Raw genomic sequence first — 276,413 nt, 5'->3', positions numbered from 1 at the left:
TGTTGGATTTTCATTTGTTTTGCAAGTATATAGCAGCTCATTTAGTTACGGGAGGGATGGAGGGCATGTAAAGTCCCATCCCGAAAGTCAGGGCCTGTACATAGTGCGGTTGTTTCCTTTTTGCTGCTGGATTTGATAGAGTTGAGGCTTGTGTCAACAGCAGCTGTATTTGTGACCTGCAGCAAATGGGAATAAACGTGAGGTTCTTTCACAGGTAAGGATTTTTGGCAAATAAGTATTACAGAGTAATCTACATTTTTCTGGTTAAATTGTCATAGTGCAGTCAAATGCAAGCTCTGAGGACTGTGAAAAACAGTTATGCTTAGAGTGGAAGATGCTGTCCTGAACAGCTGATCTGGCTGGTTCCTGAGCAACGCTAGAAGACTGTATCAACATAATATCTACATGACATGATTTAAAAAAAAAAAACTAGTAAAATTACAGTATGTTTAAAAAATTCAATAGTAATTTGAAGACAGCAGGTGGTAAAATTAATACTAGCACACAGAGTTTAGTTCTAGCGTTTGTGTTCCTCAGAAAACATGGAAATATTAGAATTTGAAAGGCAATCGCAAAACTGATCCACAGACTGGAAGGTGTGATGCTTACAAACATGACTGAAATGTCGCTGGATTTTTATGTGTGCACAACAAAGAAAGCAGGGTGGGAGGAGGGAAAGAGACTTTCTATGAGGATGTATCAAGACCTACTGACTGGAAGTTGAAGTTAAGTGTACTCAGACTTCAAAATTAAGCCACTTCCTTCTTGTGAGAAGTTATTAATTAGAACAGTTTACAAGGGAGCCAGGAGACTGCAGATCACTTAGGGCAGGTACCTTCTGAAAGCTGGGTTTTCATGCAGCTGTGAGAGTGGTGATGGGAGTGCATAGTCAGTGTTGCAGGCTCTTCCTCAGCCTTCCTGCTGTTTGGGGGCAGAAAGGACTGGCTGCTCTCTGAGCTAACTTGCAAAGCAGCCTCTGCACAAGAGGGGTAGATGTAGTCGTCAAAGCATCAAGTCCTTCCACCAGTGACACAGCTCATCCACATGTAGCAGCCCACTTAGCACCCTCCCTCCACAGCTGGCTTGGCCAGGAAATCCCAATCTTTCCCAGTTTTATAGCTGGAGCAGCCAACAGAAGCATTTGCTCCTTCTTTAGACCAACTTTTATTTACAGATGCAGAAGCAGATGTCCCAGTACCTTCTGTCTCTTCTCGCAGATGGCATCTCCAGCCCTCTCATCAGTCTCATTTTGTGTGGCATGCAGTGAGTCAGACCAGCATGGTCTGTGGTCTGGGCATGGCTACAGTGATCAGTAACACATCGTCCCACAAACAGCCTACAGATAATGAGTCCGTGGGTCACATCTTACCCACGCTGGCAATATTTCAGGCATTGCCTGAGCTCCTGCTAGTGCCAGCGTATCGAGCAGAACAAGTATTTGTCCTACGAGGTGTTGAGCCTTCCTTTCCTTAGCATAGTGGCTAAGGAAACACGAGCGGCACTCATGTTGGGCTTATCTGTGTTTTTTTACTGGCCAAGCGAGCACCCGGCATCTTTCCTATGCTATTAAAATCAGTTAAACCAAAACAGAAAGCAATGGAAAATTAATTCCACATGCCTCTCAACTGGTGGGTTTTAATCTGTGGATGATTCAGTAAGGGATCCAAAACTTAAAGGAAAACAAGTCTTTTCTGAGTAGGCTTAAATTAACTGTACCAATCCTTAGCAGTGGAAAAAATCATATAGATTTGCAAACGAAAACAGACCAACAATTTTAAAGAAACTCATCATTTAAATAAAATGCTTTGAACAATTTTTGTATTTGGTCTTACCTACAGTTCCTAATGAACACCAGTGTCAGTTACTAGTGTCTCAGGGCAATTCAGTGTTTCACACTTGGTTAAACTATTGTATATGAAAATAATTACTTGCTACCCAGTAAATCTTCAGCAACACTTCATCTTTAGTTACATTCAGGCTTCTCACTATCAAGGTGCAGTTATGGCATTTGGAATTTCTAATGATAATTCGTAAAATGTTGATCCGAGCCTTTTAACACTGAGCTGTTCACACCTGTGGGCAGAAAGTAGTGAATGCCAACACTGTACAGTGAAAGTCAGTCTCGCTTCCTTAGCAACCTCTCTGTAATAACTCTTGTGGTGCAATGTCTCTTCACAGAATGGCAAAAAAAACCAACAGTCCCCGTTGCTTGAATTTTTTTTTTTTTTTTAGGTAGTGATTCATTGTCATAGTCACCACTAAAATCATAAAGGGCTGGCGCACATGCTGTACTGGAAGAAGCCAGGAGGCTGAATTTGTTCAGCCAGGAGAGGAGGTGGGGGGGGGGGGGGGACAGGGGAGGGGAATCTAACTGGAGTTGTCAACTACGTAAGAGGGGTGGGGGGAGGGAGTAGAGAAAAACCAGAGACAGACTTTTCTCAGAGGCACACAATCAAAAGACAAAAAGCAACAGTCGAGTTGCAGCAGGGGAATCCCTATCAGAGGTAAGTGAAAAAAAATGCATCTTTGCAATAAAAGCAGTTAAGAGTGGGATAATACTGCAGTTAGCCCTGCTTTGAGCATTAGGTTGGACTAGGTGCCCTCCAGAGCCCTCATCCAATGCAGGTTTTTATGGCTCTGTGCTGGTTGCTTAGAAAAGTAAAAGACTGAAAACTGCTGCTACAACTGGGAATATTCTTTGGGGCCAGAATAACCTGAACTGCTGATTTTTTCTTGTCCTTTCATCCCAGTGTGAAACACCAAACATGGGAACGATTTGTCTGGCCTCTGCCAGTTACTAGAAGTAGGCTCAGTGAAGCACATTTCTGGAGTTTCCTCCCTTCCCTCGTCTTCCCGCACCCACATCCAGGCACACAAGTGAAACCTGCTCACACGCCTACATCAAATATCAGAGAACTACATCCTGGAAAGCCAAAGGTGGTGCTGTTGTAGCAGTTCTGGGGTTAACTTTGGTCCTCATAGGGATGGGAAACAATTTGCTCCAGGAAAAAAAATAGATGGTGCTATCAAATTGAATGAGTCAGGCAGCTTCCAACACAAATGTACTTGACTTTCACCTCTGTGTAGCAACACTCAAACCTCAACAGAATGACCTCTGTTTACTCAGCATTTAGATAGGTTTTTATTCCAGGAAAGGAAAAAATTCTCATGTCCACAGTTCTGCGTGTGTTACTGCAGGACGTGAGAGGGGACTGCTCTTTTTGTTGGACCTGCAGAATCAGCTGTACTACTGTTTCAGTTATTATTTCACAAAGATTTGGACCTTTTTTTAAATTGTTTTTGTCATTTAAATAATTTGCCATTTATTTAAAAAAAATAAATTTAAATAGTCATTTATTTAAAATACACAGTATTTCAGTACATACTAGCCTATACATTAGGCTCATCCTCAATTTTTTATAAAATTTGCCACATATATAGTTTACTAAATTCAAGACGTGTCTGTATGTTCATGTGTACATATATTTGTGCATGTGTGCATACAGCTGGTACTTGTTTGAACATAGCTATTTTTATCACACCAAGTATAACGTGCTCAAGAAACATGACTAAGAAAATGTTAAAGATAATATTGGATTAGCAGGTATTTCAATAATTTCAAAGTTATGCAAAGAGTTACAAACTACTCTAGACTGCCATGCCATTTTACAAATAAAGCACCATCAGAGTGCAGTGCACAGGAAACCCAGACTTTTCAAAGGGGATAGGCATTTCTTTCCCCATTGCACCATACAGCACAGCACTCTCTTTAGATTCAGAAAGAAATGCTGCTGAAGGCTACAAGCAGTCTGACCTTCAGCTCTGTGGTCCTCCTCGCCCCTAAGTTCGACTTTCAGATCATTTTGTGGTGATGGCAGGAACTGCCATCAGGAGCAATTCTTGCAAAGCTTCACAGTTCAGAGCCCAGCAAATCACTGGCACACAGTATGCAGCGAGGTGTGTGGCTACAATTTCAGTAAGTAAATACTCAGCCTATGGCAAGCATGACTAAACTTTGATATTTCAGTCTGGTGACTGGTTTATAAAAGTTCCTTATTCCTGCATTTGAGCTCATATAACATGATGAAATACTAATTACATTTGGTGTGAGGAACTGCTTAAAGGTCATCGGGTTTTGAAAAATGTTTGGGAAATGGATAGAAAAAAATTTCCAGACACTAATGGCAGAGATGTCTTTCTACCTTCTACCTTGATTTATGTTTTTCTTCTTTTGTGTGTTTCTTCTCAGTTCTATAATCCCCTATACTAGGCTAACTAGCTAATTTTCAAAGTTAGACGTCTACAGTTTTAACATGTCTATTGCAAATTCAGTCCTTGAATAATGTAGTATGCTAGATCAGCTGAACTGAAAGCCTGTGCCCAAAAAAATCTGACTGAGGCATTTATAAGCTGAGCTCTGTGATTAGATTTTGTCCCATTTGCCTAGTATAGCTGGGTGATTTTAATTAAAAAATACATTAATTTCAACTGGAACTTCCACTTTTTTTGCACTGACAGGTGTTTTGCTTCCACCTTTGCCCAAGGCAAAGATGATTGTTGGGCAAATCCCTGTTTCTGTGGGCAGAACTATCCATTCCTACAAACAGGTTGTTTTTCACATTGGCTGGCATCATTAAATAGCACCATGCTGTATCACACAAAATTTGGGTTGTTTGTGGAGATGAGCTTTCGAAAGGACAGTGTGTCCTGAATTTTGATCACATATAGAGTGATACGTGAGTGCATACAGGTGCTCATGGCAAGGGATGGGAGTCAGGAAAGCACAGGAGGGAAGGCGGCTCCTAGCCGTGGCTGGCCATGAAGTGCTCACCACCACCAACAGGCTTGGCTGAGTTTTTTATATAGCAGAGGAGCAAGAGTGGCACCTGCCTACCTCCAGGCAGGCGTCCACATGCAAGCGCTGCATTTGCAGCCACAGCCCGACTCTTGCCTGGCAGAGATGGCTTTCGTTGTTGAGCCTGGGCGCATGCTAACCTGGGGGTCCCGTGCACGCAGGCGCACGGATCAGCCACACCGCCCCACGCCAAGGACAGTAAGAGCAGATTCCCAGGTTTGTTTTTATAGCTTTGCAGCACACGCCCAGTGGCCAGAGCATATGACTGCCAGCAGTCCAAAAGTCCGACACGGAGCAGCACTTCAGCTCCGCAGGCTGGGCTTGCCTCCCTGGGTCAGGGTGCCACTGCAGCCCCTGGCATCACGGCTCCCACAGCTCTTGGGGTGCGAGGGTGGATGCACTCCTTAATCATGCCCGGGAATCTCACCTCCATTCCCTGTCCCAGGCGACATCCTGCCATGAACACCCCTAAAAACACCACTCTCTGAGCTGTGCCCAAAGATGGGCCTCCAAAGCAGATGGCATCCCATAGGTAGGTGTTTTACATTATTACAGCAAGCTTCTTTATATTCTTCAGCTCTGAGTAACTAGCAAGCTAAAAGAAAAAAGAAAAAAGCACTCAGCATAGCAAGCAAACCCCAGAGGAGATAGACTTGACAAATTTATGGGGCAAAGCTATATTGCGAGGCACAGATCCTTTGGGAATTAGTGCCTAGAAAAGGATCTTTTTCATGTTGGTTTGCTTCATAATTAATTCCAAACCTGCAAGTGACCACAGCTGCCAAGTACAAACAATCGCTTATGCTTAGTTTAGAGCAACTCAAATGTTTTTTTGGCTAAATTAAAATAAACTAAAGCCAAACCGGGGATTTTGGAAATCTCTAAAAAGAAGGGGAACTCTGGCATGTTTAAATAATTACTTCCTCATAAGACATGCCCAAGAGGAAGAGAGATGCTCTTCAGTCATGGAGCTGCTTTCCTAACATGAGGGGGATCACGCTCTCCTCCCTCTGCTTATTGATGCACCTGCTTCAAGAGGAGTCAACTAGTAAGTAAAGGCTTTTAATTTTTTTCCAATGTGGGGAAGGGAGTGCTTGGTCTGTTAATGAATCTGGACAAGTGAGTCAAGAAATCTCGGGATATTTTGGTGGGTTTCAAAAGCCCTGTCCTTTCCAAGTTAGTCTGTTCTGTTGTCTTTCAAGTTTCTGAACAGATGTTAAAACAATCGTTGCCCATTAAATTTATTCGTAGCTGTATTACCAGTCTTAGCTCAACTAGCACAAGTCTTACCCGGTTCTGTGATACTGCTGGGGATAAAGCTGCAGTAATATAGAGTCATCTGGGTCACTAAATCCTGATCCTTTCAGGACCTGGGTATTTCAGAGAGGTTGTTAACTGATTCTCTCCTCTGTAACCACCTCAGTTTGAAAACAGATTAGCTTGAAAACTGTCCGGCAGCTTTTTCAAGGAGTATAGACGGGAAAAGCAGTGAACCTCAGGTTATTTTGTATTAGGCAAGCGCCAATAAACGCAACTATGGTAACTGTCCTCATGACAAGGAGCTTAGAGGCATGAGAACTCTCCCATGAAAAACAGCTATAATCCCTGCAGGTTAAAGCTGAGATGTGTGGAGCAAAAAGCACTTAAGTTAAACTTCTGATGTAGCTGCTTCCTGCAGGCTCTGTGAATTGTTCCAAAGTGTTTGTTTCCGGAGACATCCATAAGCCATCTTTCACAGCAATAAATTCACTGACAAAGAATAATTAAAAAAAACATAAAAATGTCCTTTTCATAATATTCGATGTGTTCCGTAACTGCCAGCTCTTGTCACTACAACTTAGAAAGTGTCAAACAAGAGACCCAGAAGATCTAATTGCCCTGCAGTCTGTTAGTCTGAAACCAAATGAGCTGTAGCAAAACCCAGCTATCTGAATGTGGAAGAACGTGTCTGTGACAAACACACTGCACTCTTATTCCTTATTGTTTGCAGCGATTTTAGTTTTGGAACGTCAAGACCTGCAAGAGTTGATTAAACCACAGAAGGTCAAGTTTCATTCGTTAAACTTCAACAACACTTTGAGCTGGCTGCCTGGGAGAGCCAGCGAGGCACAAGACACTGTCTACTTTGTGCAGTATAAAGTGTAAGTACCCAGGGGAACTCCAGCCTCCTGTGTAGCCTTGGTCTGCCCCTGCTTAGTAAGTCAAAGGGATTTCTCAGGTGACAAAGGCACCTCCCTGGGTCTCCTTACCCAGGGAGTACCTTTGTTTTGCTCTGCTCACAGCGCTCAGTTGTTTACTTATTAGTAGCCATAAAATGCAGCCTAACAGCCCAAGGAAGGCTGATAACAAGCATCTCTAGCAATGTGCTGCACACCCTCATGGCACAGTAGAATTACAGGAAAATTTACATTGGAGGGACCTCCAGAGGTCAGCTGGACCAAAGCCCTGCTTGAAGCAGGGCTAACTCAACCAGCTGCTGCCACCACAGGAGATTTAAAACATCTCAGTAAGCCTCATTCCCTACAGCACCAAGTGACTCAGGGGACCCTAATGACAAACCCAAGACCCTACTAGGGACCAACCCTCAGAGTTCAATAAAAACGTTCAAAACTCCTGTCTTTGCACACCTGAGTCAGTTCCTCTGACTACAAACACCTGAAACCACTTTTTGCCTTGGAGGAATTAGCTGGCTGAAACAGCCACTCTGTCTGGCATTGAATATGTCTGGTAAGCCAAAGTTCATCCACCTCTCCTGAGTGGCAAATGTGACTCCCAAAGAGCCCTGAAATCATTCTTCCCTATCAACAAATGGAAGGAAAGTTGTTTTCCACGGCAGAACTGTGGCTGCTACAGCTGAGTTAAAATCAACTGTTAAAAATCTGTACAGAATCAGTTGGAGGTGGCTAACACTTACACCTTTCCTCTTCTTTCTCCACAGGTATGGGGAGAGCACGTGGCAGAACAAGGGAGACTGCTGGGGGATTCAAAACCATTTTTGTGACCTAACGAATGAGACTTCAAATGTTCAAGAGCCTTATTATGGCAGGGTAAAAGCTGCTTCAGCTGGAGTCTATTCTGACTGGACTCTCAGCTGCAGATTCACTCCATGGCGAGAAAGTAAGTACAAACATATGGGGCTGTTTGAGGAAGCAATTAGGTTTTCTGTGGCATGGAGTATATCATTTTTGCTCATGATTTGCAATCACAAATAACCTTTTTTCATCAATAAAACTTTATGCAAAGAAGTAATGAATCAATAGTTTTCAGGTGAAGTGTTATGATAAAAAAATAATTTTCCCCATATTAAATACCAACCAATTATAGATAAGTAGTTACTTATCTGTAATTAGGAGATCAGAAATGCCTGATGCCCTTAACTTGGTCTCCTCCTCACAGCATGGAACTACACAGGGTATTTTCAGCAGTTTTCAGAGCTGCTGGAAGGATTGGACACAAGGTGGAAAAAGAAGGAAACATCCTCTTCTTGGATGGAAAAAGGGAAAAGAAAGCTGAGAGCTGCGTAACCAACAATCTTGTAATGTTTATATATTTTTCAGACCTCAGTATAATAGAACAGCCATGTGCAAAGCTTTAGCAAGTACAGTCATTATAATCTCTTAATATGGGATAAATTGGAGGACTATCAAAATACTCAATAGTACAGGTGTGCCTACCACTAAGTTGCCTGTGTATTAACTAGTTCTCCCTCACTAGCCAACGTATAATAAGTATTGTGTGAGTCAGCGCAGCTCACTTCAAAGCCCTGAACTGCAAACAAACTTGAGTACTCTGTACAGACAAAACCATAAGCTTTGACAAAAAGAGGTATCTTGCGATAGCAGCAGACTGTCTTGCCCTGTGCTGCATCCTCCTCCTGGAGAGCTGCGAGGGGCATGAGCTATCTCCCTGCGTCTTTGGGGGCTGCACGCACAGCTATGCAGGCACTGGCTTCCACCCTCAGCTATTCTTAACCAAGCAGATTGCAAAACCCTTGAAAGTAATGGTTGAGGCTGTTGCCCTTCACATAACCAAAATAGTTCAAGTATCTGTTTTATACAGTCCAAGCACACATGTAAACATGAAAAAAATAGGGCAAAGAATACAAAGTATTCTACTTGAGTAACCTGCAGTCTACACCACAGAGCTCTGACGGAGTTCAGAAAGGTTGGTTCGAAGTTAAAAATGCAAACACAGGAAACGTCAGCCCCAAAATGTCCCCAAGCAATAACTGCTGCGAGGTAAGAACTTACAAAGTGGCACTTCAACCTTAAATACAGCATCAGGCCCAGCTGGTAATACCAACATTAAACAGCTAAATGGATTTAAATTGTGGTCTGTGAAATGTTATTCAACAATTATAATCATGTTCATAACTTTGCTTATTTCTTTAGCTATGATTGGACCTCCATCGGTAACTGTGGTTCACAGGAACAAGTCCATAATACTAAAGCTCCAGGCTCCACATTCTCCTTATAAAAGGAAGAGAGGCAGCAACATACCAATGACAAATTATTATGATCTGCTATATCAAGTCTTCATAATTAACAATTTGCTAGATGAGGTAAGTGAACATCCAAATACAAACCTTTCACCCTTGCAAAACTGCAATCGGGACTGTGTGAGCATACAATGCATCCTCCAGGATCGTGAGGGCATCAACGAATGTGCAAATATTTGAAAACAACTCAGCTTATTTTTCGGGAATTGAATTTCAATGAATGGAGTTGTAATTCCTCCTTTCCTTATTCTTTCCCAACGACACAGTATTTTATCCTCTCAGGCCTAATTAAACCAGATGGCACAGGAGGGGGATTGTTTGGGGCACCTTTTACAAAAAAAAAAAACACAAAAAAAAACAAAAAAACCCCACTATTAATGTTGACTTCATGCAACTTCATGAGCTGCTCTGCAGCCTAAGGCCTCACCAAACTGCAGTCATGGATGCGCTTGCTAGGGCGATGTTCTTGACTGGCTGTTTTTCTTCCATCCTGCTTGAAGAAACACAGCACCCTGGTGTACGAAGGAGCAAACAAGGTTATTACAATAGAAGATCTGCGGCCTGGCGTCAGCTACTGCATCATGGCGAAAACTTACGTGCCGATGCTGGACCGCGGCAGCGCATACAGCAGCCGGCAGTGCACAGTGCTGCTGTGACAGAGAGGCACTGCCGCGGCAGGTGAGTCACCCACTGAGGCTCTGGGGGATGCTGGAAGTCAAGAGCCATCCCCTCAGCAAAGGGAGATATTGTCCAATGGGAAGAAAAAAAAGCGTCACATAGAAACTGCTGTTCTCTGAGAGATATGGACAGTATTAGCCAGTTTTTACATCCGCTCAGCTAGTTTCACATCAGATAAGGAAGATATGGCAAAGAAAATAAGAAGGTTGGTGTGGCTAATTATTTGCATGCCGGCAAGGTGCTTAGACAGTTACAATAAATGCTTTAGAAAATCCCCTGTATAAATTGATCAGAAATGCCTCCCTTTTCCCTTTCTTCAAACAGTTATACATAATATTGCTTTCATCAGCTTTTACTGCTGTCAAGTAATAATTAACTAAGAAAATGAGTGAACTCCAACTTTATTAACATGTAATTCTGCTGCAAGCTCTGTATTTTTGTTCAGGGATTTATCCAGTGGATTTATTCCAAAAGCAGTTAATGTGCCCATCTTCCCTTCATGGCCATTCTTCAGGTGTAACGTGTTTAAAATATAAATCAGTTATCAAGTTTCATGAGCTGAAAGGCAAGAATTAGCTCAATTAGCTAATCTGAAAAGACCATTTACCTGCCTCAATCACCATACTATCTTGATACACCATACACCTAAGTGAGAGAGATCTGTTATTAATCCTGCCTTGCAGTTGCCAAGGCACAGAGCATATAAAGACCTAAGACAAAGTTGACTTCAATGCTGTTAGCCTCAGAAAGCTTTGATTTGGGTACTTTTTAGGGGTAATTGGGATAAACTGGAAAAGCATCAAAGTTTGAACCTGTGCTTCTGTTTTCAGCTCAGTGCCCTAACTATAAAACTTTTTTTTTCTTCATAATGTGACACACAGTGTTGGTCCCCTTTGAGAGTCAGTCAGTGGGTTCAGGCTAAGGAGGCAGCTGGCTTCAAGGTAATTCCCTTGCACTGCTGAAGAGCTACCCAGCACTGCAAAACTTTGCAAGCTCAGATTAGAGCTGGACTGCTGAACAATCAGTAGGAGTATAGAAGGGATACAGGAGGATGGCATGCATTGCATTTGCAGTTGAATTTAGTACCATGCAGCTTAAATGTGCGCTCCAGTGGCAATTCTCTTTCTCTTCCCACAGAGATAACAGTGGAAGATGCTTCCCATCATGGACCCAGATGTAAGTGGACATCTGTGGTTTAGGAAGTGACTGGATACGTATTTCGATGGTTTTTAAATTGATCTTTGCTGCACTAAATGATCTGATTCATCACAATCATTTTAGGCTACACAAAGCACAAGTGTTATTTGCATTTTCTATATTACAATTTAAGATGGTATGCATTTGCAAGTACAAAGGAAATAGCCTTGTATTGTAATTACAATTACAAAACAGCAAAAAACACTTGTGAAAATATATCCTTAAGGCTGTTTCTAGGGCTTTTCTATTTTAGCACTGAAATTAAAATAAAATTTTTAAAATAGAAGTTTCAAAGATTTTATTTCTTCTAAAACAAAGGTTGAAATAGAAGTAAAAAGTGTCCTTTGTTTAAAATAAGAACTGTACAATCCAGCAGCATACCTCATGCTTATAATGTCTTGATAGGGCCCTTGACATAACTGATAGTGAAACCAGTATGTGATTAGGCAGGAGCTAAACTGAACAGAAAGGATCCTCTCTTTCAGTCAATGACAGACAGGAAGGGATTAGGGAAGAGACCTTTATTTTAACCAGTGTACAGTAAATGATGAATGAATGCTGACCACAATCTGTGGTTTCTAATGATTTGATTCCTACTAGTCTTCATCTCACAAGAGAAAAGATTTCTTGGGCAAGGTTTGGGTAGATACCCACCACTAAGCTGCCACAGGATACATACGTGAAATTACTTTTTCAAGTTCTGTAAGGTCTGTAAAAAATGAGAATCTAAATATTTATATATATATAATAAGTGATTGTGTGTGTATACATATATGTGTGTGTGTGCATGTATAAAAATGCACATATGTGTGTGAATTAAATGAGAGGAAGAGAGAGCAGGCCAGATAAGAACATAAACAAAGCTCTGGAAAAAGCTCTCTTACAGAATCATTATCCACCTTTGCTTTAGTTCACATACATTAAGGTGAATCAGTTCAGCTTGAGTGACAGGCCTTGAGTTCATTGAAACACATCCAAAGCATTTTTCATATTCTGTCACTAATACTTCACCTGCACGCAATACTGTTCAAAGCAGCAGCAGAACCTTGCGGCAGCAGGCACTTGGGAAGAGGCTGTGGCTAAATGAGCGCTGGTTACTCTTTCTTTTACCAAATGAGAAAGGGCTTTACAGATTAAATATTTCCACCATTTGATTATAACGTACAATATATTCCAATGACCAGATTTGCAGGCATCTAGCTGTTTCTACAGACCTAGTCCATAAAACCAGGTTTCCTTCATGACTCTTCCCTTTTTGCTCCTCTCCCTTTCTTCCAGTTGTTTTACCCTGCCCCTATCACCTTTTGTCTTAATTTAAATAAGTTTCTTTAGGAAAAGAGACTTACCAGAAGTTCATACAGTACGTAGGGCCGTGACAAATTTCAGATTCTAGCAGATAGTGATAGACTGCAAGAACTGCATGTTGTGTGCAATATCCAGCATCTGGATGAGCACACGTTGCCCTACCACCTCTGTTGTGCTGGACAGGACCAGAATAAAATCATCCAGGCAGTCTGTTAAAAAATAGCTCTCACCTTCAAGCAATGGTGCCTTTGCCCACTTGTGGGATATCACAACCTGAAAAAAGTGTTTGCAGTAATTCAAACTCTTTCTCAAAGTCTCTTCTTTCTTTTGTGTAGCTCATGTTGCCATTGCTAAACAAATGTAGTTGTATTATGGTAACATCTACTAACCCTGGTCAGGGAATGGACTCCAACAATGCCAGATGCTGCACCTACGTCAGATGCAGAGCATGAAATTGTTTAGGGGTCTACAATACAGCAGCTGTCATGTCACAGGTCTACAAAGGAGTTGGAAACTTGACAGTTATTGACAGTAACTTGATAAAGTTGTAAAAAGAGTGCAGCACTTACACTGGGAAAGCGAATAAACGCTCTGAAGAGCATTGTGCTATGTTTGCTAGCCAGATTTCACTTCCTTAGTAACATTGCAGGCTTACAGAAAGCAGCGCTAGAGTTGCAGGAACCACTCCCATTCTGACAGTGCCATGATTTATTATTACCAGCCCCATGATGTTCTGCAAAAGCCAATTTTCTCTTTCCATCTGAAATGCACATTTCCTTTCAGCTCTGCTCTGAAATGTAATTTTACTGGGGACAGATTTGGTAAAATGACTGGTGCTGGATTTCTGCTCCATGAGCAGCGAGAGTGGCATGTTCCCATGACATGCTCCACTGCACACGCAGGACATTGGGTTTGTGCAGGGAGACGTACTTTGCTGTGGCAGGTCCTAGTTGAGTGATCTGCACCCACAGCTTCTAGATACCTCTGGTAATGTTTTAATTCTTGAAATCAGTTTCCTTAGTGCCTTACCCTGCTCGCTGCCCTGCTGTTTATGTCTCTGTGAAGGTGGAGTGGAGGAAGAGCCATCCTCCCCAGGGTCTGAACTGGAGCAAGGGTCAGTTTGGAAATACCTGGAAAAGTGAGCTCTGGCCCTCCTTTCCTTTCTTTTCCTTTCCTTTCCTCCTCATGGACACACAGAGCCTGTCTGCTATGGATCCACCTGTCCAGATCTGGACCTCTCCAGGGTATTCCTCCACAGGCTGGTCCCCAGGCACTTTCACAGCATTTGGAAAGAGGGAATCAGGGTGAGAGCCTAGCTACTTTGCTCTCCCTGGCACCTTTCCTTCTACCAATTATAGGGGCAACCTTGCAGGATCAGTCTCCCAACACGGAGCATGCCTAAAGCTTATGAGACTATGTCCACTGACGTTTCAGGCTAGCTGGTATTTCTTGCGACAAATTTGCCAGGCTCAGCTGAGAACTCCCTCCCCTTGTTTTTTCAGTCACTTACAGAGTAGGCACTTTCTAACAAAGTGTCAAATATGTTTCAGGAAATAGAGAAATAAATGCTGATTTCTGATCCTGTGACATGGGGTGGGAAAGACTAAGCAGTATAACAAAATCAGAACTTGTGCAACCTATTCCTCTTAGACCTTGCCAGCTGCGTCACCGGGGAATGTCCACAGTTGCAAGCATGTTTTGTTGCAACGGCTTCAGCTCACCAAATCCCTGTATCGTGACTGAGTACCCTGCTGATGAGAAATAAAGATTATGTCTTTTAGAAATTTGCGGTTATTGATCTTTGTCAGTCCACCATTCAATGTGAAGTTCATGCCAGCAGAGCTTACTCTTTTCTTTCATGATCGTGGCTGAATACTACCTTATCAGTCTGATGGAGTAACAGCTTATCCCTCACTGTAAGTGGTTTTAACTTCCTGTTCCACCACCACACAGAACTGCAGTATTTAACTATGAGAGATTCAAGAACAGGGCTCCAAAAAAGCTGATAGAGTGACAGCAATGGACCAGATGCTCCAGCCTTATAAATTAGGAGAAGATTATGCATGGCCAGCTGCACCATATAAATGCCCGGGTTTATATGATGCCACGATCCTCAGTGTTTATCATATGGTCTAGCATCTGGTCAGTTCTGTTCACACCTCTCACATATCTATTCTGATCAGATGTGGACTTGGGGTTTATTTACATGCATGACTTGGTCTCGGCTGAGAACTGTTCACGTGGCCCAGTGGTGCTGTGGCGTTATAAAATGACACTGCCTTTTGCATCAGATCTATCAGTCGTTATCAAGTATTCCAAAGTTCAGGGAATTTATTATAAATAGGTGTACAGGGAATTTATTATAAATATGTGTTTCTCAACAGATTTTAATGACATTTTTATTACATTGATCAAAGATATCAATCTGTAAAAGCTGCCTTATAAGAAAAAAGGAGAAGAAAATAAAACTCAGACCCCTGAGAGTTAGTTTGCCACAAAGGAAGCAGGACACAAAACAAGAGTACGTCTGCAGAGAAGCAGAGGGAAAGAAATGACACTGGCATTCACCACGAGTAAACTTCCATTATCCTTCAAAATTTGCTTTCAGAATCTTTTCTGAGGTATTGCCAAAGGAAAAAAAAAAAGAAGCTTGAAAATTTGGTTCCCAAACCAAAGCAATCACTTGCCATTGCATTGCAAACCTTATAACATGTTAATTCTGTTGAAATCTCATGAATTGTTATGTATAATTTGTGAAATCTGCAAGCAATGAGCAGGAGCAGAATTCCTGCAGCAGAAAAGAGGCATGACCTGAGGCGGAGGTGACTCTTTGATTTCACATCAATATAGTGCTGATATGTCAGTCTGCGTTGTTGAAATCACAGGGACATAATTAATAAGAGGTACTGGATGATCAGAGCAACCTCAGCCTCTGGTGTGAGCATTCCCTGTTTGGACTGAAGTCTGCGTGGTGCAATGTCCTCTTCTGTGTTTCCTACCTTGGGTCATAGTCATATCCTATAGTCTAGAGAGGGTACTGAATTGTTCTGCTTTCACAGAAATACTGCTTCACTGAAAGCATTCCAAAAGGCTATTGTTTGGAGTATGAGCTCTGACTACAAGCGTTAGATAAAGACTGATTAGAGTTGTTGATTAGAAAAAATTCCTATCCTCCTCCAGGAAATTTGGACTTGGCATCGAAAAACTTAGAGTCAGGAAAATCAAGAATACAGGGTTTTGGCCACACAGAAAGGAAACTTTTTCTTGGCTTGTCACTTGAAAAACATGCTGTCATGGAAGATATTTTCATAAACATTTTTGTTTCAATAGAATTTCAATTCTTCGTTAGAGATACTTGTCTGGAAGTGTTTTCATTGATCCTATTCCTGAAGCAATGCTGGGGCTTATGGAAAATTAATTGAAGTTTGTCTGCCATTCAGTTTGCCCTCTCCTCTTTGCTTTGTCCCCCTGTGTTGCCCCTTAATGTATCTGACTATTGCTGGACCTTGAGAGAGCATGTTTCTGGACACAGCTCACTGGGTCTTGTATCCACCGATGCATAGCTCTTTCCTTGGATCACACTGATTGCTTACTTGTAAAATGTCACATTTCCTACTTCGTCTGGATGTAGCCAGATTGTTTTGGCTATCATAATCAGTTATTGTGAAATGAACAATATAATGTTCCTTTAGACAGCTGTTGGAAGTATGAAATGGTGCTTGCAACTGCCTTTGATATATAATAGGTATAAACATTAGAAAAAAGGTCTTCCCCAGTCTAGGCCATTTTGGCCAGTTTTACTTCAATGCATCACCAGCACTGTGTCTGCACACACTAAAGGGGCACAAAGCTGCAGTAGCTCTGTCTCCAAGTGTGTGGCTTTTGCTTCTTTTTCATGGTGGTACCTCTGCTTCCAGTGCAAAGAGGCAAATAGCTGGACCGCAATGTATAAAATAATAGTTCTCCCTATGGCTCTGAGTTGGACTTCCTCGACTCAGAGCTGTTCTGCTCATCTCTTCCCATTGCTTCTGTTGGATCCCACCTTCTTTTGTTTCAAAACCTGACAACTCAAAGTACATGACACTTTCCATCATTTTCAGTAGCTCCTTTCTATAAATCTACCTTTTTGTGGCAAACACAATTAAGGAGCAACTCTGGATGAGCCGGTGGCCTTGCATGCTCAGGAATGACATTATACAGACATGTCTTGTTAGGCAGCTGAAAGGTTTTAACTCATGCCTTTTGGTACTTATGGCTTCATTTTTTATGGTATTCATTAGAGTGACAATATTTCAGGAGAGAGAATCAGCTTTTAGAAGCTATTCAGGATTAACACGTAATGAGGCAGTGCCAAACTGGGATCTCATTCAGATTCTTTTTGCATTCTCTTCACATTCACTTTCACAGTTTCACTCTTTTTACTCCATTTTCCACAAAATCATTCAAATGTGCATAGCTTGTGATGTCATGTCTTTAAAATCAGATTCCTTTTCTCATACATTCTAACAATTTGTTTTGCCAGCAAACTATCAATACTTTTATTCTTTGTGACATTTGTCTAATTACTATGAATCTGGCTTTTCTACTATTGTGTCAGTATAGCAGTTTATTTGTAACTTTGGTCTTTTTAATTAAGTTTTCTTTTCTTTTTTTCTTTTTCTTTCTGTCTTTGTGGGATCTTCTTCTATAACATGAACAATGTAGCCAAGATAGAACTAGTTTTGCCTCTAAATCTGGCTCATGAGTGCTTACAATAAAAATAACCTTCCCAGTGTTGCACTAAGGATGTTGAGACACGCTTATATGCACAAGGCTGTACTAGCATGATCTATAACTGATGACTCTGACAGTGAAATTTACTTTTGGGGGGAAAAAAAAGCAGAAAAAGAAAGGTAAAACTCTTCCCAGCAGCCAGCTGGGAAGGGAAGCAAAGAGGTCCCCAGATGAGCCTCTTCCTCTGCATGTTCTCTTCAGTTCAGCACATGGTGAAGAGGAAGATGATGGTGGTAAGTTTCATCATTGTGCTTTTCTCCTAGGAGTATATATTTTCCATTGGGACCCACTCAAATTCTGTATTGGTTGTTCCCATTTATGACGCTATTAGCACTGACAAGCATGCTTAAGCAGGTGCACTCCGGGTGCTAAGGTTTGCACATGTGTCTTATTGGAATAACTACTGACTATTCAAACAACTGCTATCTACTCTGCGATGTACTAAGTTTGGCTTTTGTTTAATGTAAACTAAAGCTACAAAATAAGGGGTAAGAGGAAGTGGGAGAAAGGAAAAAAAAGGCATGCTTCTCAAGCTGGTGACAATTGCTTCCCATGAGAATCCACCGTGACAGCAGTATTGGGGTTTGCAGGTGCAAGGCCATAAGGATTACAGCACACGGGCAAGAGCATGAAAACAAGAAAAATACTGTCTTGGAAGCTCTGGAAAACACAGCCACAACAACCAGGTGCGAAGTTACAAGCTGCAAGTGAAAGGCAGGCTGCAGAATTGCAAGTGGAAGGCCCCAGGCATCGCCAAGGCTAAGGCACCCTGCAACCCCAGGGTATGCACCAAGATTTTCCTGTCTGTGACCCATGGCCACATTTTTCTCTTCAAATTTCTTACTCTAACCTTAGAAATCATATACCCATAACATCAGGGTCCAGCTTATGTGTAGTAACTGTCCTATTAGTAGGCTACGATAAAATTTCAGTAAGTAGGGGAAAACTTCGGTCACCTAAGTGTAGTTATCTGGTGTACATGAGGTGTCCCACAGGACTGCAGCTGCCAAGCTAGAGAGGTGAGAGTGTCCCGTAGAGCCCACGTCACATCAGCCAAACTTGTGCAAATGTTCTGGATGCTCAGAGGTATCCTAAATGGCGCTAGGCATCTGTGCTTAGGTGACTGAGTCCCACGGTGAGTGTGCTTGTTTCTTGAATGGCTGCAGTGAGACTGTCCAATAGTTGTTGCTACCTCTTTCACTGACAAATTCCTCTCTCTCCAGCTTTTGAAATCCTCATGACAGTGGCTGTTTGTCCTATAAGATTGCCGCTGAAATAGCTGAAATGGCCGCTCTGAGCAGAATATACAAACATCGTGTCCTGTGTGTAGATATGTCTTTTCCCTGCCTATAGGCACTTACAAAATAGTTTTGCTCCATACAATACAAATACAACAGCCCTTTTCAAATGCAGGAACTGTTTAGTATCTACTTGCTGCTGCTCATATCACTTTGTTTGCATTTTGCAAGCTTGTTGAAGCCCACCTTGTGCTTGGATGCTGCCAGTTCCTTGTTCTGCAGCCCCGCTGTGTGCTTTGTTTCCTCCTTGGGTTTGTCACTGCTGCTCTGCAGAACCTTTCTAATTCTTCAAAGCTTAAATCAGCCTCTGCCAGCTGTCTTTTTCCTCAGGTTTGTCTCTCCGATTCCCATTGCACTTGGGGTGCAATTAGTGACTTCACAAGCCCTCTGAAAGTTTGATTTAACGGCCTCCACTCTGTTGTGAATGTTGCTTTTTGCCAATACCATTCAAGAGCTTTATTCTTTCCAACAGTGCAATGCTTTTAAGAGTTTCATAGCACAGTCTTATAACAATCATGTGCTTGTCAGCTATTAAACAAATTTAGTGTCCCAGAATAAGCAGCGTTAAAAAAATACATGTTTATCTGTCTTTGTTGTTTCACTTGCCCTTCCAAATAAACTGATTTTTTGCTGGATTTTTTTCTGCACTTTTGGATGGTTCAGGAGAGTCAGGCAATCAGAATAAAGGTTGGAGGTTTTCCTCCAGGTCTCTTTCAACCAAGTTGAAACTTTCTGAACTTTCTGAATTCACTGTTCCACTGGCTTGCCCAAGGTCAGTCAGCTAACAATCCCATTTTGTTCAAATGTAGTGAGTTCCTCCTAAATCTGCCATTGCAGAAATCCCCAAATGCTTAAATGTCGGTGCAGTTCTACAGTTCAGTATTAAAAGGTATGTTTCATAGAGAATCTTGCTAGCTATGTCTGTCTTTTTGAGTCTCTGGCTATAAGGAAAATATGAAGGTTTCAGTTGTTTAATTGTTAAAGTGCAATTCCAATTTGCAGTTGCAAATAAAATGCAATTCAGTGGAACAAGACCCTCTTACTCCAAGCTGTTCTGACCACAGAACAAAGAAAAATTACATTTTTGCCATAAAAGTTGCAATGAATAAAGAGACTATTACCCAATGATTGTCTGTAATGTGTAACTATTCCAGAAGGGCAGCAAGTCATCTCTCAGGAATGGTCTGTAGCAGAAGCTCTGTGTGAATTTGTTGTGTTTGTACATAATTAATATGAAGCAAAAATCTTTCATGCTAAAAGCTCCACATTACCTAATATCTATGTAGCTATTGCTGAGTAAATAAAGAAGTTCCTTCTGGTTAGGAATGGTCAGAATTTGAAATGTTTTTTGAGGCATTTGATTTTTGTGAAACCTGGTTTCTATCTCAATTTGGAACAAAATGAAATATTGTTAAATTTTTCATCAAACAAAAATTGCCATGAAATTAATTTTGAAAATCAGTCATTCATTTCTTGATCTTTCCTAGTTTTATATTTTTCTTTTAACCTGATTTTATGAACTCAGTGCATTTTGTACTTCTATTATTGGCATGAGACCTTATCTGATATTATCACAGAATACAACCAGAATGGTCTATTTTAATAATAGTCTATGAAAACATTCAATGTTCAGTTCAAGAAAATAATGTTTTATTTCCTTGGTCAAATGGAATTTCTTACTGGTGTTACAAGAAAATAATCTAATACGTTGAAGTTCATGTTTTGAAGAAGCTGCTCTTTCAGGTATAACGCTATCAGATCTGGAACACTGAAAATTATTTGTTATTGAAATGGTTATATATCATGGCACAGCAGTAGCTGTAAAAGCACTGTCCTATGAAGTAATCTAATGTGAAAATACAATGAAATATTTGTGAAGTTTAAAAAATCATAAATATTAAAACTATATTTTAATTCTGAAATGAAATCTTTTCTTTACAAAATGAAATAGCAAAACAAGTGCTTGTGGATATTTCTTGGAAATCAGTATGATTTGTTTGAATTCTTTCAAAGAAATAAGCTTAACTAGAATAACACTGTCTGCAAGACATTAAGGTAATGACAATTTTCCAATTGCTCAACTTGTAGCTACAGCAGTTAGGACAATGGCTCTTCATATTCATCCTGTTCCTAAGTTTAAAAACAACCACATCTCTGTTCGAAGAGCATGCTGCTCAAAGCTCGACACTATTGGGCTGCATTTTGTCAGTATTGTGGATGTTTAGGCAACTCAGTGTTGGTGTCTCCACTGCCTTAAAAAAGAAAGAGCGTGATATTTAAAAAATAAAAATCATTGTGAGTTGTCTGTATGTACCTCAGGTGATGAAGCCCTTTCAGGAATTCCCTTTTTGAACTTTCTGTATAAGCATCAGAGCGAAAGCTTCCCATTTTTTCCCACCTCAAACCAAAATTCTGACAGAAGTGTCTGCGTGAGGTGGCACTTCATGGATTTTTGCTGAACCGGCTAGAAAAAAACTCAAGAAACAACAAAGCCCAAGACACTTCTGCTGTGTAACCACAGGGGTCTAGAGAGCTTACTGAAGTTTACATGCAGTAAACTGAATATTAACTCTCCACTCTGCATTTCAGCCAGATTCAACCTAGCTAGTGAGTAATGCAGAATGCAGTGTACCCTCATAAACAATCATGATTAAAATCATCTGCTAATGTTTGCAATCCAGTCCAAATGTCACTGCTAGTATTTTTAATGCAGAACAGGACTTGAGTAAGCCGAAGACTGAAGTGTAACCTGCCAGTGGGCCAAAACAAGGGGCTGGCAGCTTTACACCCAAATCCCTAGGGCAACCTGCAAGCAGGCACAAAAGAACACAGAAACCAGCTGCTTAGATTAAGAAGCATACTGTATTTATAGTAACATATCTGATGTAGAAGCAGGTTTTGAGGCACTCACCAAGGCCTTCTGTGGAGTATGTCCCTACCAGCCTTGAAGAGTTTCAATTGGTTGCAGGTTGATGCAGACAAGCTCCCTGAGGGAAGGTCTGCCAGTCCAGTGAGTTGAAGTCCTACGATATCCTTGCCATACGGAAAACACAGAATTGCCCAGATCTATTTACAATTGCTTAGTGGCTGTGTAGGAGAAAAGAGGAAGAGATTCACACTTCCATTAAGGTCCTTTTGCACTGGCTACCCTTATTCAAGGGGCTGCATACAATAATCCCCATGAGGAATTCACACCATGCGGCAAAACCAACTTCTAGGTAAGGACTGAGCAGGTACTAGTCCATGGTACTGGACATACTCGATGTGGAAGAAAATCAATCTGGGATAATATCCCAGCTACAGGAGAGCTCCTGTGCAGCACAAGGAGGAATAGACTCTTCACTTGCTCTAGGCTGTGCCAAAATCTGAACCAGTTTTCACAGTCTGATGTGCCACAAAACTGACCATCTGTATTTACTTGCTTAAAGACAGCATTTTAGCCACGGTACATGTAAAAACACCAGATGTGAGTGTTTCACTGCCATAGTGAAAACTAGAATTGGTTAGTAAAGTGAGTTGCAACCTCAAAAGTACAAGGAAAAAAAACCCCACAGTCACAGGTATAATTTCTTTGTATTTGCTGAGCCCATATAACTTGGCTTGAGCTGTGCATGGAAAAAATGCATTTCAGAACTGCGGCTTTACTGAATGTTTGCACTCTCTTCTTTATGTGTTCAAAGAAAAGCATGAAAAAGCTGAGAATGAAACAAATTCAAGTAGTTTTTTTCTTCCTGAAATGACTCCGAAATTTGTTTTCTTGGGAGAAGTACATTTCTACTCAGTGCACACAGATATTTCTCTACAGATGGAAAAACAAAGTGGAAAAGAACAGAAAAATCCCAAATCCCAAGGCAACATTTTCCAAAAAAACCCAGAGAACTACAGAGAAGTGTGGCTGAACAATGCACAGGATTATACTGACATATTGTGGCAAGACAGTAGTAATGCAATGCCTTAATCACTTCTGCTAAGACCACAAGCTACTCTGATACTTTTATTATTGCTTTTGCGCATATCTTAAAACAAAAACCCAAAGGTGAGATGTCAGATTTGGTGACTACACTGACTAAGCAAATCCTGTACATCGTCTATGTACAATTTGCTTTTTGTCATATGTGTCACTGTGAGGTTTTGCTTTTGCTTTTGCTTTAGACTCCCTCTGATTTGAGGACAGAGACAAGGAACCTGCCAAATTATACAAGCAAGACTGGCTCCTTCCAATTTTTGTGATGATAGTGTGATAGTGTCTGGAACAACTGAGGTGTTTCCACATCTCAGCACGGTGAAAAGTCTCATCTATTTGCAGAAAGGAAGAATAGATTGTCTCCCTGTCTGTAGAGTCAGAACCAAAAATCTTACAGCCCATGCTGCAAGGGTGTGTTTGGAGACCTCCAAATTCTGAGGTTTCAGCCAGCAAGAAAGTTCTCCTAAAGAACCATTCCCAAATGATTCAGTTGAATAATCTCTTCCAGATCTCTGACGCTACAGGAAAAAAGTTCAGACACAAACTGCCATGAGACAAGACTTGTTCAGAGGAAAAAGAGCTTACAGTCAAAAGAATTCCCAGAACTGTAACAATGAATAAACTGTCTGAATTTTATGTCCCTCTTGGACATGGTGACCAGAAGTCAGTTTAGCCTTTGTATCTCAGACTTCAGAATTCAGGATTTCAGGCTGAAGAATTCCAGCCTTTCAAATAAAACAGCTAGAAAACATATTACAAATGATCATTTTATACCTCTCTTTTCCCATGTGCTTTGATCAACAAGTGCAAACAAAACTCACTAACCTCCCCTCTGCCTTTCTAGCAAATATCGCAGGCAGTTCGTAATAAAACATTGTCATCTGCCTCTAATGATTTCAGGTACTAAATTTGCCTCTAGCATAAACTCAGAAAACCTTTCAAATTCCGTGGAATCACAAGAATCGGATTTAGTGCCAGAGCGCTATAATTCATGCTAATTGGAGAAAATAGTTGGGCTGGGGGGTAAAGGATGATGTGAACGATATGGTTGTTATCATGATGTGAATGATATTGATGTTATCAGCCACCATTTTACCACCCAATCAGTTGCACAAACTCGATTTTTGTAGGGTTACTTGGTGTACAGCAAAAGTTGTGCTTTTCTTTCTGGACTAAGAGAAAGGTTTGGACCATGGAGCCTCTTTGTATGACCACAAAGACTGCTGTCATTTAAACAGCAGCTAATGGATAGCTAATTACCCAGCTAATGGATATAATTTTTTCTATGTAAGTTCTGTGAAGACCCCAGTATTGAGAAACCACTGACTTCAATGGGACTTATGCACCTGAATCCCTCTAGTTTCGGAGTGCCTTTAAAATTTATCTTTGCAATTTCCCTCTGAAACACAGAAGGGCTTTAATCTGATCTATATTTAGAGGTGTCAAAGGGACTTAAACACCCCAAATATCTTTGAACTAAGTGACTTGCTAAGATTATACAGAAGCTATGGGGCAGTGCAGGAAACCAGACCTTTTTTGCTCTGGTCTGAGGACCTCAGTACTAGATTGTTTCAATACTGCTTTGTTGCTCTATCACTTTAAATTGCTCTGCCTCCCTTTTAAGCAATCCACCCTTATAAAGTAATAAGCGAATGCTGAATTTGAACATAAGCCTTCCTTTGCAATAAAGATAATGACAGAGTTTATATTACAGCCAACAGGTTCAGTGTTTAAAGGTCAGCCCAAATTGTAAGTGCCAAGTCATTTTAAGGGAAAATATCCATTCTGACATGCTGCATTTCAACAGAAGCATAAAATTACAGAAACTGTTACACTGTTTTATGAGTCCATCCTGAATGATTACAGTCATGTCCTTTTTCTGCTACATGGAAGAAAATAGTAAACAAGCAGCAAAATGTTTTCACTGAACAAGAAAGTATGTACCCTGCCTGCTTTAGCAGAAAATGCCCACTCCTTTACTTGTCCGGTCAGCAAAAATGTAGATTCTCAAGCTATAGTCTGAGATGTTTTAACCACTGTAGTATGCTGACATTTTAACCAATGTTGCAATTAAAAGCAGATTCCTGTCAATGGTACTCTTACGTGGAAAGAGGTGAGTCGGACGATGCAGCAGCAATTTTGACTCTGCTGAACTTTATATTGAAGTGAATTTGTTTTTGTTATTCAGTGTTATCTAGGACAATATGTGGCTCCTCAGGCACAGAAAAGCATAAAGCTACAGAAGAGCTATGACTGTTTCTGTAAGAAACTTGCAGTCTACAGAAATCAGCAGGCAATTCCTGTTCGGCTTACTGAGGAAATGTTTCCTGGAAGTGAGCATGTGCACACTCTGGTGAAATTACCTGTTTTCTTGTTTCTTTTCTCTAATATAGGCCCATTCAGAATGATTTGTTACTCATAGTACCCGCAGAAATGCTATGTGCAGTTAAGCTGTCAATGCAGAATTTCAGAGTTGCATATCTGAACCCCTCTAGGCACCTGTCTGTCTTCATAGGTGAAAAAGCTGCTCCTTTGCAAGTTTTGCCTAGAAACAAGTGACTAAAACTCAGCTAATACAATATGATTTTCTTCTAGTCTGTCCTACGATTATTTTAAGTCAATGTAATTCAAGCATTAATTTCAAAGAAGAAATCAAATATGGCAATGTAACTTAATGCAAACAATTTTTTTATGGCAGTCTAATATCAAGAAATGTCACTGCAATATTATTACCTGCAGTAAAATGAATAATTTTTCTGTGGCTGTTGGCACATGACGAAGTTGTTTCACATCCCCACCACTATCTAGTGCATAATTCTCCTTTCTGTACTGATATAAATATCAGTTGTCAGGATAAATACAGACACAAATAAATTGACTTGAAGTTTCCTCACAAGCAAAAAGAAACCCTACCTGTAAAACAGTACATGCAAAGTACACCTGTAGTGAAAGGGTTAAAATCTGTATTAGTTTAATATAATTAATCTTACTGAGCCAGAGAAAGAAAGGCTGAAAAAAGTTATTCCACAGCCCACCGTTACGCCTCTCACGTAGTGTCCTGCTCTCTGCACTAATAATTACTGAGCACTTGCTGTTACTGCAGACTAGAGAAAGCCACCCCAGACTGCACACAGCTCCATGATAAACAGCTTCTAGGGAGGCAGGAAGCCTATATTCAATCCCCTGCTCTCTAGAAGTCACTTGCTACATCCTGGAGAAGCACCCTTTACCAGTGACCGAGCTGCCCCCAGCTGTGGGAGCCCAATAGCAACAGGGGCAGCCCATCCAGCATGTACTGTAGTGCCAGTAACCTGATTTCAGGGACACTTGTCTTTAGCAGGCAGCTGCCAGCAGCTCTTCCCAAGCTATGCTCGAGGCTGCAGCCTCAGGGAAGCAGCAGCATCTCTCCAATGTCTCTGCTAAATGGCAGGGGTAAGATGGAGGCCTTGCACTGCCTCCTTTCCCTTTCAGCACCTTGCTGCAGGCTCTCCATCCAGGCTCTCCAGCAGGCCAGGAAGGCAAGCGGAGGATGAGAAAACAGCAGTCAAGGAGTAAAAATAGGCCAGAATATAACAACCCAAGAGCGGCAAGACAGGGAAAAAATCCAGTGTGGGAGTATGGCAATAAGAAAGAGAAGGTAAGAGCAATGAGACTTCTTCCCAGCAGTTGAACACTTCACCTGAGATTGTGCACCCCACTAGGCATGATGCCTAGAAATTAAATATTGCAATGCTGAATGTGGCAATGCTGAATGTGGCAATGTGTGAATCCTGTTTGTCGCCCTATCCCTTGGAGCCCTGGCCAAAGTGCAAAAGATCTTTTTAGATAAAGGCTTACAAAAGCCTTGTGCTTCATAACTATAACTGACTAGCAAGCATGTGCAGGCAGTAGGCAGCAGGAGGCTAAGTGTGCCCAGAGAAGACAAAAAAACCCCCACCTTAAGCTCTAAAGCAGATCACGCAAGACTAAGATTATCTTGTGACTGGCAAGATGGAAACATCTAAGTGTTAGTTTGAAAAACATATCTTTTGAATGCTTGAAAATGAGCACTTGCTTTGAAAACTTTACAAGCATTTCAGATCTGACTATCAGATACAATAGCAACAATCTCTGCAAAGAAACCTCAAAAGGCAGCCTATCTTTCTTGAAATTCTGCATCTACTCGAAAGAGGGAGCACAGTGGACATCCCCAGCTGCCTTACTAAGTGTAGACCTCAAGGAGTGAGAACGTGACAGTCCTCTGGTTTCTTGACACTAACAGTTTGTCCACATGAGAAAGTTTTACTTGGTGACCTGTGAATTTTAAACCAGTCTAGTTCCTCCATATAGCTAGGCGTACACTCTGACTTTTTTCAGTCTAATTTATGTGACTCACTTAAATCCCCAACCCCTCCCCTGCTACACTGATATTAACAGGTCTATGAGGCAGACCTACAGGCTGAAAATCTGACTTCCCAAGGGTGAAATCTGTCGCATTACGGGTACCCATGCCTGTGATAGAAGATAACCAGTAGAAACTCGATGATTATGTTTACTGTCATTTAAATAATTTGACTTAACACTATTAGTAGAATTGATAAAACTTTTCCAAGTCAGCAAAACCGGACCAATAAGGACATGACTTCAGTGTAGCCCAGACATAGTCCCTACCCCATAAGATTTCTTGAGGTGAGATTGTCAGGTGAGGTCAGATGACAGTCTGTGGTTTGATGATAACAAAGCCCAGTTATTAAGACAACAATAATAAAACATTAGGAAGGTGGGGTTAGATGTTAATGAGCTAATTTTTAAAAGAAAAACCTGTGCCTACTGCATGCCCACAGTTCTTTCACACAATTTTGTGAATACACGCACAATGCAGGCACCCGAGTGGCTGACTAGATACTTGACAAACTCAGAAGAATGCAGTGAGCCAACTTTTCCATTTGGGAAATGTGGCAATAGTGGCATGATAGCAAAGCATGTATGCTTTTATCCACAGATCTTAGGCCTCCATCCTTGGTCAATAGGCCCGACAGCAGTAGTCCAGTCAGTCTCCAACTTTGGTCATTTCATAAATTCCCCACTTTGCCATGCGATTTCCTGGAAAGAGGTGCCATTGCAGCTGGAAACAAGTTAATGTCTGTACTTAGTTCCTTTAAAGTCAGTCTGTCACATCTATCTGTTGTGCTACTGCTGCCCGTTGGTAATACACAGTAAGAAAGGGGGAAGTACAAACAGTATTGAAATGATGAGATTTCTGTGAGACTGTGAATGTAAGGTGCAAGGCAGCTACAACTGACACACTGCCTTGATTGTTATTTGAAAAACCATCTCAGCATCAGCCAAGCAGGAAATTTCCCAGGTATTCTCATATGTCTTAGCGAGACTCAGGGTGCTGGCAGTAGAATTCAATGGGACTGTAATTTCTCTAGGCAGGCAGATGGCAAGATGACACACAAAGAATTTTAATAATCAATGTAGGGGGTTGCTCAGACATGAGTTAAAGCTTCCAGACCATAGAGTCTAGGATTTTATGGAGATAAACTACATTAGGGACACATGCTTTCAATGTGGGCTCATCAAAATTATCAGAAATGAAGATCATGCCTAGCTGATGGGTACCTTTGGGGCTGATCTGATTATGTAGCACCTATTTAGCTTTGTCTACATCTAGCTACTTTCTCCTCTGGCAAATCCTGTCAGCTGAGTCCTCTGACATACGTTTTCAAGGGATCAAACATATCCTGCAATGTCAGTTCGAATCAAATAAAGCTGAAGTTCTGCCTTGGAGCGGCTTCTTTCAGACTTAACTTCACACGGAAGACTGGAAATTTCATATAATTCCAACCTGTCAGTCAATTTTAAAAGGAAGAACAATGATGCATTTAAACAGAAGATTTGGGCAATAGCAAGCACAAGCTGAACCAAGCATAAGTCACTGACACAGTCCTGGGCTCAGATAATTTTGAATCGAAACTAATCAGGACATGCAGGGAAGTCAAGGGAAAGGAGAAAATAGGATCTTTTCATTAACCTTCTTAAGAAATTGCTTTTTCAATATTCTTTTGTTAGAAGAAGTGTAAAGTTTATAACGTACAGTTTTGGGCTTGGTAACATAGCAAAATAGCCTGAAAAGATGAGACAGATGCATGCACGTTGACCTCATGCCAGTCCCGACCAGACAACGTCTGCAGCAATCAGCACAGAGGCGCTTGTCAGCAATCTAAGAAAAGGAACAAAAGTCCCAAAGGCAAAGTGCCCCAATCTATTGTCTTGCTGGTGATAACAGACACCCACACTGGTGGAGCAGCACTGGGAGTAGTAACTGTACTGCCTGCCCCTTTGAGGAATAAAGTGAAGACTTTAACATCAGCCCAACAGTTACTGGAGGTTGAGGGCACCTACTGGCATCTCAGTGCTGACCATCTCTGAATAGCAGGCTACAGACAAAGAGGCTAAATAGAAATTCTGGATAGCCACCTTTGGGATCATTGCCTTTAATCTCTCACCTGTTCCCTAGCTGCACAGTGATATTAGCAAAACACATGGCCACCTTTGTGAGGGGCTTTGAGGGCTGGGCATGGAAAGGATCAGTAGTTACTGTTTGTATTGTATATCATGCTGACAGGCAAAGGGGGTAGGAAGAATTGGGGTAGGTCTCACGCACACACAGACCAGCAAAATCATTTCTGCTCCAGAGAGCTTATAATATGGATAGAAGTATAAAATACAGCCACAATGCAATATAAAATTGAAGTATCTATATTCTCTCAGATCCTGTCGCAAAATTTCATAGAACAAAAGCTAGACCACTTGTAGTTCAGTAGTGATAGCCTACACCTACAAACAAGACTTAAAGAGTCATAGGTTCACATATGGTCATAAGAAATAGCAAACATCCTGGAGTCAGATAACTGTTTTCAAAATGCTCAGCTTGCCTACTACGCTATTACACCATAAGCATACATGACTACAGGCAGCTACAGTCATGTGCTTTATATCAAGGAGAAGATCCAAAATGAATCATATTGAGATCCTTCCTTCCACATCCTTCCTGGATTATGCACTGACACCACAAAAAGAAAAAAAATCCTTTCTTCTGGTAAAACACATGGCTATGAGGAACTCCACTGATTTCACAATACAGGAAAGATCACTTTATCTCTGATCCACACAGCTTGCTGGTAAGCAGTTCATATTCTCACAAAGAATATGTGAGACAACAAGATGATATGGCACCTTCCTCCACCTCTAGTGCAGCATTCAGCATTGCTTCCTTTCCCTCAAGCTCACACCGATGATCAAATAAACTAAAGAGATGCCAATACTGCAGTTAAAAATGACTGCAGTCTCTGCCTGGGTGTTTAGGTGTCCACTCTTACACTAACTTCAAACTAGCTAATTTGGATGCTTCTAGCAGGATAGCCATGAAAATGCCACAAAGCTATCAACCTGAGTATTGCAGCCTGTACAGAGCTCCACGTTCCCATAGCTACACTGCTAGAGGTATCTTGTCTACCTACCATGGATAATGGTCTCGATGGCACCACAGGATGGCATAGCCCTGGTCATGGTGAGTGCACAGTCCTGTTAGTGTGGCACAGAGTAGAGCACTGCACTGAGGACACACGTACGTTATGTCCCTGAGGCCTGTGTACTTTATATTGCTGTCCCACCATGGCTGCAGTGCCACCCGGCCTCACAATCAGCTCTCGTGACTGGTCAAGGAAATCTTTCTGCCTCCCTGCACAAACCATCTCAGTCATGTACGGAGATTTTCTCCTTGCCTGCAGTAGCCATGGCAGGCCAGTGCAGAAGCCAGGATACCAGACTTAAAAGGTTAATAATCTATCCATTATGCTAAATCCTATCCAGCAGCACTAATTCTTCCCATTAAATCATCCTTTTCCCAAGAGCTTGGGACAATACCAGAGACATGGAAGGCTAGCTGATTTATTGCTTTCATGCAAAAGGTCAGACTAAGGAAGACCAACCGCTGGAGACTGTTGCCCAATAACCTCAAGATCTGACTACTCATTGGTTATTTTGTCTTCAAAATGTGCTTTGATGCTGAGGAATTACTACAAAAATGACACTCAGAGAATTTCAATAACTTGTACTTTAGTTATCTGTTAAGTTTCCCTAAAGCAAATGAAAAAATATGTTTTACTATCTTCCAGCATCACATGTTCACTCTGAAATGAAAGCTAAGAAGTCTTTCTGACTTACCATATCAGCTACACTTCTATCGCATCTTCATTTGGGGGGAACTGATGAGAGTTGCAGCTCAAGACTACAACTTAGGACTATTTAGCACACACAAACATAAATATACACACAAAAATACAAAAGTGTGCTTATATATGATATATTTGTCGAACATAAATATATATGTGTGTAATATAAATATGTATTTACTATATATAAACATATATATTCTCTATAAGCTATGAAAGAGAGAAACACAAAAGACCCTAGGCCACCACTTCTGAGCTTCTCTCTGTAGGAGAGTTACCTTCTGACAGCAAGATAAATGAACCAGCAGCTGTGTTCATTCTCTAGTGCTCACGCTTTTTTAGTATCCTGATTAATGGTGAGTGCTATACTTAGTCTAATTTATCTCTAGCAAGCCTTTATATGCTGTTCAGAACCCAACGTAAAGTTTATGTGCAGATGCACCCAAACAATAAAACGATTCCATATTGAAAATGACTATAGTTTCATTTCAAAGCAAGTCCCCAAAGACTTCATTGCTAGGGATGCAGTATCTCAGTTTGTCTTGATTCTAAGCTCATATTACAGGTTCACTGGCAGCCCACAAGAGAGTTATAACACTGCAGTAAAAAAGCCGCAGGAGAAATTGTGAGGGAACAGTGACATCCAGTTGCTACTTAGGTAAATTTTATAGTTCATTTGGACATTTTTGAGAGGAAAGAAGTTGGGGCACTGCTAGAGAAAAAATAACCTTGTATACTAGAAGCCCACCCCAAGAAGACATATCTGAGCAAGGTAAGAGACTCTAATCTTTCTTCTAAGACCATCCTGAATCTTCATGATGAGGAAGTGCATTAAGATTCGTTCTGGCTAGGACAGTCATTCTTCCCCCCCCAAAGGTACACAGGTAGGAAATGTCATGGCATGGGCCCTCAAAAGAGAAAGAAAATGATGGAGTCCAGCTGTGTCCTTATAAAAGATTAGCTACGTTTGCTCTTTCAAATGAAGAAATATTTCATGGGATGAAAGTAACTGATAAAATGGCATAACGGGGGATGATCAGAAGGCATTTCAATACCTCTTCATTAACCACTTTATTGCAAACCTTTGCACTGAGAAAGAGCCCTGCGAGCAAACTCCACATGTATTGGACACTACAGAGTTGGAGAAGCTTAGAAATCTCCTATGATGGCACAGTGGGTAACAGGAAAAAGCCATTTCATTATAAAACCACATACATATAGTTAGGCAGATGTGAAATCAATAATGTTCACTGGCTTTCAGTTAGTCCAGCAGAAATCATGAATAACTCTCAAACTGATGTGTAGGCTCTGAAGGACTGAGAATTTATTAGTCACAAATCAAAGGATCCTTTATGTGGAAAAGCAAAAATGAAATAAAGAATTGTAAAGATCATTCTTCACATAATAACCCAGAAGATAAGTTTGAAATTGAGCAAATAAGAGAAACCAGTTTAGACCACAAATTCATTTTCTTTGTTTAGGTAATTGTTGCCTTACTGTGAGATGATCGTTGCCATCTATTCGGCAGGAGACTACAGAGGCCTGTAAAGGGCTTGCACATCTCCATCAATTGACATTAGTTTTGAGACTAATCTTATACAGAGTTGCAGTTTCAGCTGTGCCTGTGTATCTCCTTTTTGGCTAGTATTTCACTTCACATGTAAGCCAGTCTTTCACTAAAGTGAAAGTACAACTTACTATTTAGGGAAGTACAACTTCCCTAAATACTACTACTCTAAGGCAATGAATATGGATATTCTTCTATTCATTTTTAATTAGAGCTGGTATAATACGCAAACACAATCTAATTTGTCTTTAAACTCTTTGAAATTTTTGTGGCAAACATAAATTTGGAATTTTTTTTTTAAAGCTAAGCTGCTTTAATGTGTTCTAAATGACATTGGTATTGATAAATGTAATGCAGAAGTTGTAGTTTCCACTAGGGAGTGAAGTGTTGACCATTTAAAAATCAGATTCAATATAATTTATAATGACTCAAGTGTTCATACTATCAAGCATTTGTGTGATCATGTAATTTTCTTTACCATTGCATGGAAACAGAGTAGCAATAATGCTTGTTTCCTTCCAAAGTTAATTATCTAAGTAACAGATAATGCTTTCAAAATTATATCATTGTGACTTCTTCATCAGCTATTCTTTTTTTTAGTTTCCTAGTGCAACACAATACTTCTAAAAACTTGATTTTGGGCTTTAACGGTCTGATATTGGAGTCAAGCAGAGGAGATAAAATCAAGGGAAGCATTATTTAGCTAGAAGCTATGAGATTTGCTCATTTTCTGAACAACTGTAATGGAATCAGAATGTCTATTTAGGTTACTTTTATTATTATTGTAACTGCAAAGTCATCCTCTAGCCCCTGGAAAATAAGGCTGTAATTCATATGCCTAATCAGTAGTCTCATTAAACTCTTCTAATGTTAAACTTCTCCATATGCATACATTCATCACGCTTCTGCCATTGTGAGCCTTAAAATCACATTTCGCTTTCATGGGTTTCAAGGGACTTGTTTGCAATATAATAACTATTATTGCATGCACTTGAATAGAGACTATTAACTAATCTATTAATTTATTCTAATTCCCTTGTTTGTCCATGGTAGGATCCCTATGATCTTTGCCAATACTATTGCAAATAAGCAGTTTTCTTCAGGAAGTAGTGTCTCATGTCCTGTTCCTAAGGAACGTGGTCATGAATGTGTTTAACCTGAGATACCCAACTGCAAGGTTCACAAGGGATTTCACCAGATGAAAGATGGCAAATCATTTCCTTAAAATGGATCCAAAGCATTACCAGAACGACGGAGGCAAAGCCTTACTGGAGTTGGGGAGTTTGATGGTGAGGGAAAATAATTGCAAAAGAAAAATCCAAGAAATTATTTAACTACACATAACGTTATTAAAATTTTAGGCCAAGTAGCATTCATCCAGTTATTTTAAATGTGTTATATTACTACTGCCTCCAGACACAGCCAATACACCTGGGACCACTTGGACAGTAATTTCAGAAAGTCTAAACAGTGGGAGAGGCAGCCAACAGAGTCCTTAGCTTCATATCACGTTTTGCAGGAATAAGCAAAAACCATGGTTTTACCTGTTCTTTTTATGTCCTCTAAATTCTGCTGTGACACCTCAGAGTCTCCCAGGTTCCCCTTTGCTGAAGCAATGCAGAATACTCTCCTCCTGATAACCCTCTTCCAGCCAAAGACAATGCTCCAACCTCCTTTTTATCTCTTCTTTTTACTGCAGTTCCAATGAATGACCTATCCCATTTCCTCTGCATGTGTTCATTAGTACGTACAACCTTAGGCCTTGGGAAGAGCTTTTTTTCCAGTAGCAATACAAATGGAAGCAGCATTAACTTTTCTCTCTGTTGTGCACCGGGTAGATGCTACAGCATTCTCCCAGCAGTATGCTGTAGCCGTAAGGTTTTAGAGTTATGGTGTTATCTGCATCTACCACAATCTGAACATATCAACCTCATAGAATTGTCTGCACAGGAGTTCAGCTTCAACAGGCAATGCTTCTGTCTGTCCGTTGTTTAGGCTGGAGATCAGGACATGTTCTTAGATTGCAGAAATTAGGGACTTAACCCTGCAAGTGGTTGTAAATCACAAATACCCCATTTCCATGGTGTCTTCTTCTAAAAAGAGGAAGATCTAGCTGCTGAGGTAACAGTTTCAGACCCACTCGTCTCTTTGTCCCAGCACTCAGGCTGTTGTCAATCTCATTTGGGACACTTACCTCGCTGACATTTACTTTGAGAGGACAGAACCACCCAGGGGAACTCCACTTTCCTGAACTGCTCTCTTTGGTACTGCAACCCTGAATGCTGCAATGCCAAAGAGCTTCTGCCCCTACTGAGTCTCAGGCACCCTCAAACTTTAACCACTAACCATCAAACCCTACTGACTCAAAGTGAGGTGCTGTGCAACAGCCATGGCATCTTCTGGATCAAACAGCATCATCCAGCTACTTTTTAAGGCTAACAGTTGCATTTCAGGTGCCTACAGTAACTCATCAAGAGCTGCTGCCTTCAAGAAGCAGCCCATAGGAACTACTATGCCACCTCAGCAGTGCTGTGCTCCTGCTCCACTTGGAACAGCTTTTTCCTACCTTTAGGACAAAACCCAGCCTTCAGGCAGCTCTCCAGTGTTTGTCTTTCTTGCTTCACAAAACTCTGCTATAGGGACAACGTTCTCTCTTAAATACTTGCCATCTCTCAGGAGTTCAATAAGAGAAGCCATTCATTATTTACATGGTACTATGCCTTCAACATTCATTCAAATGACTGTTTCAACAGTATCTCATGATTTATTAAGCACTTGCCATGTTTATTTTTCCTTTGTTATATTATTACAACACATCAATATCACTATGAGTAGGATGGTTTTCACTCTGTTCCCAAGGGGATGTAGCAGATCAATAAAACATCTGTGTTGATTAGTTTATGGTGAAACCTTCAAATGTGTAGATTCTTTAGTCTCACTCTCTTTAATATGCTGGTATTTTTGCACACAAAATTCCTAGATAAAGGTGCTGCCTGGGCTAACCAGGCCAATTAATTGGGCCTCACTCTGAAAGGTGATCCCCACAGCAAGTACACATTAAGTACAATCCCAGATATGTCAGGTCTACCTATGTGACACCCATTCAATCCACACACATGCAGCAAACCCTGCATTGTGGGCAGAGGGTCCAGTCTTATTCCACATATGACTAAGAGTCCTGACAATGCAAGTTATCCAGATTCAAGGCTTCGCAGATTCTTAAGATATATCTGATTCTGGGCATCTATTTTAATAATCATGTGTGGCTTTCTGGCCACCTGAGCAAGGGCACTGATCACAACAAGACTTTCTGAAGTGAGTTGGAAGCCTTCATTTTAGGAAGGCACATAAAATAGAGGTTATTTTCAAAATATGAAAACTTGGATAGGTGATTGAAAATCAGTTCTTTTAAAGCTGGGGCACACTGGACATCCGAATATGGCAGCACCTCAAACACTTAACCTTAAAAAAACTGCAGCTGCTCAGAATTCATTTGTGAACATAGAATAAGCCACAAATACAGATGTCTGGCCTAAACATAACTAAAAATATACCATTCTTCTACTTCTAAGGCTAGGAATGATACACCTAGCAACAAAGTACCTAGCAGAGAAGGGTCACCAAAACATCTATCTGCAGTTTGGAGGCCAGGTGCCAGGATGCAAAGGGCAGGTTTTACTCTGAGGCTCAGGCAGGAATATATGTTTCCATTCCTCCTGCTTCAGGTGGTTACTACGTTCATTTTTATTCTACAGGGCTGTATCTTACAGTTATAAATGTTTCTACTAAACAAGTTAAGAATTCTGTTTTGCAGGACAGGTATATTTCTTAGTGTGCCATGATCCTGATCTTCTGAGAGTTTACGAGCCTGGGACCTCTTGGGTTGCATGCTAGATCCTTCCCCCTCTACACAGCAGGATTTCTCTTGCCTGGAACAGAACTACTTGTTTTGGCCCAGAAACTGAGAACCACTCTGTTTCACCATACTGCTTAATTATTCAGTAACCTAATAAAGAGAAGAGGAAAAAAGAAAAAAAAAGGCTTGATCAGCTCAGTGAGACCCATGCATACAAATAACATCACACATCATTTTTTTTTCCATCATCTCCTCTCCAGAGAGAGCAAAATGATATGCAATTCATGGTCACTTCATTCAGGCTGCTCCGCACGCAGCGTGTGCAACCTTCTGATGTTTTAGGGGTTGTTTTCTGAAGACAGGATAAATTAGGTCTCTTGGAAGGATACCAGTTGCTCTCTTCCTGAAGGAGGCATTAACCATTTATTTCCATTCACAGAGGGTCTTAACTGCATATTACACATTGTTGGGCTCAAACATTTCTCAGAGCTCTTTGTGCTTCACTGAGTGTGCTGCGTCCAGTTTAGTCAAGGATAGTGCTGTTATGACTATTACTTCTCTGTCTAGGTTAGAATTTTCTGTCTCAGTGAACTCACCTTGGATTTGGTTTTACAAAACAGGATGAGTGCTCTTTGCTGTGGTCAGCATTTGGGCCTGCTGTTTGGGCTATGCAAATCTGCATTTGTAAATACAGCCTTCAAAATAGCTCTGCAGGTGTGACTTTGGAAGATAGAGGGAACATTTCACTTCCTTTATTGCAATGTTTTAACTTTATGGGTCTTGGTAATATTGCCAGATGGGGTCAAACGAAGACTAAATGGCATATCCACCCACATATATCATCTGATGTAATCCAATGGTGTATCATAATTAGTCTTCTTGGTTCAATTAAAGATGGGAACAATTCTCAGTAAAGGTATTAACAAGTGTGGTCACTGCCTTTCCGAGATTTTCCTTTTCTTGAAGATCTGGAAAAGAACACTTTTTAAAAGAGATCTGTCTGATCTCTTGCTATTTTGAAGGGTGTATTTACAAATATTGCCAAATATTTCTTAGGGAAATATTCTTCAGGAAAAATAAACATCTGACCCCTTTCTTCAACCTACAATTGCAAATGGCTGCACTACTTTTTGTATACCTTGGAAATATGAACTTCATCTCTTTTGTAGTAAGTGACAAAAATATATCAGGAAACAGGATGATGAAGAAGTTCTTTCACAAGAGGTATGTTATGGGGGAGGATAAATAAATGTTGTGAAATTGAATCTAACAGCGTGTGAGGAATGGCCTATAAACTTTGTCCAGAGGAACATGAGTCATCAATCAAAACTCTCTTCACTAACTCTTAAGAACCATTTTATTTTGTCCCATTCAGCTTTCTCTTTGAAAAGCTTTCTCTTTGAAAGCTGAATCATCAGAGACAAAAAAAGGCTTTTTAACCTGTTGTTACCTGAGCATGTATTTTTTTTATTGTCAAAACATGACAGAATTTCATAATCTGAAAGGATGAATCATAAACAAATGAGGGGTTTTTTTGTCTTCTCCTTGGGATATCTTCTTGCTACAATTTTTTAATAACAGCATAGATGGCAGAAAAGCTAGCACTGTCAGGAAGCCTTTCCATTAATAGTGACAGTATCAGAGGCACTTATTTGCAGAGCGATGAATGCCAGGGTCTGGCAAAACATACACTTCCCCATGTATCTTCTGCTGAAATGAACAGCAAGACCTCTTGATCGTGCCAGCAAAACCCCATGTCTGAGTTTTAATGTGGGTGGCAGAATACGGTTTCAGCAGCACAGAACTGATGAGTATGCAAAGGACATTACAAACATAATGTACAGTTCTATGCAGTTCATCAGAACAGAAGCAACCCAACTTAACTCTAAATCAACTGGTTAAATCAATAAAGAAATAAAGGTGTCCCTTTAACATACATTAAATTAGCATAACGTCCTAGTTCCAAGGGTTTTTTCAGGGACAGGAAATAAGAGAGAGTATGTATCTGTTATCCTTAAATGCCCACAATTACTAAATACTGAAGACAGTAATACCATCACCAGGCAATGACTGCCATTCCTAACCAGGACTATCCAGCAGCTGGCTTTTACAATGTGCAAGACATACAGGTCTGTTTCTATAATGGGGATAAAACAAAACCAAAACAGTTTTCTTAGTTCTACAGCTGGATTTCAAACAAAAAATCTGACAGCATCTTTTAATATTTTCAAGCACCTCCTTAAGTGTCACTGAAAAATATTAAGATGTTACTGTCCTATTGAATTATTACAGAAGCAAAAATTTCCTGAAACATTCTTTGAGTAACAGTGTAAGTTTGCCTTTTCAATGCAAGTATTTAAAAATTAGTCACGGCAGTTTCCCTGCATGTTTAATTACAACCATTTAAATATTTGCATTAAAAGATCAGTTTTGCAAAGTTGGCTTGGATCTCAGCCATATCTCTGAACTTTCCAATTCTTTCCTAATTTTCATGTTGTTCTTTCTTAACAGATCTGGCAATGTATGATGCTATCTGCATTGAAATGAAATACTTTATTTACACTCCTAAGTTAAGCTATTTACAGAGTTGAGTGTAGGCTCTCATCTTCTGTGGGAATCTTTCTGTTTATTGGTGGGAGGAAAAACACCTGAAAAGTTTTTGTGTTAATCATTTATAAAACCCACACAGATTCAGTGGGGATGTATTAGAAGCTTGATGTTAGAGCTCTAAAATAAAATCAAATTCTATTTTATCCAGATGGTTATTTTATTACTTGCAGATGATAAACATGATCTGTAATAAATATACAGTGTGTCTACCTCACTTTTTTTTCCATTAACACACCCAACAATAGTCACCACCCAAGTGTTGTCAATATATTACCATCATCTGACACAAACATAAGTCTAGATACTGCGTGCCTCACTCAGGCAAATTTCCAGTAGAAATCAAGAGCAACTTTACTAAGAAAGGAGCATAGAATTAAAGATAGGGTTAAAGCCAAAAGCCGTGTGTATGTATATATGCGTACATGTCCGTTGCTTCAAAAAATAAGCCTATTTATTAGAACATTAACAGCAGTCAGAATGAGACAGAGATAGCTAACAAGTACAACTATAGCTTGATTTCAACTGAATCTCACATAATCGGGGAAATAAAAAAAAAAATCAGGGCAGTTTAACTCAAACATGCATTCAAGGTGGTTAAAACCCTCAATCCCCTTGAGTTCAGCATCTCCTCTCTCCTGCTGGGCTCCAGGTGCTAAGGAGGTCAGGTGAAGAGGCAAAGAATCACCTCAGTCCAGACAACAAGCACTCCAGGGAGCAGGCTGCTCCTTAATCACAGTCCCACAGCATGTTATTGGAAAAGATTATAATCTTTTTCCCACATACATTTGACACAGGCAAGAACTAATCCTGATACCATCTCATAGCGCCAGTAGTTAAAACAGAGTACAGATCAACATATCTAGGACTGGGACTTATTGCAAAATTATGTGGTATAGAATCCTGAACAGACTTCTGACTTTTTCCAATTGTTGAAAGAACTTCACTTTTTGAACTATTCTTTTATAATAAGAAACAAGTTATCCAACCAACTCAGTCTTTTAGCCACTGTAGATATAAGTTAAACTCTTTTCTTAACTACTCTCTTGTACAATCAATCTGGAGTGAATCTACAGAAGTTAGGGGCTAATCCAAAATTTCTGTGATGTAAATGAGAAAATCTGTCCCACTATAATTGTTTTTCCTGTCATTAATTTGTTACATACATCCTCTACCTTAGAAAAATTTGGGCTGTGAAGGAAAAAGACCAAATTAAAATGGGTACGAATCTGATTATGAGTCTGGAACCTGAACACTGTCAGAATCCTGAGATGTAAAGTAAACATGAGCAAAACAGAACAGCATTTTATTTATACAAAAACATAATAAAATATAATAATAAAAACCTCATTAAAAAGTAGTAAAATGGTGAATATTCAAAAGTGGAGATGGCCAGACCTTTCCTTTTCTTCTGCTTCTTACAAAATCTGTCAGAGAAAGGAAATAAAGAAACAACTAATCTCTGAAAAAGATGGCTATTATGCACCTTTTCAAAAACTTCAGTGCAGCTCAGGGAGGGAGAAATCCCTTGATGTTACCCTCACACCCTCCAACACTGCCAGCCAGCTCCCTGGATCCTAGATCACTGTCAACAAGAGCACAGACCAGGCTGCACTGCAAAGGAGCTGTGTGTCATTTCTCATTCCTGCTGGATCATTCTCTGGTCTATAACACTGATCATGAAATATCTATGTCCTGCCTCCATTAGCCTGGGAGTCAACAAAATAACTTGAAACTTTTTTCTCTAATTGAACTTAGACTCATAATGCACAGTTCTTTCTTCACTCCCCAAATTGATTCCTTTCCTGGGATCTGATGTAGCACCCTAGTCAGTATCTAAGGTAAGTCACTGAGAGGAGCTGATTGGACTAAGAAACCAGCAATGTATGCAAGTTTATAATCAGCTCTTTTCACATGTATATGAAAAGCACTGTCATCCATCTCTTCCAGCAACCAGCACAGTGCAACATCTGGATGAAGAGGAACTACCAAAGGCTGTGCTTAGCAGAAATGACTGGTATTGACACTTAAACAACGCTCCATCTCAGCAATATTGTTTCTGCAGCCAATACCCCCAGATGCAAGTTCAGTTTTCTTTTTGAACTCCTTAGCGTTCTGACCCCACACTTTCAAAAAATGCCTATTTTTGAGTGGGAAGAAAACTTTCCCCATCCTAATGGGAGCAGATCAGCCACATCAACACATATTCATGGCATCCAGGTTCAGATATACCCAAGCTCTAGCACATTGAAGTGCTATGGTGTGAAAAATGATTCAAGTAAAAAGTTGCCCGGCCTGATTCTATCTTGAGCAGGTTATGTTTACCTCTCTGAAGTTGAAGCTACAAATTCCCATGGTAGTTTTCATTTATCAACAAGACTGTCTGTGAATATATTGCTTCCTTTTCTACCATCATGCAGTTCAAAGTCCCTACCCTAACAGTACAAAACCCCATACTAGAGTGGCTTAGGCTATCACACAGAACAGTTCCCCCCTAGGCCCTACCACCCCTCCTCACAGCTGCTTTTCCCAAGAACCTTACTGTGACTGACCAGCAGAAACAGCCCCGGAGACTAAGCTTCAATGTCTGCTGGTCCCAGCTGCAGACCTCTGTCCCATAGGAGGGAAGATCGACTGGAAACACTCTGGTTTTCACAGCCACATGTAATGCCCATTCTTTCAACCTAATTTTCTGTTAACAGCTCCTCTCACAGACAGCTTGCCCTCCCAAAAATACTTCCTTAAAATTGTGGGGACCCTGGAACATTAACAGATTAGGAGGTGTTCAGATTTTGCTGAGATTAGTCTTATGTAAATTCCACATCAAACAATTGCAACCTTGACTTGGTAACCATGAGCTGAAGAAACTCTGGGGAGCTTCAACCAGCAATAATGTAAAGTGGAACACACTTAGAATAGGAACATATGGGAAAAAATCTGTGTTGGTACAAGTTCATCTAGTCTTTAACAGTCCCTCTGTTAATAATGCATTGATGATTTAGAAAAAACCAAATTTCATTCTCAACTTCTTTGCTACTTTGCATGACTGCAGATGACATTCTTGCTGTAATATTACCTTTCTCTGCACTGGGAGCTTTGTTTCCTTGGACTTTGTCCCTCTTTTAAGCACTTCTGTGCTCCTTTCTTTTATTCTTCCACCTCCTCCTTCAAGCCATTGGCGTTGCTAAACTTTGCTCATCAGATAGCTTTTGTATCATTATGATCATCTACCTCTTCAGCTCTCATGCAATTAAAATTAAAAATAAAGCACCACTGCCATGGGTGGTGGAGGCGCTCAGAGATGGTAGCACAACATATGGACAGTGCCAAACTCAGGCAGGAGACAAAGATATGTGAAATGTATTATCTTTTTTCTTCAAGCAAAAAAGAAAATGGAAAAGGAGACAGTGAAAATGGGGAGCTATTTTCACTTCTCATAATATTGACAGATTTTAACCACTTGTTACAAAGCTAGAAATCTTGTCTTTCTTGTGTTTTCAATACACACACCCACAGCATGGGCCATGGTACCTGAACACCGGTACCAAGTTCCCCATTTCTAACACAGATGGCGCAGCAGACAAACCTATAGGGGACACAAGGAGAAGACATGGAACCAAAGAGACAGCTAATTAGGACTGGGAACTCATAGGGATCATATGGAAACTGAGACTAAGGAGGCCTATCAGTACTGCCACTATAGGAACAGACCCACTATGTACTTATCATATGCACTTCTTAGTTTCTGACGGTATTGTACAAACGAGTTGCCTAGCAAGCATACAATTCACAGCTTCTGCTATCAGTACCTAGACACCTGCACTGCAGACGCATACACACTGGACCCCTAAAATGCCCAAGACCTGTGAGTCTGTTTGCTACCCGGTTTGCCACTCTCTGCTACTGCTAAGCCATTCCCACATGAGCAAGTACAGCATTACCTCCAAGACACAGTCTCTCGTTTTAGAAGTCAACATAACTCATGCCAACCTGTCCCTGGGCCTGACCATCACTTCAAAGGCGACCAATATGTGGCAGCTAGTTATCAGCTCTTGCTGGCAAGGTCTGCTTCCTTCTGTGCAGGCAGGCCACAAAGGGATACGGCAGGGAGGGAAATGGCAGCAATAAAAGGACTGAGACACCCCAAACTGGCAGAGCAGGGTGGGAGGAAGCTGGAAGGGGACAGGACGATGGAGAACAGACAGCCTGGTCGGTTAGCAGGAGCAGAGCTGGAGGGGGAGGAAAGGATCGATACCACAGGGCCTTCAACTGCTAAGGCTTCCCCAGGCATTTTGTCTATAACCCCCCACACGCCCTTTCAAGTTCCCTTAGTTCTGCTGTCATGGACAGAGGTATGGAGCGGCTCCACAGAAAATCAGCGAGAGCTCTGTTTGCAACATAAACAAGCTATTCTGCAGAACCACAGGGTGGCTGAAGTGGGAAGAAGCCTCTGGAGACTGCCTGGTTCCACCCCCCGCTCACAGCAGGGTCACCTCCAGCAGGTTGCTGAGGGCTCTGTCCAATCAGGTTTTGAATATTGCCACGGACGAAGGCTCCCCAGCCTCTCTGGGCAACCTGCTCCAGCGTCTGGCTACCGCTCTTCAATGCAAAGTAATGTAAAAACTAGGCACCTGAACACCCACGGGGACAGCACATTTGCCTTCAGCTCCCCCTACGGGAAAGGAGTATAATAACGTCCCACCCACATCCCGTGGTGCTTCGGGGAGGCACCTACTCATCGACGCCCCTGACCCCACCAGCGGCCGTAGCAGAGCCGAGAGGGGCGCAGGGCCGGCGGGTGCAGCCCATCCCCCGCGCGAGGCAGGCGCCGCCCGCCAACGGCCGCCGCCCGCCAACGGCCGGGGGGCGACAGCTGCCTCACCGCAGCGGGGCACGGCGGGGCCTCGCCTGGTCCCGCCTCCCTCCGCGGCTCCCTGCGGGAGCACCTCCAACCCCGCGCAGCGCAGCGCGGCGCTGCCCGCCCGGCTCCTCCCCTCCCCTGCCGCCAGCGCCTTGCTCCCTTCCCACCTGCGAGGCGGTAGCGGCGGCGGCAGGCAGGCGCTCGGAAGCCCCGGCGGAGGCGGCCGGGGCCGGGGGAGCAGTGGCGTCGCCAGGCCGGGAGATGCGCGGCCCCCATGCGCGGCCCCGGGCCCTGGCGGGGGGCAGGGGCACCCTGGCTGCTGGTGCTGCCGCTGCTGCTCCCGCCGCCCCCCGCAGCGCTGGCAGGTAGGTGGCGGCGCGCTTCCCGACCCCCCCCCGCCGCCCTCCCTCTGGCGGTGCCTCCAGCCCCTGGCGGGCTGCCTCGGCCCCCCTGTGCCGCTTTCCAGGGTGTGTGCGGCGAGGCAGGGCGGCCGGGTTTCGCGAGGAGCCGCCCTGCTTCCTCCCCACGTCTCTTTGGTCCTGCAGGGTCTCTGGCAGGCATAGGGCCGCCTCGCTCGCGCTGAGGTTAGTGTTAAAAGAGCAGCTTGGGCGTGAGGGCACATAGCACGAAGGGGAAATTTCAGCCTCCAGAGGCCTTATCCTGCCGTGCAGCACCGGGCTGAGGGCACGGGAGCTTTTGCACCCAGACTGTCAGATGAGCCTCCCCAAGCTCAGCCTACAAGTCCGGGGTACGTGGGTGAGCCAGCGTCTGAGGGCCGCAAGCCCTCGGAGCCAGAGCTTTGATATGGCCCTTTTACCCCAGACACCCAGACTCGGGTCTGAACAGCGGTAGCTGGAAATAGAGGTGGAAATAAGGAGCGGTAGTCTCAGCTGCTTTGTGCCTTTCATGTCAAACATTAATGCCATTTTTATGTTTATAGTCAGTTTAACTTTCATGTTTCTGACTTGCAGTACTTAAATGGAAGAGCAGCATCGGTTATTTTTGTAATATTGTTTCATCTGTTCCTTTCCCCCCCTGCCTCTGGTTATACTGGATTTAAGTTTCATAAAGGTGTATGTTTTCGAAATGTTAATTTACTGTCAGCTGTAAATTGAGAATATACTCTTGAGATGTTTCTTGTTATGTATATTTGAGTAGTTCCACAGGTATCTTTGTTATTTGTATCTTCCCGCGTGTTTGATGGTCGTCATCCCCAAGAGTTCTACCTGAATGGTCATGGGATGGGTTCAAAAAAGGATAAGTGAAACAGACTGGGCATCTCTTCTACACTTTAAATACTTGTAATTAGCCCACTAAAGAATTTGTCCATTTTTCAGTCCCTTCCTATGTGCCATCTTACAAATAGGCCCTTCAGTTACAGACATCTGCAAGGTATGGACAGGATGAATTTTTGGTGGTCAGCTCTGGTTTGCCAATTTCTTGAGTAGCTCGGATTCCCTTCACCTATCCGTCAACCAGAATGTTCCCCCAGTGAGAGCCACGCATTCGAGGACAAGAAAACAAAGAGCAGAAAAGGTGGCAGCCAGCATGGGTTGTTTGAGTGGTTCTAATAGAAAACTCTCAGGCATGAGCAGTGATTTTTACCAAGTGGGAATGGGTTCATAGGTCTTAACTATTGAATGTATGTGCATGATAGATCCTGTGCTGTTATGAGAAGCATCACAAAGGATTCATTTTTTATATCCCTGAATAAAATAGAGCAAGGTATTCTTGAGGTTAGGAGATCTGAGAAACCTCGTCTGTCTTCATGCTCCTGTTCTCTGCTGCAGTTGTTGCCTCGAAAACTAAATGGGAGCAGACTCCGTCCTTACAGACTCAAATCCACAACAAAACTCTTTCCAGGTCCTGTGAGAGTAGTAACGAGTGTTCTTTTTATCCTGAATGCTCTTGAGTAGCACTGTCTAAGGACTGTGTTTCAGTTAGTTCATTTCACAAACTATTCCATTACACATCAGTGATTTTAACTGGCTTTTGGAGGTGTTGTGCACTCTGAGTGCTCTATTCTGCAATGCAGACTTTGCTTTAGGCAAATGATTGCATCTTTTTTGTGTTATTTGAGTCCATTAATTGTCAACACAAGTGTTACAGGAAATTTTAGTTTGTATAACTGGCATCCAGATGCTTTTTATGTTTTTTTAAATTCATTACTACTGATTTTGCTTCTGTGGTCCTAAAAAGGTTTAGAAAAATGTCAGGAGAGTCATGTTGCTTTTGGCTAATGGTTCTTCAAGGGAGAAGAGAAGCTGCTAGCACATTCTTGGCTTTAAACTAGACATAACTTCAGGTTTTTGTTGACTTCCATTCCGGTCAGCAATACCAGAATGGAAGAGAGACATGTATTTCACTGAAGGCTTGGAGCCTCCACTTTCACCTATGGTCTTTCAGCATGAGACAATAAAAGCTGATTTAGTTAGCCCTATTGACAGTTTATCAATAAAGGAGAAACTTCTATGAGGTGCAGAGCTGTCATAGTAGTGCTTCGCCTTTCTTCTCAGAAGTGGGGTTACACATAATATTAGTCTCTTTTGAGTACTTTCTACTAACAGAACAGACCTGGGTTGGCAATCATGAGCAAATGCAGTCCTGAAAATCCTGCAGTTGTCCTGAGGGCTTGATGGGGTGATGGAACAGGAACAGATTTTATAGGGGAATACAGATTATATGTTGGGAAGCAATTTTACAGCAGGACTTCACAGATGTAGTTTAGGATCAGTACTGTTCCTGTCCCTTTGGAATCTGTTATTTAGTTCCTTTCTAAACAGTGTGCCAGCAGCATTTAAATATTAACTTAAGAGTTGGACCTTTTCGAAACGCCGAACAAAACACCTTTCATTTTCACTGTGGTGTCTGTAGAGGGTACCGTCCTATACTTACTGGATTATGTTTGCTCTTCCAGAGATCCATGAAAACATTCTGTTCTAAGGTACTGCTATCTAATGATCTGTGCCTACTTAATAAGCTAATCTGAGTGTTATCTGATTTTGTATGGGACAAAAATTTCACTTGCTATTGCACTTCAGTGGTATTTTTTTAAATTTGTGTTTCATTCACTGTTAAAATTCTATACTCTGGAACAAATGAAAAAGTAATGGAAAAGCAAATGGAAGAAAAAAAGGAAAATTCATTGCTGAATCAGCAGGATCAAGAAATGTAGCATGTTTCTCTACCACATGAGACAATTCAGCAATTTTCATGAGCAACTCATAAAGATAGAATGTTATTCTATTAATAAATTTATCCAACTCCAAGTGTATCAATATATTTGGTGTCGGTTTAGTATTTTAGTTCAGATCAGACGTGATTTTTGAAGAAAATCTCATGATCATTTCACTTACTGTGCTTTTGTCCATATTGCAAAGTGGTCCTGGAACTTGATTTCTTTTGGATGAAGCTAACCTGAAAGATGTGCTTTATGAGCATACCCAATGCAAACGGAGTTAGTCCAAAGTAAAAATGAACAAAAACCTGATATATGAATAGGATAGAAAAGATTTTCTCTGTATCAACTTTTTAACGTGAGAGATCTGCTCCTATTGGGTTGCATTACTCACTAATGCAGACACAGGCTTAAATACCACTGGAGCTGGTACACTGATGCACCAACTATGTTTCTAAAGATAGGCTCTTGTAAGCTTCCCCCCTTTCAAGTTTTTCAATAGTTGTGTAAGTTGTTTGGTCTGCATTAACACACCTAATTTAATTTCTTAGTCTTTCAACTTATGCTTTATCAGATTTTTACTCATAAATAGATAAATAAATAGATCTATGCTCTGAGAAGCAGCTGCAGCCCTCCCTTAAGCAAATTTTGATATGTTTTCTTTCACAGTTGCTAGAGCACTGAAAGATACAAAACATCTGTTTTTATCAAGAAGTTATTCTGGGAAATAAAGAATAAAAGGATGGGTCACAGTATGGACATTGCAATCAAGCCACTGAGCTTGAGTTGAGGTATCAAATTTATGTCCAGACCTTATATCTTACCATGTGTTAAATCCATCCAGAAGGCAGGCAGTATTCCAGTACTAATAATACATCTCCTATCTTCTGTACGTATCCATAGGCTTCTTGAGGTCAGTATTTGCAAAGTATTTTAAGACAACTTTACCCCACTTTGCATTCTTCCCTATTTTCCTTCTCCCTAGAATTAGTCTGCAACATTACTACAGAAAATAGTAGATTTGACTGCTATGGACTTGAGTTGGTTTCAAGTCACTGTACATGCTGTGCCTGAATTTGAGAGGAGCAAAGAGACTGCTGTTTGCAAGCAGTTTAATTCACTCCCTCTGAGAATTGGAACAGCAAAAAGAATTTGCTTGGCAGCTTTTCATACAAAGTCTGAACAAGAGCTGCCCCATCCCAATCTTCAGTTCCAGTCACTTTTATTCCTGTGTGACACAATACAGAATACATGATCTTTGGGCACTAGATCATAATTATCGAAGGACAGAAGTAAAACGCTTGGCTCAAAGTTTGAGTGCTGAGATGTTTAGGTATTGACACAAGGTAATTTAAGGTACGTTTTGGATCTGAAAGAATGTTGATCTGTTGTATAGGTACAGCCAATAAGTATTAGCTAAAACATTAAATAACATGCTGAAGTGTCAGACAAATTATTACATACATAAGGCATGCAGTATGCATGTAATAAATAGGCTACTAGTCCTGTGGATATACCCTGTGATGTCTGTGCCCCATGAAGTTTATAGATTGTACTTAAAGTGATGGCTGTAGATTACCCCAAAGAAGTAAGGACTCACAGAATACTGTCTTCATTGATGAGCTAAATGATTCGAAGAAGTATGTTCACCCAGCAGTAATGATGAGAAATGCAGTGGGGAAAATATCATAAAATATAATGATTTTCGAGCCGTCAAAAAATTTTATACCTTTGTGTATGTAGTGTTTTGTATCACTGAGTATATGTCTATATATGTCTACCCCTGTACAGTGGGGTTGAACTACATTTGCTGGGGTGATAATCTGTATGTTTACCAGAGCGGGCATTATACTTCAGTGGTAAGAGTGGAAGTGTGAGAGAAGGCTGAGCTTGTTTTTTTGTTCCATAATGTGATATTTTCTGGGTTTATGCAGTGTGAAGGAAAAAATAAATGTAATGCAGAAAACAAATATAAAGGTCATAAGGAAGACTACAGTATATAAAGAAGTCTTATCTTCCTGTAGTCAAAATGCTCACTCTTCTCATCTCTAAATTACTTTCTCATGTCAGGCTGTTTCAGATAATGCTGTGATTTATGCTCTAGTGGTTGGCTTTGCTTATGATTTCCTCAACTTAACAGACAAACTATTATTGCCTATTAGGAATGTAAGTGGTTAAAATAGGTAATTCTATAGAGAAACTTCTGAATGCTACTGGAACTTTGTGCTTAAAGCCTAAAACCAAGATTTGTTTTGCAGTTTCATATGCTAACATTCAGGTTTACCATTCTGATAACTTTACCCTTCCTTCATTGTTGTTTTCTAGTGGCCTTTATGTTCTTAATTCCAAGACAAACAAGTGGTTAGTATTACTCAAGTCGTGTGTGTGTGTGTGTGTGTGTGGTTCCAGCGTATGTTTGTATTTATAGTTGTGGCTTGTTTCTACTGATTGATTTCTCTCCAAGAATTGGTGTTTATTATCTACAACTACAGAATTAATAGCTGAGAGATAAAAATCATCTTTTATGAGCCAATCCAGAACTCCCATATTTTAAGAAGCTTAGGTTGTTGAAGCCTGAATTTTAGAAGCCAGGCCCATCTCTCGACAAAAATGAGATTTTGTTAGAGAACTATGTTTAAATGATCTGTTACAGATCTGTTAGTGTTAATTTATACTTAGTGTGCCAGTAACTTACAAGGGTTCTATCCACTGCACATCCTGTCTTGGAATAAGTGTAGTAAACCAGATAAACAAGGTATAGGACAGAAGGTATAGGATGGCTTCCATATGAAGAGGTTAAATCAGTTATAGCACTTTCTCATGGGAAATAGATGACTGAAGAGGAATGTATTCAAACATTCTTTTCCTGTCTGCCTGGCTACTACAAGAGTATGTTAAGCTGAGTTAAAGGACCAGAGAAAGGCAGTAGTCCCTTCTTCCTTTCTTTATTCCCCAGCATCCTGAGGTAAATCTCATGTAATAACTGAGTTATTTTTCAGCGTTCGGTTTTCCACTTTCTTTTTTGTGAAGAGAATATGAATGTGACCAAAGGGAATTAGAGTAGAAGAATGTTGCTTCAGGTGAAAGGACCTTATATGCTGTTACCAAGATTAATGTATTTGAGCTTAATTACACCCCATGCATAAAAACATAAACTTAAGTGGTTGTTACAGCTCTTAGATGATTATTTCCTATTAGTTTCTCAAAAGGTTCCTAGAGCTGGAGAGGGCAGTGAAGCTAGTACTTATTATTTATTACCTATGGTTTGCACAAGACCTCTGCTCTTGGCTTTCCTTGTCTTTTCTGAAGGTGCGTCGATATCTTGTTCTTCGGGTGTACCATAGTCAAAATAGTAAAGGTACAGGAAGTGGCTTACAAACACTAGAAACTGGCTGTGCTCTGAGATGGCTGAGGCATGTGTAATTGCTGATGGTGTTTTTTCACATTGTAAGAAGATAGCAAACAGATACAAAGGTAGAGCTGTTCAGCTTTCCAAATCTAAGTCAGCTTGCAGTAGCTCCAACATGACTGATAGCTAACTTCTAAATTTAAACATCAGTAGAGTGGATGATCAGGCTTCTACAGAGGTCATCAAAATGTGTATACCATTTCCTTTAACTTCAGAAACAAAACACTGTCCCTTAGATCCAGCTATGTATGTTACCTCCTTTAATAGCATTTCCAAGGCAGTCCATAGTAACTTATATCTAAAAGAAGTAGATGACTATGCTAAATAACTTGCTCTGTACAGAAAAAAACCCTTCAAATCTATAGGCTGGGTGAATGTGTCTAAAAGTCATGACTGGTGGTTTTAACAAAAAAAATACTTGTTAAGTACAGGAAAGAGACTAAAAATAATACTGTACCTATTATTAGATACTGACTAGTTCACATCTGAAATTACTGTGGGAGCGTTCTGAATAGTCATACGGTGCCTCAAAGCACACCAGACCATACCTCACAGGAGACTAACAGAAATGTACAGATACTTCATCAAACCTTCACTGCTTGTGAGCTCACTACAAGCAGTTGCCCAGCGTGAGGCTTGAGCATCCCTTTGCTTGGGCCTTCTCAATTCTCCTAACACAGATCCCTCCTGCCGTTCCAGCAGCCACTTCCTAATCAACCGATCTGGATGAGCTGAACACGGAGGGCAGCGGAGGGCTGTCATTTGGGGCTGCCTTGTGCTTATGTCCTAGATTCTCAACAAACACGGATAAATGTGGGGCACAAGGAGGAAAAAACAGTTCTCTGAGTACTTCAAGTAGCGCAGAAATCCTCAGCAGGCTGCCTGAAGTCTGGTAGAGTGTTCCCAGCACATCTCTGACACTGTGCAAAGAGCAAACTCAGAATGGTGCTGGGCATCCTACAAGGTGAATTCAAATCCAGCGCTCTTCTGGAGAGCTTGTTCCAACACTTTCCAGCCTCGCAGGTTGGAAATGGAGCTGGTGGAGCAGGGGAAGAGAGCTTTTCTCTCAGAGGAGATTTCCCAAAGAGTAAGAGGAGGAGGTGACCTGTGGGCCACGTCTGTGGTTTGGCATGAGGCACACTCTCAGGCAGGTAATTGGAAGTGCTCACGCAGCTATGTAATCCCTCCAAGGCATGCCTGGCTCTGTGCTGCACTATCTGGTACTACGCTGGTAAAGCTGGGGAGTGTTTGTAGATACCTATGAGACACTGAGAGTACCCTCCCTGTCTGGGTCAGAGGGATGGAGTTGCGACCTCTTGGAATATCCTCTTGCTGTTGGCAAGCATTGGTTGGAGATGGGAAATAGACCATTTATTATCTTTCAGACTTGGGTGGCACTATGACCCTATCAGCCCTATTGCCTGCGGGAGATGAGGTGTTGCAAGCCTGCAAGATGTATTAGTCCTACCTCCCAAGTCTCTGATCTAGAAAAATGTGTTCAATTTGCATCTTTTGAGGATTGGCTTCCCTCAGAAATGAAGGCAAGGCCTCATCTTTCATTTACGTCATACTCAATCTCATGCCTAGGGGAAAATGTGGACTGACAAGAGGACATTCACTTAAGCAATTAATTTGGATTTCAAGAAAAACAAAATCTCTTGTCTAGACATGCCATTAGTAGGTCAGGGAGCAAGAAGCAACACCCTTTAGGTAATAAATACAATGTTATCAGTTCTAATTGCCTAATAGATATTAGCCAGCGCTAAATGAGGAAAGCCAAAGCTAATATTTGCTGAGTTTATGTGTAAAATATATATATATATTTAATTTGTGGTTTAGGAATTGGTCCAAAACAGAATTGTGTCAGAATTCAGGTGAGAGCTGTCACAGAGGATCTGTTTTTATGCTCTTTCATTTCAAAAATAAAGTTTATTTAACCCTTGAGTATTTGAAAAACAAATTTAACATGTCAGAAGTATTCTAATTAAGCTTTAATTTTCATGGTTGTTGGGGTGTGGTTTTTGCATGGTGGTTTGTGATAGCCCTGTGCTTCTGGATGATCTAAGTAACAAAGTGATGATGCTAGACATAGGGAGAAAAGAAAATACTCAAATTCTGGACAGTTGGGCTATTTTTAATAATTTATATAACTTCAAATATCTGTTTTGGAGAAGCAGCTGTTATGTCATGGAATTATGTCAGCAATAGGCCTTTTAAATTTTTTTTTGTCAAAACATGGCTTTGTATTTCCAAACTTACAATATATCAAGTTAAATTATTTTTTATTTGTAAAAAATACCCCTGATACATTATCACTCAGAATCTCGAAGAGGTTGCAAGTAATTTTAGACCACACATCTTGCACTTCACTCAAGTTGTTTCAGGCCAATATTGATGATGTAATTACTCAAAATTGACAGATATCGTAACTACAATAGCTTTCTCCTACTGGAGCACATCAAGGAAGTGTTTTTGCAGTGGGGTATGGGCAGGTAGAAGCAGCTTTACTCTTGCACTTGCAAACCTTCAAAGCAGTGGGAAGAAAACTCTATTTCATTTCTGTCTTACAAGCTGGCAAAATGGAGTAGTCTTCAGCTGCCACAGCTCTCTCCAGCTGTCTTTCAGCAAGCCTTCCATGGACTAGGAAGACTTTCTCCTCTTTTCTGAGTAATGAAGTGAGTCTTTACCCACTCCAGCCTCCGAAATGTTTTTTGACCAATGTTCTCTGCAGGGCTGTTTATATAAGTAAGGGTGTGATTTGGATAAATTAACATGAGACTTCAGAGGAGAGTGTGTTAGGGCAAGCTTACATGAGACTTCAGAGGAGAGTGTGTTAGGGCAAGCTTACACCTTCAGTCCACCTTCTACATCTCTCCCATACATTGTCACAGGTTTGCAAGGATGTATTCCCACCATTCTTATTCCTTCCCCAAATGACCTCTTATTCACCTGCTTCCAGTGGCAACCATGCTTATTTTCATCAAAAATGGAACCAACATGTCCAAGTCTTTTTATTCCCTCACGCTTCCCACCTCTTCCCTTATGACTTCTGCTTTTCTGTCTGCTCCACCTCCCCATTTTCATTTAGTCTTATGACTGTTTCTGTACCTCTATTTTTCTCCCATTTCCCATGTGCCCCTAATGAAAAGACTGATGGGAGTGACTGGCTTCACTTCTAGGAGGGCAAGAGTTTGCTCTGTGGTTATGTGTCAGGCACTGTTATGACTAAAACAGGAAATCACCTCTGTACTCCTCCCTGCATTCCCACCAGCACTGCTAAAGTAAAAGGGTTTCACTAGCCCAACTTAATACACTGCCATCCTAAGGCTGTAGCAACACGCCAGGACAAAAGGCAGCTAAGTTGTAATGAGTCTTATTTGCCTTTCTCCTAGTTATCCAGTCTGTTGAATCCCAGAAAAGAGTTTAAGAAATCAGTGCAGAGAAAGACTTTCAAGCCCACTCTGTAAAAAAAAGTTAACTCATTTGTTTAAACTGTTGCTAAGATGACTAATACCAGGTAATGACATTTGTTAACGTGTATTCCTGGCTTTGCAGGGTTTCCCTTCCTCTCTGTAAGTTGTGTTCTCCATTTTTGGCTCAGTTCCGCTGTTTACCATTTCATGTGCTCCCTCACATTCCTGCATGGCCACTGTCAGCTTGCTGAAGACTGTACATACGCCAGAAAAGACAGCCCCAACCATCTGCTAGTGAATGCTACTAAGTATTAAGCTAAATGGACATTTGGTCTGACCCAGCATTACCATTCTTATTTTATGCTTAGGTGTGGGTTTGCAATTTTTCATTGCAAACCACATAATCATTTTAGGAGATGAACTAGAGTAAGGCAGGAGAGTAAGAATTCCTTAAAGAAAAAAAAGCAGTGGCGTAGAACAAACAAGCAAGATTTTACAAGAATTTGGTGAAAGTCACCCAAAACTGAACAAGAAGACTACAGAAATGGAATGAGTTGCAGAATAACCAAAAGTGAATGTTTTAGTACTGTATTTTTGAAAGCTAGCTCCTAAATTGCTTGATATTTCAGTGGTGGTTCTAAGCTCCCAGTGAAGAAAGGAGAATCAGAAACTCAGCATTTTGAAAGTCTGCTTTTTTACTTAAGTGTGTGAACTTGGTTTACATCAGTGGCCATGAATTAACAGCTGTAGATGGTGAAGTGCAGGGACTGCTTGCCTTGTTGCCTACCTCAAAGGAGCCAAGTCCATTAGAGGTGTTCCCAACAGCTATGTTAGTATAAGAAAATGCAACAGTGATTGACGTAGAAGTCTTTTCTGTAGTTGTCACTGCAGGTAAAGGAGTACCTCATTTAACTTTTGAGACAACTGGGAGGGGAGGAATGGGCGTCCTTGGTTTTTACTGCTGTAACTATTGGGAAAAGCTGTGTTGAAACAAGACTCCGCTTTCTGTCTTACCACATCACTTGCTGATAGACTCACTTATAGTTGTCCAGAGAAACATTGGAAATTTCTATGTTGTTTTATTTTATTAGATAGTTTGGTGGGACTGCAATCCCATTTGTACCCTTTTAGCCATGCCATAATACATAAAATAGATGATCATTTTGCTTGAAAGCAGTAAGGTCAACAGCACTACTTACAGGGAATGGCTTTCTGTGGCAATAGTTAAGCTTTCAATATGTCTCTGTCTTCTCCCCACACTGGAACATTAGCCAGTGTACAGAAAAATATCTACATTTTTGTGTCACATATTTATTTATTTTTATGCTTTGTAGTGCTAGGTTATCAAATTCAAGTGAAAAGTGGAGGTGGCTTTCTTCTGGCTTACCTGAGAACAAAAATATAATCTCTCATTGGACTGGGTTAATGATTCAATTGATAGTGAGAGTGCTCAGGTAGTTGCAGGCTGTATTTGTTCTGCAGCATTGACATGAAACACTAGCTATTTGTCACAGCCTTAGGCAGCTGTGCCTCCTAGCTAGACATAAAAAGTAGGTACATTGAGCAGATAGTTATATCATGGAGATTATATGCATTTGTATTTTTATATATGTGTGTGGATGTATGCATGTGTGCAGATAGATATCGCTGTAATCAAAACTGTTTTGAGAAGGACTGACTAGAGCGAAGCACATATATGGCACTGAGCTCTATGCAATTAAAACTGACCATGTTTTTAAACCAAACTGGCTCTTTCATAAAGAGTGGATGAGGCACCTGCAAAGCAGTCTTTTACCCATGTGAATAATCTTATTGACGTCAGTGGGCTTTTTTTGCTCTCGTGTTAAGGTGTTTTTAGGCTAAGTCGTATCTATTTTGTAAAGCCTTGCAATTGCTTATTCTAAGATCAGGGCTTGGCTGTTCATTGCGATGATCAAGTTTACAAACATGTATCATTACTTTCTTTCCAGTTCAGGTGTGCAAAGTCATGGAGATGTAAAGAACAATATTGCTTAAGGTTTGATTTACGGCGCTTCAAAAGACAGTAATAAGGGCTCCAGATTTCTCCATGCAAGAAATAAATTAAGGAAGTGACTTCATTATACTGGAAAGTGATGACAGCCACTGCAGACAGTGCCTATGAGACGCACTGAACCTAGCAAAGCCAAGTGTATGACTGACTTCTGCTCTCATGTAGGCCAGTGTAAACTGAAGATACTCTGTGACATCCACGACATTAATCCTGGTTAATGGAGGAAAATAAAATCAGGATAAGGTTGGATATATTGTGTTTAAAGACAAGATACTGACATAAGCAAGCAAATGCACATACTTTCACTAATTGGTGACCTTGGAACATACATGCTACGTGTAAGCTTTATTTTCTGTGCATGTGTCCAGATGCTGTTGAGCATTATATACATATGAAGGAGTTTATGCTTAACTCTTCTTAGAAACAGTGAATTGTGGTAGTTTTATTCCTGTTTTACAGATGAATAATTGAAGAATAAAAGAATTATATGGTTTGTTCTAAGGGCAAACAGAAATCTTTACTAAAGGGGCAAGACCAAAAAAGAGAAACCAAATCTCTGCTTTTAAAGTTAATGGAAAGTTAACAGTCTCAGTCCCTCTGTCTTCCAAGTCACACTGAACTCAGGGCAGATAGGAGCAAACTTAGTGTTGTAATGCTTTAGATCTTGAAAAGATACAGTTCTGTGGGTTTTGTTTGCTGAGATTGGCTCATCTGCTGTAGTCAATGTTTCTGTTTTGAAACTCCATTTACCACATCAGAAACCACACTGGGAGGGGGGGAAATTAGAAAAAAAATCAGCAAGAATACCTTTATGTGCTACTAGTTTAAAAAATATTAAAATATAATAAATACATAACTCCTTCTACTTTAAGGAAGCTTACAAATGTGCTCAAGAAATATAAATGTGTTTATGCAGGGATGGACAAACATCAAAAGGTACAGGCAAACAAAAACCACTGTAAAAACCAGTGAAATAATTTCCCTTGTCTGTGATGAGTTGGCTGCTTCCATCCAGTTCAGTTCAGTGACTGTGTATTAGCTTGATAGGCAGTACAGGTTTTAAAAACTGTTTTTAAGATAAAGGTCTGAAAAGTGAGCTGTTAGGGATGTTTTTAGCTCTCCTTTACCTGACTAAGCAATGCCCCGTCAAATGTATTACTCCATAGTGCAAAGCCAGATTTATCAATATTAGTCTAACAATTTCTACTGGGGGAGGGGAAGGGGGGGCAAAAGTGGCCTTAAGAGGCCAGCCAATCCATCTCCTTATCCCTAGCAGAATCGACTAAGTTAGTATCATTCCTGACAAATGTTTCTCTAATCTGCCCTTCAAAACCTCCATCAGCTCTCTCAGATAATTTATTCTCACATGTCACTCCCCTTCCCGTAAGCCATGTTTTCTAATGCTGCTGTTCTTCCTGAAACTGAAGTCCATTCCCTTTTCCTTATTCATGGAAGACAGATTATTCTTGTCATATAAAGACTTACTACGTTTCCTCCCCACCCCCTTCAGGACAAGGTGCATCTCTGATAACTTCAGCTGCCTAAGAAGCAGACATCAAGGCTAATTGGCTTGACTGTGATTTCTACTGGAAGGAAAGAGACACGTTCAGTTTGTTCCATCCTAACTAGGGAGATGAATCAGCCTGTGGGAGTGGTTATCTTCCTCTGATGTTTGTGACTAGTGTAAACTAGATGCTTCATTCACAGGGAACCCAGGTTACTGGAGACAAATCTCCTGCTCATCTGCTGCTGTATGAGGGTTGGGATTTTTTTAATCTTTCCTCCAAAGGTTTTTGGACCTTTCAGTATATACTGTATTCTGCTCTGGACTCTGTTGTATTCTTAACTCCTCCCTTGTCAGGCTTTTTAGTTTTTCCTCATTGTTTTCTGATGAGAAGCCTTTCATGGCTTTGACTCCCAGCAATCTGAGAGAATGCCTACATTGTATTTCCTCTTATTTGGGCATTGCAACAGAAAGTTCCTTTGCATCTCAGTCCCTCCCTCTCTTTCTACACTGGTTGCCCAGTTGCCTTTTTAAGGGCTTGGACAGGATTGTGGTGACTTCCAATTTTTGTATCTCTCATTGCTGATCATTGGTTATACAGGTGATGAGTATCCTGTAGCCTCAGACACTTCAGTGCAAGGATACAGTACAGTGCCAAGAGTGAAATTTGATGGATGGATTTTTTGCAGTCCATGTTTTGGTTTGCTCTTCTTAGTACATTAGTGTTTTAGGAACTTCTCTGTTTTACTGAACATGTCTTGCCAGTTTTTGGCTGTTTTGTTAGCTCTCTCAGGCAGCTTCATCTTTACATTTCAATTAGTTTCATTTAAAGCAGAGGAGTTGTAGGCGATGTTTATTTGGATGGAAAATAAAACCTTCTATTTTCTAGTCTTACTCTATATCTCACTTGGAGGCAAGTGCTAGAGCAAAGGAGACTGAAAGCTTTCCTGGAGATCATTTCCTGCTGCTTTCATGTGCTCTGGCATCCTGAAACATTTTAATTTAATAACTGAGCCCATAGTTTGAGCCCCTGCAAGGTGACAGTTACTGGACCTTCCTGTGTCCAGGCATTTAAGGAAACAGGACTTGTTACATATTCTCTGGAAATAAGTAAGCTTGCTTATAGGGACTATACCTGATTTGAATTGTTTTCCAAATAGAAAAAAATCTGAAAATCACTGAATACTAGCTAAGTGCTAGAAATACAGCTCTCTATACACTTAATGATATGAAGTTACAGATACAAACATATACCAGAGTTTTTGAACATTAATATATAGCTAGCGGCTTGAAAACCCCACAGTTTCCACGAGCCAGTTTAAAGTAGTTAGTCTCCACAGAATTGCAAGGAGATTGTTTTAACAAGTGTACTGAAGAGAGTGTTCAATAAAAGCTTTTACTGTATGGTTCAAAGACAGCTAGAAGTCAGCAAGCTAATCAGGACAGTAGTGTCCTCTATTTACAGAAGCAATTATACATTACATATACAGGAGAATGAACACTTTAGTATTAGTGAAATACGCTATTAAAAATCTTAAGGACTGCTTAAGGAAGTAGCAAAGATCAAGGACGATTCATTCAGATCAGTTCCCACTGTTCATTGTAATAGTTTTTATTTCCCTCTTCCTGTTTCTTTTTGTTATCTTAAAGAAGAACTAGAATTGCATCCCTGGAGGAAGAGCTTAAAGGGTTTTGAAAAGTCCTGAAAGACCACAGATTCACTTTTTCTCTTCCTCATTAGGCTCTCTCTCATGGCTGTTCACAAGAAGGTCTTTCACCACAGCGGCTGTTTCGGGATTGATTCTTGGGGCTGCTGATCGCTGCCAGCTCCCATCTGCACTGTCTTCATGGCAGGAGGTGCTTGGTATTTAGTAGAGAACTTGGCGTTTGGGATTCTGTCTCTGGGCCCAAGGGCCTCCGTTTTGTTTTGCAAGCTGTTTAGTCACATGAGCATCCCCCATTCAATTCATAATATTAAATGTGTGTATTAGTAACACATGGAACTGGGTTCTTAGACCCCAGACCTGTTTGCTTATTTATTTCAAAGGCTGGTGCAATGAACAGTAATTCCGATGAGTGACCTAAGAGTACGTATTCAATTTTGCCTTTCTGGAGAATAAATGTGGATGATAAATGATTTTAGGGTTATTGTCATCATCTAGTCAGATCTTCCAATGTGAAATTTTTCTTCTGGTTATAGAGCTGTGCTTGAACTAGACTCCACATGTCTTTTTAAAAATACGTGATTGGATTCATTGAATGCCCAGTGATGGACACTCAAATACAACAAGAATTCTAAGGAACCATCAAGGATATTGCACACTTTCGAGTCTTAAATTGTGCTGATACCTAGTTACCCTCAAAATTTTTAAAATGTTTGTCTTATTTTTAGACTGAACTTAACTAGTTTTAGCTTCCACTCCCTGGATAATTCCATGCCAGTGTCTGTCATATAGAAAAGCCATTTTTGCTAGAGACAGAACACTCATCTACAGAGACCTTGGGACTGAACTAGTTAGGGATGTTGTTTTGAACTAACTGAATTTCTGTGGCCAACAACATTGTGCTTTTTGCAGAGGGGAAGGCAGCATTTAGCATTTTATTGCATGCTTAAAAATAAATATGTTTTTTTCCTTAGTTGGAAGCATATGTATTTGCTGATTCTTAGTGTATCTTGTTCTTTTCTTATATTCTTTCCCAGGAGAATTGTATTGTTCTTTGCCCAACCCTAGGAATGTCCATTTTGAATCCATAAACATGAAGAATGTCCTGCACTGGTCAGCACCAGAAGGCACAGGAGATGGAGTACTCTACAAGGTGAAGTATTCAGTGTAAGTTGGCTTGTTGGTTTTATCCCTCACTCATTTTTATTTTAGATTTTTAAAATAAAAAAGTCTTATGCAAGATAGAGCTGGTAAAAGTACAGGAAGGAAAACTAAAATTGGGTTAGAAGATTTAAGCAATATGTTTTTAACTTCTGGTACTGCTTACTTCAGACCCAACTAAAAATGTGGAGGAGACTTCTTTATGAAAGGAACATGGGATGCAACATGAAAGCTTTCAGACACATTCCTGAGAAATGAGACAAAGGAGTGAAGAAGGATTGTGCTGTGGATTGGCATTTCAGTTGCCTTATATATACATTTAAATGAATCTGGGGATGTAGTATTTAATGGAATATTAACAGCACCTAGTGTTTCACCAGTCTTTTCTAACAGACTCAACAACCGCAAATCTCTTCTGATCCCACAGATTCCTCCAGTTTGGGAGTAAATCCACTGAAGTTATTAAGTATTGTAGAAATCAAAGTCAAGTGATCAGAATCAGGCCTTTACATTTTAAATGGTTGCACCTAATGGTTGGTAGGATATCAGGGAATTTGAGTTAGGACCAGAATCCATTTTTTTTTATCCATACTGAGAGAGCACTTGGTAGTTCTGAAGGACAGTACATGGAGTTTAGCTTATAGAAAGGTGTAGTACTGTTGTTATTGAGGATATAATGCCCTCAGTCTTATGCTCTGCTATACACCCTTTCCTCAGTCTAGTAATTTTTTTATGACACTAAAGCCAATTTGAATCTCCAGAAGTTTTCTGTAACTTGTACTGGTTATGAAAAAATGCAAGGAGTTGCCTCTACAGCCAGAGATTGCACTCTCTTTTGCCTTGATCCCTGCCTCCTTACTGACAGAGGAGTGACATAATCCACCTTCCTAAAAAACGGGAAATTGTTCAATAACAATAGAATGAAGAATAATTGGACAGAAGGTAAAATACTCAGAGAAAGTTTGCTACACTGCCTCTGCAGGGTCAGCTGATCACAAGATTCTGTAGTCATAGTTACAGCCATCTTTTGCATTTTTATATTCATATGACTACTTGCCTAGAAGAGCAAGGCCTGGAGCTAGGTGGAAAGTGCTGATGAGTGATATTATCCCGGAAAAACATAGAAGCTGCCTTGTAATTAGCAGCCAAATGGGAATTCTTTTCAGTACAATGCGAATTTGAGGAACAGGAGCTTCTGAGCAAAACCAGGCAGGAATTTTCCAACAAAACCTTGATTTCTTCTAGTAGAATATAAGAATTCATCAGTAGTGAAGCACTGTAGGTAGCATATGTATGCCTCTGCTTCAGCACAAAGGATTTTGAAGTTTATTGTATCCCAGATAGCATCTTTGTTTTGAACAAAGACAGAAGTAATAGACAGCTTAAAAGTCAGAGAGAAGTGGTCTCCTATACAGGTATTTTGGAGACCCCTGAGCATCTGTCTTCACACGCCAAGCAGAGCCACTGGCCATTTTGACTAGTCAGCTCTTGATAGAACTCTTTGACTTGATATAAATAGTCACCTGAAACAAAATGATAGCCGTTAGACCCGACTCTCTTCTCCTGTGTGTAGAGTTTAAACTAAAGATGTGGAGACTGAGTGGAGATCTCTGGTCTGTGCAGGCAAAACAGGACTTACATTAGTGCCCTATTGCCCTATCTCCTGGAGAGGGCTTATTCTGATTTTTTTTTTTAATTGAAAACTTGGGAAAATCTTGTGTTTTATCTCAGCTGGAGTTGGGAATTCCTTGAAATTGCAAATTTCTGCAGAGCAGGCAAACTATTTTCTCAGCTCTAGTATCAATTTCTGTGTGTATATTATCAGATAACTAATATATCATGCCAGTGGTTTTTGTACAGCTCCTTTCTCTTTTTCGATATAGATACGGTGTTGGCAAATGGATTAAAAAATTGGAATGCAGTAATATCAGTAGAACATGGTGTGACCTCTCCAATGAAACGTCTGACTATGAAGAACAGTACTATGCGAGTGTTAAAGCCTTCCTACATGGAATGTGCTCTGACTGGATGGAGACTACACGATTCAACCCTCTCACAGAGAGTAAGAAAAGCTAATCACAAAGCCAAATGTTTATAGTCTTGATTAATACTATGTGCCTAGCATGCATATGTCTTCATAGCGTATGATATTTTAACTTTAGTGAGAGGTTAGATTTTTTTGCTGTTGCTTGAGGTTTATGCTGTTGGTAGCAGTAGTTGAAATAATCTTACTAGAATTTGAATATGTATGTTAAATTCATATATTTTAAGCTGTCTTATGTATACTGAATACTGTTTTATGCCTTGATTAGACCTTCACTCAAGAAGAAGAAAATAGCTGTGGCACATCCATTTGATAAAGTACTCTAATTTTAAAAAGGCCATATTAAACCAAGCAGTAATCATACTCTATAGCACAATATCTCTCAGCTATGCCAGATAATCCAGGAACACACTGGTAATTTAGCTTATTATAGCAAACTGTGTTGCAAGGTTGTATATTCTGCTAAGTCATAGGAATTCTTAAGCAAAATTCCAAGTCAGTGTTCGCATTCTCAATTAAAAGGTTTTCTTAGTTACCTGGAAAATAATTTTCTGCTAATATAAATGAATTGTTCAATGTCCTACTTAGACTCTCAAAAATACTACAAAAAAGTAATATCAACCACTTTAAGAAACTTCATAGTCAAATCAGTGTGCCTCTGCTGCATAAAATGGCTTTATGTAAATGCTTATTTTTCCAGCTAAAATTGATCCACCCATGGTAAGCATATCTTCTACGGAGAAATCTATTTCAATCATTCTGACTGCTCCTGCGAAATGGAAGAGAAGTCCTGAGGGAGAATCCATCTCTCTGGCTCAGGTATATCCTGGCCTGCAATACAATGTGTCCGTCCTCAACAAAAAAACAAAGAAACGGGTAAGCTTTGAAAAGGCTGTAGAGCTGTACCTATTAAATGTGTGCTCTGCACTTATTGGAATGTGCTTTGTCTGTAATAGAAATAATTGAAATAAGATTCATAGGATGATAGGAACTGTAGGATCATTCAGGTTGGAAGGGAGACCTCAGGCAGTTTCTACTCCAGCCTCCTGCTCAAAGCAGGGTCAGCTCTCATCTCAGACCAGCTCGCTCAGGGCTTTATCCAGTCAGGTCTTCAAAACCTCCAAGGATGGAGGCTGCCCAGCCTGCTCCACTGCTTAACTGTCATCATGGGGAAAAAGTGTTTCCTTACATTCAGTCTGAACTTCCTGTTTCAGTCTTTGCCCCTCATTTCTCATCCTCCTGCCATTGAGCATTGTGAAGAGCCTGGCTCCGTGTTTTTGATGACCTCCCTGTAGGTCCTAGGGGGCTACTGTGAGGTCCCCCCCACAGCCATTTCTTCTCCAGTCTGAACAAGCCCCAGTCCTTCAGCTTCTTCTCACTGGGCAAGTGCTCTAGCCCCTGGCCATCTTGGTGGCCCTCCTCTAAACCCTCTCCAGTTTGTCCATGTCCTTCTTTACTGGGGGGCGCAAAACTGGATGCACTACTCTAGATGTGATCTAATGAGTGCCGAGTAAAGCCGGTTGATCCCTTATCTGCTGGCTCTTGTAAATATGGCCCAGGATGCTGTTTGCTGCCAGGGCATACTGCTGGCTTATGTGCACTGTGGTACCTGCCCCCTGGTCCTCTTCAGCAGAGCTGCTCCCCAGCCGGTCAGTCTGGTCTCAGTACTTACAGGACATCACTGCAAACTGCATCCTTAACTACCACACCTGAATGTCTTCATTCATCCATCTCTTCAAATTTATATTCCATATCAAGGAGTAGTTTCCAACATAAACACTGGAGATGAGGAAGAATTCAGTGATCAGATGCAAGAACGTTCTTCTGTTCCTGTCCTCTAGACACAATCTCTGAATTGACAAGAAACAGGATCTTTAAACCAAAAAGGTCCCCTTCTGTCAAAGGGGATATTTAAATATCCCCTGATATTTAAATGCCAAGATTAGCAATTAGAAGTGTACAAAGTGTTTTAGAGGTGTTTTTTTTTTTAATAAAGATGTTTGACATAGAGCAATTACTTTGGACTCAAAGGTCCATATAGCTATACCCATTATCCTAAGGCTCCTGTCTTTACCAGTGCCTTTCACTGGTCTAGGCTTCAGCAGGGGGCTAAAGTAATGCTTTATCTTTATTATATCAGCATGAGTATGTGGGCTAGTGATGGCCTATGGTTGTCCTTCATAGAAAGCATGAAATTGTTTAGTAGTGGTAGCAGAATGATTGAATGGAAGATAAAATATTCAAAGAGGATGTGACCGAATAAATAACGAGTTTTGATTGCATTCAGAAAAAAAGATGCAGTTGGCAGTTCTTGCAGCATCATTACACTTTCCAGAAAAATTTTGTGTTTGTGATACATTTTGTGTATAAAAATTCTTTATCTTTCTGTGAAGTGAGGAGTTAAAGGGAAGAATCTTTCTTATGTCTTCTAGTGGTGGTTCTCTGTCAGCAACGACACCTTGGTTGTGCCTTGGTTAGAATCTGGAACAGCTTATTGTGTCAGCGCACAGATACATGTCACCACGCCACTTTTAAACAGTGGGTTTTCCAAAGAATATTGCATTGCTACTTTGAAAGGTATGTGTAGGCTGGCAAATTATAGAAATAAGATCCAAATGTGAAAAAGTCATGGTGACTGAAGTTGAAAGTTCCTAATGTGTCCATTCTGAGACTGAAAAGCTAATACTGTTTCCTCCCCTCTCTGCATTTGGACTGATGAAAAAATATCCTTCACTTGAAAAAATATCTTCTAGTTAGTAGACCCTAGCTATGACAGTACCTCTGAAGAAAAAGATCTGGGTTCTTTAAGTCTTAGTGAATGGAGAATATTTCTTTTCCCCAGCATGAGGTTTGGGAGTGGCAGAGCTGGGTCATTTGGACTGGGGAGAAGTTAGGAAGTTAGGAGTCTGAGAGAGGGAGTTAAGAGAGTTGTTACTTCTTTTTAGAATTATAGCAATAAAAAATTATCCTCTAGCTCAAATGTCAGCATTTTAATTACCTGCAAATTCCTTGTTTATCTAAAACATTTGCATCCCATAGCTAAAAAGCAATGTGATTAATGCATATATTACTATGTGAATATATTAAAAAGTTACTACATTAATGGGTAAATAAATTAAAACTTTTTTTTTAACAGATAAAACAGCAGATCAGACTATAACAATCCTATTTGGATATGTTCTGCCTATCATTCTGGTTGTCCTTTTTATTTCAATGGCATGCTATTGTGTGCACAGGTATATTCATGTCAGCAAACAGAAACATCCAACAAACCTGGTAAGTATTCTGTGTTGCTGATGATGTTGCCAACCTTGGCACTCACAGTAGAGCTGTGTGTTCTCTGGGGCTCTGAGTCAGCTGGGAGGAAACCATAGGTAGCACAAAGGTTGAACATTGTGCACAAATAAAAGATAAAAATTGTAATTGCCGCTCAGATCAAGAAATGAGCATCACATGAGAGATGTTAAATACAAGAAAAACAGGGGAGTAACTCAACTGTAACTCACTTAGCAACTGTGTCTAATAGGAATACAGCCTGTATTCCTAAAGAGATGATCAGAGCTGGTGAGGATCAGAACAGAACTGTTCCCATGGGAAGAGTCATTGCTGTAAGCAAGGTCTGAGGTGCACTGAAGCAAGTTCCATGAGGAAGTCAGCACTCTAAATTTACCTAGGAAAAAGCACAGGAGAGATTCAATGAACACAAATTATTAATGGTTGAATTTAGAAACAAAAAGGAAGATAATTAATTGCAGAATTAATGCAGAAGCACCAGACCAAATCAGATACTGATATTTCCTTGGGCTATTACTAGGTATTACCAGATTTGCCCATTTAATTATCTTTGCGAAGGTTCTAGCATATGTGCATCATGCAGATTATTTAATTTGGATTTTGAGAATACTTTGAAATACTGCACACTGTTTCCTAGACCCAAAAATGTACCAGAAAACACATTCTGTTATTTAGACAGTCCAAAGACAATTTCTATATAAAAATGTTCATAAGTCTTCTTAGAACTGTTCTGTAAAGTTCATTAAGTTTATCTTCTAGAAAGATAAATGGAGTCTAAGAAATGTTGTTTCCAGCCCATTAGCCCAGCAGAACTTTCTCACAGTTATCTCTAAACAAGTTGCTCAAACACAAACATGTAATTACAATGATGAATGAACACTGATGTTAATCTAGTCTGCATGACAGTGTGGGATGGGAGATGTAAGGGAGTTGCTTTTAACATGCTGCTCTATCTGAAAGAAATCCACAGAAGAGCAGAGGTGTTAGGAGAAATCTTCATTAAGGACTGAATGCTTCATGGAGGGTATAGAAGCAAGGAGTAAAGCAGCTACTGTTGCACTGTGTTCAGACCTGTACTGAGACATTTTCTGCACCTGACAAGGAGGCAGCTTTATACTGGGGCACAGCAGATGGTAGAGGGAGAAGGCACGGTCTCCCTTTGAGAGCTAGCAGGGCAGAGGTCTTTATAGTCAGAGAAGATAAAAGGCTGCTTAGTGAGAGACTCCCACTCAACAGCAGAATAAATTCCAACTCCAAGAGTCTTTTCTCTTATAAATGTATTATCAATATGTTTTTTTATTATGTCCATTGAGCTTTCTTCATGACCACCTTAAAAGCTTCAATTTTATTTCTCAACTGCTGGATTTGGGTAACAAATTAATATAAATCTGATATTTCAGTGATGGTCACTTTTTCCCAACCTGCAAACTATTCCACATAACAAGCCCCTGTGGCCAAGGGCAAGTGGAATAAGCAAGTTGTTTTGGTCCAGCATTTCTGACCTGGGAGGGCTTTCAGGCTACTTGGTATATAGATTTGTGGTCTTAGTATTCCATTCAAGCTTGAAAATATTTAAATGCAGCTTCTGGTTGTTGTTTGTGTATTGCATTTTATTTTAGTAACTGCTCGTACAATATTTATTTCTGTCAGGAAATATTATTCATTTCAGAGAGATTCCTATTGTTTAACTAGGTAATTTATCCTAGAGTCACAAATGCAGCCTGTGACAGAATCTGCAATGCAGGCTCCATACACTGCATTTCAACCTTAATGTATAGCTTCCTCTTTGAAAGGAAACCTATTGTTATTTAATCCTGTGTGAGCTATACCTTAACATGGTAGCTGATTCTGTGCTTGTGGGATGTGGTTTCGACTGCACTTCCTCTTCACTGGTTAAATAGAATGGAATAGATGCTGTAATCTGTGACCCAAGGACAACTCTGATGTTTTCTCTGAAGTCACTTGAGTTTGTGCTGGTGGAAACATATGCAGAATTTGACAAAAATGTTCTAACTATTATTTTGACATCGGGAAGGTGAGAAAAGGGAAATTAGAGCTGGTCATAATATGTTTTTGCTTATGATAGAATAAAAAAAGTGGAGCACATAGACATTCCTGGAGGTATATATGAGGAAATTCCTTTTCCCCTAAATTGAAATATTGGCTCTTAAAAAGGTATAATCCAGCCTTTTATTTTAGAAATAGGTAACAGTATAAGAAGCAGCAAGATGGTATTTGTATTATGCTTTGTTCAAATCAAAATATTTTTGCTTTCCAGGTATGGCACTATACTGATAAATGCAAGGAAAGGGTTTTTATACCTTGTGAAAAAATAGTGATCAACCTTATCACTATTAATGTGGATGAGCACAAGCCATCTCAGGAATCCATTCATCTGTCAGAAGGGAAAAGTCCTCATTATTACACTGTTTACAGTGGCTCTGAAGGGAAGGATTTGCCTCCAAAGGAAGTGCTGGAAACAAAACAGTTGTTCGATATTTCACATGAAGTGGATATTTTCTCAAAAGGGGACCAAACTAGCAACTGGTCGTCTTATGGCCAGGCTGGAACTAAGAATACTTTGAGCCAAAAAAATGAAGGGAATATAGAGTATGAACTTGATGTAAGGGCTGAAGACTTCAGTCCTGATCAGAAGCTAATGGGACTCTGTTTGAAAGAGAAGTCTTCTGCCCCTAGGGAACTGCTAGGTGAGCCACACCTCGTGGTGGGCTTGGATAATATTAAAGTATGGCAGCCATATTGCCCTCAACTGGAGATGAGGGCAGCCGATCCTTGTTTGGGACAGAAACTAGAGGAACTTAATTTGAAGATGGTTCCTGCAGCAGGTAAATTGCCGGGTGAGGCATGTATCAATTTGGTGGACTTGGATACTGAAAAATCTGGGCAGACATCCTATCCTCCACTGGAAGCAATAGCACAAAGCCTTCAGGATCCAGCTGCATCAAAGGATCCAGAGAAGGAGAATGAACAGACCATATTAGTAGATTGGGATCCTCACACTGGAAGACTATACATTCCTACTTTGTCCAGTGTTGAAAATGAGGCATGTGAAGCCGTATTTCAGTGTCATGACCCTGACAAAGAGGGAATTTTGTCAAGACTGTATGAGAAACAGGTATCTGATGAAGCATCAGAGGACCAAGAAATGTATCTTCTGCAATTCAAGGAACAATGGGAACTGCATGTAAAAATGGAAGACTGAACGGTAATTTTCTAAAATGTTATAAAACGCAAAATCTTGCACTGTCAGAGAATGATGGGCTCAGTGGAGCAAATGCATCTTAATGTACTGAAATTTTTAGAACTGTGACACTGACAAGAACAGTCAAGAACAGGAACATGCACAGTCCTGATGTTACCTTACAACATTCTCTCAATTGTCAGTTGAACAACTTATTCAAGATACATTATTTATAACAATTTCTAGGCATTTTATAATTGATTTCAACTCCCATCAAAAACCTCCCAGGTAAAATACAATGGTTATGAAATTATCTTTTTTAAAAAAGAACTATTTTTACAGAAAACAGTCTGTTAGGATTTTCATGGTGTAATTCTTATCAAAACAAACTACTTGTGCTTGAAAACAGTTATTTTTAGCAAATAAAAAAATAAAAGCATTTTCTCTCTGAGCTCTCTGAGCACATAATAAAGCCATAAAACCAGGGTTGGAACAGAAGAGAACACAGAATATCTTCTGCCCCAAAGATTCTTATAGCCATGGGACATTTCACTGGGATACTTGTTGTTTCACCTATCTTGACACAATATAGTCCTTTCTAGGTCTCACTCCTGCCACTTGTAATGGTTAAAGCTGACTTTTGTGGAAGCTAACATATCCACTCTTCATTTTGTTTCTGTTGTATAAATGTACTTAATGAAGTTATCATTTATTACTCTTTACAGTTTCATCTGAGCTGTGGGGTCCCTTCTGTACTAGCCAGATACATGGTCAGCAAAGGCTCAACAGACACAGGGGAGAAAAAAGCACACATTAGTTGTGTTTTAAACTTAGGGAGAATGTGGCACAGAAGAATTCAGTGATTACACCACCCTCCCCCAAAAAAAGCTTACTGGATGGAATTTGTCTCACTCAGATTTAGAAATTAGCAATATGGCATCTATTTCACAGTGAGATAACTCATGTCCTACTAACGCCTGTTTCTCTCCATTAATTTTAAAGACAGGCTAGCGTGACTAACTCAGATGGAGAATTCTGCCCTACAGATACCTCTCTTCCTTCAGGCACATCCCACCTACCATGAGAGACCCAGAAAGTTTACCCATGTTCATTCTTTTCTTACCTGATGTCCTGACCAGAGCATTCAGTACAAGTTCATGCTTTCCACAAGTCCTGTGATACTTATTTAGGATAGTAAAATTACAAGATATTCTAGAAAATACTAAGGCAGGTGAGATTTTTTCTTTCAAAATCTGTCACTTTTCTACCTCATGTACTTAATAGACTTTTTTTTTTTTTGAACACCACAAAAAAATCACAGTAGTAATTTGTTTTCAAAGAGAAGAAGAAAAAAAGAAAAAAAAGCCAAGCACCTTTCTATGCTGTCTTTACCAATATCTTTTCTCTTGGTAGTGTTTTTGATGCATGGCCTTGGCATTTTCTGTGGCTATTTGTCCTCTGAAATACTTGCTCATAATCTGAAATATTTACTCATAATCGTAGACTTTAAAACCAGAAATGACAGTCAAATGTTCCATTGCTGATAACAACTTACCTGATGGAAAAATGTTCTAAGTTGTCTTATTATAAAGATACAGATGATGTAACAATGTTACAACTAAATACTTACATCAATACATGTGTGCATCAGGCAGTTTAGGAGGGTTGGAGAGGGTCACCTGAGCAGATGTGAACACGGCATAATTACTTTGATTATAGACTGGCATCACTCAGGCCATTCAAAACAATTCCCAACATTTCCTAATGATTTCTAACTCACCTCTCCATGCATACAGTTTCCTAAGTATCTTTTGCAACCACTGGGCTCTAACCCATTGGTAGGACACGATTATTTTTTTGTTCTCTGCAGTTCATAGAATTTCATCCAGTTACTCCTGCCCTAAGGTCAATTACCTATGTTTAGTGTTCATCTTCCAGAAGGGAAGGATAAGGATGCTCCAGTTCCCTTAGTAGTTTGGTCCATCCTCCCATGAGAAGGAATGTATGGCTTGTTTTTGATTTGTATTTTGTCTGGCTTTATTTGCCAGTTACTGGTCCCAGCTGCATCTTTTCTGTTAGGTAAACAAGCTTCTCCCACCCATCTCAATGGTTACTACCTATAAGGACACTTACGTACCATAATCAGGTCATTGCTGTTCAAAATTTGATATCTTGGCAATTAAATCATAAAACACATCTTTCAATTCTTGGGTCATTATAATGGCTTTTCTGTAATCCCTTTTTTAAAAAAGTTTTTCAGTTACAATTAAATCACATAGCTTTTATTTCTTCTCGTACACTTGAAAAGGTATTGCCTTCCTAGCTAATATTACATTTGATCAGGGTACAGGATATGGAGATTCTTGCAATCATTGGTGCATTTCCTTTTTATGTTTTGACAGCAGTAGTTCATTTTTGGACCAACTTATTTGTAATAGAAATCTGCAGCACCTTCAATGTTGCTTCGTTTTAGACTGAAAATTAATCAAATTCAGAACTGATACTATATTAAGCAAACAAACAGCTCCACTTCATAGTTACAAGATGCACTTTGAAAGTGTTCTCAGGATACTTACAGCAAAAACATTGAAAAATAAAGCAAATTAAAGTAATTACTTCTTTTTATATGCAAAAGAACTTTTCAGGCTATCTAGTTGAGTTCTGGAATTGATTTGGCAGAAAACAAAATTGTACCAATTTCCATCAATATAACAGCAGTAAATTTGTGGGTAGCATTTTAATATCCTCAAGGATACTCATATTTTGCCTTAAAATCTTCTAATTATATTAATCAAATCAAATTCATCAGGCATGGTACTTTTCAGCAAGTCAAACAACCAGCAAGAAACAAAATTCTTTCACATAAAATTGTAAGTCTACGTACAAGATTTCAGACAACATACAACTAGTAATTATATGGAAGAATCAAGCAATAAGAGAAATTACATGTTTGAATCTTAGTCTTTATTACACTTTATTAAACTTTGGCTAACAACATTTAATTGACTTAATGCAACCAAAAGCAAGGTCATATATCTAGGCACAAAAACTATAGGCTGTACTCAAACATAAGGCTACTTTAGCCTAGAAATCAATGAAACTAATGTCAGAGATTAATAGTGCTAAATAGCAGTATGTTGAGGACAGAGGGACATATATTTCTTGGCTGTATAGGCAATGAAAATAGAACTTTACCTCTGTCTGCAGGACTGATGTGACCACTACTGGAAAAATATGATCATGTCTGCAAAATCAGCAAAGCCATGAAAATAGATGACAAGTAATACTATAGAAGGTTAGGGTAATACACTTCTGAGCTTAAAAACAGGAAGCCTACCTATCAAATTGAGATCTAATAATCATGAAACTGATAGCTAGGTGTGGGCACACACCATTTTGGAAGAGGAACTATAATGTCTAAGTGTCGTTAGCTACCTACAACTTAGAGAGAGTGATGGGGTTCTCTAAGGAGTGTATGAAACAGGCATCTGAGCACAGGATACCTGTGGTCTGACTTACGGCAGCCCCGGAAAGATTATTGCACAACAAGAATGTGCAGATGGAAAAGTCCAAATATGGCATGTGAAAATACAGTTTGAGCTGTGTGCATGGCATCAATATAGATTGCAATCTGAGAACTCAGTGTGTGTGAAGTTAACCAGTTGAGGAATGCAGAATAACTACATAATACAAGATGCAGGATAACATATAATGTCAAGCATAGTTAAATGATCAAATTTTTATATGGAAAACCAAATTACACAGCCATCAAATGCAAGCAGCTGGTTTGTCTGGTCTTCACTGGACACTCTTTGGTCACCTCAGCAGAGGAATGTTTCTTTCTTGCTATACTGCAACAATAAGGAACAGGAATGGCTGAACAAGCCCGACATGAGTGTGTTTTCTGCAAAAAGTGGGATCAGAAAGAATCTGTGGAGCATCCAGCTATGGGTAGTAGGTAAGCAGGTGCACTTTGGAGATGCAGCAGTGCATTAGCATCTATGACATTCCAGTAATTTGCAACATACTGGTAGTGCAGCAGTTAGGAGGAGAGGTAGACCCTGCAAAGAGTAGCTAATACCATTAATATGCCAGCACAGCTCTTCCTATGGCTATTAAGGCCCTGCAAGAGCTCTGAAAAGCACTCTCAGGGCCTGGAAAATTCACAGTATGAAAACAAGGTCCTGGGCAAGGAAATACTTAAAATTATGTTATCAGTCAACATGCTTAACTTCTACTGATTTCAAATTAAACTTATGTTTAAGCACTTTCCTGAAGAGGGATGAATTCCTGAATTTGAGACTGACAAAATCCATCAAGTTTATCAAGAGGAAGTTAAGTCATGACTCTTCTTAAGGCCTATCCTGCAAATACAGGCTTAATCAAACCAAATGATTGGAAGATGAAGCCAGAGAAACTTAAAATAGAACTGCAGTTCTAACAAACAGTTTGATTTTTTTTTTTTTTAGAACAAGAACAACTGACTGTTCATCAAGGGTTGTGAAAATTCTCCAGTGCCTGCAGGTGTTTAAAACAGGCTATCTTTCTTCGACAATAATGCTAACAGACAGGCCATATTCAGCCTGGAGTATGCTGAATAGTAGAATGATGCTGATACTCTATCAAGTCTTAAAATTGATTAATCCAATTTTTCTTTTTTTTCTTTAAATAAGAAATGTTGGTTCACCTATACAGTGAAACTAGAAAACAGTTATTATAAACATCATTTTTTAACACAATTGCAGCTTTCTGTCTGATGTGATTCACTCTTGCAAGTCAAAGATTTAAAATCATTCAGCTATCTCCAATTGTCCATTCAAAGTATCAGTGTTCTGCGGAAGACAGATTTTGCTGTTTTGGTTTTGCATATAGGTTTCAAGCTTTATCAGCCCAGGATCACATAGCAGTAAGTGTGGGAAAGTCATTTTCATGTTTAGTGTCACCTAGAAACCATAAAGATTTTGGTAATTCGTACATGCAATAATACTTACCTGTTTCCTTAATTTCTCACTCTATTTTCCCTTTCTGATACCAAAAAAAGAAAAAAAGAAGAGAGAACAAAAGGTAAAGACCTCAGTTTTTTAAAACCTCCAGAATCAATTTAGCTGATACAGATTTTCCTGGACTAAGTCAGGTTTTAAGAAGACTTGCTCCTTAGCACCACATAGCTACGAAAACCTTGGCTAGGGAAGAGAGAATAAAAGCTTGCTGAGACAAGGCACAATAGCTCCACTAGCTCTTCTTCAGCTCTCAGCTTTTGTAGCCACTCTGCTGGAGAAACTACATTCTACATTACTGTAATGTTTTTCTAGAGGCCACAGTCTAGAATTAGCTGCCCAGTTGCTCTCTGGCTGCCCAGAGTGTTGCCACTGTGAACACTTGCTGCTGCTCTTTGCACCACTGTAAACGCTGAGTGGGCTGAAACTCTCCAAAAGGGAAAATTCCTAACTTTGAACCACTTCCAAGACATCCTTCTAGATTTGACTCCATCCGAGGCCTTACTTATTTCCTCATCAAAGTTACAAAACTTTATTCATTTATGTAGGAAGATAGCACACTGCTCCTGTTGTCTGACCACAGCTTCAGAAAATGTCTGCTAGCATGTGTAATTGCTGCAGTGACTCCCGTAGTGCCAGAAAGCAGTCTCATGTCACAGTAACTTTTGCACGTACTGTGTCTCAGTGATCATGTCAGCAGGCAGCTGGAAGTGGAAGAAAGTGGTAGGCAGGACCCCATATTGAAACCAGTAGGGAACTCTGAAAAAAAAATATCTGGACTCTTTCAGTATGAGAAAGATCGTAAGATTTAAGCATTCTTGATTATTATGGATTAGGAAAGTTAACATTTAAATATAGCATTTGTGTGTCTTAATTTTGAGCCTTGATTTTATTTCTGTTCATATTCCAGGTCCTCTAGGTATTATACAGTCATTAAATATTATGAAAGAGGAGTTACTGTCCTAGTTTTACAGGTGGTGAAACGCGGAACACACGGAAAGGTTAAAATGGCTTGAAACTCACCACTCAATAAGTGTGGGGAGCAGGGCAAGAGAGGTCAAAACAAATACCCGCCTTCCCCAGTGCCATGTATTAATCACTAGGGTCATGGTTTCCCTCACCAGTATGCTGCCATAGTAAAGATTACTCCTGAGCCATTGGAAACAAAAGGGCTGTACACATACCTACATCGGTTTGAATTAAAAAGTGAAATTCCGAGGAAAATGTGAAACAACTGCAGAGTCCAGGGAGGACCAAGACAAGGTCAGCAAGGCCAATCTAGGAAAACTACCATCTAGGGAAGAAAAGATTACAAGCCATGACATACAGCCATCCTGATGTGGCGTAAATCTCAGCTGGGCTGACGGGGGCAGCTCCGCATTGCCCCCATACTGGGCCATTATGTCCCACCACCTCATTAATGCTGACATTACACTGTTTTCCTGAGTTTGTTTTTTTGTTTTATAGCATTGTTTTCTTCCAATAAGGATGACAGACCACTGAAATAGACAGCCCGGGAAGAGACAACACTCCATAAAAATTAAGAACAATTAGAGAAACATCAGTTGGGGTGGTTTAGATACAGTTGATCTTGCCATGGAACAGGGTAAGAATTAAATGAACTTGTAATTGTTTTCTATCAGTGAACATTGCCAGCCAATGCTACTCTATAGCAAGTTGCATCAGCCCAAACAGCAAAGAAAAAATCCCACTATGAAGGCAGCCTATCAGTGGGACTGCTTATACACATCCTTCACTCTTTGCCTACTAAGACGAGGCATGGCATGAGGGGAATGCCATTTCTGCTGCAAACCCCTTGTCTGGTGCTGAGATGGGGCCTTCTCCACCTGGGTTTGGGCTTCTCTGTCATGTCCTTCACTACATGTGCCGCTTGCAGGCTTCTGGTTTTTCAGGCTCTGAATAACCATTGCATACTGAGCTTAGTATGTTTCCTGAATAAGCTCTGCTCTGCAAGTTCTCATGAAACAAGATTATCTCACCAACACTCTCATTGAAAAATACTGTATTTTTATTTATTTCCAAGTGTGTGTAATTATTCTCTGCTCAAAATAAGCAGTTGAGTATTTCTGTACACTCATTTCTCTTCCTGTGTCTGTGAAATGATATTGCTTAGACCACCTCCTGCCCCTTGTAATGTAAGCAACATTAGATCATAGCAACTCAGTTTGTGCAATGCAATTCAGAGAAGTGTTTACTGCTCTCCCACTGGACTTAAAAACACAGCATGCTCTGTTTCCTCCTAAACTAATTTAAATATCTCAAAGTAATTGTCCATCTAACCTGAGTGCTTATGTTTTCCTCTGTGGTCACAGAGACATTTTAACTCCTTAAGCAGCTACCCACAGATTATATGGTTAAAAAGAAAGAAAACAAAATCCATTTTTTATCATTAGATATGTTATAAAGACACACTGTGAGAACTCTTGGGTTGAACTTTTCCTTGATATGCAGGATAGATCTTGCATAGCTTGCAGAGTGATGGAAACAAATGATTATTGTCTGCCCAGCTCCATAAAGACGTAACACAAATTTTGTTTAGTAAGCTTCACAGAGCTTTCATAATCAATCAGACATTTTAACCCCCACATATTTTTTTAGCTATGGGAAAACATGGGTAGCACTCTTCTGCTGCTCAATGCTATTCTCTTTCTTCTTCCCACATCCTTTGTTCCTGGGCCTTGTATTTCAAAACTGCAGCCCAGAAAACAGACTAAGAGTAGGGCAACTAGTTATTAGTCAGAGTGGGTTGCTGAGTAATTCTTCAGCGATAACCAGCAAAATTAATTTCAGGCAGTGCAGCTGGCTGAGATAAAGATGGTGTGTTTTGTCAAAGAGCAATGGCAAATCAATAGTAGAAGCTACCTAGGGGTTGTTCTCTTCTCTGCAGAATCAGGAATTTAATCATGATGGAGAAGAACAGCAAAGCCCTGTACCTGCCTCAGGGCAATGGCAGGAGCTTTTTACCCTGCTCTTTTTGGCAAGAATATCTTGCCACCTGGGAACAGGAGTGCCTGCATCCCAGTGCCAATCTACTGGGATTCTCAACATGCTATAATGAGAGTTTGGGGCAAAGGGCTCCAAATTAGTTATAACTAGAAGTTTAGCCCCTGTCTCAAGCTGTCACTTGAACAATTCCTATAAAGATTTCAAGCAAAGATACTTTTAGGGAACAATAAAGATGCGGATAGGAAATCTGACTCCTGCTCATTTCCTTCAGTCTCTTGCTCTCTAAGGGACTTTCTCAGGCTTTTGTAAAAGATGAACCTAGCTGTAAATCATCTCAGATGAAATGGTTTCATCAGTCACAGTTAAAGCTTGGGAAAAGTCCTCCAGAAATATAACCATCTAGTGGTTATTGACTTTCTCTATTGCAGCTGCTCAGCAAAGGCTTGCCAACAATGTCAAATGTTCTGCTAAGCCTCTGCACAAATGCTGGAGCCAGCAATGAGCTCTCTATGGTCCTCTTCTACTGAGGAAGCTGAGGCTTGGCAGCAAACTGACCCCAGGATGTTCCAAGCACAAATGTGAGCATGAATCTAGGAAAAAAAAAAAACCTTTGAACATGTCCTTTTATACTCCCAACCATCTACTATATTCATCTATTGACAGGTATTTCATAACACATTTGGAGTACCTTACAACAGTAGTTAAACACCAGTTTACTGGCATTTGTGTCCTTCCTATATTTGCAACATCCTTAACTTCTCACTGCTGTCACAAATATTTCATCATGACCTTTTGGAACAATCTGATTTTCAGTTTATCAAAAACGCAGGTGTCAGAACTATCTAACCTCCCAACCATTGTCAAAACATTCCCAGGTCTCTATAAACACATTCCAGTCTAACACATTGAGGTGTTGCAACATTATTGTCTTTTATACAATTAGTAAACACAAATGATTTGTTTGCCAGAAAGAAAAGACTCTTTCTATTATGACACCTAATAAAATTCTCATAAGCAGGTCTCTCAGGAGAGACCAGTTCTACCCCACTTACATGATTGTCTTTAATGAAAACCTTTCTATAGTTGACACAAGTTTGTTCTAGGCCTGCTTCTAGAGAGAAATCAAAACCTTTTATTTTTTAAAATTCAGGATATGCTTCAGGAGTGAAAGATCAGATTGTGTCCATACTGCTAATAAAAAGAGGCTAAGGAGTAATTCCTGATCCAAGATAAAGTGACACAGAGCAGCTAGTTCACTGTCTCCCTCTAGAACAGAATGGCTGTGTCACATTACATAGCAGCTGACCATGGGTCTAAATACTATATGCTCTATTTTTTCCATTCTTCTGGTACTGGTTCTTCTTTACAGCAGTAGATATTTTACCATGTTACTTATACAATGCTATATTTCCTCAAGTCCATTAAGATTAACACTAGTTTTCCTTTCCTAGTTAACCTCAAAGGAAATCTTGGCAAGACATTTTACTGCTTCCCTAGGATCCAATATGCATATTGCTCAATGGGGCAAGCAGGACTGCCAGATTTGCAGCTTCTCTCAAGGAGAGAAAGAGATCCATCATTTCTGCCAGAGCTGGAAAGTCTGCTAAGCAGTGCGGTCAGGGCCTGATATCCTCAGTGACAGCACTGAGCACTAGGACGCTCCTGCCAGGGACTGGAGTATTCGGAAAAGAAACTCCACCTTCTTCCATGAAAAAGGGTTGAGTCCTATGTTTGATGGAAAATGTAATGAAGATAGGAAATGGAAACTGAAGATTTTGTTCTGAATGCCTGGAACAGTCTCTAGCGCAGAATGGTTCCCTAAAGCTTCTGTGGGCATTCAGCAATGCAGTATCTTCTATTATTAGGTGTCTTCCTAATACCTGTTACTGTTTTGAAGTCAATCCTGTAAAAACAAAACAATCCCACCTATCACTTGTAGTTTGTGCAGTGATCAGGTCATGTTACTACTGGCTCCCATAATTTTAAGCACCTGACAGAGATGAAGTGTGTCTTTGAGGCTCCTGATTGATCCAAAGCCAAATATTCCAGTAAATCACAATAATCAAAAATCCATTAAGTGGATGGACCAGTTGTGGCTTGTTTTTTCCCCTCACTTTTTACTATTATGTTTTTCATCAGTAAGTAGGCAGACCTGTTCCTCATAATTTTATTAGCATTTATCAGAAAGCTATCTGCTATAGTGAGGCCATCAGAGTCCCTGGTAAATATATATAAAGACCAAAACAAGCAACCTCAATGAGACTAGGTTTGTAAATTTAGCTTATCGTCTTAACTTCTGGTCACTGTGACACTGGGCAGATGGCTAGATTTCTTCCAGTCTAATTTGATTACTACTTGTTTTTGTCTCTTCTGCAACAGAGCACGTGAGAATCTATACTGAGATAGCTGGGAAGGACATCATCTTAACAGTCTCACCAAGATAATTTTGTTATTTGACTACCCAGGACTTTCTCCAGGGACATGTCAAAAGCTAGTGTGCTCAACTGAAATTCAGTTAAACTAAGTACCTGAACTAAGTAATCTGAATTTTACCTATTAAAACTAAAAAGCTCACAGCAACAAGACAGCAACATGATAGAAATACCAACATGGACAAGTAGCTTAAATTAGAGATGGAAAGTTGTTGCAGCTAAGAACCAGGACTGGGATTTAGCTTTTAGTTCTCAGGCTTTAACAGACTTCATTAGGACAAACCAAATCATTTCTCTCCATTTCCTGTTTCTATCTCTGTGTTTATTATTTCTAAAACTCCTCAAACTCCTCTCCGATTTGGTCTACCTAGTGCAATACATGCAGAGACTCAGTCTCTGTCTCCTGCAGCTTTTGATGTATTGTTATTTTTCGTAATACACAGCAGAAAATACCAAGCATATGACAAAGCCTGCTTAGGAGTCTAAAATTAGGCTCTCAACAGACACACTTCATACTGATTATTCAGAAAACACAAGGTGAAAACCATTCCCTGTCCCACACAGTGAGGGACAGTAACTGTCAGAGAGAGACAATTTTCTTAAAATCAAACACTAAGTCAGTGGCATACTCAGGAATGAACCCTAAGTTCCCCAGTGCCCAAAGGAAAGTCTGTACATTAGCCCAAACCACATGGGTCATTCTGAAAAAGGGAAGACAACCTAAAAATTGATTGTAGAAGAATATTTCTGGTTGGAAATGTTCCCCATAAGGAAAAAGCAACAACAACAACAACAAAACAAAGTAGCAAAACTCTTTTTGGAAGATGGTGATGGAGCCCCGATCCATATAATGGTTCACTCCCACACATTTTTATGGGCAGAGAAGGAAAGTTCTCTGGCACCTGATTGAGGCATTTTGAGAGAAGGGATGGAAGCCATCCCTGAGGTCTCCCTTCCCTATGGCCTTTGCTACTTTCTGCAGGGCACCACACTACCAATGACTCTGCTTGGATCATTAGCACAAATCCAAAGGGCACCTCAACTTCTCCCTGGGTCTGCAGGGCAGAACTGTCATGGCTCCTGGACAGTCACCACAAAATTGAACTGTGTCCCTAGTGAGCAGAAAAGCCTTGTGCCTCTCTCCTGCCAATACTTCCTTTCTGCTTGGACTCCAGTACAGGTTAACATCTTTTTAGGACATCTTTTTCTCCTTTCCCAAGTTAATGTACCTCAAGTTTGGGGTACAGCTGTTTCTCCTTCCCTGGGCTATTATCTCCTTGACAGACAGGTGTGTTTCATGCTGTTTTGGGTTAGTGGCTCTAAATACTACATCACAGCTCTGAAGACGCATGAAAGCTGAGCAGATCAAACAGCCTTTTCACAGGGCAAGACCAGATTTGTGCCTGCCTACAATCTGAGTGCTTTGTGAATGGAGACTGAGCTGTCAAACCTGGATGCTGCTCACATCAGCCAGGGCAGACACCTTGCCATCACAACATACGTTGGAGTGATCTTTTCACACCCTGCCAAGCAGAAACACAAGGTGCACCTGGGCTGGGAGCATCCAATGAGCTGTGGACTGTAATGGGTGTTCCTCCTTACGTCCCTTCAGCAAAGCCCTGCATGCCACAGTGTATCAGCAGTGCAGCCAGAGCAGAAGTGAAGACAGCACAAGAGCATTGCCACTGCCAAGACAACAAGACAGCAACCAGGAGCCACAGGGGAAATTCTTTGATTCATTCTGTAAACCACAAAAGCTGCTTGGCAGGCAGGGGTCACGCTACTGAGTGAAGAGGCCGGAGCATTGCCTAAGAGCCTGGCTGCAGGTCAGTGAACACCCTGAGACAAGGAGCTGTCTCCACCTTTCCAAAGCCCCCCTCTTCTCAGAGAGGAACAGTGTCCAACCACTTTGTACAGCAAAGAATCCAGGGATGCTTGAGTCTGCTGCATGAAAGCTGCTAAATGGTTCAGCCCACCCAGGCAAGTAGCCTGCTGTGTGAGAATCTCTTCGCAAGCAGAATAGGAGATGATTTAAGATGGACTGAATCTATGCAGTTTTTTGATGTTTTAAAGCTGTTGCCAGCAGCACAGAAGAAAGTAGAAAGCCAGGCACCCCTGTCAGTCATGCAGTCTCAAGGAGAGCAGATGACTGAGAATTTGGTCAAAGTCATGCTGACTTATGTTGAACTCCACTGTTCACATCCTTTCTTTTTTGCTACTCAATTTCTGTGTTATTTTTTCAGGTTGTAAAAGCTTCCGAGCCAACTTCAGATGAGTCTCATTTCCTCTGCAGCTTTCCAGTAATATAAAAAGGGCAAAAATGGCAGAACTTTCTCAGCTTAGAATTCTCCAGTGGTAGCAGCCTCAATGTGAACCTCCTGTTGTGCAATGAACATGTCTATAGAGCCAAAGATTTGCAGCAGCTGAAATCCACTTGCTATTTCAGTATCTAAAAATGTAAATCAACTGAATCTGTCTCCCAGAGAAACAGATGACAATATTCAGTAGTGACAGAAGACTAAACTTGACAGATTTCTCCGGAGGAGCATGAGTGTGATACATAACTGAGCTTACTGCATAAACCAGAAGAATTCTTGGCTTTGTAACTAAATGTAAATGAGCACACACACTGCCCAGACTCACTCTCATCAATATATTTGTGTTCATTTCTAAATGAGATCTCTGCAGCACTTCCTGAAAGCTAACGACATGAGAGACAAGCACTGCTTCTCATTTTTAGTTTTGCATATAATCACAAGGACTGCTTATAAACTTGTCTGATTTCAATTTATCAAAATTACTGTCTCTAAGCTAAATAATTTTTAACTAACTGGTTAGTTTTAGCTATGAAGCATTAAGCATTGCCAGGAATTGTTGCTCTACATGAAATATCTAAGCAGCACAGCTTAACCTTGGCAACCTTGCAAAGTTTGCCAAACCTTGGAGGCAAACCTTGGAGAACTTCATTCAGCCATTAAACTGCAAGCTGATCAGAAGAAACTTGAGACTGAATGTGCACATTTGCATTCAGAAAGGAGAGTCATCTTTTGGTGGGTGGGAGTGAAAGACTGTGCAAGAGCACCTACCAGTTCAGCTGCAGTACTGAGCTAGGGGCCTTTGGTCACTCTTCTACCTGCAGAACAAAGGCAATCATTAAGAATTTGGATATGAGGAGAGTTGAAGGTTAAGCAAAGATTTCTCAATTGCTCTGTATTTCAGTATTTCATAAGCAGAAAGCACTGCAACCAAGACATGCTGTGTGTAATTATTCTAAATACATTTGTTTCTTTTTTTTTCTTTTTTCCTTTTTTTTTCCCTTTTCCTCCATGCACTCTGATTGGAGATTTTGTGCTTGTGAGACCTGCTAGAACCTCTTCCAGGGACAAACACCAAACAACACAGCTCTAAGTACTGCTCCAGGCCCAGGACAGACAGATCAGCACTGTGCTTCCTTCACCTGCCCTACCTACTTCTCCCTTCTGCAAGTCGTTAGCCCAGCACCTTGCCACAACAATACCTTTAATTGCTCTAGTCACTGAACAGTTGTTTCATTGGCACTGGTATCTCTGAGGTGAATTTTGCTGTGTAACCATGAATTCAGAGCTAGCCAGACTATCACTGCACTGGGAGAATAGATAACACCAAGGTACATTTTGGGACTTAAAGATAGGTTTGTGTGCACACTTATTTGTTCTTTTTCCCTATTCTGCTAGTCAGTCTAATAAAGATATGACCCCAGCCACAAACCTTGCTCATTACATAAAGGCAGGGCCTTTTATAGAGGTCTTTTTATGAGAAGGTCTGCTAAGCATGGCACACCACACAGAGAAGTGCAGACTAAGGATTCTGTGAAGTTTCAGGGTTCAGTTACTGCCTTATTAGCAGTTTTACTGGAAAACCTGAAAACCTCAGAAGTATGCACATGTCTAATATACACCTGGAATCAAACACCTTCATAGATCTGGCCTATGTGACCCCAGGGCTCCATAAGAACTGGCTGGAAGCCTTTTCCCCTCTCTTTTTGGTCCCTAGGTAAGAAGCTACCTGCAGGCTTGTCAGTACCTTTCCCCCAAGATTTTCCCAGTACCTTTTCCCCAAAAGAAGTTTTAAACCAGTGTGACTGGCAGCCAGACTTGTCTGTCTTAACCCACAAGTAAATACATTGTCCTTGGAGCCACACCATTGCAAGTGAGAGTCTCTTAACAAGCTTTTAGGTGTGGCAACATTTTTTTCCACTACCGTACTTTGTCTGTCTCATGTGAGTGAAACACATTAGGTTCCTTGAGCTTGTTGTCACCTTCACGCCTCAGCTGTGACACTCGGAAGTCCCTCTTGGGTAGCTCCTGCCATTCTGCACTTGCAAAGCTCTTGCAGGCAGAAGAGAAATGATTGTGAGTTTACTTTGTATTTTTTTAAAGAAGCCTACAAAGGTTTCAATTTATTTTCTGCTTTCTTTAAATACTTGGTGCGTATTTTGAAAATGTTCTCTTCAATCAAATTTTCAAAATTATACTGATATTTTAGCTTTTAGTTAAAATTTTATGTAATTGTATTTAGCTTTCTTAGGATGCCCAAATGGAAACAACCAGTCTAGTGACTTTTGAAAATGTTTGCCCTTAGCAACTCTTTGCCACAAGACATTCTGTTACTTTGAACTTAAACTGATAACTTTTTTTTTTTTTGAACAGAAAGATTTTTAAAAAGATCACTCCATCAGGAAATACCTATTTACTGGAACATCTCTGGAGTACTTTCTTCTATCCTTGAAAGTCCAGTATACTGGTATCAGGCATATTAAAAGCCAGAATTCAGTGTTGGTCCTCTCAGACTCGACAGGAGCATGTGGCGATGCTCTCTGCTGCAGTGTGTGGGGATTCACTGGCCTACACAAGACCAGGGTGCTCCTCCGTGCGTTACGCCAGCCGGGATGGTGGGCTGTCCTCTGGGAAGGGTGGCTGCGGGCTGCTCCCCATAAGCTCCTGCCCAGGCACAGAAGGGAACCATGGAAGCCCTTGTCACCAACAAGGAGCGTGATGGAGCCACCGCCTCGCTCTGCATGACTGCTCCTGCCTCATGTTCAAGCTGTACGATCCCCTGCCACATCAGGTTCACCTCTTTTTTACCAAAACCCATGCTGCACCTGTTGGGTGTATACGCAGGGGATTATGTGCGGGCAGCTGAGCTTGTGTGCTCTAGGCTATTTCTTGTCCAGGCTAGTGTGTATCAGTAATGGCTAAGGGTTCCTTCCAGTAACAACCTCACTTGAGCAAAAAGGGAAATTATGACTCCTCTCAGTTCCCTTTTAGTTCATATCATCAGAGATATTTCTTAAAGCTAGGTACCACTGTCTCCCAGAGCCGGCCGGCAGCTCACATCCCCCAGCAGAGATGGCTCCCCAGCCCCCCCTGCTCTGGCACGGCTACTGAGGGGGCCGGGAGGGTCCAGCCGCGGCGGGCAACGGCCGCGCTGAGGACAACGGCCGCGAGGCGGACAACAGACGCGCGGCGGCCAAAGGTCGCGCTGAGGGCAACGGACGCGAAGCGAGCAACGGCGGCGCTGAGGGCAACGGCCGCGCCGCAGCCCCGCAGGAGAGCCCGGCGGTGTTGAGGCGCCCGGGCACGCCCACAAGCGCGGGCAGCGGAGCGCTGCCTCAGGCCCGGCAGGCGGCTGCTGCCATCTGTTGGGCATGGCAGGCTGTGACGGGGGGCCGGTGGCGGCTGCCCGGCCCTCCAGGCCGCGGGAGGCGGCTGTCCCTGAGGGACGCGAAGGACAGGGAGGCGCCGGGCCGTGCCAGGACGCCATCTTCCCGTCAGGAGTTTGTGGAAACAAATCGCTTAGTCCCAGCAGCATTTTCCCACCAGCCTGGATTTGCTGTGGTAAATCGGTGGACGAAACTCATCTGCGTGTTGGGAAAGCAGGGGTCGCTGAGAGAGCTTGGTCCTTTTGATAACTCTTGGCTTCACTTCTCTGCTGCTCCCCACCCCCCAACATAGGCAGGAAGAACATTATAACCTGTTTGAGATCCCTCCCTAGCTGAGATCTACTGCCCAGCACATTATGTGCATACAGACAAATGTGAAAAGTTGCTTACGTTGCTGGAAGTAAGGGCGCTACAGAGCTAGAGTTCTGTGAGAGCCATCAAATGACTGCTGGGGTCCCAAGCTTTGTGGCCCTTGCAAACTGGGATCTGTTTAAATCAGTATTAGACCTACCAATACAGACTTCAGCTGACACACAAACATTACTTGCTGCTCAAAGAACTGGCCGAGGAAGATGATGAAAAATTGCATTTCAGCGACACAAGGTGCAACCTGGGTCTCCTTTCTCAGTTCCACCAAAATACTCATTTCCTAGCAGACAATAATGCAATCTGTTTTGCAATGGTGCATGTTGTGAGGGCAAAGTAAAAAGAGGGAGCCATGAACCTGGGAGAGGAATGGAAAGGAGAGCAGCTCTTGAGGATCTCTTCCCACAATGGCTTAAATAACTTGTCAAGCCCAGGGCCCTATTACCGATTATAATACAGCTGTTCCATTTGGGAACCAGCTTATTCACTCTCTTCTCTCTTTCTTGGATGAGTTGTTCATAGTCCTTTTTTGCAGTCGCTTTCTCATACCCTTAAGAGCTGTAATAGACATGGTAACAGGGGCTACAGATGACCTCAGGTCATTACTGATTGAGCTGAGAGTTACCTCCTGTACTTTGTCTAGAGTACCTCTGGGTTTCCTTGTATTTTCTTTTCATTCTAAATATCACAGATTATGAAGTGAAGTGGAGGTTTGCAGGGAGACACATCTATCTTGGAAAAAGATAGATGGACAACCAATGAGCTAGGCAGAAATTAATACATTTTTGTGCACAAAAACCCTTCAGCTATGTGTTTCTTATGTATTATTTAACACTTCAGCAGTCTGAAAATTCTTAAAGCCACACACCAATGAAATGTACCTGCGACTTCAATGAACTGTGTGTGCACGTGTGTGCATGTGAACACATTCCTTCCATAGGGCTTCCACCCAAATCTCGCAGTTGCATTATTCGCATTAAGTTATGTTACCCTCCATATCCCCATACAAATCCAGTAAGGACTTCAGAAGAATGAATTCACACAGCATGAGCACAACCATCTTCAAGATGAAATATAGCTATTGCCACAAAGTTATATTTACTTCAGTGAAGAAAGGCAAATACTAGGTCAAGATGAAATTACAGGCATTTTACCAGGCAGATTCTAACAATTGCCTGGCTTTGGGCTAGTCTTCTGGGATTAACATTCCTTAAATTCTGGAGATGTCTTTAAAGGCCATGTGTAGTTAGGACTTCCATCTTACATCACCTTAGAGAAAAACACACACACATTGCTTTGGTTTTCCCCTCTTTAATGGTGAAAACAGCTCCAGTATCTGCTCAAGAAGAAGTATACGTCTCAAACCAGCTCTGCTGTGTATGATGCAAGTGAAATAAAATATAATCTCTCCTTGGCAGGTATTCTAATTGCATGAGTGAGTCTAAGTTTGCAGTTGTCTTTTATAGTGGTTATTTTTCTCCTTACTCCTCTCAGAGAGAGGATATAAAGTCCACATTTGTCTGTGATAGATATTCTCACTCAACAAGATTTTGGAAAGGGAAGTTGATTAAATGCCACTCCTTTACCATCCACCATCTCTGCCGTAAATCATATGCAATAGTCATCAACACACTGCCAGTAAAACCCATGGAAAGGCAGGAGACACCCATGAGGTACATGTGCAGAGATCTGGGAGAGTAGTTCCCAGGATGGAGCACATATTGAAGCCCTTTCTGACCATACATCTAGAAGCTCCCTGCCAGGTTCCTCTCCATTTTGAGGTCTGAATGTAGATACCCAACTTCCACTGAATTTCCTAAGGGACAGAGAGAGCAAAGCAAAATCCAATAAAGAGCTCAAGTGAAGGAATCCACTCCAGAGTGGACTCCAAAGCCCTGGTTTGGTGCCCAGAGTTGCTGTTTAGAGGATGGGGAGGGGCTATAGAGTCATCAGTGTTCAAGGTGGGGAGCCCATCTTAAGTCAGCAAGTAAAGTCACCAAACAAAAATGTGCAAGGGGGTGAGCAATGAAATCTCATGCCTTTCTGAAGTGTCAGCATCTTGTGTGAGGTGTAAAGGACGGAAGCTCCTACATTCAAGATCCCAAGCCCCGAAGCCCCTTCTGAAGATAGGTATTCAAAGCAAGAAGTGCCCAGTCTTCTCTTGAACAGGATCACTGAGTGGTAGTGATATCACCAGCATATTTGAACAATTAGACCATTCACGCAGGAAGTGGGACACAGGCTTTAAGTTCCTCCTCTGCTCAAGGTGGGAGGGGGGTCCAAATCCATACCACTTTGAGTACTCCATACACCAGGAACATGTGAGGCTTACATAGCAGTTCAAGGAGGGTAAATTTCCATCTTTCTTGAAGAGAACAAGGGGAAGCAACTATTTCATTTCTTGTTAGGAATGGGAAGTTATGTATTCTAGTCTCTGTTCTCAGTACTGGTTATCTATTTTATCCATAAATGTAAATGCTAGATACAATGGGAAGAATGACTGCTCCTCTGGATGTCCTGTAGGAGAATGTAGCAGCTAGCACAGAATTTGTAAGGCGACCAGACTCATCAGTGTATATTAGACATTGTCAGAACAGATTAATGGATAAAGCCTGTCAGGAGATTTAGGCCAAAAAAAGTTTGATTTCTGCATCTCAGTCAGGCTCGGGCATGATTGAAGTATATCTTCTGCCAAAACTCAGATGTAGCCACATCTGAACTTAGCTTTTTCACCATCTAAATACCCAGTATCCCCCAATACCTCCAGCTGTTGAAGAAATTATATTTTCAGTGGTGGATTTTTTTCTTTAAACAAATGAATAGGAACTGTAGGAGGCTGAGAAGTTCTACAGCAAAAGTTATCTCAGGGAAGAGGAGGATTCATGGCAACCATGTAAGAAAATCCTCTATTATTACAGTACCAGGGAGTAGAAGGACTTGAGCAACCAGGCTAGAAACTCAGGGATAACCCAAGGGTGGTGTCAGACCTTTGCTTCAGCTTTTTCTAGTGAAGATGGTATAGAACATGAGTTCATGATGGAGGACATGATGAAAACATGAGGAAGGACAGAGCCAAAATGGCTCAGGGGGATGGATATGCTAAACTGTAAATTGCTATCTATGATTTCAAAACAGAGCATGCAATCATAGAGAGAAGAATTAGGCTAGAAGTGAGAAGAAAGTTTCTCACTGTTGGAGAGCTGAAGTTCTGGAATGGCCTTCTAATAGCAGCAAAGGGCCCAAACCTAACTACGTTAAAGAACTTCATAAATCAGTGAAGGGGGGATCATGTCAGAGACTGGACCAAAGTGATCCTACATATTGTTGGCAGTTGCAAATGTATGCTTATACAGGGAACAGAGAGCCAGCAAAGTCCCTGGGAGACTGATCACACTCACCCTCCTGTGAGATTCAAAAATACTGGTAGAATAGAATAAGATTTCTGTCAGACCAAATAATAGTGCAAACAAAGCCAAATTTTGCTTCCAGTTCTTCAGATGCTAGGGTACATATGGATGAAGTTCCCAGTCTTGGCTATGGTCTGTGATTAATAGACTCCATGCAAATTCTGGGCCATCTCCTTATTTCCTGCATGGTCATGTGCAGCCACAAATCCTCATCATGAGCTGGAACATTTTTAGCTATCTTACTGAAAAATGGATGCCCACAGCAATCCTCCATGTGCTTGCCTGCCCTTCAGTGAGGAGAACATAGTACCAAGCCATGAGTCTGTGAAGCCAGGGAAGTGGCAATGCCTCACATGAAGTGATGGGAAGGGTTCCCCTTCTGTGACAAGTGCTGCAAGAGCAATGCCACAAAAGAGCGTTTTAGTCCTAGAAACAGCATTCATATTGCACTAGTGCTTGAGCATGTGGCCACGGTCTAGTCCTCTTTGTCTGTAGGCTGGGGCATCAGGAAGACCAAATTAGAGTGCTTGTATGTTCTTCCTCATGGAGCTACTAGAAAATTGGGGCCCTATACCTGGAAGGGCAAGCTACAGGCAAATGCCCTTGAAGATAAAGCTGATACTGCCCAGGCTCCCTGGGAGAATTTGACATCACTATTAAGAGCCTGATCTTACTTTGGATTAATGTCTCTGGAATCACATATTTTCAGAAGGTACAAACACAATAGGTAGGCTCAGGATGTGAACCTGGTAGCAGCCCTGCAGAGATAATACCAGTAATTCATATTTTGCTTTGGTTTACTTACAAATATTTTTTAATTTGATTAAATAAAAGCAATTCTTTTTTTTCAGAAAAATCCAAGTAATCAAGAGCTCTCTCAAGGCTTCTCTATTTTTTTTCTCTTTGAAGATAAATAGTAGGCTTTTATGTCTATATGCACACTTTTCTGCTATATAGCTTCAGCCCCTCAGAGGCACTGACAAACAACAAGAGGGGCAGGAAGCCAGCTTTAATCATTGTAGCTAATACAATGTAAAATGTAGAGACTGGAGAGAAAAATTCTACACAGGAAGTCAAAAGTACTATATTCCTTACAATTACCCATCTTCAAAGGAAAGAAGGGCTTTGGTGGAATAAAAAAATGACAGTGGTGCTATAATTAAGCCATATTTGCTCCATCCTATGTGAATTAGTATCCTTCAAGTATGAGATGTGTTGGTGGCTTTGTAATTTACATTAGACCCCTGACTGGTTTTCTGTTGAGCCTTTTGAGAATAACCTGAGGGTTTAGACCAATTGAATGTTGCACTCTTTTTCATGTAGATGATCCAGTGAATTATTCAGTTTTTAATAGCCTCTTCTTAATTTAATTTCATTTATTTTTAGAGTGTAGAAGGTTTTTTTGTTTCATTGGAACCTATCTTTTCAAAGAAACATGTTGTCCTAGGAATCACAAGAGCTCACATGTACACTGAGGACCCTTCAGCAAGGATCAGAGCCTGGAAAAGCTGTAGAGGTTGTAGAAAAATCACCGTCTGGAGCACAGCACTGCATACCCAATTCGATTAAATGTATTACAGCAAATTAACTGGAAAAGTTACTTGCTGTTCAGCATATTTCAAGCCTTTGCCACAGTTGTTACTTTGGAAAGGGGAAGCAGGGAGTCTGCGTTTTCTCTATAACACAGCAGTGACAACACGATCCAAACACACAGGGCCAGAAAAGGATTTGCTATGTTCTGTCTAGCAATGCTTCTGGTTTCCCTAGCACAGAGGAACCATCCACTTCCTCCCATGAAATGCAAGCCTGCAGAAGAGAGCTCCAGCGCCAAACTTCAAATCCCCAAGCCCTCCCGCTCCAAGGACCTGGAGATTGAAGTCTGCAGCCTGACTCCAGCTGAGGTGTTTTTTTTTTTTTTTTTTTTTTTTTTTTTTTTTTTTTTTTCTCTCTCGCAGACAGCCCTGAGCTGAAAGCCAAGTAGGGAGTCTCCGGGGAAGAGAGACTTGTCTTTTTGCACTCTTTCGTATCCTTCTGCCAGTCACCACCCCATCACTTTCTGTCAATAGCATATGCAGTTCACATCCATTTTCTCTTGTTTCTGGAGACTGCATCATTCCCCACTGTTGGAGCAGCTGGATCTTTGGATGCAATCTGTGACAAAGGGAACTGGCACACTGTCACAGACATCTGGGTAGGTATTTCTGTAGGCCACATAGCACAGCCTTCATGATTACTAGCAGTAGGTAGGTTAGTTAAAGGATAAGACAAAATAAAATGCCATTGAGGCAGTGAAAGCCCTCACCAGGGCTTTCAGGGCCAGGCATGTGCATGAGCTTAGGCAGCTCAGGAGCAGTATAGCTCTGTTCACATGGTGCTCCACCCATACAACTAAGTTCTACTAATCCCCTGTTGGCACACAGAGCTGCCTCAGATGTCTCCGCACCTGAGGCAACCAGTACTTTAGATAATCCTCCCAGGAACAATGTAGAGTTATTGAGAATAACTCATATGCTAATCCCCAGAGCTGGCCAGCCCAGGAGTGCCAGAAGCCTTTTTACAAATGAGGCACAAGAACTTCAAAGCCCTGCAGAAGGCTTTCAGCACAGCAATGCCCAGTTTCAAGGTTTCCTGTCATCTTGTGGAGCACTTTTCCCCTGAGGAGGGATGCAGGCCTGCAGGTAGCTCAGGGCAGAGCTGGGTGCCAGAGGAAAGGAGCGACATGGCCCCATGCTGACCTGAGACCTGCTAGCGTAGGAAATGCTAATCAGAGCAGTGCAGTCTGAGGGCAACCACTGCAAGGTATTTATGTTTTATGTTCACTTGGTGCCCATGGTAATTTGTCCCTAGCTTAATGTCTGGAGGACTAATGTATGTCCTCTATGTCTAGTAACTGCCTTTTGTTATGCTACCAGAAATATCATCTTCAAAACGCAGTAAGTAGAGAGCCTCCAGAACAAGGGAATCATAGTACAGAAATATTATAGGCTAATACTTATATATTAGTGGAGTGCATTAAATACCTTTCATCACAGCAAAAAATTCAGCAGGATTTTTTAAATGGACACTTGTTATTGGCCTGTTTGGTCCCATTGGAATCATCTGTGAAACTCCCATTAAATTAAAGAGAAGCATGTAGGAAAAGCTGTTTACCACTCACAGCTTCACTTCACTTCATTTTTCTTCCAAAGTAAGTAGTGGTCATACGTGCCCATGATTATGTGATCAGTTATTCAGAAAGGAATATTTTTCTGAAACAAGCAACAGTATATTAAAAAAAAAAAAAAAGATAGCTCACACTGTCTTTTCTTTACTTGGGCAATATAATTTTGCATTCAGGAGTAGGGTTTTTTTTTTTCCCCCCCACCAAAGTGTAAAGTGTCATCAAAGTTAGCGGAAAAGTTTTCCATCAGGGATAAATATACTGAGCTCCTTGCTGCAGAACTCCAGACAGTAAGATACCAAGTGACTGCTAGGCTGAATGTTTCACTGCAAACAATATGCCGTGGGCTCAAAAACACTTTTATGTAAAGAGAAAAAGAGCATCTGAGTGGCTGCTTTGTAGAAGAACTCCCTGCACCTTCTTTATCTCACTTCTGCACCTGTGAGCTGTCTTCACTAGCTCATCTTCCCCTCTTCAGATATAAGTTGTTATGAATTGTTAAGGAATATTGCAAAATATATCTAACTAATGAGAGGTTACCTACATGATGTAATCCCATATTGGATGAGGCAATGCTATCTGTCTGCCCTTACAGGTCTGTGAACTGTGGGTAGTTTTATTATATACTTGGTTCAGTTTTATCTTCTAGCAGCATGTACAATTGCAGAGGATCGCTCAGCATTTTACTTTGATTGCAAGGTCTTTGGGCCAGAGACCATCTCTTGTATAAGCAGAGCCTTACACAATGGGGGCCTGATTTTGCCTGGGTCGTCCAGATACTTCTGGGATGCAAATACTAAATACTATAATTCACTCAACTAAATTTTTTCCTGAGCCCTGCCACTGCATATAGTGACTATAATACTCTTGGTATTGTGTCAATTGCTTTATGAAGTAAAACCTTTGTAGCCAAAGCTTGCCGCAAAGCACAAGCAAAAAAAAGCCAAAAGCAAAAATAAAAAAATTTTAAAAAGCAGACACCAACATTTAGGCATTTATAAAAAACCAAAAAAATGCTTCTTGGGTGATGCCAGTTTCTAAAGTCTGTAGTCATTTGAGCTTCTGCCACTGATCAGACCCAAGAACACTTTAGTCCTACTACCAGCTTTTGCCTTACATTCAACCACTGCCAGTAGGATTCCCAGATCGTGTCCCCTATCACCTGTCTCACTTCAGTAAGCACTTTAGGAGCTTATCTAGCTTGGGCAGATACAGACAGGTGAAGAATTATTTATTTGTTAGCGCTTAAGAAGCCGTGTAGGAGGTAAAGTAACAAACATGAGGAAAAGGAGGGAGAGCCTTCTGTCTCCCCTAGGATGCTCTCAGCGGGATCGCTAATTGAAATGAGCTGAATCAGCATTTCCTATTTCAACCATCAGTGAAAAGTCCATACACCAGTTGTGCATATGGATCCTGGTAGCCCCATGGCTAAGTTACCTCTCTCCAAGTGCCAAGGTTGCCCCCTAACACAGACACATGCTCAGACGCGGGCTGCTCCCAGACGACTGCTCCAGCCACTGGCTGGGGCTGTCATAGCCCCTTCAGAGGGCCCTGCAGGAACAAACCAGAGGAGAGGCTCGAACTCAGCTCCAGTCCTTCTGGGGCAGGCGGCCACAGCCCCTACCAAACCAGCGGAGATCCATGACTCCAAGAAAGGGCTCAGAGTGCAGAGTCCCCATGGGAACCTACTCAGCTGAAACAACCTACGATCCTTCCTGCTCCCCATGCTGAGGGAGCATGTGTTGGCCTGCTCTCAGGTGGGCTCTGGCTGCTTGCTGCAGCACTTAGAAAATTACTACCGTGACTGTGGCCATTAGCCCTCTGCAAGGCACAGGAGCCAACAGAGGAACTCTGAGCAGGCTGGTGCCCCCAGAGGGTGCAAGGCTCAGCTCCTGACACTAAGCCTTAGGTGCCACACGTGAGCACACTCACCCTACTTTTTGTAACCCTGTTTGCTACAGGTAGCTTAGGGATGCCTGCATCTCCTTCCCTCACCATAAATACGTACCTTTTGGCTCCCAGGAGGGGCTGGCCACCTTAGTATAGGAGCGGAGACTTCCATGGAGAAAGAACAAGTTAATTCAGGTTTTGCTATCAGCAGTCACACATCTTTGTGGGGCCACCGTTTTGTGCCTTTGGAAAGTTCAGCCTTGCGTGTGTTTAGCTTTTAGGGTTTAACACATCTTCCAGCCATGTGAATCAAGTTGTCATTGAATCCAGTCATTTCAAATGAGGTCCGGTGTTATTCTTCAAATTAAAGTGTGGAAATATAAAAAACAGTGAAAACAGTTTACTATTGCACTCTAGAGTCTGTTTTAGAGATGCAGCTACAGAGTTCAGTCAGCAGTGGTTGACTGCAGAGCCCAGGGGTACCCATTATGGAGCCATGAGGGGAGCCATGCCTCCACTTAACCTTCTGCACACACAAAGCAGTTGATTGTGTGGATGACATACTCCTGGACTGAGCACAAACAGCATAAATTAGAGGTGCAATTGAACAGTCATCTGCAGCTCATGGCACACTCAGCTTTTCTGCTGCTGGGTCAGCAAACAGGTGTTACCAGCTGGGATATTTCTGAAAACAAAATGCTTGTAGATTGGCATTGGTCTGGGTGTGTCCTGAGGACCAAGCCATACTTGATTCATCAAGTGTGTCTCATCACTAGGGAAAATCAGAGTAGAAAGACAATGAAGGAGGTTTTGATTAAGTACAGCTTTATGTCTGCCTAGACCCAAGTGCCTCTTGTTTCCTTTCTGTTGACTTTAGGCTTCCAGAGGTCTGAGCAGAGGATTTAAGGGGTTTAACTCTGGGCTGTACTATCATTAAAAGCTCATATATGTGAAATTTGCTATAGGATTTCAGTGTCTAATAGGTGTCTTCTGCTGCCACACAGAAGATCCACCTATCACGATTTTGTGCAACTATTCCGTATTCTTTGTGTTACAGAGTACCCCAAAGCACAACTCTTCCATTGTGCAAATGTAGAAAGCCAGTGCCTACTGCAAAGGAAGTGGAAGCAGAACACAAGTGGTGGATACAATAAAGGGGAAGCCTAGGAGACCATGCCTTTCTACAGCTGAAAGTCATTGCTCAGCCTCACACAACAAGTCACCAGTCTAGTTCCAGTTATGTGTTTTTCTCTCCCATGATGGGTGAGAGTGGTAAAATGGATGTTTTGATGACTATCTATTAACACAACTGCATGTTGTGCTTGTAAACTGGGGATTGTCAAGTATCTGCAGGAGTGGGTTGGAGCAGGTACATCATTCACTTGCAGGGTATTATCTTAAGCACATGGCGTATGTGGGCACTGCCCATCATAATTATAAATATTATATGTCTGTGATTACAGTAGTGTTTAATAGCAGAGGAGGAAGAGGTAACTCCAATAAAGCATAGGCACGAAAGCAAACAGTCATTGGTGGTGACCTTTTTTCCATTTTGCAAATGTAGAAAGCCAGTGCCTACTGCAAAGGAAGTGGAAGCAGAAAATAAGTGGTGGATACAATAAAGGGGAAGCCTAGGAGACCATGCCCTTCTACAGCTGAAGGTCATTGCTCAGCGTCACACAGTGTGAAAGCAAATGGTCATTGCTGGTGGCTTTTTTTCACCAGTACCTAATGGCCTTTGCAGGGATCCTTCACTGGATGGTTTTACTTCTGCCCATACTGAGTCACACTACTTTGGCACAGTAGAGGAGAGAAAATTGCTGAAGAAGAGCTCTTCTGAGACCTTTAAAGATGGGAGATATCTTGAGGAAACCTCTATAGGTTTTCTTCAGAGAAAAGGCTTTAGAGAACAAAAGAATGACCATACTGGGTCAAACTAAAGGTCCATCTTCCCTGATACTCCCTCTTCAGCAGTGGCCATAAGCAGGTGCCCAGGGAAGAGTGAGGACAAGAGGATGTATATGATGCTTCCTCTGAATACTTTCCCAGATTTGATATACTTCCATCTCACAGAACTTCTCAGAGGACTAGATGTGATTTTCTATATTTATTAACACTCTGTTGTGTTCTCTTCTGTGTGCTTATATATAAAGAAAACACCTTCCACTACATCCTTTGGCAACAAGTTCCACTTGTCTACTGCCTACTGTGTAGAGAGCATTTCCATTTGTTTGTTTTGAACCCAGAGCTGCAGCACAGTCCTCTTGTTATATCAGCCAATTTGACCTGAAAAAAAGCCACAAAGAAAATGATAATTATATCTCAGGGCAATGAAACTCAGAAAAGACTCAAGTCCAAATGTGAACAAAGTCAGTCTGCTCTTGTCACATAACACGGACACAATCAAGTCTTTTAATTTTTCATGTCCTATTTTTCACTTTTAAAGTACCAAACCACCAAATCAGGATTAAATCAACCAACGGTTGTTTCTGTACCACTGAGCTTTTTTTAGCAGGGATCAGACAAAGAAGCCCTTAAAAATGAATCCGTGGATGCACTGTTTAGTGTTTTTAGTTCTCTGCTGTGTCAGACACAGGTTTGCAGCTACATGCTGCCACCCATCTGCCAAAGGACTTTTTGGGTAACTGGAACAAACTGTTGTACATAACCATGTTATCCATGGTATGAAACAGCAGAGGACTAAAAACACTAACCAGTGCATCTAAGGTGATCTAAGGTCTAACTGGAATTGTAGAATTCTGTAATTTCTATAATCACAAACATTTCTAGAATTATAGAAATGTGATCACCATGTTCTTCCTGCTAATGCAGGACTGCTCCTTTCTGCATGTTTTTACCCTTGCTTGTTTTATTTGTGGTTGATCATCATGCAGGAGTGGTAGCAGAGATAATGGTTAAATGTATGTCAGATAATATGGAAAGCTGAGCAGTTCAGGGCTGGTTGCAGCTCAGGGTCTAATGCAATTATGCCACTTCTACCAGTGTTTAACACTGTCCAGGATGTCACAGGGTATACATCTTCTAGCACAGTAGGGATCAGTTCAGGCACAGCTGCAGTACAAATAGGGAACCTACTTTGGCTGAAAAGCCACTGCTTATTTTAAGAAATATTTAATTTAAAATTTTAATTACTTTTTTTTAAAAAAAGGAAAATTGTAAAAAATTTTGGACATTACAGTCTTTCCCTCCCCATCACCCAGTGAAGGTGTCAGTCCCACAGCCAGACACTGCTCAGTCAGTACCTGGTACAACAAAGCCTGTGACTGGGATGGGGAGGCTATAAATAAGCAGCTGGAGGGAGGAGACAGGCAGTTACTGCCTCAAGTGGAGCTGCCATTGGCAGAGGAAGTTTTTAGCTGGGACTGACTTCGTCCTCTCTGTTCCTTGCCCCAGAGGTTCCTCCCCTTGAATTGTGCCAAACGACAGATCTGCAGCCTGTGTGGCTGCGTCCTAATTCAAGAGGCAGAAATCTCCCAGAAGAGAGTTTGTGGATGGATACAGAGAGTGCAGTGAAAACCTTAACTAATAAGAAAATAATAGCAAACTGTTTGGCACTTACAGAAACAGCAGCCGGTAAAAAGATCTCCATTCAACATCCCTAAATGGATGAAATTAATGGTTCCCACAGGAAACTGCTCTGCAACATGAGAAATCATAGCAAGACAATATTCCTGAGCAAATCTCAGTAGCCCTTGTGACAGCTACACCAAATAACTATCCTTCACAGGAGCTGTATCACACTCTCCTATGCTGCCACAGCAGAGCAGCGCTTTGCAGTTTTATATGCATTGTTTCCTAACTGGGATAGACCGGTATAGCTCATGGGGGACCTCTTTATTCCAAACCAACTTCTTTCCAATCAATTTCATTGACATCATGGGCCCATCACAATGTAGCATAATGGAACGGGCTCTTTACTTTTATCGAAGCTCATCGATTTCACCAAATCTACAAAATTAATTTGCAGTAGAAATCAATGGATGAAAACCCCAAATATTTGTGCAGCCTTTTGCAAAAGCAAGTGACAGCCCAATTTTGGAGGGAGAGCAGTTCTGTTTACAGCTGAAAAGAGACCAGCAATGAAGAATCTGGCTATGTTCCAAGTGTAATGTGCTTTATTTAAATGTATACATCAGTCCTAGAAAACAGCAACTCCTGTCTTAGGCCTCTCAGCTTGACATCCTACAAGTAACCTGAGCTCAAGAACTGCCTTTAACCATAGAGCAAGGCAAAGAGAAAAACCAAAACCTTGCTTCTCATGTGCTTTCCTCTATTTGGACATCCACAAGGATGTGACAGTGTAGTGTGGCTTCCTATTTCCTCACACAATAGTGGGAGAAAAAACCTAGAAATTGTTGGTATAGCTCCACACCCCTGTGCGCAGATATTAGCAGGTCTCATGAGCAACTCTGTCTGCTCGGTGTCCCAGAAGTCGTGTGTCCAAGTTTGTGCACTGTAACATATCCTTCTGCTCAAATTCTGCATGGGACTTGCCTGTGTCTTCCCAGCCCACGCTATGCAATCTTTTGTCTGTTTCCATTTTTCCATGTAGACACACTCTTTTTATTTCCATCACCTGGTTACAAGTGCTCTAACAGAAATACTGGCTTGTGTCACTCATCTAAACTTTGTCTCATATTATATCATCAGATGGCCCAAGAGAGAATAGAGCAGTTCACGCAAATTCTCACAGGCCTTTAAGAAAGCAGATTAGTGAAAACAAAGATGACTGAATTAGCCTGAAAGCTGTGGTCCAAAAAATCAACACTTCCACCTTTCTTTTTTCTGGCAGTAGTGCAGTGTGAATGCCAGTTTAGGCATTGTCACAGAAAATACATTACCAGCTTCATATTATTTACAGGGGCTATTAGCCCACATCCCATCCTGTATCATATCTGCAGTGGAGTGATGCAGAGAAAGAGGTCCTTAACCACCAGGCATTGTATAGTGCAAACCAACATCCGGGCCATGGTCATACCCTGAAACTTGGCTGACACCACTGCTGGGAGCCGTGAACAATACTGGTTAGTACTGATGCTGCCTGCTTATGCCCTAGCAAGAGGAGACTGCTGCACCTCTGCATGCATTTTGTTCCAGATGAGCATCTTTTCACGTGATCTCAGAGGGATGCCCACTTGGATGGACCCTTCTGAGGAGCTGCAAAATCAATCCTTAGAACAAAGTCATACCATATATTGCATCCCCACATCACTGCCATGAGCTTCATATTCCAGTATTGTGACAATGTGTACAGAGGGAGAGGGAATTGCCCCTGAAGGAAAGAGGGCAGCAAGCAGGACCACCAACCTGCACAGATTGTGAAGTTTTACATTTCATCTGGATAAACAAAGGCATCCCTGGACAGAAAGAGGCAGCACATATATTTATAGCCAGTTTCCCAGCTCTCTGCGCCTCAGGTGAGGGCTGCACCAGCCAGCTCTAGGCTCCTAAAAATGCTCTGGGGAGCTGATGGCGCAGGCTCTGGTAGCTCCTGCTGAAGCATCTTATGGGCTCCCTACAGCTAAATTTTGATCAGATAGCAGCTCTAGATTTGAACTAATCCAAGTGGTCTATTTCCCTGCCATTTGTACTCAAATGTTTATTCATTATTTTGACTGAAAAATGCAGAGCAACAGCAATGTAAACCTTCGGAAATGTGACTGTGGAATTTTAGTTTTGAGCTTCCCTCGGCTTTTCTGTGTTCTTGATAGTTTATAATACTCTAAAGTTATTATTCAAGCTTAGCATTTCAGTTAAAATGAGAGTGGTTTTCTGCATGAATCTGCAAAATTCATCCTGTATGTGTCTATTGGCAGTCACCCACAGTCAGACTTCATGTGCCCTAATGCTGGAAATGCACTTACCTAAATTAGATATCCCATCATAGCAGAGTGCACTGATAGAAGAGTGTGTCAGTGCTGTCTGTGCACTGGGAATCAGCTGGTCACTCCTTATCTTGCAGGAGATTGAATTTATTGCATTTTATATTCTAAGGCTGAACAGTAAAGATGCCACATTCATTTCTGAAGTAGGCTCAAGGATGCTGCTAAGGCTCTAAAGTTCTCAAATAGGTTTTAAGGCTAACAGTAGCAAAGCTGCTTTGCAGAGCTCATTCTTTATTACAGTCCTTACCTTTACATCTTAGTTTTCCCAACCATTTCAGAGGCAATTAACATAAAGCAGCCACCAACCTAATCTGTACCATACATTGAATTATTTTACAAGCTCAGCCAGTGCTGTATTGCCTGCAGGAACTAGCTTCTTAAATAAATCTTTTCTTCTAAAAAATTATTAATGGATTTGCATTTTTCCTTCCCGAAATGTAAAGACAGCTGTGGCTGAAAAAGAAAAAAAGTGAAGGATCCATTTCTGCTCCAGAAATAGCCTGCCTGGATTGCATGGGTAAAATCAGTAGCATTCACCTCCCTCCATGTGGTGCCACTGCTTATGTCAGCCTCTTTTACGACCTGGATTATCCCAAGCCGGGAGGTGTCTCAGCAAGCTGAAGTGTGCCAGACCTTTCCAAGATACTTTGGGAAAAAGGAAAAACCCCTGACCGCACACAGGAAGGTGCTAAAACATTTGGCTGCAGCACGTGGAACATTAGTGACAAGAGATGCCCTCTAATTACAGCTGGGCTTGTGTGATGGTGCCAGCGCAGCCCCAGCAGCTCCCGTTTTTTCTCCAACAGCACAGCTGTGCCACACAACCAAACGGCACATGCTAAGCATGCAAAACAACTCTCTTCCCTTGTAGCAGGTGTATCTACCATTGGTTGTGCTGCTACAGCAACGTGGGTGAATGGAGGGTTTGTTTCGCTGACATCGTTTTGCTGGAAAACTGTGGTAGGGTCTTGGGAGCTTTGGCTTCTCAAGCGCAACCTTTGCTTGTGGAGGCTGAAGAGGCAATCCCAAAACTGCCTTCGAACACTCTCTTTGGATCATGGAGGTAAAACACAAGTCAGCACTAAGCCCCTAATGCAGCAAAGTGTTTGCATTTAGGTTCATGTCCTACTGAACAAAGGCTAGGTCAAGATTCAAATTAAATATAGACTTAAGTGTTTTGCTGCACAGGAAAGGACTGGTGAAGGAGGGCGTCGGTGGTAACCAACTGGGAGGGTGTTACACTTGCTGCTCTATATTGCCATATAGGCATGTGCATTCAGTAGCAGCCCAAAGTCTTTAGAGTTTGCTTATTTACTTATGAGCAGGTTGCAAAGCCTGGGTTTATGGAACATACCAACAGGAGACCTCCTGACGAATCATTTCCAGTCTCAACCTGTGCTTTATATATGACATTTCTGAGGACGCACTGAAGTCTCCTTACCTCTAAAGGGCTTTATCACTGTCCCTGTTCATGATGAGAATAAATCAACAATTAAGCTCCATCGCAGAACAGCATGTCCTTGTCTTTGTCGAGGAGTGGGAGATCTGATGCTTTTCATCTGCTGGCTGCAGTTTTGATTTCCCTAAAGTGTAATCCCAGGCTATGAGCAGGCACAGGACCACATTGTGCACTGCCTGACCAGCCACAGAGGAGCTGGCAAAGGTTAAGTTTGCAGAAAGTCAGTAAAACCAGGAATGATGTCAAATCTACACTCAGTCCAGACCAAAATTCACAACAGTTTTGAGACACTGAAGTAGATAAAAATTGGGAAAGCCTAAAAGCTTGGATAACAAATCACCAGCAGTCCTCCTGCAAAATCTTCCAAAGAAAAGTGAATACTGGCTGTCACTCTCATCTTCCGTGTCTTATGGCAGAACATGATAACATGACAGGGTTCAAAGTTCATGTGATACATAGGCAAGTGTCAAGCCACAACAGCTCTTTAGCAGTTAGCTATTGCCTGGTATCGGTCTTGAATGATAGCTTCAAATACTCAGAGCAGCTGATTCAATAAAAGACATTTGTAAGTATACAAGTGTGCTTTATCACTGTTAAGTAGATCTTGCTAATGGAAACAGAAACAGCACTGTTTGTGTCAGACCATGGAGCCGGATTCAGAAGCATTAGCCATTGTCACTACAACATTTAAGTAATTCAGAAGAGTTCAGCACCCAGGAGGCATGTAAAGCACTCTAGGACATAACCAGATAGTCCAGACCATGCTGCTCTTGCTTAGATGTTATTAATCAAAAAAAGACAGACGAGCAGTTTAGAAAAATCTGACCCTGCCTGTAGGAATCATTGAAATGTGAAGCTTAGAAATAATGCTTTTTTGGGAGAGTAGCTTTTTACGCAGACCTATACCCTGACTTTCCTAAGTTAAGCAATTTTTTCCCCCATAATTCTAGGCAAATTCTTCTCAATCTCTTTTGTTTTAAGATATGTTGTAACCCTCAGAGCCAAAATCATCCGACTGTGTGCTGTCAATTGTGTTGTGTGTGCACCAGCTTTCTAGTGCTCAACATGTAGCAGCAGCAGTCTGTCCCAGTGCTCCATCAGACACTACACTTGAAGAGCTGCTTTTTTTTTTTTTTTTTTTTTTTTTTTGTAAAATTGGCATAAGGAAGAATTTAGCTGATTTTCACGTGCTCATTGTAACATATGTTGTTGGACCTTATCCACATCACTGACTGTTCAGTCATCCCTGAAGGCGCAGTGACACATGGAACAGCTTGCCTTCAGCTCCCCAGTGTGCTTGCGGTACAGTCATCAGAAGGGAAAATCCGTATGTTACCTTTTAACCAAGCATATATGGTTTGGAATTGAAAGACCAAAATGACAAATTTGCAGAGATGCTAAAGACTGAAAATCCTCTTAGAGAATTAAGCCAATTCTAGACTCAAGGTGTTGGTGCTACTCGGTGTACACAGCAGCCTGTAATCAATTTTATTCATTGATGATACTCAATATTTACAGCAGACTCTAAACTTGACTGGTTTACTATCATGACCAACTCCAGCTCATTATTCACCAGATCCCCATGTCAGGTGAAAAACAGTCCGTGATCTTAGCATCTGTAGCTCTTTTTCAGAGAAATCCTGACTGTTGTTAAAGAATGGTTGAAATCTGTCTGTTTTTGTCAGGAACAAAATTAATAGAACGTAGCCCAAAAAAGGCATAATTTTGAGAACAGCACTGGCATTGCTTTGGTTTGATAGGGACAGACTTATCAACAAAATTAACATGCCCAATGCGGAATTTCTTATACCTGTCCAGTAAAAAAAAAAAATCGCAGGACTGCAAACAGCAGATGCAGCAGATTCCCCCTCCCCAACAGATCATTCAGTTGGACTGTGTCCATCATTTGCATCACCATTTCGGGGTCTGGAATTCAAGTGCATTCACTGCAAATTCACTGCAATATTTGGCCCTGAGTTCCTGATGCTGTCATTTTTAAGGAGAGGACTAACTGAAATTTGGTGCAGGGGCTGGATTTCAGCTCCCCACGAATGTGGGTGTGGGAGAGAGGCACCATACAGGAGTCTCACTTAGGCCCATCCCAATGTCTAAAAACCTAAAGCAGAAACATTTTGCTTTTCTGCATAAGCAGACTTTTCTTTTAGCTCTCACTTTCTCCCCATTTGCCCTAATCCCATTTACTAGCACTGTTTTCATGCTGTGTACCCAGACGGTAACCTGAGGCACACTCCTTCTCCTGCTCAAACACAATTTCTGGCATTAATCTGTGACTGGCTTTCTTAGTCTCTACCTGTAATGAGAATGGCTAATCAGCAACAATTACAACAAAGGCCACCCGTTTTTCAGGCTTACAGTTTTATTACTGAAAATGCTTTTACTGTGGGGAAAAAAAAAAAATCTCCTGTTGGCTTTGCATGCATAGTAAGTGTCCATAGCAGCATCCACGCAAGGGGGCATCTGTCATTGAGGGCCGGTGGGGTTTGGGATCTCCCTCCTGGGTATGCCCCACACCGAGCCCAGCTCCACAAGACCCTGCGTAGCCCCCAGGAGCTGGTACGCGGCCACAGCTGGGCTCTGCAGGCAGCTGGCAGGCGGCCACAGCCCACCCTGGTGCCTGGGAACATGCAGAAAGGTAGCAAGGAGCAATCTGGACTTACAAAATCCTGCTGGTCTGTTCCTCCCACCCCCCGTTCCAGGAAAAAAAGAGAAATAACATGGCAGAAGCCTCTGTGGCAAGGCCACCGCTGCGTCCCTGCATGGCTCAGCCAAGCTATTCAGGCTGGACGCTGGAAAAGACATTCGTCCTCAGAGTGAAATGCAAGGGACGAGGACGGAGGACACCAGTGTGCTCCTCACTTGCAGACAGGAACGTTGTTTAAGCAAACAGCTTTCCGAGGACCTCCAACAAACTAGTGAAGCATGAACGGAGCAGCTAATCGTTGGGTTGAACTGCCTGCCTGCGCTGCACTTAGAGGCTTCACGTTAAAAAAAATGGAGAAGAAACCTCGAAGCAGTATGTGAAATTATATGTGACAGAGGCAGAGAGAGCAAGGAGGCTGGAGCCTCTGATGTCAAACCTGTACTACTCCAGGCAGTAAAATGTTTGAATGTTAATTTAGAGATCAGAGCTGAAGAGCCTGCACCTTTCTATGTACTGAAACCTTTGCCTGCTGCAAACATATAATCAAATTAGTGGAGGCTGTTAAGCAATGGCAATAAACAATCCTTGAATGTATATAAGTGGGTAGAGTGTAGTTTAATAAACTGAGGAATTTCTTTCACTCTCACTTGTTTATCTGTAGGTTGCTGTTCGTTTTCCTTCTAGCGGTAATGGTAAATTCAGGATCAGTTTGTCAATAATGCATGTAAATTTTTTACTTATTCTTAGAAATTTTAGCTATCACTGCCTCCATATCTCTGGTCTGTCTTTTATTTAATTTAGAAAAAAATATTTTAGAGAAGGTTTTGTTTTAGGAAAGCTAACCAGCTGGCTTTCTTCCTGTTGCATTTGCGTGTCTCCGTGCGTGTGTATGCTCTCTCGGTAGTGCTAGAGCAGGTGTTACTCAATGATATATTGACACTGAAATTAATATTTATTCTCAAAGCAGTCATTGTGCATCATATCCTTTCATTACTATGGAACAAAGACAGGTGTTTTTTTTTCTCTCTAAGCCACTCTGCAAGAAGACCTCTGTAATGATCACCAGCCCCAGTATGTGACGCTGCCCAGTTTCAGCCACTGGCATATTACAAGCCTTTGGTCTAAAGAAAACAGTAAAAAATAACATTTAAGTCATCTCACAGGGTTGTCATGTGACATCACTAGTAATATAAATACTGCACCTTGTAAAATAAAAATAATACTAAGTCCTTTAATAATGCAACAATTTTATCATCTTACTATTAATAATGAGCATTACCTTGTTTATCTTTTTTATTCTAAATTTACAGCAGTTACACTAGTGACACTAAATCATCTTAAATATGTAGCCAAAGAATCACTGCTGAGAACTTAAACTCCACAGATGCCTCAGCCACTTCAGATTTCTTGTGTCCCTTTGTCTGTCCTCAATCCCTCTATTAATGACAGTATTTATAGTGTGCTGTCACATGTTGAGGAAACTTGGACGTTATAAAGGCACAAGAATAATTATAAGTGAGACAAAAATGAGCACCCTGGAGAAGCAACAATAAGAAAACCAAAAGGCTTTTGGAAAGCAGTGCATTTTATTCCCACATCTCATTCTGCAGTCTTCCGCTGATGTTATTAAAAAACCTCAGCACGAGGCAATATTTTTATTTTATTGTGCGACAGTCTCTTTTACTGAAAAAGTGGACTGCTTTTGCCAAAATCCCATTTTTAATTTAGGGAATTTACAGGTATAAACAGAATACAATATAATCACATTTTTACTATACATGCAAATGTACAACATCGAAACAGCAGCTTTTGTGACAGTCAAACCTATTAGCATTTCCATACTTTTCTACTGATACTTCAACAGCAAGCGGCAAAACATTAAACTCCCCCCAGGGAGAAGTCCTGAGTCCAGGAGGGGAGCTTTCTAGAGCATTTGCCAGACAGGGTCTGTGCGCTGCAAGATCTAAGACTGGCATTCAGGTGATGAAAAATTCTACATTTCTGGTGGAGACAAAACACTGTGCACAGTAAGAATGGATCAGGAACACAGGTTTCTCTTCAGCCATCTGTACGGACTACAGTGCAGCTCAACAGCGTAACGATTTTAGCAAAACAGCAACTATAAGTCATAGACACAAACTTCCTTACTCTAAGATGCACCTGACTAACAAACTAACAAAAACCCTGTTGCATTAGCTTACAAACAACAAATAGCGTATTGCTGAAAAAAATGCCTGGTGGAGCTTGAACAGACGGTAAACATTGTATTTCAGCACACAGCCAGTATCTCTCAATGCTTCAGCACAAGCTATACATTAAGTGTGATGTACAGTTCTCCATGCCACGGCCCCACAGCTCAGCAGCTACAGACATTTGGTCACAATGTCTCTTTAACCATCTTTTTTAAAATCCATGTGTGATACCAGATCATCCAACTTCTGGACTCAATGTTTAAAAAAAGTACTATTGCACCCTGATGTTTCTGTCTGTATTTAAACTGATGAGAATCTAAAGCTTGCCTAGAGATCAGTTTTTGCAAATACTTCCTGCTGGGTAAATTGCTTATTTCTGTGAACAGTCCTGCTGATTTCAGTGACAAATGCACTATGAGGCTAATGCAGTCTGCTAGATTTAAAAAGGTGTTGGGCTAGGCACTGCTTAATTAGGGCTATGGGAATAACTGATTTTCAGTTCAGTGGCTTAATAAATAATAATAATAATAATAATAATAATGACAACAACAACAACTTAGATTGACTGAAACCCATTTTTTTCAGGAAATGGTAACAATTTGTTTTGGTCTATGGTCGGGATGTCCGTCCACTGGTAGGGAGACTCCTTCAGGATGAGGATGACTCAGAATCGAATCCTTGCTCTGCCTGGCTCTGAGCACAGGTTCAACCCCAGGACTCCCACCTCCCAGAGTATCCTATCCCCAAGCTAAGGAATACTCAAAAATTTGTCTTCTCCATCTTTCCTGTTGAATGTATTTGATACAAAATATCAGCATATTAATTAGAAGAAACCCCAGAGTGTGTGCTTCCCGCTTCCCAGAGGAGCGCTGCAACACGCAGGGTCAGGAATCAATTTTTTTACCCCTCACGGCTCAGCAAAGTGCTTTGGGTGAAGGAGAGCAGCTCCATGACAGATGCAGGCATCTCGGTGCTGCAGGCACCGTGCAGCCCCATCCGCAAATGCGCAGCCCCTGCGATTGGCCGCGGCAGCTCCCTGCCTGCTTGCCTGCCCCAGTTTCCTTCTGCCGGACACCACAGCACAGGCAGAGTGAGGGCTGACATGCACAACAACATGTCCCAGCATGCAGCCAGGACACAGCCAAAATGTTCTGTAAAAGCCCCCCCCGGTAACGACAGCTTAGACACAGGCAGACAGCGTCTCCCCAGTCCTGTTATTAGCCTGTACTTCCAGGGGACGGAGATGGAGAGGAGACTTAGGGTCAAATCCAGACTCTGAATCACCTGGCTGTAGGCTACAAGAAGGGGGATAGCACTATGCACCCACTTGCTCCCTGTTTTTTTTAATAGTCTTCCCCCAAACCAAATCAATATACTCCAGCATTTCCAAACTCTTATTTCAGTCAAGCTAATATTCCCAATGCTACGTGTACTTGAAGCTCATAGAAAAGCATCCTTGTTTTGCTGACCAAAGCTTCTCGGAAGTTCAGATCTGATTCTGCTCTCATGTACACAACTGTAAGACACAAGTAGTTCTGCTGAAGACAGAAACCACTTGAACGTAGACCTGGTCTAAGGCCCAGCCTGGCCACATAATCTGTGGAAATTCTGAGTCTTCAGTTAAAGGGGTGATTTTACACCAATATAATTAAAGTGGCATGACCTCTACCCCTATTACAATTATATTGATACAGAGGAGCACAAAAAAGTACAATTTATAGGAATTTATATATTGCAGGAATATATTTATATAGAACACCTATAAGTGGATGGAGACAGACATAGAAACACATTAACAGAGCCTCCAAATGCTGTTAAAATCACAAGGCTCCACACTAAGCAAAGCTGCAAGCCACCGCCGTGTCACTGGCACGGACATCTAACTTAATGGGAACAGGATTCCTCACAGCCCAGGCTTCTGGGCAGCAGCCTGTGCCTTGTCACCACCCAACTCTGTATCCACAGCAGAGGACTCAGTACCTTTAGCTGCAGCGGGTCTGACCTGATGTATTGAAAGCAGGGCAATGCAAGCCCAAAGCATGAGCAAACGCTGACTTTTTTGACAATGAGGTAAAATTATCCTAAATGATTTGGACCTGTCACCGTTGATGTGAGAAATGTATGCTCTGCCTTTCCCCTATACAGAGAACTGGGTGCCTGTCCTCAAGCAGTACGTTTTGTGGGTTTTTTAAACCTGCTTGTTAAGGACTTGCTAGCTCTTCATTTTCTAACAAATAATCCTTCTTTATATAATTAGCCCCCCTCACCAACCTCCATACTCCGAGATAGGCATCCTTCAGTGAGCTCCTGTTCACGTCTTCCGCACTAGCGGCTGCTCCCCGGGCAGTCGCTGGTACCTCAGCAGGTTCCACAGTGCCGTCCTTCTCTTTCTCTCCACTCTGACTGTCCCTGCTCGCTGACCCCTCCGCCGCTGCTTCCTCAGCCCCCTTCTCCCTGGAAATTGCCTCCATCGCAAACAGTGCTTGGTCCCCAGCCTGCCCTTTTTCCTCCTCTTCTCTAGCTTCTTCCTCCAGGTCCTCGTAATTGCTCTTCCGCCTGGTCTCAACATACTTGGCCACACAGTAAATGACAGAACCCAAGGTGTTGACCACAACACCAGCTATAAATAACTTTGTGGGCTCCACATCATTGAATGCCACCATGCCCACTGTGATGGTTGCTATGCTCTTCACCACCCCTACGAAGCTGGTGGTCACAGCCGAGTTTATGTAAGTACAGTGAAGGGTGGTAAAGTTCATGGCACAGCTAATTAGGACACAAGCAATAAAGATGCATACCATGGCAGGGTCCTTCCAGCCTGGAAACGACCAGACGTTGATGGAGTCCATGCTGGCAAAGGAGCAAATAATGAGGAAAGGGGTGGCTGAAACAGCAATGGCGTACTGAGCTGTCAGGGGTCCATATTCACTCTCTACACTGGTTTTCTGAATGAGCACCAGGTAGGCAGCGTGTATCAGCACAGCCAGCACGCCTGTCACATAGCCCATAGCATCCCCAGTCAGGTCACCAGCTCCTGCCAGGAGAGTCAAAAAAAGAAACAGGCATGGTTTTTGCTTGTGAGACAGAAAGACAGAACTATTTTTGACTAGGACAATATTTAAGAAAAAGGCTTCAATGCAGTTTCCATAATCCCTACGATTTGTCATGCTTGCCCAAAGGAAGGACACACACACCTCCTGACAGACTTTTTTTTTTTTGCATGCTGTGAACCTATTGAAAGTCTTTTGCTCTCCCTCTAAATCCCCCACCCAAAATTTGTTTGCATCCTCCCTTTTGTGAAGACACTATGGGAACCTTGCAGCTGAAATTGCGCGTATACCCACGTGCATCCATCCACTGGGCATCCCCTTGCCTCTGTGCTGCTGCCTGCCTCACGCGTGAGCTCTGGCCAGCCAGGCCACCCTGCTCCCGGTCTCCGCGGCCCCCTCCTGCTGTTCTGCTCCCGCCAGCGAGGCTGTCAGTGACACCCCCCCACTGAGACCAAAGTTGGGTTTCTTTGCAGAGTCAGCCAGCTGCCTGGTGTGCTCTGCTGCCCCTGCACGCACTCGGGTATTGCTGGAGCACGCAGACCCAGCTTTGCCCCCCACCCCACCTACACCTCAGCTGGGAACTGGCACAGATAAGGCCCTATAGGGTAGCACCTACCCCACGGGGTTGCAGCTGTCCCCCTAGGGTTGCACCCATCCCCACACAATTTCACTTACCCCCATAAGGCTGCAGTTGCCCCTATAAGATTACCCCACCCCCACAAGGTTGCAGCCGCCCCCCCCCCCCCCAGGGTTGCACATACCCCCATAAGATTATACCTACCCCTCTGGAGTTGCACTTACCCCCATAGGGTTGCAGTTGCTCCCAGAATATTGCACCTGCCCCCTAAGATTGTACCTAACCCCACAAGGTCGCACCTGCTCCCGGAAGGTTGCACTTGCTACAGTGGGGGTTGCACCCACCCCGCCAGGGTCGCACGCCCTCCCCAGGCTCACGCCTGCCCCGGTGTGCCGCCGGGCTGCCCGCCCCGCCCCGTCCCGTCCCGTCCCGCTCCGGCCCGGCGGGAGCCGCCGAGGCTGCGGGGCTGAGGCGGCCCGTCTCGTCGGGGCGCCCCGCGGCGCGGCTGCCGGCCCCGTCCCGCCCCGTCGCGTCCCGCCGCGCCCGGTCCCGCCGCTGCCGGTGCCGGTGCCGGTGCCGGTGCTGGTGCCGGTGCCCGGGCGGGGGCACTCACCGGCCAGCGCGGCGCCGCAGGTGGTGATGAGGACGGCGGCGAGGACGCCGGGCGAGGGCATGCCGTCGCGGAGCACCAGGGCGCCGGTGAGGAGGGTGACGAGGGGCAGGCAGCGCTTGAAGACGACGTACATGGGGAGGCTGAGGCCGCGCAGCGACCAGAGGGTGAGGGTGGACTGCAGCGTGGCCAGGGCGGCCACGGCGGCGAAGGGGCGCGCCAGGCGGGGCCCGAAGGGCGGCAGCGCCGCCAGCCCCCGCCGCCGCAGCGCCTCCAGCCCCAGCGCCGCCGCCGCGCTGCTCAGGCACTGCAGCAGCGTCAGGAAGGCGAAGTGGTAGCGGGCCAGCAGGAACTTCAGCAGGATGTTCAGCGAGCCCGAGCACAGCCCGTGCGCCACTGCCACCGCGACGCCCCGCAGCCGGCCCCGCCAGCGGGGCATCCTCCGCCCCGGCGCCGGCACCGGCACCGGCACCGGCACTGGCCCGCGCCCGGGGCCGGCGGCGGCCGCGCGGGGAGGCGGCGGCGGGCGGGCCCCGCTCCCGGGAGGGCGCCCGCCCCGCTGGCCCCGCCGCCGAGCTGCCGCGCCGCTTTTATGGCCGCGCGGGCGGCCCCGGCCGCGGCCCCGCGGAGCCTCCTGCCCCGCGGAGCCGCCTGCCCGCGGGAGGCAGCCCCGCCGCCGGGGGAGGTGCGGCGCGGCGCGGCGCGGCGCGGCAGGGCGGGAGCCCCGGGCGGGGGCTGCGGGGGCGCCGGCGGGAAGCGCCGGGCACCTGCCGCCCTGCCGCCCCGCCGCCGCCGCCGCGCAGCCCGCGGCAGCCCGTGGCTCCCGGAGCGCCGGGGCGGGCGCAGCCTCCCGCCGCCCCTGTGCCCCCGCGCCGATGCGCGCCTGCCCCGGAGCACGCATCCTGCCGGGACGGGCAGCCCCCCGCTGGCAGCGTCCTGCCTGGAGGCAGCGGTTTGCTTGCGTCGGGGTCTTCGCCCCGGCGAGAGCCGGTGGGGCGCGACTGAGGGCAGCGGAGCTCTGCAGCCCCACCAGCACCCACCTCTGCAGCAGGGCACCGCTCACCCCCCGGCTGTCCCCGCCACGAACAAGCTCTCTTTCTGGCCAGAGAGCCGGCTCCAGGGCAGAGTAAAAGAAGCCATTTCTTGAAAAAGAGAGAGCCTGTTTCTAGCAAGGGCACTTTCATGATACTCACTGTAAACTGGTAACTACACAGATTATTCAAAACTTAGGTTTTAAAGCTTGAAAAAGTAGCAGATCCATTCTCTTGAATTGCCAAGTGAAGGTCTTATATTAGACTGAGATAGATCACTTTGAGTCTAAGGAAAACCAAAGGCAATTCTCTTGGACATCTTCTATCTTCTCCAGTAATTTAAGAGAATAAAAAATATATACTTTTATTGAGAGCCATTTCACAATCTTGAGCCCTCTTTTAGCATGTTCAGGTCTCTTTCATTAGCAGTAACACTACTTTTCACTGACCAGTACAAGATCAGCAATGTTATTCTGTATTTTGAGCAAAGCGATCTTCCCCCTCCCTCAATATGAACTGTATCTGAAAGAAGCAACTTGGGAGCGAAATGGCAAGTTTGATACACTAAGCTTGTTTTAGGAAGACTCTTATTATAAAAAGAGTGGATCTGATCCTGATGGGACCATCAATTCTGCTGTGCTTGTACAGAATTCAGCACAAACACATAAAAATGCCTATTTCAGCAGCATCAAAAAAGACACAACTATTTTATGTGAAATTGCTGCAGAAGAATGTTACATTTAGTCTTAGTTCAGTTCAAAGATCTGTTCATATACCCTGAGATGCTTTATTTTTTTTCAATCTGTGACCCCAGAAATTCATATTCAGAAGTACAGCTCGGGGTCTGGATGATACATATTGCGATCACAGAAAGGGGCAGCTAACAGCTCTGAAGAAGGGAGAGGTGGACAAGCATGTACACCTGCAGTGACTACGTAAGTATGGAGGTCTGGGAGCAATAATATACCAGATGGCCCTCACTAGTCCCTCCATTTGAACCGAGAGGACCCACATGCCCCCAGGATCATTGCTGTTTGCAGGAACAGGCCCTCGGTGCCCGTAGGCATTGGCCCCACCAAAGAGGGTGCATTTTATTTCCACTCCTGAGTTACCACAGCTGTACAGCTTGCAGCAGAGCTGGTGCAGGACAAGCTTTATAAAATGAAACAATGGAGTTACTCATTTAAGATATGAATATTTGAAGATGAAAATCGTGATGAGGGAGAGGAACCATCAGTATCGTGGAAATTGCAACAACTGAGGGCAAACCTCAAGAGAAAGAACATCACCCTCTTAGCAAAAAGCAAAGGAACTTCTTTTTTTCAGTCATCAGAGGTAAACACACGAACAGAGAACAGGTTGTTTGGAAATCTAACTTGCAGTATGCTTCCAGAAGTTGTGAGCTGAGTGCCAGTGAGTCAGTCTTGTTTTTTAATGCCGTGGGCCATGTTTATCAGCCCCAAAGCCTGTTGCTGACTTTGCTTGCCACTGATGGATACGGACATACCAGTGCTTCCCTCTACTTTTTGAAATGTTTCTTTCTCACCGGAGCTTGTCTTGTCTTCAGCTTGCCTGCCTCTTTTAACTTTCTGTCTTCAATTTATGTATTTTTTATCAAGCTACTGTTCTCACTTCATCTTTCTTGCCTTGCCTTTCCCTAAATTCCTTTCTTTCCCCCATGCCATTACAGAGCCTCACTTTACTGAAAGAACAAGACAGTGACTGCAAGAGGTATAATATTCACCTGATACAAAACTGTACCCTCTCTTTTCCCCATTTAACTCTTATCCTCTTCATCTTTACTGAATCTATTGCAGGATTCTCCTCATATCTATGATTTTAAATTAGCTTGTTCCCTTTCAACTTTTACTTGAAGCACTCCCTAATTATTTTCCACCATTGTTTATTTTCCATTTTGTCTTCTCTCTGATTCTCATCAAGGCTACTGTATTTTCATCCTTTTTTTCATGCCAATCTTTAGTTTTAATGATATTCAAGTGCTTATATTTCTATTGATTAAGAATTTCACTGACTGAATGTACATCCCAAGTATTAAAACACACAAAAAAGGACTCTTTGTGCATCCCTGCTTAAAGGTGAGAATAGTATATATCTGAACCTCTCAGGTCACCTCAGTGACAAAAGCCATGGGTGCGAGTGATCAGGCTGCCAGGCAATTTAAGGCTGTGCTAACCACGAGTAGGGAGAAAGCAAGCAGCAAATGCCCGCAGTTTTCAGACAAAATGACTTGCAGTTACTTCCCTTTTACAACCAGGCATTCTAGCTCAAAGGCCTTCACTGATTTCAGCAGCCACAGTGCAGTGTAAAATGAAAACTCACAGTTAAGTGGGCTGCAATACAAAAGGATATAAAGGTTGAACATCTTCATGTCATTTAAACTTACCAGAGACCATCCCTGACTTTAAAACCCACTAAAGAACTATGCCAATGCATTTATGCATTTTCCACTAGCCTCCTTTTGGACTGATCTCAACGTGTGGATTGCTGTGACAAAGTTTGCCTATAGGAGAAAATAATCTCCTTCTTCTGAATAAATACAGATTTTAAAAGATCTGTGTGCTTTCTGGAAATACTGTAGCAATGAGGATTTATTACACCTAGGCAACAAGAAGGAAGTTTTTTCTTTAGAAGGAACAATTTTGTGCCCTCACTCCTGAACGGTGAGCAGTGCCTCTGACACCACACAACATCAGGCTGCAAATCTGTATGGGGAGTTAAATGCTTCCCTGAGTGAAACAGAAAAACACACATATCAGAAGGGTAAGAATCTGGGAACTCGAGCTTCCATGTCCCAAATACCATATTCTACCTCTCAGGACTCACATACCTTGCAAGGTGAACTTCTATTATACCATCTTTTAAGGCACCCTAATTCTAGTCTTGTCTATACCCAACATTTTCCAGCGCAAGTACAGGGCAGTTTTTCTGTCGCTAGCAAGCTCAACCGCTTCATGACACAGATTTGGGCCAGGCCCAGTACTAGTCTCCCTCTGCCTCCCCACATCTCTGTGCTCAGAAAAGACAAATTCTCCCGTGCTTCAGTGGGGCAGAACTGGCAAAACAACACAGGGACCGCACGCTGCAAAACCTCTGTGCCAAGCTGAAGTGTGATTTACACCGCAGCAAGACCAGCTCAACTGCATGCAGCAAGACTTGTCAGTCAAAAGCAACAACTAACTCAAGAGAGGAAAATACGGGGTAGGTCATCTGAGATAACACTGCAGTGAAGATACATCTCTTACACTAGCTTCTATGTATCCAGAGAGAGCACTGGCTGCTTGGTTAGTAAGCTCACTCCATTACAAAATTTTGACCTAGCACTGAGAAACAGATCATACTAGTGAATCACTCTGTGACTCCTTATATCAGTAATGAGATGATTACGATGCCTTAACTCAAATCCTTTGATTCAAATTATTCTCAGCTCTTCATTTCACCTAGGTACAATGGCATGGGTGAGGGAGAACACATGGGGAGCAAATTGGTCTTGCATTCCTAATAAGGGCATCTGAGCACTTTTTTAAAAATGGCTTCTGGAATGAAAATGGTAAAGATCTGTCCAAAATATATTTAATGGAAAGTTTGCTTTAATTAGTGCCTAATAACAAATATAAGGGAAGCATTGTGTGGAGGCATAGCCATTCCCCATCACAGGATCCAGAGCGCCTGCAAAACTGAGCACTGCTACTGAAAGGGTTAGTAAATGATGCCTGTTGATAGCCACAAAGTCCTAGAGACCCCTTATCACTTGCTAAAGACATTTCACTTTCCATCACATCACCTTAATATGCAGGAATTGCATAGGGGGATGCAGCAAAATTTGAGGCCAACATTTTATTTAGATAGAAGAAAGAGGTCATTTCATCACTGGCATGCAGTCTCCACAAGCAGACATGCAGAAAATAGCTTTCCTTTATCAAAACAGATCTCATGGGACATACAGCTAGACAAAGCTGCATTAAAGGTTGGTCTCTAAAAATTCAGAGGAAAAATACAACTGCCACCCAACATTCACACAAAAGTCATAAACCATGATTGTCATACTTGTAACCTATAAAGTTGTCCTGAGTATCTTTTATTGCATATATTTTTCTGATCAACATTTCTCAGTTGGGGAAGTGAATACAAGAGTATAACCAAAGATATTGTGTGCAATTAATTTAATAGTAGAGTAGAACAACAAATCCACTCCTTCAAAACATGACTAATCAAAGAGTTTCTTGAACCATGGAGAAACACATGAACCCCCATACAACAGTCTTCAAAAAGAACAAATTTAAAAGTAGAACACACAAAATGTCAAAGATTTTTGTATTTAAAGGCCTGTTTCTGTAAATGAAAAAAGATGAGAAACTAGTATTGTGGTCATAAAATAAAACTGTTTCTTTAAAACAATCATATGTATCAAACATTCCCTGAGAAATAAGAAGCAACAATTATTGACAGATCATTTTTTTTTCATCACAGTGCAGAGCTGTTCAAGCACGTTCTCTCCATTTAAAATCACACAGTAGGATTAAAGACAATGGCTTTTATTTACTATGCTCATCTTCTGGATACACTCATTTTTCAAGAGAGTAAAATCTGGAATCAGCGACCCTCAACATAGAAGCTAACCAGGACATGAGGGGGAGAGAAGGCAGCCAAGAAAGGTTTAATCCATGTGTTGGATGTGCGTGTTAGGAACTGTGATTGTTTTTATCCCCATTTCTAAATTTATCTTCTCACTAGATACACTACAGCAAGATTCGGGAAATACCCCTCCCCACCCCCTCAAACATACATATAGGATACATACCCACCACCAAAATTGCCCATCCACTCAAACAAGCAACTTATATTCTAAGTAGAAAGGGGAGACAGAGCAGAAAAGTGGAGTGACTATTAAGGTTGAATTAGATTTTATGGCCCATGGTATTGATGCAAGCTGTATGCAGCATAGCTTTATGGTTTCATCATTCCTTAGCACATAGAATTAAAGTGAGGTAAACATTTGGAAGTTGGTGCACTACACTCATGAAAAAGTAAAGTCCACTTTTCCTTTTTCAATTCAGCTCGAGAGGATGGCATTCTTGTGTCAGTCCGTGCTGATCCAGGAAAACACAAGAACCTGTCAGGATCCAAATTCTCAGGTTGTGAAAGATAGCTTCTTTCTTTCTTTCTTACCCTAACATCTTATCTATCTATATCTCCCTGTGGCTACTTACTAGTTCCCAGGCTCGCTCTCCAAGATAGCATAGCTTATCTTTCCTTGCAAATTGCAATTCTTTCTTTCATTTCTTCAAAGCATGCAGCAGATCTGGCAGTGTCTGCTATTGCTTGATGTATGAGTGGTGCAGCCTAGAATTGCACAGCCCTAGCATTCATTAACAGTACTCTATAAAAGGACTGATCAAAGATCGGGCATCTGCAAAAAGTCTTTCAGTGGTAAGGCTGAGGGTAAGGGGTAGCAGCAGAAATGAGACAACTTTAAGAAGGTAAAAAAACAGGGCTAGCGGGAAGCCAAGAGAGAAAATACATAGACAGGATTACAGGAGTATCACTGTTGGAGACTTAAGTGAAAAAGTATTCAAAGGAGATTGGAAAAGCTTAAAAAACAAACTCCTCTGCTTGCCCCAGAAAAACTCAAATGAAAATATCAGCATGTGGACTGAGGAGTCAATGTGGGCATGAAAAGTACCCAACATACCTAAAACATGTTGGGCAACTATATCGTTGGTTGCAGTAAGTCTGATAACAACTTGGCCACGCTGGACTTCCTGTGCTTATGCTATACAGTTAATCAGCTTGTACATAGGTTCAGCTGGTTTGGACATAAGCTCTCACTTTTCCTCTTGGCAGATGTCCAGGAAGCCTGCACACAGAGCCACATTCCTCTTTTACCCTCTGGAACAAACTTTCTAATTGAAAACAGAAGACAAGCCTAAGATAATACAGGGTAGTCCTAACTCTAAATTTTGAGGATTTTGATCCAATGAGTTTTGTATGTATTTCTTTTTTCCCCTAATCGTATTTTCCATCATCTCAGTATCTTTCTGCATGACTTCATCAAGTGTTTTACTCAAGAAGACCCAAGTGAAAAGAAAAAATCTTTACCGTCTTTGTGATGCAGCAATCAAAAAGGTCAAAGGAATCAACTGACTATAAAGTATGACATTTACTGTCTATCAAGAGTATTTGTCATACTGCATAAGAAAATAATGCAATGTGAATCACAGCAGAGCATATCAATATCAATCCGAGTGATACAAGCCTCAGGTTGCCATTACAGTACTTTACAGTGAAAAGTCACTTTTTTATTTTTACAGTGACAGTTATCTAAAAATATACTGCCAGCTACTTTTATTCTTTATAAGGATCAAGAAAATTCAGGCGTCTTCTCTCATCATCAGCCAGATCATGAGCTCACAAAATTGTGTCAGTGATTTTACTCTGAAGACACCGGCTAGTATCTGCTACTGCAACTCTTCAACCATCCAGTAGCTGTTGAACATTCTGCTGACTCAAGTACTGCCTGTACAGTAGAACAAGTTCAAAAATTTCCAAATTCTCAAGTGCACAACACTTTCAGTTAAAACAGACTTTTAATTTAAAAGGGACATGAGGATTAGTGACACAATTGACATTTAGTGCAAGTCTGGTTGGAGAGAAGGATTCCCAGTGTGTCAGATCTTCTTCACCTTCTCTCTAGACAGCAACTGCCAGACACGATGGAGTATAGATCTTGACTAATTCATCCCAAGCACAGTCCACCACCTAAAAAGCAAACAGAATCTATTTAGATCCCTTGTAAATGTAGTTCTGACAAAAAACAGAAGGAACTGAGAAGGAATTCATGCATATGCTGAGGTTAATGTTGGTTGGCACTCTGATTTACAATGCTTCAAAATTATATAGTAATGCATTTTTTTAAATCTCTGTCTTAATTTCACTGAGGTGCATAAGAGTTTGCAATTTCCTATTCTCCTACTCCCCATGAGGGAAGCAGGGAAACCTTAAGGTTTCAATTGCTTGTCCCAAACAGGCTAATATAGAAAATAACCAAGATGGGATGAAGGGAGAACCCACAAAAGCCTAGGCCCCATTACATTTCCTCTCCTCACAGGGACATGATGCTTTTGTGACAGGGACATGATGCTTTTGTCTCAGGACTTTTTTTCCCTGTGACATCTAAACACCTCACAATCAAATCTGGCCAACTTTCTTATACTTGCACAGTTAGGGAAAATTATTATAAACATTTTCCTAATGGAGACATGAGGAACTGAGAAACAAAGAAGCTGACCAAGATGATGCAGGAAGTTTCTGGAAGAATTAAGACTGAACTTTAGTCTCGCACGGATAACCTATGAGATCACTGTACTGTCTTTTGTTGAGAAAAAGATGTCTGTTTGCCGAGCACTGACTACTGCTGACTGAAGGCATCTCAGAATTGTTGCGGTTTGCTTCAAGCACTAATCAGACTCCACCAGCCCAGTGAGAAAGTGATGCCACTTGCTCCAATGAATCTTACTAAAACAGCAACTGATCCCAACATTACTGATATTTTTCCAAACTGCAGGTCCCAAACTATTTTAGGTGCAGGTTAGTACCTAAAATCACAAAAAAGAAAGCTAATCTGATTCTACAGCATAAAAAGATTTTAAGAAACAATAAGATTCCATAAAAGTAGACTGCAAAATGCTTTAGATTTGATAATGTACCGAAGAGTCTGTAACAAATTAAAAAGGGTTAACTACACTGACAATTACTCAAATAGATGAGCTGTAACATATATACACAGAACATTGGGAGGGACAAAAGCTAAGGCAAAGGTAAGAAGAAAGAGAAGAGCTAAAGAAAAAAAGTTGATGAGCCCCACAGATACATGTCAATAAATCTGGATGAATCCATCTTGGAATAAGTATCTTGACAATGCCCCTTCCAGTTGGGATTGCACAAAGGCAACAGTACACAACGAGCTACACAAGAGGCATCCTTCTGCTTCAGAATGCAATTCCTGTTCTCTTCTAGAGCCAGAATGAACAGCTGCACACTAAAAATTTGGAAATCCAACTTCAATATTTGATTTCAGACTATAATTAGCCCATTTTGTGTTTACTATACTGCACTATTATTCATTTTTATTGCTTCCTTAGCTAGCTCTACTTAGTTATTTGAAGTACTTTCCATATACATCTAAATGGCCCAAAATCTCTTGACAACATGTACTGTCTATTCATACAACAAAATAGAGCTTTGTGTGATATAACATTCTGCTGCATTGCAGTCCCCCCAAATCATTCAAAAAAGAAAATATGAGTTCTCCATTGAATTCTGTATAGAAACTGGCAATCATATAAAACACAAAGCATTTTATACTCTCCACAGGTCTGGATTGGCACCATTTTTTCTATAAGCAATACTTTCTACTTTCATGCAGAAACAAGAAACATTGACAGTTGGAAAAAATCCCATGGGAATTCCCACCTGTTATCGATTTAATTAGCGTCCTGAAGCAGCCTCTGAACAAATATAGTTACAGAACTATTTAATCTAGCAACGGTAGATATAAAAATAAATAGGGGTTATCAAAAGGGAGTTTGGAAAGGATCACTCAGGATGATTTGCCCAACTCATTGACTTTATGACAGCACATGAAAGATGAAAATGTAACCAGTTAACAGAAGGAAAATAAAGCTACAGCAAATAATATTGTATCAATTTTTCTTGTGCTGCAGGAAGTCTATAATGGAAGACTGGTATCAGAAACCTTTATGAAAATACAAAAGCGGAGAACAGCAACAAGTATTTATGTATTTATGGGAAACTGTGACACTACAGAAAGAAACTGCATTAGAAATTGGAATAGCATTGTGCTAGGATTGACATAAACAAAAGGGCACTCCACATAGCAATTTACACAAAATGCGTTCTCCCAAATACAGCAGAGACTGTAAGAGAAAGGGGACAGCTGTAAGCTAAGAGTGTGACAGCCAGCATCAACTTATGGGCAGTTGTTACAGACCCCTTTGCAGTACCTCATGGAGTATTACTGCCCAAAATACAAATGACTGAAAAAGAACCACTGGATACACACAAGTGGATGTTACGCAGCTACTGCATAAACCAAAAATTACAGTCATCTTAGGAAGCTGATCCTTGACCGGATAATCATAGTATAACTTAAATGAAACACCTATCCCGTATTCTACTGAAGTGTTTATCCTTGTCCCAGATTATAATGATGTTTTCCCCCAACTGATTTAATACCAATATCCATTAATTTATCAAAGACAATCTCCATCTTCCATTGACTCACTAACTTATTTACTTCTCTGACAGGCTCTCTGTTTCCTATTCATCACAATCATCTTGCTTTGCAATAGACTTAGACCTTTTCCAGCACCCAAGGGCAATCCATTCAGTCTAGTGCAATTACTTGGATGACATTCTGTCTCTACTGTTCGGAAAGAGCAATAAAAAAAGAGAAAAATTCCAAATTAGTAGCTATTTTTTTCCAATATTTGAAGATATAGTAAAATCCCACAGCCAAACAGTAATGAAATATATTCAAATGAATAATTAAAAATTTCAAGTTCAGCAACTCCTCTATGAGGGTTTTAATCAGAAGAATGCGCAGCCCTCTTCAGATCAGTATTTTCGGCCTTTTTAATGGGCCTAATCCAGAAGTGTCTCAGTGCCCCTCAGATCTGGAGTGCCCATAATAAATCACAGGACAATACGCAAATGTGTCTGACTGTGACTCCTTTCTCTTTTCAGCTTTTCTCCATCCCACTCCATTTTCACATACAATTGGTAAGACCTGTCCTTTTTCTGTAGTACAGATGTTGGAAGATGTATTCAGCTTTTCTCTTCCATTAACATTGTGTTTCCTCTCCCCTTCTAGTTTATTTTCTGTGCTTTTTCATACAGAATTTCATGGTCTATCATATCATTAATATATATTTTTGAAGGGCCCTGCACATCCTCTGTATGTGTGTGGTATGGAGACTGAGTGAAAGGAAAGCTCTTAGGTTTGCTACTTATCAAAATTACTTTCACAGATGCTCATTCCTCATATACACCTCCAGATCAGCACAGAAAGTTTTGTCCTTAGTCCACATTCACACTCCACATACTAGAAAAAAGAACGTAGAAGGCTCTTTAGCACTCCTTTCTTTTGTTCAGCATCATTTTAAAAGACAGAACAAGTAGAAGACCTCCTCCCCCATTAAAACTTGTTGGTTAAGTGTGTAATGGATCATCCATGTTTAAATGTATTCAATACCTATTTTGCGCTAGGGTACCCTTTTGGTTGGTCAACAGATCCCAAGGATGAGCTGGACCTGATTCCTACCTTCACACAACAAGGTAGGAATGAACATGATGGAAGTTTGTAAATTAAAACAGTTATTTTCAATGTGCAATAGCCCAACTTTTTAAAAAAAATATCTTTGAAAAAAATACACACTGATTTAATTATTATTTCCAATAAAGAAAGAATAAAGCAAACCCAGGATTAAGAGTTCCTAGAAAGGTCTAGGTTCAAAATATACAGGCATCAGAAACAGCTGTTCCAGACACTACTTAAGAAATTCATTTGTTTCTTAAGGAGAGAAAAGATTCAGGGAGGCATTACTTTTCAGATTGCAAAGACATGCCATAAAGCACTGATTTAAAACACAGGTAGCTGTCTCATGAACATAATAAAAATCAGTCACATTTATTTTAAAAGACATACAACACTTGTTTATTTGCTATACCACGGACAACCAGAAGAAGATCTCATAGCCATGCCACACTTCCTAAATGTAAGTCCTGTGAGTGTGTATTTCATGAGTAAAATGTAAAGCAAACTGAGATGAGAGTTGTAGGTTACACAGAATTTCTTGGGATTTCCACAATATTTGTGGCAATCCCTCTATACTCTCCAGATAAACGGAAAGACATCTTCCCAGTCTTTCAAAACTGTTTTTTACTGGTAAAGTGAAGCACGATTTGTGTAGAAGATACACTGGAACTGCAAAGCACCTTTCTGTGCTGATACTCATTCATCTCAGTGACCCCAAATGCAGTCAGTTTACATGCAGTGAAACTGTGTTTTCCTAAGAACTCTATCCAATCTTCAAACTCATCCTTGAGTTTAGAGCTACATTAAGCTCCTTCCTTTTGAGATATAATCAAAAATAATGATAAGCCAAATGACATTCTCAATAACAGCTGCAAAACACTGCTGCCTTCAGTTGAGTTTCACTGATGCAGTTCACTGGGACTTACGGAACAGACTTACTGATGATGCAGAAAAGAATTAAATCTGCTCTATTGACTAACAGACAAGGCTAATAGGCATAAAAAGCATTTTTAAGTCACTAAAACAAATACAACACACAAGGAACATATTTATTAATGAACTGCTGCCTCCGTGTCTTCCCAGCATTTCAGAATCAAAATGTTTAAGCACTTTTTCCTTTCGGTACACTGACATCATAGCTTTTAGAGAATTCATGTGATGCCTGAGAGCAACCTTTCCAATCATCTTAGGATGGGACTTCCACTGATAACGGTGAAGTACTCATGGATGGCCATTACTCATGAATAGCTGGTTTTGACTTATCCACTGAAAGTCTCATTATAAATGTCTGGGAAGGACACACAGTAAGTGTCAGTAAGAAGTGTCACCTCCCTCTACCTCTCCAACTCTGTAAAGGTGTCTGAATTGGTTTAACGGTAACATTTGCAGGTGATTAAATCTGATCTTTCCAAGTAAAAATCCACCCTGAAATTAAGTAAGAGAACAGATGCTGTACAGTTTTTCTATTTCAAAGGATCACTAACTGCATAACTTTAGTACCATCCTGGAGGAGGACCACAAGGAGAGATGAAAAAGAAGTACCGATAGTAAAATAATTACAGCAGTGTGATAGCTGCAACAGCTGGGTAGAAGCTATCAGTTCCTTGGTGATTAAGAGTAAAAGATAAGAACAAATGGGCAAAAGACGTGATTCTGCTTTTCTGCACATTTTCACGAGACATAACTCCAATTTCACAAAAGATAGTTAACTCTTCTGGACCTGTGCAGGGAGCATGACTAATTTAAATGAACAGCAAAATACACAGCAAAACGGCCCCACTGAAGATACCGTTTGCATTTATATTTGGCTGTGCTGGTTAAGCCAACTTAAGCAGCCCTTTCCTGCCCTGTCTGCTGCACTGGCATAGCTAACATGGTGCATTGCACAGGCTGCACATTGAAAACAGGTAGCAGAACAAACCTGTACACCGAAACTTGACAGACGATCAAAAAATACTCAATAAAGCTGCAAGAATTTAGAACGAGATTTCAGTTACCTTCAGAGGATACAGCTTAAGTGTATACAATTTGCCTATGGCCTGTTTCCAATTAGAGAAAAATAATAGCTTTTTAAACTTCAGTGATGCTGATGCCATAAGAAGGCTCATGATGCCATCAGCACTGCAATACTTCCTGGGATCAACAGACTTTTACTGATGCTACAAAGCAAGCATCTCTGCTCAGTTCTAAGTGCCTCGGGCCAGGTGGAAGGAAGGAGAATGGACTGTGGTACAGAGACCATGTTGATGACACCCCGCAGCTTTAGGGAGAAGGAAGTGCAGCCACAGTGAAGCTGGGTCACAAAGAACAACGTCACACGGAGCACAAGACTAGTGTCATGGGTACTACACTAGTATCACCAATTCCATGTTATTTGATATCATGTGGTGATATCACCCATCGCTGTCTCCAAATGCAGTACAGGAGAATTCTGGCTATACCCTTTCTTGCATTGATACATCACAGAGTTCCAGGCACTTCAAAGAAATAAGAGAAATCAGTTCTGCGTGAAATAATCTACTCTGGTGGAATATCTACGCGAGGAAGCACAGCCATACAGAGGGCTAGAGAAAACATTAAGTTTGCCCTCCAAACCATGCTGACACAAACAGCTATTCAGACAGCAAGCTGCCCACTTGTATATATAATGGCCATCCAAATGACAAGCACAGTAAACAAATGAAGATCATGAGTGATCACCATTTGTGTGGTACACAAATTATTATAAAATCTAGACTTAAACATTCATTCAGATGACAGGTGATGCTGAACCAGAGAACTCAGGCTTGCTTTATCCTTGATGCAGAATAATTTTAATTTCCAAAGGGAACACCTCCATACTGTAAATCATTAAAACTCTGCTCTGACTGGCACTGATGTCTAATGTGTTCTTCATGCATGAAGTGTTCTAAGCCACCAGACCACTTGCCATCACTTCTGTTGAAAATCAGGTATCATTGCAATTTGGGAATGTCATTGTTCATAGAGTAAAAGTACAGAGCAACAGAAAGATTCCTCTCCTGTTCCCATTAAATGCTCAATCCTGTTCTCAGCAGCAAGGCAAAAAGCCCGGCACAATGGAAAGCATTCAGTTACACATTGCAGTGACTGCTTTACAAACAGTTCAGAACAGACATGAGGAGTAGGCAGAAAAAGGCTTTCAGACAAAGTTTAGAGCTCCAGTTTTTCTCATGTTTGCGTTAAGCACAATACAGCTTTTGAACTACAACAGAAAGGTTTTTTTAACCACGGTTTAAAGAAATTTATGGTATACAGTGTATTTTCAATTCTATATAAACTCATTGAAATAATTTCAGTATCAAGACAAGAGGAAGTGAATGTTGACAGTAGCTGTACTTTTTATCTGTCTTGTTGACAGGTTTCCCAAAAGACATTTAAAACTAATTCACAGCAACTATATCACATTCAACACACAACAAGTGAAAAAGTGGCTGCTCTTAAATAAAGTTGCCAAGATAATACCAAAGAAATGGGGTCCATGCTTATCTACTGCAGGTAAGCACATCAAACTCCCACTAAGCAGTAGGCCTAGATTTTACTTTAACTCATCAGAATGTTCCCTGATCTCATATAGGGAAGGTAGATATCAGAAGAGAAATAGGAATCTGTTAAGCTACTGATACTATTCCAGTATTTGGTCTAGCATTATCAGCCCCTAGAGAGGAATAATATACAGCTGATTATCATTTTCATATTTTCTATATATGCTATGCCTGTCTAGTGTATATAGCAAGCATCAAGTTTTAATTGCTTTTCTTACTTCCAAACTTAATTTTGGGATAGCAAGTAATCATGTCTGGTTTAAAAAACTTTATAGTCTTAATACTGTTGACAAAGTAAATGGATTGATTAATTCAGCTCATATTACTGCATTGCTACTCTGACTGAAAGTTGGAGCTTTGAGAATTTTCTTAGACATCCTACCTCACCAGCTCTCACATCAACATCTCCAGTGTTATGGAGAAATACCCTGAACTGCGTGGGAACCATTTGTGTTCAATGCTTTGCACTGTAAAAGGTACATTTCAATATGTGCCTGAAAGTTTGTCAGTCAGTCTGAAATTGCTATGAACCTGAAACAGCCATTATGGTGAAAAGAAAAAACAAACAACTTGATTTTACTAAAATGCAAAGCTTTCAGCAAAAGGTTACTTTACATAGAGGCAGATATCTCAAAATAAGTATCAGGATGTTAATTAAGCACCAAGGAGTTTTCTGTTTCATCTAGCTAACACTTACCTCCATGACCTGGGATCCATTCCTTATCACCAGATCTGTCTCCTACATGTTGCCTCCCCTTAGCAGAGCACTGTACCAGAACCAGCTTGCCTGCATGTACCTACCTTCTGCCTACAGATTCTGTTGAAACTTCAACCAATTCAACAAATGTCTTCCTAAATCAGATTCCTGTAATTTCTAAATCAGATTTGTAATAAATTCTTGTAATTCCTAAATCAGATAATTAATCTGGGTATCTAATTTGAACACTTTTCCAAGAGTATAGATTGCTTTTTCTTGACCTGTAAAAGATGCTTCAAAAATGCTGAAGTTCATTGGACACAGCCCCCAAAACATTGCCTGGACAGACAACAATAAAAATATCATTAAGAATGAAAGCAAAGGTTAAATGACCAGAATAGTACTTGATTTGACTATAAATGAATAGCTTGTCCATTATGAATATAATATCCTGCATGCATGGCAGAGAGAAGCAGTTTGAATCTTGAGTCATAGCTCCTTATAAAGCATAAAACGAAATCACAAATCATACAAATACAGGAAGGAGAACAATAAATGCGGCTGAGTATCAGGTCTTGATAGGGAGCAGACATAAAGGCAACCTACATATTGGTAACAGGAACATATTTTACGCAAATAATCCTTGTTGGGACTACTGAATCAAAGTACAAGCCACATACAGGTTGCAAGGACTCAGATTGGAAGCAACTATTCAGTAGGTCTTCATTTTTACCTTGTAATTATAACTTGATTCTATCATGAGTTTTTTGGGGGGGTTTTAACAGAATTTTTACAGTTTCCATTGCTGTGATATAAAAGCCTTGCAATACATTAAATCAACTGAATAGAAAACCTAGAGGAATATTACAGTTGTTGCAGATACCAACCTTCTGTCTGGGAGGCACACCTGCATATACACTATGTTTGTATATGTACCTTAGATTTACAGAGTGGTACCCATGCATTAAGTCCAACATAGGACTTGCAGAATTTCTGTTTGGGAAGAAAAGAAATACCTGAATGCATGAATGCCCTAATGCGGGTAGGTACATACACTGTCATTTTCCTTTTTCTAACATACAAATGCACATGCAGCTGTTTACTTTGAATTCATTATCTATCAGTGAGTACATTTATCCAGCCTTGTTCCAAGAAGGCCATTCCATACATTGTGGTTACAAAAGAAGACGACATCCACTTAGCAGCAACTCAAAGTCTGACAGATCGGTCATACAAAAAGAAGTCTTATCTAGCCAGACAGTCAAAAACGCCATTTGCTGAGACCCATTCTGTAGCACACAGTGCTCTTTTTCAACAGGCTTAGAATTAAGATGTAATCATATCCTCATTAAAAAGAAAAAAAAAAAAAAAGAAAAATCTTGTTTTTGTCTTGTTCAAATCCATGGCAAAGTTCACACCAGCTTCATGGAAAGCTGAACTGAGCTCAGAGCATGCTGTGATGTAGCACTGTAATGTCCTAATGCACTACACTATTCCTGCTGCTCATTCTGGCTCCAGTTCAGCCAGAAACTTAACTATGCACCCACTTGGGATGAAGTTTCAATCCCCCAGCAACTAGCCTTCAAGCTGTCCTTGGCCTGCCCTAACGAAAAATAACTCAGGATTTTTTTCAGCCTTACAAGTTCCCTCATGTGGTTCACACCATGGCCTCACAAACAGTTACTGCAGCACATTGGAGGCAGCAGAAGTAAGGGAAAGAAGCAAATGGGCAGGGAACTCTGCAAGCTGGTGCTGATGCCAAGAATGGCTCCACATGCATTAAGCTAAGTACTTTGCCAAAATGACACCTTTCTCCTGTGTCTTTTGATCAATAGTGGAAATTAGTATGGTTTTATTTTCTTTGCTTAGTTGGAATTTCATTGTAAATGTTGCGAGTCATTTTTATCTACGAAAAAGAATTAATTTCACCATTAATTAGAGCAGAATGTAGATGTGAATGATACCTGTGGCACATTAAATACTGGATGAGCTAAAGTTAATACAGAGACAGAACTTGCTGTGTGAAAATTATAGGCTTGCTGTTTTTAAAGCAAATAATTAACTTCATTTTTAGCTTCCTCCTGCCTTTCTTGCCTGGAAAAAACAGTCCACGCTGGAAACAACAATTCTTTGTTTACAAAACAAAAATAATTCTAAAAACAGAAGCAGAGATAACCAAGTCCAAACACAAAGAAGAGAATCCCACCCAAACCAGTACACAAATCAGTGTCCCTGTTAAAATGGGTTCCACTCATTCACATTAATAGCTGGAAGTTTTATAATTCTAACCACATATTAAGCGTTCTCTAGTGCTGCTGTTATTGTGACAAACCAGGTCTAAGTACCAAGTGCGACACTGGCAATGCTTAACTCACCTTTTTAAGTACATGAAAAAAAGCTCTGCATCTCCGCTTGGCATTTTAGACCCTTCTCTACTTTTCTTCCTTCCAAAACAAGACTACCTCACTTTCCCTGTGTTCACCATGACTTTCAACCATCTGATTTTGCAATTCTGTCTGTCCTGTCCTCCTCTCCTGCTCAACACAACTACTTTATAAAATAAAAATGGGCCTAAAATGTGATTTATGCAGTCAGCATTTAGACAGACTCACTCCCAGGGGCTTTCTGCAGTCTTGTGGCTTTTCTTGCCTCTATAACAGGCAAGTGAAAGGTAAACTCACCACATCTCCTACCTGACCACAGTTGTGAAGGCTCAAATCTAGTCCACATGTAAATTCTGTATGATGCTCAACAGTTTCCAGCAAAGGGTTAGGCTTGGAAAAGTCCCAAAATCTATACAGAGAGAGTGTGAGAGAGAAAGAGAGAGAAATCAAACAAACCACAATTACAGTAATTGAAAGGCCATTCTTAAAATATAATGCAGGATATTGACAAATCTGCTGCTGCCAGGATATTTTAAAAAGCAAACTCATCCACTTAGGAAATATAACTAATCAAACTCCTGCAAAGCCATCTGCTGATTTGCATAAATTAAATCTCACTGGGCAAAACTATCTTTTTTTCCCCTGTTGCAGAAACCCAGATCAAAGTTGGCACCAAAGAGCAGCCTTAGGGACATTATTAAACAAATTTTATCCTGAAAGCTGTTAGCACAATTTATGGTTTTTTCTCACTTTTTGGTATTGCTCCCTATGACATGTTTATTTACTGAAAATTATGAGTTCATTTATAGATATTGGTCACTCTTGTTTTCAGATTTGAGACAGTGCTTCTGTAAAACAAAATATACTATTATAATTTAATAATACATCTGTATTACAAAGATCAGTTGCATTATACTGTTAATTCCATTAATCTGCATTTCAAAAATAAAATTTCCTTTCTAAGCTCAGTTGATATAAATGCTTGGAAAATAGATTCCTGAAGTGCTCCACTTTTCCCAGCTACTCAAGTAGATGCACTGATGAACAGTTAACAGTTAACAAGGAGAATGGGTAAAAGAGAAGACAGGATGAAAGTATGAGGTACAAGAAATGTCAATTATGAAAAATGGATTCAGGAACAGAACTTTCAGATAATTATACATGGACAAGACACCATATTCTAATGAAGACACACAAAAACAAGATTTTATTTCTTATTTTGGTTGTACAGTACAGCTTATTAAGAAGCCCATATGCTGCAGAGCACGAGGCATTTTGTGAACTGGCAGCTGTAATGCGTGTAATCACATTCTCTGCATTTCAAATGTTCTCACAGTGGTCAATCATGCTTTATTTTTTCTGTACCAATCATACCATATCTTCTGGAGGTCTCTTTGCCTTACTCCCATTAGGGAAAGTGAGAAAAATTAGTAAGAACAGTTCACTGTCATACCAACTACACTGAAAAACACTGTATATTCAAACAGTCAATTCAGCTAAAACAGCAAACACTGTAGACAACAGGTTTATCTTGTTTAATGTGTAGATGCTATTTCCTTAAGAAATGAGCGGAGTGATATCAGTACAATGGCTATGCCATAGCAACAACCCTCTTAACTTTTTCCTAGTACCTGAGATCTAAGATAAACAACTAATTTTGCAGGAGCAAAGAACAAAAGACCACCTCAGCACTTTCATCCTCACACGTCTGTTCACAAGATGGCAAGGAAATAAATCTTTTTATTTCTAAAATATAGCGGTAGCCTTCTTACTATATTAGCTCTCTACTATCTCTTTTCAAAAGACAGATCTGCATAACTGAAAATTAAGATTAAAGGAGACAACTCCAAATCTATATGAATAGAAACTTTAAAAAGACTTTCTGAACAATTTTAAAAATACAGTAAGGCAATTCAGTGTCTGCTGTATGAAATCATGTTTGCATAAAGCCAGAAGCAGCATACGGTTTAAGAGTAGTACAACTCAGTTCAAGTCCACAGGCAGTATTGTGTCTGGAGCCTTTGTTTTGATTTAAAAATGCCCATTACTGAAAGAGCAAAAAGTTTACAATGTCAGGACTGAGAACCATTCATGCTAGGTTAGCTGTGGCTCTGAGAGCAACTTACTGCAGTAGGTAGTGAAAAAATGCTATTTGCAAGTCAGCTTCCAAATCTAACATGGAGACGACAGTATTTTGCTTTTGTTACATTCTGAAAACTTAAAGCACAGTGCAGTGTTTCTGAGATAGCTTTTACCCCAGCAGGACAGCTATACACAAAATGAAGATGCATTCACTGCACAAATATATGTCCTTGCACTACTTTAAGTAAATCTACATGCTTGGCAGCATGAACTTCCATAGTGGGCTAGACAACCATTTACACTTCTAGGGTTCATGGTAGGTTTGTACCTCCTGTGTGGTCAGAGGCAGGCCACCAAGATGGAACTGCCGTTTTTACCCTTATGATATCGATTAAAACTAGCACTCACAACTACAGTCACATCTGACACTGACCATACAGACATCCCACAACCCACTTCTGAGTGCATTTTCTTAAATGTTTTTTAGCCAAATCTGTTAAAAGCAATATAAGTTCACCTTTTCCTTTGCTATTCCAAACTCTCTCTTTTCCTAACAGGTACCCACTCGTTTTCCATGTACTTCACAAGCATTTTGTAAGTTGCATGTATATTGTAAATGGACTGCTTATTCTGAACAAGGTATTATATGAAGAGAACAGGTCTAGCTTCCTGTGGATTTTGTACTTTGCTCCTCCCATAGCAATGCCACAGAGATCCACTGTCTTGCTATATCTCCTGTGTTCTCCTACCAAAACACCCTCACAAACACCCAGTATAGTTTCTCCTACCTATCTTCCAACCACGTCCTCCTCCCCACTCTGCTCTTAGTTCCCACCCACGTCCCTTAACCACTGGCTGGACAAAAGGCAGCACGTATGGTTTCAGGTCACAATGTACATAGCAGTACAATGTAGTACAACACATGTACTATTCCTGCGTGCTGATTAGCTAGCCAGCAAGCCAAGCAGATTTGACATGTGGCAAATTCACAGCATCTTTTGCTAAGGTCATGCTTTGGGTCTCTCTCTCTAGCATGAATTTCCATTATAATTGTACGAGCTTAGGGAATTTAGACAACAACCTATCAAATAGTTAATTTTTCAAGAAAAAGGAAAATGAGTTTGGGGAAATGGATAGATGGAAACACAAAGAATGCAACTCTCTGAGCCTGTTTCCTTGGGGGGGGGGGGGAAGAGTTCTCACAAATATTCATGCATGAAAGCTTTCCTGCTGCTTCTAGGTTTCATATAGAAGGTGTCTTCATAGACTGCATTTTTAGGAAGACATGAATCAGCTAATTACATGCTGATTTCCTTGCAAGCTCACATGAGCACTAACAAAGAGCAATACCAGCACACACATGCAACCAAATCAGACAGGCAAAGATCACAGTAGTATATGGATGGATCTAACCAGAAAGTTTTCAGGAACAACCCAAAACTCAAGGTTAGTTTACTTTACATGTCTATTCTACAATTCCTTCTTCTGCTCCTATTTTCTAATCCCCACTCAAAGGTAGCTACCTTTAAAATGACAAGTTGCTCCTGCAAACTAAAAGAGCTTCTTCTTGAGCAGAACAGTGTCAAATTACTTCCTCAATATAACCCAACTCAGGGCAATGCTGTTACTTCAGGCAGTAACTGGAGACATCTAATTACTTCCACAATAATATACTTAACAGATGATTTCATTATAAGATAATTTCACTAAAGTCTCAACATTATGAAGCAGCTCAGGTATGGAAGAAAGCCTTTATTCCAAGTATCATCTCCCAGAAGCACTGAAGAAAAGAGGAAGAATTGCTTGAGGGCCAAATCAAATGGAAGAGGATCCAAAAAAGTAATTTTGAAATAGATTTTATTTTTGAGTTTGTTCCAACAGCATAGTTCCTCTGTAAGGACTCAATTTACATACTTTACTTTAAAGCAATTATTACTAAAATGCTAACTTCACGTTTAGTATACCTCCTATTTACTGTATGGGAAAACGGAGCACATCACTTACACAACTATAGGACCCTACTCTAATGGAACTGCAATTACACCACTGGCATCTCTTATTACATATTTGAGTTGATGTTATGACAATGAAATATGATGCAAACATTTTTCTATACGGTAAAACAGCAGACTACAAGTTATGTTTGTTTCAATTCTTTGGTTACAATACAGTATAGGACAACTTCTAAGAAAACTTGTTATTAGACTTCCTAATATCTCTTCTGCTTTTGAAGATTTTCAGATTCACAGGGCTTACCAGTGTCTTTAACATTCCCTTCCAAATACAGATTTAAGTATAACTCTTTTCTCCAGCATGTGCTTAAACCCAGTCTATCTGAGAAAGCATTTGTATCATTATTGTAGTAAGGTACAGCCAAAGATCCTAAACCAATAACAGGCTGCCCTAAAAAACAGGTTATACTAACAAAATGAAGATCTTCCTCGTCACTAAAAACTTCAATCTGACTTCAGAAATGCAAGTGAGAAACCCCATTTAAATGAGTAAATGACTTCTCCAGTACTTTTAGCTTCAAGTCAATACAAGGTGCAGCCCAAGATGCAGCATCATGTGCTACTCTAATCTTGAGGAGACAAAGGCATGAACCTCTATGAGCTGGCTGGCGTACAACATTAACAACCTTCTGGACAGTTATGAATAATGAGAGCTTCATTGCTGCTGATACACAACAATTTAATTGTAGCTATGACAGCCAACATTATCCTGCTTACTCTTCATTTCCTGATTTCTCCCCAAAGTATGAATTAAATAAAAGAGGATGCAAAACCTTAACTTAGGGACATATATGGTCTTATCAGAGCTTCTAGTTTTTAATTCCCCCATCCTTTAGTATCCCAGTTCTAGACTGGAGCTTCAGTTCACTACTTTGACTCATGCCCCACTGTTCATCAAACACTGGAAGAGGCATATTGGCTAAAAATCATAAGTTAGATGACTAAGAAATACAGAAGTGGATGTCACTGGTACACAGAAAATACTGTAGGTATGTGTACTCTCTCTCAATACTTCTGTTTCCTCATGTGGCCATAAAAAACACCAGCTCTATCTTTCATAAAGATGGAATACATTTTATAGAGAAAGATTTACACATATTCATATGACAAGCTGAAAAATAGCAGCTACAAAACCAAAAAGTAAAAGGGGTTATTTAGAAGCAAAAAAGATGCACCTTCCACAAGGAAATAATTCAGATGCTGCTGCAGGTAAATCTTCACTGCTTGGAAGTATTAATTACTAATATTTAACAATGCTTAGAGAAATAGATCTCTTTATTAAAAGAAATGAAGAAAAAAATACACATACCACCTTGCTGTATTTTTCAGCAATGTTATACTGCTATTCATAGCACCAGAAATTTTGTTTTCATATATGAAAGACGCTATTCTATTTTATGAGGTTGAACTATTTGGTAAGTAGCTTCTGCAGCCAAAATTTTCCTAATTTTAAGAGAAATTCCATCTCATAATACTTATTTCAAAGAAAATGAGCATGTGCAGGCAGGAAAATGTCAGTGAATTGATAAAATGTGAGAACTTGGACATGCACTTATATGTCAAAATATTTACTTCAACATTGCAATTCTTGTTTTAAGCTCAAAAGGACACATATGAAAGAACAGATATGCTTTAGACTGTGGTGTATGAATAGTCTCTATTGACTCTATAGTTGCAGAAAACAGTTAAATCGTAACTGAAAAGTTATAATCAGTTTTGAATTAAGTTAATTTCAAAATATCGAATTTCTGCCTACTTCTAGCAACTTTGCTGTATAAGACTTTTTATAGTGCTGCAGTTGCTACCATCAACTTAGACATTCAAATTAACAGGTTCTTCTGCTGCAGAGTTTTCAGTTTCACTCTGGAAAACACTAGTGACAAGTATTTATTTAGATCAGCGAGAAGACATTTTCTAGTTAAAAAAAGAGCAAATTAAAAACACTTTTTCTAGCTTAAAGAAAAAAAAAAGACAAGGATAATTAGCCAAAGTAAAAAACAATTCCTTTTATAAACAGTATTATTCCAGAAGTTCTGAAGTTTTCTTTGTGATTTAAGTTACTAAACTTGTCAGAGCAATAGACAGCTAAAGCAAATGGTTTACCTTGAAGCATCTCATAGAGGTGATATATAGTATAGAAAAGACTTTCAGTAAAAATTGCTTCAGGCAAACTCAGAGGCAAGCTTCTGTGAATACACTCCAATTTCATGGAGTTCTTTTATTTATCAAATTTTCTGTTTAGATTTTGATGAGCACCGTCTGTGCCTAATGCACTGAGGTTTTTTTTATACTGAGAGTTCAAAAATATAAAATAATGATTCCAGTAAGAGCTGACACTGAAGTTCTTTCAAACTGAATTTTGATAGATACAAAGTTTATGAACATGCACGCAGATGTAAGCAAGTCCTGGAAACATTGGTGTTTTTTGTGCACTTCCTGGTATTTTAATCATTCCTTTGTACTAAAACTGATCTTTAATCAACTTTCTTTTTTTTTTAATGAACTTTTTCAAAGAGTAAGGAAATGGTATAGAAAAATTCTGTTTTGATGAGGCATCTACTAGACATGGGTTAAATCCAAATGACTATACCCAAGCATGTAAAAATCAAGTTCAAATCCATAACCTCTTTATTCTTATCCCCCGCTCCCCATTCTGAAGTTGTAATGTGAACTACTTTATTTTTTCTGTTGTTTGACTATAGCGCAAACATGCAATCATTATGGTGTTACTTGGAAAGAATGAAGGCAAGTGTTTCTAATTTTGGTTTCAATTTACTGGGTTTTTTTTTTTGATTGCCAGTTGTAATTATATACCAAATTAACTGTTCTACCTGAAACAAACAAAAACTTTGCCCCTTAAATCGCAGTGTGGTCATTTTGTCTCACTAGGACTTTTTTGGGTTGGTTTAACTATAAAACTTTAATACCTTTTAAGATTGCAGAGATTAAAAAGTAAGCTATGCTGTATCTAGTTCTCTACTGTATGTTCATTCTTACAGGCAATTCTGAGGTTCAAATAGAAATGCTTAAAAATAAGAGGACAGTATCATAATTAAGCTGTTATTTTAATAGCATTGCTCGTACCAATTAACATCTTTTTAAAGGATGCGATGCCATACTGTTCTACAAATTACTAATTTGCTCTTTAAAATTTATACTGACAACAACTTCTTTGAGAATAGATGTCTAAATATAACCATACAACTATAAAATGTGAAGACTGAACCTAGCGTAGAATTATCAGCCATCTGAGGAACAGATAGCACGTCCATTGAGTATACTTTCTTATGTTTTTTTTTAATACTCTCACTTTCTCCATTCCAGTCATCACGTGGAATTTACACTCCCATACTCTTTCCTTTTTGTGCTCCTCAAGCGTTTTTTGAACAGTGATTTGTTGCTATGAAAGGGATAAGAAGAGGGCAGAATCAAACTGATACCGTGGACCTTCAGAATTTTATACATTCGATTCTCCCCTGAATCGAAAAGGCTCTTTGTTGTCACACTAGTCTTTGTGAGGAGAGTCTGCTTTGTGAGCAACTAGTCTGGTTGCACTCCCCTCAAAAAAAACCCTAAACAATGTTTATTCAAGCAATGCTATACATCAGTCCTTCCTTATCTGTGAAATGCACCACACTGCTGAAGCAGCAACACATTACAGGTGAAGTGAGAAGCCCAAGCAAATAAGCTGTTGAACCTATGCTGACTTCTTGCAAAACCAGGGGAGCGTGGGAACCACAGGCATACTGGAGGACAAAATAATGGCAACAGAGTGGAAAGCTAAATGTGTGCACATGTGTGTATGTGTGTGTGCGCACGCACGTGTGTACCCATCTGTATGTGCGTGTGGCAGAGCTGTAACATAATCAGAGCATTTAAATTCTTTAAAAGAGATGTTCCCAAAGTGTTGTTGTGACAAGTTCTCCCAATTACATAGAGTATTTTGCTTGTGCTACCTTTTTTGAAGACTTTCACTTGGCCTTCCAGTGCCAAAACCAGTAAGTAAGAGTTTTTTAAAACTGTAAAAAAACAAAACAAAACAAAACAAAAAAACCTCCATCCCTTTAACATCCCTCTGCCTCTGGTCAGAACACGTAATTGTCTGGACAGAAAAATAATGCCTGCAGTAAAACATGGTATTTTGTGAAAAGGTTTGCATGATTTTCTTTTCCAGACACCAAAGTATATGAGCTAGGAGCCCTTCTCATCTTTACTGACAGTTCTCACAGATGAAATGTCAGAGCTGAAACTGTACTAGATTTCTGTACGGCATGAAGTGCATTATTTCCAGACCTGAAGGATATACACTGGTGTCAAAAATTGGAAGAGCATGAGGACACAATAAAATCACTTTAATATATCAGCAATTTATTACTGTGATTATCAATCTTACTGCTCAGACAAGGCCCCTGGAAGAAGCCAATCACTGCTTTTTTATTTGGGACCTAGAAGCCTTCTGAGAAACCATATTCTGCAAACTAGCTGGCACTGTATCAGTAAAAGATATTAGGTAATATCACATAAATAACATTCCACAGACCATCGTGCAGTATTCTACAAGAAGCACATTTTAGGCATAAATGAAATTAAGCACTTTATATATGACAGAATGCTGGCATAGCAGTATATAAGGTTAGATGTGTGGACAGCACAGCACTTACACTCTCAGGCTTCTGGCACCAACCACAGAACAGGGGTATCACTGGCAAGGCACTATTCCTCAATCCATTATGCAAGAGAATAACAATTAACCTAAGCTTAGGAAAAGGCTCTAAAGCACTTAAATGTTTTACTGAAACAATGACATGCCTATAAGTGACATGAGTATTATATAAACTCACCATCCAGTTCTAATCTACAAGAGAAGGGTCTGATTTTGGGAAGGAAGAAGTCCATGCAGAGAATGAAAATTTAAAGTGACTGTACTGTTAAACTCACTGACCTACCATTATCTCCTCACCTTCCCCATCTTTCCTGAGGAACATGATCCCTTGCAGCCATCCAGTCATGCAAGCTGTCCCACCATGTCTCTATAATCCCTATGAGGCCATAGCTCTGTAACTGCACATGGACTTCTAATTCCCTGTTTCCCCTACTGCATGCATGTGTCATGCTGCTTTCACAGGGAAAGTGCAAGAGCCTCTGACATTATGCTTTTCCCCAGACACTTCCTCACTGACCCTCACACCATCACTTCTCTTCAACTTACGGTAATTCTTCTCTGACATACCTAGTTTGAAGCCCCCCTCAAGGTTAGCAAGCCCACTTCGCAAAGACACTCTTGCCCTACTTTGTCAGATGGGGTCTCCTGCCTGCCTCACTGTGCTCACTGTTCAAAAGAGGGCCCTGCAGTTGTAAAGGCAAAGACCTACTTCTGATACCAGCCATGCAGCCAAGTACTGACCAGCTGGATATGTTTTTTCCACTCACGGGATACTCTCAGAATTGAGGAAAACATTACCTGGGCCTCCAGACCCATGTAGCCACTCTCAGTACATTCACAGCCACCTCTGTTAGCAACACTAGGGCGCATGCAGATAAGCAGCAAAAAAGCCATGTTCTGAGGACTGGACAAGCCATAGCAGTCTCTCCACAGCCTCCTGGATCTTGGCCCACAGGAGGCAACAAAACCTTCCAAAACATCAGGTTGGGCTGGCAGATGCTTCCAACGCCCACAGGAGAGAGTCTCCAGTGACCATTACCCAATTCTTCCTCTTTGTGCAGACACTTGATTCAGGCGCAGCTGACTGACATCTCCCCAGATTGCACTTGTTCCTGCGCACCTGTTCCCAAGACACTAGACCTGTTCTCTAACTGCAAATCTGAAAGTGGAGAAGGAGCCTGTGTTGTATTGCCAGAAGTAACAAGTTTCCAGCATCCTCCATCCCATCATGATGGGGGGCAGCATCTGCTGCTTCTTGAAGCATAGTCTCTAGGTATTCCTCCTTCCTTAACTGCAGGACCGTGGAAGGGTCTCTGCAAAGACCCTGTCAATCTTGTGTTTATGTTCCTTGATGATATGCAGTCTGCTCACCTCCTCCTGCAGCTCCTTCACCTTAGTGAACAAGAACCTGTCTCCAACAGGCAAGGTCACCATCACCTCCAGCTCCAGAGCTCCCTGAAGTCTGAAACCTAGAAGGCAACACCCTCCCCCCAACATGCTGTCCAGGTTCAGGCCTCTGATGTGCCAAGGACAATTGCTTGAGCAATTGTCTTCCTGTGGCATGTCACCATCATCACTGCAGTCTCAAGTAGTCCCATGGTGTCTAAAGCAGAGTTTCTGAGCCCCTCTGCAGCCCTGCATATTTGTCCACTGCACTCTGGGAGCTACGCTCCTGCCTCTCAGTTATACAGCTGCTTCCAAAGCTGCGTAGGTGCTTGACACTGATTTTTCAGCCCTCAGTTGAAGAGAAGAACTGCAGGCACCTCCTGATCAGGACACATCAAACAGAAACTGCTGGCAGCAAAAGCTTCCAGAATCTAACCCTCACTAGCAGCAATTTCTCAGCCTCCAGAAGTTCCCATCATAAGACAGTGTATCTTAATGCACTGCTGGAAGGAGGGAGGGTTGGCTTGATTCCCAGCTTTCTCAGCTCCTTCTTCCTAGCACAACACTCCCGGCATTGCCCTCATTTCAAGTCCCTCTCCATAATGCTCAGATACCCGCTGGTCTTTCCATATCCATGAATTTGCCGTATTTTCACAACTCTCTCCTCTCCTCACTCCCAAATTCTCTGCATTGCCTCTCATACCTTCACCAAAAGCAGAACGTGATGCTGCCCAGGACATGGAAGGGCAGCTCCAAAGCAGAGTGCCACTGCTAACCAGCAGGTGCCCGTTCAATCAGCACATGATCCCCGGCTGGCCTCAAGCTGACCAGAAGGGTAGGTAAGAGGCAAATGCACCGCTTGACTCTTAGACCTCCACCAGCTCAGCAGCCACCAGTCTAGGAGCAAAGCAAGCACAACAGAACAGGCCACTTCTTTTGCCTATGTAAGGCAGCAGACCAAGGGATTTGTGTGGCCACAAGAATCCCATATGCTACCTGTTACCCAGGCCCAAGCTAAAGACAAACGTGCTTGTCTGTGAACAAGTTCTGCTTATTTTCAGACTCAAACGTCAACAAAGTACATCATGAACATGACATTAACAGCCTGCTTCATAAGCAGTGCAACTCCTGAATGTAACTATCATGAGTAAGGCTAAGTATCTTTCAGCTGGCAGCTGAATCATAGCCACAGAGATAGGTCCAGCCACTCTTAAAGAAATGCTGCCTGGACCCAGTCATTAGATCACAGATAATACTCCCGTGCTGTGCTTTGTAAAAAGACATGTGAAGATAACTGAAGCACAACTTCTTAATTGAGAATTCTTTTACCTTTATGATCTGATAAAGAATAAGACAGAAAAAAATGAGATTGGAAGTTTGCAAACATTAAAGTTAATAAAAGGGAAATGGGATTGAGACACCAAAACAGGTGCACAATCTTAGCAGAAAACTCCACAAAGAAATAAATACACTAAAATTACAAATTCAATATTATACACACATACTAATGGGAACAACGACATAACTGATTTAAGTATGACAACTCAAATGATTAATGTTATATTCTTGGTTCATTCCTGTATTCAGAGCACATGTTTTGAATTTTGAACATGGGAAATTGAGTTGTGGCTTCCAGAACTCTATTGTCTAATATGTAACAAAACGCTTTGGTACTTCTGTTGCCTAGGGCAAAACAGTAATACACTTGCTGCAGGAAATCTGATTTTTAATCATTTAATTTATCTTAATGATTCTGGGTGTGGGATTTTACATATAATAAAACCATTATTCCCAGGTAGAAGTTGCTTTACTGTTGGGGACCAAAACAGGATGGCATTGTGTAAGACAGCAGAGAATCTCTAAGACAGAAAGTGATGATGTGGTAACTATGATCTGTGGCCAGAATGTGTGCATGTGAGTTGCCAGTGATCATGATGTGCCTTCCTCCCTATGTACCAGCAGCCATGATGTGCCTTCTTCCCTGCATACCACCAGTCACGGTGTGCCTTCCTGCCTACATGTCAGCAGCTACGGTGGGCCTGTCCTGCTGGCCTGCCTGCCTGCCTGCCAGGGATCAGGAGATCCTACCTATCACAAGATGCCACAACGCTTAGGAGATACTTGGAGGAGTGGCTGGGCTTGATTGCTATATAACTGGCCATTGTGTTTTTCAATAAAGGATCTTTGCACTACCCTACCTCAGGTCCATGTCGTCATATGCCACACTTTACAATGTAAACAAGCAAACGGTGTACCCCAGTACCAATACTGGATCCAACACTGCCCAACTTGTTCATCAGTGACCTGGATGAAGGGACAGAGTGCACCCTCAGCAGGTTTGCTGATAATACAATACGGGGAGCAGTGGCTGATCCACCCGAGGGCTGTGCTGCCATTCAGAGGGAACTCGACGGGCTGGAGAGATGGGCAGAGAGCAACCTCCTGGCGTCCAAGAAAGAGAAGTGCAGAGTGCTGCACTGAGGAAAGAATAACCCCATGCCCCAGCACAGGCTGGGGGCTGACCTGCTGGAAAGCAGCTCTGCAGAGAAGGACCCAGGAGTCCTGGTGGACAACAAGTTGATCATGAGCCAGCAATGTGCCCTTGTGGCCAAGGAGGCCAATGGTATCCTGAGCTGCATTAGGCAGAGCATTGCCAGCAGGTTGAGGGAGGTAATCCTCCCCTCTACTCATCTCTGGTGAGGCCATACTTGGAGGACTGTGTCCAGTGCTGGGCTCCCCAATACCAGAGAGAGATGGAGCTACTGGAATGAGTCCAGCGAAGAGCCACTAAGATGAGGAAGAGCCTGGAGCATGTCTCCTATAAGGAAAGGCTGAGAGAGCTGGGACTGTCTAGCCTAGAGAAGAGGAGCCGGAGGGGGGATCTTATCACTGTGTAGAAATATCTGAAGGGAGGGTGTAAAGGGGATGGGGCCAGATTCCTCTCAGGGGTGCCCAGCAATAGGACGAGAGCAATGGGCACAAATGAAAATTTTCACACAGGAAATTCTGTCTGAACATAAGGAAAAACTTCTTTACTGTGAGGCTGAACGAGCATAGGAACAGGTTACCCAAAGAGGTTGTACAGTCTCCATCCCTGGAGATACTCAAAAGCCATTTGGACACGGTCCTGGGCAACCTGCTGTAAGTGACCCTGCATGAGCAGGGGGGTTGGACTAGATGATGTCTAAAGGTCCCTTCCAACTTCAACCGTTCGATGGCCACATAGATACAGACATACTGTTAGTGAGATTTTTTACTATACAACTGCAATGGTTTAGCAATTTAATTTCTCATCAGTGTAAATTTGAACTGGGGCATTTGACATCCTACCCCAGGAACAGATGCAACAGCAGTCCCTGAAATGTAAGCATTTTTGTATGCCTAATCTCTATGCATTTTTAAAAACATCTCTTTGGGGAAAAAAGATTCTCTCCTTCCCGTTGGTATTTCCAATAAGCTTATCAACTGGTTTTGACATGATAACACAATTGTCAAGAAACAGAGAGAAGGAGATAACTTGTTTCATCTATCAGACAATACAAACTCATGTTAAAGCCAAGTTGGTAAGGACTTGCTCTTTCAAATCAGTGAACTAAGAGATTTGTACCTCATTTTTTTCTCCACCATCTGGTTCAGAAACAAGTAAAACTATCTCTAGATTTGATCAAGAGCCCAGGTAAAGAAGGAGTATTCCAGCTGTACCAGTCTTTGAAAAAGTTTTTTTCAAAATATACAGGATTCCTACAATGCATAGAACACTAACTTCATATTGTAATTATACATCATTTTATGGCACTCACTATTGAGACACATACAGAGGCACTGAAAGTCTGAACAGCTTGCAAGGGTGTGGATTAGCTGTAGATGGACAGCTAGTATGTTAAAGCAAAACTGGTACAGAGCACATAGTGTTGCTTATTACTTGTGCTGCAGTCTTAGCAAGGATTCCCTTAGGAAAACAAAACCCTTCTGTGTTTGCTGTCAGATCACTTAGGATGCAACCAGAAGTGGCATTAATTGGGATGATTTGGGCAAGTGGGATAACTTTGCTGTTGCTTGTGGAGGCAGGAGGTCTTTTCCTGTTTATAAGCGTACTGAATACCATATTCAGTCCATGTTATAAGACTAAAATGTAGATCAAAGCATGTAACTGAAATATTCAGGAATGTACTTCACAGTGTATTGACTTATGACACTGTATATCCTAGAGAAGTCTTACTATGAAGTCAACCTCTTTATTAAATCAGCTCAATTATAAAATCCTCTGTAGCAGTATCGGATTTACTTGGCAGCTAGGGGAACTTCAGCACACATACTGTGGAACAATACTAAAGCTTCCTCAGATACAGGCAGGATGAAAACTGTTCATAAAAGGTTTAAATAAAAATGAATCATAGAAACATATATTAAGTCACTCATCTATATTCATTTAAGAGGTTATTACCTTCTTATCAGAGACTATCACAGCTGGACACAGCTATATTCAGCCGAATGATGGGCAGAGACTTAAAGAAATTATCTGTCAGAGCAGATATCATTCAGAAGGGTGACTGAGCTAGCCTTTAAGCCTTTAACCCATGCATTTGCAACACAGCTTATAAAGAGAGAAAACATCTGACAGCAACATTAACTGCAGTTCAGTATGTCCACTCTAGAACTGTTTTCTATTGTAAGCCGCATTAAAACAGATTTATCATTAATAAAGATTACCTGTTTTTATGCAAGTAAAAATTACTATACCTTACAGTAAAGTCATAGGAGCAAGAGGCCAATAAAGTTGCATGGAATGGTGAAAACTGCAAGAAAACAAAATAGAACAATTTTTAAAGTATAAACATTGTGAACATATTTAGAGACTTCCTGTGAGTAGAAAGTTACCAAAGTTTAACTAGTTAAACAATCTTGGTAGGTTCCATTTCATACCACAATAGAACCGATGACTTCAACAAAACAAAATTAGCTGCCATGCTTCTAATCACAGGGAACACTCTATGAGATCCTGGCTGCTTTAGGTGTTTTAGGACAGTCATATAAACGGTCATTAAATTCTGCTTTTGGCTGACAATCTGAGTATCATCTCATTATATAAAGGAAGTTTCAGTAAAGCTGTGTGACCAGTTTATTTTTTCAGCTCAGTTAGTGGGATGCACTTAAATTGAGCCATATTGCAGAGAATGTAGGATATATTTTACTGGCATCCATTCCATGTGCTAAAATTCTGAAATTACTTAAGGAAATGGGAAAATTTGAGTTAAGTTGAAAAACTTCACCTTACAAACTAATCTTTGTAAAACTTTACAAGCATTCCCAGCTAAGGAAGAAAAGAATTTTCATCATTTTTTTTTCTGATCCCCAAACAACAAATCAAAGAGAAGCAAAGAGCACTGAAAGTCACAGTTCCTACAAAACTACAAAGTAAACTAACAAGCCCTAGAAGAACTCAAACTAGGATCACAGGACTAAGATCTGTTCAAATTCCTACAGATGCAGAGCTTACTTGCAAAGCAATTCTTCATCCCCACCAAGTCTGCTGACAAACTTACCTTGCCTACAGCAGAACTGAGAGGACTATATGCTTGCATTCTAAACTCCCCAGGTTTCCTACAATTTTTCTGCAGGAAAAAAATCACAACAGAACACTTTTTCTGCACCTTAGAAGTATGAATAATAAACAGGAGGAAGCCTGATGGGCAGCATTTCCCACATACTCCCTCTTTGCATCTTTGTCGCCATAGCTTCTGATGAAGCAAAATGATCTTGTCAGAGCTGAAGAGCAGTAGCATCATTAAGCTTAAATATCCTAGCATCTTACCTAAACCAACCCTAATACAATACTTAAGAGGAGTGCTATACACATAAGTTAAAAGAATTTGGGTAATGCTTTTCTGCTACAAAGAACGAGACTATTTAAAAACTTTGTTCCACTTAACTGCAAGGTATTATGACTACCATTTGACCAATTTTATATAGACAAAGGAGACCAACATATCATCCATCCTGACCGCCAGTATGTCACAGATCACTCATCCAAGTATCTTTTTAAGTAAACCCAAAGACTGTAACTAAATTTCAGTATACGAGACCAAAGCCAGCAAAGAATATGATACACGAAAATGCACCAATGCCAAAATCTCCTGCGAAGGGCTCCAAATGACCTCAATGTACTTACAACATCCTGCAATGCAGTGAAACCCCACAAGAAATCCATGAGAACCCTGACGATATAATGTTGGGTAGAATTCCTGCCAGCCTCAGATCTGACAAGCAGCACAACCCTGAACAAGTGAATAGGATACAAAAGATAGACAACCAAAGAGTGTAATTTCATGGTTGGCTTAAGCTAATTTAAGACTGCACCGCTGCCAAGACCAATGGCCTTCCCTTCCCTTCTACTTCAGGCCATGTGTTCTTGTGTCCTCCCTTGTGTCAGGGCTTGCAGTTGTGTGGCATTTCAGCAATGAACTGAGTCAGCTTAATGATCCAGATAGAAACTAGTCACAGGATTTTCAGTCACAGCAATGAGCTGAGCCAGCTTGCTGCACGGTTTTGTAATTGCTAGTGTTGGCACAACAGAGGGGAAGGGAAGATGCAGTGGTTGCGGGGGGCAGGCCTGTATTTAGGTATTTAGATATGTATTTAGCATCCTGGTCTTAATTGGTTTAGGCTAACTGGCCAGTCACACCAGACAACTGTGGATGGGATGCACCACCTCTAAGCGCTCGCCCACCTTCTTTTACCTTATGTCCACAGGGGCTATGTCTAACTTGAAATGGCAGCTATAAAAGCCTGCTAAGAGGGATTAGAAGTCATGTACTCTCACGTACCTCCTCCTTATACATGTACACGTATACAGCCTTCTCACTGTCCCCTTAAAGCCACTTACTGAACTGACCTCAAAGCTGGGTGTGAAAAAAGTTCTACCTCTGGCCTCCTCTTAACAATCATTTTGAGGCATGTCAAAAGAGGGAGCATTATGGGCCAAAAAAACGAAACTTAAGGTGAGATTGTATAAGAAGCGCCCTACTTCATCAGAGCAATGGTCTATTCGGCCCCGTGTTGTGATTCCAACAGGGGCAACAGAAGATGCTACTTAGCAAGAGCATGTGAACCTGGGCACCTCCTGTCATCCATTTCTTTCAGACTGTATTTTTAGCTGTTGGGAGAGTATTAGCATAGAATCACAGAACCGCTGAGATTAGAAGGGATTGTTTCCAAAAACAATCAATGTAACAGTGCTTTTTTCCTAGTTACTAGATTGTGTAAAACACTGCTGCTTTCCTGGCAAACTTGCATAACAATTCAATGATGGGCTATAGTGAATAAAATGCAACTTACTTTCACTCTTCTGACAGCATAGGTATGACCAAGCAGGACGAACACTGGTTGCCGGACGTTCCGCAAGTCCCATCCTTTCAAACTACAGTCAACTGCACCAGTTACCAGCAAGTTCTGATGATTTGAAACAACACAGATATATCAGCACAATTTAACTATTAAATTGCCAGGATGCATATTAAGGAAATGTTGGCTACTAAAGTTAAATAAATCAAACAATACTGATGAATAAATCATAAATGAGGTCCGCATTGTGTTAATTAAAGAGAACAGAGAAGTACAAACTATTTCCCCACTACAGACTATTCTGTGTACTATGCAAAAGAGTAACCATAACTCCAGGTGTCATTTACCTCTTGGAACAACACTCTTCTGGAGATGTAGTTAGTGAATGAAAGTAACAAGCAGCTAGACCTTTTTTTTTATTGCCATATAAAAAGAAAAGATATTAATGAAGCAGTAAAAAAAAAAAAAGCTATTTAATGAAAGGGATTCAGTTAGAAAAGCAGTTGGACAAACAGGATTATACCTCATCGTACTTGCACCAGTCACAGCTCAAGATCTCAGCATGGTGGGCTGGAATCACGAGTTTGACTCCTGGGGCTTTCACATCCCAAACTCTTAAAGTCTGGTCACCTGAAACAAAGAGAAATTGATTCAATTTATCAATTGATGAATCAGTTAAGAGATATTGTTAGTACAGTAGCACTCAGTAGACAATGATTTCTCAGCTCTGTGAAATACAAACTATGACATGAGGGTGCTCAGGACAAATAAAACAAGCACAGTATAGACACAGAGGTCAGAGAGATGCACACAAGGAAGTAGAACTTGTTTCATTTTATTACCAACACTTCCATTATCTTTTTAAACTCAGATTTTATTAAAAGGAAATGGGGTAAAATACTCAAATACATTTTACTCAAGGAGGAGCTTATGATCCATTTCAAAAGGAACTTAGAAGATCAGAATGATGAACAAGTTTTCTCTGCAAGTCAGCAAAGATAAGTACCTACGCTCATGCTCTTGGTCTGTAGAAAGTGAAAGGTAAATGCAGCTTCTGTCCAACTTCTTTCAACAAAATGAAAATTTAAGGCATTTTTCTTGTACTAGTCATGTGCTAAGACACAGATCTTCACTGGAAATTCATAAGATAGTGTCATTCTGCTAGAACTGTTATATATATTACAGCAACATTTGCTCTAACCTCAAAGCACACACACAAAGGTGTTTAGAGAGCAATTAAGGGAGTATGGCCTAACTTAAAAGTTCTGAATCACCTGAGCCTCTCTCTTTCCATCAAACTATGGATCGTCTTCTAGCCCTAAGCCTTTTTAGCCTACTCCAGTTGCTAATGGCTTACAAACATACATAGAAGACACTCAGTATTGACAAGGCTACCATGCTTTTCAATTACTTTAATCATGATACTCTCATTAAACCTAAATATTTAACTTTGTATCAGCAAAAATGGATTTTCAGCTCATTTGTTTACAAGAGAGAAAATCAGAATCCACAATTGTGCCTATATTCATGCGAGACACACGAAATCACTAGAAGCTGCATCTGAACATCCATGATTTGTACAGAAGGCATTTACCAACACTATGTATACTAAAAACAGTTTTACCTTGTTATTGAAGAAATTCATAAGGTAAGAAATCATCAGAAACACTTCTGATAATCCTCAAAATAGTTATCATCAATAACATTTATGCTGTTTATCACATCTGATTCTTGTTTAAAAATTAACACTGATGGTTTTAGTGCCCTATTCAAAAACGTTTTATTTTCAGAAATTGTGGCAACTGTATCCTTAATTCTGATGTCATTAAAAGGTATCACGTTAGTGTTAAAATATACAGATGGGCACACAATATCACAGCTCCTCTCAAGAATATGGCTACAGTTCAAACAAAACCATGTCTAAAACAACAATGGTAATATTCCTACTGCAAGAATTTCCAGGCGCTGCAGACTCAGCAAAAAGACATAAAATTTTTGGGAAGTTTGAATACAAAAACAAAGCGAAAACTTCATTTGAATGCATGTCATAAGAATGGCCTTGTGACTAGGGTACTACAGAGATTACAGGAAATTTTGCTCGAATTGTTGGCTTTGCCTCAGATTCCATGATTATGAGAGATACTGTGCTCTTGGTGGCTAAATTCCCCACCTGTAAGATGGGAACAACACATGACCTCTCCATTTTCATTCCCCTTGCTTATTTTAATACTTTCAAGAACAAGAATGTCTGTTACTCTGTGTATATACAGCACTTCCCACAATGACACCTTGCAGTCAGTTGAAGCCCCAAATATCACCACAGCACTTGTAACAACAGTGCAACATATGGAGAGGAGGAAACATGACCAGCAGGATGTTGGTGATAAAGGCAGTATGTTCATCCACCCACTTAGCCTTGCTAATCTGCCTACTTGCACAGCACAGATTTCAATTTGAGTCTTAAAGACTTTTGGAGATATAATAATATTTTTAGAAAGCTTTTATTTTATACTTGATCAGATAACAGATTTGAAGGGGAAGCTCATATTTCACTACAGACAGGACAATTTTTATAAGTAAATAAATATATATATTCAGGTGAACGCGAATGAACTGCTGCAGGGACAGGCCTCAGCAGCATTATTAGGGCCAAAAACATTCGGAAAAGTAACTTATCCAGCCAGTAACAGCTTTGACAGCAAATATACAATTTTCCCAATGATTTCCTTTTTTTTTTTTTTTTAAATAAAAAAGGCTGACCCATGAGAAAAAGGCTTTTCCCCCCCCATTTTCTCTTTTTTTGATCTGTTTGAAAGGCTGAACTTAGATGTTGTTAATTCTGGCTGGCCCTATCTGTGAATTATTTTTAATGGAGTCATGCACATATAAGTGAACCTTTTAGTCAAAGGAACAGACTGAATTAAAGCCAAAAGCAAAACCAATTTTTCCATTTAAGCAGCAAGTGAAAGAATCAGAAAAGAGAGGTTTCTTTTAGTTTAGCCGATAAACAGTGTAATCCTGACATATCACACATTTTAACAATCACTGTTTTTAGCTCAAACATCTTTCCATGACCTCACAGTATATTATTTTACAACTCATTTCAATAAAAATTGCTGTTAATTATCTTTGAATTTTCACATTTCCATAATTCCTTTAAATCTGCATTACCAAGGTTGCATTTCTTCCATATGACAAAGCAGAAGTAGGATAATAATAGTTAAAAAATACATAGAAAGGACACCAAATATAATTACATTCACTACCAGCCACTTCCAATTGGCATCCCAAAGCAAGCAACCACAAAAGTGGCCAACATTTCCCCTACAAAATATTTCTATTTTTGTAAGATGCAATTTCTCTATGGCAACAGATTTCTGCTGGTCTGTTAGATAATTATGATGCCAGATTTGTTTGTATATTGTACTTGCTTTCTTTCATTTTAATGAATATTTGTGAAATCTTGGACAAATCAATAGAACTACACAATATATACTCATCTATTCAAAGTTTATGAAAGAAATCCTAATCTAGAAGTATATCGTCCCCATACAAGGGATGAAGACTGCTGATATGAATGACTATATTGTAGTGAAGAGACATAGTTTATTTGAGATTTAAATTTCATGTAGGTTTTATGTTGACTTTTGCTCACAGATGCATTTTACCCACATTCAAAAATCATTATGCATTAAGGCCAGTGAGAACAACCAGCTAAGCAATCAATGCCAGACAGTGCTGAGGTACAACATTAACCATACAACACAGCTGGGTATTTAAGAGATTGATTAAAAAAAACACCCGAGAAATCTCACACACTATCTGAAAGCAGAAGGTATTCTCATCAAGACAGGCATTTTTTTTCGAGAATCAAAGTACTGTTAACTTAAAATTTCACTTAAAAAGATGAAGCTGATTTTGTGCATCCTAAAGTAAGAAATCTGATCTTACGACACTTCTCTCATCAAGAGAAAAATGGATAATATAGCTTTAAAGTACTGCAGAAAAAGAAGTCAGCACAAGAAACATAAGTATTGGCATACATAATATAACATCAAAAAAACTTAATTAAATTATGCACTTATGCCAAGCCATTGAGCAATTACAAGTTAATTTTTGCTTGCTTGTATGTTTTTTAGAAGATGGAAAAAACAGCCTAAAGTATTTGCTCAGAATCAAACAGGAAATCTATAGAACAATAGAGCAGAACTCAAATCTCCTGACTCTCAAAAACAATCTTTCTAGGTGTTTTAAAATGATCATGCTGTCCATTTCTATTATAAATAATATAAATAAACCGAGGATCTACTGCAGGATTAATAAATCTCATGGGATTCCACATAAAGAGACAGAAATAGAGTGACAGAAATAAGCAGTTTTATTTAAAACATCCAACAGGATTCTACTGAATGCACAAAATCTATTCCCATATAGCACAAACTAGATATCAAGTAAACATAATTTAACAATGGAAATGTACTTTCCAACCGGTAATTTTTCAGTCTGATAAAAAAAGTCTGTAAAGCTAAAATCAAATAGCTTGAGTTTCCTCAGATTAGACCTAGATAGAATCTTCTTCTGAAAGAACAGATTGTTAGAAACAAACAGACAGAAATTAGTGAAAATTTTCATTTCAATATTTTCTAAAATAAATAAATACAAATCTTAGAACAAAATTTTATTTCAAAATCGACCTACTCTAGCCTACCATATTATTAAGCCATTCTTCAGTGAATGGAAAAGTTCGCTATATATCTAACTCTAACCCAAGTCACCCAAAACATCTTAATTCACTGTAAAAAAAACCCTGCTATTTCTGCTCAACACTGAAACATTATTTTACAAGATGACATTCTAATATAAAATATTATAACCTGAAAATGCTTTATATTCTAGCAAGTGCTGCACATAACACTTCACTATGGCTAGCACATACCATAAATTGAGGGCCAGACTCATTTCTTGAGAAATATTAGAGGTTCATTCAGTGAAGTTTACTGAATGCAAAACACAGATGAATTCAAAACCATGGTAGCACATCTTGAAGCAATAGCTTTCAAATGAAAATATCCATGTAATTTCATTATATAGATTTGACAGAACAAAGTAGGCAAATATATGATATTTTAATATCTTCTAGTATAAACAGCAGTTTAGCAGAACTGCAACAAAATGCAGCAACTCTGCAGTCAATTTGCTCTTTAGGTACCTGATTTGTACAACAAAAAGCCATAAGCTAAGCTGAAGTCCCTTATTCTACCTCTTGAGTACTTGGACTCCAAAAATGACCATGTTTTTCTCACTCTTGCAAGGCCTTGAACCTTGTTCATGATGGCATTTCTTTTAGCATATTTGACACGTAAATAAGTACAAAAGAATTCATAAGAAGCAAAGAACGGATCCCAACCCCACCATACCAACTAAAGGAATATAAACTTCTTGTAATGTGTTTCTGAACTCATACCAAACTATTGTGATGTTAGTCTTTGAGGGCTATTTCCTTCAGTTGTGCGGGAACCTAAACAAACACAAATACCTTTGGAATTACCTGTCTGCAACTCCCACTCCCCCAGCAATTCCTTCTTTTGCCCTGTGTTACCTCTGAAGCAGGAAAGTAAGCTAAAGCTTGAGAAAACTGTAGTCAAAAGTCCTGACAATGTCAAATTTGGTTAAGAAATGTACACATGCAAACTATGCCTTTAATCAGCAGCTGCACTCAAGACTATTACTTTCTCCTTCATTCAGCATCTTTTCTCTTAGTAGACGCGTACCTTCCCCTAGTCATTACTTCACAGAAGACAATGTTTATTCGTAGCTTTCTCTCACAGGCATTCAGATCCCAGATGCAGAAGGGTGTACCAAAAATACATTTCAGCCCAATCTCGGAACTACAGCTTGACGACCCTTGGACTACATGCATTTGTCAGTAAAAGACTGGTAGGTATGAAAACACTAACGTTCAAAAAAGGCAAGTCAGTGTGTCAGGGCTGGCAATGAGATGGAATACGAGGGAAAAAGTCTAGAAGTGTAGCCTTAAAGTCTAGGACTGAACACAAGGGCTTACAAAGTGTGGAGACTGAATGTGTGTGTTCATTTATAAACCAATAAAGCTGCAGTTCCCTAACATTTTTGTCAATGTAATAAAAAAAAAAAAATCCCCCAAAGAAAAACGGAAGAATGGAAAGAATTCTCTGAGCAAAGAATGCAGTTAATTGATCTACACTATGATGAGTACAGACAGCATCATCTTGCAGATTTGAGAAACATTTCCTAGCCTTATTCATGACTTCTTAAAGATGTAAGAGCCTGTACCCACCCTGATCAGTAAACTTAATGATTGTATTAATGATCTAAAAATGAATGCAGCATTAAAACTGAGGTCCCAGCAGTTCAGATACAAGATAACAGTCATTCTAAATCTCCCTGGACTTTGTCAAATCCAGAACACAATATTTTCCTTTGCCAATGTTATATTTGTACTGAAGAATATTACAGTTATGCAGATAAGGGTAAAATGGTACTCACTACTTATTTCCCACTGGTAAAATTAAAGGACAATAAAAATATCTGACACTACAAATGATGCTTTCTTTATAAACCAAAGGACTGAGCAAGCTCTATTGCTCTGCAGTCACTGAGGCTCATTTAGTTGAACTGATTTATGTTTGACTATATACTAATGTTGTGTGCATTTGGCCCTTTCTTTATGTGCTTCTCATCAATTTGTTCTCCAGGTGAAAAAAAGAGACCTTCTGGAGAAATGACACAATGAGTCATTAAACCCTTTTAGCCATGAAGCCGTTGTTATTTATGTCATCCTTTAATCACATTTTCCACATCACTGTTTTTTCAGTGTAAGGCAGACATTTACCAGGGCTCTGCACGAGTGCTGCATGTCCACCTGAACATCCTGCTTATCTTATCAGCTCAGAAATCATTATTGACATCACAACAGAATTTATTTACATATAAAGAATTAACAGTTTGTTTCTGTTAACAGTAGTATCTCCAATTTCAAACAATAAAATATAAGCCATTACTAAATTGCCTTTTAGGAGTACAAATGACTGTACATGAAGATGACAGCATTGTAAAGTACCTCGAACATCCCTCCAAATGTTAAATGGAAGTGTATTAGATGCTGAATGAAAGCTAATTTAACTGGAGCATCCCACATATTTATCTCCTGTAATTTAATCACATTTTACTGTCCACTGCACACAAAGTTAGTCCTTCTGCATGTATTCAGACTAAAGACTTAATGAAACAAAGTATTTCACACTTAGCATTACATTCTTTTTCAACTGTTTTATATAACAGTCTTATGTTTCTCATTTTCTTCATTCATATTTTCTGTATTCTCATAAAACTTTGAGAGAAAAATCATATTGCAAAGGCAGGGATTTAACCTTATCAGCTTGAGGCAAAAGTTGTCTAGGCACGTTATGGTCCTTCTGAGCAGCTATTTTGCTGTGTCTTGCAGCTGCGTCAGATTTTCGATTTTCAGTGCTCATAAACTAACTAGTTAAGTGGAAACTGAATTTCTGCTGGTATCTGAGTGGATTCAAACAAAGGCAGCACAAAGACAGGGGAGAGGCATACAGAAGTTCCTACGCCTCCTTCCTTTTTTCTTCTCTTCTTCCCCCCCAAAAAAAAGTTTACTTAACAAATATAGTTAAATTTGAAATATTTCAAGACCAATATTTTTTCCAGCTATGCTTAACAATGTATTTCTTAAGTATTATTTTCCTAACAAACGCAAAGTTGAAGAAGCTGCAACGTGAAACAGTTCATTTCTGGTCTGAAGTCCTCTGATTCTACAGTATTAATATATGGGTATGTATGTGCTTGAGAGTATGTATGTGTGGGGTGGGAGGAAATAAGGGGGATCAAGGGGAGAAAGAGAGAGAGAGAGAAAACACACACACACATACTCAATATAACCCTAAAGCAGCTCGGCCTCCTTCAAAAAAGGAATGAAGAGGATTGTTTAAAGTAGCTGGGGAAAAAAAGCAGGTGAAATGAAGTTCAGGAAGTTTCCTTCGGTCACATTTTCAGTTAGTAATTTTCAAGAAAACAAATTTACAAAAGAATAGACACCATAAAATTTCAGGTTGACATTTCCAGTAAGTGCACGCAAAGAAGGGAACAGCTGTAAGTTCCATACATGACACAGTATCATCATGTCAAGACTGCAGTTTTCTTTCAGCTGTATCTTTAGCTTAGCAGAAGTTTAGTCATCAGCAAAATTAAGCTTTCTATCCCAAAATTTTCTGACATCCTTATGTGCATGTGGATCCTTGCAAATCTCAAATTAGGAGGCCTAGCCTCCTAGACAGTTCCACTCGACTGTCTTAACATATCTTTCCCTTGACTGACTTATCAGAATGTCAATAACCACTGAAGAGTGAGGTGGATGCTCGGACCACACGCTGTCTGATGGGCCTTTCCTTACAATAAGGAAATGGAATTTATACCCAGAGCAAGTGTCATGTGTACTTCTACTACCACAGAAAGATATGTTACTGCTGACCGAACTAAAGGCTCCCAATACACATTTTTAGTAGTGAAGTAATTTAATCAAATCACAGGAAAATTCCAGTGTAAATTAAAACCAAAACAAACTAGGAAAGCCATTCCACATTGGCATGTCATGACTTCTATGCAAGATCTTGGTTCGAAGTTATTTCATTTAGAAGCACACCAAAAGTTTTATTTTGGAAACCATGAGAAAGTTCAGCATCACTTTGAAGTCATCAGTTTCTCTTATTTAGTGATTTTACACCTAGCATTACACTGCAGGATTTTTATTTCACATCCAAGTAGTACCTGTAGTAGAGAGATACTGTGCCTTTTGTTTGGGTTGGTTTTCCTGTAAGATATTATAGAGTCATCAGTCAGTGAAACCTGACTGCAATTAGCTTCAGGCCTCTGCAGTACATGCTCATCCTTTTCAAGAATCAGAGTAAAATTTGCAGAAGAATGGGATCTTTAAGTGCCTAAGTCAAATCTTTCAACAAATACACCTACTGAGCAAAGAACAGATCAATTATATGTCATATATCAATTATATGTTGCTGTACACAATCACAATTCCATCACATACAGCATTTAACAATCAATGTCTCCCAAAGTGGTTCAAGTGGCAGTGTATTAGAAGAATGTCTGGCTTAATCACTTACGTATCAAATTTGAAATAACCCATTGAATCAGGAGAGCCCCTTTTGTTCATTCACAACATCAAAAACGAGCAAGCAGGACTTCATAGGGATTGTAACTTTCCCTAGAATTTGCAAAAAAAGACTAACACTGTTTTCACCATTTACGTTTAACCAAATGGTACTTAGCCAGTATTGTGTAGCAGGTAGCTGCATTTCAGTAGTATACTGTAGTATACTGTTCATACAGTATCCTCAATCCTCTTAAGTTTCTGCTCATCCTGTTAGATAAGTACCTCCCAAGTGTTACCTCAAAAAACCTTCAATTAAGTTGGAAGCATCTGTGCACCAGTGCCTGGCTACCAAGCACTACTACTTTAGAACAAATATGTGAAATTTGTTAGTTATTGAAGTTCCATTGTGCAAGCACAGCCAGATGGAAACAGACAGACTGAAATTTTATAAAATAAAAATCACATGCTCTTTTTAATCAAGTTTCCCACAGAACAGGAAAAAATATCTGTGTATCTACTACTGTCTCTCCTTAATTTCAGTAACAGAAAGAGATATCTTTGTTTAGCTCTTCCATCAAAAGGGTAAATAAGTAATTTCCATTTATATCACTACCAAAACTCAAACAGATTTGAAATCAGACAAATTTAAGCCACTGGAGTGAATCTACTAATATCCATACTGGGCCAGCATCTTATTACTCCTCTACTCCCCAAGCACACTCTGTGGCTCACAGCATTCCTCTCCCCCAGCCAGTCAGCAGTTAGATTGCAGGTCTAGCAGCAGAGCTCTGCTCATGGCCCTAAAATAGGAGCATTTTCTGGAAAACACTGTCACCTCCCTGTACAGTCTCTTTGCCTTGTCTCTTTGGCCCCAGAGACAACCAGCTCAATTATGACTGTATTAGTCAGCTAGCTTCGTAACACTGGCAGAAGTAAAATTGATTTTTTCTTTTCTCAAGAGCAAGGCACAATGATCTCTATTAGTATTTAAAATAACTCAATAGGAATTAACCAAGTTATTCACAGGGCTAACAGTCTACTGATGCTATGTATTTCGAGACAATTTGACCAAAAATGTAAGCCAGAACATGAACTAAAGTATATAACATTTTACTGGACAATGAAAAGAGTCATGTGAATGGATGAGAACCACATAAAATTAAAGAAAAAAACTGCAACAAGGTCACTGAATTGACTACTAGAAAACTGCTGATCCATGTTTAAAATGCCATGAGAATGATTCATAGATCATAACAGAGCCTACAAATCCATTCACAGCTAAATAGTTCTTTCCTTCCTCCATTTTTATGTATAATACACACTACCACCTGCTGGACAAACTGCAAAAGTAATACAATACCATATAGACTTCTTCTGCTTTACAATCATGTTTACCTGAGGCAGATGCAAAACAACCTGGGATGTGTGGAGACCATATAGTACTGTAAATGACCCCTTCGTGGCCTTTAAAAGTGCATAATGACTTCCCCACAGCTGGATCCCACTAAATAAAATAAAAAGATAATTATTGAGGTATACATGCAATAAAACAGGGAAAGTTTTCTTTTATATATAAGCTTTATATGTATAGAAAGGACTAGAGGAAGTTCATTTTACTGTATATCATGAAAAGCACTTGTATACTTAAACTGGTATTAACTGAAGGCCAAGGCAGCATCTCGGTTAAAACAGAACCACAGCCTCAGTTTAAAAATAGAGAAGAAAAGTGAATGGACATTGTTTCTTAACACAAAGAAATATCAGTTCCAAAACAAACCACACTTCTGCCTTCAGCAGAAAACCAACATACCAGTTTGGCTGTTTGATCCCATGAACCAGACACCACTAGCTGTTCTCCTCTAGTTTGGCTCCAGTCAACACTATATGCCTACAAATGATATAACAGCCTAGTTTAGAAACAGCATTAGCATACAAGTTTGAGTCAGCCTAAGTTCTATGAAGTACACCTGGATTTGCAGATTTTATCACAGTCAGCTAAAAAAAGCACACAGGTCAAGCATCACACAGCTGCCAATGATGAACATTTACCCGAGTAATTTACCTGAGCAAAAATGAAATTTAACGTCTCAATCTCTCAATCTGGCATTAAAAGCATATAGAAGCTCAGAAAGGTATCCAAAAAGGTAAAGATAGACCAAAACAATAAAAAGGATCTAAAAAATCTACACGGACTCACCATCACTGGAAGTTTCTTCCACTGTAAAAAGCCGTAATTCAGACTGATTTCTTATCTCCAATCCAACATTACTCAAACATTCACAATTTCTAATCGCTAACAGTGTTAATGACACCTCTCTTTAGAGCTGACTGTGGAGCTGACAATGAGGTTTTAGCTGACTAACATTAAATACCTCTTTATGATTTGTAATTATGTGCATCTTTGGGTTTCCTAGAGTGCCCACTACCACCACAGAATTTAAGTTCTACAGAGATGCTAAATGCACTGTTTAAAGTAGTACAGCATAACTGGCCCCACTCTCTTGGATAGACAGAATCATACACTAAATTACAGCAACTCTATTTTGAAGGTGAAAATGTTTGGACCTGTGTCACCAAAGAAAAAGTAGAGAAGCTGAATTGGAAAAGAAAATTAACTGAGCAAAAGCCAAAGCCACCTAATTTCATTTATGAAAAGTGTCCTGTATGAGAGAGGAAATCAGTATATCATTAAACTACTTCAATACATTTTCCTTCCTAAGAAGCATTTCAGACTATGCTGGATCCAGTGTAATTTAACTTTTTTCATCTACTTGCTTGTTTTGCATAAGTAGAAGACAACCATTGCCCAAAGAAAAAACAGTGCATCCTCGGCAACATTCCTTTTTCATCTTACAATGTCATGTTTCCCACACACCAAAAAGTATACTGCTCTAGCATCATGCGGTGCTAGCTCCCTTTTGTGAGCAGTTTACAATCCAAATGTGTGAGACACTGGGACAGTATTTGACAAAAGCTATACAAATAATAAACTGAGAGGTACTTTTTTGTTTGTCTGTCCAAGCTATGCCTTTACCACCTTGGTTTTCCAGTTTTGTCAACTGACTAGCAGTACTACAGCTTATTAAAGTACCCTCCCTTTCAACCTGACTCCTTCCATTAAAATAATAACAAAAGAGACAAACAAGTACCTGCTCATATTTTAAGAATGAAAGACATCATAGCTCTCCAAAGTGGCTCCAGAGCTCCTTATAAATATTAGCCTCTCCCCTTCCCCCTGAATCTGTCTAAGGGGTCTGTGTGCAACTCCTAAGTTGTTGTTGCTTTGCAATGCCCCTGCATGGATCACTAGGTAGCATGCCTCTTTCATGCAATAGCCATACAAAGTCAGCTCAGTGGGAGTCTTGGGCTCTCATATCCCTGTCCAGAATTTTCAAGGAAAAAACATGTGTCTGAAAAAATATGCACCTGTACCACATATTCACATCGCCCCACATATTTTGGATGCATCAGATCTACCGCACAGATAACACAAAGTGCACATATAGCTTCCAGCTCACTCACAAGCTCAGCATATAGGTCTGCTAAACACATGTTATGATATTGATCTGTATACATATGGCAAACACAAGTGGGACTGCCCAGCATTCTGCAGCTGCATCAAAGGTAATGGTACCTGGACAACTCCTCCTTCAGGCAAGATTTACAAACAGAACAGACAACAGGCTTAGGAAAGGCAAGAGCTATTTTTCATGGCATGTGACAGGTCCAGATACTGAGAAAAGAATGAAAAGAGGAAAATGCAGGCAACCAAGTAAGGTCGGTTTTATTCTTCTTGCCTTTTCACGCCCATCACCCAACACAAATTTACAGATGCTTCAAAAGAAGCTGTGTTGAGCATCACAGAAAGACTAACAACACAGCATAAACCTGAATTCAAGATGTCCATCTTTCAGTGCTTTATTTATAATCATAAAATGTATTATAAACAGCAGCAACAAATACTATAGGTAAGATCAAAGAAAGGTGAAAGATGTAAAAATATATTAAAAAATTCAAAATAAACGTCAAGACTCACTTTACAGGACAAATTTAATGGAAATACTGTGTTGTCTCACATTTCAGTAAGACTTCATCAGAACCAAAGTAAATTAGACTAATTTATTCATGAGATTCAGCAGTTGGCTAGTGCTGGAATAAAACTCATTGTCCTTTCATAATAAAGATGCGCTTTTAAATTAAAATTGTATGTTCTTTTCAAGGAAGGACAATGATCTCATTTAGAAAACAGTAAACTGATCCCTGTCAATCTTGCCTTAAAAATAATTATAAAGCTCAGTGACAAAATATTCATTAAAAGTGTCAGAAAGGGATTAAGGATTAAGAAGGTAGTCAATCACTTTAAAGACCACTGTCTGCCAGTGTTTACCACAAACTATTAGTTATATTCCCACTGAGATCTATCATCTTCATGCACACTTATAAAAATCAAGACAATCCTTTCATATCTTACAATAAACACTCAGCCCACATGTCCTATACTGTCTTTCCAACTCATGGCTGAATGCGTCAACCTCCCCATGCTCCCTGCTAAACCAAGACTTGGACACAGAAATTTCTATTTCACAGACAACAGATGGTGCAGCAGAACCAAAATAATCTTATGGATAGAATTTCAATGAGAAAATGTTAGAGACAAAAGAAGAAGAATTTGGAATTATGCTTTGCCCATATTTTTCTATTACTACCATTGGTCTTTTAACACTATCTTAAAACCCCCATCACAACTACAAAGTAAATTCCTTATTTACATAATATGTCTATTAAGCTGAAGTAGGAAAATCACAAAGAAAACAGGTACAGAAGATAGACACTCTTGCGTAACTGCAGTCAGGCAGCTTTTAGATTTGTGCCTCATACCTGAAAGAACCAAAGGTTTCTGTGAATACCTAACTGAACTCCCAGTCATTTTTTTGTTGACTACATATCCACTAGCTGGCCATCTGATAATGATTTATTTTATTCAGATAAAGTGGCAGTAATCCAGGCAACAGAGAGACTAAAACTGATCATATCAAAAGACCTGAGAGAAAACAGTAGAGGATTAAAAGGAAAGTACGAAGGAACTTTTAGTTCATTCCTCCTCCCTCCTACCTGTCCAACAACTGTCAGTATCAGGTGCTTCCTTATTCTAACACAGCACAGCATACCATCTACAAAATTATCTTTATTTTCGGAAAAATTCTTCCTAAACCTCTCAGAGACTAGTTTGCGGTCCTTATACAATGGAAGAGTTAACTAAAATTTCTGATAGACAGCTTATAGGAAGTCACTGGATCAGCAGAACTCTGTCAAATGAATACCTTTCTTTAGAGGTGATATTGCTTCAAGTCTCTAATAAAATAGTTCCTTATCTGTGAGAGAAGTTACTTGTAATCATTCATTTTACAAGGCATACGCATCTATAAAGGACTGAAAACTGAAGAGCATGCTAAATGCCACACCTCAGAAAAATCCCTTAGGGGAAGACAAATATACTTGGACATACATTGTCTTAATGCAAATACATTTCTGAAGATGAATATAATACATTTTCCCTACCAATATTGCATAACATAAAAAATTTAAATTTTTAAGAAAAATCAAATTCACTGGTATCAATCCAAGGCTAAAAAAGTTCATCCTCTCAATATTTGACTATTGTTATTCTGAGTAGGATCTCACAACTGCTAGGATGGAAAAGGACAAGCAGTTCCTGAGTACAACAGAAGTCCTAATGATCTGTGTAATTTCTGTCACTCTGTATCCTCAAGATAATACTGCTATATACATCAGCCACCTGATTTAGACCTATTCAGTGATGTTCTCTAGAGTAACAGAATGGCTGCAATACTTTCACACAACTGAATGATTACTTAGCCTGCAAGGAACCACAAATGCTATTTCTGAATATATTAGATTTATGTGATTATGTGGTACCTGCTATAGGATATAGATATATGAGTATGGACAGTATGTAATTCACTTCATACTCAAAATAATGTTAAGTTATAAATTCAGATCATAGACCCAAACAAAGTGAAAAAATAAACAACAAAAACACTTTTGACAATGAGTCCACAAACAGCCCCTTTAATAATTCAAGCATTAGACAGACCATTAAAATTTTCAAGTTTTCCTGATTTACCTCCTGAGTGTGCTCTTTATAGACTTGCAGTGGACCTGTGGTTTTAGCTGTATCCCAGATTTGCAGAGATCCATCCCCACTAGAAGTGATGAGCACATGTTCATTATTCTCACTCCACGTCACATCAAATAGACCATCATTCCAGTCAAAACTAAATCAGAACAATTAAGATATTTGTCCATGAGAAAGCATGACATGAATGTTTGGACTAGTAGAGACAATATTTCTTTAAATCATCCTCTTTACCATTCTAAACATCCTTTTTTATATATTTGATTTTCTAGTGAATCTCCTTACAAGTAACTTAATTGATACCATGAAAACTTTTACAAGTATATGTCAGAACAGGCTGATTAGGTTAAAGCATAGAGGAGCCAAGGATCTTCAACACAGAGAATCAAATCTGATTGTAATCTTAAATTTTAATAACTGTGGTAAACAAGGAAATAAAACATGCTGTTTTGGAAAAGCTCTGTCCAATCTAGAACATCAATAAGAAGCTGAGTCATAATGAAAACCCAGCAGAAGGACAGCTATGAACATATTAAAGATCTCCACGCTCCCTGAAAAGGGCTCTGACACATCAACAATTCATCCTATAGAAAAAAATACCACCTGTCAGCTGCTCTGCAATAACTGCCAATGACCATGCTGCGTATTTTGGTAAATACGAAGTTATTTACCCCTTTTTTCTGAAGGTTCAGCTAAGCTCAGGTTAACTTCATTGGACCCTGCAGTAATTATAAGGAAAAAGCATGCACACCAAAAGTTTCTGTAGAAAACATGACATAGCTCATGGCTCAGGAAATTACCAGTCTTTTTACCACAAGTTAAGTGGGGTCCCTGGAAACATACAAATGAACATTACTAAACCAGAGCACATAGCAGAACTAAAAGAGTGTTTAACAGCTACAAATACAATTATGTATTAATGTATAATTACGAATTAAAAATTGCTTCTCTGAATATGATAAACTACATCACTGTTTGTTAATTATTCCTATTTCAGCTGTCAGGGTAATCTAAACAATTGCTGTTTTAAACCTCAAGCCATTTTTAGGTGAATGATGGCTGAGTACTAAACCCCCTCCTTCCTAGCCTTTCCACTCCTCCTCCCATCCAGAATACAAGCCAAACTCTTAGAACATTATATCTCCTAGAAATGACCTGCATGTCTTTCCACATGGACCTTCTGCTCCACTTTCAATAAAGCCAGTCAGGAAGGGTCAAATTTAGGTGGCAAGGCACTGCTCCTAAAAAGCTAAAACTTCTAATTTCAAGCTCGTAAAAATAAACCTATGTTACCTTCTGAGCAGAACAATCCCAGCTTCATTTTGTTCCAGTACTACCAGAGTTCCGCAACCTAAAACAACAAAATAAAACAAATTATCACAACTAATTCCTCCATGCCAGTGCAAGCTAGTGTTCTGAGGTAGTTATACTGTGCAAATATGGAAGGCATCTGAATTTCTTTAACGGGACAAGTAACTAGTTGTAGGTATAAACAGCTCCTTGTCTCTGCTTTACATCTCCAAAACATTATAATTATAAAATGATATATTCTTTTTTTTTCCAGTACACCTGTAGGTAAGGTTGGAAAAGAAACTCACTTGTAAAGAAAGCATAAAAAGTGCGTTTCACCCATACGCCTTATGTTACAGACATACCCATCTGGTGTTCCTTAGATCTACTGACAACACAGCAAATACAGCTTTTTTCCTCTCTTTGAAAAGAGTACCTAGTAATACAAACGCAGATCACCAAAAATAAAATGAGGATATCAGTTCTATGAAAACACACACAGGTACTACTCTCCTATGCGACTGAGGTAACATCTAAGTAACATTTAGAAACTTTACTTAAAATGAATGCTTTTCAATAGTCCTAGAGGAAAGCAAAAACGTTCCAATACTGCAAAAAGCTCAGCTGGGGTCTTCAGCAGGACTGCAGAGAGCTGCCAGGGCCTTTCTGAACACTTAATGACCGAGACTGGAATAATTAAAATTTTAAGGAGAAAATATTTTCAGACATTTTATTTACTGTATGTATGCCTCCTCTACTATGCATTTACTCCTGCTCTTATGAAGTCAATACTCCTCTGATAAGTTCTTATTAAAAAAAAAGAAGTTGTTTTGTATTTTCTTAAGTAGGAAGACCTAGCTAGTTGGGAGACTTAGGGGCAAGCATCAGATTTGCAACCTGTTCTGAAATTAATGGCATTCCACTGGAGGGGAACAGATGCATAAATTGAATCCACGCAAAACAAAACCAACAGAAAACACAAAATGCTTTGAAAGCCATTAACTATCTGTATACACGCACACAGATGCAATTCATAAATTGATGGTATTTGAGAGCAGCAAACATTTGCGCAGCCTTTGAACTCTTTGAGTACACGAGGTGCTTCTTTCACAGTAATCACTGTAAAGAGGCCTGATATGCTCTTTAGACATAATTGCCAAAATAAAGGAAAATACTATGTAAAATAAACAGTAAAAGGGGGGGAGGGGGAAACCAAGTGCTACTGCCTCCAGTTGAGCAAAGTGGCAAACAACCACCACAAGGCGAGTATGGTAGTGACGGCCACTCTTGCCATGGCGCTTCAAGAGGGCAAAACGACTCGATACAGGCAGTCTCGTTTATGTTCTTGGACCAGAAATGCCTGCAAACGAGTGCGCCAAACCACACTTTTTTCATTAGGCAACAGCGCCAATGACTGCTATTAATAAAAATAAAAGAAGCAAGCGTTTATTTTCTGTTGTACTCCAGCAGCGCCGCTCCCTTTCTACACTTGTGCTGCAGGACGGCACCCACGTTGCTCCGTTTCGCGCTTCCAGGAAGGAGACACACGTTTTCATTCCGCAGGCACCCTGCTGCGTTACCGCAAACGGGCGAGCAACGGGAACGTTGGCTGCACTAACGGCTGCAGCAACGCCCACGGAGCCCGGGCACCGCGCGCGCCCCTCGCGCCTCACTGTGGCGCAAACCGGAAACGAAACCTGAGCAAAGCGGGGCGGGCGGCAGCCCTGCTGGTGGCCCCGCCACCCCGCGGGCCTTCCACCCCTGCCCGCCCCGCACCTGCGATGCCGTAGTACTGCGCGGCGGCGCACGCCACGCGCCCCGGCCAGTAGGGCGAGAACTCCACCGCGTAGCCGTGCAGCCCCGGCAGCCGCAGGGCCCCGCCGCCCGCCGCCCCCATAGCGCAGCTCGCGGGCCCCGGCCCAGACGCGGCCGCACGAAGGCGCCGCGGCACCCCCGCCGCGCGCGCAGGGCCTCGGCCGGAAGCTGCCGCCCGCGCCCGAGGGGCGGTGCTGAAGCTACGCCGCCGCCATCTTTGGTGCTGGCCCAGGCGCGCCACCCGCAAGGAGAGGCGGCGGGCTGGCCTTGCGCCCTTCCCACTTCCCCGTGGCAGCGCGGCGCGGCCGGGCCTCGCTGCCGCTCCTCGGGAGGCGCCGAGTCGCCGTCTCAGTGGCTTCCCGCAGGCTGTGTCTGCAGTTTGGGAGGCCCTGCAGGGTCCCGTGTGCCCCGCGGCTTTATTCACTGCTTCCATCAAAGAAAAGCTGTAATTTTAGGCTGTCCCAACAACAAATTTGTAACTCGATACAACTAGACTTTGATATCCATGCCTGCATGATTCATGTAATTAAAGATTATCTGACCAGGACCAGGCCTCCAACCACTCACTACCCATTTTTTTGTGCTAAACAATTCTGCAAAATTCTCTTTGGCAGAGAAAAAGATTTCCAAACTGCATGGACAATCCTTTTGAGACATACATCAGCTCATTGTGTTGATGTATTTGAATAAAGGTATATTATCATTCTTTTAAAAAGCCCTTCCAAGCTATTTTGGTCTGTCATTTGTTAAGCAGATCTGCATATATTTGTATGTATGTATGTATTTATCATTCTTTGTCATGTTGCAGCTATGCTTTATGGAGGTTCTTTTATGAACAAACTCAAATTTTCTCATACTGATGACAACTTCTATTAAGCCAGTGGGAGTTTTGCCTTTCAAAAGAAGAGGGGTTCAGGCTTAGAAAAATATTTGAGCAGAGCAGAAGCTGCAACTTTCGATAATTTTATCCTGTGTGAGATGCAGGACTTTAAAATACACACAGAGATAATTCCAGTTGGACACAGGCTACCCTGATAAGTTATAATGACCCATTTACATGTGTAGAGATGAGGACAGGAAATTATTATTTTACACATGAAGAAAGTAAGGCAAAAGGGAATAAGATGATTTAATCAGAGCTACCTCATGGATCTTGGAAGATAATTACATACTCCTGCTCTTCGTTTAAATTTAAAACTAAACCTTAACTACAAAACTAAACCTTAACTACAAAATCTATTGTAAAGCCACATGAATATATAATTCCTTAAACTGCCACTCAAATTCAGATCACTGAATTATGCAATTTTACTAAATCTTTGATCTTGTGGTAAAAATGAAATCAAATGTTTATCAAACAGCCTCCAGGACTTTAGAATAAAATGGATTCAAACTTAGTGCAAGTGAAGCTCAAAGTAGTGTATCATTTGGATTATCTAGTAAGCACAAAATTTCACAGCAGCTCCTACACCCTCACAACTGGCAATTTATAGGCTTAATTTACTGAGAGACATCATTTGCGATGATTTTTTTTTTTTTTTAACACTAGAGAAGAGTCTTATCGAATTGACTTGTCGAATTGACTGCTGCAGGTCAAATTCCACCAATTTTAGCCTCTGTGAAATCCTTTTAAATCAATATGCCTTTTAGAGATACAGATCACAAGACAATCTCATGGGCAAGTGTTTTTACAGTAATTATCTTTTGCAATTGGGAAGTCAATAACAACATTTAAAAAGATACATGCCCTCTGCAGTAGTGTAGTAAGTAAATCTGGACGTGGCCCTTTGCAAGGGATTGTTCTGGATTCGCGTGCTTGATGGTGTAGTCTCCAGCTACTCTATGGACAAGTTAGCACTTGTACATTCAAGTACTGGAAAGGTTTCATCACATGTATCTTCAAAGCAGCCTACAAATCTTTTTATAATCAATGAAATTCCACAAAGAGGTTACACAAACAGGAAGCAGTCCTTACGAGTGGCACAGCTCTGTTTCAAAGACAGCTTAGAAAAAAATTAGTAGACATAAATATCAAGAAATGGAGAGAGGGTTACAAGGAAATCCCGAAAGAAGGACCTACTTTGTTGTAACAGTTCCCTAAACAATTTTTGCACAGAAAAGCTTGTGAATTCAGGTTTTTAAGATTCTTAGAAGTAGGACGCAAAATAATATGGCAAGTATTTACATAGGAAATTTCAAGGTAGATACACTAACAACTGAAGAAAAAGCTATTTTACAAGCAGGGAGAAAGGTCCAACAAACAAAACTGCTAAACATGACTGTACTTCCTCCTGAACCAGGTGAGCTGAATTCAAGAAACATGAAGGACACAAAGAAAGTGTTCCAACAGCCAGCCCCTTTCACCAAAGACAGACAAAAACAAATGTATCCAGAATGCATCAGTAGATGGCAGCCATGTTCCGTTTAAAAATTGGTATCCCACAGTTCTGCAGAATTCCCCAACAACACTGAGATTTTTCTCCTAACTCAAGCTCACTTGATAGAACTAAATTCCCAGCTAATTAGCATATAGCTTTCAGTTATGATTATACTGCAGGCACTTCTCTAAGCCATATCCCTTGTGAGCATTAGAAGTAGTTGTGAGCATTAGAAGTAGTTGTGAGCATTAGAAGTAGTTGTGATGCTTACAGCAGTATCTCTGCATCCTGTTCACCTTCTTTCTGGTCTGCTGAGCTGTTCTGTTACAGACATACCTCCATCATTTCCTCAGCTTGCTGGTTGACAGCTAACTTAGATGCGAGTTGAGCTGGTAACGATCACTGCTGTATATACAAATCCTTAAAAAAAAACTTGCTGGTTGCCTGAAACGGTTATCAGAAAGGCTCTAGTCCACGTATTGAAAGAAATTATGAAAATAGCTTTTCTACCAGAGAAAGTAGATTGTGAACCACTCCCTTAGCTGTGAGGATAGGTAGTTTAAAACATTAAAAATACTCAGGGACTGCAGGAAACTTTTCTGCATTCTAGTTAGAGAGCCATTAGGTTTCATGCAATCAAGATTTTCTTTTACGATAGTGACTGCTTACTGACTAATAGAAATGTAGGGATTTTCCCAAGTGAAATTCCTGTATAATCAAAAGGCTCTGTGAGTCAAAGCCTTAAGAAAAGCATTTAATGTCTCAAGGTTCCTGGTAAGAGCGCAAGAACAGGCAATAGTGAACATAAAAAATTGAAAGTTTGGGAAAAGTGAAGACAAAGGAAGTTGCAGGAGTGAACACAAAGGGAAAAGGCTCAGAGTCACATGGGGAAAGTGAGGTTAGTAAAAGGAAAACACAGTTAGCATGGACACTGTCCTGGGGGCTTGAAAGAACAGAAAAAGTAAGTAGAGGGAAAGACACTGGAAGGGAGGAAGAAAGATGGGGAGATTTAGGAAGTGTGAGACTTGCTACATGGAAAAGAAGTGTAAGCATAGGGCACGTTTTTCACCCCACTTGGTCTGTTGTTTCACAATACAAGGGATTCAAGGGCAGTCCTGACTGATGAAATAGCTATCCCCAACTACATGCCCATATTGCTCCATCAGTTTTAGCTGATTACCATTTGTGGGGACCATGTCATCATTTGATAGGTGAATTTGTCAAGTTATTACTGTTACATGATCAGCTGCCTCTCTGCAGAATGACCACCAATCTCTATTTACTTGCTTCTTAGTACATAAGTACTCCTTTACAGGTTTAGTCCCATTCTAGATGTACCTTTTTTTTTTTAAACTTGGCAGCTGGCACCCTGTTAACAAAATACTACCCTCTCCCTATCAAAAATAAAGGATACCTCTAATTGTCTACAGTAATATACTTAGTCTAACTTTCATTTTGCAGAAGATTTAACTTTTAAGAACAATTTGCTTATTTCAGTAATCATATCTAGTTGCTTGTGAGAGTTCTGTTCTAAAGCCCATGGAAACAGGATTAGTATGTGTACTTTCAAGGTCTCATTTGGATTTTTGTATCCAAAAGTTTCTTTATATGCTCTGTTTTTCACCCATAACGCAAACATATTGGACTCTGTTTTTGCAAACTTTTTTTTCCTCCTGCTTATTAGTGAGAAAATTTACAGTGCATCTCCAATCTCTCATTTCTGTATGTTGTCCTATAGTTAGATAAGAAGGTCTTAAAATATGGATGAAATTTAGCAGCCACTTAAAAACCCAATAACCATCAAGAAAACTCAATAGGCATAGTAGTCTAGGATCTTTTTTCTCCCCACCTTGCTGGACACTGAAGGCCATAATACATTGAAAATGTAATTTGGACAGAGTCTTTTTCATTGTACATGTGTTTTAGATTTCATTTCTATAGATCAGAACATATCCAGGGGAACTACCTTTTTTTGACTTGGATCTTGTTATTACTAGTATGAGTGACTAAATCAAATCTGTGGTGTCTGTCATATGCTGTTTGACACTCAAAAATTGCACTTACATTTGAAACTAATAAAATCAGCAAATTCTTGGATGTTAAAATTATAATTTGGTTAAATCTAGAGGTCAATGATTCATGGCTGTAAAAGCATATAATGAAGAAAGGGTTCCTAGATCAACAATTTTACATCTAACTGCTTGTTAAAAGTTCTGCCACCAAAAAAATCAGTGGGAGCAAAGCCATATTTTATACTTGGTACTAAAAATGTTAGTTGTACAGCACCCAAAAAACAAGTGAACAAAGCAAGTGTACTTCTGATAACAAACAGGATATTACTTCGGTTAAGAGTCCTTTGAATGATCATCCCCTAATCAAACATCCAAACTGAAGAGCTCCTAAACGTATGATTGCTCACTTCAAGGAGCTAACAGATTAAAAAAATGCTTTTCCTTTATAAAAGCATAGACAATGTGTCTATTATTCCATATTAATGGAGTGTTTTTTTCAATTACAGGTCCAACCTCACTCCCATACAAATCAATAGAAAAGAAACTTTCTGGAATATGGAATGGACAAGGTATTAATAACGAAGTAAGGCTTACAAGTCAGTAATACTAAGTGAAATAGCATGCTTCTTCCCTTTTCTTTCAGCCAATGACTTCCTTCTGCGCTTGACAAACATGGGTTGTTCTACAGAACACAGAGACATATTGTTCTTGCTTCCTGTAATGTGATATAACTGTAGTGTTGAATGGATTAACACTGATTCTGTATTTTGTGGAAAACTACATTATTTAGAAAAACACTGATTGCCATCCTGACTGTAGCAAGAAACAATAACCTACTAAATATTAACTTTTACCTGTAAATCTGTCTTTAATTTGCTCGTCATCTTCCCACCCCATTTACCTGTTTGTTATCAGCAGAAGCAAATGCCAGGCATATCTCTTTGGAAAAGAGGAATGATCAACGCAAAAGCAAACAGGGCTACTGAAGGTACTGCAGTGACTAATATTACTTAATTAGTCCAGAATTGATCCTCTGTCTACAGAAGTCATGGAAAACAATGATGCAGGAACAGGCTCAGTGCCAACAAGATGATTAGTCTTAACAAGATGAATTTTAAAGGAATGGACCTATTGATAATACAAATAAACATAACTATAAATATGTAGAACACTTTTTCCTCCATGTTTCTCCTGGATCTACTTAATATAGCCCCCCAATCCAAAGAAAATCTAGTAATCATTGGGATATCAGTGTATTTTTGTTCAGAAACAGACTGCAAAACTCAACTTCATTTCCTTTCCAAATCCATTTTGAATTTCTCAGTGATTCATTTTTGGCCTGCACACAATGTGCAAGTTTCAGGCATTTTTTAAGTTTTAGTGTTCATATTATGCATTATTTATTATATATTTATATTATTTCAAGTCTTAAGGCATCTTTTTCTCTTCCTTGACTGGATGGACTACTACACCAAATTAACATTCCTCTTGGTGATACGCTAGTTATTCAAATTAGTTTGCTTTTCCATAAAGAAGTATTTGTTAAATATCAAATGCAAAGCATTCATGAAAGACAAGCTGCAGGTGAATATAACAACACAATATATTTAATCAAAATACAGACTAGCCCTCCAGATCCAAAGTACAGCACTTTTTAAAAGTACGAGCCAGGTACTGCCAAAAGCAGCCGCAAAACCTTCAGTCAACTTAAGGCCATTCAGGAACACAAAGAGAGCAGGGTTTAAGCAGGAAGAAAAGCAGAAGACAAGGGTTAATGATTATTAAATCCTGACAACACTTTCAACTCTGTGCAAACACACAAAGCTGCTCACTTACCCCTAAGCCCTGACAGTCTAGTTAAGACCTGCATATCACAAAAACAGAGCAACAGGAGCAATCTTGAAGTAAATGGCAAAATTCCCTTTGGCTCTTCGGAGCACGGAAGCCATTACACATGACTTCGTTGTATGCAAATATGGGTTTATTTAAGTTAAAGTACCATCTGCCGGTAAAAGCACGTATTAAAACTTCAGGCAAGTCAGAGCCGATTTCGCCTCGGCAGCTGTTAGCGTTGGGGGACACACAATCAGAATCCATCAGCTTAAAGCACTGCCAGGAGCACACTCGTGCTGCCCGACACAGGTTCGCTTTACAAGCAGCATTAAAAATAAAACTATTGGAACACAGGGGGGAAGGAACCGCCGCGTGAGAGGCATCCTCCACCCTCCCCCCCGCCGCCAACCGCCCCCGCCGGCCGTTACCACAGGGCTAGCGCGAGCCCGGAACCGGACGCGTCCGGCCCCAACCGGCGGCGGCGGCAGCCCCTTCCCCGCCCCCGCCCGGCGCTTTGCGGGGCCGGTGACCAGCCCGGCGCCCGGCCGCTGCCACCCCCCGGGAAGGGGAGGCGAGGCGAGGCGAGGCGAGGCTCCCCACCTCCGCTCGGCAAAACCCACCGCTGCCCACAGCGGCTCCTCCCACCGTTTACGACCTAACCGAAACCCGCTAGCCCCAACATGCCCCCAGCAGGGCCGGGCCGCTGCTCCGGCAGCGCGGCGAGGGCTGCTTTTTTTCTGGCCGGAGGCGGGGCGAGAGGAGGAGCCTGGTGGCCGCGGGCCGCCTCTGCCCGGGCGGCGAGTAGCTTTGCAGCTGTCGCTCGGCTAAATCGGGGACGCCTAATAGCAATCCCACAAGTGGTTCCTCCCCGCGGCCAAGTAATTTCGCCCGGCGTCTCCCGGGAGAGGCTGGGGGCCGAGGCGGCCGGAGGAGAGCGACGCTCGGGGCTGAGGCGCGGCGGGGGGACCCCGGCGGCGGCGGCGGGAGCAGAACCGCGCTGCCGGGCCGGGCTCGCCAGGTAGCCCCGGCAGGTGACGCCGCTGGGCGGCGGGGGAGAAGGGAGCGGCGCGCGATGGTGCCGGGCGCCGGTGCTGAGGGAGGCTGCGCTCATCTCCCTGCCTGCGGCAGCCTCCGCTAGCCTCTGAGCGGGAGCCCCTCGCCTGCGCCCGGCCGCCTCTCCGCTCGGGCAGCTCGGCAGAAGCGCGCGGGGGCGCCAGGACCGTGTCCGTGCCGGAGCGGGCGGCGCAGCATGGCATCCGCCTAACCGCGGCCGCGGGAGCAGAGCCCGGGACGCGCGGCGGCGGCTCCGCCGGGATGACTGACAGCGGCGAGGGGATCATCAGCCTGTCGGTGCCCAGCCCTCCGGGCGGCGGCGCCCCCGGCGAGGAGGGGCTCGGCAGGCGGGCGCAAGGGGCCGACGGTGCCCGCAGCCTCCTGCCCGACCTGCCTGCGCCGCCGGCCGGCACCACGCTGTGGGGCGAGGAGGGCGCTGCCGCCGCCTGCCCCGCCGGCTCGGGCATCGCGGCGCGGGCCAAGGGCGGCGGCGGCAGACGGACCGCGGTCACCTACGTGATCAACGAGCCGAGCCAGGGACCGCTGCTGGCGGCGGAGAGCGGCGCCCTGCAGAGCCTGCGGGAGGCGTGCGAGGTGGTGGGCGCCACGCTGGAAACCCTGCACTTCGGCAAGCTGGACTTCGGCGAGACGGCGGTGCTGGACCGCTTCTACAACGCAGGTGAGACCCCGCCCGCGCCGCCGCCCGGCCCCCCGCCTGCCGCGGCCCGGGCCGCTCCGGGCGCGGCCCCGCGCCGCCTCGCCGCTGCGCCCGGCGGGAGGGGCGCGGCCAGTCAGGGGTTGTCCTCGGCCCGCCGCGGCCCCCCCGCGCTGGGGTCAGCTCCGGTCGCCGAGCCCCGGCGCGGCTCCCCCGGGCTCCCGCTGCCTGGCAGCCCGAAGGAGGGCTCGTGTGTCCCCCCCGCCCCAAACGCCGAGCCCGGCGGTTACCGCGGCCCGCCTGCCCGCTCCGGCGGTGCTGGGCGCTGCGCTGGGGCTGAGCCCTCGGGGCCGCGGCTCCCCGCGCGCCGTCCGCTTGCGTGGAGCAGCCAAAGTATGTCATGCTTTTTTTTTCTTTTCTTTTTTTCCTCTCCTCTGCTAATGTGTTTCGGAGAAGAAACTCTGTCGGCAAGTGTGCCGTGAATCAGCAGTTGTCAGGGCTGCAAGAGCTCGTGATTTGTTTATTTTATTTATTTTTTTTTTAACCTGTGCATAAACCACTACCTGACCTCTGATCTCACGATCACCATAGCAAAGCACAGGGGGGGCAGTTTTTTGCTAAAATGCTGAGCTGCGGTTGAAGTGGCTAGTTGCTGCAGGGGCCCAGCAACTTGGTGCGGTAGATTCAGCGTAATTGGGATGCTCTGTGTATTTTTTGTGTTTGAAGTTTGTGCTCCGAATATTGGTTGCATGAAAGGTTTATGATGGATGGGGTGGAACAAAGTGCGTTGATCCAGTCAGCTGGCAACAACATCCCTGTGCTGCATCCGCTCACCCCAGTTTGCCTGCGTTCATAGCACTAAAATTGCAGCTCCTTGATTTGAAGCCATGGTGACCCTAGATTGTCTGTTATGATTTACCTCGCCGCATTTTTTAAAATAATAACCAAAAGCTTCCTACTGTTGTATTTCTTTTTTTTATTAACAGAAGTATAAGATGAATGGAGAATAAGAACAGCTGCTAACTAGATTCATAAAGACTTTAAAAATGTCTTTTTGCCTTAAAAAAAAAAAAAGTAGAAGCAGCAATTTGACTTGACCCAGGATTTTAAGCCTGCTGTGTGGTGTGTTTCTGTGTGTGTGGAATACACTGGCAAAAGGACACTTCAAAAGTTTTGGCTAACATTCCTGGAGGAGGGAAAAAAAGAAAAGAAAAAAGAATCTGGCTGGATTGTAGGCCATTTCCACAAAAGTCTCTTCAGCATGAACATGCATATGCATGTCATTTCTTTGAAACTCCAAAAACTTTGCCTCATGGACTGTTGCTTTCAGTTCAATGAAAGATGGATGGTTTTGGAGCATGTAGTCACTCCTGTTACCTTGCACCTTCTACAGCACTGTGCCTTGAGAATTAATATTTTCAGAAGTCGGAGGAACTATGCTAGCAAATGGAAATAGGAAGGAACAGAGTTTTGGTATGGATCTTACACTGTTCCCATGCAGAATAGAGAGACCAGATTTTAAGAACCCTGCCACCTGTTAGTTGTTGGGCAGTTAAAACCTAAGGGTCTCATTTTGTTTCCTTGTGGAAGCGCTGACACAACAAGCTCACAGAGTTGGGTTATCTGTGATATTTTATTTTATTTTATTGTGCGTGCCTCTTAACTTAGTTTTTGCACTCAGGACTCTACAATGGGCTGGGTCTCAGTAGTTCACAGAGGCTTTTCTTGTAACGGGAGATTTGACTTGGAAGTGGGCCCCTTTAATTCTGCCAGTAGGCGTCTGGCATAAAGCACTACATAACTGCACACTTATGTAATACAGCATTGCTTATTTCAATGGCTTTTGAGCAAGCTGTGTAAGTGTGAAAACATTGCTTTTTCTTTCTGTACTGTTTGGTTATGGGAACTTAATCAAAGTGTTGCAAAATTGGAAAAATACCTTGCCATTCTGCTTTAGTAGCAAAGCCCATAAACATGCAAAATGAGAGAAACATCCAGCTTCTCGGCTGAAAAGAACAGGACATGAGAACAAGTTTGTGTCTGCTTCCAGTTTACTCTGTACGGTCTGAGCTGAGGAGTCATGAACCAGCTGTTATCCAAAAACTGTTTTGTGCTGTTGACTTTGAGGTTGGAACTTGGGTCTAGAAAGAGCTGAATGTTTTCATACTTGTTTCCTTATTTCTGCCATTTTTTATTTACCGAATATATTTTTAAGAACTAGTTGTTCTCCAGAAACTTTAAGCTAGTAAAAAATGACTATCAGTTTGGGAACAAGACAGCATTAAAAAGCTGCAGCTATGTCAGCTGAAGAATGCAAATGGGGATCAGGGTGTAAGTCTTGCATAGACTTTTTTAACTGGGAAAAAAAATCGAAAAGCATATGTAGGTGACAAGTAAATATCAACTATCTCCCCGTTTCACTTATTGTCCTGTCTCTTGCTATGTGCTTTCAGTGATTGAAGATGATGATAGTAGTAATACAAATAAAGAATCTCTGCCCACTATATTATTTAAATAAAATGACGTGCATGAAAATAGTACATTATGACTGAACGTCAAGTAAGGATTTATCATTACAAATACTTTCAGATTAAGTAACTCTTATTCAAGTGACCAAGTCTTACTGGACTTAAAGGACTAAGTAATGACTGCGTGGAGGTTTGGAAATTCAAGCTTTGAATTAAATGAAACAGTAATACCTCTCAAGTCTTGTAATGCATGCAAGTCAACTGTGATGGGGAAGCAGCAGATCTAGTATATCTGTCCATTATCAGTTTCTCCTTTTTAAATATCTCGTCTCTGCTTTATATGACATAGTCTGAACTCTTGGTGACCTCGGATGTAGGTTTACTTCATGCCTTTCGCTACTCCAAGAAGTATTAAATAAAATCTAATCTTGGATGTAAATACTCCTCATCCGCTCTAACATAGATTAGCCTATTAATAATCTTGTTCTGCTAGCTTCAGTCAACTGATGGTCCTTAAATGCTGAGACATAATTAGCAATGCATATGATTAGTGAATAGGTCTTAGTTATGTATAGTTGAACCATTTCAGCACAAAATAGTTAAGAATTGGCCTGTTCTAGCGTTTGTGCTTGCATGGTTTAAACTCCTCTTGATTTTTGGAAAAAAACTGATTCTTAAGAAGCAAGTGTTAAATCAGCCCTAGTAAGTACTGGAAAAAAGTATCTGACAAAAATAGACACTTCAGCATTTCTTGTATTTTCCTCCACTTAGATACTAAGGTGAGAAGAGAAAATCTAGTCTGATTTATTGCAAATCTCAATGTATCTGAAGTTCACCAGCTGTCTCAGGGGTTTATTTTATCCATAAAGAGAATATTTAGATTAGATTTTTTTTCAGTTGTGTTATTTAACTGCTGCAGTTGAAATAACAGGTCTGTCTTCAGCTTCACTTCCAAAAGGTTCAGGAATATTTAAAGAAACAAGTAGTTGAAGACATGCAAACAAATAGTAAGGTAGAGAAACCTATCTATATAATGCTATAGATAGTAACTTTTAGAACACCATATGACTATAACCATTATTATTTGTTGTTCCCGTGCATTTTCTGTACATTAAAATGACCTGATCTGCATGTTCTGTTAATTTTTTTCTTTTTCTTTTCTTTTTTTAACTCTCAGTTCCTTTTGAAAACTGAGCCATAAAGGAATATAGACTAGTTATAGTTTGTTTGGTTTATGTAAGCAATTCATTTTGTCTTTCACATCATCTTTTTTAGGACATTAAAATTAGGACTATTTGATTTCTGTGCAGATTTTTAAATAGTCATTTTGTACTGTACAGGAACAAATGCATCATGGACTAACTGAACAAAGTTTTTGTTGTTGTTGTTGTTGTTTTTTTAAAGTAACAAGGACCCTAAAGGAAAAATGAACATAAATTGGTGATCTGGGTTACCAGATCTGTTCCTGTAAGCCCCTCATGAGAGAGAAATGCTTAAAGGCAAGGTGAGTTTTTTCACACAGGCATTTAGGATTATGCCCGTTTTTGTCTAGTTGCTTAAAGGAATGTCTCCTTTGACTTGTAATTTGACATTTAAATTATATTGATTCTAGAGCACTGGGTGAATTAGGGTCGAGTGCTCAATTGATTGGCAAAATAAGTCGTGTACAACTGTCAAAACCAAGACAATTTATATAGAGAGGTTTTTGGAATAATCCGTATCGTACAGCAGTCTAAAGGTGAAAATTGTGCTCTTTCCTCTTAAAGAGGTTAGAAATCTCATATTTTGGGAGAAATTAGATATAATTTAGAGGATTTAGAAAGAAATCTTAGGAGCAGTTTGTCTTATTCTGGGGTACCTTGCACCCTTTTTTTGCAGACGTGCGCGTGACTTCTTTTAGTGCATGGATAGAGAGACCATTTGCTTAGTATTGTCAGTTGTATGTTCCACCTCCTTGTCTGCCTTGCAAGATTAAGCTATAGAGCATATTCATCCCCTATTTAGTTAAATTAAGTTTTTTGGAAGAATGGCAATTCTGTGAGAGTCAGAAGCACAATATATGAAGCTTTCTGCAGACTCTGTGTACGATCTCACAGGGGAACCGTTGGAAGATACGAAAGATCACAAAGTCAATGATTGAGGAGGCTCTGGGGTTTCAGATCTGTGCAGTTGCTCGTCTTAAGCTTGTTCTAAAGTTCAACATCTTGATTGATGTGCTTATCATACAAATATCATGTAACTTTATTTGTTGTGTTATATTAGGAGATTTTTTTTTATTTTAGCTTCTTACACTCATATTTCATGAGTCAGTGGGCCTTGCAATATTGTTTTGTACTGACAATGTTGTGTGAAGCTATTGAGATAATTCCTTGTAGTAGCTATGAATAAATAAGATAATAGAGTTCATCAAATAACAGATAATGGATTTAGCTTCATATCACTGTTTCTGGAATTCAACATAGTTGTTTTTGGAATTCATGTAGGTTTGGGCTAGAAAGCTGGTGCCAGTGCACTGGGCTTAAAAACATTTACTGCAATATACTTGGAGAATCCTGGTCCCAAAAGACAAATCTTCAGAGAGCCAGTGCAGTCACTTATGTAAAAGTGACCTTTGCTTGGAAGATGTTCTGCATCTAAATTATTTTCTGCATACTTCACAGAACTTGTGTGGATAGCACTTTTAAGCATTTACAAGGACATAGAAATGAAGTAAAGCAGTACCAGAGCTCATCTGCGTTCCTGCATTTTCCTCTTACTTATTTTTAGAGATGCTAAATTTCAAGAATCCTTTATTTAGCATGCTAAACACTTCAGGCTTTGAACAAAAAAAAGTTTTTATTTCTTGCCTAATACAAGTTTTGTGGAAGTTCTGTGATTGCAACATGCCAGTGCAGACTCTCCTCTTATTCAAAGGAGGTGATTAAAAAAAAAACTAATGTTTTTGATTTCAAGAAGCTGGCTTAAGTGTTTTCCCTGGTACAAAAAGACATGCTTTCCACAGTGTTAGCTGTTTAGAGTACCAGAGAGAGAGTAACGGCGAGTGTTATCCCACTCCACTTTGCCTGTCTTTCAAAACAATAAGTTTCTTCACAAATTTATTCTCTGTACTTCCTGATTTCTTTTCTCTTTTTTTTTAAATTTCACTAACAGGGTTTCGTCAGACACTTCAAATGCTGCACATTCTTTCTGTGAATATGCAGCACTTGCATCCATCACGTTTTTTACTATTTGGACACTTCTTCTCCCTCTCCCCCTAGAGAGTCGCTGTACAAAATAATAGTTCTCATTACATAGCAGGAGAAATTATCCTGATGCATTATTCTTGTCCGATTTCAGAATCAAGGGCAACTACCTTAAAACAAACAAACATATAAATCTAGTAGCGGTGTCAGTGGAATTCATGTTGAAAGAGATTTGGTTTTTTGCATAGCACTGTGTTCTGAGCGATGAGTTGGAGCAAAAAATACCAAATAACTTAATGCGAATGGTGTACAGAATGGAGTTGATATTACAGCCAGACTCTAAGATATATATGTAAGGGTTGTGAAGTATTACAGTACAGAATCTTTGTGTCTGAGTGCATAACATATGTTGTTACCGTTAAATGGGGTCAAAGAAGGCTGGGTTATGAAGCTCCTTTTAAATTTGGCTATTGAGCTCCAGACTCTGCTAGGAGGCAGCATTAGAAACCTAAAACAAATGCATGGGATATCTTCAGCATATAACATTATTTTATTATGAAGCAACTGAATGTTGTCTACATGTATAACTAAACAGGCAAAGATGAGTTTGGGGGAAAAAAAGGCTGATATGAAGGTTTTGTGTGTTCATGGTTAGTGCTATCGGAGAACTTTTGTTAAATTGCAAGGAAACTATGGCATTTGAAATAGCATATTCACAAAGTAATATTTCCATTGCTGGGCTAGCTGTAAACCTTATAAACAGATTCCAATATTGATACTGTATGTATAGCTTCCATTAGACTACTTGTCAATAGGTGAGTGGAAGACTAGTATCCTATTAGTTTATCTGAGCTAGGAGGAGCACAGTAGAAGTATGAAGATAATGTTGACTAGGAGACCTGAGTGTTCTTTCAAACTTTGTGAGTGGCCTCTCCTAGCATTTTGTAGCTCTGCCACTCAGCAAGAGCTTCCTCCCAGCTCTTCCCAGGCCCAGAGGCTTGCAAAGCCTCTAGCAGTGATCCTCTGGACACAGAAGCCCTGGTTCTGGCGTGAATCTCCAGCTGGTGCTCTAATGCAAGTAATACTATGGGTATGCTCTTGTAGTGCTTATTTACTAAATCTGCTGGTGGTACCAGTGAGATGGTTGCGTAAGAAGTGCAGCAATATGATAGAATACTATGCACTGCACATGAAAACAGCGGGAGAAATGCAGGTTATGAAATTATTGTGGTCTCTTAAATTTGGTAGAGATGTAAAACACATTATGAGACAGCCGTATGAGAGGACAACATGACAGAACGTCATGTTGTTCTCCAGTGGGGAAAAAAGAAAGGCTGGATGAAGCTAGATGAATGCTTTTTGAGTGTAACACAGAAGGAAGCCTTTGACTGCTTTATTTTTTTGCAGTTTACATTTTTGTAGCTCCGAACAGGATGTGTCATACAGAAATGACTCCTGAATTTACTGCAGCCGTGATAAGAAGTTTACTTCTCTTTTTAGTCACTTTCTAAAGTAAAGAAGCACAAAACAGAGAACTGCATATATGTAACAAGTGACAGCACAGTGAAACAAATTGTGTTGTAAATGCCTAAAGGATCAAGTGAGAAATATAAAAAGCCTAATGTGTCATTTAGCACCATTATTTTCGGCAGTGAATTTTCCAGTCTGTTATGCTCTTGAACAAAATGAAGTTAAGCAAATGAAAGTTTGTTTTATGCCAGGTTGTTTTCTTCTGTCTCACAGTAGAGAAGAGCTCACTTTTAGCAGTATTCTATAGCTTATTTAAAAGTTATCCCCTTTGTCTCTAGCCCTTTGGAACAATTGCTTTTTCTAGAACTGCTGTATTTTCATGCATAGGGCACCTGCAAGTTATATTTGTATATAACTTAAAAAACTCTGCAGCTCAGCATCAATGTGGGTTTTGCATGTGTGTGGTTAATAAAAAGGAAGCTCCTGCTGGAATCCTCTTCTTTCATAACAGGCTCCCTGCTTCAGATTCCCCCAGAACATCTACTGTTTACAGTGGTTTCCTGCCCCTAAGTTTGTGTGGTGTGTCTAGGGTTTTATAATCAGATGCACCGATATATTCAGAAATACAGCATTTGCTTGAATGAGGTAGATGTAAGAAGCACTGAATGAAGTCATCTTTTGCAGGAGAGCATGTGTGACAGATGACAGTAGAATCTATTTTGACAGTTGGGAATTTGCAGGTAATTATTGATAGGTAGATATCTGTGTGAAGTTTGTAATTGTTTGTATTCCAAGAGAAAATAAACCCTCAGACTGAGCTTGGCATAATACGAGCACAAGTTGCTTATTTTTGTTGTATATTACTTTTTCCCTCTGAGGACTAAATTTATTTCTTGACTGGAGCAAATATAATCATTCTCTCGATTATGGAGAACTGCTGATGAGGCTAGTAACAGCGGCATGCCAGAGTTGAATTCTGTTCTAAATTGTGTCTACCATTATGAATAGTCTTTAAGATGCATTTAGATGCAGCTAGATGCTGAATGGGCCTTAAAGATTTCCCACAGACTGTCTCATTTGAAATCAGTGGGAATCAGCACTCCTACAAATCCCACAAGAAACATTTATTTTGATTTAGCAACTACATACCCTTGTGAAAATCTGGCTCTGCGTTTCTCACTTATTATAATAAAATGAATGAGGTGCTCTGGGACTTTCTTGCTGATGGCATCAGTGGATGTCTCTTGCAGAGAGCGTGCTTTGGGTAAGTAAGCAGCTGTCACTGCCAGTGGCAAAGACAGCTTTTTAGTGATGTCTTCACAGAGGAGTTATCCACAGCGCTTGGAGAGATTTTTGTCTGATCTTCTTCCCTTTTTGCAATCAGTGTCTGATACAGGTATAATGATGCTTTCAATACGTACTTCCAGGTTCACCAGGGACTATAGACTGAAACGTGTAGTGTGAAAATGCAGATTAGATAATTGTCAAGAGCTTGAAGTCTTCCAGCACCTTACCTTGACTTCTCTTTTTCCAACAGAAGTGAGTTCTGCAATCTGCAGGAGTAAAAAGCCTCCGAAAGCCCTGAGGCATGAACAAAGGAAAGAAACACCCATGAGACTATAGTAATTCATTTATGATTCTGAAGTGTGGCCCTGCATGCCTGGGATAAATTTATCTAGTTTCATAGACACAGTAGCCAAGTGCCTCATTTAACTCCACCATAGAGGCACACCCACAGATTAAAGTTCCTACTTCCTCTGCTCCACCTTCCAGATGATTTTTACAGATGCACGCACTTTTAAAAGCATGACGGTACTGTTCTTTCTCTTCAGAAAAATATCTGTGAGGGGAGACATGCTGGTGCTTGAAGTATGGCTTAATTTCATGTCTCACTGGTTTATTACTGCCTTTCAATGCAGTATCTAAGATTGGGCTTCTCAGACTTCCAGTGTGAACTTTCCAGATAATTCATGTGAAAATGGATTGACTTCAGTCATGTATGTATACTGACTATTCATTCTGCTTTCACATGGTGGCTATAACATGGCATGCTGGTGAAAGCCAGGTTTTTTGTATGTGCAGCATCCTTTCTTCATTCGTTCCTTGCAGCCCATGTGATTGTTGTAAGTGACATGTGGCATTTGGGGAGATGGGCAGAAGCTGTTTGTTTCCTGAACACAGTCTTGTCTTCCAAGTCACGGTTGGAAGTGGAGAGCTTTTGCCACATAGTTGGTGTGAAGAGCTGGGAATCCTTCCCAGGCTCCTTAGGAGTGGAATTTGGTCAGGTCCAAACACCATCAGAATCCCAGGAACATGCAATTGCAAAAGAATTGGTAACACTAGATTGATCGTGTTCACTAGAAATTAAGTGGCTGTTACCTGTGCAAATAAACTCAAATAATATTTACTTGTATTATCTGTTTCCTTGAGGTCAGTTTTATTTTTTGCTTTCTGTAGAGCTGGACTCCACTGGTACTTCCTATAATAATAAATTTACTTAATTTGATACTTGGAGACCTGCAACATGTAGTCTCTTGGAAATGTTTTCAGTAACTTGCAAATCATGCAAGCTGCTACAAAAATTATTTTCATTGGCTTATGATGGTAAAACTTATTTCAGGAGTTAAACTTCCCTGATTATTCATTCCATATGTGTATATTATTATGTTTCAAGGCTGTCTTATTGTCTTGCAGAGGAAGTCATGCCATGCTACCTTCCATAACCACTTTTTGTGAGTATATGTTCATTAATGGTGGAACAAAACTTCTTTTTTTTTTTATTTTGAAATTGTATAGCTCAAAAGCTTGGTGGTTCTTGTTTCATTATATTTCTCTCTGAGCGTATTTTAGTCCTTTTGTGTCTTTAAGGGTTGTCACTAAGTTGGAGATTTTCCTGATTTATTAACTAGGAGTAATAACTGTGGGCATAGTGAGTGTAGTGCATATGAAGCATACAGAAGATTGCTGGGCAGACTAGAAAAAAGTGGCACTTCTGAAATATCCTGTATAAATACAGTATTGCTGAACCTGCTGTACAAAGCAAGGATCTTTTTAGGCACTCTATGGGGGTGTGTGTAGAGGGGAAAAGAGCATGTTCCCTAGTGCTGCAGCTCTAAAGGGAGGAGGGGGGAAAAAAGGCAGGCTTTTCAGGCATTACCCTTCCCTTGGCTCACGTGGCCAGTGCTGTTATCTGTGAGGAAATGCTGGGATACTGCAGCACTCTGCTTCTGGTCTGCTCATGAGGGAGTATGTACCTTTCTGCCCCTAGATCAGAGTGAGCAGAGCGCTGTCTGCCTTTCCCTGTGCCACCCAATCTCAAGGGCAGCAGGGTATAGCCTGACTTACTGCGGCCACAGAAAGCCTTATGCAGTGGTGAAGTCTGGACTTCACGTGGCACTGCTGTGTCCAGGTCTGTACCTGAAGAGACAGTCCTTCCTGAACCTCTCTGCATGAGGCAGGAAGCCCTCTGGCATGAGTAGGAGGAGCTGGTGACGGGTGGTGCAGCCTGGGTACTGGACCACCCTTCTCCCAGCCTAGACCTGACGTGTGCAGCACTGTCTAGCATGTAGACTGCATGATGCTTTTGCAGGACCTGTCCTGGGGTGTATGGCAGTCTTCTCTGTTGGCAGGTAAGTTGTCAGTGCCTTGTAGGCTGGATTTAGCTGCTGCTCAAAGAGCTTGTATTGAAGGTTTACTCTGCACCAGTTTCTCTGAGGTTTAATAACAATAAAAGTTCTTGTAGTTTTAACTTGGTTTAAGTATCTCAACAGACCTGGGAGCATTTCACAATTTTGAGGAAAAGGGCGAAATTCTTAAAAATACACATTATAAAAATGTTCTGCAAAAGAAACAAGCAAACAGGATTGTTGGCAGGAATCCTTATTATCAGAACCTGTGAGATTCCATTTCCAGCTGATGCAAGAGGGACAAAATGCAATAATAGCACTAGGAAAATGTACTAAAACTAAAGCAAGAGCTTCTGTTGCAAACCCTGCCAGATGGGTGTATAACTGGAAGACTTCCAGTCCCGTTTGTTGCTTAACTGCTTGCATTTTGGTCTGTTTTCTGCTGTGTCCCAGAAGTGTCCTTGTTTTGAGTTATCAGTGTGTTGACAACCTGATATTTTGTCTCTATTTCTTCTTAGTAAAAGTGTCTCTATTTCTTCTTAGTATAAGTACTTTAAGAATAGCTGCCTACCAGGAAATTTTTCCACTGGAGACTTCCCAAGACTGTTTTTTTGGTGGATTTTGGTTTATGCTAACTGGTTGCAAACTGGCAGGTGCCAGTCTTCAGGATTCAAATCAGTTTGTAAGAAATTATTTATTCAGTGGATATTCTGAATTGAAGCTATCGATTTAGGACTACTATTGTAGGATCTTCTAACAGTACAGTTGCAGTAGAACTGTGTCAGACCTCCAGCACTAAAAGGCCTAGTTGGCATGGCCTATTTTGGCAAGATTCTGTAGTGCCGATAAAGAAATAAGTACAAGTAAGATGACAATCACCGCAATATGCATATCAGTATCAGAGAAGAGAATCATCCTTCGAAGAGAGTATCGAGGCATGTCTCTAATTGCAGTGATTAGTAGGAAAGAAAGATTATAAAGCTCGATTTTGTGTGGAGTTATTTTCACTAGAGAAGACTGCCAGAACAGTTGAAGAACATGTTATACCCCTATGAGGGACAGCTTAAGTGGGGTCAAAAACTGTACTGACATAGTTCTTTCCTGTGCTGCTTTTAGTGTTCATGTGGTTTCATGGTGAGGCAGGTCAGGGAGCTGACCTGACTGATAATTAATTTTTTTTCTTTCTTTCTTGCTTAGCTTGCAACCAAGTAAGTTCTCTGAACTGACTGAATGTGTTTCAGCATGAGTTCCAGAGGACAGACCAGAGGTGGGACTGCAGCAACCTGAGTTTAGATTGCCTAAAGATGTGGTTTCATGTTATTCTTAATCCTGTCTAGTTGTGGGTTGCTTCATACCCTTTTCTCTTCCAGTAAGGGTGGCTAATGACTATATTTCATGTTGACTGTGCCATCTGTTTGTGCTTTCAACCTGATATTTTTCAGAAACTTTCATTTTTCCTGTAAACTTGAAAACATTGTTTGGGTTTTGCTCTGGATTTGAACAGAAACTTCAGGACATCCCAGCAACTAGAAGTTCAAAGATTCTGGGTCTCTGCTAGCAGATGGAACAGCGCCACAGAAGATCTGTGACTACCAGGACTCTGTGGTGTATGCTGTTAAACTGTTAGAACGGTTCCTGGCATGGTTTTAGTACATTTTTGGTACGTGATCTCAAATGATTGCTTGTAGGTTTGGAGCATTCCCAGTAGGCAGTTTGAAGGCAGTCATCTGAGGGTAGGAGAGCTTAATATAGATGTAGGCCTTTCCATGTCGCTTGGTCCTCATGCAAGAGTGTAGTGTGGGGCACCTTTAATCAATTAGCTTTGATTTACTGGTTTCCTAGCTTAGGTGTAGCAAGTGTGGTTGTTTAAGAGATTTGAAGCTGGCGTTGCGGCTGGAGACCTGCAGAGTTGCTCTGTCATATGTATCCCATGGAGGTGGGTTAAAGCTATTGTATCTGTCAGTACACAATCCTAGTGGCTACCTTGTTACCTTGGCTTCCAAAATCAGGTTTCTTTTCTGTAACACCCAAGCATAAAGAATGGCAGTGAGTGGCTATTGCAAATCTTAGGCCTCAGTAGTCATCAATGGAATAATCTGCTAATATGTGCTGCCTGTAGAGGGGGAAAAAAAAACTCTCCAAAAAACACTTTATAGAACTAGATAGCCAGTAGAGCAGTAAGTGTCATTTCCAGTACAGATCATAAATTACTTTGTCTCTACATGTAAGGTGCAAAAAGTCATGACTGACACAATGTAAACATTTTTGTGTCCCTTTTAGTACATTTGGATTTGGAGTCCAACTGTAAGGTGTAACTGAGAGAGTACCTCTCTGTTCCTCTTTTGATGAAAGATCTAATATTTTTCAGTGATTAATTTCAGCATATTATAATTGTTTGAATTACTGCTGCTACATTGGAAAGCCTTGTAATAAGCCTTCAGTGTGGAAAATGAAGAGGCTGGACTGTGAAAGGAATAAATAGAGTTTCAGGAGCTTAATTTGAACTAGCGTTATTGTAAAAGCTATGTTCAGTAGTGGAAAAATTGGTTCCTGGTTTAATGTGCTGGCCCTTGTATCCATGTATTTTCAGACAAATCTCACCGTTTGTGGAAGTGAAAGACAGGTTACTTTGCTGAAAATGAAAATGTGAGTAGCTGGTGGTTGTCTCCCCCCCTCCCCCCCCCGCCCCAAATCCCTCTGATGTTTCTTAATTCTAAATGATTTCTAAATGATTTCCTTTCTCCAGTCTTTTATTTAGAAGTTTAAGAGGCTGAAGCATGAGAATTCATATGTTAATATTTTACAAATCAAAACTGAGATATATTTCTTAGCAGCTGTGTCAGTTGTTTAGTTTGTGTAAAGCTGAATATCTGTTTCATTAGCAATTATTCAAAGACTTGCATCTGTGTAGCTTTTCTATTCACATCAGAAACAATGGTATAGTAATTGTTTTAGAAAAAAAGACAATGTTGAAAATGCTTTATTTTTAGCTTTAATGACTGTTATCATACTAGTTCATCACTTGAACTTGAATGGAGCTTGAAGCCTAGGGTGAATCTTGCAGTTAGATCTTGCATACTGAGCTATTTTAGTTAATTGGTACCAGGCCACTTAGAATATTAGTTGACTTCCAGCAATTACTTGGGATGGAAGCATTTATATTTATCCTGCACATAAAGTAGAGAATGAATAAAAATATAAGATAACAAAATACCTGCTAAATTTGTGTCTGCTAACCTGTGCCAGTCATCAAACTTTCACTTAGGCCACTGATTTAGCCAGTTGGAATTGATGAATTCTTAAGTTTCTTTTTGTGTCTCTTGTGTAATCTTCTGGGTTCAGCTGTGGGCTAGTTAGGTCAGTATGGCTTTTGGCAGTCTGCTGTGATTCAAAAAACCTAGTGAATTAGTTTGTAGTCTAAATGGCAGTAGATTATTAAAAAGTAAATCCACTTTTTTCTTTTTTTTTTTTAAGCTCAAATGAAATTCCTCTCCTTTGGTCCTTGTTCTTACTCAAAAACTACAGTGTTACTTAAGAAATTTAAAATGTATAGCCTTATTTGCAGTTAGGGTGTTAGTTCTGTTTCAAAGACGGCTACCAGAACAGTAACATTGTTTGAAAAGTTGAGTTTGGCGTTTTGCTAGGTGCTTGAGTACTCTGTCCCTGCATTAATACTTCAGAATCAAATTCAGCATTAGTGCCACTGCTAGCATCTTGTCTAAAAGTTGCTTCTGTTGGCTATGGGGCTAGTTTATTCTCATTAATGGATGATATATCTACTTGTGGATTTCATCTATAGATCCTATAGCACCTTATAGGGGGAGCAAATAGCAACCTCATTTTAAAGATGGTGAAATTGGAGGGATAGAGTAGTGACTTGTGTGAGGTTTGGCAATAGGCTGTAGATAGATCTGAGGACAGAACAGATTTCCTGAATTTGTGAGCTGTCCAGTAGATCGTGTGTGCTGCTAGTGTGATCAGTGATGTTATGAACAGGATATGACTTACTGCTTCAGTTAAGATGTGAACTGATAGGATCCTTAATGTCAAACCAGAAGAAAAAGAGTTCAAAATAAATCTCTCACAAAATGGTTGGATATTAGACTCTACTGCAATAATTATAAATCAGTTTTGTAAAAAAATCAAAAGCAGCTTTTGGTGCTGGAATTATATGCAAAGCTTGTTCACCTTTGGAAGTAAGTTTGAATATTTGTATTTTCATATAGAGAGTTACATCACAGTAAGTCAAGGCTATTCTTTTTGCCATAAAACTGAACTGAATGAGGGTGAAGTCATAGCTTTTGGAGGCTACTTGGAGTAGCAGACCTCCTTATCAGACCTGTTTAATCTAGTTTTGCAGCAATTAGCAGCCTTCATGTCAAGTATTAAGAATTTAGCTCAGATGAGTCATATCCGTTTTCTGTTATGGGATGCAATAAGTGCAGTTACTTGTGGGGCTGGGCAGTCAGTGCTGTCTTAGTAACAGATGGTATGGTGGTGAAAGCAGTTGTAATTTTAGGCATGTAGTATTTTCTAGTGAAACTTAATATATTGATTTGCTAATTAACACTTGCTTCTCAGGAATTTTTGAGTATGAAAATCCAGGAGATTAAATCCTAAATTAATTTTTTGTGCGCATGCACATGTGCACTCACACATGCATTTAATTTTTTTTGGTAGTGCAACCAGAATAAAGTTTTGTCCTATTTTTACTTCAGTAAGAAGAGAAATAAATCTCCCCCTCTCCTCCCTTCTGATACCTCTCTACACCACTCTTAACCGCCCTCCTGTTTCATGTTTGTTAGAGGTATGTGACCTGTGTTCTGCTTGACCAAGGCAAGGAAACATATCTCAAATTCTGAAAATAATTTCAGCCTTGATCTATCTGAAGAGATATTCAGCTGAATAAAGGAAGATGTGGATGAATGTGTGTGTGTGTGTCTCTAAACTTAGAGAGATGTTCTGGTTCTAATAAACCTGTTGTGCTGCCAGTTCCAAACATCCAATGATGGTGCACTAGTGGCCTAAATTGGATCCAAGCTGGATCAAAATCACAGCTTGCAGGAAAAACTAGTATACTTTAGCTTAGTTTAAGTCTTCTAATTTATTTTAAATGTCATAAGCCTAGCATTATCACAGTTTCAGGTTTTTCAGTTTTTCTAGGTGAGGGCTACAATTTTTTTTTTTCTTGTGAAAGCCAAGAGTTTTGTAATTATTGTCCTCAGGAACTGATGAGAGATGGGGTTTACAAAACTACTGCCATTCCAAACTTTGTTGTAGTTAGCAATGCTTGTACTGTAATCTAACTTGTACTTCTGAAACTGTGTGCAAGGCTGCAACTTTGCTTCTTTCTGCTGGAGATAAGCTCTCTCCTTGTTAGCATACTAACAAGGTCCTTTAAAATTTAAAAGGATTTGAGGCTTTTGTGTCATAGGGCAAGATTACTTAAGTCCAAGTTGTGGAGAGCTTCGCTAAGTGGGACACTGATTCTGACTAGATCTTTTGTGAAGTGTTGCTACAGAGATAAGTAGTAGCATGTGCTACATTAGTGATAAATGTCAGTTTCCGTTGGAGGGGTTGGTTTCTTCAGAGTCCTTCTTAGATTTGAGATTTTATTTTGTGCATGAAGTAGTTTTTTAGGCAGTGTTCTTGGTGGAAGTCAAGTGAACTTTCAATGGAAGTTTGATTAGGTCTGTAACGTTTACTTTGCACTTTCCAGTTGCTGACTAAAGTAACTTTTTGTGTGGCTGAATGCTGCAGGTGGTACAAGGGATTCAGATTTTTCCATACTAAATGGCAAGAAAGATTGCATGCAGAAGCCACACTTGCACATCCAGATCCGTAAGGTCTGACCAAACCCTGAGGAGATTGTCCTACCTGCTTTCATGTCATATTTGTTTGCTGAAGCCGTAGTATTGGCGTTAAGTGGTAAAATCAGCTTACTATAGTTCTCTAGCTTGCCTTTGTTGTTGGAAGAAAGTGGAGGAGTGTTTCTCTCTCTCTCTCTCTCTCTCTCTCTCTCTCTCTCTCTCTCTCTCTCTCTCTCTCTCTCTCTAATCTGGTAATAAATAAGCTAGAAGAGGCATGGGAGCAGACTGCTAGATCTCTTTCAAAGATTTCTTTCAAATGGATCATAAATAGGCTTTTTAAAGTACAGGTGAGTAGAAAAATTAGAAATAGCTTTTGTATTTAAAATGAAACTTTTTGGAAATTAGCTAAGCCACAGAGTCATCCTGATTAAGTACTAAATACCTTAGAAACAGGATGTAATGATTTTCTTCTCAATTTTTGTTACCTTTTTGTATTGTCACAACACTCCCCCAGTACCTCAGTTGGTGAAACTGGAACAAAAGTAGCAGTGAGTGTCTAGGACATTGCACATAGACAATAAATCATAATACATGTTTTTTCTAGAGATGATGGATTTACTGTAAGAACCTGTAAGGAATGAATCAATTGATAAAGTAGTATTTTTATATGCTTGTTTTTGGAAATACTGGCCAGTGTGGTCACTAAACAGATTTTTTTAAAAGCAAATGAATGCAAAGACCCAGTGGGAAAAAATGCTGTAGGGCATGCTTATTTCCTTAACATTCAGAAAAGAGGTTAAGGCTGCTGTGAATACACTTCTGAAAACATCATGGAAGTAATCAAGACAAAATACGAGGAATTACTAGGAAAGGAGTGGAGGACAAACTAGAAAATGTCACTCCTGCTGTATGAATCTGTGATTTGTCATATGTTCATGTCGTTATTGTATGCACTTCTACTTATCTCATCTCAAAAACGAATTTGCAATTTGGTAAAATACATAGAGAAGGGAAACAAAGATTATCAGAGGCATTCATGGAATTGTTTTCATAGGGGTGGAAACTAAATAGATATGGGCTTGAGAAGGAAAATCAAGGGAAAAGTGATACAATTCAAAATCAGGAACTGGAAGGAAAGAATGAGTAAGGAATGATTTTTCATTGCTAATTTTTGGGCCTCCTAGGTCTTATTTGGAAGCAGATTTAAAACAAGCAGAAAGAAGTACTTTTTGATACAGGCACATAGTTGAATTGTACATCTCATTGGCATAAGATATGAAGGTGAAAAGTGTAGAGGATTGCATGAAAAGACTAAAACTTGTGCAGTATAGGTTTGCTGAGAGCTATTATGCATGATGGTCCCAGCACCGCTCAAATGACTCGAGGATCATTTAGACTGTTGAATTTCCATGAGGTTTAAGGATGTACCAGGTGGTCTACACTTGTTCTGTTTCTTTTGTTCTTTTTCCTAATAACTATTGGCGATGGTGGTAAAGCCTGGATATGGGGCTAGATGGACCTCTTGATCTGACTTAATGAGGCTATCCTTAAGACCAAACTGACATAGTTCACTGCAAGATGATGTTAAAGGGTAAATTCTCTAATTAATTTGCTAGACAAATAAAATTGCAAATAATGTATTCCAGAAGTAGATACAAATGTGAATGAGACTTGCCTGTTAAATGCCAGTTATTGGACAAGTGAGGGCAGATCATCAGCTAGTATAACCTGATTCACAGAAGCATACTGGTTTACCCTGGATCTGGCATCAGTCTGGTATCTGAAACAGCAGAAAGACTGTCTATAAATTTAGTGCCAGCTTGGCTTTGATACGCATTTTCTGAGCACTGTTGCACTGCCACCTGGCCTGCCTCTTTAGCTCAATGACAGCGGAGTTCCAGGGACTCTTCTGCTCTTCTCTGGCAGCAGCTCAGTTTTTCATTTGTGGGTCACCTTCACATTTAAGCCAGGGAACTTGGTGTTTGAGCTCATGTTTTTTGAAGCATGAAGGGAGTTTTGCAACCTGGAATCGAGACCTGTGGAGAAGAAGCTGGAAGAGGAGAACTAGCATTTGCTAATCTCTGTGTCCTGGAGGATCTCCCTAGAACATGCTGAGACCTCATAGGTACTTGAGACAAGCTAGGTTCCGTGAAATCAAGCTCATCTTGGGCGCTGGGTGACTAGGCTCCATAACAGTAGGGGTAAACCTAGGGATGCTTTGGCACATGCTCTTCACAGAATGTCCAATTTCTGTCAAATACATCTTTCTTTTTGAGGTAGAAGGGGTGCCTGTGGGTATGTTAAAGGTGGATAAAAGTAGTTTAAAAAAAATGAGCTGTTGATGTAGCCATTGTTGGCAAAGGATATACACTGATCATGGCTCTTTGGTGATAAATCTCTGGATATGGTGCTCTGGGCCAATTCTCAGTCAGTGTGAAGAGTTTTGTTTTTGAAGGGTTCTTACAGTAACCTAATTCCTCTACCCTTCAGAACTATCTTGCTGTTGACTTCAGTGGAAGGAAGTTTGGCTAATATTGAGTACTTCTGAAGACGTCCTCATTAGACCTTTCTAGGTACATCCTGTATCTCAGATACGTGAAGAAGGTTTTGCAGAATGCGTCTCTAGCAACTTCTTAGTTGTGTAAAAACACTGAAAGTGAATGAGAAACATCTAGAATGTGCTGGAATAAAAAGAATGTTTTCATAGGAGATTTTGTTTTACTGCTGTGTAATTTGTCTTTTGTGCTGAAATTAATCACACTGTGGTTGAGCATAGTCAGAGCAAATTTTCCATTTTGACTTTTCATTTCACAGGAATTTGAAAGAAGGTGTCTCTACCTGTTTTCATGCATCTGTTCCAGATAAGTGTTTTCTTGCAAAGAGTAAATGAGGTTTTGGGCTGATGAGGGTGTTTGTCTGCTTCTTTATTGTAAATACTAATTCCTATATTTCATGAAAGCTCCTCTGATTTTTATATATATATGACTATATATATATATAGTCAAACATACTAGATCAGACGTACATAAACTGTTTACAATATCTGCAATATAGATATGGTATAAAAACATTCCTGTTTTGTTTAAATAAAGAATAATTAAATTCTTATGCATTTTTATACATGGAGAAAATATGCAAAGTTAGCATCCTAATAGCATGAAGTCAGAAACAACAACACAGCACATTTTTGTTAAACGAGAATAGTGTGCTGTGCACTCTGCCTGCAAGTACAAAAAGGGCATTGCAAATCATAGAAGAATGTAGAGTCAGAAGTGGTTCCATGAAGTCACTAATCCACCTTGGGCTCCAGAGTTGGATCTGTTTTCTTCCTGAGAAATACAACCTGTTATTGAAAATTTCCAGTAACAGAGTCTTCAACCTTCCTAAATCCTGAGTGGACACAGTTTCCTTTTAAAGCTAAACTGTCTTTCCTCCAAATCTATCTTAATTCCCCTTTATTTTGGAAGCCAATGTATTCTAAGAAATATTAAAAAACAAAAAAACTGCAATTTTATTAAATGTTTTAACTTCAAAGACCTGTTTATTTAGACCTGTTTTTCTACCTTCAATGAACACAGGTAAAATTAATTGCTTGGCAGCAACTTCTTACACTGAAAAAGCATGTAAAGTGAGAAGTTAGCATATGACATATCTTGTAACTTTTTTTCTCCTGAGACTAAACAACTCCAGATTCTTCCATCATTCTTCCTTAATCATGTGTCTTTAAAACCCTTATCACTCTTGTTGTGTTCCTTTCTTCTGGATCTTTTGGATGTTCTTCTGGATATCTTCAGGTATGCCCCAGACTGTGCACATTTCTCCTGATGCCTCAGGAGTGCCAGGTGGAGGAGGGTAATGACCCGCTGTGTGTCTAAAATAAAACTCTCCCTCACACCGTGTATAACATGTTTTTTACTAGGAATCTATGCTGCTGGCTCATTCATTCAGTGACTGCTACCACTTACAAAATCTACTCCCACCCCCAGCCACTGCTGTACTCTCTAGACAGCAGTCCATTTGATTTCAGCATCCCTAAGCACAGGGAATAATAAATGCTCATATTTACTGAATTTTGTCGGTCATATTTCAGAGTAACTTATCAGACTGATTCTTGCACTCCTGTCCTTCAGGGTGCTTCCCAAATTGGGGCTGACAAATTTTAGCAGTATTCGTCTGCAAGTCACTAATGCAGACATCACTTCACACAGATCGTTGTGAGTGAGATGTCGCTTAACATGGCACTGCAGTTTGACAGTGAACCACTGGTAAATGATATTCTTACCCTATAAGGAAAAGAAGTGTGCTTTTGCCAGACTTGAAGTTTAAGTGTTCAAGAACAAACTGCAAAAAGTAAGAGTGCAGTAAAGTAGCAGTTTGAACTCCTGAGTCCTTAAGTTTAAGCAACACAGCATATTGCCAACTTAATAGCTACAATCAAACAATTTATGTGAGACTTCTCATGTCAGTCTTTTAACAGAACATGAATAGCAGAGCTACTGAGAATGTACTCCTTTTTGGATCAAACCTAATGAGTAAAGATCTGTGCACTTTTAAGCAGTGATGGTGTTTTCTGTTAGGTAACATGATATGTGAGACTCCTAAGCCCTTGGGAATTGAGTCTTCTCAGATTGGTGTCTTTCTATTCCTGGGAAAACATTGAACATTGCAATGAGTGTGTCACAATGTAGAGATTTTGGGGGGAAGGGTGGTAAGAACCAGAGAAGGTAGATGTATTCTGTACCTTCATTAAGTTTTGGGCTTGGGGCCTAAAATTTTCAGATGCCGTATTATAGATGAAAGATATTTTCTCCTTAGGATAGAAATATTTTCTGAAGTAAGTGAAGATATTTAACAAACATGTTTGTTTACATGTCTTAAAATACTTCAGCTTCCAAATTTTCAGAAGCCTGGGAAGATCCTTATTTTGTACTGACATTCCAACTGCTGTTCATCATATTCTTAAAATATTATGTGTTTATTTTTACATCTGTGCTCACTGCTAATGAATCTTCCATGTTAAAACTAGTTCTGCTATCATTGGATTGGGAAATGTTAACTCCCAGGACTTGAAAATAATGATACAAAAAAAGATTTTACATCTTTTTGATTAGAAACATCTCTTTTGAATTCTTTCTCAACAGGCTGTAAGCTTAACGGGCAGGGTTCTGGCCTTCTTCAGAAGAGTCCATGCTCTCTGCCTCAGTCTGGCTTAGCCTTTTAGTTTGACTTGGCTTCATCTTTGGTGCAGACCACATTTCCACTAGGACTTGCATAAAAATGAGTGAATTAGTTAACAAGAAATTGAAAGGAGTAGCTAAAAAGACTAAGAGTTTTTAGATAGCACAGAGGCAAATTAAGGATTTTTTTTTCCTTTATATCCTCCCAGAAAATACGTGCTACTTACTAAAAGAATTTTTAAAGTAACCCACAGAATGTGACCTTGTTAAAAGGATAAAAGGAATGGAATGATCCCTTTTGAAAGTAAAACTTATGTTCAGGCGGGGTAACAAGGAAAAAAATCATGAACTATAGAAAATTAAATGTAAGATGTAATAAGATGGCTCCCAAAAGATTTTGATAAATATTTACTGAAGACAGCTACAAATAAAAGCTTTCTCAAACGCTTCGGCAATAGAGAGCCTTCTAGGGATCCTGTGCCATCAAGTCATAAAAAGAGGATTTGAGAAAAATATATCTTTCCTGCTATGATCTTATGAAAGACTTTCTTTAAAGGGACAAGTCTGAAGAACTGCCTCACATTTAAATAGCAGGAGAAAAGGTTTTTAGAGCAAGCTGAGAAAACAAATAGTAACAAATCGTAGGAAGTGTATGATGATCACCTGAACGTTCTGAAGGAGCTCTGAGTGAAAAACGCCGAGCTGTTAATTATAATCTGTGACTTCTGACTTTAGTTGATGTTGGCACCATAGGAAGGGGAGATGATAATGCAGCACCGATAAGACAAACGGGCTGAGGATACAAATAAAGAATGCAATCCACAGACACATGGACAAAACCCTGCGGTAGGTAAGAGCTGACATGGCTGTTTATAAATGGAAATCAGGCTTCAAAATACTGAAGTCTTTCTTTCTGAGCATGCAGAGAAGGCTGATCCATTTAAAATAATATATTTGGATACCCAAAAAGTTTTTGACAAGATCCCTTGTCAGAGAATCTTTAAGAGACGAGCATAAGAATTAACGGAGATGAGATCTTCAAGAAACAAGTCAGCTGAAGGAGTGAGGCTCCCTGAAGAAGCCAAGTACATAACCATGATATAAACCAAAATAGCCATATTTTATTGGCATAAAAATTATAATACTTATTAGTGACCGAAAGTTTTGTCCATTTGAGGGCATACAAAACAGAAATGAAAAGAACTTATAATCAACTTTCCTCCTGCCCATTGCATCCTCAAGGTGGATCACTATTTCCTGGTATGGTTTAAACGAACTTGGCACCTTTAGATTTGTAGCAAACTCTCTATATTTACTTTGGACTGTGGGAAATTTTCTTTTAATCATCTCCGAGGCCTGGCTGTTTGCTCTTCATAGGATTCTTGCCTTCCTTCTTTGAGCTCTTCTCTTGGCACACCCGTGATCCTGCAAGTACTTTCTTCCTGAGTAGTCACAGTCACTTTTCCAGGGAGGGAAGAATCTCTCCTTCCTCTCTTCGGTCTTAAATTTAGGTCTTAGGTCTTAAAAAAATCACACACCTGCCATGCATCACATCTGTTTTTAAGATCTTGTCTAGGCTAAAGGAGCACTTCAGTCTACATCAAAAAAACCTGCAGTGATGCAGGCCCTCTGGACATAATTTCTAAAAGTAGAAGTACTGAGTTGCTGTAGCTTGCTTTGTTTTCCTTGACTCTTTCCCTGTTGTGTTTGTTGATTTGTTTGGACTCAGTATTTGGCCAGTTAGATGCAAATGTGCCTGGACTGTTTAAAACTAGTGAATATTTGGTACGGGATCTTGAAACTCACTAGCTGCACAGCAAGCAGCTCAGCTGAAGGCTTGAGCGTGTATTAATTAACTCTCTGAGCGCTGAGTGTTATCTAATACAAAAAATTGTGATAACACTTATTATTTAGTATTCTTGGGACTAGAAAGTCTTTCACTGGGATTGATACAGATGCAGTGAGCCTGAACATATTGAGGTTATTTTTAAATACATGGCTTTTTGTTTGCTTGTCATCTTTTATTCTTGCCTAATCCTGAGTTCCTCCTACGTGCATCAGGCAGAGGGATTTTTTTGTTTTTCAATTGTTGGGGGTTGTAATCATGTGATAATGTTGCAGTCCTTTGTTTTGGGCCAGTATAGATGGAATTTTTCAGTCTGTTTTCTTCTTTTCTGTTTTACTTTCTTCAGCAATAACCCTTTCTATACTGTTGTGCCTTCTTCAGATCATTGGGATAATCCGTTAGATTTTGCTGGGTAGCTGCTGTGTTAGTTCCTACACGCTCCCCTCTTCAGGGGAGCAAACCTCTTTAGGTTTGTCATCTCCTTTGTTCCCCCTCTCCCTGCCCCCATCATCTGTTCGTCTAACATTTGTATGATCTTTCTTTGTGTTACCAGCTAGTTGTCAGTTTTGGCTGTTTTATTTCAGTAAGTGGCCTCTGTTTTGCTTCCATCAACTCTGGATTGTAGAATCAAGAGGTGCTTTTTCCTTCACACTCATGCTGGCACAAAAAAAAAGAAGTGTATTGCAGTCAGCAAGGCCAGGATTTCACTTGAAGACTCTGATTTTAGAAGAAACTGTAATCATCTGGGGATTTTTCTCCTCCTTGTCTGGATGGTTCTGCTTTGTGAAGTCTTATGCTTGCTTTTATGAGAATCATCTGAGCCACTTAGCTGCAATAGCTGACAAATCAATTTGTACAGGTCTAAGAAGCACCTTGAGGCATTGCGGGAGAAACTGTTTGCAAGTTATTTAATGTGCCTGTGTGACAGCAGAGCAAATACCATATATCAGTTAAACATTTGGTAAAAACTATTGTTTGCCTCTGCTTCAGTAGCTGTTGTTTAAACAATAGTTAGTAGAAGGGCTGATGAAATTGCTGTCTGGACTTTGTAGCCAGTTCACATCAGAATTTTTCCTTTAATAATTGCTTTAAAGCTTCTTCTCCATACATCTTGTGGTTGGAGTCTCACTTGTTGCATCTCCTTATTGCCCATAAACTTCTTGAGGAAGGGACTACCTTCGTTTAAGATCAGCAACTGGTACAAGGTGGACCCTGATTCTGCCTAGGGCTTCTAGACATCAGAAGACAAACATCGTGCTTAGGAAAGTCTGCTTGGTTTATCAACTTAGGTCCTCTGCTTTCACAGGCAGCCACCACATAGAATCCTGTGTGGACATCTAGCAAGCTCTACCTTTAGACCAGTTAGGCTCCTTGCAGTTGTTGCTCCTATGGGGTAGGTGCTCCAGAGCATCGTGGTTTGAGGGTTATGAACATGCTTGTGATTTCTGGTTTAAATTTATTCAGAGATAACTTATATTTGCTCTTGTGCCAAATTGTCATCCTTTGCTTAAGTAGCTCTTCTTTCTCCATATTATTTATAGTAGCTTATGAAATGTTTATGCCATCATTCACTGTATCCATCAATAAATCAGCAGTTATCAATGTTTTTAAAAGTGGAAAGGTTTAACTGATTAGCTAGTTTGTTTTGTTATTGAGCAGATTCACGGGGATCTAAACTGAATCACACACTGTCTTTGTAAATGCAGGCATAAATACTTAAATTTAGATATCTGTAATGAGGTGAGGGGTTGGTATATTCTTTTTAAATCTTGTGCTGTATCATGCCCTGGGGAACTTTTCTTCCTGTGATGATGTTACATCTGGGGGTCCTGAACAAGTGGATGCTACATCCATGTCTGTATGAAGGGATAAAATTTCCTTATTGGCGGGAATGATACATGACTTTCAACTATAAGCAGAAGTAGGGAGTATTCAGTTGCATCTCTGCAGGTAGGTACTGTGCTCTCTGTTGCCTTCTGTGCATTAGATGTAGTGATTGTGTGGGTGGAAAGGGAGAACTGATCCAGCAGGCAACTGATCTTGCCCAGAAAAAAAGAAGAAAAATGCTGTCAGGTTGTCTTGCTCAGTTGACTCATTGGGTATCAACCACACTAGATCTGATAGAAACATGGGGGAGGGAGGGTCAGGACCACCCCTAGCAGTAATAGCTAATTGTTAAAAGAATTTATCTGAAGTGAAATCACACCTTTTGCTTATGAATGCTTGTCTAGGTGTAGAAATTCATTTTCAAATTCAAGAGAAGTTCAGTTCACTTTAGCTCTTCAAGAAGCATGGGGCTCAAAACCAGAGTCTGTAGGCAAGATGAACTTGTTGCATTTTTAGTAAGTGTCAGAGGCCCTAACCATTTCTTTCTATACTTTGTACTACACAGGGCACAGAATGAGACAGTCACCAGACTCCTGTGCTTGTGACCCATCTGCCAGGAATGTATGCTGAGAAGCTCCCCTTTGAGTAGACTGCAGGATTGGCTCAAATTTGTAATTCAGGGACGTAGGATCTCTGCTGCCATTTCTTAAAAATGAGACTACTTGACCCGGAACCACTGGAGGAGTTTAAAAACACCCCTTCCCAGAGCACTGATGTCATGGGTACTTTGCATACCCTGTCTTCTAGGGTTCATGATACCCTGGGGCAGTTGAAATAGGGACCCCAAACCATAACTCTTTACCCTAGTTAGTCAAGAAGTTGGAAGTCTTTGGTAGAAAATAACTAACACCTGTCCATTGCATGTCTCTTCTTAGTGCTCTTGAGAATACTTTGTCAATTGGTCAGAGATTCTTGCTTTTTCTCCAATATATGGAGTGTTTAGTCACCTATGCAGCCAGTACCCTCTTTTCCTTCCACGTGCCCAAGCCTGAGGCACCTTTGTAAAGTCCTTTTTCTGATTAGCCTCTGCCATTGGACTGGCTTGGCTGGACTGGTTTCCTGAGATGTCAGCCATTCCCTTGTGTTTAGGTGTTCTCACCCGACTGGCTCCCATCAATCGTTTCCAGTCTGGCAAATACATGAGACACCCTTGACAGGATATGGCTGATTCCAGGTGTCCTGACAACTCAGTGGTGCTGTGGTTTGATCAGCTGAACGAGAATTGCCAATCTGTGCTGAAGTGGTAGTGATTTCCAAAGCTTCTTCCATGAAGAAGTAGATGAGGTTGTCTTCCATTTGTCCATTCCTGAAATAACAAATGTAAATGTAAATAAATGAAATAATAAATAAATAACTCGATAGTAAATGTCACAGCTTGTTGAAACCATTGTTACAGTGCTGAATGGAGGGTTGCTACTGCAGCATGAAAAACACTTCCTGCTCAGATTTGCATTTAAATAAACTTTGTCCTAAGTCCTTTTTCTGCCTATATCTTTGTCAAAGGAGTTTCTTACTATGCCTTTTAACCCCAAGTGGGAGGGGAAAAAAAAATTCCTTACCCCCCCCCCCCCCCAAAAAAAAAACCCAACTAAATATTGGCCTGTTGAAGAAGTTGCTGCTGCTGGGTTTTGTGTTGCCTTAATTAATTATTGGACGGTGAATTTGAGGCAACAGTCATGCGTTTAGCACAAATAACTGGAAGATGGTGGCAAGCCTAAACATTCATTAATTTTATAACTGCACTGCTTGTACTCATTATTTTTCCTGGCAGCCTTGTAGTAAGCAGGTAGTATCTGAAAGTAGGATGTACATGTGTAATATCTCAGAGTATTTGTTTAAACATTCTTTTTTGTCCTGTTACATTTTAAACAGTGAGTGGGAGACGAACTTTGGCCTCTGCATTTCACTTATCGCTGTCTTGGTGACTAAAGGCACTGGTAATAGCCAAGAGCAAAGGCCTTTATATGCGGAAATGGGTATTTACCCTTCTTGATCTTGTTATCATATGATAATCTTAAGCTTTTACCATTTCTCAAGAAAGATTAATTAGTAGAGGTTGTATATGTTAAGTCCCTAGTCTTTGCACACATAGCTCAAAGAGAACTAAGTGGATTTACACTGCAGGTAAGAACTGTTTGGTCACATAGTTGTAACGTATGCCAAATTGTAATGTATGTCTTTGCAGAGACAAGTCTTGGAGCTTCCACTGCTTCTCAGGCAAGAAGGGTCAAGTAAAGTTCCTCTAATTCCGTCACACCAGTCTATTTTTGCAGGATAATAGGAGTCTGATTCCCTGTGTACTGGCATTTTGTTCTCTTCAATGTATGAGTCTATGTTTTGAACTATTGTTGGCATAGACATTAGTTAGCCTAATAACATAGAGTATGTCTGTTCTGTGGTTGTTGCTAAGTGTGCAGCGCAGCATGTGGTTATCCAAGCTAATCTGTAACTAGGCAGCTTTGTTGCAGACAGTTGAGTTACTGTCAGCAGTTAGGTAGAGCTCAGGGTGGTTTGTGAAATGGACCCCAAGAGCTTGCTGACCTGCAGTTGCTACAGTTACATTGCTTCTGCTATCTAGGCCAGAGCTAAGCTCATACGTATGTTAACATTACACTTCCATCACATCAGTGTAGACACACTAGTTGATTAAGGAAATGGTGGAGAAGGTTTTGACTAGGCTTATTTTATCCTTCATGAACTAGCAAGACATAAAAATTTACTGTAAGGTCTACTATAAGACTTTTTACCCATAGATCTCAAGATCACTAGCAAAGAAGAGCGTCATCCCCCTGTTTTCTTTAAATAGCTTATATCAGTGATATGTAACCAATTCCACTTTCATTATCTGGAGAAAGTGGAAATTTTATCTTAGGCACAAGACCCAAGTAAGGGATAAAACTTGTGTTGCTTTCCTGCAGCCTGTAGTCTAGCAGCGGGATTGCAGCAAGTGCGGTTCTTCCACTTCCTTGTTTTTTTGCTCCTGTTTTGCTCAGCCTGCTCAAATATCTATCCTGCTCATTAGTCTGCCAAAGTCTGAACAGACTTTCTTTGCTGCAGCACAGAGGATATGCAAGAGCATCTGGAGTGGACTATGAGTCCCTGGCCTTCAGAGTGCTTTATACCAGGGGCTTAAGTGTTGAGAGGGCTCTGCTCTGATTCCCTGCACTCAGTCAACTGTTCCTTTACTTGCCTTGAAAGTGAAACTGCAAATACTTTGATAAATGGGTTTGTCTTATTCCATTGTAACTATAGAGACAGGTCTGCCACCTTTATGGAAATGCTGTTTTGCCACTTGTGAAATAGCGTTTTCCAGTGGATGGAAAACACGTCTTTCATTGCAGCAGTCCATTAGAGAGATTAATTTTGTTTGGTGGAAATGAGAACCTGATAAATGGGATTCTGGTGTTTTATGTACTGATGGCCAAAATATTTTTTATGGTAAGCTAAATCCTGCCTCTTCTAAAGTGGTAAGAATTCTGATTTAGATTTGAGTCAGATTTGTCTTGAAAACTGTCAGTCTCCATCAGCTTTGGATCAGGCACTTTATAGGAGTCATTACTTTTGTCTTACAGGCAAAGGGTTGAGACAGAAAAGGTGGGTGGACTAGCTGAAGTTCTCCCAGGAGATAAGCTTCCATTTGCTGCTCTGTATTTGACTTCTGAACAGTCCAATGGTCCGTATGTCAGGACCCAATACATCCCTGAATCAGAGGAGTTTCCTTCCTGATGTTGTGAAAGAGGATATTCAGGAATGGGTCTGTCTGGGGAGCTGGTTTAGGGTGTAGTTTTCTATTGGATAGACACCTGGTCCCCAAAGTGCACACATTTTCTTGTGGCTTGTTGCACTTCCTAGTAAGAATTGGACTGTTACCCTTGGAGACTGATATTAACCACAGAAGACTAGCCTGGACTTCAGATATCTGCTATCTCTTTCATCTCTTTGACCATTGTCATGAACTTCATCTTTTTCTTTAAAAAAGAAAAGAAAAAAAAAAGCTTTACTAGAGTGAGAGGCAAAACTTCACAGAAGTTGGACCTATTCTAATAAACATACTGTTTTATCAAATGAGATTGTCTAGAAGTTCTTGATTCCACAGAAGTCTTCAAATACCAAGGAAAGAAATCTCCCTTAGTTACAGAAGAAGTAAGTATCAAGACAGAGTTTATACCAATATGTTAGTATAATTTTTCTTACAAATGTTTACTTATTCACATGGTCCTTCCCTCCTCTTTTTAAGTAGTCCAGGCCTCAAGGTTATGGGTGTGTGTTTTGTTTTGTTTTGCTATGATTTGAGGGATAGATCAAGACCCGAGAACCCTTTTTTGCAGTGTGGTCCAGAGTCAGATATGTGCTAATAATTGTGTTAAATGGATTTGGCCAGATGATCTCAGACAGTAATTTTTAAGGATTTTCTTCCTTCCCCATGGTCCTGGGAGCTTAACATTTTAACATAGGATTTCTCAAATATTTCTGTATTCTGATTTTGGTCACTCGCTATCACTTTATTTCTCTTTTGTAAGTATTTTATCTATTTTTGTCTTAGTTTACCCTCGCTAGAGTTTCAAAATTATCTTTCAGGATTTGAGAATTAAGTCATGGAAAATTGCTCAGCTTGCCTCCCTCTCAGTGTAACAGAAATGTACCATAGACTTAAAATTACTCAAGATTAGACTTTTATATGAATAATAGTAGTTAAAAATAGAAGTTGTATTATGGCAACTTCCTAAAGAAAATAAACAAACAAGCCATAATTTCACCCAAACAAAATATATTAGCAATATCATCACTCTTATTTGGCTTTTGCCATGTTTCACTTTCCTAAAATTAGTGAAGGTCAGCGTATGTATGATCTGAGCAATATGCTACCTTTTTTTTACTTCAGTAAAATGTGTTGGTGGAATCCACACTTCAAATGTTTATGTGAAATTGTACAGAGGAGATTCTTAGAAGACAAATTATGAAAAATTTTTAAATAGAATTTTATTTTTGATTTGTGAAAAAAATAGATTCCCTTTTTATACAGTGGTAATGGCCTTTCATTAGCCTTGTGTCTTAAAGAATGTAAATTTACATAGGCAAATATTGTCTGTCTTTGTGTCTCTGTGTCTCTGTCTTTCCTTCCAGCTTAATAATATCTAAGATTGTAGGTCAACTACAGGTGCATATGACCAAAGAGTAGATGCCTCAAAGATGCTACTTTTCAAGAAGTTTGAGAGGCACCCTAATTGCCTTCCAAGTTAAGAGTATGGACATAAAGCTCATCTTCTATTGAATATCTGTGTTATGGTTTGGATGATCTAAGGAAATAGACAGGATGGAAGTTGTGGTTAGAGGTAGAATCTCTCATATTAGATCAATTAGATCTGATTGATTCCAAGTAGAGAAACTTCAAGGTACATCAGCTTTTTGCTTGCAGAGCTTGTCTTGCTACCAGTCATCTTTGTCATAAAAGAATCCACAGGAAGAAGAAAGCAGGGAGAGATGTTTGGAATGCAAACAAAGTCTGGTTTCCCTGTTCACAGAACTACATTTCTTTGAAAAATTTTCCTCTCTGTCTCCTTGGGAGGAGAAGAAAGAAGTGATTTGGGTGAAGAGACAGAGGGGCGTTGGCAAGAGAGGTGGAGACGAGTCAGTTTTCTTGTGTTGTTCTTTTGCTCTGACAAGGCTGTTGCAGAAGAAAGATGCTACCTGATTTAATAGAGGCTGTAACTATTTCTGCTGACATTTTGTGATTGCCTCTTGTTTTACTTTGTTGTGAATTTGGGAAAGCGAAACACATGTTTGAAGAGAAATTACAGGAGGCTACGTTCCTCCTTCTATAAGCATTTGTGCATGCGCTTGATTTTATTCATAGACATGAAATCATTATGAGCAGAATTCTTGGTGCAGTGAAGATATTCACTCCCTTTTTCTTTCCTTCCTGCTATACCTTCTTCTTCTCCCCCTAGTCTATTTAAATCAAAATAGATCTGTTTGGTAATTTATACTGAAATTTTACTTTTGCCTTGCTTTCAATTTTACAGATACTTTCTTCCAAAGTTCTAATGCAGCATCTACACTGCATGTCATGCAGTCATGTAATCTCAATATGTTACATGAATTTTTAAGAACAACTTTTCCAGAGGATGAAAATACACATCGAATACAATCTTTTTTCCCCTAAGATCATTAATCATGTGTAGAATAACCAGATTTTTGTCATCTAAGGTGCAAAATGAACTTTTTGCCTTTTCTTCATTAGTGATATTTTACTTTTTTATTTATTTGGTTCTTTTACCTATGGAAATGAAGGTCTCAATCAAAGAAAAAAAGGGGGAGGAAGAAGGAAAGGAAGAAGGAAAAAAAAAAGCCAAACCACATCCTGCTGACTATACTCAAAATTCAGATGTGATAACTAAAATGGGGAAATCCCTTTAGATCTCTATTTCCTACTTAAAATCTAGTCTTCTTATCAAAGCAAAATAAGTGAAAAGAAATGGCTTAGAGGTATTTGGCTTTCCCACATGTGTGGCATTGACAATTTTTCACTTCCTTCTGCAGATATTGCTGTGGTGGAGATGAGTGATGCGTTCCGCCAGCCTTCCCTGTTCTACCACCTGGGAGTCAGAGAGAGCTTCAGTATGGCTAACAACATTATCCTCTACTGTGATACAAATGCTGAGTCTCTGCAGTCACTGAAGGTAGCTCTGAATAGAAAAAGGAGGTGGGGGAGAAGCCCTGGTTGTCTAACTCTTGAAATAGGTTCTCTGTTTCCATGGGTAATACGGAGGCCATGTGTGGTTCACAGAAGAACGACAAAAATGTTCTGAGGCCTGTTCATGATGAAATGCTGGAAAACTCAGGTTAGTTTTCCCAAGAGAAGATTTAGATGACTGTATCATAGCTAGTTAAATATCTAGATATTAAATACCTCTTTAGGGAAAACAGAAGTTTGACAAATTTCAGATGAGAAATTAAATACAGGTTTTTGACATTCAAAGGAATTACCAGGCTGGTGTGTGATAAGGTAAACTGTCATGAAGAACAATCAGGTGAGAATGGGTGTAGTGTGTAGGTGTAGCAGAATAATTCTGGTGCTTTAGCTCCCGCATCAAGTAACAGTTTTCTGACCAAGCCTGATGAGGCCTCCACATGGTCTCTGGTAACCTGAGTTAGAAGGGACAGCTACTTACCTCAAGTGTCCTCAGTATTGCTGTGCTGGGAATTGCCAACACTGTAGCAGAGGTGGTAGGAACAAACTTCTGCCTTTTTGTCAGTAACACAGTTCACAGTATAGTGGGCTGGCTTAAGTCAAGATAATGGTTTAAGATGAACTATGGAGCTGTGAATTGTGGCAGCTAAGGAGCTGATACTTGCTTCCTCCTGCTAATTCTGCTAAGTGCAGGGATTGGGGAGGGTGGGCAACTTGGATGGCAATCTTTTAAATTACTTCCCCTGCCCCAGAACCATTAGCTCTGATATGCAGGTGCTTTAAGTTACTGCAGTTCAGTTCTAGGTGTTGCTAAAGAGAAGCATCTCAATACTTGGCTTGGTGAGTCAGGCTACAGTCTGGGCATTGCTGCCTTCTCATCATCTCAATACTTGGCTTGGTGAGTCAGGCTACAGTCTGGGCATTGCTGCCTTCTCATGAAGACTTTGCTTCCTTCCACTGCTTCTGGCTAGTGCATGATATTTAATTTTTGATTCTCTCAAATTGTATGCAGCTTGGCCCTCATTTGGGAGAGAAATACCTTGAATAACTCAGTTTCTTTCCCCTGCATCCACCTCCAAATAATTTTGGCTAACTGGACTGGTAGCAATCCAGTTATTTTCTTTCTTTTTGCAACATAAAGAGTATACAGATAAAAGCCCTAAAAATGAAACTACTCATCACAAAAGACCTATATGTGGATTGAATTCAATTATGCAAGTACAGTGGTCTACAGTAGAAGCAGAGTAGAATTTCATTGTACTGCATAAGGAGCTAAATACCGAACTCCCAGTGAAAGTCACTTGGAGTAGGGCACCAAGCTTCCTTGGGCACCTGGGTAAACTTATTACTAGTTTGGGAGCTGGACTTTGCAAACTGGTCACGTGCTGGGTTCCTGGTGAAGTCAATGGAATTCAAATCCTGCACAATGACACTTGCATCTCCCAGTTGCTACTGATACAGTGTCCACTGAAAGGCTGCCTTCTCTTTCCTTCAGCTTTAAATTGAGCCAATGTTTCTGCTTTTGACTGTAGGCAGTTAAGTCTCTTCAGAGAGCAGGGCTCCTTCCCTAGTTACATAGTAACTGACCGTGGTGTGGGCATGCTTGTGCATCTTTGAGGCAGAGTGTGTGTTCCTCTGTTTGTTCCAGCCAGCAGTTAGACTAGAATTGATGCGGGAGCATGCAATATAATTGTGTTTTCTCGGAGTGATTTTTTTTCTTGCTGTTAAACTTTTGTGTGTGTATAGTTTTGATCTTGTGTATAAGAATGGTGGTGAATTCAAAACTGAAAATGGTTATGGAAATGTAAGAAGTACAAAATTCCAACACATGATTTAACTAAGGTGCAAAGAAATATAGATAAACGTTCATGTATATGTGTACATATATACGTATGTACACATACTAATGGCCTTTATTTTGAATGTTGGCAACAATCCTGTGTGAAACACGTCACCTCATTCAGGGGGAAGAGCTGTTGCAAAGAAGCCTGACATGTGTAATGTGGAAAGCATGAGGTGCCTCGATTTGACACTGTCTCCATTTTTAATGTTGTGAGGAAAGCAAAGCAGCTCAGTGGTCCCTGTGGCAGAGATGTGAAGTAGCTGCCTGATAAATCCAGTGGGGTTATCAGCCACTGATAGCTGAAGTTGCTCACAAAATTCCTGGAAGTGAGATCAGCATCCACGAGTGGCTTGCCCTCAGGCAGCTTCTTGGGCTGTACAGTCCAGACTGCTGTGCAAGAACCGTCTCTTTCCATCTGTGTGGGCTTTGAATTCTTATTCTCTGAAATTTTACACATAACCAGTGAGGATTTATTCTTTGCCACAGACTTATTAAAGCAACATGAATTTCAACCTATTTGAGAAGCTAATGCATTGCTGGCTTTCAGTGCAAATCGATTTAAAACTACTTGAAATCTCGCTTTTATTATCTTTACAATCTCTTCTGCTGGCAGCATAATGGTCCTTATTATATTTAACTTCTAAAATATGAATACATATGTATTAATATTCAACTTTTGGACAGCATCTCTCTAGGAAAAAATTTACATAGGGTGTGTTTGTATGTGTGTGTGTGTATGTATGTATGCACTCTGTTCCATAGTTTTTTGGTGTCTTTTGAGACAATGCTTTATTTATATTGATTTGGCAGGCTTAGAAAACATCTTTTACCAACCAGCCTTCTCCTGTCATGTGTTCTGTAAATGTTAATATTGTCAAGTCGTACAGATCAGATATCTTTCCTAGCAGTTATTCAGTGTTATCAACACTTTCTTTCTTTCTTTTTTTCCCCCAGGAAATTATTTGCCAGAAAAATAATGTAAGTATGATTTCTGGGTGTCAGCTGAATACAAGGCATTCCAACCTTCTGCTCCATTTTATGTTGTTTATCTGGTTATGTTTTCTGCTTGAATCATTTAACATTTTCCTACTGTATTTTAGAGTTAGATGCAGAATTCTCGAACTCCTAGCAGAAAACCTGTGTATATCACTTTGTTGCTAGGTACCAGGCTCACTTCTTACCTTGCTTTCATCTCTCAGTAGTATTTTCCTTCCTGCCTTTACTTGTCCATCATATTTTTTTCACACACTATTTTAATCTGTTATTTTGGGTATTTTTTGTGTTGTCTTTTTCCATATAGCGTTCCTTTAAAAAGCAACAACAACAACAAAAACCCTGTTCTATATTGAGCAAGGAGTTATCCGAAATTGGTGCTTGTTTTAGAAACCCATGGCTACATCTGTGGAAAGATATATATGTTTATATAAAGAGACTCTGTGTGTTTGTATTGTGTGTGTGTATGTGTGTGTGTGTGTGTGTGTGTGTGATTCCTTTCCTCCCCAAGCTGAGGCCTGGTGCCTGTTAGTCCTGTTGTGTGCTGATCCTGGTATTCTGCCTGTGATTGCCAGTCATTAAACTGTAGATTATTGCACCTTAGCATTCTGGTTTCTGAGGCTGGCCTTGCAAATCCCCCTTCCCTCTTTTGCTCTTAGGTTTGCGGGAGGCAGACCTTTGACTGTGAGAAGGCCAGTTTCTCTGTGTGGCTTCTTCTGTAGCAGCTGGGCCAGTCACGTCATAGAGTATGTGTGGCATGCTGTGTTATTCTTGACTTCACTTGGGGAACCTGTAGCCATTATATGTTAGGACAGAATTTCTGTAGCTGTTACTCAGTGATGTGCAGATACCCTGAGGTGCTGTGTGCATGAGGTAGAGGCCCATATATTTGAACAAACTTTTCTAAGGGGCACATGTAATGTTTAATATTAGAAATTGGTCCAATTTTATTTCCAGCAGCATCAAAACTGCCATAGTAACTGCAATATTCCTGGTTTTTTACTTTCCTTTATTTAGCACTGCAATTCACGGATTAACCACTGACTTCTGCAAATATGAAAAGACTTCTCTGAGAAGGATGTGGTTGTGTACTATAGCTGATATAGTTTCCAATGATACCTTCAGCGTCAGTGAAGCTTTGGCCCTAATGCTGAATTTTAAATCATGTGTTCTTTTTTCAGTTAAAAAGGGAAAAACAAAGCAGATTCCATATTTTTCTCTGTATCTTTTGACAAAAAAGTGCTTTTCAGAGATTCACAGAATGCTATGAATGACATGATAAATTAGAAATCTCTCACCTTGTGCTAATGAAAATGATCAGTTAGGCCTTTCACAAGCAAAAAGAAATCTTGAGAGCAGTAAGGGCTTTTTTTGTAAATTCATGTGCTAACTTTTGTTTTTTTGTCTGGCTACCCAGAAGGGCAGAGATCTAGGTAATCATATGACTGTCCAATACAGTGCCTCAGAGAGGACTGGGAGAGAACCCTGTTATTAGGCAACAAGCTAACTCATGCAGTAACAATGATTCGTGCAGTAGAAAAAAGGGGTAATGTTGTCTTGTTGTCCTATTTTAAATGACAGTCCTTGAAGCTTAGAGAGAGGGATAATAACTTGGTCTTTATGACTGATAAAGAATTGTTCTACTTTTCCATTTAGATTTGGATAGGTGGCTAAGAAACTGTCATTTTTCACTTTTAGAAATGTTTCAGTATATGCCACAAAAAGAATGTGTTCCTTGAGAATCTCTGATGTTTTCAAGCACACCCATGTAACATCTTTTCTGGGAGGAAGTATTCTCCCAGTGGTTAGAACAGAGGAATCAGTAGAACCGGCTTAGCAGCCTAACTTTTGGGTATAATTCCCGCTTTATGAAAATCACGTTTGTTCATAGATCCTAAGGCTTTTGGATAAATTGGTACAAAGGTATTGTTCTTCAGAGACTGAGAGTTTGATGCCCATCCTTACCAAAGAGAGTTATATGAATGATTGTGTGAGGTTGCAAATATGGAAAAGTGTAATTGGTATCCGAATAAAATAAGATTTTAAGTCCTGCTGTTCTACAAAATGTAGACACGGAGGAAAAAAATACCCATTTCCAACTGGATCCAGACAGGATCCTAATCCATTTTCAATCAAAATCCAGTTTTTCTCTTTGTTCTGTCTGGACTTTTCTGCTTCCAAATAATGAAGAATATGATGTTACATAGCAAGGATAAACTGCATGGAACTTGTAAGGGCAGAGCAGTGAAAGATAACATAGACTCATTTCCTGTTATATGTGGTTTTATAGCTATTTAGTTGATAGATCTTGGACCTATTTCAAATGTTGCAGTAGTATCAAAGCATATATTTTTACAGGGAGTGATACTTTGACAAGAGGCAGTTACTTTGATATTTAAAAACTTAAGCTTAGTTTTTACTGTTATCTGATCTTTGAGGTCAACCAAGCAGCAAAGCCATTCTAGAAATTATTAGTAAAGAGTTTCAGTCATGAACAGATGTCGACGTAAAGGTTACAGCACATGATTGTACTTTGCTTGTTTTAGCTCACTAGTTTTTATTTCATTCTGGTTCTCCCTGGATTGAATCTTATCAATTTGGGAGAAAAGTTACAAGTCAGGTTCCAAGTGGTGTTTCTTTTCTTTTCTTTTTCTTTTTTTTTTTCTTATTTCATTTCTTGCTGAATCTGAGGAAGGTTAATGTTCACATATTATTCATATGGTTTGCAACCAATCTCAGTCGCACCTTGACACAGAGCTCACATTTTGTTTTAAGCTTCTTTCCTACCTCATATTGGAGTGACAAGTGGCCTCAGGAGCTGCCTGGGGTAGGAGACCACAGAGCACCTGGTGGCTTGATCAGAACCGAGCTGAGGGTGGCATGGGAACCATGCTGCTTGGCAGCTGGCTCATGCAAGTTCGGGATTAAGCAATAGAGTTAATGTTGTATGGCCCTGGACTCTTATGAGTGCCCTCCTATTCTGTCACTCAGAGGGATCAAAGTTTGTAGTTATTACTGGTCTTGCACAGCCCCTCTTCTTAATGATAGGACTGCCTCCTGTTACAGGGATTGGCCTGGTAGCGCTCCTTCAGCAGGAGTGTGGGAATGAGTGATCTTGGATGAGGCATGCCAGAGACTTTAGCAAGCTTGGGGCCTCTGTATAGGTATTGTTGGAAAACTGTAGATCCCACAGGATGTCTTTAGTATGTGGTCTCTTTCACTGTGGAAAGAGGGAGAAATATTTTTAATAGTCTCCCCTCTGATGAATGATTTGGGGGCAGTTTGATTTTGGTATCCAAGTATGTAAAAATGTTGTGTAGTAACCATCAGTAAATACTGTGTTGCTAATGACAACTGCAGTATTTATTGTTATTTATGGTACATCAGTATCTCTTGCTCTTTCTTTTGCATTTTGAATTCATTGACTAATATATTTGGCACATACTTGCCTTGGAAAAAGTTAGAACTTTTCTTTTCTTGTATGAATATGATGAACAGACCATGTAAAAGGTATGCTGATTTTTAACAAGCAGGTAGGATGTAGCATGGCTGCAATAGATTTTTATTTCTGGGCATGAACAGAAAATGGGAACTATTTAACAGAGCAGAGCCAATCTCTGTGCTTAAATTCATTTGGGGTGTGAGGCCTAGTTATGTTCCTTTTCAAATCAATAGCAAGGCTGTCATTCACTTGAGAGGGATTTGAAGTAAACCCAAACTGCGAGTCTGTATTCATTAAAACATCAGCACGTGTAGATTTACTGTGTGTTTGGGGGATGGAGGGAATAGATTTAATAACTTGTTTTAGGATTTTGCCAGCTGCTATATGTAACACCATGTGCAGTCATAGAATTGCCTTTAATAAAAATCTCATCAGAAGAAATGAAATAAGAGCAGATATTCCTCAAAAGAGAACTAGGAGGAAAAGTGCAAAAAAGTTGAACTTAATTATAATTAAAGGAGAGTCAGCAGGAAGAATAGTTCCCGTTAAGAGCGAGACTGGTAATTTTTGTCTCCTCCACTAACTTAAAAAAGGAAAAGTTACATTTAAGGTATGCTGACCTGTGGGTTGGACAAGTGAGTGGGATTCTGTTAGATTCTCCCATCCATGAACCAGCATGGTTTGGGGGGTTTCTGGAGGCAGGGGGGTTCGGGGAGTTGCACTTCTTGTCTTCAAAGACGGTTTTCTTCTGTCTGTAGATATTTGACTGTTAAATGATTCCAAAAAAGTAATGTTAATAAAGAACCTCAGTGAACTGAGAGGACTGGACACCATTGACTTGCTAGTATTTGGCAGATTTCCCCCCTCCTTTTGAAGGTAAACTCAAGGTCTGAGAGTTAAATGGGCAGAACAGAAATGTTCATTTGTATAGCACCATGTCTTATTAATCTATAAAGCTTTCAGAGGAAAGTCTTCGGCACCATATTAGATGTATTTGTGGGGGAGAGATGGTGTTTACCTTACTGCATGATGATGTTCTTTCTAATAAGGCATGATCTTCAAATTGAATTTCCGGAAAGGCTGTGCTTGACACACTTGACAATCCAGTGTTAGAGATGGATATTGAAAGAAGGGCTGTTTTGTATTCTTATTCTGATGATTGAAATGTAGTTGAATGCTATACATTTTTATTATCTCTCTCAAAAACAAATAGGTAATGTATTCGTTTCTTTTCCTATACAGTGAAAGGATACTGCACAAGAAGGAACTGCTTAGTGTTTCCAGTGATCAGTGCACAGCAACATAGTCTTCAATGTCGTAACTGTAGACATATTAAAACAATTTTATAGCTATGTTTAAACTGAAATGACACACAGGAAAAAGTCTAGAATTGTTTAATTTTGCACAGTATGCTAGGAAGGGACATTAGAAATATGTATAGCAATTAAAGCATTCATAAAAATGAATCACAGATTTAGTCACTTGGTGGTAAATGTTTATGCATGTATAACTGGCTCCAGCCAGTACTTCTGTTTTCTGATTAGTCTGACTGATCTGATGATAAGGGCTGTGGTACTGTGATACAGATGTTCTCTCAGAAGGTGGCCTGATGCTGGCAGGTGCTGAATGTGCTGGCCCAAAGCCTTCATAGATATGTGTTCATATCTCCTAGTTATAACTAGTTCAGCTGATCTGAGAGTTCAGGCCAGGTTTACCTTATCTAATGTCCTGAGTTCCTGTGCATCAGGCTGATTGTCCACACTCGTGGCCCATCCCAGTCTCCTTTACCTGATGTTTTTACTAATGCATTTTAACTTGTGGCTCAGGCGACCTACAGTAACTTTTTAACTTTTAGTACTGTAATTTGAATTTTTGAGCCTTAAATAGTGACTATTTATAAACAAATTGGGTCAGAAAATGAAACTTCTAGCACCTGTTGGTGGTTGGGGGATCTATTCCAGCCCACTTTTGAAACACCTTTATGCTATTTGCACTTTAAAAGAGGGCGTTGACGTAACCGAGAATATTGCAATTCTATTTCAGGTGCTACTCCTTCAAAAATGGCCTGTTTTTCTTGAATGGCTTGGTGCTATTACTTTCAGTGTACATCATGTGGTGAGTCAGAGTAATGGATCAAAGGAAAAATAGCTATTTTGTCATGGGTGCTCAGCAAACTTAGTCTTGAGTGAAGTTAATTAGGGTTGGGAAAGAAAGCAGAGTTTGTGACATCAGAGTTGGGATGGAGTGTTACAGTGCAGATTTTAATGAGATAAGTGGAAAATACTTAAACTTCAGAGTGAAATAAGGGACAATAAATAAGTCAAAATCAGAAGCGATGTGTGAGCAGACAAGAGGTGTGTGTCAGAAAGATGATCTGGTCCTCTTTGACTTAAGTTAATGTAGTTTATATTTCGACAGAGGAAGATGGGAAGAAAAGAAATGTAAAAGCAACTGAGCTGAGGTTGTATGGCCTGGGAGTGAGGAGTGAAATCAGTCATGGACTCTACTTTTGGGAAGATGGTTTGGAGCTATCTGACAATGGAGCAGTTTCTCAGCTACTGCCCAGCAGCCTGGTCCCAGCAGGCTTCCATCCCGATCACTGCCCAAATGCAGTTGGGGTCTGCCTCTTGGTAGTTAGAATTTATGATGACTAAGTATTAAACTTCTAGAAGGTTGTGCTCAAATGCCTGGTCCAGAGGTTAGCATCAGATCCCTGAAAAACAGTAGCTGTGAAATGAGCTAGCAGCACCAAGCTGTGTTCAACAGCCAGTGCAAGATTTGTGCTGCCAAGAGTTACCCAACATGTTTCAGCACAGCAGAGTGATGCTATCAGTTTATTAGAGTGGGTATCTTACAGCAGTGAACTGAAACAGAGTAATTTGAAAAACTTTTGCTTAAAATTTAAAAACCGTGGTTGGGTATGTATGTAACATGTTGCTCAGGGAATTCTCCATGTTCAGATACATAGGATGTCAGCACTCTTACAACGCAAACTACAGAAACAGCACTGCTTGGCAACACTGTGTTTTCCTTTTTTCTTGTTGTTGCTTATAGACCAGCCATTGTGGGAGACCATGGACTTTATTATGTGGGAGCAGTCTTGCCGTCACTTATCTTATCTTCCTTCTCCCACCTCCTTCAGTAAATAAAATATAACTTAGATTTTTTTTTCCATTATGTCACCTGAACTACTGGAGTTCTAGGTTTGTCAAGTTCAGCTTATGAATACCTAATATACCCTTTAGCCTGGAGAGTGAAATTTAGATTGATATTTCTTAACTTCACTGCATGTGAGTTTTTCTCTGTTTTTTCTTTTTAACTTGATTTCCTAAGGAAATGAAACGTATGAGCTTATACTGTTTTTTTCTCCCCCACCCTCTTGCTGTATCTGCCTGTTTGTCTGTCTGACCGATTTCAGCCAAATTTGAGGTTTCAGAGATAGAGCTCCCCACAAAGTATGTCTAGGTTAAGCTAACATCCAAATTAAAGCCCTTGCTGAGGAAAAGGCTGCCATGTTCCCACACTGCTAGATACCATGTCATCCAGGTGAGATTCTGCCTTGATACAGTTCCCAGAGAAACCTGTGTTAGTTCTATGGCTCTCTGAACCACTGCGGGTTTGCTTCATTCTCTTCTGTTTTTCTCCCTCATGGTAGTTTCTCCTGCCTTTTACTGTTAAGTTCTTCGTTGTTTTTGTCATACTCTGGTTCTCAAGGCTAGTGGGTCTGCCTTTCTTCCTTTGCAGGATCTGTAACATTGCCAGCTCTTTTTTTTCCCTCAGGTAACAGGAAAAATGTGTGGGAATTAATTTTTGCTGGCTCTCTTGTTCTACCAACCTAAGTGTACTTCCTACAAAAGGCACATTCAGGATCTTGTAAGAGCTCTTGCTCAAAAATGGACTCAAGCACTCTATACTGTGAAGGAGAAGAGTAGTTTTCCTGCCTGTAGAATTATTTTTGAAGACTCCAGTACTGTCTCTGTAGGTGGCCTGACCATTACGCCAGGATAAACTTTGAGCTGTGTGGGTTTCAAAAGCTGGAAATGTCCTTTCTCAGATTTGGTTTTTGTTTAAAGCTGAGCTTTGAAAGAAGTGTGCCAGAGGTCTGAGAAATCTTCCTGCAAGCCTCCTTAAGTTTATTTTTAATGCACTGAATAAACATTAGGAAGTAAAATATTTGCTTCTGGAAATCTGTAGCCACTTTGCCTTTTCTCTTGGCTCTGGCTTCCCAAACTTTTTGCGCTTATTAACAAAAAAAAAAAAACCCAGAACAAAACAAAAAGTTGGAGAATAGACTGCCTACCTTCAATAGCAAAGGTATATAACCAGCTTTATCAAATTCTTCTTTTCCTCTATGATTTTGACTGTGGAGCTTATTACGTTTTAGTGGGGTTAAAGTGGTGGAGGTTTTTTGTTTGTTTTTTTGTTCTGGGGTTTTTTTTGTTCTTGAAGGTGTGTGATCACCTTACAAACTAGTATGTTCTTGAGTAGAAGTGTCCATTCAGTTCTTCCACTGTAAAGAGAAGCAGTTTGGGTTCCAGTATTGCCCTCCTTAATTGCTTATTAAAAATATTGTCATCATACACTTCCTAATTCTCAAGTTTGCTGTGGAATTGCTACACTCTTGTGCAGTGAAATGTGTATGCAATAATCTCCAGCCAGGTTCTAGGTTTGTTGTAAATAGCTTGGTGGGCCTTATCTAAGTGCATGTGCCAGGTAAGCTTAAATTTTACAGAGAGTTTCTCTGTATGAATTGGTAGGGGGTATTGTCTATATAGTGAGGTCTTATGGTTTCACAGCCTAATAGATATAATTAAAAAAAACCATCATTCCTGCACTTTCCATACCCAATCTCTGATCTGTACACAAAACACATTTTGTACCTCCAGACTTCCATGTTCTTAAAATCTTGACATACATGTTAAAATGCATGTTTTCTGTGCACAGCTGGTTTTGTGCATTTAAAAACTGTGCTGTCAACTGCATCTCAATGTATGGGGCCCAGCTTTCCAGAGGAGGCTCTGAAATTATGTCCTCTTTGCTGTCTTAACTTCTGGGGAAGCAGAAGAGGCTGACCAGAAAGTAGGGAGCCTTGGAAAGAATTTAGGGGTACCAAAATGCAGGATCCCAAGAATTGCTTCCTTGGGCTTTTTCTTGCTGGATTGCTGGCCACTTCAGTAGTAGAAGGAATATGGAAGTGGAGTGGAGCCAAACTTTGAAAGCCAAATGGTGGAACTCCTCCTGATTTTGATGGTATTCTATTTCAAAGTGGAGGTATTTCAGAACCGCAAATATTCAGCAAGCTTTCCATGTGCATAAATCTGTACTCATGTACCTACCACAAGCACCAGATGCCTTTCCTCCCTCTTTCCTGGAAGATAAATTTAAATGATTTTTTTTTTTACAAAGTGTCATACATTGATATATGGAAATCAATATAGTCTGGCACTTCTAAGACATTCCAGAAGTGATTATTCTAAAATACGTATGGTTGTAAGTCCCACTGGCCTGGAAGGTTTGCTGCACAGCAGTGAATTTCATTTGTCTTTGTCATGCTAAACTATGTCAGTCATTTTCCAGTTCATATGAGGATTAGTTTTCTCATTTTTACTATTGTGATACGATTGGCTTGTGTGTAACATCTACGAGCCTGACAAACAATATATTAAATCCCAGAAGGCTTGTTCTCATCTTCTGAACATCAGTCACCTTGAAAAGAGTGTACATTGCCCTGCATTCAGGTCTGTCTGTCACTTTGGGATGACTGTGCTCTCAGAATTGCTTTCCTGTTTAGCCAATGTGCTTGCTATTTTAAGGCGAAAGTGCTGCCTTTAAAAAGACTGATTTTATAGAAAACAGTTCAGAAATCCAAAAGAATACATAAAAGGTATATATCAGATTTGAGATGAAAATTGAGTTTATATAATGCTGGGCTTTACAGGTAAAATCCTCCTCTTGCTGCAGTAAGCAGCAAATCTCCCTTTAACAGGTGAAATTCTGCATGTAATATCTGCAAATGTTTTATGCTGAGGCTTGTCACACCATAACTGCCCTAACTATTGTATCTTGTTCTCCTACAGATGTGTACTGGTAACTACATATTTGTTCCTTATATGATAACTCCACACAACAAGGTGTACTGCTGTGATAGTAGTTTTATGAAGGGACTAACAGAACTGATGCAGCCCAGTTTTGAGTCGCTGCTTGGGCCTATATGTTTACCTTTGGTAGATCGATTTATTCAACTCTTAAAGGTGGCGCAGGCCAGCTCAAGGTGAGCTCTCTTTTCGAACCCCTTTGTAAAATGCATATATTCGTACTGACAATATAAATGTCAGACTGTTTTGCCTCAGGGTGGTGAGGTTTGTCTCCTGTTGAGACAAATAGATAATGTTTTCCTCTGAATAATTTAGCTGGACTAAATCTTTCCACTGAAGCTGCTCTTTCAACAAATGTTCCAAATGTGTGTTGTGGTAGAGCTGTAGGGCCAGAAACAGAAACACAAAAGACCTGTCCCAAATTGCTAACATGAAGTTGTTCCTCTCCAGCCAGTATTTCCGGCAATCTATTCTTAATGATATCAGAAAGGCCCGTACCCTCTACACAGGCAAAGAACTTGCAGCAGAGCTGGCAAGGATTCGACAGCGAGTGGATAATATTGAAGTGTTGTCTGCTGACATTGTAATAAACTTGTTGCTGTCCTACAGAGACATTCAGGTATGAATTCAATGCTCCAAAATCATCTAAAATGTAGTAAATTAAGTTTCTTTCTCAGTGGAATTTTTAGTCTAGTTTGCACTGATTTGCTATCAGGCTAATTATATGAATAACAGACACTAGTAAAAATCCCTTACAGTGTCTTCACTGATGCTTTTTGCTTTATTTTGTAGTTGTAGTCTTTATAGTATGCCTATAAAATAACAGTACTTTACAGCTATATACAACAACACCTAAGAACATACACATCATTTATAAACTATTCTTTGCCTCAGCTTTAATATGTGGTGAACAGCCATCAGTGTATCCCGTTTAAAGGCTGTGGTAGCATTCTGTATTATACATATATGTTTTCTTATGAGTGAACTGTGTCACCCTGCTTATGATGTTTCTCATGGCAACACAACATGCTTGTGTGCATTTCTACTTCTCTGACTGGTGCCAGTAGTTGCTCACTCTGTTATTCAGAATTTCAACTAATAACTGTTGCTCCTACAATGTTTGAAGTTTGTTTTTTTTAAAATATGTCCGAGTAAGCTACTTTAAAAACTATGATGTTGAAAGATTTTTTTATTTTGTTTTGTGCTTTCATGCTTACCTCAGAGTTTTGGGATACTTTGATTCAGATACAGTTAGCATTGTAATAGGTCTATCCAATCTGAACTCTAAAATGTGTTCAGCCCCTGAAGCTAACTTCATAACGATGAGGTCTATGTACTAAAATTTCCATAGATCCACATTCAACCAGTACAAAAGACCAAAGTGTGTTTCCCTGCTAAATGCTGTGCATATTCACATTTCTGCTGTGTGTCAGGCCATTTGCAGTTTGAGACTGAAGAAACTGAAATCCATAAAACTCACAATGAACTGCAAATACATCTCAGTAAGAAATACCAAGTCCTTAGTTCAAAGAAGAGTTTATATAAGCATATCTCAATGCAGCCACTTAACTTCATTATTCCCTTCTTTTGGAAGGATTATGATTCCATTGTGAAACTGGTGAAAACTTTAGAAAAACTGCCTACTTTTGACTTGGCCTCCCACCATCATGTGAAGTTTCATTATGCATTTGCACTGAACAGGTAAGAATCTGCCCCGTCCTTCTGCAGTTGAATAGTAAATCAGTACTACAAACTTCACACAGAGTTAGTGATCCTGGTGAATGTTGCTTACTGGAATCTCCTTGCACAGGTCTAAGTCCCTAGGTTTTTCACTGAAGCGTTTTTTGGGGACTCTGAGCCTTGTGATTAAATTAAATTTTCTTTTCCTTTCATACTCTCAAATTCCATTCCACTTCCTTTAGTCTGTATGATTTGTCTTTCCATAGGTCTGCATCTGTATTTAACTTTTTCCTTCCAGTACTTGAATGTGAGCAAATGAACACTGAGCAGAACAGATAAAATACTCTGTACAATAAATTCTTAAAGTGGATGTTAGAGTAGCAGAGTGTTGCATCATTCATGCTGACTTAGACGTCCTCCCATCTGAGTCTGAGTTATTCCAGTGTCAGAAGACAGGAGGAGAACTTTCATCAAATAATGTCAATCAGCAGATTTCACTCAATTATAATTATAAGCAAATTTTCATGGTCTCTGATAGCACATACAAAATATGCCACATGCAGCAACATGCATTGCTTTCTTGGGTTAAATAAGAGCCAAGCCTAAATTTTCTCTATGAAAATCTAGAACAATACTGACAATTGAGCAAAGCATATAAGAATTTTTTCAGAGGAAATTACAGAGAATCACTGCTCCTTTGCTCTTTTCACAGCAAAGGAAATGGTTGTGTCATTGACATTCAGGAGAGCAAACTAAGGTCCAGCAGGTGTTGAGATTCTCAAATACCTACAGATAAAGACAAATCTTTCTGCTTCTCTCACAGATTTGAATATTGTAATGCAGGTTCACTGACGAGGCTCAAAACTGCATATCGCATCAATGATATCAAAGATATGTCGCAATTAATCAGTTGAAGGGATAGACCTGTTTTTAAAATGGAACCCTCCCCTACCCCTGCCAAAAATCAAAAAAGCTATCTGGAATTGTTCTGTCTGCATAAAATGTCCAGGCCCTTTCTGGCTCATTTACCGCAGGTATATAACGGTATAAAATACTGTGCCCTTTTTGTGCCTACTTTGCCATAAATTTGTGGAGCTTTGCAAGTTAAAAATCCAATACAGATCTGCCACTTCTACATAGCGTTCACAAAGATCGCTATACACCTTCAAGTCTTTAAAAAGATGTTTGGATGCCAAGGTCGCCATTTTCTAAAATAAAGTCACCTTTGAAAACAGGACTGGGCTATTTCACTGGGGTACTTAAAACTTCTTTTTTGCTGCAAAAATGAAATATAATCCTTTCAGACAGACCCTTACATTCCCTTGGTTCTGTTTGCAGTTCTTGCAGACAGAAAAATCTACTTTTAAAGATTTGACTAAAATGTAGTGTTTAGCCTTGTAGCCCATCTGGCACACAGAAGCTCCACATTGTACCTCCAGAGGAGTTCAGATCAATTTTTTCCTCCTTTCTTCCCTCTCCAGATTGTAAATTCAACCAGAATCAACAACAAGCCATGAAAATGTTCATGCTTTGATGTGTGCCTGAATCAGTGAGGAAGGCATTACTTGGACTAAGTGTAGCTTTCTGCTTATTGGGAATATGAAGGATGTTTCCTGAGCTAGGTCAGGTCTGGAATGCTCTGGTGGTGATTGGTGGAGTTCAAGATGCACATTTGAATGTTTACTATGGAATAAGTCACCTCTTTTGCCTCTCATTTAGGTCACTAGTGCAGAAGGGAACAACAGCTCAATTAGGTGGGATTAGCTTGACCTAAATAAAGTGTGTAAGGGCATTGATGATGGACAAGCAAGCAGAAAGAAAAGTAGGGACCTCTATCTCTGGAGATCAGCAACGTATAAATGACTTATATCATAAAGCACTGCTGTGCCTTGCTTGTCTTACTCTCCTTAAGTTCAAATAGCTATTGGTTTGATTAGCATTAGTGATAGTCAACCTGAGACATGGAGGGGTTATCTAACTGAGATTCCACTCTGAAAATAGCCCTTCTGTGATGGAAATCAGCCAACAACGAAGAAGCTGCAGATTTATCCCTGTTGCTTCACTTGAGTGGTCAATACAAGAAGAAAAGACAGAAGGAAGCAAACCTTAAACAACTGGGTGAATGAGCAGTTGGTAGGGGAACCAAAGTAATGCAGACCTGGAGGGCTCTGTTATTTGCTCAGCCAGAAGCACTTGATGTCTCTTCAGGGGCTGGGATTGGGAGCATCTGTCCAGTTCAAGGAAGTAAACCAGCATTGCTGTACCCCTCTGGAAGTACTTGGGGAGGCTACTGCAGTTCTGTAGGCTGAGGAGTCTTTCCCTAATTTGATAAAATTGGACTGGCCTGAAGCTTGGGAGGAGAGGGCTCTGGGCTTTGTTTGTCCTTATTACCAGGCTGAGACATCTGTAGAGGTTGGCCCAGCACATAAGTCTTGCACAACCTGTTGGTCTTTGCGCTCAGGAAAGCAGTTCATACTGTCTGCTGAAACAAGTGCTTTTGCTCTGTTTTGATTATTTTTACGTTATGATGCGAGTGCTCATTCTTCCTCTGTTACTTAGTTCTGCTTAATTTAAACCTATTTTTACATATCACTTCCTTTTGGAGTTGCATACCCGAGTTCTTAGAGCTCAGGAGCTTATCTGTTGCTGAGAGAACATATGCTTTGGTCTCTTATGCTTGACACTCGCCCTGCCTGTGTGGACATGTCAGAGCTTTGGTATGTTTTTGTTTGGAGGGAAGAAGAATTTTATTACTGAATTTCTGATTAAGCACTATCTGCTTTAAGATGCCCTCATATTTGCTCTTGTTGAAGATTGTCACTTTTTTTCTTCAAGAGGCAGCCTTCTTGCCATCAAATTCAAAGCTTGCAAGACAGATACAAAAAGGCTTTTGTATGTATCTCCAATACAAATTCTAGCTACACAAATTCTAGCTACTCAAATTCTTCAAGAAACTTCTCCAAAAGAAAAGAAAACAAAACTCTGCCCAAACGAGTAAAGAATGTTTTTTTGCTGAGAAAGGAGCCATTTGCTTGTTCAGTACAAAAATATGTTAAAAAAAATTCTGAAGTCTTGATAATGATGTATGTATCCAAACTGTGACTCACCAGGAAGTGTTGAATGCTTGCAATTATGTGTTTTTTTTGTATGAAGTGTTTTTATTAATATTACTTCATTGGCTTGACTTCTTAACCTTTCTTATCCTAGGAATTCAATCTATTTTGTGCTTTTTTTGTGTTTTCAGTCAAAATATATGTATAAAAAATCACAAACACAAGATGGAATATTCTTTTTAGTATGAATGACTATGAGAGAAATCTTAAATAGATATGAAATCTAAGTTTATGTGTTGGTATCTAATAATAAAGCACCATATGCTATTTGTATTTTCTGTCTCCAGTCTAAGAACTGCGTTGCTGCCACTGCTTTGCTCTTGCTGATCTGATATTTTATGAGAAAGAACATGTTTTAAGACTTTTATAAAGCAGTTCAAAAAAGGTGTCTCACAATGGAAAAAAAAGAAATACACACACACACACACACACACACACACACACACACACACACACACACACACACACTTTAGTCCATTGTGCCTAGAAACATAGTTTAGGAGGACAAAATATGCATATATATTTACACGTGATCATGAAAAAGTATATCTTGTTAACTTTTTATTTATCAAAATATTCATTTTTAATAGGCGAAATCTGCCTGGAGACAGACAGAAAGCTCTAGAAATTATGGCTCCCCTGGTACAGCAGGAAGATCAAGTAGCTTCAGATATGTACTGCCTGGTTGGGCGAATCTACAAAGACATGTTTTTGGAATCTGGGTTCACAGATACAGAAAGCAGAGATAAAGGGACGTTCTGGTGAGTACTGTTTTTCTGGTCTGTGTCCTTTTGGAAAAAGTATTCCTTCAACAAGAGTATATTCAAATTTTTATTCCAAATATTTGGTGCATCTTCTAGTCTGAGCTTTGGTTATTTGTAAAGAATGAGAGATTCGTCTTGTCCACAGATCCAGCTCTAGGAAGACTCTTAAACTTCCAAGTCTGTAAGGCACTTTAGGTAGTCCTCATCAGAGCTTATTTTCCCCCTTTTCCCAAAATATCTCTTATTTAATATATTATTCTTATGAATCTGGGCTGGACAATAGTTAGACTTAAATCAATTGACATCTCTGCAATCTGGTGGATATTAACCAGCTAGGCTTAAAGGTGCTGTGGTAAAACGTTGAACTGATGTACCATTCTGTTCTTTCTGGCCTCCTCGCTCAGAAGTAATACAACTGCCCCAAACTTGTGCTGGTAAAAGTTTATTACCTCAACATCACTATATAACACATGTATATTACAGTGGACTGCAGTACCACTGACAGTCACAGAAACACACAATATACCAGGCAAATTCTTATGTCAATTTTAGAGGCAAACATCATGTTTTTCTTGATTTTTGAAATGCACTATATTTTGATAACTGTCATGCAGAATATATTTTAAAAAATAGTTTGCTCTTTGTTTCTTATTTAGTCCCTCAGTCTTTAACTCCTGAAAGAGATATGCTCTAAATGGAGGCACTGGACTCTATCCCAGATTTTTGCCAGACTGAGCTCTACGCATACCCTATCGTAACAGAGTATTTGAGAATCCAGACAATCTTTGTTTATGTTGCGCATACCCTGCACGTCAGATTCTAGTTCTGGTCTTGCACTCATCAGCCGTGTGTCAAAATAAATGTTTAGATTTGAAAATGTTCTTCCCCCTTCCGTATTCATCCTTTGCTTTCAGTCAGCTTCAGATTAAAACTGTCTTTGGTAAAAGATAAGATGTAATTGTTTACCGTTTATGGCCTCAGAATACAAGTCTGATTTTCATGCTTCATAGTTTTCTAATGCTGACTGGACTTTTAAAGATGTTAAAATAGCAGTAACACAGCATATTGTATTTTTCTCCCATTTCATAGTTTTGAATTAAAGAAAAATTGTATTTTACTAAGCCAAAGTCCATAGGAAACTTTCAGGATTCTGTTTTTAAAAAATATTTTGCTAATGTCACAAGCTAACATAAAAAGAAAACTATAGACCTGGATATAAATACTAGGCATTACTGTAGGCAAAGCAGAATAAATAGAATTTGTGTTCACTGTTGTGCATTTTGCTTTTTCCTCATTTATACTGGCTTACAAACAGATAAACTTTGAGATGTGCTGACATAATTAAAACTAAGGGAGGTTACATGTTTAATAGGGGTAACATTCTTACTGGGATGTTTCCTGTGGTAGATGTGTGAACATCCTGGCTGATATTTTTTGGTGAGGTGCAGTGATGGCAGCCAGGCATAGGTGTCAGCCCTAGAAATAAGGGCACATAACTCAGTTTGGAGGACAGCAGGCTGGCAGCTCCTGCAGCAGGGGAGGGTGCTGAGAGGCCAGCCTCTAGATAATCCTTGAAGTCTCTGGCAAGTAGGACCCGATGCAGGCTGCTTCTCGGGCTTGCTACTGTCAAACAAGATGGTGTATGTTAAGTCAAACTAGGATTTGGCTGGAAGCTGTACTGGGTGGGTCAGTTGCCTTTGGTTTGTTTACTTCATGCGGGATGTTGATTTGAATTCTAGCGCTAGTGCTAGCAGCTTGACGTGGCTGAAGGGTTGAGTCACAACCTAACTGAAGGCCTTTGGGAAGGAGCAGAGATACTCTAGGGCTACCTCAGGCCGCAAAGGGTGTTTGCAGGAGCAATACCTCCAGGATGGTGTTCCTTTATGTTGAGATAAAGGTTATTATCCCTGTCTTAGAGACATGAGGGTGCAGGCAGAAGTAGGGAGAACTGCATAAGATAAAAAGAAGTTGGCGGCAGAACCAAAGCTTCAGTTTTTGCAGCAGCTAGTGATGTCAAGCTGCGTTGGTCTATTCAAAAAAAAAGAAAAGGAAATAGGACAGAAGTGTGCTTTCCTGACCAAAAAAAAAAAAAGAAAAAAAAAGACATCTTTCACATAAATATGAGGCAAGAGACGACAGGTTAATTATTAACTGTCATTTTTTGTTGCATACTGACAGTATAAATCAGGCTCACCAATGCTATCAAGTCTTTATTCAAATCTTTGCACTGCTTCATCTCTAATTCAGTGTCTGTACTACAACATCTTCACAAGTGTCAGCTTTGATGGAATTTATAATTGCATCAGCTAAGCCAGCCTGTAACTTTATAGGCAGACTTTTAAACCTGAGTTCCTTTCCAAGATACCATGCAGATTCCTCCAATGATATTTCAGGCTTGACAACACACAGTAATTGCACTGGCTGAATTAAAATCAGTTCAGTTAAGTAGAAGTGACTTGTGAATTACTTGGGAAATTGTGAGTGTTTTCAGCTTTCTAAGTTTATTGTTATAGGTTAGTTTTTTTCTGCAAAATTTGCTGTTTGAACTATATAGGTATAAGGCAGATTTAAGAATGCCAGCACAAAATCACACCAACTAGAAAATATATCACCCTTTGGCTTTAATGATTTAGGAGTAGCAAATGAGTCTTCGGAGATCCAAGTCGTTAATATTTTTTGGTGCAAGTAGCATGTAAAGGTGGCTAGAAAGTTGTCTTTCTGCTGAGGTGAAGGGAGATTTGAAAGCAATTTGCAATGAAAAGATAGAACCAAGGAACAGAAATTTCCAAGGTGTCTATTGTGGGGAAAATAGTGGAGTGGGTTGTTGCTGTTGTGTTGCTTTTTTTCCCTTAAAGAGCAAAAGAGTCAATGGCTCTGAGGGAGGTAGGTCAGCTTGGGTAGTCTGCCATTCAGCAGAACACCAAAGGCCTTGAAGGACCTAGTAGCAGACTGGGCTGGTCAGTTCATGATAGTCTGGTGGGAACCTTGGAGCACCGCAAAGCTTGGCTGGAGCCAGGTGGCTGGAAGCAGTGGAGCCGTGACACGACCAGGAGCTGTGATGAGGGGCACAGGAGCAGCAGGAGCCTGGCAGCACAGCAATGGGCTCCTTATCAGAGCAACAGCCCCAAGGACTTGCCCAACTCTACTGCAGGGGTGCAAGGGCTGCCCTGGGTCCGTGACCCTGGAAGGCTGCGTTCCTGAGCTGTCCCTTTGGGCAAGTGACAGGTCACCAGGCAGGCTTCTGACAGACGGACATCAGCATCTTGGTGAAAATTTGCCACAGTTAAAATAACCTTGATGGATGGTGTGGTTTTTTTTTTTGTTTTGTTTTCTTTTTTTAACCTTTCCCAACCAAAGCCTTTTGTGTAGAAGGGAATGTTGACCTGCTATAATGTTGAAAGTGGTTTCTATACAATTGCTAAATCTAATAGAGAAAATGGTTAAGGAAAAAAAGTTATGTTCTTTGTTTGGTTCCTGACTGACTTTCCTTGTGCATGGTGCAAAAATTATGCCAGAAAGGGCACTACTTGTCAATATAAGCAGAAGAAAAACAATGATTGTCTGGGCATAATGAAAGAAGTGGGCAGTGTACAGCTGTTTTCCTTGTCTGTGTGTGTGACGCTCTCTGTGTAAATAAAGAATTCAGTTTTGTAGGGGTGTTTCACCAACCGCTTCGGCAAGCACTAACTGTGTTTTGTCTGCTTAAGCTCATCTCCACCTCCTTTGCCTGTTTCAGTACTGATCGATACTGTTTACAGCATGAGTATGCCCATCTATCAACATCATTAGCAATGCAGAATTTATCTTAGAATTTTAAACATTTGTGTGTACCTACACCAGAAGTAGAGAAATTTGGGCACTCACGCCAGAAAATAGGCATTATTGGACAAAAATGTGAAAATACAGTCTCCTGTATTTGGAACAAAAATACTTCTTTTCAAGGTTTTTTTCTTCTTTTTTCTCCTTTTCTTGACATTGCATGAAGATTGCAGCATGAAAGATCTCTAGGGAAAAAAGTATTCCAATCCCAAAGATGCTATGCTTTTAAACAGAGGAAGAGAAAATCCTAGCATGAAATGCATTATGCCAGCCAAGTGGTGTCTTCTAACTGTATATACTTAGAATCAAGGAGATAGTTTTGATCTTTATTTATTTTATTTTTTTGACTGAGGGCAAATGTTTTGTTAGTATGTGCTTTCTTCTTTATTTTGTCATAACACACAGTGTGAAAGGAATGGCAGGTGATGGAAGAACAGAAGAAATTAAGTCTTTGCTCATCATGCTTTGTTTAGGGTGCTAGACTGTTGACTAAAGATTAAGTGGCAAGTTCTTGGAGAAGGGCAGAACTGAAATATAGAAAAAGTATCTATGTAGTGGATTGACAAGGAGCCTATCTTGCAGTTTTGGAAAGCAAAGTTTATTTTAAAGGATGCAAATCATAAGAGCAGGAAAAAAAACAACTGGAAAAAAAACGCAGTCATATTTTTGCCTTGCTAGGATCAAAACGTCATAGCTTTGCTTACGTGTCAGAGCATGGCCTGGAAGCCAGACCTTTAATTTTTGCATAGATTATTTTTCTTGCCTTCCTCATGCATTAGTCACATAGCTCACTTCATATTTGTGTAATCCATTTGCTTGTTGGGATTTTTTTTTCTCTCTGCTCTTGAAAGTAATTATAAACTTCATTACTTTTACTGTGGTGGAGCTGTTAACTGAAATTCTTGGGCTTCTTACCTCACATATGCTAACTTTGTTTGTCCTCTCCTTATAAAGGTATATGCAACCAAACATGTTCCTGTTCTACAAAACAAGTTTAAAACAATATTCCATTAAGACAACTCTTGGGCTGGGTGAATACCACTGCCATGCCCTCCATCTCTTGCTCACTTCTTTTCAAGGAGAATCAAACCTGGTGTAGTCTGTTCCTTATGTAAATAGGCCCATAAGACAATGTCAGTGATGTACTTAGTAAAGAATAAAACTTGGACTACCTGAAATCATAGAAAATATCATTTGTATTTCTTGTATTGCTCACTTTCGCGCTTACCTGTTTTGATATCCTTCTTCGTCATCATAGCAGATCCAAAATGGAATCTAAAGTTTCAAGACAATGAAAAGTGATATATTTAAGAGTAAATTAAAGACTCCATGAATCAGTATAACTGTGAAACAGGTCTTTCTTTTACAAGCTGATAGTGTTATTTTTTCTTTAATCTCCTTGAGAATTGTAAATCCAATAAAATATTGCAGCTGTGCTATGGTGGATGAGTGGGGTCTATGTTTGTTGTGTGAGGGGGAAGGAAATGGGAGGAGGATGTATACATAACGGATTCCTAAGAACAGCTACAAAGCATGTGGAAAATGGCAAAATATTTTTGCTTCCATGAATTCTTGCTGTGTAAACAGAAGATAAGCACTTAAAATACCTAAAAGTATAATTATGTCCCTGTTAGATTGCATTATTTAGAAAGTAAACTTGTATGTTTGTTTGTTCTAGGTTCAAGAAGGCGTTTGAGTCAGAGCCAACATTACAGTCAGGAATTAATTATGCAGTACTCCTCCTGGCAGCTGGACATCACTTTGATACTTCTTTTGAGCTGCGGAAAGTTGGTAATTATAGCTTGCCAATTCACAGTGAAATCTCATTCTAGTGGAAGTGAGGCACCACCCACTGTCATAGGGGAAAAAAATCTGATGGATGTGGAAGAATGCTTTGATAGTGAGCATGCGAATGTTTAAATTGCTCCGTCTGCCACCATTGATCCCACCTGGTGAGAGTGAGTTTAGCACTATCATGAAAAGCTGGTTCCAGTCTCAGGGTCTTAGCTGTTTACCAGAGCTTAGTAAAAACTGACAACCCTTCTTTGCAGTGACATCTTTTGTATGCGCCAGAAAAGACACTTGAAGGGGGAATCCTATCCAGCTAGCATTCTTGAAAAATCAGTTCTATAGCACAATGGGAAATGTGAACAAAAAGCCCATCCTGAGAGTGGGGCAAAGGCACTTGATTTCTGTTTGGGATGGGCTGAGAAAAGAAAGGATCGTGTTTCTCTTCAAATGCTCTCTTTGAGGTTTCCTGAATCTCCATGTTATGTTGTCCCTTTTCTTTGGGATTTTGCTGGATTTGAGGAGAATACAAAGTCAAGATTATAATAATACCTTTATAGAAAGCATGAGAGAAAATACTGTTGCAGTACATTAGTAGTAGTATCCTCTGCGAGTGGCATTCTTCTCCATGAACCTGTGTAATTGTTGACTTATTTTAGTTCTTTCTTTAACCTTTTATTTTCTAAGGAGATTGTCATGTGAGAAGGAAGCAATATCTTCACTCCACAGAATGTGGCTGTAATGAACCAGTGCTCTAGGTTAGAAGTTACATGGGCACTACAACTCTGGAAGTAATTTTCTAGGTAGAGTTCAGAGACCATCTATACTGATGTTCTGTTACTTTTTAGAAGTGTTAATGGCCAGAAATTGCCAGTTGGGTTGTTGCATTTTACCTACATTAAAGCCCTCTTTTAAACTTAAAGAATGTATTATTTTATGTTTCCAAATGTTGATTTGGTGAAGTTGAAATACTTTAGGTACAAATTGCTTTTTCACAGATTGCTATTGCTTCATTTGACTTCTCAAGTTTTACTTATTCTGTTCACAACATGTAAAAGCCAAAATACTTTAATCAACTTAACATGGCTTTAAAGTGAGAACAGTGAAGTAAAACAGTTTGACCTACTGAAACAGAACGTTTGTGTAATATTTCTTTTAGCAATCAGCTTTCAAATGTTACTTTGATTTGGGATGAGACAGAATGTTAGACTACCTCACAGGATGCTAACATTGTTATCTGACCATCTGCACTCTCAATTTCTTCTCAAAATTGCAGTCATGGTTTTGGTCTGTATTGCTCGTATTACAAAAGCTAACTACATAGAGTACTATGAGAACAGGAATCTCTGCTTTCAGTGAAGACCATTTTGTAGAATGGATCACAGAGAAAGGGGTATTATGTGAATTTCTCTTTTTCACGCTGAGCAGTTTTTTGAGTGTGAAGCTCAGAGCAAGATGGTTATTTCCATAAGGATAATACAATTGGAATTAAAATTTTCTGGTGGTAGTGAGAGTGTTCATTTGGATGTGATAGGCTGTGTAGAGTTGCCTCAGCTACTGTGCTTGCCCTTCTGTGAGTGGGTGTGATTTCACTTTTGGGGTTGGATAGAATGCTGTCATCTCCTACGCTGAAATTTGAGTTCTTGTGTCAGTGTCAGTGTAGGAAGTAAAAATACATACATTTTAGTTTCTACGTTGCATCTGCAAATTTTAACTCAGCTGGCCTAATTTTAAATTACAGATAGCTTAGTGAATCTGGGCCATATTTATTGTGTAGTTTAATTTGATACCTTCCATTTAAGGAAGCTTCTCAATTGCATGCAGGCTGCAGCCAGTTAGATTTAGACAAATTGATCACACAGTGTCATTTACCCTATTATATGTATGGAGAACTTCACAGAAATTACTTAAGGTTCCTTATTACTTAAGGTTCCATCCACAGCTGATGAATGATTTAATGGAGAAATACCCAGCTGCTGGTTGGTGGAAGGATGTTTTGAAGATATCAATGTGACAGTCACTTTCACATAAACATCTGCCTGGCCTCTGCTGAAAACCCTTGATACAAGCAATGCCACCTGTAGATAATACCTTGCTACCCCACTGTAGGTAATAATCTACAGTGTCTAATCTTATTTCACTGTGTTTATGGGAAATGGCAAGATACTTTGAGACTGTGACTGAATTAGCTGTTTTGAAACAAGATATCAAATCCAGATATAATACAAACCCTGCATGTGTCATTAGTTATTGATTTCTTGGTGATAAGACTTGGTTCCATGTGGATACAGTGAGGTTTGTCAGCTGACTTGAGTTGTGTTAAGTTCTGAGAGCAGTTTAGCCTTTTTTTGCCTTGGACATTTTTTTTTAACAAAGATAAAGCTAAGTGAAACCACAGGGATTGTTTTGGAAAATCTTTTTTTCTGCCCCAAGGTCATATGTTATTCTTTGGTGTCACCTCCTGTTTTGATCTGTGTTTGTGAGACCATTTGTTAGCGTTAGTTTGATTTGCCTGGCAGTGCTGTCAGTGTGGTGTCTACCCGCGGCATTGTCGATAGCATGCAGAATTCGGAGCAGGTCCATCTTTGGTGGGGAAGATGAGAAGAGAGGTGAGAAGCAGGTTGAAGTTCCATCCAGATTACATGGAAGTGATATTGGTAGGTTGGGAAAGGCTACAGAAGGATATGGCAAAACCATACCAGCACTTCTGAGAGTATATGAGGCTGTAATTGGAAGATACAGATCTGATTACATCTGCAGTAATGTAATAATTCTAGTAAAAGTAAGAATAAGTCCAGTAACCAAGGGAGTTTTTACCCATTTGCATCTGATCAGAAAATTTGCCTTCTAAATTTTCCTGTCTGTACTTGACAGAATAATAGTTCACAATGAAATGATCACACGAAGCTTTATTAAAAGTCCTCTGTATATTTCCTGAACAAGAGGGTTGTTTTCTTAACCATACTGGAGAACTCTGAGACCAAAACATAAATGCAGTACTCTGCATTGGCAATAATGATCTCTGCAGGCTGTGACTTTGGCATACAAAGGATCCGGTAATATGAATTGTTTTGTCAATATTTGAGCAAGGAAAGCAGTTTATTTAAAAAGCCTTCATAGTTAAAAAAAAAAAAAAAAAAAAAAAAAAAGTAATACCTAGTTACTGTATCTTATTTTATTCACAAGCTGTGGGTATGTTCTTGGTATTATAAACATGACTGCTACTTTCTCATTAATGGTTCCTATACTTTTGTTCATCTATTCTTAAATCAAACTATTTCTCTTAAAATATACTGGAATTCTGCTTTTTTTTTTCAATGAGAATGTTAAGTTTGTGACAGAAGGAGAGAAGTTTTTTAAGGAAAAAAAGACCAAAACATTGGAAAACAAAAAACCACACCTCTGTAAAATAGAGTTGTCCTCTTTTGATGCCATTGCTAATGTCTCTGCACTCTGAGTGCATTTTTTAACTTGCCTTTCAGGGGTAAGTTAAAGTTTGTAGAGGGGCTTTGTGAAGGAAGGTCAGCAAACTAGAGTGAATTTCACCACTGAGCACCCCAACTGTCTCAGGGGAATACGAAGAAAGGCTGATCCTGTCTTCTTTAAGGTAACAGGACCCGCTCCACTGAATACTTGGTTAAAACTTGCGACTGCTTCAGGCCACCTAGCAGTAACAGTTACTGTAGTACAAAATATAGGAAACTTCATGTAATCAGCATTACTGAACTTGGTGTTCAGATGTCGCTGCTGCTAGTTTTCAGCTCTGTGCTAGGTCTCACGTGTTTATGGCAGGGGTACCCATCTATCCCTTCTGCCACCGTCTTCCTGCAACTCTCCACCTATATGCACTTATCGTGTCAGCTGGACTCCAAATCTGCACTCTCGCCAGCCTTAACCTCCTACTGAGTGCTTCTCCCTGTCAGGCCAGGATCCCAGCCACTCCCCACGTGAGTTGTACTCTTTCTCAACACCACGTGCTCCCTTTTGCACCTTGCTTTGGCTCTGTCCCCACATCCAGAACACTGGGGGCTGTGGGGGTGGGTTCCTGTGGGCGCCCTGAAGCATGGCCGAGTGTGCCTGCAAACCAGAGCCCAGTGCTGCGGCTCACCACCACGAACCGCTTCTCATCAGCTCCTCGGCAGTCGCTGCCACTGAGAGAGCCACGACCCACTTGCTCAACGGAGGTACTCCATTCAGCTGAATTGCTCCCTTTTCACTTCTTGCCAGCAATGGGATACCCTTGTGAAATGATTCTTGTGTCCCTGCTGATACCACTTCCTTACCTGCCCTGTGGTGAGGCTGTATTCAAAGCCCGTGGAATTTGATAGGTGTCTGTCTGCTGGCAGCTGTGTCTGTTGCTATCGCATGTGTGCACATGTTGGACGTGCTAGCTGAGTCCTTCATCCTTTCAGGAGACTGCTGAATACTCTAGGGTCCCGGAGGAGATGAATTTTTCCATTCACTGTGTTATGTGGATAAAGCATAGGTTTTGGTTTCCAGAACCCAAGTGGAGTTAACATAACTTGAATTTCCTCCTTTCTACCCTACACCACCGACTGTATCATGAAACAAAACATTTTGGAGCCCTCTGTTGACAATTTGTATGTGTGTGGCACCCTGACTGAAAGCCTTGCAGAGCTACTATGATATACATAAAAATAGTGACCACCATGTACTGTGAAATTAATGGAGATATAGCTACCGTGGTCTCTCATGAAGACCGTGCTTTGTAAAAGCTATTGCATGTTTTCAGGAATAAATTAACAACCTTCTTCGCTTAAGAAGCAAACAAGTAATGTTTTTAATTAGATCCAAGTGTTATTTTGTTCTGTGTGTTAGGCAAACATGACGGCTTCTTGTTGGCAAGAGAGCACAAAATATGAAATAGACATGAAATAGGCTATAGACCAACTATATTTAAATAAAATGTAAAATCAGCTCCATTTATTGTCTGCTCTTGATAACAAAGTGTAAACAACATGAGAGAAAGGAATGAACTTTGTTGACTGAAATGTCGTTAATGTAATGACATCCATTCTGATAAGATTTATTGCTGTTGCCAGACTGAAGTTTAGTCAGCTAGCAAGCAGAGTTAAGAAAAAGATAAGTTTTAATGCAGCTGTTGATCTTTCTTGGGAGTACTCAGCCTTAATATCAAGGACAAAGAAAAGTGATGTGGGAGGGAAACTGCCATAGTGGAGGAGTGTGGGGAAAGTGAATAAAAGACTACTGTGATGAAGAGGCTTGTCTTGTAAGCTGGAAATTCTGTTTTCATTTGTGGATGATGGTGTAGCCTATCTTGTGTTAGCTATAAACATTAGGCAGCTAATGTGAACTAAAAATCATCCTGAAGGCCACAAGGAAACTTGCAGTTCTCAGAAAATGTAGCAAGTCAAGATAAAACCTGAGCCTCTCCATAGTCTTGAGTTGTTGAGGGACTTACGAATATTAATAGATGTCTTTCATTGGGGTAGGACTTGCGGCAATTAAAAGAACATCACTGCTGGAAGAAGCCCAGTGGATCATCTCTCCCTTCTGCATGGGACCTTGTCTATAAAGGTAAGTTTGGGGCTTGGGGCTTGTAAGTCAAAAAACAAAGCAGAAAAAAACGTAATAGGTGCCATATTCAGCATCTGTTAAGTTTTTACAGCTATGTTGTGTAGCCTAAGGCCCCAATTTACCTTTACAGATGAGGTCCATGCAAGAACATAGGTAATCTGGCTGTGGCCTTGTCCTGGCAGTGATGTCTTAAAGTTCCTTTCTTGAGAGGCCTTTAGGAAGAGGGGGAGGGAAAAATAGGTTCTACTACAGCTTATGATGTTTGGAAGGCATATAAAAATCATCTGGTAAGTATAATTTGCATCTTAATTCATTGAAATGGAGAGGCTACAGTAATTTAGCAATGAATAGATTGAAATCAGGAAAAATTTATTTTAAAACTACATCGATACATTTGTGTGACTTATTATTCTTATTACTACAGGGGTAAAGATCAGCAGCCTGCTTGGTAAAAAGGGGAGCTTGGAGAAACTGCAGAGCTATTGGGAAGTGGGATCTTTCTTGGGGGCCAGTATGTTGGCTAATGACCACATGAGAGTGATCCAGGCTTCAGAAAAGCTGTTTAAGCTAAAGGCACCAGCATGGTAAGGTGATGAGCAGGGTCATGTATGTTGCTGTGTATTAAAGCATTCAAACTGTCACAGTCAGAGTTGCATATAAAATTTTCAGACTTTTATGTATAACTCATTTGTTATTTTTTGTTTTTCAATTGAAAAGTTAGGTGTGTCTCTTTTCCCCAGAAAATGTTATGTCTATGATTTCAGAAGAAACACTCCCACTTTAAAATTCTTCTTTCAGGGCAAAATCTGGTCAATGTGTAATTTTGTGCTTTGTTTTTCTCCCTGTATATGAAATCACTTGGTATAAGAGGAGGCCAGCAATGCTTATGAACAGCAAACCTCACAGGAGGTGTCCAGAGCTGGTTAAGAATGCATGTTCAGAAAACTTTCAATGTTTGACGGGACAAATACATGTGCAAATTAGATCAAGGAAGCCGTGAGGTCTAACCATGTTCCCGAGTCCCTAGAGAAACTTACACCATTAGCAAGATTTCTTTCCACAGCAGCATTTTCCAAATCATAGACTTCAGAAGGATCACAAAAAAATTATTGTAAATATATGTGATAGGAGATCATTTCACTGGCTGATAAATGATTTTGCTAGTCTGTGTCTTGTTTCCTTACACTTGCACACAGGCTAGGGGTCCCTTCCCCTTTTTGCCCTTATTCAGGGATAGATGTGGTAGAGCTTTTTAGTTCAGTGGCTGAGAAGGGTGGACTCACCATTGGCTCATAGCCTCTTCTGAGGCACATAGCCTCTCCTGAGGGCAAGAGCAAAAGGAGCAGTTACTTGTAGACACTGACTCCAGCAATTACCTTGTAGAGGAGGAAAAGTGGTGTGAACACGTGGGTTTAGTCACAATTGCATGGATGTTTCTGGGAGTGCGGAGTAGAACAGCTTGGCTAAAAGGGCACAGAAATACCTTGAAATAGTATGAGGGTTATTGCACGTACCAGCTGTTTTAAGAACTTGCACACAAATGAGCTGTCTGGTGCAAGTCACATCTGATTATGACTGAGAACAGTGCACATCAAGGTCCAATTAATGGAAAGGTTATGTAAATTGAGAGGTTCAAGAGAGCCCTGTACACGCAGCATCTGTTATGCAAAGGCCAAAAGATGCGTGCCCTGAGAGCAAGTTCCCAACACCTGCTCTGCTTTGCGTATAGGCAGCGAGTCACCTACTCACCAAGGACTGGGATGCTGTTAGCTGGGGAGAACCCAGACTTTTCTGACTAAAAAGTTGTCACTCTACCACTCAAAAGAGGGCATATATCACAGTCTATTTATTTTCTTCTTTTTATAAAGGCAGAAAAGTCTGTCTCCAAAAGTTGATCAGAGGGGAATGAATGCATGCATGTATGGAAATGCTGATCCTGTATTGACATAACGTAGGAAACACCATCAAAATTGAGAAGTCTGTTGATTTTCTGACCAAATATTTTATTAACATATTGTGAACAGCTTTTATGTGCAATGCTCTCCATTTTTACTACATGTTACGTTTTACTAAAAAGCTGGATAGTACTCCTTAGAAGTCTTCTGGTAGAGTTTTTTGGTATTTATAAATGTCTGCTTGTCAGGATTTTATGTACCAGTGCCTTTGGGGTGTAAGTCTGAGGCTTGAACTCTGAAAATACAGCCCTCTCACTTGCTTTTCAGGAAGGATTTCTCCTGTGAGAAATTCCTTCCCAGTCCATTGCCTATTTCTCAGCAGGGCCTTCATGGTACAAAGGGGAGTAGATGTAGTACCGTTCTCAGGATATCCAGATGGCCTCGGCAGGACAGTCAGAGCATGCACAGCTATGGAACTGTTCCCAAAAGGCCTCTGAGTTTGCATCTTGTCACAAGCATAGCGGCTACATTTCCACGGTATTCTTAACTGTGATAACTGCGACAAAAATCCTCTTTGGGCTTGTACATCTCATTGCAACAGTAATCATAAAAATTATGTAAGATTATGTTTACATCTTTTTTTCAAAAAAAGCCAAGAGAGATCAATGTTATGAGGAGGTCCATAAACCAGCTGCAGAAAGAAAAACACTAGAGAAAGGGATGAGCTGCATTTAGGGGAGAGATTCAGCGCTGCCCTTACCCTTTCTCTGGTGTTGCCAAAAGGCTGCTTAGTGTACCTGTAATCTTCTTTATAGTATAATTAATTCCAGAAGTATCACGTTTTAAACATCTCTGTTAAACAACTCACAATACAGATGCCGTACAGAAGGCAGAAGAGTGCACTGGGTTAAACTAGTGGACTTTTCACCTGAGTTTCCCCTTGAGGTGGGTCACAACTGAAACAAGTTTGACATGGGCTCAATTTAGTCTGTAGGTACAGGATTTAGCTATTTCATGAAGCTTTCGTAGTTTAGGATAGTAGACAGTATACGTGATCAGGAACATGTGCAGGAAGGAGTGTCCCAGAACTCATTTATATTTCAGATTAGTAATGTAGTTGCTACATGTCCAGTTTTAAATGGGAAGCTGTTATTATTAAAAACAATCCTAGAGAACCAAAATCTTGCTGGCTGCCTTGGTGTCTCAATGGTGAATGCTTAAGTTGTGATTAGAGGTAGAGAGGTTATTATTTCCAAATTGTATTAAATCCGTGTCTGCTTGGATAATCACAGGTACCTGAAGTCTATTGTAGAGACCGTTTTGATATATCAGCATTTTAAGAAACTGAATCCAGAACAGCATACAGCCAAACAGGAACTCGTCGACTTCTGGATGGACTTCCTTGTTGAAGCCACAAAGACAGATGTGTCTGTAGTTAGATTTCCAGTAAGTGTTTTTTCTTGTTTTGTTTTTTTTTTTGATTGCAACATGCAGGAAGTGAATACAAACCATGGTTAATAAAAACACTGCTTGTTTGTAGCTCCCCAGGCAATAAGCTCCTTGCCCAGAAGAAATTAATTTGGCCTGCATATTAGACTGGTTTTAATTGACTGCGTGGGGTTACAATAGGATTGCACAGTCTGTTCCATATCAAAGTAAAGAGAGAAAGTCAAGACAGAACTTTATTTAGTGTTTGCTACCAATGGATATGTTTTTAAAGCAAAATTTTCCATTCTATTCCAGATGATACTATATTATGTTGTGTTTTGAAGAAAAGAGATTTTATTTCTCTCTTAGTTCAACAGGCTTTGCATATCCTACTGGTGATAAATTCCATGTTCTGTTAGAGGTTGAAAATGAACCCAAACAGTCAGAAATCTATTTTTCCTACTATTAGACAATAACTTTCAACAACATTGGATTATATGTTTTCATATACTTTCTCAATTTCTCTCAGAGATAATTTGCTGAAATTTTTTAAATTTACTAAATACCCTGATGTTCTAAAAGGAGCTGAAAATAGCCTTTAAAAAGACTTCTATTGTCTATATACATTATCTATATAGGTAGGGGAAATAATGTCTTGTGTGCTCTTTTTTTTTTTTTTTTTTTTTGGTAACTACTAACAAATACAGCGTTTAGTGTTTTAAATAGCAGTCATTGTTGCCCTCCAAATACTTGAAGTGCATATTGATTGTTTCGTACAGTTCTTTTGGATTCTATGTTTTGAGCTCTGTGTAGGTGGAGTAATAAACCCTAAGGAGGGCTGTAGTTTTGAACTGTAACAGCTTGAGACAGTAAAGTGAAAACAGCACGAGACTCTAGGGAGCTTTGTTCTGCTTCTCTGAAGAGAATGGGCCTAAAGTTTTAGAGGGGAGTGAGATAGAAAATATTTTGAATCCTCTGGGTCTTGTAAAAGGGAAACCATGTCCCTTTTAGATTTTTGATGATGAAATGTTGCAATCAAATACTTCAAATAAACTCAGGCATACAGAATTGTCCAAGCCAAATGGTTTGGATTTGTATTAATATTGAGAGACAAACTGGTCATTGAGATACTGTGGGCCAAAAGATAAACCCAGTGACCACATTTGATTATATTATTATATTATATTGTTTTAGTATTGCAGGCAGAGATACATGATCTCTTGTATTACGAAACTATTTGTGCCCATGATTTGCTCTGTATTGGGAAGGAAAATCACACCATTCAACCAGTCAACAAAATGAAACATAGTAACTTTTTTCCCCTCCCTTCTCCCAGATACTTACAAATAGCTTCTTTTAAAAGAAGAAGTTTTCCGCAGAATCCTTGACATGAGTTTTTCTCAAAGCCTGAGGATAAGGACTTCCCCTGTTCATCCATACCAGCTGAGCTGTCAGTTGCTCTCTTAGCTGATAACTTCAGTATCATTATCCTCTTTGTAGCCATTAGAGGAAGAAATAACACACCACCCAGTTTGTGAGATGATCTAAACCAGATTTTAAAAAAGTATAGAAGTGTCTAGAGATGCAGAGAAACACTTCTGAAATCCCACTAGTCATCATCCATTTAGAAAGTTAAAGGCCATTTATAAAGTACTTCTCAAAATTTGGCCTTGCGCTTCCGTCAGCTGCAAAGTGTGTACCCACGGTTGTTGACTCTATAGGAGCTGGCATGGCTTAGATTTCTGACTACTGGCTCTTTCCAAGAGTTCTTGTTGCAGTGTTTATGTATTTTTTAAAGTGACAACGGGAATTTCTGGTGGCACCCACAGTGCAAGCAACTTATTCATAAATCAGCTTCTTGTAGACCAAGTGGCCCCAGTCAGTCATTTTTTATTTCCTAAAGCAGTTTTTTAAACTCCAGAAATCAGTTTGGTAGAAACAAATTATCAAACAAGAAATTCTGCATCTTTAGATATTTTGGAGGTGGTGTTTGATTGGGGCTTTTATTGGGAGAGGGAAGGGAAGAAGAAAAGAAGGAAAGTTGTTGACCAAATTTAACTTTGTCCCATCTTCTGAACATTTTTCAGCTAATCATTGATGGTCAGAAATCTTCCTATAAATGATGCAGCGGAAGATAGAGTGAGCTTTCCTGAACTAATACCAATACTTCCTGTTCTGAAAACGAGAATGCCTTCTGCACAGGCAGTATAGATCTGGGGTTTTAGACATCAGATTTTAAGCATTGAAAATCCTTAAATTAAAAAAAAAAAGTTGTAATGAGAAACCACGTTTCTTCAAATGGCCAGACTTTGCTGACATTTTCCTTTTAAGGGAATGGATCTGTAAGTAATTTTGGCAGAACATTATTAAAGTAGTAGATTGGCTTCATTTACTAAGAAGTGGCTATGTTAGATCAAGTCTTTCTGCATTGCATCCCATCTCTTTTACATGATTATTCCAGATTTATTTCATTTATTTCAAGAAATTTTCTATAATCTTTAGTTGTCAGCCTGAGCTTCTTGCAGTGGTGATTATTGCTCTTGAGAAAATCATTTAATCTAGCTTCTGCAGTTCACAGTGGTCAAACTCAAAAGCAGTTAATTTTTATCTCTAGAATGATGTGATTTTTTTGAGCTACCCAAATATGTTTCTGCAACGAGATAATAAAGGTACACCCTGACTCTGATCCACATGGGAGATAGACATTCTCAAATGACATTTCAAATGAATGACTTGTGACAGAAAGATTTCAAAGATTTCTGGTAGTACTCAAAGAAATCATTTGGGAAAATTGATAAATATGTTACTGAGTGATACACAATAGACTTGCAAAAAAAAAAAAAACACTAAATTGAAATTGGCATTTTGTGTCTTAACTTAATGTGAGCCGCACTTAGCTAGCCCAGTACCTGAAGTTTGATTGTTCGTTGTGTTTCCGTTGTGGTTCCTGCTATAGTATGACTATAGGAATAGTTTTTACTGATTTAAATACTTTATAAATTTTATATATCTTGCACTAACTCTTAAAAATTATTTTCTTGTACAAGGTTTTAATATTAGAACCAACAAAAATCTATCAGCCTTCATATCTCTCCATCAACAGTGAAGCTGAGGAGAAGACTGTATCTATTTGGCATGTGCTGCCTGATGACAAGGTATACTGTCATGTTGTCTGCAGTTGTAACTTAAATTGTGCAAAAAAAAAAAAAAAAGCATGTCACATAAGGCATATAACATGCAAACAGTCATATCTAATGATGGATTCTGCAAAGGAAAAAGTGTTTTAGTAACATACATAAAGACATCTTGCACTTATGTTGCCATGCATTTTTTTTTAATGTAGTATTCTTAATCTTTCTTCAAGATTGTCCTGTTGTTTAATGGATTTTTCTTTTCCACCATTTGAAAAAAAAACCTCTCAGGTTGTTTTAAACCAATGTGTAGTATACAACAAATCAGTAGCTTAAGATTTCATAAGTAATTTACAATATTATTACTTATTACAATAAGTAGATTACAATATACTGAAATAACATCTTCTTTTTGTACCTGCAGTATTGCTTGTTATCTGTGGTAAAGACTTCTTTAATATGAAAAAAGTAGTAGAAATTGGTGTATTGAAATAGCAGTGGAATCAATCAAGGGCGAGAGAAGAAATATTTGGTGGAAGGATGGATAGAAGTTTAGAAGATCTAGAACTTGAAAAATCTGTGAAGCCCATATGTCAAGGTGTGAGATATGCAGACATATTTGGAAAGGAGCTTAGAAAATCTGGAGATACAAGAGGAGAGCAAAATGTTGAAGGGTTATTCCATTTTGAAATGCTTAAGAAGCAAAATGTTGGTAAGAGTGAGGACAGGGAGGACATCTGAAAACCTCAGAGAAAGAAGGGAGCATGGAAACAAGGGAGGAGAATATGAAGAACGAGTGGAAGACAGATCAGTTGGAGGCAGAACACTGGTGATGGCTTTATTTCTAAGAACTAGCACTGTTTATTCTTTGGCAACATTTTGTTTGCTTGCAAGATTGGATAGCGAAGACCTATTGTTCAGGTAGTTCATCCTTTAGCTTTTGTACTTGTTTTAAAGGAGAAACATTTTTGTGTGTAGAGTATGTGAGGCAGTTCTACTTGGAATTTTTGTTGTTAATGAGACAATGTAAATGGGCAGTGGCTGAAATAACATGTTTAGTTTGTAGCACAAACCGAAATGTTTGCCTCGATCAATGAATTTCTGTTGATTTGTAGTTTATTCTGACTGGTGTTTTTACAGGTAGGTTCAGTCTGTGCGGAAAACCTAAGAAAATAAGTGTTTTGTTGGGGGGGGGGGGTGTTATCTTGTTTTTTAAATATAGTAATTTATCTCCAAACAGTCTGTTCCAGTCTGTTAAGTGGCTTGTCTATTGTATAAGAAGGGGCATAGGAGTGGATATTCAGGGCTACTGAGTCCTGTTCCCTCTGTTGCAGACACACTCACCACATAATGTTTCACATAACATAGTCAAGCTCTATCTGAATGCTTATTAGGTTTCACAAACAGCTCTGTTGGAAAGTGGTTCCAGAATGTCTCTGCACTTCTAGAGGAGTCCAGAGTGGCATACTGCCAAGTGAAGACGAAGAATGTTGCATTAAGTCTTGTAGCTTTCAGTTTGAATTTGTTCATAGCCATTTCATACTCCTTTGTTCCTGTACTAGCACGCTCATGTTGAATAGTTCCTTTTCCTCTCTGAAGTTTACCACAGGAAAATACTAATTTCTCTTAGTGTTAACTCTTTTTTTAGGCAAAACAAGCAGACTTCATGTATAGACCGTAATGTGGCAACACCTTCCCGTAATGGCAACACCTTCCCATGACTTCTGTTTATATTCCAGTTTGAGTTAACCTTTCTTGAGCATGTGCACCCAGACTTAGACTGCATTCAAAGAAGTCTTTCGTGATGTATTAATATGTCTTTTAGCTTCTAGAGATCTCTTGCTTGATACTTCCATCATTGGCCTTCTTCATGACTATCTCATTTGATGGCTCACAGTCATCCTGTGCTTCGGAGAAGGATCTGGATGTATTAGTTCGCACCTGTCTGGTGCTCAGTAGATGGTGACTTCGGCTATCCACAGTTTATAACCTTTGCTTTGTAGTGTTTTCTCATTTTGCAGTTCTGTTACTCCATTTTTCAAGCTTCTCCTCCAATATGGTATACCAGTTTTTTTTCCTAATTCTGGCAGCATATCTCTCTATTTTTTGCAGATTCATGTTTCCTACTTTTGCTACCCTGCTATTAATCAGTAACATTAAACAAGGTCAGTCTTCAATGAACTTGCTAGTACTTTTGCTCTAGCCAGAATCCTTTTTGTGGTGAGCTTATGCAGAGGCTTGGGATCTGATTAATACTCAGTTCAGGCATCTTTGCCCTGCAAGCAATAATATTCATCAAAAGAATGCATGGGCAATACAGTAGTTGCAGCTTCAGTTATACAATTTTAATCTGCTCTTGCAAGTTTGTCAAAGTCCTTCGAATCCATCAGAAGGGAGGAAAGGGACTGGAAGGGAACTGGCCTTTTTCAGTTAAATATACCTAATGCAGTATCAGTCTTTGATAAGAGATTTTTCTGAAGGAAATAGATGTATTATCTTTTAGCCAAAGTGAGAAATACTCTCACTTTGTTTCTTCTTAATTTGTAAGGCTGAAAACTGCCACAAAAAGCACACACCAGCTGTCCTTGCTGCAAGGACAAGATAGGCAGCTGGGGTTGGAAACTGCTTCAACTACCTGGTTTTAATCTACCCACTGTAGGTCTGTCAGAGCTTTACCAGCTCATGGTTCAGATTCCAGTTCATTTTGTCTCATAAATTAATGTATTTACCTATACTTATTTTCCAAAATTCAGTCAGTGCTCTAAGAATAAAAATTGTGAGTTATGAAGTTTATGAAGTTTTTTGTGCACAAACTCAATTTCTGCTTCAGATGCAAAATGGAACTCAAAAAGTGGAGTCTGAAACCAGTAACTTTTTAATGACTAGGGGATTGACAGTCAATGCCAGGAAAAATAATGTGTCCTCTTCCTTTTCGGTGGCTTTTTAGCAACATATCTGAATGTTTATGCCTTTCATAGTGTGAAGTTTAACATGGACAAATGTATATAAAAGTCAGATAGCATTATATTTTTTAGTATGCACATTATGTTGCCTTGCAGTTCCCTAATTTTAGCAGTTTTTTTCTCATAGGTTTAGAGGAATGCAGCAGTGCTATTTGCGAGTTTGAAATAGAACAGCCTGTCTCTGTTTCATGTTGGCTTCTGAATCCATTTTGAGTTTTGTTTTGAGTGGTTGGTGGTTTTTTGCCTAACCAAAGAACAGATGCTGAATTTGGATAGCATGCCTGATATGTTTACTCCAATGTATTCAAAACTTGGCAGGATCATGAAGGACATAGCTTTTGTGTTATTTCGTTGCCTGAGAATATGATGTGGTAAATGAAAGATGTATGAGTCCGTGAGAGATTAGTTGTATGTAAATGACAGGTAAAACCCACAATACTTATGCTTCTTGTTATGCTGCTTGAATAGTTCTGCCTGTCAGGGTGTTCATTTTAGATTTAAATTTTAGATTATTCCGAGTAGTGGGAATTGGACAGGTACCAATAGCAAAGCACTGAAGAAAGTTTCCAAGGATGGAAAACTGGAAGGTGGCAAAGTTCGTATGTGGAGGGAGGAGTAAAAGACACTGCAGGTATGCTCTCCTTATTAACAGAGGGATTGAGTTGGTGATCTTTATGCAAGAGAACCAGGCAGCTCAAATGATAGTTTCACAAACACTTCATACTAACATCATTTGGTACCTCCATTTCAGGATGCAGTCCCAGCTTTTATTCACCTCTGGCTACTTTCCTTCCCTGTCACCTTCCCCCATTGGAATCCCCAGCCCCCCATTTTGCATGGGAGAAGTACTGTACACTTCACTTAATAATTCTACTTCACAATTATAATCCTGTGAAGCTTGTGCTTCAAGAAAGAAAACTGCATATAAGTCTGGCACATTGTGTTAGGCATTTTATATTAGCATCACATCCTTTAATGCAATTTGAACAGCAAGGAAAGAGTTACGGAGGAGAAATTGATCTAGGAAGCTTTCCAGAAAAATGTTGTAGCTGAGAAAATAGTTTTCTCTATGATTGGTTGCATACAGTGCAACTATTTTGACAGTGTGTCTGTTATGACTTCTATATATCTCACTATTCATGAAATGTATTATAAGCTACCCAGCTTCATCTCTTCTTTTGGGATACATTTGGTTATGTTTGTGGCTGACACTATGCCCTTATGCTATAAAGGTTGCCGCAACTTTGAGGTGGCGTCGTTCGAACTTTTCTGAAAGAAGAGTGTTTTCATCAGAAGATACAAAAGGCTTCTGATTCCTGAAGTTTTATTAGAACTTAAACCTAGAGCAATATGACTGTCTGTAGAGAGAACTCAGTTCTGCTGTGTCACAGATTTAAATTTAAAAGATCTGAAAATAAATGAGGCCTGGTCCTTAGTGTTTTTGCAAGATGATTTCTTTCTTCTAGCCTCGTTTACCAGTCCAGCAACTCTCAGGGCTTTGGTACAGCCTCACTGTTCTCTTCTGTATTCCTAGGAAAATAGTCTCCTTTTCTGTTTGCCTGGACAGTTTCCCTTTAGGTTTGCTCCTTCCCCAAGCAATTCCGTGTACTTTTCAGGAACTTGCCACCTTGCACTCCAGCATCAGAATGCCCGATTTCTATCTCTCCCAGCCTGTTCTTCCCACATCCTAGGGAGCCTAAGCATGTAGAGCAGGCTCTGTTATTCCCAGAGATGGAGTTTCGTCTCCCTTTTTTCCAGAGGGTTGCATATGACCTTGAGTTCAGCACCCAGGACAGTCTATATGGGCAGCCCTTCTGCTCTCCTGCTTTTGCATAGCTTCTAAAAAAAAATGCACTGTGTTTGCAGAGTAAATGGTGAAGAAATGAGCAAATCAAAACTTCTGTCTAGAACTTGTGTCATATTGGGGCATATCAGCCAAAACCAAAGAATAACTGATACAAGGTAACAGACTTATAATTGAAGTGTTTCTCTTGAGTTCTAGGTTAAAAGATATGCCTACTGGCTCTTCATTTTAAAAAGGAATGTTTGTTTTCTTCTGTGTGTTACAGAAAGGTATCCATGAGTGGAACTTCAGTGCTGCTTCTATCCGGGGAGTAAGGTGAGTTTCTCTTTCATGTTTTGAAATGAAAAGAGTAATTGAATGAGTATTATGCTGAGCTAACGCTGTGGGCCTTGGTGGAATAAAAGGCACAAAACTGAATCAGGGTATTGCAGGTACTTCCACAGATGCCCTGATATAAGTGAAGCCCGAGGAGTCCTATTCTGGATTCAGAAATGACCAGTTGCAGAGTCTATTATGTAAAAATTAGCAAACAGCATGTTAAGTTAAAGCACTGTTATTTTTCTTGATGATAGTAGTCACTGACTTTATGCTAAGTAACACTGGAATTAAAATAACTGCTTACATTTTATGCCATCTTACTTGAGTTTTATGCCACACCCAGGAGCTGCAGTCACATGTTTGAGATTCTGACATACTAGAAAACTCATAAACACAAGGAAGGCAATTCTTGTCCCAAATGCTTGATATTCAGAGTATATAAGCCCAGAAGTGACAAGTGGGTGCAGACAGGGAGAGCATGAGGAACTGGCAAGATCGTGGTGTTTTGTGTCTTGCAGTATTCTAGTTGCTTACTGGTTGTCAAGTTTTGGGTTTGGAGGGGTTTTTTTGTTTTGCTTTTGTACAGGTATGGCAGCAGAACAGAGTTTCAGAGGGGGCCCATGGGGAAGGGAGATTGTCCATACAGTGATGACTGATGTGGCAGGGTGGGAGACTGGCCACAGAGTGAAAACTTAAAGATTGTTTAAGGGAACAGGTCAATAGGAAAATATATAAAGACCTCCTGAAGGCTCATGCAGAGCAGGTTAACATGGTTTAATAAGCAGTAGGTTCAGAAGTGACACCTGCAAGAAAAACTTGACTGGATTAGAAGAGAATGCTGTTATGTGTTCAAGGTGTGCTATCTTAAGCATGCTTCCCTCTTTGGGAGGGACCTGTCAGGTGCTGACGGAGGAGGAAACTTGGCTGTCTTTTTGCTTGATTTCAGTGGAGAGTTTTCTTCCTGCTATGAAGAAGCCTTTTCTGGAGGCTGTTGGGTTTGTGGGTTTTTTATGTTTGTTTGTTTTAAATCAGGATTTTGCACCATATTGTGAGTAGAGAACTGCAGAATCAGAGCCAATGGGTCTGCTAACATGCTCAGGTCGAACATAATGTTTGTACCTGCTGATACTAAGAAAGTAGTTTTCTACCCCTGCTGTGAACTATTTAGATCAATTCTTTGTTTTAGTCTCATTTGTTTTTCTAGGGTTTATCTACACTTTGGCATCCTGTGACTTTCCACTTTGGTGTCTGCATTTAGTGTATTTCCTTAACTTTTTTTTTAAATAGTCATTGCTCTGTTCTGTTAATAACTGTTCCATACACACAAAGCTGTTGCTATGTCTGCAGTACATTTTTTGCACAGACGGTTGATTCTTTTTCCTTCCAAAAAGCAACTTTAAAAAAACCAAACTATCAATAGACATAGAGATTCATTCCTGTGGGATTCAACTTATTTTAAGCAAAATTTGCAATGATACACTTAGTTCAGTCTGGTTTGGGTTTTGGTTACGGTATGTTTTTGAGTCCTTCCAAAAAAAAAAGAGATAGATAGATATATACATACACACATACACCCCATGTAAAATTTTTGCCCTATTTTGATTTTTTTTTTTTTGGCATTGTTAAGACATTGTGTGGTCAGTCTTGTTTTCTATATACCCTCCTGTGTTTGTTATTTAAATTTTAAATTGTCATTTAATTTGTTAATTAAAATTCCAATCTGTGTTCATCTAGAGAGATGTCCAAAAAGACCTGGAAAACTTTAAAAAGAATTAATAGAGCCAAGAGTTACTGTGAGTTCTTAGAAAGCTCAGTGGCTGCTTCCATGAGGAACTGCAGGGGGAAAATCTTTATCTTATGCAATTATAAAACTGAATAAGACCGTTTTTCTAATGGATGCAAGTTTATGATCATTCCCTTTCCAATATCTTGGAATCAATCATTGGAAATGATTGAGAGGGCACTTGTTCGGTGCGTTCCTCATGAGCCGCTGTAATCAGCATTTTATTTCATGAGTAATAGAGTTCAGCTCTCAAGAATTGCAAAGGGACCTGGAAAATAATAAGCAGCTCAGAACACAGTGCTGAATCACACTCGATATGCAGGAAGTCATGATAACTGAGTCTGATTTAGCAAACTCATTGATTAGCAGTTTGTGCTGTAACATAAATAACTCTGCTTTTGTCATATGTCCTCTCGCCCTCTCAAACGCAAATGTGTATTATTGAATTAAGCCAAAAAGTACCGTTAGTCTTAAAGACTTCAACAAAGCTTTTGGAACATAGCTGCTACCCGAGGTGCCTTTTATCTTTCTCAAGTTATTTTAAAAACTCCCTAGTGTTCTGCAGAGCTGACATCATATGAGCAGGAGGATACAATCTTTATTTTTCCAATTAAAAAAAAAAAAGTGGCAAACTGGAGTTGCTAGACTGCAAGTGGAATACACCTGGTCTCCAGAAGGAGCCTTGGATTATGAAATAACTTCTACTTGTGTTGTTTCCGTGGGAAAGTGCCTCACAAATCATGCTGATAAATGTAGTGTTAGAAACATAGCAATAAAGTTGGGTTCAGATCTGCATTCAGTTTTCTTCATAGTTTAGGGATTAAAAACAAAGATGTTCGTGTTCCATCTCAAGTTCTCTTCTCATCTTCTCTGACATTCATGGAACTTGGAACGTTGTCACACTCCTTAATTCTAACTATAACCGTGAAAGTTACCTCCACTTTCAGAAAATGAACAAAAATTCCTTGAAGTTACTTCTCTGTGGTTGATGCCAATGCTTACCTGCTTTATCTGCTACTTCACTGAGAATTATTGGTAAACAATACTTACAGCATTTGCAGTATTTGTTACTGACAAGCAGGAGTTCTGGGTGCACACGGGAGCTGGGCACGGGGCCGCACAGCGTTATCCTTCCTTGCTTGACTTTTCAGTTTTGCAAATTCAGCTCCACTTCTGCTGTCATAGAAGCCAGTGGGTAGTACATATGCTTGGTAACACTCAAAATGAGGCATTTCCTGAGCGAATTACCCAGCTTCTTTTTATAACGTGGTATTTTTTTAGTCTTTTTTTTTCTTTTACTTTAATGGCTTTTTTCAGTGAGGAAAACCACATATAAGCAAATGTAAACACTCCCTTAAAGACTTTAAATATTCATGGATTTGCCTGACCTCTGTGTATACCCCACATTCTTACCCTTTTATTCACTACTGTCTCAGTAGCTGGTTTCTGTGCCTGTCAGGTTAGTAAGATATTTAAAATTACATGGAACTTTAAAAAAATGAGTAATTCTGTTAATATCAGGAGGACTCTGGAGAGTTCACCTATATGTTTGTAAACTCTAGTGGATTAAAAGTTAATTTGTAAACTAGGGGCAGTGACTCACTTAGCACATATGGGTTTTTCCTGACATAAAAATAAATGAGTCACAAAATCCGAAGATGTATGTTCTTACTAATGAAGCTCACTTTTTTTGTAAGTATCTTTATGAAAGGCATATTTAAAATGTGTGTTATGTAAAGACCTCAGCTTATCCAAAGAGCCATTTGCTTATCAAAAGATACCACAAAGGATCTATGGTTCAGAAGTCAGAAAAAGAGACAGTGATCAGATACCTATAGACACTTATTAAAGGATGAAAATTACAAATATTTCCTGAAGAAATTCCTAAAGAAATACTTCTGCATTAATCAACTCTGTCTTCTCATAAAGCCTTTGGCACAACATAGAATAGTGTTGTGCTTTATTGTTCTCTTAGTGGGTTAAAACCATGATGGATATCTTGATCCAGCTAAAGTCAGCTGATTTCATTGGGACCATAGATTTCTTCCAGTATCTTAAGAATGTTAATAAGGAGACTTAATTCATCATTTTCTCAAATATTTTATTATTATATTCCCTTACGATGCTTCTAGCCACCCTTTTTTTCTGTTCTACTATATTAACTATCAATTTTACTGAAACAACTTTACGTATGATGCTTAATATGTGACAAACTTGCAGAAAGAGCTCATTCAAATCAGATTTGATATTTTCTTTGAGGATCCCATTAATGACAGTGTTGAGTGGAATTTAAGGACCTTACCCTAAGTAGGACCTTGCTCCTACTCTCTCTTTGACAATGTGTGAACTAGGGGCAAGCGGAATGTGAGCTTTTGAGGATACAAGAATGTAAGTTTACAATAAAGTAATGCATCATGGTTTCTTAGGTTTAAGCTGGTGCTTTCCCACAGTAAATGGGTTGATTTGTATGGTTTGACATAGCTGGTAGAAGCCCAAATCCATCTTCCCAATAACATGTTCCACTTGGCTGTTCTTTCAGCATTTCGAAGTTTGAAGAACGGTGCTGTTTCCTGTATGTGCTGCACAACTCGGATGATTTTCAAATCTATTTCTGCACAGAACTTCACTGCAGGAGGTGTGTCCCAGTTATTGTTTCACATAAATGGCCTGTGATAGGGTCAGTTGTGTCTGTATGCACAACAGGGACTGACTGTTTCAAAACTGAGGCAAGAGGTGGTCTGAACATCCTTGATTCTCATCATCTTCCACCTGAAAGCCCCGTACTGCCCTAGAGGTTCATGAGATCTGAAAGGTCAAAGTCCAATTACAGACAAATATTAGAAACAAATATATCTACAAATTTAACTTTTTTTTTTTTTTACAGTGCAAATGCTTCCTAAAATTATGCATGAATTTTCTGAACTGGGAACATTTTGGGCAACAATAAGCTAATGTTTTATTTCTGATTATAGAGAAGCCTACTTGATTTCTTTACATAGCTATAGTCATGTTTACATCGGTAAAACTGTACCTGTATCGCTACAAGAAACATGATAAGTGTTTGTTGCACAGTTAGGGAAGTATCTCAGTGCCATAAGCTACATTTGTGCTACCTAGAATTGAGGGCTGTGGTCTTGAATTGATCCAGAAGGCATTCCTGGAGGGAATTGCATGTCCTTTCCTGCTAAAAAGGCAGCAACTTTACCAAAAATCACCAAAAATACAGTACTCCTTGTTAATGGCTGTAGCACCTTCCCTGCTCAATCCCTAGTTTATCCTCTCATCCCTTCTAGTTCGTATAGGTTCTTTGACCATGCTCATTCCTCTTACTGAAAGGTGTTCAGACAGAAGACTAGTAAGCGATGTGAGAATGAAGAGATATGTGTTCTTCCATTCTTTCAAAGGGGGACAAGTCATATGCAATATAATATTTTTTTTTAATGTGGGTTTGTAAAATAGACTCCTTTGCACTCAAACAAAAACTGAAACTAGCTTTCCTGTACCACAGAGTCTTCTCCAAAAACATCCAAGACTTCTAGGAACTTTTCATGATGTTTCAGTCCTTTAATTGGACATAAAGAAACAATGGTGTAGGATGATAATTTCACCTGGTACATAGCTTTTTGAAGTGTGAATTCCATTGATAATTTCTTTCATCGTGGACATGTATATGCACTTTTTATGTATTACAAAAATAAGTAGGAAAACTGCAAATTTTGGCTGTGAAGTCTCCATGTAAACAGAAAGTAGTATTATTTTGCCTGCAAACAAGCTGCTGTTGCACTGAGTTCATACTTATTGTATCTAAACCTTTTTTTGATTCATTCTTTTGATTCATTTAGAGGATTATTCTTGATGTCCCCATACTAAGTCTCAAGTGTGTATCTGTTTGCTTTAACAGGTTTTTTGACATGGTGAACAGTATAACTGAAGAAATAGGGAAGAATACAGAGGATGGGGAATGTGACGGAGACTCTCTGGAGGTATTGTTTACTTTTTTCAGCATAATAAGAATTTGGGGCTTTTAATATAGAGTTTTACTTGAGGGAGGAAATTACTGATCCCTTCACTGGAAGAAATTAGACAACAGTTATTGTTTTTTAAAATTTAATCCTCTAGTGTTTATAAATTAATCATTCTTTGTACTTCTCCTCATATAGTATTTAGAACCAGCATAGCTAAATCGCTCATATTTCAGTTAGCGTACTAGCTTAAGAAGGTATTTAACTTTGGAATTCTCCACAGTCATGCTTGTTACAGAATGACGCTTGTTACAATTTCTTGACAGTCATTGGAGTCGGTGTTAGCATCTGCTTAAATTTTAAAGACTGTTTGTTGTCTGTTTCATGCATCACTGGAATCCTGTATGTCTACATTACTGACAGGTTGTCTGCACAGCAAAAAAGGGTGTAATTGTAGCATGGGAAGGCTTGTCCATGCTAGTTATGATCCGTGGGCAAGCACAGCAATGAACAGCAAACACAAAGCATACAATGGATGTCAGTGCTTCTGGGAGTTTGTATCTTTAGCCCACTAACTCACACTAAGCTGCCCTGCTTCTGCTGCTGTTTCCCATGCTAGCTAGATTATAGTTTGTGTGAGGATGCCTTTACACACTGCCTTCTCACCTTCAGTTTTCTGTCTGAACATTCACATAGTTAAAAAGTGAACACAAGGCCAGTGGGTGCAATGCAGTACTCAGTCTGTTTAGCCTTGCTTTTAGGTGGCAGGGAACAAGGTAAAATATTGGACCCCATATCCCATCACGTGAAATTCTACTGTTCCAAAGCTCTGGCAACATCCAGAACTAATTGCAAAAGTCAGTATTGAATACTGAATCCAGTGCTGTGTCTCAGTTTTGATGTTGACATCTTATAATACATCTGAAATCGGAAATGGAACAAACAGAAACCACTAGAGTGACTTGTGGGCTAGGAAAAAATGTTCTGTATTGAGAACTTGAGGGTGCCTAATTTGTTTATTTTAGAAAAAAGAAAAGCAGTGGGTGACTTGATTACAGTGGATAGATATCTTTACAGGGAAAATTACTATGTGCTAATGGGCTCTTTAATCTAGTGAAGAAAAACAATGATAAGAAAGTGAAGCCAAAGAAATTTGAATTAGAAATAATAGGCATGATTTACCATGTGAGTAATTAACTATTGAAACACACTAGTAAAGGAAGTAGTGGATTCTCTGCATCTTTTATTAAAAAGATATCAGTCTTTATTTGGAGGAAAAGGGGAAGGAAAAAAAAAAGCTTTATCCAGGCGTGAGCTACTGGGCTCAACATTGGAGTGAGCAAGTGAAATTAGTTGTATGTGTTAAACAAGAGGACATATGAGATAATCCAATGGCAATATCTGAACCAGCCTTAAACTCCATGCATTCGTTAATTTAAATTCAGCAGAAGCCATATTTAATACACTGCAATTCTGACTGATCTCTGTTGACACACTCAGCTGGCTGACCTGGCACTGGCACAACTGAGGTTGTGCTGTTTTTGGAAGATGTGGTCAGGTCAGGAGAGCATCTGGAACAAATAAGCGTATGCTGCCTTGCTTTCTATGTCGCAGTGGAAGCTGAAGTTCTCAGTTTGATGCAGAGTGCCCTCTGTCGTCTTCTACTGTTTTTACAGCACCTGCCAGCAGAATAGCATACACTGTTGAATAAGACACGTAAGTGTAACTACACAGAACAGATAAAGGCTAGCTTAGCATTATACCCTTATCTGAAATGACTACCTCAGAAGCCACTGCTCCCTGTACAGTTATTGGAGAGACACAGACATGTCTGCACAGTATCTGAACTGTCCTTTTGTGGTGCCTTCCTCTTCCACTCCGTGGTCTGTAGAGAGCAACTAATCTCCTAGAAGCCTTGATTGTGTGCCTACTGTCAGCTGGAATAAATCTGTTTCATTCCTTCATTTTGTGGTTTGCTTTGCAGTATGATTATGAATACGATGAAAATGGTGAGCGAGTCATTCTGGGGAAAGGAACTTACGGCATTGTATATGCAGGACGAGATTTGAGCAATCAAGTCAGAATTGCTATTAAAGAAATCCCAGAGAGAGATAGCAGGTATAGTGAATGCAGCTGATTGTGTGTTACATACCTTGATCGTTAAGTAACGTGGCTAACGAGTTTGCTGTTTAGGGAGTACCTAACCTAAAAAGCTGCCAATGAATTACCTGTCTATGGTATTAAATGGTCTCCTCTATCTTTGTATCTAGACAGATCCAAGTTGTGGAAAAATACCAAACCCAATGAATCATGATCACAACTGAGGATTTAGACATTTTCAGGTTTTGGTACTGCTGGTTTATAATGCATCTTCTTTCTAAAACAAATGTTGCTGAAATACAGAATCTCATTCGAATACCTTGTGATAAGCCCTATGTTCTTATACATGCACAGGCATGTTGTTATCAGAGAACTATTCAAATTCATGATCTATAGAGTTATTTAAAATTCTGAGCCTGAATTGTTGATAGAGACATTTTCCTTTTCTGTTTATGCACAATTTGTTGTGAAGCCCCTTAACACTAGAATAAAACGTGTGGAATGGTCTTTTCGTCCACATTTTTTTAATGCAGAGTTGTTTTATAGGCTTACTGATCTCCCCCGTTTATGAAGGTTACCATGTAAAGACCAGACAGTTGATATCCTTAGTAACTGTATATGTTGGTTTGCACTGAATTTGTATTATGAATACGAAGGTTTCCACAAATATTGGAGTAAAAGTGGTAGCAAATCTGAACATCAGACCCACTGTATTAGTTGTAAAGTTATTCTCATTCTTAAATTCTACAATAACCCTTTCATTTTTGTGGTCAAATGATGTAAGAGTTGTTTCTTAACAGATAACTTGTGTGTCTGAATCTTTAAAGTGACTCTCTGGCACATTGTAAAATATTACCAAAGACTATAATTTAGGCTGATTTTTCAGAAAGCTAGCAAAAGTAGGAAATAAAATCATTATTATGGTTGATGACAGAAAAATAAATCCCTCCTTTTTCAATGATTAAAGAAATAAATTTTTTGAAGGAAGCTCTTCTGATATAGACAGAATTTCCCTTGGTAGCCGGAGGAATCAAATACTAAGTGAATGTAGGTGGAATATCAGGCATGCCAAAAGCTGAATTTTTGCCCATTATTTAAGTCAGGAATGGAATCTATATTTCCAAGTGTTTTTTTTTTCCTTTGCCTGTTTGGCTTTTTTGTTTAGTAATCTTATCTAACGGACAGCTTCTCCATCAACATGATGTCCCATATTTTAGCATACCACACTTTCTCTGTAGGAGGAAATAACTGTATCCTTGTTTGCACAGTGCTCAGTCTACAGCTAATATCAGGAAGGAAACTGTTTTTATCCTTCTCTACATAGCAATTGTCTTAAAGAAGGTGTTACTGTTCAAAACAGCAGTTTCGAGGGGATATTCTTGCCTGCCACAATGGCTGCTATTCTCCTTATTTTCATCTAGAATGTTTGGATCTGTGGGTAAAACCACCACTTGTAGAAAAGGAGTATTTTTTTCCACAACCTATCCAGCATCACATATTGTTATTATAATTGCATCAGACCCTGCATGTTGGCAGGAGACTGTGTAAAAACTTCTATAAAGTTTTCTTTGTGGACTGTAAGTGCACGCTTTTCATTAAATAGATGTTTGCTTTTGTTTGTTTCCTGTAACAGTCATTTTCTGAAGAGATACTCAGATGCCCGCACCTTTTGTTTTTTTGCCCACGTTTTTAAGACTTCAGCCTCCACTTGCAGCTTGATGCTGTAGTTGAGGTGAACTGATAACTAGCTGGCCCAAAAGGAGAGGAGCTCACATGCACTTTTCCCCTGACAACTTCTGGGCAACTGCTTAGATTGCATTCCTGGCACTAGCACTCTTCTGGCTCCAGGAAGAGCTGGTTTCTGGAACTGAATTAGCAGAAAGCTAAGCCTACCTCCTGCACCCCGCCCCTCCCCCATTCCCCCCCCCCCCCCCCCCCCAAAAAAAAAACCTGCCAGTTCCTCGGAAAACCAAAACATTGCCAGTGTTGGTGCAAGGGATATGCTGAGAGTAGCCTGATGAAGGTGGAGATGGCAGTAGAACTATTTCTTTTGGTGGCAAGTAGCTGCAAGGTCAAGTCAGTTGTTACAGTTAGTATTTCCTCAGTGTGAGCACCTTAGTATGTCCTCCTGGCGCGCAGTGCTCTGCAACTTCTTCTTGCATCTGGACTGACAGAAGAGGTCTGCGTCCAACATCTACTTCAGCAGCCTGAAAGTCTGGCTGCAGATTTTAGTGCTTTAGTGGAAATGGCCACCAGACTCAAGATATTATGTAAATTTTGCCAGACAAAATATTAAATCTGGCAACTGACATGATGGGATGTGTGTGACTGACTCACTCCTCGTTGGAAGGGAAGAGCATTAGAGCTGGCCCAGGGAGCACATCAGCTTCTAAGGTACAGAGTTCTGGTGTTGTTCCACACTGGAAGTATTTGGACTTCAGAAATCTTCCTGACAAAAATACTGCTGAAACATGTCTGAAAAATATTTCACCTTTCACCAAGTTACGTCTGATGAAATTGTTCTGAGTTCTGTACAACACCTCCCCGTGAAAAGATTCCCATTTTCTCACTCTGATAGCTATCCACACTTGCTTTCAGATAAGCCCCCTACTTTAACTAATTGAAACTTAGATGGTAATTTGTTTTAATTATTGAGCTGATTATTATTATATGCTGACTTTCTGGTTTACTGGTTTATTTTGGCCGTAGTCTGGATCCAACTATTTGCCCAAATGTTTATTCTCTTCAAGTTGGGCTGGAGAGTAGTTCCTTTTCCACAAGTTTTGGTTTTTTGTTTTGCTACCTCTATTTGTTTATTTTTATATATATGTGTGTGTGTGTGTGTGTGTGTGTATACAGCATTACATGTATTGCTGGATATAATGTTATTTATATATAATTATGTGTATATAACTTTTTGTACATGGAGGTCATAACCACTGTTGTTAAATATATCTAATACATAGTATTGTATTACTGTACACAGTACTTCAGTATTTGAGGTCCCATGTGTTTCACAGGACCTCCAATAGAACTTCAACTACTATAGTAGGCACAAGACTTTAGTTTTGAAGCTCAACACTACATAAAATGTTTCCTTTCTTCGCAGGTACTCCCAACCTCTACATGAAGAAATAGCTTTGCATAAGCACCTCAAACATAAGAATATTGTCCAGTATTTGGGTTCTCTTAGTGAGAATGGCTTCATTAAAATATTCATGGAACAGGTGCCAGGTGGTAAGTTGTGGGTGTGTGTGAGGGGCTGGTTTGATGAGTTTTGGTTTTCTTTTTACATTTAAAAAAAATAAAACCTATAGCACTGCAAACGGATACACTCCATGCAAATGTAATTTTATTTAACATCTCTTCCTTAAATTAATGGGAAAAACAGGAAAGGTAAAGTACTCAAGTCACCTTGGTCATGGGGTAGATAAGATATACTACAGATATAGCTCTGATTGTTGCCGTGGCAAGTGAGCTCCCTTTACCTGCACACCAGAGATGATCTGTGCTCATCCTGCTGCAAAGGCTGCTAGTCTCAAATGTCTAAATCCTCCTAATGTACATAACCCAGGAGACTGTGACTGATGATTATTCCTTCTATTTCAGACTGAAGAACTTGTAGCAGCCAGACATAATAAAAATTCCATTCCTGGCTTTTCCAGAAATTGTGAATTTGGTGCATGTACGCAGACACTCGTGTGCATGCTTACCCTTCACTCTTTCTTAGTGTTCCTCTTAGCCAGCTTATATCCAAGCACAGGAGAGAGATGAGCACATTGATTAAATGGGTTCTGATCTGCCTGTTTGCGAAAGCATGTGCTCCTCAGCTGCAGCTGAGTCCAGTGGAAATATTTAAACTCTATTTGGGCAGAGGATGATGCAAATAAGCATTATCCATGAGAAGCCTTTGGTTATAGAAGAGGCGCCTATCCTTGGTTTGAGATTGCTGTTCGTTGTTGTTGTTACTTTTTTTTCCTTTGGGGGAGAAGGCAGAATTTAATTAGGTTTTACTCTCACTCTTCTCCTTTCCAAAATTATAGGCAGCCTTTCTGCTCTTCTACGATCAAAATGGGGACCATTAAAAACTAATGAGCAGACAATCGGCTTTTACACCAAGCAGATTCTTGAAGGATTAAAATACCTCCATGATAATCAGATAGTGCACCGAGACATAAAGGTGAGAAACTGTCATGAAAATCATGAATAAAAGCAGCATTGTTCTGATCTTATGCTTTGCTTGTGAAAGAAACGAAGAATGGTTCTCTGCACTTTGATACTATTATAGATCAAATTACTGCAGTTTTATTGTTAGAGTGACTTGCAGAGATTTAGCCCAACAGTTATGTATCTACATAACCGTTTGTTCTGTATTTGAAAACTTTATTTACAAGTTATTCATTGTCACATACACTCTCTGCTACTCTAAAGTCTGGGTTAAGTCAGTGAACCAGTGTTAATTTTGGTCTGCATCAACAAAATATTTTTTATTAGAAGAATTAACTTATATTAACATTATCACTTAAAATGTGATAAATTTTTTTTTCTATTTGTTTTCAATTACATGATCAAACTTCCTTGAAAGCACATCAGGAGTGAAGAAGATTGTGGAAGGGATATAGGCAGGTACTTTTGCAATGAGATTTCAGATACAAAGAATCTGTTTTCTTCTTTTTTAAAAAAAAAAATGTTTTTCCCCATCTTAGTATTCTTTGTATAGTTCCTGTAGATGGGGAAGTTCTCTTTGAAATGAAGTTTCTTATAATGGGATTACAGAAGGCAGGAATACTCTTGATTCCTCTTTCATCTCCACTGTTAAGAGTCTTAGGGAGTAACTGCTACATATTAAAGAGAGCATTCTAGAACTGTGTGTTGCAAGAAATCTTAAGTGAACAGTCAGCAGAGAAAAATAATTGGTCTGAATGTTCTGTTCTTCAGGGTGATAACGTGCTTATCAACACTTACAGTGGAGTGTTAAAGATCTCAGACTTTGGAACTTCGAAGAGACTTGCAGGAATCAACCCATGTACTGAAACTTTCACTGGTATGTTCCCATAGGAGACTGTCTTCCCTCACTCCAACTGTGAGGGTAGGGTTATATTCCACAGTTGCTTAGCTTTCATTGACTTCAAGTGAATATATAAGGCTGCTGCAGGAATAAGCTAATTCTATATACCTAATCCTAAACTACAGACTACTTGTATGCACTGTTCAAAGAGAATACTGTTTGGGGAGTTCCTGAGAAATGAAAGTCCTCTACAACAGAAGAGCACTGTCTTTCTTATGTCACATTTGAGTCTGTCTCTTCCGTGCACATGGCTTTTTCATCCTGCTGACAAGGCTAACTTTTTTTTCTTCCATGACTGGCTTCAGCATCCTGGCTTCAACTCCAGAACTGCCATCTACAGAGTCTATCCTTAACTTGATCCTCATTCTTCTTGATAATTTGATTTGGACTTTAAATCACCCAGAGGCACCACATTAAATAATTATGCAAGATGAGAAGCAACTGTTATTTTAGTTCCATCCTCTGTTAAATTCCTGCTCTCTAAATGCAACAAAATGCAGAATGCTGTATCAAGATGATTCCCATACTTCAGAAGAAATGTTCCTATCACCTGGTCCTTCAGGTTCTTTCATTTACTTCCTCCTTGGATGCAATTCAGAATAGTCTTCCTCGTTTTAATCTTGATCTTGTAATACAGTAAATGAAGATTACAACTGATCTAAAGTTCATTGAAACCTCTGATAGTTGTAATTGACTTTGCAGGGGACAGGACCAGATCAGTAGATGATATCAGATGCTTTTAGCACCAACCAACTTTTAGCACCAATATCATAATTAGTAATTTTGAATAGTATTTTGAGTTTTATGTCAAATATTTATGAATATTTTTGAATTTGAATTTTGAATAATAGAGTGTTTTTTAATCTCCTGATATTACTCATTCACCACTGATTTTGTTCCTCTTGTCCTGTTTGCATCATTCCTATGTCTAAGTAAATAGATGAGTATTTTTTAAACAGGTACCCTTCAGTATATGGCACCCGAAATCATAGACAAAGGCCCACGTGGCTATGGGAAAGCTGCAGACATCTGGTCTTTGGGATGCACAATTATTGAAATGGCTACAGGGAAACCCCCGTTTTATGAACTGGGAGAACCACAAGCAGCTATGTTTAAGGTCAGACATCTTCCTTGTACAGCTCAGACCACTATTTGTAAACACAGGAAATCTTATGACTATTTTGGAAAAGCTAGAATTAGAGATTGCAGGAAAAGAAGATGAAGGAAATGCCTGGTTAATGAGGATGTTAAGAAGAATGAGCTGATTCAACTGAGTGGGAGTGTTGTATAGTTTTGAAGAGAGTAATTGAGCAATAAAACAGCTATTCACCAGCCTGGGTGTTTAGGAAAAAAAAAACATAGCTGAGAAAAGAAGCAGTTTTCTGCTTTGTGAGAGACTCTTCTTGCAAGTGGATTTTTGTGTAGTTGAATAATTTTAGTTTGTAATAATTTTGTTCTTTGGATTAAATAAATTTTAATAAAGTAGCTACTGAAAGATAATGTCAAAACATGGTAACAAAGTATCACCTTTAGTATCTAAAGACTTTTTTGATGCTGTTTAATATTTGAGAAAAGAACAGTGCAGGCCATTGTTTTTTCCTTCATTTGTCTCAGGTGGGAATGTTTAAAATACACCCAGAGATTCCTGAATCCATGTCTGCAGAAGCCAAGGCTTTCATACTGCGTTGCTTTGAACCAGATCCTGATAAACGAGCTTTTGCTCATGAGCTACTTATAGATGAATTCTTGAAGGTTTCAAGCAGAAAAAGAAAGTCCCCATCAAAGCTCTCAGGTATAGTGTTGCTGAACGCACTTTGGAATTTTTCTCTTCTTAATGAAATTGTTTCCTGAAACTGCCGATTTAGTCTTTAGGATGAAAATGTTACATCCCCATTCCAACTGAATGTTCAGTCATAAGCTTTTTCAGCAACTTGCTGCAGAAAGACTGTAGTAGAAGAATTCTGTTATCACAATGGCACAAAGTGATTCAAATATATATTTCTAATACAGTTTCTAAAAGTCTTTCTCTGTTTTTTTGCAAAATTTTTTAAATATGCGTATGTTTTCTTTGAGAGAGTGCACAGCGTGCATTTTATGTAAGGCTAGGATGTGATGTTAAACCTCAGTTGAGTTTTCTACATGAGCAGAAGAATCTTTATTCCATAGCAACTGTACACATGCTGCATTGTTTTTCTTTCACTTGCTAATCCTCTGCAAAATTCTAAATTATGGAACATAGCTAAGGAGTTTTGAGAGTAGGAGTGACATTTTTATGTGTATGCATATATACATACGAAAAATGCCTTCAGCAAATTTTTAGCACCTAAAAGAAGAAAAAAATACCAGATAAAGAATAAAATTAGATGAGAATTTTGACCTCTTTTTTCTAAATTCATTTTACATTGCATTACATTATATTTATTTAAAATGAGAGATTGTAGACAGCAGAGTACAGGTAGTCAGTATGTAAAAGTGGGAAGAGAGTTATCCTTTAGATTATACTTGTATCTTCTCTGTTGATTTTAGCATGTTTAACTTCTTTTTGCTTTTCTCTCACAGTTCTTTCAGCTAGCTCAAACGGTGAGTTTTAACATATTTTTCTACAAAACATAACTGTATAGACGCTGTTGTTATCACTTATTCTGTAATTTGCCACACCAAAACATTGCACAGAGAAGCAGACACAATTATGAAAATAAGTGATCTTTGTCTGTTGAGAGGCTCTAATTCTTTGCACATATTTAAAATACTATTCGTAATCAAACCAGACTATGGCTTGGTTATCTAGGCAGGTGGGTAATACAAGTTTGAATAGCTACATTGTTGTTATAGGGCAATTTAGTGGAAATTTGAAGAGCTGTTCTTCATTATAGCAATAGAGCCAAGGTTTGTAGAGAAAGATAACATATATATTTTTATTAGACTAAATTCTGTGTTTGAAAAAAGCAGAATGCATTTGGGATATCTCATCAGGCCTAGGTACAGAACACTCATCTCTTTCAGGAAATGAACACGGGAGGGTAGAAAGAAAAAAATAAACAGTTATTTTCATGCTGAGTTGCTATCAAAGCATATTTTGAAATGTTCATGTGTGAAATGTGTATCAATAGTTTCTTGCAGCACTAGTATGTGTGTTCTTGATTAAAAAAATTCTGACTTAACATGCATGTTTATTATTAAACAAAGACTACGAATTATTTGAACTTGAACTAAGTAATCTGTGATAGAATATATATATTCTGAATTATTTTATCTTAATTTTTTACACTTCAGTAAATGAGGCTTAATGGGGCTTCTACTTATTTATATTTAGCTATTAAGTTAAAATTTAAATTCTTGCAAGGGACTTGGGTGGCTTACCTGTGCAGAAATACTGTGTTATTTCTGAGAGTGTATATTGATGATACGGAATGCATGTTCACTCCAGTGGTGAAGTTTGCCAAGTAAGCTTGCAAAAAGCCCAGTACTTCCATATCTGATGAAACTTTTCAATAAAATTCTGACTGAAAGTATTCTATTCCAGAAGAATAAGTTCTAGGAATTTGTTTGTTTGTGTTAATATTTTTGTGTGTGTGTGTAATGATGAGAAAAGAGACTGGAGTCATTCTTTCCTCTGAAAGAATAACCTTTTCACTTCAGAACTGTAATAGTGCTATTTAATTCTAATTTTCTGAATGTTCCTGTATGAATAGAGTATCTTCGGAGTATATCCTTACCTGTTCCTGTTCTGGTTGAAGATACAAGTAGCAGCAGTGAATATGGCTCTGTTTCACCTGATACGGAGTTAAAAATTGATCCATTCTCTTTCAAAACAAGAGCTAAATCCTGTGGAGAAAAAGATGGGAAGGGAATCCGGTCCCTTTTTCTGAGGTAAAGAGCTACCTGGCATTTATGTTACACAGTAGATTAGGAATGTGTGCATTGGGATTGTTTTGGTAATGTTTCTTTTCACTGTCTTTCATTAAGCATCCCAGATGAGAATTTTGAAGACCACAGTGCACCTCCTTCACCTGAAGAGAAAGATTCTGGGTTTTTCTTGCTGAAGAAAGATAGTGAAAGGAGGGCCACCCTTCATAGGATATTAACTGAGGACGAAGAAAAGGTGGTGAAGAACTTGATGGAAGCTTTGGCTCAGGTAAAGTAATTTCAGAAGGCAGCACAAATTCTATAGATTTTGAAGACTTGTCTGCAATTACTTTGAACCTTTAAATACACATAGTAAAGCAATCAAAAAAATAAGCTTTGATTGAACTTGAAAGCATACACCATGTAAATCTTAGTGGTTTGTTGTTTCATTGAGGCTCTTAAAAATAGGCACTAAAATTATATTTATGCTGTAGTACATACACCTCGTGTTGTTTGTAAATACTATATCTATATCTGGATATTAGTGATGGCTGAACAACGGAAAAACATGTCTTCATGATACTGTATTTTTGCCAGTGATTTTCAAATGGGACTAACTGAGGGTGTCAAAATGACTGATGTAGAGCAGATCATCTCCAGGAGATGATTACATGCCCTTCTTGTGGCGTTCTGTGTTCTAGATGGATGGTTTGATGGAGAGAGGGTTAGGTTTTTTGGCCTGCTCTGGCCTTGTGTTAGGTTGTTGCATACAGAAGATGGGACTGACTGGTACGTCAACGCCTTCCAACCGACAGCCATAAAAGCAGAAAGAGAGGATCGGGAAGTGAACCTTCCTCACAGCGGTTGGGAACACATAGGGAGGATAAGGAAGATAGAGTAGCGAGGGAGCTGCAGCAAACAAGGAAATAACTGTGGAATGACCTTTTGGCACTTTGTTGTGGGGATGATTGTGATCTATCAGTTCAGGATGACTGAATAAATTAGGTCATCACTATACCGCTAAATGGATGATATGTTTTTTATTCATGTTTGTAATTTCTTAGTAGTTAACTGACTCACTTCATTCTCAAGGCTGAGTATCACATGATGTTTGTATAAAATGTGGTAAATCAGTTTCTAAAGATAGTACTGATTTGACAGACTGATGCAAACCAGTATGATTCTCATGCATGTACCACAGTTAACGTAGTTGGATTTGCTTCCATGCCAATAAAAAAAGCTTCTAACTCTTGGAGAAAACAAAAACAAAAACAGTTGTCTTGGTAACTAGAAAGTTTTAAAATAGAAGGTAACAAGAGAGATGCCCGTGATCCTTGCTTTGCTAGAGTGTTGCTATAACAGGTACATCTGTTAGCATGTGTATGAAAGGAATAATCAAAGTGACTGTGAGAGGCTGAAACTCAATCACAAGATGTAGAGAGAGCTCTTGGTATTTCATACACCCTGAGTATGAAATACCTTTCATCCACCCAGGATGCACCCTGGACTGGCCACCAAAGGCTGACAGGCAGATTAACTGCCTCTCCTCAGTTGGGCCTGCAACAGCCCAAAATACGAGCAGAGGGACAGGGTTGTAGAGTCAGCGTTCAAAGCATACAGCCATGGGGCTATTAGCCCTTGAATAGGACGCAGAGCTCTGACTCCCAAACGCGGTTTGGTGCCCCAAGAGAGGGACCATCTTCTGTTGTGGAAATCAATGTTACGTATCTTTAGTCTCTATAAACACTTAATTTCCTTCAGAATAAGCTTCTAATGTTGTATGCTGAACAGTCAGAATGATTTTATCTTTCTGACTTCATTTTTAGATTTGGAATTGAAATTTATATTCAGTTGGCATAACTTTACTTTAAAGAGTAAATACAGTCCTCTGACTGTTACCTAGCTACTTACTCTGGTAATTCTGATTAATGCTTCTGAGCTTTTTGCTATCTTTGTAGCTGACACAAAACCACAAAAGCTTCTAAAAATAGGTAGATGAGTGATGGGTTATTGTGTATGCATTACATTTATAAAAGAGCGAGAGATTGCAGGCCTACTCTAAGAGGAATAGGTAAGTGTAAAAGTCCCATATCAAGAGAAATTAAGCATGAAGGGAAGAATTAGTCTCTTTCTGAGCATTTTGCATGACCTTCACTTAATCCCCTCTTTTAAATGCCACTGTGACATGTTGTTGTCTCTCCGCACATGTTGAATTTATACCTGGAACACAGAAATGATGTAGTTATTTTTGTATACTTTATGCTCACATGGAAGAAACTGAGGCACTGCAAAGTACATATTTTTGGCAAGTAAAGGAGTAGCTTGTAGTATTTAGTGGACAGTACATTTAGGCACATCTTTTTCCTTCTGTACAGTCACACATACAGACTATAATCTGTACATATACTCCAGCAACTAATAGAAAACGAAGTCAGCTACTCATTAGTCAAGTAGTTTGTATGAGCAGAGAGCTCAGTGGTAGAGCTCTGTGCTACTATACTGTAACCTGACCTCAGCTGCACCGTTGCCTTAACTGTAGCAGTAGACTTTCTGGAAATCTGTATTGCCAGATGACGTTTTTGGCTAAAGTCCCTGGGTACATTTCAAAAGATAGCTATCAAAACTATTTCCTTTCCTTTCTCTTCCTCTAACAGGGAGCTGAAGAGCCCAAGCTAAAATGGGAACATATCACAACGCTTGTTTCCAGCCTCAGAGAATTTGTACGGTCCACTGATCGTAAAATCATCGCAACCACTCTTTCAAAACTGAAACTGGAGTTAGACTTTGACAGCCATGGTATCAGTCAAGTGCAGCTGGTGCTGTTTGGTTTTCAAGATGCTGTAAGTTGTCATTTTCACAAAGAACTTTTTGTGTGGTGAAACCTCAAAAAGGACCCAAGTTAGAAGCCAGAAGAAACAAATGGAACTTCATTAACTTCTTTTCAGAGTTACTGAAACAAGAATGTTTGAAGGCTCCGAGTTTCTAAGAATAAAAAACAGCCCACAGCCATGATTTGGTTTGGTTGCTATGGGATCCTGTGGCAGGATGCAGACCCTGAACACAACTGTTGAGTTTTTGCTGAATAAAGGTCTAGAAGGTTCACCATAGTTGTGCAAACATTATGCCATAGTACTAAAGCAGAAGAGCCTTAGAAAAATCTCATTTTGAAGTGATTTCTGGTAAATAAGACCAACATTGAGCTTAAGGATTATGCTACTTAAATGCAAAACTCTTGAACTTGACTTCCCTTATAAACAAATACATTAAACCACTTCATGCCCCAAATTATAGTCTATCTACCTTATGATATTGCATTGAACTCCTCTTCTGGTGTTTTTGGCTAGCAGTAGAATTCTGCCAAGCTAGGCATTTTCATTTCAGTTTACAATAAGCAGGATAAGACTAAAAATAGGTTATATTCGTTTTACATGAGGTGCAAAATTGAAACAGTTATTTTTGTTAGTAATTAATGCAAAATTTACAGTTTCCTACAGTGAGCAACCAAGCACACACATGAATAACCTTTAAATAGCTAGTTTACCAAAAACAAATTTTTTTTACCCTAAGGTTTGTATTTAAATGTTAGCCAACAAACAATCAGACTTGATGCTTAAGATGAATAATTGATATGGGAAGGTACAACTGTGCTGAGCATCGCTGTGTCTGGACTGGCATCGTATAATTAAAATGAAATGACAATCCAAGTAGGCATTCAAGGTGGATGGTTTGTGAGCACTTAAGCCTTGGGCACTCTGAGAGGTAAAAAGAGCTTTCAGGAAGGACTGCACAGCATTTATACTGTTTGTTGCACAGATTACACTGACAGAGAATTAGATGCTGTTTACCAAAAAAACCTCATGTCTAAGATAAATCTGTGAAGGAGAGGTTCCCCCAGATGAGAGATTTCTCTTTGAGTCTTCACTTTGAGTATACTTCCTTTTAACTGTTCTCCATTTAACCTGATATTACTACTGTTTTGACCTATGAAATAAAAACATACAAAGTCAAGAAAAAAACTGAAGGCGGGGGGGGGGGGGGGGGATACAAATATCTGGGTTTCCTGAAAGGGATCCTGCTGGGCATCTTTTGTTTCATGGTAATGGTCTGAGTTCATGCTCTTTTTAGTAAATATTTTATCCGTCTTTTGTTAACTTTACCACTATAAGCTGCTGTATTTTTAACTGATAAATCTTTCATTACTATATCCCTATTGTTTAAGATAATCCACAGAAAGTTCAAAGAAGAACTTCCTATGTGTGCAGTGTTAATTGTTTGACATACATGAGATTTCTCTAGTAGATACAACACTGAAATCCAGGTCTGTGTCAAGCTCTTGGGTACCACAGAGACTGGGATATTGCTAAGAGTGAGGGAAAGTGGTTCCCTTGTTCTCAGGACTTAATAATGTAGTCTCAGGTAATGAGGCTTAACATTCAGGATATCCTCATCAGAGCAATCAAAAAAAAAAGTAGCTTTGTGTTGTGGTCTAAAAATCTAAATCACATTACTGCGGATTTGTGCGCTCTTGACAAAGTTACATCATGCTGCTTCAGTACTGCAGTGGGCTCCACTTGGCTAAGCCCATGTCAGTGTGTTGGTAAAAGTGAGGGAGAGAGGAGCTGAGCTGCCTCCCAGGGCCTGGGCAGCCAGGGGCTCAGGGAGCTGCCGCTTCTGCTGCAGTGGGAGCCAGGGCAGGCTCCCTGGGGCTGCGGCCACCTCTCCCACACAGTGCCCAATGCCATCTCATGGCTGCTGGCAACACAATCATGGAGATTTAGCTGTCTGCATAAATATTTTCCAAACAGTGTTGCTTTGGGGCAATGATGATGATATTTATGATTAATAACACTTATTAATCTTTTACACATCTTCTGAAAACATCAACTGTGTGACTGCAGTTATTTCCTACAGAGAGGTTATAACAATGTGAGAGAGTTAAAATAAACTTTTTTTTCAGAAGATATAAGGGTATCCTCTTGCCACATTTTTTAGTAAGCTGTAGTTGCTAATGATGATTCTTCTTTTTTTCTGTAACACTTTAAGTAGTTTTTATAACTTTCTAAATGCATCTATTCTTGCAACTTTTTGAGTTCTACTCTTACAGATTCTGTTGCTTTTGGCTGCTTCCATACCTGGAAAACGGCATTAAGACTGTTATGTGCTATTGCCATTTACTGTGTCTAGCTGTTTTGTTTCAGCACCATCATCCCACCACCATCCCTGTCATTTGGGAGCTGGAAAACCATTTCCCCAAGGCAGACATTCCTGCAGGTTGCACAGAGCATCCATAGGGGCTCCTTGGAACATGGCTGAAAACAAAGTTTGAAAATAGGCCTGTAGGGGATTAGGAGTAACCCAGTGTAGGAAACTATTTCATAGTAGGAAATAAACAAAAAGTAGAAGGAAAGAGAAAATGGCACAGAATATAAATACAAGTCCCCAGGCCACTTAAACTAGTGTTAATTAACTATTTTCTGAATCAAAAGAGCATTACATTAGTTCTTTGATATTTCCTACAATTGTACTTTAAAATGGACAACTGTGTTGCCCAGACGAAGCAGTCAGAAACCATGCCAAAAAAATAACGAGATTAATCAGCTTAAGTTATGAGACTTTCATAATATAGTCCTTTGTGTCTTGAGGCTCACATTTTTCAGTTTCTATCCATGAGCAGGAAGGTTAAATAAACTTCTGTATCACAGTCATCAAAAATCACCTAACACAGGAACTGGTACTTTATGAAAAATACAAAATATTGTAAGACTTGCCAACTTCAACCATTTTATTGCAATGTTGTGATTATTTTCTTCATTTAATGACAACATGAAATAGTTTGAATCACCTGTTTTGATACAGCATCTGTAAGTTCAAACCTTTTACATAATGCTGATCGTATATCACAGTTTAAAGTTCTGAGGGATATAATATCTGACCTGAACTCTCTGTTGCTAGGTCAACAAAGTTCTCCGAAATCACAACATCAAGCCACATTGGATGTTTGCATTGGACAGCATAATTAGAAAAGCTGTGCAGACTGCTATTACTATTCTGGTCCCAGGTGAGTCATTTCTTAATATTCAGCAAGTATTTATTACCTGATCCCTTTAAATGTGCCTTAGAGCAGCAGTTACAGTGCTTCACTTAATATTCAGAAACTAGCAATGACCTTTTTCCTGTTCACTGGCTGTTTCACAGCTCAGACATTTCTAAGTGAATTGTCCAAATTATTTTGGAAAGCACCTTTCTAAGATGTGTAATTTAAAAAATTTTGCAATGTAGTAGCCAACTACTGCTCTCTAAGGCGAACTCTGAGGCCTAATTTTTTTGAGAGCACAATGCTGCCTCTTGAAATCCAAAGGAGAACCAACCTACCCAGCACAGATAGATTTTTGAGACTGTTTTTACAAAGCACAGATTAATGGTTTGCTTTTCTGAGTGCTCAAAAGTCTCCTGGTCAGAAGCTGTCTAAAAAAAATAATCAGCAGTGCATGCTGTTTGAATACTCTATTTTGAACTTTGTGGCAGTAGAATATTTGGCTTAGCTGAGGGAAGGATTCCATACAGAAGAAACAGTAACCCATTCTGTTATTGGTCTACCTATTGGTCCAGAGTTAGTTTCTCTGCTGCTCCATAGCTTCTAATCTCATGAAATCCCTTTTCCCCTGCCCTCTACTGGAACTAATGGTGAAATTTTCAAATATATGCTTTATTGCTCCAACTCTAAAGTCAAAATACTTAGGTTCCTGTTTTCTGCAATGGGTATAGACTTAAATTATCAACAGGGGATCTGAAAATTCCAGCAAAATGCATGGTTCTTCCTGTTGTCCTTGGTATTTTCCACATCCCCAGCACAACCAGCAAGGCATAAACAGGCTTTCTGTGATACTTGCAGGTCACAAGGAAAATCTAACTTTTGATTAGAATGCTGAATATCTTTAATAGCCATGTACTTTATTACTGTATATTAGCATACTGTAGAATTGCACCTTAATAAACTCATCTTCTTGTTAATTACACACTGCCAAACTTAAACAAAAGCTTCTGCCCCAGGAGCTTTCAGACCCTGATCTTCTGCCTTTTCCCTGATTGCCTTACCCAGTTTCTGAGTACTTCCTCTCATTCCCTTCTTCTGATTCCACTCCCCCCCCCCCCCCCCCGCGGATAATGTTTAATTATCAAGGGTTTAACATTTCTAAAAGCTGTGTGGTGTTTGAGGAACGATAAGAGGTAGATACTGCATTGTTATGCTTATTGGTGATTGCCTTACATTGACAAAACAAACTTCTGTTCCTATTAGTGTGATACAGAAGTTTAAATCAAGTCCAGACATTTGCCTAGTGTAATAGTGCTATTTGGGCAACTGCCATACAATAAATCTGCTTTCCTTAATTTAGACTATAAGCACAGCTCTGTTGATCTTGATATGTTCAGCCTTGAAACAGGTATAACATTGAAATGAAGAGAAGAAATGGATCAAGGAACAAATCTCTCTGTTGGAAAGAAGAGGCATGTGCTTGTCAGTTCTTTAACAGAAAGGAAAAAACCTTCAGAAAACAAGTTTGATTCAGAAAAGAGTATGTTTTGGTGAGGAGACTAAAGGGAGTGCTCAGCAGTGAGCAGTCACAATTGAAGGAAGGAAGGAAGAGAGATTTTTTATTAAATGGTTAGAATTAAACAGATGTTGCTACGGTAATGAATTTTGTAGGAATATCACAGTCCTTGTGTACATATTTTGCATACCTGGTAAATTCTGGTAGGTAGCTTAAACAGAGAATAACAGGAATCAGTATGCATATAGCTTTGTCTCCACAGCTTTGTGGACATACATCCTTACAGAATAGGCAGTTCTATTTGATAGGTCAAAGGGAAGTATGCTACCTTAATTCTTGGGAAAGGGGCCTGTTTGTTATTTCCTCTCTATATCTTTGGATACAATTTTTTGGTAAATACGATATTCTTATAGTGAGAGAGCGCTAAGTATGCCAGAATAGCAGCAACAGGAACAGTTGGATAAAAGAAAAATAACAGTTATTTGTCTAATAAAACAATTCAGGTCAGACACATGGAAAATTTACAAACCACTGAGAATCAAATAAAGCAAAAGAAAGTACTTTTGCTACGTAGAGTACTTCAGCTTAGTATCAGAAAAGAGATTTGGGGATTATTTTGAAAAATCTCTAAAGCTTTCAATCCCATGTGCAGCTGCAAGCATTCACAAGACATACAGATGTATTGCTTGATAGCTGTAATATAAATCCAAGGCTGTAGAAATGGTATTAATTAATAGGTAGCTCTGTCCTCAAATACTGTGCGTAACAGAGGTCAGTCATGAAAAATAAGAGAATAGCAGTAGACTTCCCATGGAACTCAGCAAATTCTGAATCAATCATTACACTAGACAATGGATAGTATTCATACTGCAAATTCTGATCATGCCGTACTCTTTGGTCAGTACAGTATTATGTAGGGTGAACAGGAAGATTTCTGCACAGTTTGACAAATGGTGCTAGCCAAATCTGGAATCCTTTTCATCCAGATTTTCACTTCCAACATTCAGTAGGCTGAATAATAATCAAGGTGTATCTTGTAGTTGTCTGAGTGGTCTTAAACTCCTGGAAAATATGTTCTGTTCTCTTGCTACAGAAATTTCAGGTCTGGTTTAACCAAAGCTCCAGGATTATCTGTAATTACTCACTTAAGTCTACTCTCGTTTTAATGTTCTGTTTAATATTTTTTCTTTTGCTTATGCTTTAATGTTTCTAATAGAATTGAGGCCACATTTTAGTCTTGCATCTGAAAGTGATACAGCAGATCAAGATGATATAGAAGTTGAAGAAGATCAAGATGAGCAGCCTCAGAATCAAACTATCCAACAGCCTTGCATTGTCATGGAAGATGCAATAGCTACCTCAGGTGTGAGTACGCTCAGCTCTACGGTATCCCATGACTCCCAGGCTGTTCATAGATCACTGAGTGTCCAGCTGGGGAGGCTAAAATTAGAGACAAACAGGTAAGTCTGGATGGATGTCAAGATACCCTAGACTATTTGTGACAATATGTATTGTTTTGCTCTTAAAATATAGATGTTAGAATACTAATGACAGTATCAAAAATCCATAGTACTGCAAGTGTTTCATTTAACTGATGGTCAGCATTCAATTGTGCCAGGTATCTTGTATTAATTTTATTATTCATTTCGGAACAATAGTGCTACAAGTTAAAGTCTGTCTTGATTTCAGGTGCCCTTTCAAGGAAGGTCTGAAAAAGTTGAACTTGCTGCCAAGCTTCTGCTCTTTCTCTCCTTCATATGCTGTGTATGGCTGAGGAATAGTGTTGTGTTTTGTTTCCATAAAGGCAGAACTTGCTGTTCCTTTCTGTAGTTATTTTTAGGGAACAAACCCAAGCTAGTTGACAGCTACACATAAACTGCGTAAGTAAACTGCATCAGACTTGTTTTGTGCACAGAATTCAGCACAGCAGGATTAGTGCTTACAAGCACTATGTTTTTATTAGAGACATTTTGTTCATCAGAGAAAGATGGAGAAATAGGTGCGTTTAAAAGAAGAAACAATCCCTAAATCTGTATTTTGGATTTTTCAGGAATATACATACATCACTTTGAAACTAAAAAGTGTTTCTTTTCTTTCTTTAAAAAGGAGGCAAATCTCTGAATCTGTTATCAAAAATTATTTTCTATAGAATTTTGTTTTCTTTGCATTCAAATATATTAGATAGTCTGTTTAGAGCAAATATTTTAGCTTTTGCAGGATCTGATTTATGGCAGTGGATTTCCCACAAGTCTGTCCTTGTCTCTGTTGTGAAGGTCTCCAGTTTAAGTTCAGTGAACCCTAGATGACAGCATTATTAGTAAGATCTTTGCTTTCCTGGAAACTCTAAGCTAATTAAGAAAATGTGTGCTTCCTTCCCATAACTTCATAGGCTATTGGAAGAGTTGGTTCAAAAGGAGAGAGAATTTCAAGTCCTCTTACATCAAGCTATAGAAGAAAAAGATCAAGAGATCAAAAACCTGCGTCTTAGGTCACAGCCAATACGTAAGTGAGGAGAGATTTCAAAGACATCTTTCACAAGAAAAAAGACAGTGGCAGTTAAACTTCTGTTACTTTTATTGACCCAGTCTCAACAAAGATGTTTTACTGTGCTGCTTCTAGTAGGATCTGCTCTGAAGTAAGAATGCATGTTATGGAAATAAATTACCTACCTTGTTTCAGTAATCACAGTACAAAGAAAGGGATGATTTAAATATTTTTTGTCTGTGATTATATTGAAGAGTACAAGGCTCTTATCCTACAGAATAAATATTATTTCTAAAAGGGATGATCTAGTATTATTAAGTATGTGTCCTTTGAATTACAGACTATTCTAATGGTTGCATTGAAAGTTCAAGAGGATCTAATTCAGGAGATGTAAATACAGCTTTACTGAGTTTGATGTGTATCTGTGACGAAGACGGTGGAAGCACTAATGCAGTTTGGTGTTTCAGTATGATGTGTTTCTGAGAAATGTTGCTTTCTAAAAGCTGATCCTCAGTCTAAGGCATTGCCTACACAACAGGTGTATCCCTTACACTGAACAATTTAGTTAAATCAATGCAAGAAACTTAGTGTAGACACAGTTACAGTGATACTGATGTGCCTTTTACTAGCGAAGCTGTTCTCTGGAGAGGACATAAAATGCATCTGTATCAGATATTCATACTACTTCAAATGCCTTCAAGTTGAAGACTTTACTTTTGGGTAAAATAACTGTATCCCTAGCCAAGCAGAGCAATCGGTGTATAGCTGCCTATAGACTGTAATTCAGTGTGTGAGCTCTGGGAATTGACATACATCTTTATGAGGACACTGAGGTTCTAAGCTTGAGGGAAAGCTCAGTGCTTCACTGGTCAAAAATGACAAGAGGATGCTTTGGCAAGGCATAACCTTTTCTCAAAAATACTTGTTCTAGATATTCCTGGATTGTCTGTCTGTCATCGTCATTCCACTGGTGCAGGGACCGAAGACCCTGATCTCATAAACTGGCTGAGCGTCCAGGGAGCTGATGAGGATACTATAAACAGGGTAGGAACGATGCTTTCTGTTCGCTTTGTGACACAGTTGCAGTACTGTTTTGTGACTCAATGCAGGAAGATCCCCAAGTTTTTAAATTACTTTTTATCACATTTTGAGATGAAATTGTGTTCAGAAGATACAAAAAAGGAAGGAATATGAAGACCTTCATAGAAATGTAGCATTGTTAAGAATTCATGTGTTTGATTAGGTATAAGAAAATAAATTGTCCTGTTAAATTGAGAATATTGCTTTAGTTCATAATTCCTCAATATCTTCATGCACTTTGCAGCGGTTCCTGTTGATTATACTCGGATGCAGAGTATATGTTCATGTTTAGCTAACTGTGTTAAGTGAAAGTTCCTGAGGTAGATGTCTGCTCTGCAGCAAGGATATCATTTTAGAGGTGCTGAGCTTCTCAGAATTTCAGCTGACTTAGTGAAACCTGGGTGTAGTTATCACTCCTACAGATCATATCAAAGGTTCCTAGAAATTCAAGCACATCAAAGTTAGATGTACCTTTTGAAAAGATAGATCTTAACTGTTTTTATTTCTTTCATCATTGTAACCTGGGGTATTAATTATGCCCTAATTTATATTCATCAAAGTCTCTGATTCTGAGATATTGGTGAGAATAACAGAAATGCCAGTTGACAAAAGTCTTGAGTAGCTGTAGAAGTAGTACAAATCTGGAGTATTGCATGACATGCCAATGTAAAGTATACTACAGAAAAATTAAGTAGTTTCACTGTCTTTGTAAAAACAGTGCAAATTAATGAGTTATAGGTACCACATTTTTGCTCAATTCTAGGTTTATTCTAAACTTAAACCTCTGTACGTAAAGCTTAGAAAACTGGATTATATTTGTAGCAAAACATTCACTTAAACTTTTTTTTTGTAGTTCTTGGCTGAAGACTATACATTAATGGATGTTCTCTGCTATGTTACACGAGATGATCTGAAATGTTTAAGACTGAGGTAATGCTTCAGACTTATATGAACTATGCGGAGCTGGAGTGTGCTCTGTTACAACAGAAAATAACAGATACTGAGCATTTACTTACTGGATTGTGCAGTATTAATTTTAAATAAGTAACACTTTTAAGTATTTCTTTATATACTGATGCAATCCTGATAAAACACTGATAATATTTAAATTCAAAAAAAAAGCCCTTTGCCTCCCTGTAATAGAAAAGCTTATTTTTCAAAGTAAAGCTTTTACCTTGTGCCTGGAGACACTGGATGTCCCACCAGAGACTTGCTTTTATGTAAAAAGGCAGATAACATAACCTTCTGTAGTTTATTACCATCAGAAAACTGCAGAAATACTTACGGACTGCAACTGACACTAGGCTGTATCTAATCATACCAAGTGTTTCTGTCACTGCAGGACCTGGTTCAAGTAGAAACAGTAGAAGTTGCCAAACATTGTGTGTACAGTTAAGTTTTTAGAAAAAAAATAAAATGTTGACAGATGGTAAGATTTTCATAATAGATATTACTATAACGATGGAAGTCTACTGTGGATTATGCATGTCACTTGGACCAGAAGTTTGAGTTCCAGAAAGAGGCATCTGAAGAGTGGAAAGATTGCCCTGTACCATAATCCAAAAAGGACTCTGTTCTCTATTTGAGTATCGCATGTTGTATTTCACCTTTGATCGGCCCTCCCACTGAGTTTTAGGAGCAGAATTTAATTGATCAAAACTAGAGCAAGGAAATGAGAGTGCACCTGAATTGGAATGTTTTCAGAGTAGCTTTGTAGCTGAGCATCTTTATGATTTGTCTTTACAGAGGAGGGATGCTATGCACACTCTGGAAGGCCATCACTGACTTTCGCGAGAAACACGCCTGACACTGAAATCTTTCTTTGCTTCTCTGCAGAGAGGAAAAGATTTCCTTTCAGCACAGAGCAGGTGTGCTGTCAGAAGGACTGTTGCACTTTAATCCAGTATTTGTTTACCAATGTTAAAAACACTGCAGCTTCCTGACTGCTTTTACTCCTACAATCCCTGAGAAATATGTCAACAACCTGCAATGTTGTTTTACTTTAAATGTTTTTATATGGAAGTTTTTCAAAAATTAAGACCCCCCCCTCCAAAAAAAGACTTTATTAACTCATGACCTATTAAAGTAACCAGATGTTAATTTCATGAAAAACTGATGTGAGATTTCACGTGACTGTGCATCACTGGAGCAAAACCAAAATGTGACGACAACTTCTCAAGTCTATTTTTCTTTGTAATATATCTTGGTAATCTGTAGAACTTCATAATTTCAATCATGATTAGATATTTTTCTTTTAGCGTGCAAGACCTAAAAGTAATTGTTTTTACCTACTGCCTAGTTTAATATTGTTTATTTTTGGTAACTTAAGTTCTATGGTGCATTTGTTTTAGAGCTGTTTATGTACTACTGAACTGTACCAGTTGCATACACCTGAACCATAGTAATGTTAGCTTGTTCTAAAGCTATCTCTGACATACACAGTTAAAAATAAAGAGAACCTAAGAATTACTTTTTCCTATATTTTTGGACTTTTAAAATAATAAAGGTGTAGAACTGGAAAATATTAGAATAAAAAAGAGGAAAAAATCATACTGAGTATCAAGGAGACCTGTCTGACATGTGTTAAAGTTACTGTGATTTTAGTTAGATAATCATAGCATTGAATATTTTCTGTTTTCCTGTTCAGTCTAACTCCAATATTGATAGACCGCGGCCAAAAATAATTCTTGTCTGGAGAGACTCGAGAAATGAATATCCAGCCTCCACGCACTGAATAGTCATTTTGGCATGTTGTTTTCTTCTGCTTTTGTTTAGTCAAGATGTCTTTTCTCATACATCATGAAAAAGGACAGTGGATGTTCCCTATCCATCCACACTGAGTGTCCCTCCAGTATTCTAGCACTGGCTAACATCAGATTCTTCTGAGGTGACTGCAAAAAATTCCAGTGAATAAGACTTGACTTAAAAACAAGCTTCTTCATAAGCCTTGGTAATCAGTGAACAGCTTATGCCCTGAATTTTGCAGGTTTAACAAATACTTTCAAAGAAAATAATTTTTTTCTAAACAGATGTTGTCCTAACATGTATGCAGTAATTTTTGCTGACTGAAAAACAACAAAATTGTATACAGAAAAAATAGGCTGAACAAAGAACAAATAAATCATTTTTTTTTCTCCCTGAAGATGGTTCCATGGATGTTTGGATACAGATACATTTTTGGAATGAGTTGAATCTAACTACATTTCAGGAGAAACATAGCTATTGTTAAACAATTCATACTGCTATTACAGGAGAAGACAATACCATTTCAAGGTAATTTTAAGCACTGGGAAAATCAGTTGTGGAGCTTATGACATGCAAAACCCAAAGCAACTAAAAATTATTACATAGAAAGGTGAACCTAGGAAAATAAACTCCCCTAATTTGATTCAACAGTACGAAATATGATACTATATCAGTAGCAACTAACTGCAGCTTGAAAACCTCGCTTTTACACCGTTGAACAAAATTTAATTGCATTGCTTTATTTGTGTGTCAATGCTTTGAAAGCATGCATTCAGTTCTCTATTATCCATAACCTGGGCTGCACAGTAATGCCAGCCACCTGTAACATAAGGAAAGGTGATTGTGGAATTGTTTTATGTCTGTACAAGAGCCAGCCTGGCATCAGGTAGGAGTTAATACCTGCATGCAGTTCATTGCTGGCCTCACCAGAGCCAAATTGGCTTCTGCAGAGCTGCTCAGCAGTCAGCCCTGTATTCCTCACTGCGAGCCTCTATCAAGTCAGATGCATGGCTAGGCTGAGCTTGGTTTCTGTGTCTGCAAGTATCCACTCACTCTAAGCCTCCCAAATCTCAACGGCAGAGGATCTGCTCTCAGAGCATATGGCGCTAACTCTGATCCTTCAAGGACAGAGCAAATAAGCCCAGCTGAACTTGTGCTGGCTCGATGGGA

At 40.0% G+C, this 276,413-nt stretch overlaps 5 protein-coding genes across 10 annotated transcripts; 3 read left to right on the top strand and 2 right to left on the bottom strand.

Moving 5' to 3' along the window:
- Positions 1 to 2,447: 2,447 nt before the first annotated feature.
- On the top strand, positions 2,448 to 11,511 carry IL22RA2 (interleukin 22 receptor subunit alpha 2). The gene is made up of 7 exons (XM_064509039.1): positions 2,448 to 2,504; positions 5,787 to 5,903; positions 6,846 to 6,996; positions 7,794 to 7,972; positions 9,247 to 9,416; positions 9,854 to 10,031; positions 11,169 to 11,511. The coding sequence occupies exons 2-6, from the start codon at positions 5,789 to 5,791 to the stop codon at positions 10,007 to 10,009; spliced, it is 771 nt and encodes a 256-aa protein (XP_064365109.1). The 5' UTR covers positions 2,448 to 2,504; positions 5,787 to 5,788; the 3' UTR covers positions 10,010 to 10,031; positions 11,169 to 11,511.
- Positions 11,512 to 43,700: 32,189 nt separating this feature from the next.
- On the top strand, positions 43,701 to 69,030 carry IL20RA (interleukin 20 receptor subunit alpha). 2 transcript variants are annotated; one of them, XM_026121366.2, is made up of 7 exons: positions 43,701 to 44,043; positions 59,916 to 60,045; positions 61,923 to 62,101; positions 62,784 to 62,959; positions 64,516 to 64,660; positions 65,220 to 65,359; positions 67,656 to 69,030. In XM_026121366.2, exons 1-7 carry the CDS (start codon positions 43,953 to 43,955, stop codon positions 68,598 to 68,600), a joined length of 1,806 nt encoding a protein of 601 aa, XP_025977151.1. In that variant the 5' UTR covers positions 43,701 to 43,952; the 3' UTR covers positions 68,601 to 69,030. The 2 variants fall into 2 exon arrangements, with proteins under 2 accessions (XP_025977151.1, XP_025977159.1); XM_026121374.2 differs by having other exon boundaries at positions 43,702 to 44,043; positions 59,916 to 60,031.
- A 36,071-nt stretch (positions 69,031 to 105,101) lies between these two features.
- SLC35D3 (solute carrier family 35 member D3) lies at positions 105,102 to 110,394 on the bottom strand. Its single transcript, XM_064509032.1, has 2 exons — positions 109,959 to 110,394; positions 105,102 to 108,752 (listed from the first exon to the last, which is right to left on the bottom strand). Exons 1-2 carry the CDS (start codon positions 110,392 to 110,394, stop codon positions 107,920 to 107,922), a joined length of 1,269 nt encoding a protein of 422 aa, XP_064365102.1. The 3' UTR covers positions 105,102 to 107,919.
- A 4,758-nt stretch (positions 110,395 to 115,152) lies between these two features.
- On the bottom strand, positions 115,153 to 170,463 carry PEX7 (peroxisomal biogenesis factor 7). 3 transcript variants are annotated; one of them, XM_026121338.2, is made up of 10 exons: positions 170,129 to 170,463; positions 162,091 to 162,148; positions 160,786 to 160,936; positions 156,451 to 156,528; positions 156,036 to 156,144; positions 145,992 to 146,098; positions 145,463 to 145,576; positions 142,868 to 142,923; positions 128,282 to 128,393; positions 115,153 to 117,763 (listed from the first exon to the last, which is right to left on the bottom strand). In XM_026121338.2, exons 1-10 carry the CDS (start codon positions 170,160 to 170,162, stop codon positions 117,695 to 117,697), a joined length of 888 nt encoding a protein of 295 aa, XP_025977123.1. In that variant the 5' UTR covers positions 170,163 to 170,463; the 3' UTR covers positions 115,153 to 117,694. The 3 variants fall into 3 exon arrangements, with proteins under 3 accessions (XP_025977123.1, XP_025977101.1, XP_025977108.1); XM_026121316.2 differs by lacking the exon at positions 170,129 to 170,463 and adding an exon at positions 163,864 to 164,103; XM_026121323.2 differs by lacking the exon at positions 170,129 to 170,463 and adding an exon at positions 163,864 to 164,103 and having other exon boundaries at positions 128,294 to 128,393.
- A 396-nt stretch (positions 170,464 to 170,859) lies between these two features.
- Positions 170,860 to 275,640, top strand: MAP3K5 (mitogen-activated protein kinase kinase kinase 5). Of its 3 annotated transcripts, XM_026121280.2 has the most exons (31): positions 170,860 to 171,857; positions 203,840 to 203,979; positions 206,788 to 206,811; positions 212,312 to 212,383; positions 216,346 to 216,539; positions 216,814 to 216,982; positions 217,958 to 218,064; positions 221,747 to 221,917; positions 227,418 to 227,530; positions 233,511 to 233,670; positions 236,274 to 236,427; positions 239,457 to 239,564; positions 244,573 to 244,622; positions 248,948 to 249,043; positions 250,310 to 250,391; positions 252,355 to 252,488; positions 255,580 to 255,707; positions 256,514 to 256,650; positions 257,409 to 257,514; positions 258,498 to 258,655; positions 259,153 to 259,330; positions 260,098 to 260,118; positions 261,231 to 261,408; positions 261,505 to 261,673; positions 264,039 to 264,224; positions 267,337 to 267,442; positions 270,151 to 270,394; positions 271,324 to 271,436; positions 272,350 to 272,462; positions 273,352 to 273,428; positions 274,245 to 275,640. In XM_026121280.2, exons 1-31 carry the CDS (start codon positions 171,440 to 171,442, stop codon positions 274,303 to 274,305), a joined length of 4,167 nt encoding a protein of 1,388 aa, XP_025977065.1. In that variant the 5' UTR covers positions 170,860 to 171,439; the 3' UTR covers positions 274,306 to 275,640. The 3 variants fall into 3 exon arrangements, with proteins under 3 accessions (XP_025977065.1, XP_025977080.1, XP_025977072.1); XM_026121287.2 differs by lacking the exon at positions 212,312 to 212,383 and having other exon boundaries at positions 170,862 to 171,857; XM_026121295.2 differs by lacking the exons at positions 206,788 to 206,811; positions 212,312 to 212,383 and having other exon boundaries at positions 170,861 to 171,857.
- The last annotated feature ends 773 nt before the right edge of the window (positions 275,641 to 276,413 follow it).

This window comes from Dromaius novaehollandiae, chromosome 3 (genome assembly GCF_036370855.1).
Source record: "Dromaius novaehollandiae isolate bDroNov1 chromosome 3, bDroNov1.hap1, whole genome shotgun sequence".
NCBI classification, from domain to species: domain Eukaryota; kingdom Metazoa; phylum Chordata; class Aves; order Casuariiformes; family Dromaiidae; genus Dromaius; species Dromaius novaehollandiae.
Note: the sequence above shows the minus strand (reverse complement) of the source record. Positions and strands in the feature narration are given on the sequence as shown.

Excerpts from the sequence above, each read along its gene's own strand:
- IL22RA2 (XM_064509039.1), top strand. The coding sequence starts at position 5,789 with ATGCCCAAGAGGAAGAGAGATGCTCTTCAGTCATGGAGCTGCTTTCCT. Across the intron at positions 6,997-7,793 it reads TACTTTGTGCAGTATAAAGT|GTATGGGGAGAGCACGTGGC; the intron begins GTAAGTACCCAG and ends CTTTCTCCACAG. Across the intron at positions 9,417-9,853 it reads TTAACAATTTGCTAGATGAG|AAACACAGCACCCTGGTGTA; the intron begins GTAAGTGAACAT and ends TCCTGCTTGAAG.
- IL20RA (XM_026121366.2), top strand. The coding sequence starts at position 43,953 with ATGCGCGGCCCCGGGCCCTGGCGGGGGGCAGGGGCACCCTGGCTGCTG. Across the intron at positions 44,044-59,915 it reads GCCCCCCGCAGCGCTGGCAG|GAGAATTGTATTGTTCTTTG; the intron begins GTAGGTGGCGGC and ends ATTCTTTCCCAG. Across the intron at positions 62,102-62,783 it reads ATTCAACCCTCTCACAGAGA|CTAAAATTGATCCACCCATG; the intron begins GTAAGAAAAGCT and ends TTATTTTTCCAG.
- SLC35D3 (XM_064509032.1), bottom strand. The coding sequence starts at position 110,394 with ATGCCCCGCTGGCGGGGCCGGCTGCGGGGCGTCGCGGTGGCAGTGGCG. Across the intron at positions 108,753-109,958 it reads CTGCGGCGCCGCGCTGGCCG|GAGCTGGTGACCTGACTGGG; the intron begins GTGAGTGCCCCC and ends CTCTCCTGGCAG.
- PEX7 (XM_026121316.2), bottom strand. The coding sequence starts at position 163,984 with ATGGGGGCGGCGGGCGGCGGGGCCCTGCGGCTGCCGGGGCTGCACGGC. Across the intron at positions 146,099-156,035 it reads TTGTTTTGCATCTGCCTCAG|GTGACCAGACTTTAAGAGTT; the intron begins GTAAACATGATT and ends TCTTTGTTTCAG. Across the intron at positions 142,924-145,462 it reads ATGCTGTCAGAAGAGTGAAA|TTTTCACCATTCCATGCAAC; the intron begins GTAAGTTGCATT and ends GTTTTCTTGCAG.
- MAP3K5 (XM_026121280.2), top strand. The coding sequence starts at position 171,440 with ATGACTGACAGCGGCGAGGGGATCATCAGCCTGTCGGTGCCCAGCCCT. Across the intron at positions 260,119-261,230 it reads TCTTTCAGCTAGCTCAAACG|AGTATCTTCGGAGTATATCC; the intron begins GTGAGTTTTAAC and ends CTGTATGAATAG. Across the intron at positions 271,437-272,349 it reads TCTTAGGTCACAGCCAATAC|ATATTCCTGGATTGTCTGTC; the intron begins GTAAGTGAGGAG and ends TACTTGTTCTAG.